Source organism: Crocodylus siamensis, chromosome 4, assembly GCF_052110815.1.
Source record: "Crocodylus siamensis isolate JL-2025a chromosome 4, ASM5211081v1, whole genome shotgun sequence".
In the NCBI taxonomy this organism is placed as follows: domain Eukaryota; kingdom Metazoa; phylum Chordata; order Crocodylia; family Crocodylidae; genus Crocodylus; species Crocodylus siamensis.
In genome coordinates, this window is record NC_143398.1 from 120,801,611 (window position 1) to 121,089,968 (window position 288,358).

Genomic DNA, 288,358 nt, shown 5'->3' on the forward strand with positions numbered 1-288,358 from the left:
GTCGGGAGGGGGGTGAAGGGAGACAAGCACAGATTGTTCAGGCAAAACAAAAGTTCTCCCACCTCCTAGGTTTCTTTGTGTCTCCACTTCCGTATAAGATCTACTTTCCCTAGGCTGGATAACTTCTGACAGGAGGTTTCCCTCAAACTTGTTTCACTTCCAGGCTGAGGGACAGTGTGCATGTGTGTGTGTATATGCTTGTGTGTGCGCTCACCTGCTACCAGTTGGTAGGCACCATGCCTTGGGATTGCTTCTGCCAGGTAAGATTTGGTTTTTCTTATGTTTTTTCTTGATGTTCCTTGTATATAGGCTGGTCTTTATGTGGATTCATCCATCATACTCTCACTGCTGAATATTCACACCACACATTCTAATACCTGGAAGACACAGCTTCAAATCACATATTTTAATACTTTCAAAAAATGAAGCTTTTGTATTGAAAGCTACTAAATAATAAAGCAGATTTTAAGGAGACTAATGGCAAGAGATCACCTTCCAAGATCAGTGGGAGAGTGGGGATTTGTCAAGGACTTAGAGTATTAAAATTAGTACCTCTTTTAGGGATACTTGGAAAATTGCCTGTTTCCTCTCAGCCTCACTTTCACACACTGCCTGTCTCTCTTCATTTTCAGGTCATATTGTAAGGTGCAATCTCATATCCCTGCCAGCTGAGAAGCTCAGTGAACAGTTGCTGTCTGAGAAGGTAATAAAAATGCTGTGTTACAAAGAAGTTAGCAGGAATGCTATTGATCTGCACTGCAAGAAAAGTGTGTGTGTGTGTGTGTGTGTGTGTGTGTGTGCGTGCGTGCCGCATCCCTGCCAGCACCCTGAACAGCTGGAGTGGGAAATGTAAAAATAGGGTAAGTGCCTTCACCTCCTTCCTTCTGGAAAGGGAAGGACAAGTGCTAGTTACTGTGACCGCTAAATCTGTTCAATAGAATATCAGAGGTGCACATCTGTGGAGCCAAGTACATCTAGTTGCTCAACCACAGATATTTGCTTAGAATCGCAAGGGTCTTTCTACTTCAGTGTCATAATTTAAAATCTGTTGCTTTACAATTAAAGTCAGAGCAGGCCAAATTCTATTCCCTTGTTTTACACAGTTTGACTAGATTTTTTTTTAGTCTTTTTCTCCATACCATTATAAACCAAACGGATTGCTCCATCCTGCTCTGTCTCATCCTTTCATACAGTTCCGGGGACACTGGCAAAGTCATATCTATTTGTGACTCCAGTTCTACTCCTACTTGAGAGAAGTTCTGCCCCTACAGAGACAGTTGCTTAGAAATGTCCCTGTTACATCACCAGAACCTTCTTTCTTATAAACCCTTGCTGAAGTGACATGGCTGATCAACTATACACAGGAACAGATTTTTTAAAGAATTAGTTTACCAGTTTTTATAATGCCTTTTGTTTTACAGCTTACAGTCTTTTTGCTTGCTTGTTTTATTTTGGAACAAAAGCATAGTTTAATATTTCAACAGCAAATTCTTTTTACTGCTACACACTGGAGAAGGTTATATTTTCATGACATGAAAATATGAGGGGTTGTTTCTGCAGCATATACAGTTTGGAAAAAAAATCTTGTATATATGTGCAGATGTACATTTGCATTTCCATCCACACAGCTGCAAATATACATAATATATAAGAGAAAGTGAATGAGTATGTATAGATTTTGCCTGTGTGTGTGTGGGGGGGGGGGGGCGGGTTTCCTGTTCTTGGGTCCTTTATCCAAACCTTACTCAGACCATTTTTTATAGTTCAACATAATATTTTCCTGAATAACAGAAGGGGGAGAAAAGATTTCACAGTTACCATGGAAAGAGAGATGATATTCTGTGTGTGTGTGTGTGGAGGGGGGTGCAAAATGGGGAAAATTGTGTGGGGTATACTGCTCTCTCACTCTTCACAATACCAAATAGTGTAATTGATGCTAGGAATTTTTTGAAATGAGGAACTGTTTCACGTTTCACAGAAGTGAGGAGCAAATAGCATAGTGAAGTCAAGCATAGTGCAGGAAAATATTGTGCAAGCTTTCTCACAATACAGTCATTAATAGACCTATTTTCTATTTTGAATGATATGTATGATGAGACGCATACACTTTAATAATGAGCTATTTGATTGTGAAAAACCTCTTCCTTTGGTGTTTGAGCTCTTACCTATGTTCATTCAGTGAGTTCCCTGTAGGACAAGACCCTCCTGCCAGTAATTATTTATAACACAAAATTTAATCTCTACCATCTGTTCTAAAAAACAAAATATAGTTTTAATAAATGGGCCTGGAATATAATGATCCATCATTTCAGCTGATTTCTTAGAATGCCCTCCTATTAGACAATCTTTGCAGAGATTGCAGTATTAATGAGATTTCTGAATAACTGTGTCTAGCAAATTAGAATCTCCTCCAAAGTTCCTCTGGAATATAATGGATATCTGCAATGCCTCAAGACCTGCCACATATATGAGTAGCCTGGGGAGGATTTCATCCTCTCTAATTTCTCTCTGATGCCTCTGGCTTCCAGGAAAATGATACTGTCACCTCCATTATTCTTCCAGGTGCCCTTCCAGACTGGAATGGACTCAGGAGGCATCACATGTTCCAAAAGTATACTTCCTTTTTTTCTGCTTTAGTTGTAAAGATTAGATGCATGGCAAGGAGTTGATTGAAAAGTGGTATCAATACAAACATCTCAGCTAAACAAAAGTGTCCAGTCACATTCTCTGGAAGAAATAGAAAAGATGATGAAATGATTAAACCAGGGAAAACCTTGACAGAATGACAGAGACATCTTGGGAAACAAAACTAATGCTAGCTGTTCATTTGTATATCCTGCTTTACTCAGGAGAATAAGGTATCCAAGCTATGGCTAAGATAATATCCAAGAAAATTTAAGGCCAGAGGTTGGCAATATTTCACTACTAGGGGGTCCAAATAACAGAGCTGGGTTTTAAGGCAGGCCAGAGGTGGCACTTAGACATTCTATCGTTAGATAGAGCATTCTTGCCATTCATGTAAAGTGTATTCAGCTAACGGTAGGATATAGAAACTTCCATGTGTCACAGACTGGAAAAAATCCTTTTGCAGACTGGCTCCAGCCTGTAAGCTGTAGGTTGCTGTGGGACTCTTTGCTATGACAACTGTACCAATGCCAGACAAATATCTTCTAGGAGCCAGCAATAAAACAGTATTATTCCTGAGCTGTAGCTACAGACTTTTGGAGTATCATGCCAGGTCATGGGCCAGCAGATCTGGGGCTACCTGGAGATTGAGCAGTCAGAGAGCAAACCAGAGGGAACAGCAAAGTGGTTTGGGTTGAGGTTGAGCCCTGTTGCCCATACATACCCTGTTCCTGCTCAGGAGCTTATATGGCGGAAGTGGAGATTTAGCTGATCCCAATTGGCCACTCCAGTGATAAGGACAGAGCAGAGGACTAGCCCCTGATGGAAGCCTTTGACCAGCCTTCCCCAGTTTGGGTGGTCATTTGTACAGTAGCAGGCCAGGATGAGCAGCTATAACAGACTATAAATGATCGATGAAAACCTGCTGGAATTTTAAGCCACGTAGACTGAGGCCAAGTATATCAAAAACCAATATGTTTCCACTTGCACCATGCTCGGACCCAACTTTAGCTTAACATCTTGAATGCTCAGCAACTAGTACACAATACAGTCAGTATACCTAGATCCTATACAGAATCCAACTCACTAAAGAAGTTCTCTGAAGATCAAGTGCAGAAACTGTTCCCTGAACAAACTTTAGGTCTATATGAAGAGCCAACACAAGCATGCTGTTCAGTGCTCACAGTTTGCTACTCGGCAAATATCATGTCCAGTTTGGATAAGCCTTGCCCATACCAGTTTAGGAGACATAAAGATTAATTCATACTTTGAGAGTTATCACATGAATATCGAAGCCAACAAATCTTGTAAGGTTAACAGTCCTAGCCAACACTTAGTATCAGAAGGCCCCCAACAAATAGCATGCCTGCCACCAGCCACTGTAACAATGCTAAACAATAATGGCTTTAGCCAACTAAAATCATCACCAGCTCAGTGCAATAGAAAGAATGATAGAGGGCATCTGCTACTACTATTGTACTGTCATCTGGCCAAGTGAACATCTTCATGGCTTTTGCTCAGATGCTGCTTCTAATTCTAATGTAATACGGTTCATGGTGTCAAGATTGAGATGCCCCATTGCATACATGTAATGCTTTAAGGAAGTACGAGCTGGATGAATGGACTGTAAGGTGGATAAAAAACTGGCTGGAGCATCGGGCTCAGAGGATAGTAATAATGGTTTGATGTCTAGTTGGCAGCCAGTATCAAGTGGAGTTCCCCAGGGGTCCATCCTGTGGCCAGTTTTGTTCAATATCTTCATCAACAACCTAGAAGATAGCACAGAGTGCACCCTCAGCAATTTTGCAGATGATAACAAACTGGAGGAGAGTAGTAGATACACTGGAGGGTAGAGCTAGGATTCAGACTGACCTAGACAAATTGGAGGATTGGGCCAAAAGGAATCTCATGAAGTTCAACGAGGACAATTGCAAAGGCCTGCACTTAGGATGGAGCACTCCCATGCATCAGTACAGGCTGGGGGCTGACTGGCTGGATAGCAGCTCTGCAGAAAAGGACCTGAAGGTTACAAAGGACAATATACTGAATATGAGCTAAGTGTGCCCGTGTTGTCAATGGCATACTGGGCTGCATTGGTGGGAGTGTTGCCAGCAGGGCAGTTGAAATGATTATTCCCCTCTATTCAGCAGTGGTGAGGCCATGTCTGGTATACTGTGTACAGTTTCGGGCCCCCACTACAGGAAGGATGTGAACAAATTAGAAAGAGTCCGGTGAAAGGCAAAAAAAATGGTGAGGGGAATGGGGCACATGACTTCTGAGGAGAGGCTGGGAATGGGAATGGGCTTGTTTAGTCTAGAGAAGAGAAGACTGAGAAGGGATTTAATAGAAGCCTTCAACTACCTCAAGGGGGGTTCAAAAGAGGATGGAGCTAGACTGTTCTCAGTGGTGGCAGATAACAGAACAAGGAGCAATCGTCTCAAGTTGCAGCAAATGAAGTTTAGGTTAGATATTAGAAAGAATTTTCTCCTTACGTGGGTAGTAAAACACTAGAATAAGTTGCCCAGAGAGGTTGTGGAATCTTCATCCTTGGAAGTTTTTAAGACCCAGCTAAACAAAGCTTTGGTTTGGATGATCTAGTTGAGGATGGTCCTGCTTTGAGCAGGGGTTTGGACTAGATGACCTCCTTAAGTCCCTTCTAACCCTAATTTTCTGTAGTTCTGTGATTCTATGCAGGTTGCATATGCATGCTGAATGACCATTCCTTTCATGTTGGTTTCTCTGAGGAGCTTCTCAACCTGACCGCTGCTGTCTCAGAGGTCATTGACTGGCCCAAGGCCATTTAGATGGTGTTTGTTTTAAACTTTCCCTGTGGGAAACTGCTATAATAATAATAATAATAATAATAATAATAATAATTAATAATAATATATTCCAAAGCTAGTTTATTTCTAAGGATGCTTAAAGATGAACACAAAAACTCACTGAAAAAATATTTTGTGTATCGGTTTAGGAACTGAAATAATTAACAGAGCATTGTGGTATATTTAAGTATGTTTTTAAGAATGGTGATATACTAATATTTGGACACAAAATTTATCCTTTAATTTGTATTCTTATATTTAGCTGCCAAGATGTAAATTCAGATTTTTTCCTGCCATGGTTGACAAGATTATTAAGATCGAAAGCCCTAAGATTATTTTAGGGTGTTAAAGCAATATTTTTTCTCATCTTGATCAGCAACAAATATCAGATGGGTAGAACTAATGTTAATTTCCAAAACAATGAAGTTGGAATCCTGCATTAATAAGATTGGACTTGCTTTTGTCATTGATTTCATTCCCTAATATTCCAAACCCATGGGAAATTAGTATTAGAGTTGATGAATCTCTGTAAACATCTGGAATTCACCTAAAAGACTAAACATTCAATGGAAGTACATGGGCAATGTTTAGTTAAGTATGAATAACTGATAACATCAAATCTATGTAGCACCCATAGAGAATGAAGACAATGGTTACATATTGTTTATAAAAGTATGGTTTCTCTTCAGTAGATAGTTGGATTGCAAATTTCCGTAATGAATTTGTCAGCCCACCATTCTGTTTTTATTGTGAATTTTAATAACTGTTATCTGCATATGGCAAGCTGTCAGTAATAAGCCTATATGTGATACTTTTAAAATTTATAGTATTCTTAATATCTTCTAGATAACAGATAGGAAGTATTAACATGGAGAACGTATCCAAAGAAAATGCTCAGTTTTTCTTGAAAAACATAATCCTGCCAAATGACAGGTCTTCATGCAAATCTGAATCCTCTGCTTCCAAGGAGAAACAAAGTTGTGGAGGCATAAAGGTACAGTAATAGGTCTGAATGTTACCATATGGACATTTCAGTATGTGAGGTTTTACTGATGAATTAACTCCCCCCACCCTTATAGTTCCTGTTGGAATGTTACATTTTTGGCCCCTAGCACATGTTCTTTTAATGGAGCAATGTGATCCGATACCCAATCCCAACAATTACATCTCCTGCCATTCACGTGTGATTTTGTGATCAGGATCAGATCCTAATGGCACCATTACTACATGCCGTTTAAGGGTGGGGGTGTGGAATTTTGGGCTCTTTCTGCACTGGCAAATTGAAAGCTGGGTGCCCACAGCCTGGCTGAACCCACATGATCACAAGTTAGGGAGTAACAATCACCTGATGGTCAGTCCCAGCCCTGGGACTGCGGCACAGCTGCTTCCAGACTTCTGTGCTGTCCTGGGGCTGAGACCAACAGCCAGCTGATTGCCAGCCCCAGCACCAGAGTCTTCAGCCAGCTCTGGTTACCCTGCCACATGTTCAGTTTAAGACATGATAAAAACCAATCACAAAAATGTGACACCTCTCTTGTGGGATATTTTTATGCCTGGTTTCCCATTTTGTCGCACCATTAGTTCCTTGAACAAGTAGAAGGGTTATTATCTACAGTGTGATTAACTGGTTAATTGCATCTTAATTGTAATGTCTGCCAGGAGCATGTCTTTCATTCAGTATTAAAATATTAAAGAACTAAGTAACAAAGTTTTGAAACTGTTCTGAATTTCACTAGAGTTTGATGACATTCAGATATGGAGATTTGGTTCAGGTTCATGTAGTGTACTTTCAGTGTTTAGTATTAAAGGACAAGGTGAACACTTACAAGAAAAGGCTGAGGGGGGACCTGGTGACTATCTATAATAAACTCACGAGGGAGGACCAGAAGGGTTTGGGAGAGACCTTGTTTCCCCTAGTGCCCCCTGGCATAACAAGGAATAACGGCCACAAGTTGTTGGAGAGTAGGTTTAGATTAGACATCCGTAAGAACTACTTCACAGTCAGGGCGGCTAGGATCTGGAACCAACTTCCAAGGGAAGTGGTGCTGGCTCCTGCCCTGGGGGTCTTTAAGAGGAGGCTTGATGCCTACCTAGCTGGGATCATTTGAGCCCAGTTTTTCTCCTGCCCAGGCAGGGGGTCAGACTTGAAGATCTACAAGGTCCCTTCCTACCCAACTTCTGTGATTCTGTGATACTCAGTTTCAGCACTACTATTTGTCCGTGAGTGAATGCAGAATATGAAATGCCTGTGGTACCGTATTATACTGTCAATAATGCTGACTTTTTTTTAAAAAAAAAAGGTTGGGTGCCACAGTGCTATTTATTTCTGGATTTTGAAAATACAATGATATGTGAAATTTAAATGGTCTACTAATGGAACATGTAAAACGATAGGGGTAGCATCAGTGACAGACCCAGGAACAATATCTTTTGTCCCCATTTGTGTATGTCAACTGCTCAACCAACCCAGAATTGCTTAGAGGTTTTTTTGTTGTTTGTTGCTTTATTAAAAAAAAAAACAAGCTGCCATGAGTTGAACTCCAGCAACTTTAGCCTTACAATAGAGTATTGTGATGATAACATCCCTGCATTTTCATGTTACAAATTCATCTTGGAAGAGCATTCTGCACAGAAAGATGTCCTGGCCCACTGAGTGCTGGATTCCATCCTCCCCTGACCCTCCTCCCCCATGAAGTCAGTCTTTTCTTGTTATCCTCATTCCTGGAACAGGGTCTGGAAGAATGACACTCTTCTAGATTTATGTTTTGATGTAATGAAGCCATGGTGCATCACCATAATTTTCTCTGATTCAAGTTCATTAAGATGTAGCTGAATCAGAATATCCTTGGCTTTTTCAAATTCTTTTTAACCTTCACATTTTTTATTTCTTTTGGTTTTCTACAGCCTTTAAAAATGAAATCCATCTAGAGCATGATCCAAATCCTAGTAAAGTCCATGGAAGGAGTCCCATTAACTTGAATGAGGATGGCACTGGCGTCTCAGAATAACATCACATAGCAGGAGGGTTGAAAAGATGTTGTTGCCACAATGGTCCAGGAAATATACAAAAGAAAATGATTTTTCTTTTGGTCATATCTTTTATTGGACAAAACATTCTCCCTTGGTCTAATAAAATATCCCCCCCAAAATCCCTGCCTTCCCATATTTTTTCTGGACCATCACAACAACAAGAAAACTCCAGCTCTGCTATAATACGGAGATGTTGACATTCTCCATTAACATTGTAAATCCACAACCTGAAGCCAAAAATAACCAAACATGTAAAACAACTATTCAGGAGGCCCCAGAAAATCTGAGAAACCATCTTTTCCCTCAGCTACTTCAAAAGGGATCAGCTGAAACCAGCTACACTTACGCTACTAAACTAAAGGATATAAACCAGGATACATATTTTGTTACTATGCAGCAGACCCAAACCTTCTATGTTGGTCTAATAAAAGATAAAACTAAAAAAAAAAACCCCTTGCATACCATATAGGTCATTTGTTCTGTGATAAAATTATTCCATTAAAATGAAATGATAATTATGACAACATTAGCTCCGGAAAATTTACATTTGCTTAAAATAGCTTCTACAGGTACAAAAACTGGGCCTCAGTTGCACAGAAATTTTTAAATGTTGCGTTAATTAAATTTGCAGCAGAATAGCAATGATACGATTGCATTTCGCCTCAACAGTAATCGGATTTCCCCACTGAATTAACCATTCAGAAATCAGCTTATTGCCTCTGAAAATGGAAACACTATTGTAACTCAAATAATTTGTCCATTTTGGGAAATTTATAGTTACTAGACTTCAGGAACTGGAATACGGGTGCAATTCATCCAGAAAACTAGAATAATATGGAGACTCAGCAAATTAGTTTTGACAGCTTTCAGCTTTCCATGGGTTTTGTGCTAATATACATTTACAGTAAAAAAAAAAATTAGTTGATTTATATTGAGATCAACATCAAGGTTTCCTTATGTTTCAACATGAGCTGAATCAGGATGGAGAATCAGGCATCTCTAAACTACAGACATAAATCAAAAACATTTATTTTGACAGATCAAAATAATCTTCTGTCTTGGATAGTTCCCAGACTTTTAAGAAAACTATTTCTGAACATGAAAATGCTTGATATTTTATTTTTATTGCTTCTGATACTCTGGAAACCATTCTTGTGCTTTTATAGTACCATTAAAAATACAAGGACATTAGCACTCAGAAATGCTTATTTTATTGGAGATCCTTCAGAAAGCCCTCCTCATAAGAAATTTTGCTCCAACTTGAGAATTATGGATTTTTTTAAATTATAGCCAGCACTAATGAGATTACTGCTAGTAGCAGCTGCTATTGGAAAATATTGCCATTGCTGACACCTGGAAACAAGAAGCTTGAGATCAAGAGCCTGCCTGCTTTCATATCCATTTCACAATCTAGTCTAGCTCTTAGTAAACACAAGGGTCCACACACAAGGAAAGTCACCATTAACTTTGCCACTTATTATTAAAATTGCTGCCAGAATCACAATGGCTTAAATGGCCTAGGAGGATAAAATATTCCCCTATTCCCATACGTGGTATTTGTTTTCTCATTCCCATAGTTATTCTGTAGGAATAAGGACTGTGTTATCCAATAAGAAAATAAAATGTGCTCTTCTTCTGGTTGTGCCAGCGAGATGAACAAACTAATAGGACTTTGTAAATCTAGTACATTTCACAAACACTGGAAGAAATCTCAAATATTGAATGTGTGAAAATTAAAATACAACAACGAAATATTGTGCAGTTTTAATCGCCTTTAATTTCTCTCACAGATATTTCTTGGTGCATTATCTTTTGTTTACTTCGCTAAAGCATTATCGGGAAGTTATCTGAAAAGTACCATTACCCAAATAGAAAGACGATTTGATATTCCTTCTTCTCTGGTTGGTGTTATTGATGGCAGCTTTGAACTTGGTATGTGTTGTGGAATCCCTCTTTGCTGTTAGACAAAACCACTGACAGTTCATTGTGGAAAATGTTTGCGTAAATCCTACAGACCTCTGAAAGTGAAATGAGGTTGATTTGGCAAGAACCAGTGTAGCTTTTCATAGGTATTTACATTTGGTATGGTAGAGATGATACTGTTCTTAATGTGAATGTGCTCAGTGGGGCTCTACATTTTGTGGTTAAAACCAAAATGTGGTTATTACTACCACAGTTTCTCTGAACCAGAATAGTCTGGATTCTCAGTGTGATCATTGGCCATTTTGTAGTCTACTCCCTAACTATATTGCTACACATGCTTCACTCACAGTGTGGACTGAGCCATAGATGTGTTTAACCCACATGTTTGTTTAAATTATGAGATAAGGTTGCTGCTGGTATTAAATCATGTCTTTTTCTTTGCTGGCTAAGCCCAGCTAGACATGTGGCAAGGAAGTTATGGACCTCCTTGAAGCAATGGTTTGAAGGAGTTTTTTTGTACATATTTAGTTATAGGTGAAAGATGATGAATTGTTTTGCAAGAAGTTCAGCCTTTTCTCTTCTGCACTTGCCACTGGTGCCCCATGAGTAATGTATCTCAGTGATTTGGTAAGCAGTGAGAGTGCAAGGATATATTAGCTCCAGTGGTTAGTTCCTTAAGGTCACTCTCACACTCCAGCTTCATGTAATGTAAATGTTACTTTTGACTTACCTCCAAGTCTTTTTGTGTGTTTTACAAAATGTAGTACTCAGTAAATGAACGATTGGCTAAACTGTGCAAAGCCCTATGTTTGACAATTGCTTTAATTTTTTTGGTGTGCTAGTGGCTGGCAGCTGGGTAGTTCACCCTCCATATTTCTAGCAGCCTTGCAGATTCCCATGTTCTTAGCAATGAAGATCTTGGACACCTGTTCAGACACAATAGGGAACAATGGGGAGAACCAGCAACATCCCCACTGGCATGTACTAACATAGGCCATAGTTTGATAATCACTGGTTTACAGAACAGTTCACTTATGGTCAGATTGTAAATCCTAGTTATTTTGTACTTTTTCAAAGGGAACCTCCTAATCATAATTCTTGTAAGCTACTTCGGAGCCAAACTTCACAGACCAAAGATAATTGGAGCAGGTTGCCTAATAATGTCAGTTGGAACATTTTTTATTGCAATGCCCCAGTTCTTTATGGGACGGTAAGTGCACGACTAACTTAATTTTTCAGTTCAGAAAGCAAGGCAAAAGTACAGAACTTTCATCTAGTCATGAACATTAAACATGCAACTATTTCAGCAATATAGGCACTGATTGGAAAACTGCTGTTAGCAACAAGCAACAATACAGTTATTATACATCTTTATTTATGCTTTATTGTTCCTAAGCAAATAAAAGAAGATATATTCTGCCCGTATTAATTCAAATCTGAAATAGAGTTATGATTTAGCTAGTGCTTAGCGCATTCCAAAATTCTGTGTGATCGAGAGAAAGAGACAGGCGTGACTCAGAGGACACTTCCGTCCTCTAACATTCTATATTAGCTTAGATTTGGGGCCCACAGTATGAGATGGTGTCTGTTAAATTGGGAGGGTGTTAAATTGGGGATAGAGAAAGAAATATAGCTTTCTTCCACAGTATGCTATTGCTACAATGGGGGGGATGGGGAGGGTGTAATAGAGTGCTCCTTTGGAGATAGGTGAGATCCCCCTTGTGGTGGGTCAGTACTTGGTTACTACTCTGATTCCCTAGTCTGGCCACCTTTCTTTCTCTCTCGCTTGCCTGCAAAGGCTTAGTGTTAATTGGGATTGTTTTTTGAGAGATCATCTTTAAAGAACCTAAGTCTGGGGCTGTGGGCACCTTGTTTCCCTATCCTGTCCCCAGCCCTGAATCTGACTGGGCTGCATGAGGCTTTGCCCTTCTCTCTTTCTCCTTCCCCACTTTTTGCTGGTGGGTAGATGCCCAGCCCTGCCAGCCTCCTGTCTGTCTTAGTCCTCCATTTGCCCAGGCTCTGGCCAGTCCACGTTTTCTGCCCCCCAGCCTCTTGCCCCCACAAAACCATTAAGGTAAGTCCAAAAAGAAAAACCCAGAAGAAAAAAATCTCGGTGCACTGGGCACTCTGCCAGGGCATTCTCCTTGCCACCCTCGCATCCACTCTGGTTTACAAAGTATTACTATTGCTATGAGCAGAAAGAAGAGGGGTGGCAGGAAGAACAGTAAGCAGGTCTCTACTGGGCTCTCAAGACAGTCCATGATCCTCAAGGTATCCCACCCCCCAGGCCTCTCTGGTGTGCCCCATGAACAATTCTTAGTCTGGTTGGGCACACTCAGCCCCCGTGTCCCGGGGCAGCTCCTCCAGGGTGAACATAAAACCACTTTCCAATTTTTGTATCCCCTTCCCATGACCTTCCAAGGCACAAAAAGGCAATAAATAAATAAAGGAGATCCTTAGTACTTCCAGGACACTTGCTTCTTCATTCAGGGTCATCAGAAGTCCCTGCTTTCAAGCATCAGCATTCCTGGCCAGAGGGGTTTCTACCCTTGCCTCCCTATGGGGCTCTGTCCCCCTCTGCTGCCATGGCCCATTCCCTTCCTTTGGCCTGGGGAGAGTTAATATCTCAGTCAGCCCTGCCTGCCTGGCCAGCTGAGGGACCTCCTCCTCCCTGGGTTACAGATGTGTTCAATCTCTTGTTCTCCTCCCACTGCTGGGTTCAGCGGCAGGCTGACTGCAGACTGAGCTTTGCAAATGAGTGCCTGAGCCCAGGGCCTGGCCTTGACACTTCTCTGGGTCCCTGGTCCCTCTCTGTACAGCAAGCTGCTTTCCCCATCCTGTCCTGGGGCTTCCCTTGATAGCCAAGGTCCTCTCCACCCTGTTCATGCTGGTGGGTTTCCTCCTTACAGCAGATAATCATCCCCTTCTCTTGGCTACAAAGGTTAGGCCCTTAAAGGGGCTTGCTTCCTTTTTTTCTCTGACTCCTCCTCTCTGTAACAGGCATAGACAACTGAGGGCCAGGGCTGACAGAGCTTAGCCCACCCCGCTCCAAATGAATTTTGTGGTGGCTGGCACCATGGCACTGCTGTCCCACAGTGCCCCACAATGCTTGGCATGGAAGTCCACTATTCCAGCACTGCCACCACAGCATCATGCCCACCACCCCCACCAGGCACTCCTCCACCTCCACCTCAGCCCCCCCCCAAATAATATTTTCTCCTTCCACTAATGGTAACAAGGCTAGGGTTCCCTGCTACAGGGGGTTGACCTCATCTGGACCCATGGGCCAGATGAGCTGGTCTTGAGCTCATGTCAACTTGAGACCCAAACTCAGAACTGGATGATGGGATTCCATGGACTGGATCCAGCCCACAAGCCATATCTTTGATGCCCTTGTGCTCAGTAATACACATTCATGTGCTCAGTAATACACATTCATAAAATATGTTATCTACTCAGTAGATCAGGTTCATTACAGTCAGGTGCATCATAAAAACAAGTCAAGTGCTATGTGACTGTGTCCTATGAAGATAAAATGTGTATTTTTCTTGTAAAATCATATAAGATTGAGAATTAAGAAAATTTAATTTCTACACAGCTATAGGTATGAAATATTGCCTTCCTCCACAAACTCTTCTATCAGCATCTCTCCGTGTCTACATGATAAACGCCAGATACCACTCTCAGTCTTGGATGCAGGTAACATATTTCCATATTAAAAGATATTCTGTTATAATGTTATCGTCTTTAAAGAACCCCTGCCCACCACCCTGAGTAACGTGCCCCCCTGTCCCAGCTGAGCAGCTTGTCCCAGTCCCAGGCCCAATCCCACCCTTCCCCACACCACTTCCCTCCCCCCAACCCCAACAGACTTACCAGCTGCCAGGTGCCAGTTTAGTGTATGGCCAAATCTCTGAACCAGCCGAATCTTTTCTGAATCAATTCAAATGCTTCAAATCAATTTGGCGCTTTTACTTGGTCTCTTTATTCAATTTGGATTCAGAGATTTGGTCCCTCAATTGGGCCAAATCTCCTCTGAATCGAATCAGCTGCTGAAGCTTTGCACAGCCCTACTCTTTTGTTATCCTGGTGAAAATCTGCCCAGTTAGCTAAGTTATAAGGTTTTTTGTTCTCACACATGTTATGGATATATGATGCATAACAGGGCTATGCAACTGGAGGCCCACAAAGGGTTAATTTGTGGCCCTGGGCTCCTGCCAGACTGCTGTTCCTCCTATCACTCTGGCTGCTCTGAGCTTCCACTCTGGCTTCTACTTCCTGCACCTCCTCTAGGGAGCAGCATGGCATAGTACAGCCTGCAGTGCTTGGGAAGTCTGCAAATGCAGAGCAGCAGGGAGCCTGTTACCAGGGAGCTAGGGGGAGCTGCCCACAAGGGCTGTGTGAAGCTTTGGTTGCTGATTCAATTTGGAGGAGATTTGGCCCAATTGGGTGGCTGAATCTCTGAATCCAAATTGAACTGGGAGAGCAATTAAAAGGTCTGAATCAATTTGGAAAAGATTTGGAGAAGATTCGGAGATTCAGGTAGTCCCCACTTGCTGCTACAGGGAGCTGGACCTGGATTCCATGCCGGTAAGTGGGGGAGGGGGGCCATAGAGGGAAACCTGCCAGGCCCCATCCCCTGCCTGCTCCCCCAGGCCCCCAACCCCCGCCTGCTCTCCCAGCCTTATCAATGGCTGCCAACATCCCAGCACTTAAAAAAAAAAGATACATAAAAAGAAAAGGTCTGCACTCACCGGCTGCTGCAGCAGCAGTCAGGCCCTCTGGCGGCGCATAGCAGAGTCCCCCCCACACAGCATGGGGCAGTGGGGATTGCCCCCCCCCCCAAGCTGGCAGGGGCCAGTGAGTGCGAGGCTTTTTTTTGATGGGGGCAGTGGGTGGGGGATGTGGCCTGTTCAATTGGAGATTCGACCTATTTGGTGGCAGCCAAATCTCTGAATCAGATTTGGACAAACTGATTTGGGACACTGATTTGAATCACTGAATCAAATGACTGTCCCCCAAATTGGCCGAATCCAAATCTAAAGTGTATATGTGCCTCTTCGCACAGGCCTACTGCCCACATATGTGGTGCAGTGAGGAAAGGGGACATCCGTGGCTCACAGTATTCTAGCCCTGATATGTAACATGGCAGAGAAGTACTTTACAAATCCCTTCCACTAACTACCCCAGAGAGGATTATTTTGCCATTTCAGTTCATTAGTGAGTTCACTTCTGCTCCCAAATACAGAGGTCCCTATTCTGCAGAAGTTAGCAAGAGATACACCCATATAATAGACAGATTTTAATCTTGTGTATTTAATGTTGAAATGTCACAAACAAGATCTGTCTCTTTCTCTCTCTCTACATGTTTGTATTAGGTTGTGAAAAAGAAGCTGGAACTTCCATGTGGATATATGTTTTTTTGGGGAATCTTCTGCGTGGAATTGGAGAGACTCCTATTCAACCTTTGGGAATTACCTATATCGATGACTATGCCAATGTGGAGAGTGCTGCCTTTTACATTGGTAAAAATAATTACATCACATCCCTTTTCCCTAATTTTTGCAAGAAGCAAATTGAGTTGGCTTGAGTATTATTAAATTGACCTTCCCTGATTATTTTACTTATGTGATTTCCATTTTTTAAGGTATTGCCTAAAACTTTTAAAGGCTAATTTCTACTAGGAAGTACAGCAGGGCAGTCCTATTATCTTCAACTGAAAAAATAATTTGGCTTCTGGTTCCTTTGTCCTCTAAGTGGTGTTCACATATTGAGTTATTATGCCCATTCATTTCTCTAGACGGAGAAGGACATATTCATATACTGTTTAGGTTAACTTTAAAACAGCATGGAGTACAAAGGTGGAAATTTTCTTCCAAATTCAAGCTGAATCAGAACCAGCCATTCAGAGTTAGAAATACTTGAAATGTTGTTCCCTGCTTTGTTTCAGAGAACACAACTGAAATATGTGTTCCAACCTGAAATATCACAAACAAGACCTTTTATTTCCAGAGCTTTTTCTTGCAGTATTTCTACTCTGACAAAATCTAGAAGTAGCTTTGACAGGGCCTAATAAAATATCTTCACTTTTCCATAATAATCCAAAATAGTCATCTCAACCTTTTAAAAAGTTTGTCCACCATTAACTTAAATATCCTCCTTCTCTTTAACAATTTGCCCTTTGTCCTGACCAATTTATACCTAACTGCCTGACCATATTCACTTTGACCATAAATATGTCATTTGCAGCTCTGTTGATGTCTGCTGGATTTTCACCCGGAGGTGAGCGGGCTCGTGGTGGGAAGGGGTTAACTCCTCGCTTGCTGGGAGGAGGCCGCTGCCTAGTGCCAGGCCGGGTCAAGCCCCCGCCCAGGCCCCTACTTGGCCCAGCCCCCCAGGGAGAGAGGAGTGAAGGAGGGGGTACTCACCAGTCCCCCTCCTGTCAGGCAGGGCCCCCCAAATCCCGGGCAGGGCCCCCCTGGCCTGAGAAGCCAGCGTTCCCCGACGGCAGGCCCACTGCGCATGCGCGTAGTTTAAAAGGGCCCGCCAAACAGGGGAAAAAAAAAAACAAAACACACACACTCAGGTAGGCTCTGGAGCAGTGAGAGACACGCGGGTGAAGCCCGCTGCGCCCCCACTCCCCCGAAGCCCCCCAGACACCCCCTCAGCAGCCGCTGAGCCCCCTGCCAACCCCCAGCACAGCCGGAGGTAAGCGGGCTCGTGGTGGGAAGGGGTTAACTCCTCGCTTGCTGGGAGGAGGCCACTGCCTGGTGCCGGGCCGGGTCAAGCCCCCGCCCAGGACCCTACTTGGCCCAGCCCCACAGGGAGCCACGCGACCGGAGCCCCGTGAACAGGCTGCGTAAACAGGCGCTCGAGTTAGCGCAGAGTTCACGCAGGGGAGGGCGTGGGAGGGCACGAGACCCTGCCTGCGACCCCCCCCAACCATAGCCAGCCCCAGCCGTAGCCAGCCTACCAGAGGCATGACACGGATGGGCATGTGCTGCACCCTGAGGGTCCCCTCGGGTTCTACGGCCCCTCCACTGGGCACCTCAGAGACGGCCACCCAGACGGAGCCCATGGTTCCGGGCTCCACGCAGACGGAGCCCCTGGCTCTTGGCTGCGGGGGCTGCCTGTCCCTTTTTCAGGCTCTGGGGCCCGGGAGCATGGCCACCTCCCCTTGCGGGGTCTGCTCCCTACTGGGGTCTCTGGCGCGCCAGCTGGAGGAGCTCCAGGCCACAGTCCAGAGACTGCGTGCCATCAGGGACTGTGAGCAGGAGATAGACTCCTACTGCCAGGCCCTTCTCTCCCGAGAGCCGTAGGGGAGAGCTCCGTCAGGGGCATGGACCAAGGTGGTCAAGGGCCCCAAGGCCCGCCGCACCAAGGCCCCTGCCCCGCCGGAGCTTAGCAACAGGTTCGCACCTCTTGCAGCCCCAGCAGAGCCCACGCAGTTGCCAGCTCCCGCAAGCAACCCAGGCTTGACCGCAGCTATTGGCCCCGCTCTCCCCAAGACAAAGCGTAAGGTGTTTGTTGTGGGAGACTCCATCCTGCGGGGCACTGAGGGGGCAATCTGCCGCCCCGACCCCTTAGCCCAGGAAGCCTGCTGCTTCCCGGGGGCCCGCATCCGAGACATTGCAGAGAGGATCCTGCAGCTCCTCCGGCCCACAGACCACTACCCCATGCTCCTTATTCATGTGGGCACCAATGACATGGCTCGGAGCACACCCACCCAGGTCATGAGGTGCTACAGGGAGTTGGGAGTGGGGCTTAGGAGTCTGGGAGCTCAGGTGGTGTTTTCGTCGATCCTCCCAGTCTCAGGCTATGGGCTGAGGAGGGAGAGGAGGATCCACGCGGTGAACCGAAGACTGCGGCGCTGGTGTTATCGGGAAGGCTTTGGCTTCCATGACCACAGCCCGCTCTTTGGAGACAGAGGCAGCGAGCTGCTGGGAAGAGATGGCCTCCACCTCTCTCCCCTGGGGAGGAGGCTCTTCTCAGCCAGGCTGGCTGACCTGCTCCACCAGGCTTTAAACTAAGCCCGCTGGGGGATGGGGGGACTACTGCCCCTGCTGGCCTGCTGAACAGCCCTTGCAAAGCCAGTGGACCAAGGCACTTAAGGGGGCACTTAAGGGAGCCCACCCCTGCCCCATCCCTGGCACAATCTGTGGGCAAGGCAAGAGCCCCCAAGGGCACACTTGCCTGCCTGTACACTAATGCCAGGAGCCTGGGCAACAAGCAGGACGAGCTCATCCTCCTGCTCAGTGCAAAGAAATATGATGTCATTGGGATAACGGAGACCTGGTGGGACTCCACCCATGACTGGACCATGGGTATAGAGGGCTATACCCTATACAGGAGGGATCGTGTTGACAAAAGGGGCGGGGGTGTAGCTCTCTATGTGAAGGAAAGCTACATGTCCCTGCAAGCTGATGTTGGCGACCGGCCTGGACACCTAGAGACCCTCTGGGTAAAAATTCGTGGGGAATTTGGCACAGGGGACACAACGGTGGGAGTCTACTACAGACCTCCCACTCAAAGTCCCGAGCTTGACCAGGAGTTCACCCGGGAACTGACTGAGGCCGCTTGCTCCAGGACCTTGGTTGTCATGGGTGACTTCAATTACCCGGACATCTCGTGGGAAGATCACTCAGCTAAATCTGAGCGGGCGCAAAGCTTTCTCTCGTGCGTGGATGACCTCTACCTGACTCAAGAAGTCTATGGGCCAACGAGAGGCAAAGCGCTGCTTGACTTGGTACTGGCTACGGGGGACGACCTAATCGGCGACCTAGTGATTGATGGGAAGTTGAGTGACAGCGACCACAAGCTGATCACTTTCACCATCTGCCGTAAAGCTGGCAAGTCAGTCAGCAACACAGAAGTCCTTGACTTGAGAAAAGCCGACTTTGACAAGCTCAAGAGGCTAGTCAGTCAGGCCCTCAGGGACCATGACCCCAGGGAGATGGGAGTTCAAGACGAGTGGTTGCTTCTCAAGGAAGCGATCCTCAGTGCACAAGCTAAATCTATTCCAACACGGAGGAAAGGCAGCAAGAAGGCACAGCAGCCCCCCTGGCTCTCCAGAGACCTAGCAGACCTACTGTGGCTAAAAAGGAAAGCCTACAAAGGATGGAGGACGGGATTCACCTCCAAGGAGGATTACTCCGCGCTGGTCCGGTCCTGCAGGGACCAAACCAGGAAAGCCAAGGCTGCAACTGAACTCCAACTAGCTTCAGGCATCAAGGACAACAAAAAGTCCTTTTTCAGATATGTGGGGAGCTGGAGGAAAAGCAAGGGCAGTGTTGGACCCCTGCTAAACCAGATGGGGAAACTGACAACTGACGCCCAGGAAAAAGCCAACCTGTTAAATAGGTACTTTGCGTCAGTCTTTCATCAGTCACACGGGATGCCCATGCCTGCCAGGGGACAGGGAAATCTGGGTGAGGGGGATCCCCTACCCTCCATCAATGCTGACTTCGTGAAGGAACACCTTGAGAAGCTGGGATACATTCATGTCAGCTGGCCGTGACAATCTGCACCCCAGGTTACTCAAGGAGCTGGCGAGCGTCATAGCCCAGCCCCTGGCATGGATCTTTGAAAACTCCTGGCGCTCTGGTGTAGTGCCCGAAGACTGGAAGAAGGCCAATGTGGTGCCGATCTTCAAGAAAGGGAGGAGAGTGGATCTGGCCAACTACAGGCCCATTAGCCTGACTTCTATCCTGGGGAAGATCTTAGAAAATTTTATTAAGGAGGCCATCCTTGAGGGACTGGCCCAGGCTAACATTCTAAGGGACAGCCACCACGGGTTTGTTGCGGGTAGGTCTTGTTTGACCAATCTCATTTCCTTCTATGACCAGGTGACCTATCACCTGGACAAGGGAGAAGAGATTGATGTCATATATCTTGACTTCAGAAAAGCTTTTGATCTGGTATCCCATGATCACCTCTTGGCCAAACTGCCCAGTTGTGGCCTTGGCTCCACCATGATCCGCTGGCTGGGAAATTGGCTTCGTGGTCGGACCCAGAGGGTTGTGATTGATGGCAGTCACTCATCGTGGTGCCCTGTGACCAAGGCTCTGTCCTTGGACCCATACTGTTCAACATCTTCATTAACTATGTGGACATTGGAGTCAGGAGTGGGCTGGCCAAGTTTGCCGATGACACCAAACTTTGGAGCAAAGCATCCACACCAGAAGATAGGCGGGTGATCCAGGCTGACCTGGACAAGCTCAGCAAATGGGCAGATGAGAACCTCATGGTGTTTAACACCGAAAAATGCAAGGTTCTCCACCTCGGGAGGAAAAACCTGCAGCACCCTTATAGGCTCGGCAGTGCTACGTTGGTTAGCACTACAGAAGAAAAAGACTTAGGGGTCATCATTGACCACAAGATGAACATGAGCCTGCAATGTGATGCTGCGGCTAGTAAAGCGACCAAAATGCTGGCGTGCATCCATAGATGCTTCTCGAGCAAATCCCGGGACGTCATTCTCCCTTTGTACTCGGCCTTGGTGAGGCCACAGCTGGAGTACTGCGTCCAGTTTTGGGCTCCACAATTCAAAAAGGATGTGGAGAAGCTGGAGAGAGTCCAGAGGAGAGCCACGCGCATGATCAGAGGTCAGGAAAACAGATCTTATGATGACAGGCTGAGAGCCACGGGACTCTTTAGCCTGGAAAAGCGTAGGCTCAGGGGTGATCTGATGGCCACCTATAAGTTTATCAGGGGTGACCACCAGGATCTGGGGGAACGTCTGTTCAGCAGATCGCCCCAAGGGATGATGAGGTCGAACGGTCACAAACTCCTGCAAGACCGTTTTAGGCTGGACATAAGGAAGAATTTCTTTACTGTCTGAGCCCCCAAGGTCTGGAACAGTCTGCCAGCGGAGGTGGTCCAAGCACCTACATTGAACACCTTCAAGAGTAAATTGGATGCTTATCTTGCTGGGCTCCTATGACCCCAGCTGACTTCCTGCCCTTTGGGCAGGGGGCTGGACTCGATGATCTCCCGACGTCCCTTCCAGCCCTAATGTCTATGAAATCTATGAAAATACACATTTCTCAGGTTACATTTACTCCACACTGGATTTGTCCCATTTAATTGGATGACAACAGAAAAGAAAGTGACACTGTTGCAAAAGACCCTTTTTTTTTTTCTTCTTGGAGCAGCAGTGCTTATCTGAAGTAACTTTTCTTAGAATGGAATTACTGGTACATAGGAATTCCACCAAAGTGTGTGAGAACAGTATTTGTTTCAGCAAACTAAAATGCCCACCACCACTTTTCACCAGTATCACATCACATCACACACTATTTATCTGGATGACGTGAACATTTTCAGTGGCTCCAGATTAGTTCCTATATAACAAACAAGAGAATTTGGCCTACTCCATCAAACTGTCACTTTTTTTTTTCTGTCACGAAATTAATAAACCAAAATCAGCCTTGAGTAAATCAATTCAGGTACAATTTTGAACTAACTTCAGCATTGCTTTGGACTGGGCTAAAGAGGATATATGAGATATAAAAATAGTCCTGTGATAAAGTATTCTGCTTTCTTTTCCAGGGTGTGTACAGACAGTTGCGATTATAGGACCAATATTTGGCTTTCTTTTAGGTTCCCTGTGTGCCAAGCTATATGTTGACATAGGCTTTGTGGACTTGGGTAAGTTAAAAAATTGTATTTAAAAACTGTTACCTCTACTTATTTCACTAAAGGATCTTGAACTTTTCAAAGCTAATAATATGGATGATGTAGAAACAGGTTTTTCTAAAGTGCTCGATGGTGGTTTTGAACTGAAAAACATATTTCTAGAATAAAGAGGAGTTCTCTTTCTCATTATCATAGAATTCTTTAGTAGTCTATCATGAGTTCAGCACAACTGTACCATCACAAGCATGCATCTGCTCTCCACATATATTTTCTCAGGCAGTCAGATTTTAAAGTATTTTCAAAGTAAGACCTGAGGCCTCATTTATGTAGAAGGGGTTGAATGTGATGCAGGGTATTTCTCATGAAGAGCCACAAGTATTAGTCTCTGACCCATTTAAAGATACTAGGTAAGTAGTGGTAGTTGAAAAGGTTAATATTTTTTTCTGCCCCAGGAAAATAGCGCCCCCTCCTCCCCCCAAAACCAGAAGCTGGAAAACTTTTGCACTATGTTTGAGATTTTGGTTTTCTGATTTAAAAAGACAAGTTTAGCTGAAATATAAATTTTACATCATTTGAAAGAAAATGACTATTTTTAAGTGAAATCTTAAAATAATTGAAAATTCTGAATGCATATGAGGGGCAGCACTACATGAATAACTACTTAGCAATAGTATTATTATTGTTACTGTTATAGTTTGAAGCATTTATTTAATATGATGTTGCCATATCATTGGCCTAATCCTGTTTGTTACTAATGACCTGAGGCTTCAACTTCTATGGACTTAATAGGCAATAGAAAGTTCTTAGCATTTCCCAGGATGAAGCTCAGATTGTGCTTCTGAAACACTGATAGAAATGTCTGGCAGGATGGCATAGTTTTAAATGCTGCTGGTTTTTCTTTTCTTTTGTTGTGCTAGAGAAAATGGAGCACCATGGAACTTTTGGACATATTGATTATAATTATACTAAACAAAACAGAACTAAAAAGAAATGCCATAAATAAAATGAAAGAAAAACTCCCAGTGGCAACTTTACATGATCTTTGAGTGGTGGTGGTAGTTGCTAAAGAAAGGCACATAATCCACAGCTGGCAGAAAGTTACTAGGTGGGAGTAGAAACAGATGGGAGAAAAAGGGTGGTTGGCTTCTGTTGATGAAATAAGTCTCCACTGGAGATGTACCTGCCAAAAGTATGTCTTTGTTCCTATCAAAAAACTAATCATGCAAATATAGCCCTCTTTTTTCTTTTCTCCTCCTAGATAGTATAACAATAACCCCCAAAGATGCCCAGTGGGTAGGAGCTTGGTGGCTTGGTTATTTAGTAGCTGGTATAATAAGTATTCTGGCTGCCATCCCATTCTGGTTCTTACCGAAGCACCTATCCAGACCAGAAAGCAGAAAGGATTCCAATACCTCTTCTGAACAGTCAAAGTTCATCACTGAAGATAACAGGGAGCATCACAAACCTTATACACAGCAACTGAAGATAGTGGAAATGGCAAAGGGCAAGTAAACATAGTTTGTTTTACAAATATCTAGCTGTGCACTTTTACCTTATAGGCCTTCATGCTGTTTAATGACTTCAGCATTGATTTTGGTATAGTGCCATCCTACATGTAGCCAATGTGAATAAAAGGACTCTTCTAGCTATTTCCAAAACCTGTCCTAAAAAAGAACTTCTCAAGATGAGATTCATAAGTGGGGACAAAAGCTTTAGGGGAGAAAGTGCAAAAAGGTTAGATCTTTCCCTGTAGAATTATGACATGTATCCTACCCAAAGAAAAAAGAACCAGTGGCAATGGAAGATTTAAAAAGTCTGCACATCCCAGCCATATATCCTGAGTTGAATAGCAACAGCCACTTCTAGTGTTCCAAAATTTTTTTAAAAAGAATTGGCCTCTATTCCTGTGAACATTTCCAAGCTGAGTAAAACACCAACAGGAAAATTCATGAGTTTGGCATTGGCTTAAACAGAAAGATGAGGCACACCTATTTCAGTTTAATTAACGCATTTCTCTCTAATTTCTAAGCACTTGCCAGCTAGTTGGCAAGAGAATTTCCAGTCATTCAGTGGAGTCAGCTGGTATTGTGGATTGAAATAGTCCTGGAAATATTACAGGATTCTGGCTATTCAGAGATGGAAACACTCTGGCCTCTCTCTATTTAAAAAATGCATGCACATGCAACATTCATGGACTATAATCTGTTCATCTCCTGTGCATTAAAGTTATATACAAGAAAAGATATAATAAGCCAGGGTCTAAATTAAATGTTTCTATTTCTGGCTGGACAGAATGAAGCAGAGGTGAAAAACCTGATTGGGTACAGAAAGATTTGTTTATGTATTTTATTAATGGGCATGCTTAACCCTCATCTGTTCTCATGAAACCATAACCATTGTTGTTCTCATGGGGTAACTTGTTACCCTGCAATTCAACATCATTGGTCTCATGGGGTAATTTGTTACCCCACCCGCATGAACAAAATGGAACCAGCAACAATAGTATAAATGTACCAAAAACTATTTATTAAGCATACAGATTGTTTGAAAAAGTATTTATGATTATTTGAACCCAAAGTATTATTTAACTAGAACTATGAACAAAAACATTCTTTAGAGTTTCAAAATGTGTATAAGCAATTTGCTAAGTCTTCAGTTCACACCATTTTCAAACTAACAATTACTTCCAAAAAAATTTCCTGTTTTAACTAAATATTGCATTCCTCACAAAGCAGCAGTGATGTACTGTGGTGCACACAAGCAAATCACTTACAATCTTCACATCGTTTACAGGTTTTGTGGTCATCTGTCCTGGTCTACTGGGATGTGTTGTGGGAATTTGTAATTTAGGGCAGTTATACCAGGCTTGACAGACAGACAGATGATGTGTATCCATCGTTCTTTGTTTTATTTGTCCAGTGTTCTCCAAGCTCCTGAAAAAAGAAAGTGCCATCTTCTTAAATATGATCTTTGCTTCTAGCTTGCATTGTGGCCTAGCCAGATGATGAGGCTGGCAATGGCAGCCACATCCAGCATATTGAAAAATAATCTCATTGGCCACCTGTTGATTTGCTGTCTGCAGGTGGTCATACAGACTAAGTGGTCAAGGTTATCCACCCCACCCTTGTTTTTACTGTAGTCATGGATGATGTCTGGCTTTCTTTGCTCTCCACCCACTGACAGGTAATGGTACATGCTTGACAGCAACAGCACAACTTTGGACTTCTTTGGAGCATAGGAAACTAGGGTGAGTTCCCCATCAAAAGCAAAAATGGATGAAAACATTTCCCTTCTTCGATTTGCTTGCATTTTGTTTGGGATATCAACCTTGTTTTTTTGAATCGTACCCACATAGGTCAAGTCCTGGTGTACCAGTATAGGCGGAGGAAGAAAAAAAAATTTGGGGGGGCTGAGCACGTGCGCATCCCCCCAAAGTCTGTGGGGAAGGGGCGGGGGAAGTGGGAGAGGGTGTGAGGCTGGGGCTGGAATCGGGGTTGGGGCCTGCTGCACCTGTGTAGCCACCCCTTCCCTCACGCCAGCACGCCAGGGGTCATTGCCCAGTGCTAATATCCATGCCCCCGAGCCCCACACCCTCCCTGGCTGCCTCTCCACACTGGCCCTAGCCCAGCCCCTGTCCCACACGACACCACCTGGGGGGGGCACAACTCAAGAGGGGCCAGCCTCAGCTACACTGCTGGGCCAGAGGGGATGAAGCCCCCGGGACACCCACTCCCACCCTGCCCCAAGAAGAGCCTGGTGGCTCCTCCAGAGCTGTGGCGCCATGAAACTGATCTTTGTATGGGCAAGAGCAGGCTACAGCTTCACTCTGCCTGCTCCCTGCCTCTGTGTGTCACTGCAACCTTTAAAAGCAGCACAGCACCATGTGCATCCTGATGCTCAGTGGGCCAGGCAGTGAGGCACGTGGCACCGCTTTCAGAGTTTGCAGTGAGACATGGAGGCAGGGAGCAGGCAGAGTGTAACTACAGCCCACCCTTGCCCTGTGTAGAGATCAGGGTCCACAGCCAATTCCACCCCCATACCTTCACTACCCTGCGCCATGGTTCTGGATGAGCTGCCAGACTCTGATTGTCCGACAACCTGGCCGGGGTCCCATTCACCATGAACAGGGCCCCAGCTGGGCTGGTTGTGGTGCAATGGGATCCCAGAGGCTCATCCAGGGATGTGGTACAGAGAAGGGAAATGTGCCCTCTTCCCCAGCTCCCCCACACTGTGTGCAGTGGTATGACCTGCCCGTACGCCTGGATGAGCCACCAGGCTCCCATTACCCAACAACCAGCCCAGCCCCTATTCTGCTCCCTCTTGCACTGTTGGAGTCTTGAAGCTATCGACTTTTTTCCCCATACTCTGCCATTCCTTCCTCTAAAGGTGTCATCATCTGCTATGTTTTCTAGGGGTGGTGGCACTGGTTCTGCTCCATGTCCTGCTGTAGTTCACCTCAGTCTTTCACAGCAGCCCCGGGCTGGTCCTCTTCCCTTTCCCACTGGAAGTGTTGGCATCACTTATCTTTGTGGCACCAACTACTCCTCATCTGAGCTGGATGAGGCTTCCATAGACACGTGGTCTTCTTGCTCTGAACAATCTCTCATGTCTGGAACAAAGTCAGCATCCTCACTGCCTTGGAATAAGATTTCATCAGTGGATGTGTTGCTGTCATCCCCCATTACCAAGCAAGACAGGCTTCAGCACTGAATATGTGTTGCCTTCTCATCCTGGACTGCAGGGAAAAAAAAAAATTGATTACTGCTGAATACATGCAGATAAGTCAAAGACAAGCCCATCCACCTGTGCTGTCACAGAAGCAATTCTGCCCTGCCCTATGGCAGTGCAGGTAGCACCCTCTCCTCCTGGGCACAGAAGTCAGAGACCAGCATCCACCTTTTTCAGGAAAGCCAAATGTTGGTGGGTACTGTTTGGAAACTACACATGAAAGGGCTTATTGAGATCAGGTAAAAGGGGCATGGAAGTTGTTGAGCCGTTACTGTTGAAGGGGACTCCATAGTGTACACTCTATTGCAGTGTGATGTAGTTCCATTTCTTCTCTGCTGTCTCTTTACTTCTTGTCCTCACTTCCACAAAGTCAGGGCAAACTAGTTTGTATGATATGAAAGGGCCAGGTGAGGCGGAGTTTTGCCATAAGAAAAGAGAACAGAGTTGCATTTGGGTGTGACAAAGGGTTTCTGGGGGGTGGTTTTGGCAAAGGGCAGGGTGTTTTGATGGCTTTGCAGCCTGCAAAAAAAGTGGATAGCAAAAGGGATTACCACATCTTCTGCAAAAGCAGAGTGCAGGATGGCCATCCATTAGTTACCATGGATACCTGAAGTGGACATGAATGAGGTGTGAATGAAAGCTGACCTTTCAGATGCATCCACCCAAAGTGGCCAAACAGGTCTATGCCTGTCATTTATACAGAAATTGCATTGGGGTAACATGTTACCCTGGGCAGTTTTTCATCCACAGAGACCAAACCATTCATGTAAGCTGGCTGTTCTTTGGGGATATTGTGCACTGTGGTGCCAGTGACAATGTCCTAAAAGGAATTTTTTTTAGAATCAATTAACTTTAAGATATTGCACACAATAGGCATCTGGATAGGGAATTACCCCATGGGAATGTATGAAGGCTAAGGTTGTGGATAGAAATATGAAAATATCTCAATAAGCACAGGGTGTTTGTTTTCAACATACCCCAGAACAAAAAGAGATGGAAATTAAGAAATATTAGTTTGAATAATTTCCAGGCTGTAGTCTCCTGTGCCGTCCTACTGTGTGCTAAGTATGTGAGGTCCTCTCTGACTTTGCCATCGCTTTAGGGAAGAAATGGGTCTGTTAGTAGAGGGACTTTGGTCAGTCTCCCAAGGGGTCTCTCCTGCCACATCTTTGATGGAAAAATAATTTTAATTGAGAGCAAGATGGTCTGTCCCATCCCTCTTGGTGCCTTCTTTTGGTCATTCCAGTTGTTATTTCTGCTTGGGGATCCGCCTCCCCTACACCCCACCTTATGCAATCCAAAGATGTCATTACTTGAACTGTCAGAATTTGTATATCATGCACCTTGGTGCTTCGGCCCTTTAAATTTATGGCAGAAGGATCAGGACATTGTTTGGCCCAAGCACTCCCTACTCCCCCTTTGCCTCATCTATGTGTCTTCCTGATCCAGTACCATCCTGTTCACTGGCATCTCGTTCCCTACTTGGGCTCTGTACTTGTCATGGGTCAGTCGTTGTGGTCCTACTTGATCCTGCCAGGATCCAGTCCACACTGTGGATGCTCGGTATCCATGAGGACTCAGTAGATATGTCCTTGGGCCCTCTCTGGCCCTGAATCCTTGCAAAAGCCCCTGCCTGGAGCAGCCACCGGGTCCCTGCACTGGGACCAGGTTCCAGGTCTGTCCCCTCCAGGCCCGACATGAACCTAACTTCTGGTCCTCCCGTCTGGTCTCCTGCCGGGCCTTTTATCCCAGCTTCAGGGGCCCGGCCAACCAATCAGCCTTGGCACACTGCCACAAAGTGCACCCATGACAACATGGGAGCTGGTCCCAGCTCCTTCCGGCTCTGCTGGGTTTTTTTTTTTTCTCTTTTCTTTTTACTGCGGCATCTACACCTGCCGCACTTTCACTTTTGCCGCACTCTGTTTCCAGCGCAGTGTCCCGCTAGCTCCACTCCTCACCCACCAGAGGTAAGTCTTTTCCACACAGGCCTCTTTCAAACTTAGAATTTCAGATTAGTTGAAACCCAGGCCCACAGCCACAAAGGCATGTAGGCTAATGACTCCTGTTTAAATCTGTGGGAGTTTAGGCACCAAAAGGTTTTGTATAAATGTGTGTGGGGTCTTTTGTTTTATCTGCCACTTATTCTTCAGTCCTCTGAAAATACTGCTTTCACAGAACCCTGGTGTTGAAGGCATGTGATTCAGTCACATCAGTTATCACAGACACGAGCTGGAACCTCTTCTTCCCTCTAAATTTTATCCATTACTAAAATATACACCAAAACTGAACAAAGCAAGAATGAAGAAAGATCTAGTTAAACCAAAGGGTGGGGACCCAGGATATCTGGTTTCTGGTCCCACTTGTTTCAAGAGTTGTGTTTCCTTGGCCCTAGGTTTTCAAGCATGGTCACTACCTCAGTATTTGAATGCTCAGTTTTACTCACATATGGCCTGATTTTTAGAAGTGATGGCACTCACACCTCAAAACTAAAACCAATGGGAACTGTTAATGTTCTCTATATATGTAAACTAAGCTCTTTGTTATTGAAAGCTGGATGCCAAAAAAGCAAGGTACATAAAGTAACATGACATTTCTGCAAATACTGCTCTTAATGAATTTGTTCTTTTGAATCTTTATAAAGCATTTTGTCATCAGTGGAAAACTGTACTCAAATTGCAAAATACGATTCAAGTTATCAATTCTGTTTCCAGTTTGTTTTCACTAATACTTGCATTATTCTGTTTTGCAGATTTTCTTCCATCACTGAAGAACCTCTTTGGAAATCCAGTATACTTTCTGTATTTGTGTGCAAGCATCATTCAGTTCAATTCTTTAATTGGTATGGTGACATATAAACCAAAATATATTGAGCAACAGTATGGGCAATCATCTTCAAAAACTAATTTTGTCATAGGTATGTTCTGTTTGTTTCTCAGTTCTTTAAAAAAGGGAAACCTTTAGAATTGACTTTCAAATGTCTTTGCTGACTGGAAGCAATGCTTCCTAAGATTATTCTTTCCCTCCATCCTTATAGGATTTTAAATAGGATAGTGAACTTGTCTTGTTAGCTCTGGTAGCATTTAATTAACACTGAGTTTAATAGTATAAGTGTATGCTGCAAAGAATTCTGGGACTTGATACCTATGTTCCAGAAACTATAAAAGAATATACTTGTAAATCAGAAGAAAACAACTTAAAACATTAATTTAAGAATAATTTACATATGTAACTATAAAGAATTGTTCATTTGTTAATTTCCCATTTATTTCAACAAAATGAATATTATTTCACCAAGTGCTTTAGGGTCCCAGATATAGATTATTTGTGTTATTGTCAACAGCCTTTCCAAAATTTCTGAAGAGATTAATTAAATAACATTGTCCTCAATAAAGGGAGGGAGATAAAGCAAACCGATTGAGCATAATATTTACCACAAGTACTACCTACAATAGTTATTAATTGACATGTTTATGTTGAAGAAATGTTAAAAGGAAAGAACCAGTGACATGGAACTCAGTCATCATAATGCAGCTTATGACAAGGGCTGATCATTTGCTCTTGTACAAGACTCCTGATATCTTTCCAAAGATCAGTTCTGCCCCAGGTGATGATCTAGATGATGGGTCTAGATTACACCTTCCCAATGCTGACTTTGTCCATCCCCACTTTCTAGTTAAACAGGTTTTGGCAAATTCCTCATGAGATATAGGGGAAATAATGCTCTTCTTTCATTCATTGACCATCACTGTGGCACACATGCAACCAGGTACTCACTGAGGTCTAGGGTACCCATTTCTCCTTACAAACAGATGGGGATAGATTTTCCAGAAGAGATAGGGTTGCAACATTCCTATTTTGTTTAATGCAATGAGTACAGATACAATATCCTGGAGACTCAGCTCCAGCCTTGTGTGGACCTTAAAGATGCTTCCTCATGCACTTTGTAAAGTCTGTAATTGTATTTAAAATTTAGTTGGTCCTGAATGTGAAATTAGGCTATTACTGTAGTAACTCACGTAGCACATTTACCTTTCCCCCAGAAATCATCTCTCCAAAAGTTGAGAGCATGCCTCGACTGGGGAAGCTGATTTTCTGTCCAGAATAGAAACACCCCACTTTGATTTCTGCTTCAGCTTTGAATCCTCCTCACAGCAGCAGTGGCATTTCTATTCAGGCAGCTGTGGGAGCTAGTTGACTTAATGGATCATTGTTCTTCGCTTCACAGGTGTTAATTATTCTCTCTCCTTTTTACGGGTCTTAATAGTCCACTCTATTTCATGTACCCCCAAGACTGGGAGATCCCAGCAGCTGTGATCTCCCAGCCTCAGGGGTTTCACACACCCTCAAGTTTGGAAAATCAAGGCCTTTGTGATTTCTCAGCCCCAGGGCTTTCAAGAGCCCCTGGGTCTGGGAGATCATGGTAGCTCTGTCCCCAGTTTGGGAGGAGTATGAAGCACCACTGTGGCTGGGTGTCCCTGCATTGAAAATAAGTTGCAATGAGATCTCATGCATGATCCCACAGTCACTCCTCCTGTCATGCATGTGTGGCAAAGTTAGTCATGGTCCTTGCCCTGAGAAACCAAAATCATGGTTCTTGCTCTAAAGAGTTTAACATCTAGGGTTTAGATCCAGCACAAGTAAGATGGAGAACCTCAGAATGACTCCGTTAATTCATAAAAGCTGCCTTTTGAACACTGGTTTTTAAATATTTAATTGTGGAAATTTCACAAACTCAGTGTTGCTAAATTTTACAGGCATTGAAAGAAAAATGAATTTTTCTTGACTTTTGGGGAGCAATATTAGTTCCACACTCCACCTGAGGATTAATGTCTTGCATTTCAAAACTTGTCTAACTCTATCCCAACTATATAGTTGTCCAAAAAAGATATCACCCTAAGAAATCCTTGCCTCTAACATAATTTCTGGACCATCATGGCTACAATATCACCCTTACACTTCCACAGTCGTCATACTTTTGAAAAATCCCTTAGTTCCCATCTAGATTTCTTCTTAGAAGCTTTTAGATAAACATGAGGGTTTTTTAATTTGATAATTTTTCTTTCTTATGCAATAAGGCTCTACATACTTACTTGGCAGTGCTCATTAGCAAATAAGTTGTCATACAAAATTCACATCATTGTGGAACTGTAAAGAAAAATGGATTCCAATGTATTGCAATATTTTGTTATTCCATGGTACTTGTATCATTCATACAGCAAAAAACAAGTTCTATACAAGCCGTATCATGAAGATTGCTTATATAATTGTAGTAAATCTCTGAACAGTAAGAATATATGTAAAACATTGACTGGAATATAATATATAGCATGCTATCTACTGGTTGAATGAGACCTATTCTAAATTTTAATAATTGTTTTTGTCTTTTAAGCCCTGCTTTTATATATTTACAAAGCAAACCAAAGTATGTGAAACAGCAGAATAGAGTTTGGGTGCAAGTAATAGCAAACACCTTGTGTCTAAAAGTTGTGAATCATTTTTAAGTAATTTGAAATGATGTTTTAACCCCCTCAGTTGTCTCCCACAAAATTGAACTATTTTATGAGGAATTATAATATATAAAATATGCTTATGTTTATACAAACTGTTTCGGCTCAGTGCCACTAGATGTCAGTATTCGTTAAACATCATAACTGATAAAATTTAAAAATGTTGTGTAATAAACATGGAAATAATCATTTACATTTTTAAAATAAGTTACACCAAATATTATCCAGTAAATATCATGTCTTGACAAATTATCTTTCATAATAATCTCCCTTTAGTTGTTATAAAGACCACAGATTTTTTTTTTTTTTTTTAATAAAAAACATTAGTTTCTTCTTTGGTTTTAATTGGCTTAGATGACAGTGGTACTTTCATTGGGGGGAAAAAAGATTGCAAAATGACATGGTATACATGAAATAATTTTGTACCTGCTGTGGGATTATTTCATGTTTAAACACGCTTCCTTCACTCTCTTGGTTGCTTCTTGTCACTGAAGTCTCTCTTATCCTCCATTCAGAGGCTGGTATTGGATTTTTCTATGTGTTTTTTATGTGTTCAAAATAAGCATAGCCTTCACAGTGCAGTATTTTTGTATTATATTTGCGTTACTGGTGAGTGATTTGTCTGGGAAAAAATCTTCTATTTATGTGCTAAGAAGAAATTATCATGTTTTACTTGAGGACATGTAGGAGCCCTGATGAGCTGATTTGCATCCCATTTGGCATAATGATTTTTAAAAATGAATGAATATGAAAAAAATAATTACCCATGACTAGCTAATACATATACTTTCAATGTTAATGTTATAAACTGGAGGTTTATTGTTCCATCAGTTCCTAAGCCTGTGCTTGGAATGTTCCCTTGTGGGGTTTGGCTGGAGCTAATAATCCATTAAATTGAAGCTTAGGTGGACATTGAGTTCTTTTTTTGATTGTAGGTCTGATCAACATTCCCGCAGTGGCCTTTGGAATATTTTCTGGAGGACTGATCATGAAAAAGTTCAGAATTAATGTTGTAGGGGCAGCAAAGCTCTCCTTGGGATCATCCTTCTTTGGTTATCTATTGCTCTTTACCTTGTTTGCAATGGGCTGTGAGAACTCAGATGTGGCCGGATTGACTGTGTCTTACAAAGGGTACGTTGAAAGTTGTAAATTTTTGTTTTAAAGCAAGCTACCTTCTCATTGCATTTCCCATAGTGAAAATCTTCCTGAAATTGGATCACTTGAATTAAGCTGTCAGGCATTAGTGAGTCTTATTATAGACCCCGATTTGAAAACTGCTTAGGAGAAACATTCATTTTTGTTTCATTTTGTTACCGTTTCCCTTCCTCAGAATCAAACAGGTCTCTCATTATGAACAAGCCCTCTTTTCAGAATGCAACTCTGGTTGCATATGTTCAGAAAATGAATGGGATCCTATATGTGGGGAAAATGGAATCACATATGTGTCAGCTTGTCTAGCTGGTTGTAAGACATCAAATGGCAGTGGGAAAAATGCTGTAAGTAACTTTTCTGCTTCCATGTATGATATAGTTTTCTTAGGTCTCTGGCAGATGTTCAGCAATGGTGTGATCGGGATGAGAGGAATTTTATACCACATCCCAAACACCATGCAGCCTGACATGCATGGCAGGAGGCACTATGTTTGGGATGGGGCATAAAATTCCTGTGATCCCAATCATGCCACTGTTGAGCTCCACCCAGCCCATTGCCACAGATTGGCTCTGTCCTAAACAGCAAGTTCCAGACCAGGTCTGGGGCCAGGTTTGACTATCAGGTGATTGTTGGCCCAGTCCTGGGACAGCCCAGCTGCTCATGTGACATTTAGATGTCCAGGAGCACTGGGATGCTGGGATCTAGAAGCTTCAAAAAGTGTGAAGTGGGGGCTGTAGGACAAGGCAGGAAAGGGTGCTGAGCTCAGGGGTTGCCAGGTGCCCAATGGCTGGAGCCCCTCTGCTCTCCTACCAGGGAACCTTGCAACACACTCTCCCAATACCTGGTTTCTGGTTTGGGAAGCAGGGCTGTCCTGGTCCTGATGCCAACCCCCATCCCCATGCTGATCAGCTGACTTTGACCACCAGAATGGGGTTTCTATACATTCAATTTATGGCACCATGCAAGTGAGCCCCCGTGATGCTCCTCATTTTTTGTGTAATTATGTGCTCAATTTGCCACTTTAGGGTGCCATAAATCAGCTTGAATATGTAGCACTGTTACACTTTAACTTGAGCCAGGGGCCCTAGTGTCTTAGTTGTGGTTGTAAATGAGTCATGATTCATTGGAGCACTGTCAGCATATGGAGCCATGAATTTCCTCGATTTTTGTGGCAGTCTGCTTTAGACAGAACCTCTTCAAGAACCTTTTCTGTCTGAAGTGAAACACTCCAAATTTTCATGTTACAAAGTCCTCAACCAAATCTGTTTTTTGGTCAGTCTTTTTGGCACTAAAACTACTTTGGGTTTGAGGGGTTTTTTGAAAAACCTGAATAGTTCATCAAAAATAGTCAGTTCATTTCGGGGATGTATTTGGTAGCCATGTTGGTCTGAAATGAAAAGAAATGTAAAACTCTAGAACTCTTGGTTCAGAGATGATACCTTTTATTAGACCAACCAAGAAATTGCAAAAAAAAAATCTTTTTTTTGGCAATTTCTTTGAAGTTTTTTATTTCAGTGAAAAATATTTTTTCTATTGAACTAGCATTTTACTAGCAATGTTTTGACGAACCCTAATCTTAAAATACACAGAGACTTTGCCTATTGAAGGGTGTGGAAAAAATGGAGTATACCAATGCATTTTAGGCAGTTGTTTTTCTCTTCTTCCTCTGTTATGGCCCACTTGTTTCAATTAACATATACTGCTGCCTATTATATTCCAGATGTTACGTAACTGCAGCTGTGTGGAAATTATAGAATCTCCATCCAGAAGCTCATCAGCAGTGACAGGGACATGTCAAAAAGGAAGTGAATGTGCAAACATGTTTCTGTATTTTCTGGTAATATCAGTCATCACTTCATATACTTTGTCAATAGGTAGCACACCTGGATACATATTACTCTTAAGGTGAATAGTGCTAATTCCTTTTAATATTGGTAAAGATTTTTAAGGTGTTTTGATATCAATATCCCTTTTTTCTTCTTTTTGTAGTATTTTCTGTGCTTTCTACTTAATCCTGAAATGATTTAAAAGGTCCTTTTCACCAAAAAAAAGCATCGTAGCACTGCATACAGCTATGAAAAGCTCTCATTCTAAGCATTAGTATATGCCTGATTAAAAGAAGCAAATTGCACCACATCTATATTTATCATTCTATATATATGTTCCCTGTTACAAAAAATACTGTAGAGCTGATTGTCTTTTATACCAATGCCACTTCATGATGGTCCACCTGTGGTAAATTATATTCACTTTATGTGTCATTTGTATGGCTAGAATTATATAAAGTTGTCTTGCTGTGAATGAAAATCAAACACTTTGTGCGTGGATTTAGCTAGATTTTCATATACGAAAACCACAATTGCTGCTGATATCAATATATATATATGTCTCCAGAGACAGTCTAGTGCAACAGCTGTATAGTCACTCTCATTCTTCCATTTGATCCTTGACAAATAGATCATTTCATATTACCCAGGAAAAAATGATGTAACAAATAGTATCAATAGCTGCTTTCTACAAAGTCTTTCCTTCCCAGTGATCCTAGATCATATGCTAGAGCAGCCTAGCCCTGCCCCCTCCCTTTGGCCAGCTATTGGCCACAGCCTGGGGCAGGGGAAGGGGAAGGGGGAATCTCTCTCCTCCCACAGCCACCCTATCCCTGTGGTGTGCCACTGCCTGGCTTGCAGGGGAAAGGGGTCTGGGCTCCGTGTTGCTGTGCTACTGCATGGCCAGAAGGCTGTGGGGGAAAGTGTCCGGTGTCTCTGTCCTCTCCACCGCCACCAGCTGGTGCTGACAGTTGCCAGCTGCTGGGGAGTGGAGGGGCTGGGTCAAGGGAGAGGGGCCACTCCATCAGCTTCCTGGGTGGTCTGCAGCAGCAGCCAGTGTGGGTAGGCTCTGAGCCTCCCTCACTCCCCCACACTGAACAGCGGACATCTGTTTGGTTTGCTCACATTCCAGCTTATAACACTTTAAGTAAAGTGTGACAGAGCCAGGGGCTTTTTGAATGTCTGTACTTAGCCTCAGTGATTGGTTTCCCCAGAGAACCTTGCTGAACAAAAATGTGCTACTATTCGCAGAATGCACACGTTGGAAACAAATGCTACCCCTATGAATTCACAGCTTTTGTTTAAGTAACAGTTTGCCAAGTTCTCCTCTCCCTGCGTTCTGCCCCCTCCCCGCCTCACCCCACTCTTCAGCTAACTCTAATACTAAGGCTGGTACTTGGTGAAAACTGATATTTTCAGAGGAGTATACATGTGAAATGTGAGTTCCAAATATGGCACATGAGTACAGAAGCCAAATCCCTGCAGACCTGTAAGATTTAGTGACATTTGCTCATTTGCTTCAAGGGTTTACAAGATTAAAATCAATAAAATATGCTTATGCCTAGTAACTGACTCATTTCTTTAAATGTTCCTCTAATGGTATTAGGCTAATTGAAATTGCCAAGGTACTTCAGAAACTATTGAAGCTAGAAGAAATTATTGAAATGCAGATGATTGTTAGCTGAAAGAGCACAGTATTAATAGAGGGCTATTATGGAGAAGGGTTACCTACATCCATCCTAAATACACAGACTTCCAGTGCATAGAAAATATGGCTGCTGTTGAGGATTTAATATACCAGCTAAACACTTTGACATTTTCAGTACAATATGAGAAGCTGCTTAAAATAAAGGAGAAATAAAATTTCAGAGGAGGAGATTTTAGATATTAATTTTTGTTCTTGCCTTCTTCCCTCCCTACTTCTTCCTTTATATTTCATCTTGATTTTGTTCTTTTTTATTTTTGGAACTCCTTTCTCAAACACAAATGTATCACCTTTTTGCAAAGGCCCTGAATCTATTGCCTGCATGTCTTCTAGTCATTTCCATCAGTGCAAACAACAGTTTTTTGGCTTTGGAGACTTCTCTGTCATATGTTTAGTGCACATCTCTTTCATCCTTTTGCATTCTGTCATCTTGTCCAACTTAGGGCACAAATGCAGACTTTGCTGTTCCTAGCATCTATTTGGCATGGTTTTGGAATAGTGAATCCTCCATCCGTGCCCTGTGGCATATCTCTGATTCGATGTTCATTAAATAAATGGAGGACAATGTGCTTACCTTTCATGTGGATTAAGCTATTTGATGGAACAGGGCCAGACTGCTCTGTGAATTTATCTTCACCACAACAGTTAATCTGAGTTCTGATACTTCCACTATGGCCCTTGAGCTAGTCTAGCTCAAGTGAGATTGTCCACACCAGGAAATGATGCTTGAGCTCCACAGAGCAACTGGATCATGAGAATGACTAGATCTGCAACTGATGAATATTGCTAACTTATCTAGAGTTAGAGATTCTCATGTATGAATACGAACTGGATTAGTGAGGGGTTATACTTTGAGTTAATAGTGCAGTATAAGTAGTCCAAACAGTGCTGATCTGCTATGTAAGGTCATAATTCTACAGTCTGCTGCCTTGGATTTTGTAAATCCAAGTGCTTACCAAGTTTGGATAGCAAACTTGCCCAGAACCTTAAAGTCAGACCAGTTGGAGTTAGGCACTCAAGTACCTTAAGGCTCTGAAGAGTCTTTGGCACCTAATTAGAAGGCAAAAGTCCTTAGGCCTGATTTCCATTTTGTTGCATAATTTTCATGTGGGTATAGTTCTACTAATTCCCATGGAACTGCACCATAGTAAATTAGTAAAACAAGGCAGAGAACTGAGCCTCCTGCATTGTAATTAGCTATTTGTAATTTATTTCTTAGACAGTTTAACAATTATTTCTATGTTTTTAGATGCATTAATCCACAACTCAAATCTTTTGCACTTGGAATTTATACCTTGGCAATAAGAGTTCTTGGTAAGTTTGGTTCAAAATTTCATTTTACTAAGGTATGTATTTGTACTGTCTTCATTACCTGTTTATCTCAGCAGTGACCTACAAGTTTGTATAGAATTAATTTTGAGTGCCAAGCAAATATGTGGTAAAAATATAATAAATATTAGGAATGGGGAAACAGGTAAAGCATTTATATTTTATAAAGGCTACGTGAAGTTTCCAGTTATATGAATTTTTAGGAACAAATACAGAGAGGATACACTCAAGCAAGGAAACAGCAGTATTATGAAATTTTATAATGATATCTACTAGAGTCATTGGTGGGTGTTCCATTGATTTAGCATATTTGAGTTTCCTCTCTCATACCTGGGTTGTTTCTAAACCCTATGGAGAATGAGCAGAGTAGGGTGGAGTAGTTAGGCCCTTTGCTTTCTACTCATTCCACACTCAGGCATATTGTCATCGACTTCTGTAAGAATTTGTCTGAATACAGATCCAAGGATCCACAATCACATTCAGAGTTTTTTCACTGATCTCAGTGGGCTTTATGACCTGGTTCTGAATCCTGTAGAAGTGTAAAGTGTTCAAAGAATGCAGGATGTGACTCCTAATCTAATGTAAATAATTAAAATATTATGTTATTGTAACATATTGTAGTATGTTGGAAAGCATCTAAAATTAATACTAAGTGTCATATGAAATAACATCATTGCTCTTCCTTCTTTTTAAATACCTACAGCAGGCATCCCTGCTCCGGTGTATTTTGGAATGTCAATAGACACCACTTGCCTAAAATGGGGAAGCAAAAGGTGTGGGGGAAGAGGAGCTTGTAGACTCTACGATTCTAACGCATTTAGGTAATAGATTTTGCAAACTCCTCCTTTTAACTCTCTTATTTTAATTATATTTAGATTGTTAGGACTAAAGCTGGAAGAACATTTTCTGCTAAAACTTTATTGCTGTGGAAAAGTGTTTAAAATTACAAAACATTATCATGGATGGTGTCTCAAAAGCAAAACCAGGAAAACTGAGAAAAGAAAAATTTTGGCAAAAAATATGAAAGTTTATAGGATTTTGGCACTTGGAGGGTTTTCTGGTTTGGGGTTTTTTTTAATGTGTATGTTTTAGTTTTGGACACGTGTTTTGCAGAGGAGACCACTAGGAATGTTGTCTCGGGACATGTGGGGGCAGGGCCCCCCATAGAACAGAGGAGCAAGTTTTATCTCACTGCACTCAGGTTGCTGCTGCTGTTGCAGCTTGGGCTCCTCGGACAGAGGCTGACACTGCTGAGAGGTAGCTGCTGTGCCAAGGCTTGGGCTCCCCAGGGTGCCACCATTCTTGTACCCCACTTGTAAGTCACCCCAAGTCTGGCACTGCACTCACCCACTGCTAGTTACACTATTGGAGGCAACAAAGACTTAAGAGATAAGTGCCTATTTTGAGCATTTCTACAGAGAGAGAAAAAAGAGAAAGATAAGTCAGCTAGCAGGATTCCTGTTTCATTTTAAGCATACTGATGCACCAGTAACATTGTATCAAAATATTAATTAACAATAATAAATAATAAACCCTTACATAGCAAAAACACCCTCAAATACCAAACTTGTTGGTATCTCAGGTGAGGCAGCCAAGGAAGGAAAGGAACATTGCAGAGATGTTAATGTTCCTGTTGCTATTAATTAAGATCTCTACTCCCACTGAAGCATATTGGTGACAAGTTTACATTGGTGTAAATGGAAAAATTGGGAATAACAATTTACAGGTCTTAGCACCTTCTGGAGCACCATGTTCACTCTGCTTTACCTCACAGTGTTATAAATTACTCTCTTTTTAGGAGTGCTGTACATTACCTCTAAAGTAGGCTGATCCCATTATTTTTCTATTACAGATATGTGTATCTGGGATTGACTGTGGTTTTGGGCACCATGTCAATTTTCCTGAGCATTGCTGTCCTTTTCATTTTAAAGAAAAGGTTTATTCCACAAGATGAAAACATTGCAGCCACTGGAGAAAGAGGAACAGTGTTGGCCAGGAACAGCAAAGACAATTTTGTCACTTGTGACCATTTAATTCAGACAGCCTACTGGCCAGACAAGGAAACTCGCCTTTAGAAGGAGGGATATTTTGGAGGGATGTGTTCTACGTGTGGAAGTCTAGTGTAGGAGTTCCATGCCAAATGCTCAAGAAGCAAAGTGTCAGATTGGATACCTACTTAGTATTCATTTTAAAAACATTCAAATGTATGTAATATTCTCTGTAAATACCAAAAATCTTACAATCTGTATATGTTTGAAACAGATTAACATTCTAAGATAATAAAAAGCTTAGTACTTCTGTCTGTCTGTCCACAACACTGGGGGCCAACTGTGCATGTGCTCCAGAGAGGCCTGGCAGCAACTGGCTGCACAGGTCCTGCCCCCTCAGGGAGAGAGCCAGAGGTGGAGGGAGCCCTTAGGCTTATATTATATTGACTTGCCCCTAGTTTCTGTCAAAGCTGACAGGAGGCATGGGCACTAGGAAACAGCGGGAGCCTCAGCAGGATTGAGCAGCCCAGCCCACCCAACCCCCTGGCCATTGCAATCCCTGCCCGCCGGCACTGTTGGCACCATGTGGCCTGACTGCATCACCAGAGCAGGGAGCATGGAGCCGCCCTGGTAGGGTGTGTGTGGGTGTGTGTGTGTGTAGCCAGGGGCAGAATGTGGGGGTGTGGGTGTGAAACCAAGGGAAAAGTGAGTGGGTGGGTATGGTTGTAGAGCCAGGGGCAGAATGGGTGGGTGGGTGTAAGTGTGGATCCAGGGATGGAGTGGGTGGTGAGTGTGCAGCTGGGGACAGAGTGGTTGGGTGGATGTGGTTTTGGAACCAGGGGCAGAGTATGTGGATGGGGGTGGGAGTGCATCCAGGGGAAGAGTGGGTGTGTGGCTGTGGGTGTGCAGCCAGGGGCAGGGTGGGTGGGTGGTGTTTTGGAGTCAGGACAGAGGATTTGGGTGGGTGTGGGTGAGCAACCAGGGACAGAGTGGGTGGGTGGGAGTGGATGTGCAGCCAGGAGTAGAGTAGCTGTGTGCGTGTGTGTGCAGCCAGAGGCAGAATGCGTGGGAGGGTGTGTAGCCAGGGGCTGGGCGGGTGTCGGTATGGGTGTGGGTGTGGGTGTGCAGCCAGGGGCAGAGTTTCATAGTTTCTAGGGTCAGAAGGGACCCGAGCAGATCATCGAGTCCGACCCCCTGCCATGGCAGGAAAGAGCACAGGGGTCAAACGACCCCAGCAAGGTGTTCATCTAGCCTCCTCTTAAAACCCCCCAGGGTAGGAGCCTGCACCACTTCTCTTGGAAGTTGGTTCCAGATCCTAGCCGCCCTGACAGTGAAGTAGCGCCTCCTGATATCCAGCCTAAATCTACCCTCTGCCAGCTTGTGACCGTTATTCCTGGTCACTCCTGGTGGTGCTCGGGGGAACAGGGACTCCCCCCAATGCCTGCTGGTCCCCTCTGACTACTTTATAACAGGCCACTAGATCCCCCCTCAGCCTTCTCTTTTGAAGACTGAACAGGTTCAGGTCCCTCAGCCTCTCCCCGTAGGGCCTGCCCTGCTGTCCCCTGATCATGCGAGTGGCCCTCCTCTGGACCCTCTCCATGTTGCCCACATCCCTCTTGAAGTGCGGGGCCCAGAACTGGACGCAGTACTCCAGCTGTGGCCTGACCAGTGCTGCATAGAGGGGAAGAATCACCTCCTTGGACCTACTCGAGATGCATCTGTGGATGCATGACAAGGTGCGGTTGGCCTTCCTGACTGCCTCCCCACACTGCCGGCCCATGTTCATCTTGGAGTCAATGATGACTCCAAGATCCTTTTCCGCCTCTGTGCTGACAAGAGGGGAGTTCCCCAACCTGTAGGTATGGTGCCGGTTGTTCCTCCCCAGGTGCATCACTTTGCACTTGTCTGTGTTGAATCCCATCCTATTCTCGTCCACTCACCCTTGTAACCTGTCTAGGTCTGATTGTAGTCTGTTGCTTCCTTCTAGCGTGCCCACATCCCCCACATCTTAGTGTCATCAGCAAATTTGAACAGGGTGCTTTTCACCCCCTCATCCAAGTCACTGATGAAGGTGTTGAACAGTGCAGGCCCAAGGACCGAGCCCTGTGGAACCCCAGTGCCCACGTCCTTCCAGGTTGAGAAGGACCCATCCACTACCACCCTCTGGGTGTGGCTCTCCAGCCAGTTGGCGACCCATTTGACTGTGTGGGTGTTGACATCGCAGTCCCCCAGTTTCTTGATGAGAACGGGGTGATAGACAGTGTCGAAAGCCTTCTGGAAGTCCAGGAAAGCTATGTCCACTGCTACCCCTGCATCTAATGATTTGGTGACCTGATCGTAAAAGGCCACCAGGTTGGTATGACAGGACCTGCCACTGATGAACCCGTGCTGGTTGCCCCTAAGCATGTAGTCCCCAGCTTACCCCTTGTGGATGTGTGCCAGAATAATTTTCTCAAACTGGTGGCAAAGGTCAGGGGTTAGGGAGCGGAACTTCTGGTCACAAGATGGCAACCAGGGGGCATCGACAGCTTGCCAAAATGTGGTATGTGACCCTCCACCCAAGTCACTTCTGTGAGTGAGTGTTATCTCACTCATCCCAAGTCACTTCTGCCAAGACTTGAACCTAGATCTCCCATGTGGTAGGCAGGAATGCCACCACTAGTGACACTGCTCTAGCCTGCTGGGGGTCTTGACTTTTCTGGAGCCTGGCCTCACTTCAAGCTGCCTGGCCTCTGATTGGAGGAGCTGGAAGCAGAGCTGGGAACCACTCAGGTCGCTGCTCAGATCCTTCCTGAAGCGGGGGGAGCCTCTCCTGTTGGCTGCAGCCTCTCCTTGGGGATCCTGGAGCCCAGTGGGGAGCTTCTCCTGCCGGCCACACGCTGCGTTGCTGGGGGTCCCACTGCTGCCTGCAGGTCCTGTGCTTTCAGGCTCTTCCGGGGCAACTGCTCCTGCCCCTCTGGCTCAGCTCTTGCCAGCTCTGTGATGCTCCTTCGTTGTTGTCCCTCGCTGGTCTCTCCCCTGAGTCAGCCCATGCTGCCCCTTTTATCCCCCTCCAGGTGACCCAAGGAGCCAATCGGGACACAGGGGGTGAGTCTCTCCGGCCTGATTGGTGCGGAAAGGGAATCCCAAGTCCTCCAATCATCTTTTACCCCTTCAAAACCCTGGGCCAAATCATTACCAGATTGGTGAGGAAAGGGAATCCCAAGTCCTCCAATCATCTTTTGCTCTTTCAAAACCCCTAGGCTAGGTCACTGCCAGCCAGCCTGTCACAATAGTGCTCCATAAATACCTACAAGGAGAGAATGTTTCTGACAGAACAGATCTATTTAATTCAGCAGAAAAGGTAAAACATCTTATGATTAGATGCTGAAGCTAGACAAATGCAAACTATAAAGAAGATGCATTAAATTTGCAGTCTATGCACATAACTTGATTAAAGATGTGGTAGATTCTCTGCTACTTTAAATCAAAACCTCTTTCTAAAATACAGTCTTTCTTTGATTTATGCTGTACCTGTGTTCCTGGAGAACGGCGCATAAACTGAATTTGCATAAAGTGAACCCACTCTACAATGTAACAAATAGGGATAGGTTCCCATGCCAGTGAGGGAGGGAGGGAGGGAGAGAGGCTGGAACTAGGGAAGGGGCGGGGGGAGGGGTGCCGCTCCCAGGGTTGCACAAGGCAGCAAAGCAGAGAGAACAGAGCAGCACTCACCCCAGTCCCAGCTGCAGCAGCCCCGGCAGTGGACAGCACTAGTTGCCTGCAGGCACTGGACTGCACCATTCTCTGTATGTCCCCACTCACCTCTGCTCTCTGTCCCACGCTGCCTAGGGCTCTGGTTGTCTGCACTCACCCCAGCCCATGCTGGAGCAGCTCTGGGAGCAACTGACACCAACTGCCTGCACCATGGCACAGCACAGCCCAGGAGCTGGGCTGAGCCCAAGTGCGGGGGGACAGGCAAAGCATGGTGCAGCCCAGCAGCTCTAGGCCACTGGCACCAGCAGGTCCCAGGGATGCTGCAGTCAGGGCTAGGGTGAGTGGTACCACAGCCCTTTCCCCTCCCTCCACAGACTTACCTGCTTGGGTGGGAGGGCATGTATGCTGATTGCATAACAGTGAATTTACCTCGCATATAATGAATTATGGGTCTAAATATGTTCATCATATAAGAGCGAATTTGCATATAAAGCACCCACATTAATTGAGGGAAACCTGTAGCTGTTGTCCAGTACAGCAAGAAATCACAGGACACAGAAACCATTTATGACCTATGTTACACCAGGGCTAAGGACAAACGTTTAAATGATTTACTGGTTTAAGTGATCAGAAACTGTTTTAAACCTGTAAAAGAATAGAAGTTCAGTACACATAAACCAGTTTCAAAATTAATGAAACTGGTTCAAGATAAACCTGGGTGAATGTAGTATCAGACTTAACTGATTTAGGCCAAAATGGTTTATGAAACTTCTGTCCCGGAGCTCTTCCTGGTTCAAGTTAAATCAGCATTTCCCAGCATGCTTTGCAGCCCTGGGCTGGGCTCAGCTGTCTGCTCCAGAGAGCAGGGCTACCCCAGCCCCTCTACTCCCTAGCTGGAGCAGTGAGAGCTGGTTCACAGGCCTCACTGGTAGGCTTAATGCCCCTCCACCCCAGACAAACCCCTGCTGGGTTCTGGAGCCAGGGAAGGGGTTTAAACTTCCTTTCTCCTGAGTACAGTGCTGCCCTGCCTGCTTACTTAGAGCTGGCTATGACTATGGACTACAAATCCCAGAGGCACCTGGAAGCAGGAAGAGGAAGTGATGAGCAACCCTGCAGAGTCCTGCTGCTCTGATTGTGGATTGAAAATCCCAGAGACCTTGGAGGCAGCTGGAAGAGGAAGTGAACACACAGCCCATGCTCTAGCACCCCCTGGCTTCTGGCCTGAGTCACTGTAGGCATGTGGCTGCATTTTCTGAATCCAAAATGAATGCCTGTTCATTTGCTTATTGGTTCAGTCTTTGCAGTTTAAACTAACCTGCAAAGACTGAATCAATTCAGCCTTGGGCTTTTTGACTGTACTTGGCCTAGATGCTAGACTAGATGATAATAATGACTGTTTTTGTGCTTTAAAGCTCTGGGTGATATCCTTCATCATATGAAGTTAATGGGAGTTTTGCCATTAACTTCAGTGGGTTTAGGATTTCAAATCATAAACACTGTGCTTATGTTCTTATGACTTGGCATACATTTAGGTCCTCGTCCTATAAAATACAAACTAATCTTGGTTGTGAAAAAAATGAGAATCTGGGATTGTTTTGTATATAGAAAATGGGAAGCTCTGATTAAAGGCCATTGTTGGCCTGGATTTCACATGGGCAGGTGCAACTAACTATTGACCAATCACAGCATGTCCATTTGATAGCAAGAGGCATAGGCAACTGATCCCACCTTAGTCAGGGGGGCACCTGCCCCACCAGCAACCAGTCAGTGACGGGGGGGGGCAGGTCCCCCCATGGCAAGTTGCACCAACTGGGGCAAAACTCACTGACTGGGAAGTGATCACAGCACTTCCAGAAGCAGTCAGGGTGCTCCCACTCTTTGGCCGGTGCTCACGGGGGGGGGGGCACTGGCACTCCTGCCAGCCCCCTCAACCATCGCCTAAGTGGGGAGCACAACTGGTCAGAGGGTGCACCAGCACCCTTGGGGGGGTGCAGGTGCACCCCTGTGCACCCCCAACATGTCACCACTGGCAAAAGGCTTTTATTGATACATAATACTGGTAAATGATAAGTAAAGTAAACAAGCTATTAATCAAGTCTCACCATCCAACTGGCTCTAGGGGTCTTGCAGAACTGACCATGGCCAGCAATGTTGTGGTTTTAGAAACTTTTCAGAGGAGGAACAGTCCCTGCTCCCCCTTCCTCCCAAATTTGTAGTGCAGGGCCAACATTAGACCCCCCCACCCTGATATCCAAGGGTCAAAAAACACCATGGCAGAAAAAAAGCAGGGCAGCCAGAGGCTGAATCCTCCACAGAGACACTCTGATAGCAGCCAGAGCATCTTTATTGCCCTCACCCTTGTGCTGAAGCATGCTGCCTGCCTGTGCAAGGCAGGCAGCATGCCAGCTGCAGGGAGCTGGACTCAGGCTCCTGCTGGTAAGTGGAAGGTGTAGGAGGGCTGGAGATGGGGGGAAGGGACCATGGGGGACCCTTGCTAGCCCCACCTGCTCCCCCAGACCCCATTGCTGCCCCACCTGGTCCTACACCCTGCCTGTCCCCTGAAACCTCTGATCCCTGGCCCCACTTGCCCCCCCAACCCAGCATCCTGGCTATTTAAAAAACAAAACCACCAGGCACTCACTGGCAGGAGCAGCTGCCATCAGGGTCACTTGGGCCCCCTCCTGCACAGTGTGGGGCTGGGTGACAGCCCCAGTGGCCCCAGCCCAAGCCCTGCTTCCCTCTGCTGCCCTGTGCTGCCTGGGGGCAGGGGGCTGTGCCAGGAGGCCCTGGAGCCCCCACAGCCCCTGCTCCTGCAGTGAGTAGAGGCTTTTTTTTTTTTTTTGAGTACCAGAGGCTGGTCAGAGGGAGGGGAACAAGCAGGGAATGGGGCTGGGTGGGGCAGCCATAGGGGGGCTGCAGGAGCAGGCAGGGTATGGGGCCAGGTGGGGCATAAATCTGGGGGGGCTGGGGAAGCAAGTGGGGGTGGGGTATGTGGGCCTCACGGGGGGGGTAGGCCATTTGGCCCCTGGGGGGCAGCAAAGCATATAGGTATTTTGAATTAGTTTTATTATGATGATAGAGACACTGGTAGGCTTCCAAATTGCTTTAACACTGTAAATATACCAGTAAAACATTGCCCAACTGATCAGTGTTGTTCTCCCTCTCTCTCTCTCTCTCTCTCTCTCTCTCTATATATATATATATATATATATATACACACACACACACACAGTGGTTTTTAGTGTTCACATAGGGAACACCAGAATTCCTGCTAGGGAGGCCAGTGGCAGGACCCTGCCTGCTCAGAGCTGGCACCTTGGACCCAGCTGGAGGTAGCTGAACTCCTGGTCAGTTGGGGCCAGGAGGGTATGCTTTGACAGTTCAAAGCTAGCCACCACACCTGAAACATCTTCCAGGCAATAGCTGCCCAGATAGCCAGGCAGGGGGGGCATACATGGCAGTAGTGCTGCACAAAGGCCAGCTTTGCAACCACAGCCCACTGGGGCAGATGGCTCATCCAGGTCTAGCAGGTGGCTTCAGGTCACAGCCAGGCAGCAGCCCCCACTGCCAGACTGCTGCAGTGGGTAGAGGCACAAGGGGTAGTGTGTGTAGAGGCACAAGGGGTAGTCCCCACTGTCAGACTGCTGCAGTCCAGCTGGCACAAGGGGTAGTGTGCCCAGGTACCAACTGGCTGGGTCCCCATAGCTCCTGAGAGCTATAAGCCCTGAGCTACTTGACAGGGCAGCTTTTTCTACTGATGGGGCCTGGACATGGCAGCTTTTTATACTACTGGGGACAGCACAGGCGCTAGCCCCAGGCTGTAGCTCACCCTGCCTGCAGATCCAGGAGGAGCCAGGCAGGGTTATTTTGTCCCAAGTGGTACAATTTGCCCCGCACCAAAGTGCATGTCCAGGCACATGTGCGGAGGCAAAAAGCTCTGACTCAAATTTGCATTGCTTCTATTTGAGCTGTTGCAAGTGCACATGCTTGCATCTATGGACATGCTCTTTATGTCCTGTCTTCCCAGGGTAAAATGCTGTTTTAGACATGACTAACAAGGCTGCCTTGTTCTTACTGATTGTATCCAGTTCAACAGATGGACAGCTTTTTCTGTTCTGCTGACCAAGTCAGCCATAGCATCTGCAAATGCTCACATTATGGCGTATCACTCAAGGACAGGCTTCAGGCCCACTATTGTCACTTAGCCTTAGACCCTTTGAAAATGGCCTAGTCTGGCAGCAGCACACTCAGGGCTCATGTTGCACAGGCCTATATATAGCCTACAGCCACTACCTGCATTTAAAACAGCAGGAAGCATCCTATTTCAATAAAACAATCACTACTATAATGCTTGATGCCCCACTCTACCCCTCAACGGGTAGATGCATGATAAAATAAACGGACCAAATTCATAGCATTGTGTTAATCTTAAGGAAGAATTTGGTCCAGTGTATCTCAAGCTGTAGAAAATATTGTGGCCTTCCCTCTTTGTATCAGTGACTTTTACGTTAAATGTGTGTATTACTATGAGAATGTCTCTCCTGACTAGCTGCTCCCTGAATTCTGTAAAATCTGAAACACAAGCTAGAACCATTCATTCCCTTTTATCATCACCAGCGCTAGCTGTTCTCAGAACCTATGTGTTTGGTGAGATCTATAACTGATTTGAAATTAAGTAAATAATTCTTCTGGTAACAAAGGGAAAAAAACAAATGTGGTGTCTTTACAGTCATAAGCATGAATTGTCCATGTGGTGAGAGTGGGGAATTGAGAAACAGCAAAATTATCCGTAAACATCAATCGATAGGATGACATCCTCGAGGTAGGCCTTAACAATGGTTGATGGACAGCAGAGACCTGAAGGTACTTAATGTAGGACAGGACGGGGAGTACATAGCTCATGATGACAGGCAAGAATGGAGGCGCATGATCCTGAAGGCCAAAGTGCTAAGTGTGATAGTCAGCCATTGGAGGGAAATTAGTTAAGTACACATCTCAAGCTATGGTTACAGTGTGGATGAAATGCTTTGAAGCAACTTGTTGCCACGAATATTCATAACTTCCCTTTAATTTTTTAAAATGTCCTACAAGGAACTCACTAGAAAACACTTTGTAAATCTAAACTAGATTTAAATCTAAAAATATAACAAATACACTTTTCAAGTTCTCTAAGATCTCTTGACTGTGGATTTTATTTTGTGATTCTTTTCCTTTGTTTCTGACAGTTATTAAGAATTGCAAGTAATTCATCTAGATGCATTATTTCCCCTTTCCAAGCATGAGTTAAATTTCGGAGCCCAGTGATCTCCTGCTCTGTTTAGGGATTAGCAGTCTGAGGATAAAAACTGGCTTTAAAACAGAGTTTCTTAATACAGTGTTTTCTTGCTGCTTGACTGGAATGCTATTGCTGAGCTACCAGTTACAAATTGCTCTTGGTAGCTATTTCAACTGTTAAGAATCTGCTGCCACCTTCTGGTTGGAGGATTCAACAAATATCTACTGTTATACAGGTGATTTTTAGAATTTTTAAAATATTGGTTTGTAGTGGTTTATGTTTGCAATAATGGCATGTTTTTATTTTGTGGGACTATTCAGCAGCTGCTAACATTTCAGGATTAAAATTATGATGACATTTATTATCCTGAACTACTTATTCCTAGTATCAAATGTAAATTGTGATTTTATAGGACAGGTAGGTAAAAGAAAAACCTAGGTCATATTATATTTTGTTCTACCACAATAATTTCCCCTTTTCCATCCACTATTCATGGATCAGCCTCAAAACTTCTAGTTTATTCAAGTATGGGTGTTTAGAAAAATGTCATGGGCCTAAGTATGTGAATAAAATATAAATTATTTAGCTTTATAATAGGGAACTTCATGAGATTCTCCTCCAGACATGAATAAAATTAAAGAAATGTATATCATTTCCCCCCTTTGATTTCAGAATAAATTGCAAATTTTTTTATGTGCAGCGTCCCAGATAGGCCTTTGAGGTCAGTTGCTTTGCAACCATTTATTAATATGAGGTAATCAATAAAAATCTTTCTCCCTTTCATAACACCTAATGTGTTACCTTACTAAAGGCTCAACAATATACTAGCAACAGACTGTATTTAGCTAAGTCAGTAACTTCATAAATGTTGTGGTTTCCTAGCTTTCAGATATTTAAAGAAAAAAATTCTAGTTCCTGTTAATATAGCTGAAGATAAAATCCAGCCATAAAATATTAACAATAGAGTCATGAACCACTTACTTGTGGAGCATCATGAAAACCAAAGGAAACACTGAATTTTGAATATATAATAGTATCTTCAGGAAAAGTACTAAAAGTACTTTTGTAACTGGTTGTACCTCTCTGAAGAACAGAGTAGGCTCAAGTGTGTACACTACAGGAAGTACCTAGTATGCTGCTCCAAAGTTTTGATTGAAATGACTGGAAATCTACTCTCCCAGGGCAGAGGGGCAGGGACTCGGGGACGGGGGCTCCTGCCACTGCACACGACCTGTCCAGGAGGGCATGGGAGCAGGTATGTGCTCCTGGATCTGTGCGGGGCAGGCTGGACTGGGCTGCGCTCTGGGATGCTAGCCCCAGCTACCCGCCACTGGGCTGTGCTCCGTGGGGTGGGTAGAGCCAGAGCCGTGCTCTAGCAGCTAGGCTGGGCTGCCAAGCTACACTCTGCAGGATAGGTGGAGGCAGGGCAGTGCTCCAGGCTGCATCTGGGGCTAGCCACACAGAATGCAGTCCTGGCTCCACCCGCCCCGCAGAGTGCAGCCCAACAGCAGGTAACTGAGGCTAACCTCCCTGCACAACCCTGACTCCGCCTGCCCCACAGAGTGCAGCCCAGCAATGGGGGTTTGTGGCCTGGAGTTCAGCCCTGGCCAGGGAAGGGGTGGGATAGTTCACGCTGCTGCATGCTGCTGATGCAAGAGCTGGTTATGTGGTGGCTTGCCCAGCAGCTCCCACTGCTGCTCCCACCTCCAGTCCAGGAGGGCATGGGACAGGGACATGTGTCCCAGGATCTGCCTGGGGTGGGCAGGACCAGGGCTGTGCCAGACAAAAGGCAGAAGGTACTGAGGGGGGGGCTAGGCCCCCCACCACTAGCCCAGCCAGCATGGGGCCAGTGCAATTATGAGCCCCTGCAGTGCCCTGGACAAATGAGCAGTGGTGGGAGCTGGCCCAGCCTCCCCATGCCTCACAGACAAGCAACAGCTTTGCCCCAGCTAGGCAAGTGGCAGCAGGGCATGGGGAGGGGAATATGGCACCCAAAAACTCACTGGATCCCCCCATAACACCCGCTTCACCACCTACCCCACCCTAATTTGGAAAAAAAAACCCCACTACATGCCTTGCTTCTGCTCACTCAGTTGGGGTGAAGCCACTGCTTGTCCAGGAGGTGCAGAAAGGGCAGGCTGGCTCCCGCTGCTGTGTACCACTTTTCCATGGGCAGCACAGTGGCTCAGTCTTGCACTGAACCAGCTGGGTTAGTGGGGGGGGGGGGCAGAGCCCCCACTCCCAGTACTTCCTCCTTCTGTCCACTATAGCCCTGGCTCTGCCCACCCTGTGCAGATCTTAGGCCACATGCCCCTGCCCCATGCCCTCCCAGATTGGTGGCAGAAGCAGCAGCGAGAGCTGCTGAACAAACTGCCATGTGAGCAGCTCCCTGCCCCGCAGTGTGCAGCGGCGCGAGCTGCCCCAGCCCTTCCCTGTGCAGCGCAGGTCCCAGCCCCAACCCCTCCCTCCCTGTGTGGGCATTGATCTGCCCCCCTCCCCTGCCCCTTCCCTCTTCACTTCACTCACCAGAACAGATTTGCCAGCTGAGTCCGGTGTCCTTGAGGTCTGCTGCCTGTTTAGTCTATGGCTGAACCTCCAAATCAGCACCAAATCTTTTCTGAATCATTTCAGAGACTTCCAATTCAATTCAGACCTTTTAATGGGTCTCCGAATTCAATTCAGATTTGGAGATTCAGCTGCCGGTTTTGGCTGAATCTCCTCCAGATTGAATTGGCCACCAAAGCTTTGCACAGCCCTAGTGTTTAGTGAGGCTGTTTTCCATAATGACAACTTCGGGCATCATTGAAGAATTCTACATGGCCAGGGTTGTGTTTTGGGCCTGGTATGAAAATTAGCTCATCTTCTATCTGGAAATCAATTGGATTATTGAGGCTAACCAGAAATATATAGTGTTTGTTGGCAGGCTTTTGGGTTGCAGGATTTTGAATTTGTTCACTCACTCAGATCTGTAGCCAAACCTAGTGACAAGTCATAAAATTAAATATTCTCCCTTTGCACTGACTTCTGAAACATTAGATGGCTCCATTTCAACCAGTATGATCTTCTGCCAAACTAAAGGATTTCAACATATGTAGCTGAGGTTCATCAGTGACATTATGCACCATAATCCAGGTTGTATGGAAACTCCTTGAGATACATGGTCTTCCGCATTCTGGTATGTCTGACAATGGTACACAATTTACTTCTGAAGAATTCAGAAGTCCAAGAACAGGAATCTTATCTATCACACCACATCTACATTGTTCCATCCTTCATCCCATGGCCATGCCAAGCAGATGGTTCAAACTACTAAAGATGCATTGAGGCATATTATTGATGCTGATTGGAACCTAGGATTAACTATTTTTTACTATAACAGCAACTCCATGGACAGCAACAAGTCAAAGCTCTGCAGAACTATTGGTTGAACCATTGACTGAAGACTTGCTTGGCTTGATTCCACTGAGACTCAATGGTCAAGCACCAAACAAGAATTCCAGTTCTCTCCAAGATGAGTATAGCAGGGACCTGGCTGAGCCCTGTACTTACTGGGGTGATGACTGCCAGAGTGCTCTGCAGGCAGTGTACTCCCTCTCGGCTCAGAAAAAGAGCAGTGAGCCCATGGGCTAACAGCATACTCTTCCACGCCCCTGTTCTCTGGGTGAGACAGGCAGCTGGCAGGCAGTGTGCTCTCCACAGGCCCATTCCCCAGGCCAGAGTGAGAACCAAAAGTCAAGCTCTACAGGGGCCTGGGACTCAGCCTGATAAAAAGGCAAGTGGCTGGCACATTTGGTGTGGCCTAGGGCCCTGGAGCTGCAATTACTGATGTGCCCCTCTGGCAGCACTTGCCTTAGAATGGGGAGAACATGGCATGGGCACTGGCCCACGTCACATCCCTCCACTAGCAGAGCCAAGGACCTGTGTTCAAAGACCAGCTCAACAGTGGCTCTCCCCCACAGAACCCTGACTGTCACACAGCCACTGGAGGTCAGGTACCTTTAGGGTCCCCAAAGGTCCAGGTCCCAGGCTACCTGAAGGGCTTGGCTTGAGACGGGCCAGCCCACTTGGACTGGGCTCATAACAGGGGGCAAACTCTGAAGAGCCCTGACTGCCTGGAGAAAGGCAGCTGTGTTATGCTACTGGGCTGAGGCGAGGCCTGAAGCAACATGGACACTATTGTTTGAGTTATATTGATTTATTCCTTTTCCTACATGGCCTGGATGCTGTTGACAACAGGAGACTCTCAGACATCTTGACCTGCACCAGTCTCAACAAATCCCATATGATCAGGTACTATGTCCTGATATCCTTTATAGTTGCACCAAGTTGTAGCAGGTGAGATACAAAATTAGGGAAATTGAGCCTGCAGCACCTAGGCCCTACCCCAGTGTGGCCACTCATCCCAGGTCCATCTATAATGGGCCACTTCCCCTGTAAGGACCATCAACAAAAAAAAGTCCTGTGCACGTCCAGAACTCTGCAACTGAGTCACAGTGGATGTCTGAAATAAATCCTTGAAGCTACAGGACTGGTTTCATACAAGGCCAAGTCTCTAGATGACAAGGCACTCTACTGACATATTGATCAGATGTGAGGTTGAATTTCAGATGATGAGCCATCTACAGAAGACATCATATAGCCGTCAAGACCATTTCTTATGTATGCACCAGTTGTTGTTCCAGATCTATGGAATACTGCAGTTGCTAAAGCAACTCAGGAAAAGCCAAAAGAGCCTGCTGGCATCTCTAGTGAGACAACTCCAACCCCTGAATTGGATAATTTGGGGAGTCCACCATCTGGCCTCAGTATTTTAAGGATGGCATTATCTGTGGGAGGGGTGTTATGTACTGAGTCAGGTGTGTATGTGTGAGCATGCACCTGCACTCTTTCCAGCCAGTGGAGCTATTCTACATTATGTTTCTCTTGTGGTAGGATGCTCCCTGCTGTTATGTTTGAACAGCATTGCGTTAAGCCTTTTGTTCATACAATAAAGATGATTGCTGTATTGCTCCTTGTGTGATCCCACTGGGATAAATAAATGCCTGCATTACATTAAAGACACCCTTGGAAAAAGGAAAAAGCACATCTATTGTAAGACAACTATACCAGTTACATAGACCAGGAGTTTTTGCCCAAGTTTTAATTTTTAGTGCATGCTTTAACTCTCTGTATTAACTGTGAATGCAGGTTTTAATCCACTGATTTCAATTGACTTGATTAAGTATGTTTTCTGAATCAGGCTCTAAATTCAATGGGGAAAGCATGAAACTTATCAATCCGATATAATCATAATGCATTATGAGATCTTCCTCTGTCACAACAAATTTTGCTTTTCTGAAAGAAAAGGCTGAAATGGAACTATTGATTACTTAATTCTGAGTAAGGTAATAATAGTTTTGCATAGAAAAAGCTGAAAATATAAGGGGCAGGAGACTTGAGGGGGACTAAGGGCAGGAGCAAGGGTAGGGCATGGGGTTTGGGGGGACTAGATATGGGGGGAAAGGCTGGGCATGAGGCTTGGGGGCAACTACATGTGGGGGCAATAAGGGCACAAGGGATCTTGTTGGGGACTAGAGGTAACAGGAGTGGAGGCTTAGTAGGGACTGGAGGTGGGGGCAACGGGCACAGGACTTGGTGGGCACTGGAGGTAGGAGGCAACAGGCAGGGCACAGCGGGGGCACAGCACTTTTGATTTGAATTTTGGGTTGAATTTCTAGTAAGAAGGGCTATCTAGGACACAATGGTTCTAAATGATGATTGATGATAAAATACTTTACGGGCATCTGTTTGTCTACATCTGACATGTTATAACTACTAATGAAACCTGTTTTTTCCATTTTTGTACCTCTCTGCTCTCATGAATGGAAAAGACCTGTGCATATATATATATGAAAGCCAACATTTATCAAACTGATTGGTGGTTTTGGGCACAGATGGAACACGTACTCTCTGAAAATAAAGCCCCTGCACAGGATCTCAGTTCAAACCTGGGTTGAATTTCTAGTAAGAAGAGCTATCTAAGACACAATGCTTCTAAATGATGATTGATGATAAAATACTTTATGGGCATGTGTTATCCTGATGTTTTTGCAGAAGAAAAAGTTTGCAGACCAAGAAAAGTTTTCCTTTGGGACAGTGGTCTTCAACCTTTTTAAGTAGGAGATCACCTTTGGCATTTAAAAGCAACCCAAGAGCTACCATGTGCCGCTACCACCCTCCCCTCCTCCCCACCCAGCAAGTAAGTCTGTGGGGAGGGAAGGAGGGCAGATTGAGGCAGAGGAAGAAAAAAATATTTGGGGGTGTGCCTCCCCAGCAGGTAAATCCCACCCAGATGGGGCTCAACTCAGCTACCCCTGCTCCTGCCTCTGTAGCACTATCCCTCACCGTGGGGGCCTCAGTCTAGCCCCCACCCCTTCCCTTCCACATGGACTGACCTGCTGGGCTGGGGACATGCATGCGCATGCAGATGGGCACTCAGCTACCCAGCCCTGGATCGACTCCAAGAGGCTCCAAGACCTACCGAACGAGGCTGTTTGGTGACAGCTGCTCTGGGACGACCTTTCAGGACTTCACCCTAGTCATGGCCCAGGTCAGAGGAACTGGCAAACAGCTCAGAGTTGAAGGAAAGTAGCCAGGGTTTAATTTTTGAGAGAAAATCAACTGTTCACTACCTCCTTCATCCTTCAAGCTATATTGTAAAAGCGTCCCACCCTCAATTTTTAAATTTGCTGACAATACCAAATTAAACAGCATTTTCAAGACACTATGCAGAATGAAGTGAATTACCTAGAGATCCTAAGAGAAATGGAATGAAATTTACTACTACAAAGTGTAAGATCATGCAGAAAGGGTCTAATACCAAGAATTTCTGCAGTAAGATGAGGGCCAATCAGTTGGAAATGCTTGAAGGAAGGAAGGATCTAGGTGTATTAGTCAACTGCAGGATGACTAGAAATGTCCAATGTAATGTAACTCTGAAAACAGCAAAGACCATTCTAGGAGGTATCGCATGAAATATTTCCAGCTGAAATAGGAAAATGTTAATGTAACTGTGCAAGTCCTTGGTGAGACATCCTCTGAAATACTGTGTAAAATTAGGGTTATCCACAAACATTAAATATGAATTCAGAGGGAAACAAGTAAAGAAAAAGCTTACTAGGATGCTTGCAAAAATGGAGAACCTTATGAATAGAGATGAAAAGAGCTGGACTTGTTTGGCCCCCCCAAAAAATTAAGATTGAGAGGGGATAAGATTACTTGTTATAATTATGTTCAAGGTATAAATGCCAAAGAGAACAACTAGATAACTGGTTTAAGTTCTAATGGATTTAAATTGGTCATGAATTAATTTAGGCTGGGAATTGGAGAAGTTTTCTAACCATCAGAACATAAGGCATCAGTGACATTTTAGGTCAGTTTCAGAAAGAGTAGTGGGAAGACACTTGTTGGTTTTATGGCAAGGCATGTTTATTAAAGGGACTATATGATGTGGTTGCCTACAACAGTGGGGAACACAGTTGATGAGAATAGGTTATTCAAGTCTGATTATTTGTTTCCTCCTATCATTAACATCATATTTCTAACTGCTGTACAGCATTGCTGAGGGGGCAAGATGTTGTCTTTTGCTAGAAGGTGAATCTCATCTGAAAGAACCTGGAGTTCTGTTTTAAAATGATGCAAGTAGAACTGATCGGGAAGGGTGTCTAACTTGATGAGGTTTAGACCCTGAAACAATAGCCCTAAGAATTGTGAATTGTCTCTGCTCACTAAATGCGATATCAAATACAAAGCCTAATTGTAATAACCTAAATGTCAGCGTTATTAATTATGGAATAGTTGACTGAAGCAGGTTAAAAAAAATCCCCAAAACCAGGCACAACATTACTAAGGGCTAAACAATCTAAAAGGAGCGATGACATTTGATTCTGGTGTCATGAGTAGTCGTATTGTAGACATATCTTGCATGCATTAAAACCAAGAGACTCGCATTTGTTTTGCCCAAAACTCATTCTACCAATTTAATTCTGAACATTTTTCTACCAAACTAATCCGGTACACACACACATAATTTGGGGCACTTAAGAGAGGGCAGCCCTGAGAGAAGATAAGAGGATTAAAGCAGTGTACCTAACCTCTAATTTCTATTTGCCTAGGAAACTGGCCATATTGGAAAGTTAATGATTCTTCTGATAAATATCAGAACACAGGAGAGATTGCTCAGTTTTTCAACAGTTTGTGTGATGGGATAGCTGCTTTTCTGCTGCATACATAATCTAGGTAGGCACATTTTAAATGTGATTTTTGCTTTCTTTTTAAGATTTATGATAAATCTGTATATAAAATCCCCACTTCAGTATAATGATAACTGTTATCATTTTTTTATTTTTTTAAGTTAAGAAACTTAGGATGGCATTAGGAATATCCTTTATGATAAATACTACCTGTGAAAGCTTAACAATAACCATTTTGGGTATACAGATGTGCACATGGATATTCTCGAATAATATAGGCATGTGAAAACAGTGGTGACAATTAAAAAGCCATATATATGCAAAGTATAGTGCAGGGCAGTTCAGTATGCTGCAGTATATACCGCATAAGCAATACAAGCACTAGTACAGTAATAATATAAGTACAATGGTAATGCAAGTATGAAATATACAACACTATAGCCCTACATCATACTTCGAAGTCATTAAAATGTATAAATTATTTTTCATATTATGTGAGCTGAAAAATTAAAAGATATTCTTTATTTTTAATATATTCAAAAATCAAATAAAAATGCTGGTATAGGCCTCCACTGGTATAAATCAACATAGGTCCAATGAATTCTGAATGGGATATGACTATGATGCATTATATTTCATATGATGATGTCCTGCCCTTCAAAGATGACTAATGCAGAAAACATGATTCAAAACTTTAAAAGTGGTTAACATTAAAAGTGTGAAAGCTTAAGTATTGATATACAGGTAGCAGTATTTCTTCTTCCTGCTAATTTGTAACAAGTTGTACTATCTCAATCTTTGTAAAACAATTAAACGTTATCCAATCTAAATTTGTAGCCATGCATTTCTTATCTGTTGTAATTAGTTAGTAACAAGTGAGTGGGAAACCAAACTGAATTCCTGGATGTTCTTGCACTACTCATTAGGAGATGGATTCCAGCCCAAGTACCTGGAAGTACAGAGCTTATGCAAATCTTATGATACCTTATCAGTCCTCAAAAGTGATTTTAAGTGATGCGGACACCTGTGACTGGCACTTTGTTCAGGGGTTTCTGTCATCCTTTGGTTTTGGCTAGCCTTGCACTGAGTGTTTAATGTGGTGTAGAAGCTCTTAACTCTCACAAATGGATGGTCTGCATTACGCATTGGCAACCTATAGCCCATGGATCCATTAGTTCCAGCTCAGAGCCAGTGTGAGGGCTTTACTCACTCTGTACTGCAGCTGGATGGGGGTGGGGGGTGAGCAGGGCTCAGGCAGCTAGAGATTGCTTGTACAATACCATGACCAAGAAGCAGGGAGTTTCACCCATGCTGTACTGTTGGTAGGCAGTGAGGATAAGCAGTAGTGCTGGTCCAGTCCTAAAGGCAGTGACCTGGCTCAAACCTGAGCTGGGTCATTTCAGCTTGCTGCCAGAATAACATTGCTGTCTTCTGCTCTATGTTATTCACTAATCATTGTCACCCTGAATCTTGCATTGCACTCTGAAAACTTATCCTCCCTAGACTCAATTACTGAACACAATAATGAGCTTACACTTTTTCATTTCTTAAACCAGGGGTGGCCAACCTCTGTGGCACAGGCACCCTGTGTGTGTGGGAGGGGACAGGCAGCACAGCAGCAGATGGGACAGAAATCTGAAAGTAGAAAGCAGGGCAGCACTTCAGGAAGGGAACACAGGACAGGGAGCAGAAAGCAGAGCAGCAGATCAAGCAGGGGAAGAGAATCAGTGGCAGGACTAATTTGTGGCACACCTGCCAAAAAGGTATGCTTTGCTGTCTTAAATGATACATGCAGTTATTCAATAGGGGTCTGAGAAGCTTCTGTCCTTGATCCAATTCAGCAGAGATTCAGCCTGATTTGGTGGCCGAATCTCTGAACCCAAATCAAATTGGAGAACCCAAATCAAATCTTGCTTTAATCTCTCCGAATCAAATCGGAACCCTCTGAATCAATACAGAGATTTGGAAAGATTCGGCAATTCAGACATAGACACTGCTTTAAATGTTTTTTCTACATACCTCTAGATAACAGGTGGTTCATGAATGCTGCAATGCTGGGGTGCATGGAGTGTCCCACAGAAGCGTGGGGGGCTCCCCACCATACTCAGCGGCAGACCCAGAAGTGGACCAGAAGTAGTTCCGGTCCACTTCCGGGTTTGCTGCTGAGCACACAGGAGACCTCCCTGTGTCCCCCAGCTTGCAATGGGCCATGGGGGGACCCCAGGTGCCCCCCCCTCTCAGACCCAGGAGTCACCAGTCACTGAGCTTGAGGAAATGGGAGGGCTCCCCTGCATGCTCTCCAGCAGAACCAGAAGTGGACTGGAAGTGCTTCTGGTCTACTTCTGTGTCTGCTGCCTAGCATGCTCAGGAGCTCCCCACACTTCTGTGGGATGCTCCATCCACACCAGCATTGCAGTGTTCATGAGCCACACCTGGTACCTCGAGGTATGTAGAAAAACATTTAAAGCTGTGTCTAGGGCAGAATCGCTGATTCTCTGAATCAGCGCCAAATCTTCAGATTCAGATTCAACTGAATTGAATCAACAAACCAAATCACTGTCCCTGATTTGGGCCGAATCCAAATTGAATAGGGCCCATTTTGCAGACCCCTATTAATCAAGTCACAACATAGATACGATGGGAAAGAAGACTATAGACAGAGATCCATAAAAGCCAGTTAGAATACCACCGGCATCACACTGGCCTCCTTTTCCCAGTCCTATCTGCTGCCAGTTTAGAAATGTTGTATCAGTAAACTTGTCATTCATTCACCTGGCTGTATGTTTATGCCAAACTTAACTATGTTTGTTCTCCTCCTCTTCTGTTACTGTTACTGGAAACGCAACAACTATAGGCCACTAAAGAACAGTATTTATGAAAACCCAACAAATTAAAACATTCTTGTGCAAATCCATTGAAGATACTTCTATGCTTTGCCTTTAAGTACACCTAACACTGTGAATGTTATTGAAGGTGGGAGGGAGAGAACCATAAATGTACTGAAGCATGGGTATGGATAACAGCAATATATTGCACTGAGCTGGACTCTGAGCTGCTATAATTCAATTTATTGGCAACAATGGAACAACATTCATTCTCTGATGATCTGGCCCATTATATTGACATAGATGGCATGCATTCACTTTTGATTTGAATTTTGGGTTGAATTTCTAGCAAGAAGGCTTATCTAGGACAAAACAGTTCTAAATTATGACTGATGATAAAATACTTTATGGGCATGTGTCTTTCTACATCTGACATGTTATAACTACTAATGAAACCCGTTTATTCCATTTTTGTACATCTCTACTCTCATGAATGGAAAAGGCCTGTGCATATCTATATGAAGGCCAAAATTTATCAAATTGGTGGCTTTGGGCACAGGTGGAACACATGTACTCTCTGAAAATAAAGCCCCTACGAAAGATCTCAGTTTAAACCTTGAGAATTATGCATTACCTTGGAAAATTTTATCCTGATGTTTTTGCAGAAGAAAAAACCCTGACAATATTGGAAAAAGAGTAGGCTTATTTAACTCTACATAAGAATCAAGTTTAAAGGGAAGGGGCTAAGGTAATAAATGTGCTGTAAATAGCAAACTGGATGCCAGAGCCAGCCTTAGGGAAAACAATGTCCTGGGTGAACTTGTATTTTGGTGCACCCCCCCCCCCCCAGCTACCCAAATCAGTGGAACTGCTGCAGACAGGGGTATAGGGCACAGTCCAGTGCGGAGGCAGAGCCACCCATACTGCTCAGCCCACACCAGTGCCTCCAGCTCCTGCTCAGGAGGAGCCTGGCCATACACTGCCCTGTGCCCCTGCCCGCCTGCCCGCCTCTGCGTGCAGCAGTGTCACTGACTTGTGGGGCTGCGGGGTGTGTGTGTGTGTGTGTGTGCATGTGGCACCCCCTCACCAGCGCCCTGGGCAGTTGGCCATACTGCCCACCCCTGAGGCTGACTTTGCTCGATGCTATATTTTAGGAAGAGAAAAGTTTTAATTTATATTAATCCCTGCAAAAATTTGCATTTCATTTTTTTCATAGCTTGTTGTGGCATGCACCCAAGCCACTTCAGTCCAAAATTTAGCTTCATAATTTTCATCCTAATACCTTTGCTCATGTCTAAACACATTTTCCTTCAACTTTTTCTCCTTCTTGCCCTACATCCAGACACTTAGAAAGCCTTGTTACATCACTGTGCCTCAACTAAGCAACAGCTTATTTCAAGATAAAAAGTTTTGCCCTCAAAACAGACTAGAGAGAATGGAGGAAAGAAAAGGAGAGGAATCCCAATCCATAACCTACTGGCCCCTGCAGAAACACCTGCAATTTCTGTGGATACATCTATGACTCAAGGATGGGACTCTTAAGTCACTTCAAGATTCATCAATGAGCTATGATAGAGACCATCCATAAATTGAGGGATTGCCAACAATGACTCCATCAGCTTGTAAAAAACCCACTTAGCATTAATTGCTATCATTCATGCATCTCACAGTTTTTAGCATATTTACAATTCACAGATGAACAACTGGAGCCTGGGTTTCCATAAGCATTTAACTGCTAAGTTCCTGAGCCAGAGAAACAAAGGGCACGTGCATACATGCACTTTAATGCACATGAGCCTATTTTAATGTGCACTAAAGTGTCACTAATAAAAACCATGCTATTTCGTTAATGTGCATTAAAATAGGCTAATGCACATTAAGCATCACTTTAAAACCATGCTCTTTATTTAATGAGCATTAAGACAGGTTAGCGCACATTTTGTTAGTATCTTGCAATGGAGGGCACCTATACACAAGTGTTGAGGTTGCTCCAACACTCTGCAATTCCAGTGTATCAGAGTAGACTTGATTAATTGAGTCTGCTGGAGCATAGCCAATGCTGCACTCCAGCAGCCTCCTGTGTCTTGTGTATCAGCATCCCCATGCTTAAAAATAGCAGTGGGAGCACTTGAACTAAAGCTCATCAAATGTCATTTTTAAGTGTGGGGATGCTGATGCAGGAGATGCTGCAGTGCTTTAATCAGAGTGGCTCTCGTAGCTGTTACCCCCCACATTAATGCACATGTAGACGTGCCTTAAAGGGTGTGAATGTGCAATTTACCAGAAGGCAAAAGGAATAGGGCTTTACTTCATATCATATGCTCCTCAGTGGGTGCATCTACATGTTCATTAATACACAGTAGTTACTGTGAATTTAGTTTAGTACTTGCTTAATAAAGTACTAACTTTATACATACTAACTAGATCTACTGTGCAGTAACACTGGCACGTGGTTTTTTTGTGACACTTAATGTACAATAGTCTAATAACACTGTGCAGTAGCATATTAGCATGGTTTTTGACCAGCACACTACTGCGCAGTGCTATTAGGCTACTGTGCAGTAAACATCTCGTATAGATGCACCCAGTAACTGTGTTGTACTTGCTCTTGGTCTGTGCTGGCAAGGGGAGGCTAACCCTGACATCATCCCACTTTTTCATTAAAGTCTAAGCTAATGCCAGTTGACTTCTACTTACCACAGGGTCTTGAGTCATAAACCACATGCATCTTGAACTGGTTCAGTATCAAACCCTTTTGAAAATATTGGCCTCACTGCTCTGTGGTATGACCTGTGATAATGATATTTGCCAATGTTACTAGATTTTTTCCAGCTGGGAGAAAGTTCATCCATCTTTCTAAATGTTCCAGCTTTTATATGTGGAAACCTTTTTATCTAGACTTATTTTTGTCCTCGTACTCAAATTACACATGTAGTGAGAAAGGAGAAATGAGTTGACTGTGGTGTTGAAGGATTTTTGTGCTCTTATTCTGGACTATGAGGTTTAATGCTTGGGTCATTTCTGAGCTTGTGTATCTTTTAATAGATTCACTATCTGACTGGGGCTCTGAAATGGCTTTTCTTCAGGTTTCTGACTGCAATTAGGGTCCTTCTTTACTTTCTAACTGAAATGACACGTGCCAGCAAGTGTTTTCTTTCTGTAAAAATTTTCTATTTTTATGGTTTATAAATATACGTACATTTTAAAATACTTGGAGGGAGAAAAATGGTTGCATACTAGCCAATTGCCTGTCATGAATGCTGGAGTGTTTAATGGAGTGTTTACATGCCCCTCCCCCACCCGCAGACCCTTCTGGGCTGGTCATGCAAACAATCCCTCCACCACTGTTGCCGCCTCCTCCAGCATGGCGGCCCCCACTCCTCTGCCCATCTCCGCCTCCTTCTGCAGAGCAGCAGGGCTTCCCTCCACCTGAGGAAGCACCAGCAGCAGCCTCAGTGATGGCTCCTTCCCCCCAGCCTGCTCACACCCACCTCCACCTCCTCCCATGAAGCAGCGGGACTTCCCTCTGCCTGAGATGGTGATGGTGGCAGCTCCCTTCCCTCTGCCCACCTGCCCACCTCTGACTCCTGCCACAGAGCAGTGGGTCATCCCTCTGCCTGAGCTGGTAGAGGGAAGTGGCAGTGGCTCCCTCCCCACCTGCCCAGCTGCCTCTGCTTCCTCCCATGGAGCAGCAGGGCTTCTCTCTGCCTGAGGCAATGGCAGCTCCCTCCCCCCACCTGCCCACCCACCTCAGCCTCCTCCTGTGGAGCAACGGGGCAACCCTCTACTTGAGGCATTGGTGGCCTCAGCTCCTTCCCCCTCTGCCCACTTCCACCTCCTTCTGTGGAGCATTGGGGCTTCCCTCTGCCTGAGGCGGTGATGGCAGCTCCTTCCTCCCCCGCACCTCCCCATCTCCACCTCTGCCGCCTCCTGCAGAGCAGCAGGGCTTCCCTCCACCTGAGGTGGCAGCAGTGGTGGCTCCCCCCTGCTCGCCGCCCACCTCTACCTCCTCCCATGGAGGAGCAGGGCTTCCCTCTCCCTGAAGTGGTGGTGGTAGCAGCTCCTCCCTCCCCCCCACCACCTGTCCTCCACCTCTGCCTCTTCCCACTGAGCAGTAGGGCTCCTGCCTCCCTGCCTGAGGTGGTGGGAGCCCCCACAGCCAGTTGTCACCAGCCCTCTCAGTGGCACATGTGCAATTGCCCAAAAGCATTACAGACAGCCAGACACATAGACAGACAGACTTTATTATATTAGAATAGTTTATTTGTTACTTGCCAGCTCTAACACATACCATGTAGAAAAGAAAACAAGGAAAGTACAATATGAAATGTTTGGCCCCTACTATGGATTAAATCTCATGCACATGACAAGTTTTTAATTAATAATAAACTATTCTGTTTGAGAAGGGGGAAGTGTGGCCCTCTCCTTCATGTCTGCAAAGTGCTCCATCCATGCTGGAACTAGTGTGTGAATCTGCTGGCATGAAAAGTCAAAAGATAAACACTATTTTACAAATGAGTAATTAAAAAATGATCATGTCAAGTGAAGTGTCATATTTCAATTTCAAATGTATTTTTTAGTCTTTTTTTTCAAATTTACTAAAATTTGAAATGAAAAGTTATTATAAGCCCAAAAATCAACTTTTTTTTCTGAAGTGACAAGACAGGACAGAGTATTTCAAATTTAGAGAAAAAAGAAAGAAAATGTATTTGAAGAGTTATTGAAAATGAACCTTTCCAATATGAAGATTTAGCTTTGACAATAATGATGGAAATAACCAAAAAAAGTTCTAATTGAGGAAAAATTCAACCAGCTCCTTTTGATTCTTCTTGTTTTTACATGCATTATAATTTTTCACAGTTCTTATTTGAAACAGGTAATCAAGTATAAAAACAGAAATCATGAAAATGGAAATTGGATCAGATAATGTTGATGACTCAATCCAGGAAGCAGAACCTACCCAACCTCTGGATGATGGAGCAATCAGCCAACCAGCAGTCAAAAAGAAAACTTCCTGTTGCACTGGTTTAAAGGTTATTATTTATTGATTGATTGATTGGGTTTATATGCCTCAGTATCCAAAGGCGGCTCTGGGCAGCTTATAGTGAATCCACAAGGTATGAAAAAAAAAGACTCCTCGAATAATATTTCACAACCTTAAAATTCCACGCCACTCTATCCACTTCCACTTCCCTGTGTCTCACCCAGGAGAGCAAAATGACTATTGCTGTTATTTGTTAAACATTTATAGTATGTGTTGTGTTCTTCAAAATACAAAAGGAATATAGAGAGAGAGATTTTGGGGGTCTATAAAAATGCAGTTTATAATTGTAAAATAAATAAGTTAATTCAATTCTCTCAAATATCTAAAATAGTTTATCTTACGCATATTGGGTAGAGATTAACATTTATCTGAATCAATTTTTCTCTCTATACACCTACTGTAATAGATTCTTAGATTCCAGTAAAACTCATGGGACCAAGTTCACAGTTTCAGAGATGATGATTTCTATTAACTTATTTCAAAGTGTGAATGCTATAGCAGTTAAAATTAAAATAAACAATAGACAGAACTCAAGTAATCTCAGTATGCACTTAAACTATGGTATGACAACACCTAATTTCTGATTGCCTATCCAAAGGGGGAAATTGAAAATGATGCAGTAAAGTATGAATGAGAGACAGATATGCCAAGCCACAGTTCAGATTCATACATCAGGCCAGATGTACAACTAACAAAATACTGCAGAAAATGAAGAAAAATGTTCTCCTAGAATTGTTGGCATTAATATACCCAGTCAATATGAACCATCTATCTGTTCTCATTAACTTTTCCCATTCAATTTCTAAACCAAACCAAACTTGAATAAAAATAGCAGACAACTCCTTTTACGCATTTTCTCCTAGGATTTTCTTATTTCTCAAATGTTGCAGTCAGTTATATCAAAAAGGTCAAAACCCAGTTCCTTTTATTTGCTCACCTAATGATCAGTTATAAAAAATATTTTAACTTTTACCCTGTGGACAACAAGTTTGTTTGTTTTGGGATTACATAGAAAACTGTTGTGTTGAAATATCTGGGTAATATTTAAGCACCCCTGGATTGCTGCGTCTTCTGAAAAAGCTTTGCTTGCAAGAATTGCAATGTGCAAGCATATGCTGCTGAAGCAGAGTATAAGTATATACAGGCATTTGGAGAGGTTAAGGGGAGGTTAGAGTATGCTAAAAATGGCTACCCAATCTTGTGGCTAACTTAGCTTGTCCAGGTGCAGACCTTACACTTGAACTGCACAGAAGTTCAGGATAGTTAGATTGGTCTAAAAATGGCTGACCTGATCTAAGTTAACCCTACCTCTGAGACAGTCTAACTTAGATTGGGTCCAGCGATGCTGCTGTAACTGAACTTCTGTACAGATTTCCAGTGCACCTGGGAAAGCCCAGCCACAAACCCCAGGCCTGGGACTCAGCCTTCCCTACCTCCTCCTCAGCACCTGGCTATTTTGGCCCCCTGGCCTCTCACCCCACTTGCAAACAGACATGTCCCACCATAGACCAGCCAGCTGCCCCCCAGCTCACCAAACCCACCCATCCTACAAGTCACTCCTGGTGCTGGTTTTACTGGTGTTGGCTGGTGCTGGGAGCCAAGGAAGTAAGTCAGGCTGGGGGGAAGAAGGGGCCAGGATGGGGAGTGTTGGTTCACTGGGTGGGGGGGTTAGAGGACAGAAAATAGCCCCTGGTCCCAGGGGGTCAGGACCTCCCTATTCCCTAAAGCCCTCTGAATATGCCACTAGCCCCCTGATCTTGCCAAACCCTCCCAGAGCCCAGCAACCCCCCATGGACCCTGCTTTCCCCCTTGATCCCTCCTTCAGACCCTACTTGGCCCCCAATTCTTCCCACTACAGACTGGTCCAGCTCCTCTGCAGACCCCATTAATATTACTGATCCCATGGTCCCCACTCCAGACCTTGCTTGTCCCCCTAAACCCCACCCTGTGGAACCCAATTGCCCCCTGATCTCCACTGCAGACCCTGTTTGCCTCCCTCAATCCCCCCAAGCCCATCCCCTGCTAGCCTCCCCATCTCAACTTACCTTAGATCAAGTGAACATTTTGAACTTGATCTAATCTCCCCAAATATGGGTACATACTCTATATGTGTGGAGGGAAGGGGGGCAGGTGTGTATAGATAGATGTGTGTGTGTGTGTGTGTGTGTGTGTATCTATATCTATGTGTGTGTGTGTGTGTGTATATACACACACACACACACACATATACATACACACACTTATATATGTATGTGTATGTGTATGCACCTACAATAAAGACCTCAATCCTGAAAAGAGCTCCTCTCAAACTTTCAGAAATGGTTTTTACCTACTCCTGGACCATTGGTGCAGAGAGACATAAGGCCAGCCCTGGATTACAGTATTGAAATGCTATTTTTTAAGACTATATAAAGTCAAATTCTAAAGTGCCTTTACAAAGACGGGCATGTATAGTAAATATAATCCAGATACTTTAAAGTATATCCAGACTGATAAGCAGCAGAAGGTTTGCCAACACAGGAGTGCTATAAAACCTACATTTCATTCTCATGTTTTGGTACCAAACACCTTATAAATTGAAGAGGGACAAAAAGACTTGATGGGTAAGAAGTAACCCTAATAAAACACAATTGTGATTCTGTAGACTGTGGGCTAGTTTCAATAAGTCTCCTCTGACCAGGACTTTTATATGTATTCCAGCAGCACTTAGAGGACTTATGGTGTCTTCTCCCCACAGCTAGGCCTCAGCACTCGTTGTAGCCTAACAATTGATTATGGTATGGAATTCAGTATGGTAGGTAGCCCCCAATAGTTTTGGTAGCTTTTTAAAAATTCTCTAGTGTTGGGGGCTACTATCATGGGAAGTCTTTGTTCAACAAAACAAAGCAAGGCAAGCTTTCTGAATAGTAAGCAAATAATGGCAGCCTTAAGCACAAACAGGAAAGTGGCTCTGTAATTCAGAGGCTGACCTTATATACCTTTCTGGCATTGAGACTCGAATATGGGAAAAGCACTTCTGAAAGCTAAGAAGAGCTCTTTGCTGGATTAATGTCTTTACTATATGTGCAATAATTGGTGTTTAATTAATAAAAGTAAATAAATTAAGATTTAATTTATACAAATAGCTGTACATGGATTCAGACTTACTTGATTTGTGTATTACTAATTTCTCCTCCTCTACCTCCCACTTTCTATCTTATTTTTTCCTCAGGTGTTTTTGGCTGCTTTGTCATTCACCTACTTAAGTAAAACCTTATCTGGAACCATTATGAAAAGTTCCATCACACAGATAGAAAGAAGATTTGACATTCCCTCCTCTATCGCTGGCTTAATTGATGGAAGTTTTGAGATGGGTAATTGGCTTTCCGTAACATACAGTAAATTATTCAGAGCAAACACAGTGCAAAGCATATAGTAATGATTTTTTTTTCTTTTTTAGGTAATTTGTTGGTGATTGCATTCGTAAGTTACTATGGAGCCAAAATTCACAGACCAAAAGCAATTGCTCTTGGATGTTTCATTATGTCTGCTGGAAGTATTTTAACAGCAATGCCTCATTTCTTCATGGGATAGTAAGTCTTAACTATGACTAATTAAGCTACCATAATGTTGTAACTCTATACTACTTCTTCTTCCATTTTGTTGAACTAAAGCATTTGTCTTTTTGCTGGGCTCTCTGAGACACCATATGCATTATTTCGAATGACTGCTGGTAGTTATTGCAAACGCTGGTAAAATGGAAAATTAGGGGCCAGTCATTTAACATACCAAACAGGGTCTGCACATGGCCATAAGAAATGGAATCTAAGAAATTTCAGTGCCTTGAAGAAGGAGGTAATTATCAAATACGGCCACTTGTCAGCCCACCTCTATCCAGGCAGAGTCACCACTCACATAAAGAATCCTTTATCTCTTTGATAAGGGTGTAAAAAAAAAAAGGTATAAAAAACAGAAAGAAAAACCAAGAAAACAGATGTCCATGCCTCTTGTCACATGACAAATTTGTGGACACAACGTAAGTGGTATGATCTGTGCTGCTATTTTCAGCCAATATCCATTTGCTTTAAAGTGGGAGACCATAGGCAGCCCAGAGCTGCCCACATTCTGCCTGCCTGGTGTGGGGCTGAATTCTCAGGGCTTCAGGGGCCTGATCTTGCAGTCTCAGGAATTCCCAGGCGCTCCCAAGGCATGCAGGATCAGGCTTCAGTAGCCTCAGGACCACCTGCTGGGGTTCCTCTGTTTGGGACTGCCCAGGTGTGCATTGACATTCCATGGCTGATTGACTGACCGGCACTAGGGCCAATTTTCCCCATGTTCAGAGATATGCCCTGGAAATTCTCTGGGGTCTGTTTTTGCAAGCAGGGAACATATTGCCCACTGTCCTGCAGGATCAATGGGTGAGACAACAAATACTTTGTGTTTCATCCAATGAAACCAATCAGCTGTGCTGAGACAGTTCCTGGCACAGTTGATCTGCTTCATTTGGTGCCATCTATTTATACTCTAAGGGACCATCCACACATGCAGGCATGTGCTTTTGCAGCAACTCAAATAGACATGGTGCAAATTTGAGCCGGGCCTTTTTGCCTCAGTACACGTGCCCAGACATGCACATTGGTGTGGGGCAAATTGTGCCACTTGGTGCAAAATAACCTTGCCTAGCTCTTCCGGGATCTGCAGCCAGGGGGAACTAGAGCCCAGAGCCAGCACCTGTGCTGTCCCCAGTAGTATAAAAAGCTGCCCTGTCTCGGCCCCATCAGTACAAAAAGCTGCCCTGGCAAGTAGCTCAGGGCTACTCACTCTCAGGAGCTTCTAGGGCCCAGTCAGTTGGTACCTGGGGACACTACCCCTTGTGCCAGCTGGACTGCTGAAGCATCCCTGAGGGTTCCCTGCACCCTCTACCCACTTCAGCAGCCTGGTAGAGGGTGGCATGGTCCCCTCCTCCAGCCCCTCTGACTCTCTACTTACCTGTACTGGAGCCTGGGTCCAGCTCCTTGCAGCTGGCACACTGCCTGCCCTGCACAGGCAAGCATCATGCTTCAGCAGCAGGGTGAGGGCCAACCACAGAGATGCTCTGGCTGCTACCGGAGTGTCTCTGTGGAGGACCCAGCCTCTGGTTGCCTCAGCACACAGTCTGGGACCATTGCCTGACTTTTTTTTTTTACCCCTGCATATCCAGGGGTCTAATTTTGCCCCCATGCTGCAAACTTGCAGTGGGGGGAATGTGTTCCTGTTCCCGCATGTGCCTCTGACAGCATCTCAAAGGTGCTGCAAGAGGCATGTGTGGGCTCATCTGGACATGCCCTAAGATGTTTTAAATGAAGAGAATTAGTCCCAAACTTCTAACCATGATGCTCTTTCTAATAAAAGCTGTCATAACTATTGAAACAGATCATCTGACAAGCACATCTTACCTGGGTTCAGAAAAGCACTACATTTCACCTACACGTGCCATTGTTTTCAGCAATATCTTTGATACAATGACAAAATATTAAATGCAATAGAAAAGTGGTGCTCAACCTTCTGGCCCTACGGGCCAGATAAGTGGCACGGTACTGGCCTGCGAGCCAGAATGAGCCCCACATGCCAGGATCAGGCGACACATACACATGTCCTCCAGGCTCTGGGCCCAGGGAGCCTGGCACCAACCCTACAATCAAAGTTTGGATCCCAGGAGCCCAGTGCCACCTCTTTCCTATCTCACATGCACTAGGATTGGGTCCTGGGATTGATCACCCCTGGAACTGGATGTTTCATGGGTTTATCATCTAAAACAGTGGTTTCCAAAGTGGGGTGCATGCACCCCAAGGGGTGTGCAAGATGATCCATTGGGGTACGGGAAGAAAATATTAGAACTTCTATTTATCTAGATAGGGGTGAGTGATCAAAAAAGTTTGGAGACTACTGCTCTAAAAGGCAAAAGAAAAGGTTCTGTAGACTATCTTTCTAAAACTTCTGTAATTCAGTAGTAGCATCAGGTTCATAGTTTCCATTACCTAAAAGCAGATGGTATATGTGACTATAATTAAAAAATAACCAAGGGCTTTTCTACACAAGAAACTAGAGTACAACCCACATCATCCATATCTGGCTCATTTTGAATCAGTTTAGTTCACAGTAGGTAGACAAATTAAGAACAAGCTAGGCACCTGCTTGCTAAACCTTTTTCCTTCAAAGAGCACTACTTCTCTGCACCTGGTCAGACACGTGGCATCCTTTGAAATAAAAGCCATAGCAAACAGCTGGAGCACTTCAACAGTCCCATGCAGTTATTTGCTGTGGCTCTGAATACCTCCAGGTACCTTGCAAACCTTGCAGCTTTGGTGGGGGAGGGGGAGAGAGGTTAGAAACATAACTCTGATTCTACTAGTATATTGCACAAGGAGGGTGTGAATTTGAAGTGCAATAAATAATCTGTTCTACATTACCTATGCATGTGGATGTCCTCATTCACAACTAAGAGTACCTTTGATTCCACTTGATCCACTTTATATGCTGGAATAGTTACTACTGAATAGTGATATCCCTGTGTAGACAGAAAGCACAATCTTGGAGGCATACTCTTCCCACTCAGTCTCACTTAGCATGTGCCAAAGTCCATAATTTAGGCAGCCTTTCTGATTTAGTATTGGCTCAGGGCATGAGCTCAGGGCATTTCTCATGCTCCTTTGTCTTGGGCACACTTCTTATTACTTCCAAACCAGCTGCACCACCAAATTCCTGGCCTTTGTCCTGCACTAAACTAGAATGATAGGGCATGGCTCTTGGGTTTGCCATGGTGGGATTATAGAAATGCCCATTGTGTCTGAATTGTGTGTGTCATACTTAGTTTTACTTTCATTCACTCTCTGGTTTTCTCGCTTTCTTGATTGCTTTCAAACTTCTAAGCTAGCCCTCTTTTTACTATTTAAAATTTCCCTCAAAGTATTAATTTATGTGATGCAAGGATGCTTATATATCACAAATGGACATGTCTACACCTGCACTTTAATATGTATTAGCCTATTTTAAGGCGCTTTAAAGTGTCACAAAAAAACATGCGCTTTTGCTAATGTGCATTAAAATAGGCTAATGTGCTTTTTTCTACTAGCTTAGGCCATGTGTAGATGAAACAAGGGGTAAATGCTTTTGCACTGCTTTAATGGTGTCAGTGTTTGCACACCTCAGCAGAATATTGCATATTAATTCCAGCTGCTGTAGGAAATTCAGCTGAGTAAAGCACCTTAAATGACTCGGGGCACTGCAAACTAAAACTCCTCCTCTGAGCAGCTCCGCAGCTATGCAGAAAACCCTGTAGGCAGTCTGGCAGCAACCCGGGAAGTCAGGGTTCACCCCAAAAAATGGCAAGACTGATTCCTGCCCCCCCACACTCCCAGAGCCTGCCTGTCTGAGCTCCATGGGGTCCCAGTGCTTCCCTCTGCAGCTGCTGTGCCCCCCAGGACCATTTGAGCTGCCATGGGGGGAAGCACCAGTCCCTCCTGCAGCCCAGGGGCCGTTTCATCCACCGGCAGCTCACCCTCCCCTCTTGGCTGTCAGAGAGGCAGGTAAGTGTGGGGTGAGTGCATGACACGGGAGTTCACTTTGCCCTGAATTGAAGCGGTGGGTTTAAAAACCCACCGCTTCAATTTAGGACCCCTATTTCATCTACATACACCCTCAGAATGGAGGTACTAAATTTAATGTGCATTATCAAAAGTGTGTTAATGAGCCCAATGCCTGTTTACTATATCAAATAGACCAATATGATCACTAGTCACATAATTTTTCATGTGCTCTGCTAAAGTATAGTCCATCATCCCTCTGACTGGTGCAGAAGCATCACTACTAAACGTAACATTGAATGTTTTCAGTTACAAGTATGAAACAACACTGACTGCAATGTCATCAGTCAACTCAACTTCAAGCATCAATCCCTGCTTAGTGGATCAGAAAGATATTGGAGTCAGTGAAACCTTAATAGAATCTGATCCAGGTAAGAAATTGTAACTGCAAGGAGTTGTACATGTAATAATTACTTCTTTCTTATAGATTGGTTTTTAGGAACAGTGAAATTTACTTCATTTTAGAACTCAGCAAAATTCCAAGCACTGCTAAAAAAAAGCCCCTACTTAGGCCTTTTTTTATTTTGAGGACTCCAGGGATGCATAGATCCTATGAATTGTTCCTAGAATAGGAACACCTACTGATCCAAAAGTATTTGAACTACTAGAGCTCAGTTTCCTGTGCTTTCTTCCCCCACTTCCACAATATCTGTAGCTCACACTGCATTCAATGAATTACCCAGATCACCTGCAGTGAGAATTTTTTCCCAAGGAAATTTTGGAGCCCAGGAGTTAAAAAGGAAATTCTGAAAGACAAAAACACTGAAGCTGTGATTAAAGTGAAATGAAAATCAACTGGGATATATTTAATCTTCCATCTCACTATCAGTCTAGACCTGGAAGCAGCCCCTGGCTGGCAGCAGCTCCCCAGAGCTGGGGCCGGCTGCAGCCGGGAGGCTCCAAACAGCTGTCCTGGGCTCTGGCATCAGCTCCACACTGGCTTGTGCAGGAGCACCTCAGAGCAGGCAGCGAGGGCAGGGCCTGAGGCAGCACAAGCCTGGTCTCTCCCCCCACTCCCAGCACCGTGGTGATGAGCCCAGTGCAGCTGTTTGTAGCCAGCCTGGGCTCTGGGCAGCTGCAGCAAGTAGTGGGCTGACTACAAACAGCTGCACTGGGCTGATCACCTCTGTGCCAAGAGCAGGGGAGAAACCAGGCTTGCACTGCCTCAGGCCCCTCCCTCACCACCCACGCAGAGGCGTGCCTGCATGCGCGGGTATGAAGCCAATGCTGGAGCCCAGCACAGCTGTTTGGACCCTCCCAGCTGCAGCCGGCCCCGGCTCTGGGGAGCTGCTGCCAGTCGGGATCGCAGGCTGCTCCCAGCAGGCAGCTGGGATGCTGCAAACCCTGCTGGGAGCAGCTTGGGCTTTGTCGCTGGCAGCAGTTACCTGGAGCCAGTGCTGGCCGTGGCGTGCCAAGCAAAATGGCCTCGCATGCCATGCTTGGCACGTTTGCCAAAGGTTGCCGACCCCTGGTCTAGAATGCATCTATCATACAATGTGCTGTATATTGTTACATGGAAACAGAGATGCTCATATAAGCTCCACCAGCTGTCTGTTACCTTTGGTTGGGAGACATGTAGTTGAAGGTGTAAAATAAATATTAGAGCAGTGGTCCTCAATCTTTTGAAACTCCAGGCGCCCTGCTCATTAGACTCAAGGCACCCCTCAGACAATATCACCACTTAGATTTCACTCTTTTATTGACTAGAAAAATAACAGTAATTTTTCTGTGTAAAGAATTTAGAAAGGCCACAACAGTCAGAATGGTTTTAGTATTATTCCTGTCTAAAATCTTTGGGTTTCTCTTGTGAATCACATGTAGGTGTTTGCATACCTAAGAGTTTCATAGTTTCATAGTTTCTAGGATCAGAAGGGACCTGAGCAGATCATCTACTCCGACCCCCTGCCATGGCAGGAAAGAGTACTGGGGTCAAATGACCCCAGCTAGATGTTCATCTAACCTCCTCTTAAACACCCCCAGAGTAGGAGCCTGCACCACTTCTCTTGGAAGCTGGTTCCAGACCCTAGCCGCCCTGACCGTGAAGTAGCGCCTCCTGATATCTAACCTAAACCTACCCTCTGCCAGCTTGTGACCGTTATTCCTGGTCACTCCTGGCGGTGCTCAGGAAAACAGTGACTTCCCCAATGCCTGCTGATCCCCCCTGACTAGTTTATAACAGGCCACAAGATCCCCCCTCAGCCTTCTCTTTTGGAGGCTGAACAGGTTCAGGTCCTATAGCCTCTCCTCATAGGGCCTGCCCTGCTGTCCCCTGATCATGCAAGTGGCCCTCCTCTGGACCCTCTCCATGTTGTCCACCTCCCTCTTGAAGTGTGGCGCCCAGAACTGGACGCAGTACTCCAGCTGCAGCCTGACCAGTGCCTCATAGAGGGGGAGGATCACCTCCTTGGACCTGCTCGAGATGCATCTGTGGATGCATGACAAGGTGCGGTTGGCCTTCCTGACTGCCTCCCCACACTGCCGGCCCATGTTCATCTTGGAGTCAATGATGACCCCCAGATCCCTTTCCGCCTCCGTGCTGACAAGAGGGGAGTTCCCCAACCTGTAGGTATGGTGCCGGTTGTTCCTCCCCCGGTGCATCACCCTGCACTTGTCTGTGTTGAAGCCCATCCTATTCTCGTCCGCCCACCCTTGTAACCTGTCTAGGTCTGATTGTAGCCTGTTGCATCCTTCCAATGTGCCCACGTCCCCCCACATCTTGGTGTCATCGGCAAATTTGAACAGGGTGCTTTTTACTCCCTCATCCAAGTCACTGATGAAGATGTTGAACAGTGCGGGCCCGAGGACTGAGCCCTGGGGGACCCCACTGCCCACGTCCTTCCAGGTTGAGAAGGACCCATCCGCTACCACCCTCTGGGTGCGGCCCTCCAGCCAGTTGGCGACCCATTTGACTGTGTGGGTGTCTACACCACAGCCCCCCGGTTTCTTAATGAGAACAGGGTGAGAGACAGTGTCAAAAGCCTTTCAGAAGTCCAGGAAGATTATATCCACTGCTACCCCTGCATCTAATGATCTGGTGATCTGATCGTAAAAGGCCACAAGGTTGGTCTGACAGGACCTCCCACTGATGAACCCATGTTGGTTGCCCCTAAGCATGCAGTCTCCTGCTGGCCCCTCCTGGATGTGTGCCAGCATAATTTTCTCGAACAGCTTGCCTAGGATCGAGGTGAGACTAACTGGCCTATAGTTTCCCGGGTCCTCCTTCCTGCCTTTTTTGAAGATGGGGACCACGTTGGCCCTCTTCCAGTCCTCCGGTACCTCACCAGAGCACCACAAGTGCTCGTAAAGTTGTGCCAGGGGACTTGCAATGACCTCGGCCAGTTCCTTTAGAACTCTAGGGTGAAGATCATCCGGGCCAGCTGACTTGAATACGTCCAACCTCTCCAGAAGCTTCCTAACTAAATCCTCGCTAACGCGTAGCCCAGGTGTGCCTCCCCCGGGGCCCGAGGGGGGCCCACCAGGGAGGTGGCTGTTCTGGTCCCTACTTAGGAAGACGGAGGCAAAGAAATCATTAAACATGTTAGCTTTGCCATCTGGTGTGATGACCAAGTTCCCCATGGCATCCTGCAAGGGCCCCACATTACCCAGGACCTTCTTTTTACCCCCTACGTATTTAAAAAAGGACTTCTTATTGTCCTTTATCTGGGAAGCTAGCCCCAGTTCCATCTCTGCCTTGGCCTTCCTAACTGCCCCCCTACATCCCCGAGCAACTACAGAATAGCCCTCCCTGGTGATGACCCCTCCCTTCCATTGGGTGTAAGCCTCCTTTTTAGCAAGGAGACATTCCTGGATGCTTTTGGTGAGCCACGGAGGCTTGTGTGCTCTCCTGCTCCCTTTGATCCTCATTGGGATTACCTTCCTTTGGGCTTGGAGGATCATCTCCTTAAGGAGCGACCACTCTCCTTGGACACCTGGCTCCCCTCCCCTCCGGGACCTCAGCGCTTCTCCAACTATCCTCCTTAGCTCGTTGAAGTCTGCCCTCCTAAAATCTAGGGCCACTGCCTTACTGCATGCCTTTGCCACCTTGCGCTGGATGGTGAATTCCAGCAGGCGATGATCGCTGTTGCCCAGGTGGTCGGGCACCCGCAGCCCCCTCACCAGGTCGTCACCCGTGGCCAGCACTAGGTCCAACAAGGCGTCCCCCCTGGTGGGGCTGTGCACCTACTGGGTTAGATGGAGGTCCTGCACTCTGGCCAAGAACCTACGTGAGCCTTCAGACCTGGCTGACTGCTCTTCCCAGCAGATGTCCGGGAAGTTCAGGTCCCCCATGACTACCACATCCTTAGCCTTCACTACCTCTGTGAGCTGACCCAAGAATTCCTGGTCAAGCTCTTCTCCCTGGTTGGGAGGTCTGTAGTAGACTCCCACCGTTAAGTCCCTTTCCCCTCGACTGCCTTGTACTCTAACCCAAAGCACTTCAGAGTGCCCCTCCCCTGACTCCTTGCTAATTAACGAGGATGTGTATTCCTCCTTAATATAGAGTTGCATGACATGGCCATGGCATCCTGGTCAAGAATCACTGTTAGAGAGTATGCCCATGACAATATCAATCTGTTATTTTTTCTCTAGATATGCTTCCTTAATGATCTGCATAAGGATGCCAAAGATTTGGTTCCATATAGGAGTATTCTTAAAGGAAGAAGATTACCGTAGGGTTTATGAGTTCAGTAATGAATATATAGTCTTATGTAGCTGAGCCATGAAAGAGCATGTTTGTTAAAATAAGTTATAACAAGGAATGTGGTTTGCTGTCTATTATAGAGATATCATTATTCACAGGTTGTAAAAAAGAAGCATCATCATACATGTGGATTTATGTCTTCCTGGGAAACATGTTACGTGGAATTGGGGAAACACCAATAGCACCACTGGGAATTTCTTACCTTGATGATTTTGCTAAAGAAGAGGATGCTCCTTTATACATTGGTAATCTTAAAATAGATTTAAAAGGTTGAGAGAGATTTAAAAGGTTGGATTAGAAAGAAACAGTGATATAATCAAATTTGTTCTACCTTAGAGCTGTTCTACCTTATCCTTTTCTGCTGCAGCCTTTGAAGAGTATAATATTATAATAAAACTGCAACCATTTTAGGCTGTGATTATCAGGGAATCAAATGGATTTATGAACCCAAATCCAGTGACTGACTATACACATCTTATGGATTCTTTTAAAAAACTGTAGCCTAAATTCCTAGCCAGTTGTTGTTCACCAGAAAAAATCTCCTGGCTGTATTAATTTCCACATACCCTTTTTTTTTTTTTAACCACCAGAGTTTTGGTTCATTCTACCTGCTTAAAGAGTACAGCTTTAGGTTTATGTGAGTAGTTTAATTTTATCACTTAAATTCTGGAATGGGAACTAAGGAAATATAAATGAATCAACAAAATAGTAAATAAATCAACCATAGTACTGGCTAAGGGTATAAGCAAATAAGCACGTTACTGAGAGGTAAGCGTGAACTTACATTGCTAAAAATGCAAAGTAGTTTCCCCCATTTTTGTGGCAAACAAGCTACTTAGCATTCACCTTGTGGTAAGAGTGCATGCAAGGGCAGGTAACCTGGAATAGCTGGCACACTGTACAATTGCACCTTAGTTTACCTTGCAGTAACTCATTTGTCTGCCTAAACCTTCAAGACTCCTTTTAAACCAAAGTAGAAGGGGAAAAAATCAAACAGTTGCATGACAGCAAGAAGTTTGTCTTTGCATTTCCTTGAATACCACAGTTCTAGAATGAGCATAGGAAGAACAAATGGAAGACATGTAAGGCTGTAAACCTGTGACATGTACCAGTCAACTGCTTCATTATCTTTTCAGCAATTTTGCACACAATAGCAATGATTGGTCCAATGCTTGGTTTCCTGTTGGGATCACTGTGTGCCAGACTGTATGTGGATATTGGATTTGTGGATCTAGGTAAGGAAAAGTGATGAGCAACTTAAAAAAAACACAAACCTGTTGTACAGTGATTTATTTGGCCAGCAGTTTTATTTATGCCTGTTATTAAATATATCTGGTAAGTTTGTTTCAAAGTAAGGTGAGACTAAAGAACTGAAAAATATCGTTACAAAAGTTGTAGACTTGGGAAATATTTTAGACCTTGATTTAGAAAAGCATTTAACAAAAAGTTTTACTTCATCCCTAGCTTAGTCTGTCCCCAGAGTATCCCTTACCCCACAGCTTCTGGAGTCTAAAATGAAAAAAACTTCAATGCAAACCTTTCTGTGTCTCTCTCTTTCTAATTGGAGATTTTTTTTTAACAATTCCAAAGTTCGTAGTTTAGATTTCCTAACTTCCTTTGAATCACTAATCAGGTGTGCTCTGAAGTAAATTTAAAAGTTCAAAGGACTGGATATCCTTATTATGTGTTGAGGGCCTACAATAGCATGTATTTGAAACCATTTTCACTTTCTAGACTACTATATTCAGGCCTGAATTCTGTGGTCATTATATAATAAATAATACAATGCACTGCTGATCCAAAAATGAGATGAATATAGGATGTTCATAATTGAATAACCTTAGTCACTGAACAATATTCACTGAAGATAATGGATGGGAATCCTCATTTACTTGAAGTTTACCCACATGATCAGGGCTAGGGACAGATATTACACATAAATCGGTTTAAGTGATCAGAAACTGGTTTAAACCTGTAACTGAGCAGACATTCTGTGTACAAAAACCAGTTTCAAAATGGCCAAAACCAGTTTGAGATAAACCTGGTTGAATGTTGCATCACACTTAACTGATTTGGCTCAAACCGCAAAGGCTGTCCCAGACCCCTTCCTGATTTAACTTAAACCTGTCCCCCAGCATCCCGGCATGCTCTCTGGGCTGGGCTCTCTGCTCCAGCCCAGCAGGGCTGGCCCCACCCCTCTGCCTCCCAGCCAGAGCATGGACAGGCAAGGGCAGGGGTCTGGCCAGAGTGGGATTTAATTTCCCACCGTTCTGTCTCACTGGCAGGGACCTGAGTCTGGTCTCCCCCCTCACTGCTGCAGAGGTGGGCGGCCATGGCCCCTGAAGCAGGTGGCGCAGGAGGGGGGGTTATTCCCCCAGTACTCCAGAGGGGACTGCAGCTGGGTCTGCCTGCCCTGACTGCCACTACCGCTGCTTGGGGCAAGCAATGGAATAAGCCCCCTCTGCCAGATGTCAGAGGGAGGGGGAATAACCCCTGTCCCTGCCCCCACATAAGGGGCCCTGCTGGTTTGCATCTGGCCATGCCCTTGTCCTGCCACTGTAGCCCATGTCATGCCCCTGTCATGGTGTTGGGGAGCATGAGAGTCTCCCCAGTGGGGGGGGGGGGGGTGGCACTGCACTGCAGGGCTGGCAGAGCTGTGGTGGACTGCATGCAGCAGGGCTGGAGCCCAGAGCAGGCCAGAGCCCTCCAAACTGCTACCACTGCCACTGCAGTCTGGGCTGGACATGCCTGTCCCCCTACCCTCCCAACATAGCTTCCCTGCAGCCGAAGGCATGCTCTAGCACCCCCTGGCACCTAGCCTGAGCAACTGCATTTTCTCAGTCCAGAGGGGATGTCTGTGCTGTTACAAACCAGTTCAACCTAGGCAGGTTAGAGTAACCGGCAAAAATTTAATCAATTCAGGCTCCAACTTTTTCAATATCTGTCCCTAGCCCAGATGTCTTGTTGCAATGTCCTATAGCAAAAAGATTCATAGAAATCAGGAAGGTCTAAAAGACCCAAATATTTATGGATCCTGTCTGTTCACCACCTTTTTTAAGTTCTAAGACACATGAACCTTGAATGATGCAAAATGTGCTTAGCATTTGCAATATCAAGGCAAATCTCAATATTAACCAACACATGATGTAGATATCATTGGAATTAACGGGTAAAATGTTTTCATTACTACAATTTGCTTTTGTCTCACTTTATTGTAGGCAGCATCACCATAACCCCAAGAGATTCCCGTTGGGTGGGTGCATGGTGGCTTGGTTTTATCATAGCTGGAATAATTGCCCTCATATCTGCCATACCATTCTGTTTCCTGCCAAAGAGTCTGAAAAAGCCAGATGAGGAAAGTAATGATAAAACTTCATCTGATCTCTCCAACATTAAGGAAGACAACAGTGGGAAGCACAGCTCTATAAAACAAAAGCCAATGAAGTCCTTAGCAACTTTGAAAGGCAAGTGCTTTCACATCTTTTGTCAGGTTGGATAACTCCCAATACAATGTATGGCGGCAATGTAAGTTTATTGTGGGGAGTCTGCTCCCTTTAATTTTTCTGCAGCCTGTTGTACACATACCAACAAGGGAGTGCAGGGCTTCCTTATGCTCTCTGACTGATTATTTACATGGTCAGAACTAGCACTTAAAAGTTTGCACTAGGAACAAATTGCAGCTGGGGAAAAAAATAATGACCCAAATTAACTAAATTTGTTATATTTATTTAAATGTGCTTATAGGGAAAACCTTAAAAAATATCAGAAGATTATTTTCCTCACAAGCAAGCTTATAGTATCTTCTGCTCATCACACAGCAGTACTCAGGGCAGAAATATGGGAAGGTGAAGGGAAGGAAATATATATCATTACGTAGTCATTGTACTTTTACTCTGCTTTAGTTTGCATGATGGCCATCATTGTCTGATGGCCATGCATTGCTGATGCATAGTGGGTGCACGCAGGTGCACGTACACCCCCTGAAATTGGCCATGCACCCCCCTGGAAGCACCAGCTGTGAAACTGGAAGTGCACTTCCGGCTTCACTAGTTTCACTGCTGGTGGTTCCAGGCTCAGCGATCAGCCACTGGGGGACTCCCCCATCAGCAATCTGGTACTCCTGTAGACTCAGGATGCACCAGTCACCCATGCCTGCCATCAACTACAGGGTAATCTAGGAAGTTCACATAGTTCCTGAAATGATGTTTATATTGACTGCATGATGTCCCATTGATTTTAATGTCCAAGTGGTCTTCCTGAACAGCCTATTTTACTAGAAAACCAGGGCTTACTTTGGCATATTTGTGTACACTGAGTTTTATCACTTTCGGTCAGCCTCTTCTTACCGAGGGCCAAATTCTGCTTTCTGATACACACATGGAAACCCCATTAAGACCAATGGGATTTTCCCGTAGATTGCAGGATTTGGCCTTAAATCCCATTATTCACTAATAATTATGCCAAGCATGTTTTAAAATACAATCTTTATATGCTTTCTTTCAGATTTCTTTATTTCTGTGAAAGCAGTATTGGGTAACCGAATATACGTCGTATTTTTGTGTTCTGTACTGTTACAGTTTAATAGCTTTGTTGGTTTCTTGACTTACAAACCAAAATACATGGAACAACAGTATGGTCAGTCAGCATCAAAGTCTAACATCGTAACAGGTGAGTAGCATTGTGCAATGATTACTTTTCAAGTGTTCTGATGTACATTTAATTGTATCTTAAGGTCTTATAGAAGAGATCCTTTTGCAACAGGGTTATTACGTGCCTAAATTCCTTAGTGGATCTTGTCCTTAGTGCAACCTTAATGTGTTGCTGCCTGTTTTGTTATCTCCAACCCCAAACTGCAAATGGTTGCTGCCAAAGTAAATCTGCCTGACATTTTGAATACATACAGTTGCAAAGCATTCTGTTGTAGCTTTGTCAGGAGCAGCACTGAAGCAGACCAAACCATGGGCTTGTCCACATTGCCTCTATGCCAAGTCCATAATCATTTCTGAGAAACACACACTGTTGCTGACTTAATCACTTTAAGTGACCTGGAGCCTACACCAAAACTGCTGTCAGGTTATCATCTCATATGGACTTACTGGAGCCTGCCCAGCACTGCACAAAAATGGCTACTGTGCTGTTAAGATGTGGTACATCTGGAGTAGAAATGAGTGGAAAGGACATGCTTCTCAGAGGCACTCCTGGTCTCTATACAGAGCCAGTTTAAACAAGCCCTGAAACCCACAACTCAGAGCCACTGCACAGGCTTAGACACAGCATGGTCCTAATTACACATTTTTCAGCAGTATACAATTTTTTAAAACACAAATGTTACATTTAGGGGGGAAGGGCAATTTGGGGGACCAGCTTTCCTGGTCTTGTGAGATTCATGAACATGTGCACACATTTTGCATTACAACTTTCAACCAACTCAATTTGCCTTTGCTGATTAAATTAGTTGAGTCTGTCAGGATGCAATCACATTAATTAAATAGTCCTCCTTGTTTTCTTTTTCAGGATTAACTTCCTTACCTGCTGTGGCCATTGGGATTTTCTTAGGAGGACTTTTAATGAAAAAGTACAAATGGGGCTTGGTTGGTGCTACAAAATTTGGATTTGGTATTTCGTTTTTTGCTTTCCTTATAGGCCTGCTACAATTTTTTGTGGGCTGTGAAAACCATGTAGTGGCTGGACTGACAGTGTCCTATGATGGGTATGCATACATATTCAAAAGCATATGTTACCCTAACTTCTTTGACAACAGTGCACAATAATAAATAGCACAAGGCATTATTAATGATTAAAGCAAATGCACTGCATCACTTAGCCAGGTCTACACTATTCACTTTTTCTGGCATTGTTACATTGATCAAGGTTGAGAAGCCATGTGATTATAATGTAGGTGCAGTCATACCAGTAAATCTGTTTTTATTTAAAAAACAAAACAAGCTGCAGAGCACTGATGCTCAACCAGGGTGCCATGCCCCACCTGGGGTGCATTGACTTCCTTTTGAGGGCACCATGGGATGTCACACAATGTTAGCACTATTAGATGTGTAAACAAGATTCACACGATAAACCCACAGATTTCAAATGGGAATCCACAGTGTCAGAAGTATTCAGACCTGTTGTAGGTCTTTGTTTACTCTTTGCGGAAAAAAACTGCTATATTATGTTTCTTTAGTCAAGAAATGAATGACAACTAACAGCTGGCATTTTCTGAGGAGTGTCTTGAGCCTAATAAAGGATGCATCAAAACTAGTAAGGGGTGCCTTGAGTGTAAAAAGGTGGGACCCACTGCTTCAGAGAGTAGTTTTACTCAGGATGCAAATTATACTTTGACTCTTGGGGGCAGGTAAGTCTGTAAAAAAAAAAAAAAAGAAAAAAGAAAAAAAGTAAGAAAATGGGCTGCCCATCACAATCCCCTAATAAAATCAAAGACCCCCCCTCTCCCACCCCAGTTATGATTTTCAAATTTTACAGGGGGGGCTCTCTTCTCTTATGGGGGGGTCAGCCCCCATTCTCCCACCCAAGCTTCCCCGTAATTCAAACCCTGGTTTTATTGTTCCAGTTAAAAGTACAGCTTTGCCTGTATAACTATGTCTGCATTTTGATTACTTTGACAGCATAACAAACCAATGTTCATACAATGCTAAAACACTGGTAGGGTAGACATAGCCTTATGCTACTTTACACAAAGGCTGAATAATTATATCCCAAGAAAAGCCAGATCATGTATTTACTCAAACACAAGATGACCCTGTATGTAAGATGACTCCCCACCCAGTAATTAAGTTCTAGAGACAGAAGATGTATACATTTATTATCATTTTCTATGTATGGAATCTAATTATTGGAGGACCATCATAAATTTCTCCCCATCCACTACTGCAAGTGGTGTGGGGAGAGGTGATGAGGGCAGGTGGTAAGGTACAGACAGTCGGGGAGGCAGTAAGGTAGCATGTGGTAGAGCAAGTGGGGGGGCAGTAATGCGGCAGGCAGTGGGGGGTGGTGACATATGGTAGGGAGCAGACAGTGACAGAAGGAAGCAACTTTCCCCCACTGCCTGCCTCCCATTGTGCCTGCCCCCAAACCTTCCACACCATTTCTGCCACCCACAGCCTTAGGTCCCCACCTACCCTTCCTCCCATCTCCCACTTTAAGTCTTCCCCGGCACTTGTCCCTCAATCCCCACCCCCTACCTTTGCTCCACAATGGCAGGCTTCATCCCTACTGCAACCCAGGGCACAGAGCATGGTTTTAGCCCAGCCCCATAGGAGTAGTGCAGAGCTGGCACTTCTCTTCCAGCTTGGCCCCATAGCAGGTGTGGAGCATGCCGGTGTGGAGCAAAGGTAAGGAGGAGTGCAGCAGAGGGGAGAGGAGGGAGAAGTGGCATGGGGGTGGGAGACTGGGGGCTATGGGGGAGGAATGACAGAGCATGTGAAGAAGTTGAGGGGTGGACAGGCAGCAGCTGCTGCAGCTCCAGCTCCAGCTCCACCCCAGCTCTGAGATGTAGTTGGAGCTGAAGCTGCAACAGCTGCTTGCCTTCTGCCCCATGCACTGCTTTATGTTCAATTGTAAATTGAGGGGCTTTTCCCCTATGTTAAATGGGGGAGGGGGAGGAGGGGGAAGCAACCTAATCTTCTAATCAAATAGACATGGTACTTAGACTCTGGTTTCAATCATAATGGAACTCTGCTCATTTACACCATTTGAAAATACTATCCATTGCTTTTTTTCAGTGTTTTGTAAAGCTTTGAAATTAACATGCTGCTACTTTCTTGGAATAAGATAATGATTTGAATAAGGTAACATTTGAATCACATTTGTTCAGAGGATGTGTCTTAGCTAAATAAACATGTCAATGTGATTCATTTATTAAATGAATAATAAAAGGTTTATTTGAAGCTAGAATGGAGTACTGCCAAAGATTTCAATGTCTATTACAGCCAAGGTCTGATGTTTCTAGTCCATGACTGGCAGAAGTCCTTTTTTTTATCAAATAATTTTTCATAGACTCATTTCAATGAAGATGGGATGGAATCTGCGACAACAGATAAATGTTATAGGGTCAAGAACCTAGTAACCTGGAATAAAGGATTAGTTATATAGGGTTGATGATATCAAGTAGGCTTGTCTAGATTTTGTCCAAACATTTTAGAGGATGCCTCCATGAAAACAGAATCTGCCCACTCTCTCCTGTTCTGTGTATACCAGATACTGAAAAAAATTTAACATAACCATTTTTAGCAAAGGCCTGGGGAGTGCCTGGGCGTGGACATGCTCATTAGGGCAACAGCAACATCACATTTTGGAGGGGTGTTTGATGCGTGCAGAATAGAAGTGAACATGAGGAGCATATTTTTAAGGCAAAGCTACCTATCACAGATACAATACACACAAAGGCTAATTTACTAAATTGTCTTTGTTGACAGTATTTGCTGTATTGTATCAGCTATTTAAATTGAAGCTAGATTTGTACTCATATAGTGCTGTGCCTTTCCATATTTACTTTAAAGGACACCAGTTGCATATGGTGAAAACACTGTATTTTCTTCCTGCAACTCTGATTGCAAATGTGCCTCAAACCAGTGGGATCCAGTCTGTGGAGACAATGGAATCACATACATAACAGCTTGTCTTGCTGGCTGCAAGGCTTCAACAGGCCATGGAAAGAATACAGTAAGAACTTTCCCACATTTTTCCTATTTTTCAGTACAAGAATGGGCGGTTATTAATAGCGTATACGTATCGGACCCCTGCTATACATTGAATATATTATGCAATTAGCTGATTAATTATGTAATAGATTTAAATTGGCCTCATGTGCAAAGTAAGATGGACCACATATGCAAAGAAATGATCACACAATTAACTGATTAATCATGCAATAAATTTAGACCAGCCACATGTGCAAAGTTATTCTCACACAAAAAAATTACTATCCAGCTATAAAAAGAGCCAACCAGCTATAAAGTTATTGTTTGAAAATGTATAACCATGGGCAACTGGTGCTGCCTTATTCAGAGGGGGCACGTGCCCTGTGACCAGCCCTGCTGACAGGGAGGGGTCCCCCTGAGGCTGATCTTGCTGCCCAGGGAGACCCCCACAGCCAATCCCATGATGGCCAATCACTGGGGTGGATTGCTGCAGCCACTTCTGGGAGTGGCTGCGACCACTTCTGGAAGCAGCTGCAGTGATTGGCCAGCACTTGCAAGGGGGGAGGGCATCGGTGCTCCCACCTCCCCCCCACCCGTTGCCTAAGTGGCAAATGCGGCCAATCAGGGGGTGCACCGGTACTCTCAGGGGATGCACGTGCACCCCCAAGCACCCCTACACATTGCCACTGTGTATAACAACTCTATAGCTAGTTTCTATCTAGCTTTAATTTGAAATTCTAGCAGGGCCCTGAATGACCAAACAGATTGGAGAGGAAGAACAATGATAGTGCGTTTCTGATGGCCATTGTCTTGCCTGGTAATACTGATAACCCAGGAAGTGATTCACTACTAAATCGAAATTTTATCTTTCAGGTGTTTCATAATTGTAGCTGCACTGAAGTTGCAGGTTTGCTATCAGGAAATACTTCGGTAACTTTGGGACACTGTCCAAAGAGTGATGATTGTTCCAGGAAGTTTATTTATTATACAGTCATACAAGTCATAAGTGCTTTTTTCTATGCTTTAGGAGGCACCCCAACATATATGATTACATTTAGGTAAGTAAAATTAAAAATCACTATTTCATATATTTAAGGTTTTTTTCCCCCACAGTGGGAACAAAATTGGGTATAGATTTCCTGTTTTCCAAAAATTGCAGTAACTATAGCCTTTTACTGCTGTATCTTCTTAACCCTGAATGTTTGTTTTATATTGTGTTGCCAAACTTAACTATGACTTAATGTTTAATGTCTTAAAACACTAAACTAAATCAGTCTGTAAGGTGCATCTCTACCCTGCCTTCTCTCTGACTTCAGGCTAACATGGCTAAGTACCTCTGTCTGTCTAATATATAAAAAAAAAATCTCCCAGTTGCCACCAAAGTGGCCCATGATGGCTTCTTCTTTGGTTGAATTCTCTATTTCCTTAATGATTATGCTTCCTTGTAATTACCACTGAATCTATAATAATTCATTTGCACCTGCATCTCTCATGAAATTAAGTGGGTATGTAATTCTCCCCTAAAATTTTACAATATTATATATCTGCTCCATATATTAGTATCATTAACATGGCAGTAACACAAAACAAATACAAGTTATTATGACAGAAATTATTATTACTAGGTATGTTTCGGTAGTTAGGAGGTAAACATACAAAATTAGTGTACATTCTTCATCTGAGTGAAGAATAAGAGAAAGCTTCATCTCTGTAAATTCCCCAAAATTACTTGGATGCAAAGTCGGTGGGAATCCTGATGAAACTTCTAATTAGTACTTTGTTGAGTATGGATATGAAAAAAGAGAATTTAATTCCCTTTTCTTTTTGCAGATGTAATTATTATTTAATAAGGTGGTCTGTCTGGTCAGTAATTGTAAAGGAAAACAGCAAATACAGAAACAGTTAAAATCAAATACAGAAACCCTTAGGCAATACCAATTTGGTGTGATGTCTTGGGACATAATTATAAGCCAACTTGGCAGGCATATTGTTTTAAGTATTCCAGCATTTCTTAGATGGTAATTTTGAGAATATCATTAGAAGGTTTCAAGATGCTACTCTGGTGTTGCCATTTCCAGATATTTTTGCACCAGAGCAATATGACCATTCCTGTTAACTAATAAGCCCTGACAAAGGGGACTATCTAGCAGGTGCTTGCTGGTATCCATTTCTGCAAATCCTGGATGGAAGTACTGGTATTTCCTTAAAAATTCTCCTCGGTAATTATCTGCAACACATTGTCTTCCCAGGGGATATACAATGGAGAGCTATCGATTGAATTCACTCTTTCTACGTAACATAGTATGTTTTGGCAGGTGTAGGAAACAACTCAGTCCTGCAGCTTTGCATTGTATTTATTATCAAGAATCATAGGGCTCCTACAGATGTGTGGAGAGCCTGCTCTGACGTGCTGGAAAACCGTTAATTGAATCTGCTGAAGCATGGAAATTGACATGGTCCAGCAGTCTTCAATGTCATGTGTATCAGCGTCCCTGTGCATCCCTGCATTGGAAAAATGGTGACGGGGTGCTTTGAAATAAAAGACATTCAATGACCTTTAGTTAAAAGCATCCCGTCACCATTTTTTCAGTGCAGGGATGCACAGGCACTTTTAATTAGTGTAGCTTGCTAATTAAACCACCTGGCGCCATGTCCCAGAGCACATGTAAAAATGCCCATAATTCTAGTTGAAAATGGCACATTTTAATGGACACTTAATTACATAGACACTGTATTCATTTATATATATCTATTCTAGGTGTGTTCAGCCAGAGCTAAAATCTCTTGCAGTTGGTCTGCATGTACTCATCATGAGGGCCCTTGGTAAGAGAAATTACTCTAACTATATGGCTTTAAATGGTGCCTCTCGGAAAACTGTGAAAGTCTAAAACAGTAAATTAATAAAATGTGGTAAATAACTGTTATCATGATGTTCTTACTTCCATATCAAAAGCTACATCAAATTAGGAAAGTCTGTTTTCATAGTTTGCTAAGGGTCAGATCAGTTAGGTTTGGACGTTTATAAGGAGGTCATCAAGCCTGTGCTCTTACAGGACAATAGTCTCTAGTTAGAATATAAAACTGTTTATAGGAGATGTTTATTTGCAAAAGAGTGCAAGATAACAGAGTTCCCACAATTGTGGTTTGACACAAGTTTGAAATCTTGATCCTGTTGAAGATCATGTCAAAACTTGCATTAGGTAAAACAAGCCCAAGATTCCACTCTAGGTGTGCCATCTTTTTAGAAGGTACAGAACAGTGTAGGGCACAGCCAGCCAAAACATGGGATTCAAATGCCAAGTGCACCCTTTGAAAAGGTAAAACCTGCACTAGTGATTAATCCTGACTCTTCCTAAGCGTCTTCATTATGTGAACCACTTCACACAAAGATGGTTCTATGCATAACTGGCCCTCATCCTCATTCCATTTAAGGGACATACAAGATTCTCAGTGAAAATATACCATATGTGGGCAGTTATATTAAAGAAATGGTTGTGTATTTTTAACTGTCCTTAATGCTTTGTTTTATTTTGTATAAAATTATTGCATTGATTTTCAGTGAAATTCAGGCTCTTAAGTAGCTGAATCACAGCACCAGAGGGCATGGTCTCAAGTATAGTTCTCAAAATCCAGTGAGAATCCAGTTCACTGCTGACAACAGTTCTTCTGCAAACTGTCAATGGTTTTGAAAAAGCAGTTTGGGTGTCATTACGCTACTAAGTGCTGGAGGGGAGGCTGGGGGGAGGGGGGTTGCAGGCTGGGAGCCTGGCCAAACTTTAATTATTGGACTAGGAGAACTGTGGTATTTCAAACAGAACCAATAAGGGCCCCCAGCTCACTCACCCTGAAACTCCCAATCCAGTATTTATAAAGGGAGTAAACAGTTCCCTGTATCCTATCAGCCACCTGCAGCAGCAGTGCATCATAGGACAAGTATTTGATAAGAAAGTGTGCTTCTCCATATGACATCCTGAAGTTATTTTGCTTTTTTAATATTACAGCTGGAATTCCAGCCCCAGTTTATTTTGGTGCATTGATAGATAGGACTTGCTTGAAATGGGGAAGAGGAAGCTGTGGGCAACAAGGAGCTTGTAGGATATATGATTCTAATGCATACAGGTAAGTCAAATCAAAACATGAGGGGGCCTTACTAACTTTCTTTCTACAGTGGATAACTTATTGTTTGAATGTTGTGGCCATGGTAACCTAATGTTGGCCTCCACTTGATTTTAGATCAGGACAGAATTTCATACAAATAAATCTTGGGACAAAGTTCCAATGCCCCTGGTCAATTTTATAGTGTTTATTAAGGCAAAACTGTCATTAATGTCAGTGAGAGTTCTTCTCGGATAATATGCAAATTTCATAAATTTTGTGACCATTAAAAAAGTCATAGTAATCATATGGATCACAAGCAAACATCCAAACTCATGTGACTTATCAAAAATTGGTGTCTATTAGCAGGACTGCTAATTTTGTTGCATTAGCCGCCTTTAAGATATGATCTCACAGGAAATAGTCCTATTGGGCAGCTGAGAGCATTTTACTTCTTTGCATGTATTGACAAGTGCAGGAAACCACTTCCTCCTGAAGTTTTGCACTGAGAGGGGATTGTAGAGTAATGTGTGTTAAGAATAACCAAAACCATTGGCCTAAAAAATACTCCATGTTATTTGTATTTTTCCTTACTCCCATTAGCCACACAATTGCTAGGCATCTGTACAGAGCAGCCAGGGTAGAGACTTCAGGAAACTTATTTGCTCTGCAAGAGACCTGGCTTCAGAAGCCATTCTTGCCAGTCCTTTGAAAAAAATGAAGTTGACTTTTGTGGTCTCTTTTCATAGGAAGGCATACCTGGGCCTAACAGCAGGCCTGAGAGCACCATCCTACTTGATAGCTTTATTGTTTTTTTTGATGGTGAAGAAACATTATCAAGCCAAGGACTCCAAGCCAACTGAAAATGAAGGAAAAGAAGATATTCCTATGAATGGAGAAACCAATTCAAAAAGCTGTGAATATTTGTCAGGTTCTTCTGATGCAGAAAAAGAATCCTATATTTAAAAATATATATTTGAATCTATATGGCATGAATCAGGACAGCTTCTTGTAAAAACAGGTTATAGAATGTCACGAACAAAACAATAATGATGTTCAGAATGTTATACCAGTAATTAAGCCATTACCAATGACAAGAGAAGCTAGGTACAAATGTGATTTATATTTAGCTGTGTTTATGAGCATTTTGCCTAACAACACACACTACAAATTTTATGAACAGACTTGAGCTATTAATAAATAATGAAGGAAACCCCAGTTTGGCATGATTAATTGCAAGAGTTGTTGATATTTAAATGTTTTGCAGAAAACTGCACTATGAAGACCATTCAAATCATAAACATTCCCCCACCACACACACACACCTGCCTGCTCTCCCCCACCCATGTTCTAGAATCAGTTGGTCTTCTATAAGAAGAATTGTAACTTTTTTATGATTCTATGTTAAGAGAGAAACCTTAAAATACAATAAGAGCTAGGTACAGACAGTCAAAAAGCCCAAAGCTGAACCAATTCAGTCTTTGCAGATTAGTCTAAACTGCACAGATTAAATTGCAACAGAAGTGAACGGACATTTACCTTTCATTTAGGATATGCAGCCATGTGCCTGCAGTGGCTCAGGCTACAAGCCTGGGGGCACTAGAGCATGGCTTTCTGACTGTGTGTTCACTTTCTCTTCCTGCTGCCCCTGAAGTCTCTGGGATTTGCAGTCCAGAATTATAGCAATAGGACTCCACAGGGTTGCTCATCACTTCCTCTTTCTGCTTCCAAGTGTCTCTGTAATTTGTAGTCCATACTTACAGCCAGCAGTAAATTTGAGTGGGGAAACCCCCAGCTGGGGTTTGCCTGGGGGGGGGCAGCCCCCCGCCCCCACTGTAGACTGGGCTGCATCCCCAGTTAGGCTCGTCTCCCCCTCACCCCACGACTTACCTGTCAACCAGCTCTCACTGCTTCAGCTAGGGAGCAGAGGGGTGGGGCCAGCCCTGCTTTTTGGAGCAGACAGCACAGCCCAGCCCAGGCCTGATACTACATGCAACCAGGTTTATCTTAAACCAGTTTTGGCCATTTTGAAACTGGTTTATATGCACCGTATAACTGGTTTATGTTCTGTTACAGGTTTAAACCAGTTTCTGATCACTTAAACTGTTTTATGTGTAACTTCTATCCCTAGCCATTGTGTTCCCAACAAAAATTCCATATCTATGCTAGATATAAGTGAGCTGCTTGGGAAGGGAATTTCCATTCTGCAAGGAATTTCAACATTTCTTTTTATCCCACATCATAAGAAAAAGAATGGCAAGATTTACTATAAACAAAAACTTCTGAACAGTGGTGGTGGCAACCAGGTGCAAAACTGGCAGGCAGGAGGGTGAAAAAAAATGGCTGCTGGTGGCATGATGGTAACTGGAAGTCACTGCTGGTCTGGGTGCCAAGCTATGTCACTGTATTGCGGCTCTGAAATATTTTTGACACCTTGCAACAACATTACTGGAATGTTTCATTGCAATATCACATTGATTTTGTTAGGATGTGATCAGACATGCTTTAAGTGTCAAAATTATAAAGTCAAACTGGAATGGTTTGACTTTATCAACATGTGCATTCCTAACTGATTGAAGGTTGCCTATTTTATCCAAAGGAAATGATTCCACCTTAACATCAGAATGAATTGTTTCAATTTTATCCCACTGATAATTTCAGTAACAGTTCCTATATGTTCCCATTGTGCTTGTTTAGTTGAATGAGCAGTTTCCAATGGTAAACAGTTCTACTGGAGGAAACATTTTCATCAGGTTTAGCTATAAGTAGTATCTGAATTTGCTATAGCTAAAATTATGTTTTGTTTTTGCTTTTTACACTTTGTGGTTGCTGTATTTGGCAGGACTTTGTACATACGGTTTTACTGCTTCTGTCATAACTCACTTTTTTCCTTTATTAAAAAGACCTCTCTAATCCATGAGGTATAATAATGCAGTGGTCCTGAGTTTAGAGGAGCTAAGTGGTGCTGGTTCCCTCATACCAGCCTGTTTTCTGAATGCCTAGAGAATTCTTCTGGTCTGTGCTGACAGAGACAAGCCATAGGGGGGAATTTCTCAGCTAGGCTATGAATACAAGTTAGGCCCACTATACAAGGCTGTTTGCATTGTGTGTATACAACATCCTTCCCAGGCCATTGAGAGAGATGCTGAGAACATTGAGTCGATCCTACAAACCTGTAGTTCCAAGAAAGGCCACAGTGAGTTTGAAGTGATAAAGCCTGCCAGGTTTGGCCTGGCTAGTAGGGGAACAGAGAGGTCTGTGTTAACTTGTCTGGGAAGAGGTAAGTACTGTGAGGTGAAAAGTGAATGTAAGTGCCCAGCTCAACCCTCAATGACAAATTACAGAGTGGCAGACCAGCTATACCGAGGAATTGCACAACTGACTTGAGACCCCTCCAGAAAAATAAGAAAAATGAAATTATAACAGGAGAGAGAGATGGACAGAAGCCATACTTCCTCCTCTTACAAATATTTTAAAGTTTCATTTTCAAAAGCTGTTATTAAAATAAGACACTGAAGTAATAGTTAATGAGACCTGTGCTTCTAACTCATTTAGAGGTTTTCTAACTCCCATCCCACTTCAAAAAAAATCCTGTTGAAAACTTAGCACAATTTTGCTAATGTTACAGGCAAAAAAAAAAAAAAAAAGAGATCATATTCCAAATATTCAAGCTAGAAAAGGTGAAGAGGAATGGCACCTAGGATGATCAGGGGAATAGATACGCTGTCTTATGAGACACAGCTAAGAGAGTTTGGCTACTTTTGGAAGGGTGAGAGGGGATATGTTTGATTTCAAAGAAAAAGCAGAGTTAGTAAAGCAAAAGGACAATGTTAGCACAAGAAAAAAACCTGGCCCCAAATACCTTTTTGATAAAGTTAGAACACTTCTAAACATCATAGTACAGACATTCTGGAATAGCCTTCAAATATGAGTAGTAGAAGCATGTCACCTAACTGGCTTAAAGATGGAGCTTGCTGAATTTATTAAAAGGACTATGTGGCTTGGCAGGGGATTGGATTTAATGACCTAGTTAGATGTATTCCAATGCTATTCTCCTATGATATTCTTAATTCGGTTCTATAGCAGCTCACTGCAAATTTATTCCTGTTTGAGTTCAGTGGGACTGCATATGAAGAAAATTATAATTTAGTATGAATAAAAGTAACTGCAAGCTTCTGAGAGCTCAGAACTTTTGCACATAAGGCCTCATAGTCAGGAGTCTGATTATGGACTTGAGGACCTATTTGTTTGATGTTTTGGAAATCCTGCTTGGTTTCATCTTCACATCTCTGAAGTCCAGGGCACTGTTTTTTTAACCGTTTTTTTTCTTTTGAAGATGGCTAATGTGAACATTGTCAAATGAGTGTCAATGGTAGCCCTTTATAAAAATCGTATGTAAATAATCCATTAGAGTGAATAAAAACAATATTTTCAATTTTACATTGGCTTTGTTTTCCATAAAATGTTAACTACTTTATTGTGATGGCAGAGTAAATTTGCCCCCCTTATAAACTAATAAAAGTGTGTGTGAGAAAGAGTGTGTGTGCACGCGCGCGTGTGAGAGAGAGAGTAGATTTGTCCCTTATAGACTAACCAAAGTGTGTGTGTATATAGCTTTGTAAGTGGAGGCTCACTTCATCAGTTCCTATGAAAGGATGTGTAGGAAGTCCTTGTGTAGAGTGATTGCAGTCCACTTCATTCATCTGAGCATAGTGCAATCCATGAGCAAAGAACTATAGTTAACTGTGTAAGTCTGACAGCATTTTGAAATGACCATTGTTGTTATACTGTTTGAAAACCAGTAGAGGGCACCCAAAGAGAAAATGTTGACTACCTGATGATAGTAGGCCAAGCCTAATCTATTTGTCATGTAACAAATCTAATCTGTCAAATTTTAAGAGAAGCTGACTGCCAGATTACTTGGACTGAATGCACAATGCTTTTTTGGAAACCTGGGCAAAAATGAGGAGCTACCGTAAACTCGTATCTTTGTTTGGATCTGTGTATTATTTAGCAAACTGTCAAATTAGCTTTTATCTATTACCATGGGATTGAATCCTCTTAAAACCAGGAAGGTTCAGTGACCATTCACTTCTAACCCAACCTCAAAGCCCTGAAATTTCCCCACGTTTAGAACTCACAGAACTAGATCCCAAGACCAGGCATTGACAGAACCTTTTCCCCTCTGCTCTAATTTTCATCAGCATTTTTAGTTGGATGATTTCATACAATAGAATGAAACAAAGATGTAAATAAATTACTAATGCAGTGTACCACATATATAATGTACCACACACAATTCAATATTAGGATGTTTTATTACCAATGAGGCTATTTGCTAAACAATTTTCCCAAGATTTAAAGTGTTGGAAATGTTGTAATTTATGATGTCATCCTTAGGTCTGAGTGTTAGTTAGTTGTGTCACCCTCAGAGCTTCAGTTTCACATTCTGTTTCAATGGCTTAGGAAGGTAATGCTGCCTGCATTTAGGGTTGGTTTTTAAAATGTGTTTATATGCCTAGAAGATGCAGATAGATGCTTCCTGGGATTTTCAAAGGTGCCTCAGTTTATAATATCAGTGATTACAAAGGCACCATGAAGTACTTCTGAAAATTCTACTAGAAGCTTGCCTTTCCTTTTAGGTGTTTAAATAACCATATAAATTTGATCCTAAATACATATTTTCAAGGTTTGGTTTGGCTAGACTGTGTTTTGGTTTTTGTTGCCTTTTTTTGTATCCATAAAAGCTACAAAAGTCTTGTTTTAAATTAGAAGCTGGACCCCGCAGTCCACACTTGTAGCAGTGTGTGAAATCTCTGGCAAATTCCTCACATGTAGAACCAGATGGGCAGAACTGGATAGGAGCTGAATCAAGAATTACAAGTGTTATATTAAAGTGCGTTGTGCAAGGTCTGTTGATCTGTAATAACTCATTAAAGTATTAATAAGAAGAGCTGAGGGAGGCAAAGGGAGTATTTTCCAAGAGAAACATGACTAGCTTGTAAATGTAGTGCAGTGGGTGTGGGCCATTCCATTCAACTCAATTACTACATCTATGTACACGTTCCTTCTCCAGATCACTTTTGCAGATCTTTTGACAATAGGGCTGTGCGAAACAGCACTATTTCATTTCAACTTCTGTTTTGGTGGGACAGCGTTTCATTTAGAGTTTTGTTTAGTTTTGAAAGTACTGTTGTGTTTCATTTCATCAAAACTGTTTTGCTGTTTCAACGTTTCGTCCATAGGCTATAATGGGGAAGCACAAAACTGCCTATAACTTTGTCACAGTTTGGCAGGTTTGGAAGAAAAGAGCAAGAATAGTAGATCCTTCTGAGGGCATCAAGCCTGCCTGCTTCAAGGAGATAGGTGTAGGGGCTTCTGGGAAACTGCACCTCAAAGTCTTGAAAGCAAAACTCATGTCACTTGTAAGTATGAAGGCACGGCGGGGGGTGAAAACGGCAGGCATGGTAGCCCCTGCTGAAGCCATGAAGGCTGCCAGGTTTCAAGGAGATAGGTGCAGGGGTTTCTGGGAAACTGCACCTCAAGCTGCTGACAAGCAAAACTCGTGACTTTTGTCTTTGTTTGTGTGTTAAGGCACTCCTTCACTGGTCCTAGGGCCTCTACATGACATGGTAGTGTACCCCAATGAGGTCTGCTCCTCCCCTACAGCCTCATCCCAGTTCACTACTTTAAATAACAACTGGTAACAACTTAGTAAGCAGCACAGTAGTGCCAGCAGCATCTCAGGCAGCCGAACTGTGATAGAGCCCTTCTTTCCTCTCCTGCAGCAGTTTCTTCTCCAGCAGCTGCCAGAGAACTCCCCCTGCCAACCCCAGCCCTGAGGCTTAGATGTGCCCACAGCCCTTCATTCTTCCAGTCAGCTGACCAGGGACAGATGCTAGGGGTGTTGGTCTAAGGACATGCCACTGTCAGAGAAGGTTCTTTGGGTCAATTTGGTATCTTTTAGTAGACCAAATGAATAGTTAGAGAAATACATCTTAGCAAGGTTTCAGGTTGAAAAACCCTTGGTCAGGCTGAGGAAGCACCTGCAGTTGGTGTGTGTGCTGTTCCTGGATGGAAGGAATAGTAAAGAAACCAGAGGCTGGCATGCAATGCAGGCAAGAAAGCTGGTCAGTGACATTGGAAATGGAGGCATCAAGGAGTGAGAGACAGGCTAGGGTGTGGGGGGAAGAGAGATGTAGCAGTGCAGGTAAAAGTGCAGAGGTCCCTGGGGAGTCAGATGTCAGGCAGGTTGTAATGTGTCAGAATTCCAATGTCTATATTGAGTCCATGCGTTTCTGTACCTACTAGCTAGGAGGCTGATGAAGTGCAGTTCATAGGCTCATCTGTGAAAAGTGGTTAATAAATTCAAACAAGCACTGAATCTTGCTAACCTCATCACCAGAAGCCAACTTCGTACAGCCCAAAACACACTGAATGGATCCAGGTCATGCCATGACAACACATGCAAAACCTGCCAACAATATCTCCAGTATAGAGATGTCTTCACAATACAATGCATATCTCAATCAGGGCACAGAAAATACATGGAGACACCAGGCAACAACTGCACACCAGAATAAGCGCACACTGAAAATCTATCAAAGACAACAACAGAACACCACCTATCTCTGACATCTCAGGCCTAATCCTCAAAGGGAATTTGCATGTGTGGATGTTACAATTTCCCCCTTCTCAGCAGGCAGAGGCACAGCAACAGGAGGAGCGGACTCAGCTGAGCCGCTTGCCTCTGCAACCTCTACCTCAGCCTCCTCTGAAGTGCCTTCTGGGGAAGGAGACCTAGCTTTAGGGGAAACTTGAGGAGTGTGGAGCACAAACTTGGATGATTCCCCCTCCTTCCCCAGAATTTCCCTTGCTACGGCACTGAGATCCAGCTCTAGCTCCAGCTCCAGCTCTTCCTCTGACACCGGAAGGCTCAGAATGGGAAGTGAAATGAGGGTGGAAGAGACTGTCATGTTGGTTCTGCTGCTTATTGTCATGGTCGTGGTGGTGGGGGTTATGGCTGGTGCTCTTGGAGGGGATGTAGACTCAGGCACAGGTAGTGGTACTGGCACTGCTTCACTCTCCTTGCTGTACTAGTAGAAGCCTCATATCTGCTTGTTGTAGCAAGGAGGCTGAGTCTCAGTTTGGTGGTGGGGAGGAACTTATACCTCTCCCTCTACCCGCTCTTCTGCCCCTCCCTGAAGGCTTGCCAGCTGCCTTTCCAGCATGCTTCATGGTGTGTCTTTGCCTTGGTATGCTGGAAAATCTGTATCTTCTTCTGTAATGTTATCTATCTGATTTATGCAATATATATAGATATTAAGACAATTGTATGTATGTATGTATGTATGTATTTATGTAATAAATAAAATAAAAATGTATAAATGTATGTATGTGTCGTCTTATATAAATTCTATATTACAATATACAATATAATTATGCTGTGCTTCCCTATGCAGTGAATGGAATGCACACTGTGAGAGAAGTGAAGTAGTCACTCCAACCTCAGACTTGATAAAACTGAAAGCAGCAACCAACCCACAAATATTATCACTCTCTCCATGCACACGCTTACCAAAACTGAAAAATCTGCCCTTTCTAAAGGCCTAAATTTCTGTCCAGAAAAATCCCTTAATAAAATACTTCAATTCTTCTGGAAAACTAAAAGAATTCTTCCAATGCCTCTGCCTCAAGGAATATTTCCATGACCAAACTGAATCCACTCCCAACAACAACTCATCCTCTGACAACATTCAGGAAAAGATCAACACTAAAAACCCCCCAAAAACATCAGATTGGACACCTCACAGTGGACAAAACCCTAACCTTGACTGCTACTTTGACTGCTTCGGGGAAAGAATGAACAATGAAATAATCAGCAACACACGCCATCATAACAACCTCTCTTTAGCAGAGAAAAAGGCCATAGAAGCTCTAAAATCTAACTACCAAAGAGTAATAAAACCAGCAGATAAAGGAGGAGCCATAGTCATCCTAAACCATGAAGACTATGTAAAGGAAGCCAACAGACAACTCTCTGACACCACCTACTACAAGGAACTACAAGAAGATCCTACTCCCCTTTTCACCAAGAAACTCAACAATACCAGCAAAACATTTCCATCAAGACTACAAGAAAAACTACAGACCTTGATCCCCCCCACTACCTAACCGGGGACTTTTTACATGCTCCCTAAAATCCACGAACAAGGGAACCCTGGCAGACCTATCGTATCCAACCATGGGAACCTAACTGAGGGAATATCAGGTTTTGTTGAATCAATCCTAAAACCACTCGTCACCCACAGAGCAAGTTTTGTATGAGACACTACAGACTTTCTACAGAAACTTAAAAACATAGAGCACCTTCCAAGCAACACCCTCCTAGCCACCATGGATGTTACCAGCCTATGTACCAACATCCCACACCAGGATGGCATCCAGGCCTGCCTTACATATCTACAGGAACAAGATTACAACTCAGAATACAGACCCAAAAATATTACTGACCTTGTACACTTCATCCTCACACAAAACAATTTCACTTTTAATAACCAACACTTCCTGCAGACAATGGGAAAAGACTTGGGCACCAAAATGGCCACACAGTATGCCAACCTTTTTATGAGCCACCTGGAAGAAGACTTCCTCAAGAACTACACCATCAAACCCTTGTTATACTTAAGATATATCAATGACATCTTCATTATTTGGACTGAAAACCTACAATCTCTGATTGAGTTCCATCAGAAATTCAACAATCACCATCCCTCCATCCAACTTTCTCTACAATACTCCAGCACCAACACCTCCTTTTTAGACACGATGTTCAGTATCCAGAATGATAAAATACAGACCACATTAGACAAGAAACCCACAGATGAACATACATATCTGCACAGAACCAGTAATCACCCTAAATGCATCCAAAAAGCTGTTATATACAGCCAAGCCCTCAGATACCACCAAATATGCACTGAAGAGAACACCTGGGATTGCCACCTCACCAATCTTAAAAAAGCTTTCACTCAACCAGGACACTCCTCCAGAGAGATAGATCGCACGTTTGAAAGAGCCACCCAGATACCACGTGAAGAACTGCTGCAGTACAGAAGAAAACCCCCCACAAATCGCACACCGTTGGTTATAACATATCACCCCTCCCTCGAACCCATACGGAAAATCCTCAAACAACTACAACCCATACTAGAAAGAGACCCTATTCTTAAAAAGATCTTCCCAGAGACACCCATCCTAGCCTTCAAACAAGCACTGAACCTCGCTAACCTCATCACCAGAAGCAAATGTCCTCAAGCCCAGAACACACCGAACGGATCCAGACCATGCCATAACAAGAAATGCAAAACCTGCCAACATATCTCCACCACCCCCACAATCACTTCACCCCACAATAGAGCCATCAGCATTCCTGCATCTTACAGGTATACCTCCAGAAATGTAATATATCTCATCCAATGTACCAAATACCCTGATGGAAATTATGTAGGAGAGACCAAACAACAACCGCGCACCAGAACAAACGCACACCAGAAATCTATCAAAGACAGGAATACCCAATTACCTGTGGGGGCACATTTCTCACAAGAAAACCACTCTCTCTCCAATCTCTCAGTCCTGATCCTCAATGGAAACTTACAAAACACTTCCCAGAGCTGAGCCTATGAACTCCATTTCATCAACCTCCTGGATACTAAAAATCATGGACTAAATATAGACATTGGATTTATGACACATTATAACCTGCCTGACATCCGACTCCCCAGGTATCTCTCTACTATTCATCCCCCTTCTCTCCCCGCCCCCCCCCCACCTGTCTCTCACCCATTGACTCCTCAATCTACAGTTTCACTGACTACCATACACCTTTTCTATACATACCAGCCCAGCCTCTGGCTTCTTTACTTTTCATTCCATCCAGGAAGAGTACACACCACTTCAGAAACTTCCTTAGCCTGAAGAAGGGTTTTTGAAGCCGAAAGCTTGCTTAATAATTGTTTTCTAACTATTTAAGTTGGTCTAATAAAAGATAGAAGATTAATCACCCAAAGAACCTTGTCTGCCACTGTGAGAGAAAGCACAGATTTGAAAAGAATCAAAATAGACTAAACAAAAATAGGATTGGGGGGAGGAATAAATTGAAAGGACTCAATCAATGAATATAATAATAAAATAAATGCGTATAGAAAGAAAGTAAAAGGTATTGTGGAATCCCACTTGCTAGGCTAGCAAATAGGAAATCAATAGTAGTAGCCTTTGTTGTCTAATGCTGCTGAGCTTCTGAAAGATAACTCAGTAACTGACCCCAAGGCAGAAAGCAAGCCAGTTAAAACAATGCTGCCTTTTATGCTGTTTTTCCATCCCTCCCCCAGAGCACTGGGATTGGAAGGGACCTCAGGGAAAGATCACAGTCACTGGCCAGCTACATAGTCAGTATGAGAGCAGTTCATCCCTGCTTTTTCCCCTCCCTCTCCTTACTTTCTGTTTCCCTGCAGGCAAGCCCAGCTTTGAAACTCAAAACATTTCAAAACTTTCAAAACATTTCGACTGCCCTGGTTTTGCTTCGAAGCTGTTTCAAAACCTTTCGTTTCATTTCAATTTCACTGATTTGAGCTCAAAACAAGTTGAAACAGTGTTGAAATGAAACAGCTAGAGAAATTTCACACAGCCCTAGTAAGAATGACTTCTAGTACCTGAAATGATGAGCCATCTTGCTTAGCTATTAAACTTCAAAATAAGTTTTCTTGTAAGTGTAATCCTTGGACTTTTGTTGCGGATATCAGTATTGTCCAGTTCATTTTGTATTATTATATCTTGACTTAAGGAACATGCTGTTCTCAGTAGTGACTAAGCCAAGTTTTTATTGAGACACTATAAATTCAAATCTTTCAATCCATGAAAACATTTATTTTATGCTAAACTTAAAATTCATTGGTCTCAAGTAAAAACAAAACTCTTCATTAGAAACAGATGTGAAGAGGGAAGAGAGAAGGAAAGCTAAATGAAAGGGATCTGGAACGTTGCAGAATTTGAAGCGCTGTATTTTTTTAACTGTAACTTGCGCTAAAAGGAGTCATAAAGTATTCGCCTTAATTAACTGTGCACACTTTTAAACCTGGCAACTTTATCATGGTTTCAAAAATGTATGTATTTGCCTTTCTACAATACTGTGGACTTTTTAAACCAGATTGATAAGATTTGTTTTACCAAAGCAAATATTAATTTTGTTGGCTTAACCATGCCCTGAATTGTTAAGGTTTTCAAGATTTTGATTTTTTTATTAAAATTTTATTTCAATAACTCTTGACACTCACGTCATGAGCTCTCAAGAATCAACAGAGAAAGCAGTTTCCTTTGCAGAGAGAGAATTAACAATACATTTCCCCATTCTTCTTTCCCTAGCTGTTTCCTCGTAGCAAAACTAGGGGTGGGTGAGCAGAGCCATAGTTATCCCTTTGCTGTTTCCCCTTTCTTCTGCCAATCTGCTTGTGGGTAGAGTTAAGCTGCCATTGAATAAGTGTATCTGTGGCTATTCAACAACCCAAAGTGACTCATGGATATTACCAGTTCTCAGCATATTTCCTCAGAATAGCAGAGGAATCTGTGATAGGGGAGAGCATGCATATTTTTCTGACTGTGCACTATCTTAGCTCATGCTAATCATAAAGACTGGCTCATTCAGAAAAACAAAAAGCCTGGGTACAAGATACAGGTAACAAAAGCAGATCTCATTCTGCCTTGCTACAATACCAACACTGTGACAAGGGCAACAGAAACCCTCTTGTCACCCTCAGGAGCCACCTTGAGCACCCTGGCAACATCATTAATGACTTCCAACCCCTCCTAGAAATGATGACCATCTTAATTGCTGTAACCCGAGTGGTACTCCAAGACATATGCCCTCTCCAATTGAAGGGATCAGAGCAGGTGCATGAATGCTGTGGGAGGTGTAGGGACCCTCCTTCCCCTATAGAGCAGAGCCAGATCACCAATGGGGACTTAACCATATATTTTTAATGAGACAAACAGTGATGGGAACATAACATATATAAACCAGGGAGTATAGGGGACACTACAATATCCCAAGGGGACGAGATTCAATAAAGTTTAGGCATTCACATTTGTAGACAGTTAACAAAAGACAGGTTTACCAAAGTATAAAAAGCAAAACAATGCACCAAACAATACTGGTTGATAAAATATAAAATGCCAAACAACAAGAGATATAGGGGACAGGTACCTGATGGGGGGAAGAGGGAAAACACCGATAAGAATTTCTTCTCCCAACCACTTCACTTACCCTGATTTGACCTAGCCAGGAATTGAACTCAGATCTCCCACATGGGATGCAGGAACACTATACACAGCCCCTGCTGTGAGATTGCTCTAGGCTGCTAGGGCTTTTGAACTTCCAGGAGCCCCTGCCTCATGTTGAGCTGCCCTGCCTCTTGCTGGAGAACCAGAAATAGAGCTGGGAGCCTCTTGGGTCCCTGCACAGCCTATTGCTGGAGCCAGATGGGGAACCTCTCCTGCCTCACAGAGAGTTGCAGCCTCTCGCCGGGGATCCTGGAGCCCAGCAGGGAGCCTGTCCTGCTGGCTACATGCCACACTGCTGAGAGTTCAACCACTGCATGTGGGTCCTGCTCCTGGCTCTTCTGGGGCAACTGCTCCTGCCCGGCTGGCCCAGCTCTTTGAAACTCCTTCCTCATTGTCCCTCGCCAGTCTCTCTGAGTCAGCTGCGCTGCCCACTTTATGCCCCTCCAGGTAACCCAAGGGTTCAATAAGGGGACATGGAGGGTTGGCCTGATTGGTGAGGAAAGGGAACCCCAAGCCCTCCAAACATTTTTTACCCCTTCAGAACCCCTGGGCCAAATCACTACCAGCTAGCCCATCACATTGCCCTGGATTATAGGCAATGCTGCAACTTCAAGACACATCTCTCCTGCAACAGACTACCTAACTCCAGCTCCCACTAAGCCACCAGGTGCCAGCTGTGCCCCCTCATCAACATCGACCACATCATCACTGAACCAAACAACACAGATTATAACAGCTAAGGTTCATTCACCTGCTTCTCTACCAATGTCATATATGCCATTACTTGCTTTGTACTATATAGTTAAATACATCTTTGTTCAGTTTCTTAAATAAGTAGTAAAAACAAAAGGAGCCTTGTCATACAAGGCTGTAAAATAAGATGAAAACAGAACATTCGGCAATAAGCAGTACTCGAAGATGGTAAAGAGACAAGATATCCTTGCTTCCAGAAACTGTAATTTTTATAAGAACATAAATCCCAACTCATTGTCACCCTTCAGCACCATGGAAACCACATAAACTTGCCCAGGGAAAGGTGACTTTATTAAGAACCACAAAGAGTGGTAGCTCAACTCAACCTGCACAACTGGATTAGCTTGGTTGTGGCAAGCCCAAGCATCCTATAAACTGCTCTGCTGAGTGGAACTGGAAACCATCTGTGAAAAGGAAACAGCAGCATGTGGCAGGTGAGATAGAGAAGGAAGTAGGTGCACAGGGTTCCCTTGTTGCATAGTGTGTCCCAAATTAAACGGCAGCTGTATTCAGGTAAAATCTCTAGGACAGGATTCCTATAAACCACAAGCAGCTCTTGGCTCCTAGTATACTTGTATGGTAATAGCAGCTCTCTTTCCTGTTTTATCTGTTGCCAAGCTATTGAAACCCATTTTCTTCCTGGCAGTTTTGAGTAGATAACCATCATTAAACAACTGATTGTTACAAATATGGTTGTTCTGATTTGGGGCAAAAACAAATGCTGAAATCCCTGTCTTTCCAGCTTGGCCAGATACAGAATTAGCTGTTGTCATGCTTTATTAGATTCACAGCCTTTATGAGTTTTTCTTCTGAGTAGTTTATGATTAAATAATGACCTCCTATATATGCAGGAAGGTTTTGATATTACTTCAGTTTTATAGTTATAATGCCTTTGCAGTGACTAGTTCTTAGAATATTTTTTATTGCTAGAATTCTAACGTAGTCAGACCATTTTTCTGAAAAAATACCATTAGTTTAATAAAAGCATAATAGGTGTTGCTTTGACTGCTTTAGATTTTTAATCTTAGAATTATGCACTTCAGAATTTCTGCACTTAGGAATCATACAATTGAGAAGTGTTATACAATTTAGAATTTCAATCTTATTATAATAGAAGCTTTTCATCCCACAAAATCGGTTTGTTTGGGTTTTTTAAATATAGATAATATTTAGCATATTGCAATTTTAAATAGTTAAGAGAGTACTGTTCTTCTTAACAGTCTTCTGAGAGGTGGTTATTATTTTTCTATTTTTGCCAGACATTGCAATGTTTAAGCATTGCCAAGCAACGCATCATTTTCCAATTACTGTAAATATTCTGCACTAAAACAGCTCCTTACATTAGTGACCAGTCCTACATCAAATGACCATGCTGTATTGCTCATACATCATCTCACTGGTCACAACAAGAGTTTCAGAAAATGTTATGGTTTGTATAAAAATACACAATATTAACCAAACAGATCTCTCAGAAGTGTCCTGTCATTTCAAGCCTTGAAGGAATGGCCCCGGGTTAGCAATGCTGAGAGGCAACATACAGGGTGTGTCTACACATGCATGAGTGTGCTTTTGCTACTGAGTATTAACCATGAGGTACTACATGGGCAGGGGGCTGGACTCAATGATCTCCCGAGTTCCCTTCCAGCCCTGATGTCTATGAAATCTATGAAATAAGCATTAGGCTGCCCTAACGTGCAGTAGCAAAAGTGCATGCCTTCTTTGTGACGATGCACAGTAGCCTATTTCTACTGTGCATTAGCTTATTACCACTGTTTTTGATACAATGCTTTAATAAGTGACGACATGCCCACATTAGACAAAAGCCACCAACATCGTCTGAAGAAAATTTTCCAGTCAAGATACTTTGAATGGTTGGATGCTTCAGGGTATATATACAAAAAAAAAGGAAGAGGAAACAGGGGAAGGAAGAAGTGTGTGGGGTGGCTTCACTAAGGAAATCCTTAGCACTTTTTGAATAAACTGCTGAACCCAGGGGCTTCTGTCTTTGAGAAGACCCTTGATTTGCTTTTAAACAAAACTGGTTCTTAGCTCTCTACTTTGCCATTCTGAAGTTTGTTTACAGTTTGTAAACAAAGATTTACTTAAACTGGGTATTTTTTACAAAGCCTGAATCCAAGCAACCAATACTTCCCTTGAAAATGGACATTTTCAAAATGTACCATAAAGAAAAAAAGTTTGGTAACTAAAAGCAACTTACATAGTTTTACAAAGCTACACTGTGTGGCCAAAAGCATAGATTTATGGCCCAGGGTGTTTAGCTCCTCAATACTTCTGACTTTCTGTTGTCCAAGGACAAACATAAACTTCCTAGAATGTATTTAACTTAAACATATCATTTTAAGTAACTTAATCCATAAACTTAAGCCATAAGCATATGTTGACCTATTCTGCAAACATCATGGCTACAAAAACAATTGTGGATATTTCTTAAAATTTAGTAAAAGTGTATGCCAGTTTGTAATGATTTCATATTTTACAAATAAATAATAGCTTTATTGATACCCATTTTGCATCAGTATTATGGTTTTCCTACCTAAACAGCTTTGCCATGGGCTTTGAATTTTTCCCACTATCCTGTAACTTAGAATCACAAAATCATAAGAAACTATAATAGCAAATTAGCTGATATTAATAGAAAATTAGCTTACAATAATAACAAATCTGCTGTAATTACTCTGGAGGAAACCCCAGAGCATTTGTATCTGTAGATGTACCCCCTGAGAGCCACTCCAATCCCTTTCCTGTCCCCCATTTCCTCCTCTGCTTTCTGCTTCCTACCCTGTGCTGCCGGCTGATGTCCTGATCTGCATTCTGCTTCTTGCTCTATCTGCTGCTGTGCTACCTATTCCTTCCCTCATCTGTCACATGCCATATACACAGGCTGCTCATGCCACACATTGTCCATCCCTGGTATAAATAATGCTTTCTGGTTTCTGTATGTAGTGTGGACTGAAACTGCATCTTTCCTAGACTGGAAGAAAGTCACTGGAAACCCCCAAAGTAAACTCCTACTAAAAGATGGTTTAATAAGACATGCAACTTCAACTTCCATATCTTGCATTTTGTCTCAAGGCCTGTAGTGGATGTTGAATACAAAGATGGGGCTGTCATTCAAGTTATCCTATCCTGTTTATTGAGGGAAAGACTTGTCAATGAATGAGAACTTGCATTATGCTCTGAATGCAGCAATACTAGATCTGCTTTTTCAGTTGGAACATTAACAGAGTGCTCCTCTCTGGCAACAAGAATAGAGATGTCCTCTTATTATACACCTTTTAACCAAGGAAATCAAAATGCTATCAAGTATGATGACAAAGACTAGATTCTGTTAGAAAATGAGCTTCTATATAACAGACATGCTAGTAAGGAACTGGATGGGACACCCTGATTCTCTGCTTTTCTCCACCTCAGCTTCAGTCTTAGCATAGATTAGAGCACTGGAGAGGGAGGCAACCTTTTCCACAGGTATGCCACAAACTAGCCCCACACCCTCCTTGAGTCCCCTTCCCCTGCTTGATTTATTTTTTGCTTCCTGTCTTATCTGCCATGTGCTACCTGTCCCTTCCCCCCACCCCACCCCACACAAAATATGCAGGTTGGCCACAACTGGATTAGAGCAATTTAGGGCCTTTGTACACACCACAAAATTGGGCTTAAAAGTGGCTTAAATGCCCTTTTGCACTGCTTTAATGGTGTCGCTGTTTGCACATTTGACTGCATATTCCGCTTTAATGGTGTTGCTCTTTGTACACTCAGTGGCATATTCCACTTTAAATAACTTTGGTACATAGCAAGGTAAAAGACCTCTGAAGTGTTTTAGTTTGCTACCTAAAAAAGTGCAACAGTGCTCGGGGCACTGGAAGACAACATGCTCAGGGCTTGGCAGGACCCGTGCAGTTTAGGGGCGGTGAGACCTGGCAGCAGCCCATGAAGTCAGGCTCCACTGAAGGAAAAAAAAAAAGCAGCAAGTCTGATCTTTTTTTTTTTTTCTCCCCAGAGCCTGCCTGCCTGAGCTGTGCAAGGGCCTGGTATTGCCCTCCACTGCTATGATGCCCCGCAGGACCAACTGGGCCAGGTGCCAGTGGGCAGGTGCCACCTGGGGAGGACACACATAGCTCAGGAACTGCTTGGCCTGCCGGCAGCTTGCCCCCTTTCCTCCTGCCACCAAAGAGGCAAGTGAAGATCGGGCCCCCCCACAATTGTGCACACACCACAAGGATTTAGTTCAGTTTAATTCTCCCTAAATTGAAGCAGTGTTTTTAAAAACCTACCGTTTCAATTTGGGGAGAACTAAACTGAATTTAACCCCCCCATGCCATGTACAAGTAGCCGAAGCTTCTTTACTATCATACCAGTTGGTAACTGTTCTCTGCTAGAGCTTACTGTGCTTTAACCATTCCCCTTACCCTTACAAGCCACAAGAGAGCTTTACACCCATTCTAGGGCCTCACCCACTTCAAGACACAGCTGCAGAGATTTCTGGGTGATATTAGTTCTCTTTCTGCTGTGTAAGTTGTGCCAAGGGACAATAGCTACACCATTAACTTTGATTATTACTTGCCAAGTAATTTTTTCATGTTGATGCTAAAATTCAAATCTGCTGGTCCACTTCAACTGCTGTCTTAGACCCTTGAAGAAACACACTAAATCCATTCACTCAAACAAGCTGAATGACCACAACTACTTTTGCTGAGCATAGTAGGAGAATTCGGACACTCTTCACCACCACATTAATCAAACCTGTTTGTGACAGTAGCAATGCCTAACTTAAAACCCACTGTTGAAGCGGAAGTGTTCTGTACAGCATTCAGCCCCCTTCATCTCATTGGTTGGCTGAAAATGAAGCTCCACGTTTTCTCTCAAGAGGGAAGGGTTGCGTGTTTGGTTGTTTAGATTTTTTTTGCTTAACTTGTCACAAATGCATAGAAAAAGGACTTTGGTACAGAGATACAATGCATGTTTGTACTTTCATGTCTATGGACTGGTTAATACAGAACAAGTACAAGCAAAATATTCAAGCAATTATTAGGCAGTGTAACATTTATGGAGATGAACATAAAAAAACTGTTCTTTGTGTAGCAGTAATTTCTCATTCCTATTCAGTGCTAAGTGTACCTAAAGACTCCAAGCCCCTTTGCTAGGTGTTTCATAGAGGCTCTCCACTTTATATTACTGGACAGATCTACACAAGACTAACTGCACAACAGCCGAATAATACTGAGCAGTAGCATATCACAGCACCAACGTGCTAATTCACTACTGTGCAGTGACCCAGGCTGACCTGGATAGACTTAGAAAGAGGGCAGATATAAACCTGATGATCTTCAATATGGAAAAATGCAAGGTACTTGGGGGAAAAAAAAATCCTTCAGCAAGCTTATAGGCTCAGCAGTGCTACATTCACTAGCAACATGACCGAAGGAAACTTGGGGATCATAATTGACCACAAGATGAACATGAGCCACCAGTGCGACATCACGGCTGGTAAAGCAAACAAAACTCTGGCTTGCATCTATAGATGCTTCTCAAGCAAATCACAGGATGTGATCCTCCCACTGTACTTGGCCTTGGTGAGGCTGCACCTAGAGTACTGCATCCAATTCTGGGCTCCACAATTCAAGAAGGACGTGGCGAAGCTTGAGAGAGTCTAGAGGAGAGCCATACACATGACCAGAGAACAAGAGAATAGGCCTTATGATGAGAGGCTGAGAGCCATGGGACTCTTCAGCCTGGAAAAGCGCAGGCTCGGGGTGACCTGCTGGCAGCCTAAGTCCATAAGGGGTGTGCATCAGGATCTGGGGGAATGCCTGTTCACCAAAGTGCCCCCAAGGGATGACAAGGTCCAACAGTCACAAACTCCTCCAAGACCATTTTAGGCTGGACATAAGGAAAAACTTCTTTACTGTCCAGGCCCCCAAGGCCTGGAATAGATTTCCTCCAGAGGTGGTGCAAGCACCTCCTCTGGACTCTTTTTAGTAATGTTTAGATGCTTATCTTGCTGGGATCCTTTGAGCCTAGCTGACTTACTGCCCCTAGGGCAGGGGGCTGGACCCGATGATCTTCTGAGGTCCCTTCTAGCCCTAATGTCTCTGAAATCTATGAAATTATTAGGTTACTGTGCAGTAAGCATCACTAAAAAGACGTTTGCTGGTACTACTGCGCAGTAACTCCAGTTACAGTTCATTTATTTAATACTTCATTATACATAATAATTGTACTAAATAAATGTGCAGTAACCACTGCTCAGTAGTGTCTTGTGTAGACATGCCCAGTGGTACTCAAAGAGATACTCTAAGTAAAACACGGCAGCATCTCATGGATCAGTGCCCCTGCACTTTAAAGTAGTGGTGGGGGTACTGGAACTAAAACTCATTCAACAAGCTTTAGTTCAGGTACCCTCATCACCATTTTTAAGCATGGGGATGATGATGCATGAGATGTGGGAGGCTGGCGGAGTGTAGTAACTGCCATTCTCCAGAGGACTCGACTAATCAAGTCTTCTCTGAAGTGCTGTAATTACAGCACATTGGAACAGCCTCTGTACTTGTGTACAGGCACCCGGTATTACCCCCAGTGTGAAACTGCTTATAACAGGCGCATCCAGATGAGACTGCATATGCCTCTTGCAGCATCTCAGACCCCTTTGAGATGCTGCAAGAGGCACATGCAGGAACAAAAAAACATTCCCTGAGGCAACTGGGTGCTTGGTCCTCCACAGAGGCACTCTGGTAGCCTGCCAGAGCTCTCCGTGTTTGGCCCTTTCCCTGGTGCTAAAGCACACTGCCTGCCCATGTGGGGCAGGCAGTGGTACAAGCTACAGAGACCTGGACCAGGCTTCATGCCTGGTAAATAGGGGGTTATGGGGCTGTAGGAGTGGGGAGGGGACCATGGGGGAGGCCCTGCCTGGCCCCAGCCCCTTTTGGTTTCCCCAACTCCTCGTTAAATCCCCCCACCCCAACACTCACCAGCAGTAGCAGAGAATGGGTAAGAAGTTGGAGAGAGCAGGGGAAGACTCTAATTCATCTTCAGAGGCTTGTCTCCAGCCCTCTGCTTGGTCTCCTGCTTGTCTCCAGCCTTGGGAGCCCATGTGTGTGGGGACCGGGATTTGCTGCCCTGGGTGCCTGGCGGGGGTGCACTGGTGGAGGGAACAGCAGGAGCTTTGCAGGTGCTGGTGGACCCCCTGATGACAATCTGGTGCCCCCCCACCCAGATTCAGAAAGCACCAGTCGCCCATGCACCCACATACCCACCCACATCCCCCCACCCCACTTCCCATTGCCTCCTGCAAACTCCACATCCCCCATCACACACCCACCATGTGATAAGGAAACCAAAAGCAAATATTAAAACATATAACTATTTAAGATTTTTTTTATTATGATGCTGGTAGGCTTCCAAATTGCTTTAACATTGTAACTATAACAATGAAACATTGCCTATGTGATCAATCCCTCTCTCTCTTTCTCTCTTTCTCTCTTGTTCTAATTGTGGAAGAATGTGGATTTTGGAGTATTTTAAAAAGTGAATTTGGGATGCTACTTCAGCAGTCTAGCTGACACAAAGGGCTAGTTTCCCCAGATACCAAGTAGCTGGGCCTCAGAAGCTCCTGAGGGCAAGTAGCCCTGAGCTGCTGGCCAGGGAAGGTTTTTATATTGCTGGGACCAGCACAGGGCAGATTTTTATACTACTGGAGCTGGCACAGTTGCTGGCCTCAGACTCTAGCTCCCCTTGGCTGCAGATCCAGGAGGTGCCAGGCATGGTTATTTTGCCCCGAGTGGCACAATTTGCTCCACAATGAAGTGCATGTCCAGGCATGTGCGCTGAGGCAAAAAGCCCCGGCTAAAATTTGCACCGCTTCTATTTGAGCTGCTGCAAGTGCAAATGCTTGCATGTGTGGACACACCCAACATCTTCTAACTTTAATACCACTTAACATTCCACGGATTTGGTGTGGTCTAAGTGTGATGTGTAATTTCACCCCGAGTTGAGACCACATGTAAAGAAGTTTCTACTTTGCCTCAAAATTCAGATCTGAGTGCACAATACAATCCAATTTTAGTGATTTTGACCTATGATTATTGCATAAGTGAGGACAAAAATATGAACTTAAATTAAAATTATAATTAAAGCACAGGATAATATTGTAAAATGAAATTAAAATGAGTGAAAACTGTTAGGAACCATTTAGATTTGAGAGAACTTTGTGCTTGCTCCAAACTATAAGAAGGTAAACACAATGCTTTATAGAATTTTCTATATCAAAGACAGAAGTAAACTGAGCCTGTACTAATGTTCTCCTTCTGCTATTTTTGTTCAAATACTTGACTGCTTTTCCAATTTAATTTGGCATCCTGACATATTCTCTGAATATTCTACGACAGCTGCAATTTCAGCCCCTGTTTATTTTGGTGCTATGATAGACAAAAGAGGCTTGAAATGTGGAAACAAAAGCTGTGGGAAGCAAGGAGCTTGTAGGATATATAATTTCAATACATATAGGCACATAGGATTTCTTCTTATTTTAATAAACACTTAAGAAATCAAATGAAACCCTATGTTAATAGTCTTTGTCATTATCCCTGCCTGATTTCACACTTAAAAATTAGGGAATGCCAAAGTAAAGGCTTCATGATCTTCCAAATAAGTCTTGTACATCCATGGTTGTTTTCCAAGAAAGTCCTCAGTAACAGAATTTGAAGATCATACTATGAAATAATGCTGTGACTACTTTGTTCCAACCTAACAACAGAAAACTATCCTAATATCTTAACTGGAATTTCTTGATATGAGAGAGGCCTACATGACCTAGATCCACCCATTTAGCTATTGGCCCCAAGTATAAAAAACATGGTCTGGTGGGCAGGGACATTTCTGGAACATCTCTCTACTTCATCTATTCTCAACTGCCACAAGGGCACATTAGACTCATGAACTGCTGGTCTCAAAAGCCAGAGCAACTGTGTGGCTTCTCTAACATAGATGGGAATCTAAACTGGTACTATGAGGGGTCATAGAGCGGTGTCACAGAGAGAGTGTCATATTTTCTAATATTTTCCAGAGACTATAGTTTAAGATGGCAGGAAAGAAGTTTCCAATCCACTCCTAGCTTGTAAGAAGCTCGTTTTTAATAGCTCTTTGGGCTAGATGTGCCTGAGAGAAGGAGGATTAGCCCTTAGGAAAGGGTAAGCATATGAAGAAAGAGCCTATGACAAATAACCTAAAGTATTCTTATTAGTAATGTTCACACTCTTGAAAAAGTCACAGAGTGATCTGTTTGTCGGTGGAACATCACACTTCATGAATCAGCACATTTTTAAAAGAGAGATTATTCTAATGAAATCATAGAAGCACCTGTCGTTAAGGATAATCTCTTGACTAGACTATTACTGTAAAAACATATTTAAAAGCTTTTAGCACTTTTTTATGCATTTTTAGAAAGTCATTGGAAAATGAAGGATATTATAATTTCCCTTGCAGTCTTTCAGTGGTTATAATGATAACATTTAAAAAAAAATGATACATAACCACAGTGTTTTCCTCTTCATTGCACAGAATCAGAAAAAAACATATTAATCCCTAGAAAAAGGGATAGTGCAATATATTTTAACACAACAGATTGTCTCTTCTGTATCTCTTTTGATTGGTTAATGTTTTTTAACTGTCCCCATTTTAACACCATCCCCAGTTCATATTCAGCCAAAACTACCATGGATGTCAATGGCAATTTTGCCTGAAAGTTGCTCGAGGGACCAATGCTGCTGCTATTATTCAGATTAACTTTCTGTATTCATGAGTGTTCCCATGGAAGTCTATCAGAATAACTGAGTAAATAAGAAGGGTGTAGTTAAGGATTCCAAAATCAGTGCCAGGACAAGGACTCAGAGTTGGCCGAAATCAGGGAAGAAAGGTTATTATAAAATTTCCTCTCTCTCCCCTTTATTTTACTTTCCTATTTGCTTTTATTCAAAATTATGAAAAATGAAAAAAATTAGCTGCCTCTAAAATTGTTCAGAAACTAGGAAACAAATGTCCTGAATATATTTAAATTTTTTCTTTATTTTTGTTGTGTGTGCTTGGTGGCATATTATGTAGTGGTGTCTTTTGTGAGTTGGGTTGTGCTGTCTTTTGTAGTATGTTGTGGGAATGGTGGAGGAAAAGATATACAAACTTAAAATGCTGGTGTCATTTATTGTCAAAATTCTAAAACTTTTAACCATCTTTGATTTTAGTATTTACCCCCACATTGTGCTTATAAAACCTGAACATGAGCAGACAGTTAGAAACTGCCTGTCCTTTTCACATACATGTTACTTCATGATCTGCTACAGTTTTTGCAGAAGGAAAAGTTTCCTTTGTACAAACACTAGCTGACTCCTTCTCACTTGGTACATCTGTATTTTTCAGATCTTTGCTATCTGGTCCAAATCGTTTCTTTATTAAAATGAAGAGCACTATATATAGAAAACAGCATACTGTTCTTAGTCCGGAAATGAATCCAAGATAGATATTTCTAAAAAAAGAAATAACAAAATGAATTTCTATAATGAACTTCTATTTCTACTGTTACTTGACTGGCGTACATGGAATTGGAGACTTGGGCCATGGACAGATATTACATGTACAGGGCTACAAACACCTTTGTAGCACTACAAAAGTCAAATATTCAGGTGTGCATACCCTCTATAGTGCTATAGAAATGGTTCTGGATGAAACAGGAACAGCTTTGTAGTGCTATGTTTGTAACATCACATGTAATGTGTTTCCAGTGCACCAAAGGTATTTCAGTCCCCTAAAATCCAACACTACTCTGCTATTCCCACCACCTCCAAGGAGGAAAGGATAGAGATCAGGATGGACAGTTATTGAGTGTAGCCCTGGGGACAGCCACCTGGCTGGAGAGCACTTCACTAATGCCTTTTTATCAACTATGTGCACTCCAGCCAGGGGGCTCTGCACACCTTCTTAGGCCAGGTATTGCCAGGTATTGTAGTGCTTCTAACTGTTAGCGCTAGTAGCGCCACAATTTCACCACTGTCCCTGGCCAAAGATGTAAAATGCACAATTATAAAGAAATGCATGTGCTACACTTGACACCCTATGGCCTGTGTACAGTACAAAAGGATGTGACAGAACAGTAATCTCTTTGCTTTATGAGTCCTTCAAAGACAGCATCTACCAGTGACAAACTGGAGTTACTTGGGAGCAACAGTTAACAGAATCAGGCCTTCACGAAGCCCCATGCTATCTCTACCTCTGCTTTTTGGACTGAACAGATTTTTGACACAAAGAGGGTCAGCTTTAAAAGATGTGCCTTGTCCTTCAGTCCTGTCTTTCATATCTGATCCCAAACACTTCACAGCCACACAAGAAAGTCAAGGTAAAAAGGTCAGTTGACCCTTGGAACAATATCTCTCTCTGTATAAAAGCATCTATCTTAGAAAAATGTGAATAGTTTAACTGGATTGAGATAAACAAAATATTGGCTGGTAATGGATTTCAGTGAAAAGCTATGTGTGGTAGGGAGCCACAGAGGAGGATTTATTCTAGTTTTCTGTTCCACTCATAACCATAATAGCTGAGCCTTGTCCAGTATTCTAAGGGGTCATTAGACAGTTACAAATCTTGGTAATCCATCTACTCGGAGCAAAAAAAAGATCTCCTGAGATTTCAATCAGAAGAACCAAAAGGATATGGTTCTTCTGATCTGTGAAGGACTAATAAAGAAAATATGAGGTTTGGAGGTTTTAAGATTGTCCAACTGATGTATTTATACATGTACATGTATATGTATGTTGATGGGGAAGGCATTACATTAATTAGAAGTGGTTGGAAATGGGTGGGAAACTCCCCTATAATTTTTTTTTCAGTGAAGAAATTATTTTCTTTAAATGATTGTTTTGGATTCCAGGAACTGGACTCTGAAAATTTTCATTTAAAAACAAAATGGAGTTAAACCTTAAACAAAATAAAATAAACCCCCCATTTTCAATTTTTCAATGAAACTATTCAGGTTTGGAGTTTTTATTTTCTGACAAAATAGAACATTTTTGAAGAAAACAAATGTTTTCTATGAAAAAGTGTTTCAACAAACACAGATTTTTCATGGACGTTTTTGAACCAGCCTGATTAACTCAATGGATGCAGCTGGCTGATGAAAAGGAGATAAGAGCCACACGGAATACGTACTTGATGGTTAATGGTGCTTGAAAAGCCAAGCTGAATTGCTGTCCCCTTTCCATCATTTAATCTTACCTGAATGCTTTTGTATCATATACTCTGCAAGACCCCAGTCCCCCACAGCTCTTGGTTCCCCATTTCAAGCAGGTTTGATCTATCAGTGCACCAAAATAAATAGGAGCTGGAAGTCCACCTAGAAAGAAAACAGATTACATGGCATTTATAGGACTCTTATTTTCTAGGGGAGGAGACAGGTAAGTGGACTCAGGATTCCTATTTTCTACTCCTATTAATGATCAGTTAGAGAATCTTGGAGGAATCAATTTGCCTGTGTTTTTCCACCTGTTAAACAGGGCTGATTTCCTACTCCACCACCTTGTTACTTGCTGGTAAAAGTATGTAAAGTGAATTTAATTCTTTAAATTAAAGAATCTATGGGATTGCTGAGCATTATTGTTACTTCCAAATAAGGAAAAGGAGGGTAATAGTTCCATTTTAACAAGTGCACCATATCAATTTGGCCTCTCTTTCAGGAAAATGATGCTTCATTAAAGGTCAGTTCAGTCGTAAGGCCACTGCAATTGTTGGGGCACCTTAAATGCTGCAGATCACTTCATTAAAACATTGTCTTTTTTTCACTTTCCTTCTTCTTTGATCTATTTCTGGGTTTGACTTGTCTGCTGCTATTTATCATTCCAGAATTACATCCACTAAAATATTTTAAAGCTAAGTAACTACTTAGCTCAGTGCTAAGACTACTATTTAGCCAAAATTATTTTATTTAACTGGGGTCAAAAACATTTCTTCACCCACTGGCAAATATTTTTTCCTAAACATTGTTTTCAAAATCAAAATCAATGAAAAAATAATCGACTGAAGTTCAGAAGCGTTAGGAAAAATTTCTTTACATAAAATAAGATGAGCCACATTTGATCACATTTAGGAACTGCCCTCTTTAGCAAGTGGATGGGGAAAGGGTGGGGGATATAGGGACAGGTCCTAGTGACAGTATAGTAAAGCAATTGTGAATGTACAGGCCAAAGGCTAATCATAGGTTACAGTAAGAGTGCCCTTATGGGGGCTATTAGGCAATGTGTCCTAGGTTTTTCACCTAAATAAGCCATTCCTAAGAGATGAAAGTAGACAGAGTCCATGATATGCTCAGAGAGGATGCTTAGGGAGAGGACCCATTGGCTGCTGTGGGAAAGGGAGTGCTTAGAGATGTGAACCCAAAAGGAATAAGTCAGACAAGATTCCAACAGCCAAAGTGTTAAATCATAATCCTCAAATGCCTCTCTATGGGACTTTAAAACAGTCTCTACATTTCAGTCACCTTTCTTTTCCTCAGTCCTACATCATGCAGAGGCTTGATAGTTCTACTGCATTCTCAAGTGCTTAGCATTGGGAAGCAATGAGAGCTGAGAAACACTCCCTGCCCAGATAGGTGCATTTCACTAAACCGTGTATTTGGAAGCTTTGGTTTCTTCTAATGAAGAATAAGGGCACTACGCTGTCTAGTTTGATCCATCTCCATCATATTCTATTTAAATGTCAACAGAATAAAGGGATAAGAAAAAGAAAAAAAGATTTTACCAAGTAGCCTTCCGATTAAAGTTTCAGTCCCGACAGCAAAGGATTTTAAGTCTGGAGAAATGATTCTAAAAACAGTAATAAAATAGCTGTAAATTGAACATTCACAAGAATAACTCTTACAGTACTATAATGAGCTTAAAGCTATGTTGTATTTATCTGTATCTGTTCGGTTGTAACCAGAACACCACAATTGTCTTTTTAATCTAAAATACTCTACTAAATTTAAAATGGCTTCCTTTTTGGAATAAATGACAAAATTCCTATTGAATAAAGAGGTTCAAGAGCAGATTCTATTGCACATGAGAACTGGGCTCAAGTAAAAGTACAGGAATAGTCTTTTGGCATTCAAAAAGTATTAAATTGGGGCCAGGTCTCTTAATCTCAAGAGTGTTGGGGAGAACAGTGTAGATATGAAGAGTGAGGAACTCAAGTGTGATCTTCAACATGCAAATGAAGCACTTGACTATAAACTCTCTTCCTCAGGCATGTTCTTACTACTAGACTGAAGTAGATTAAGGAATGGATCCTACCACAGAATTATTTCAGTGTATTCCCTCTCCTGTTAATCACTTCTTTTCTTATATATGCTACAGTCTGCATGGCTAGGGACAGAAGCTGGGGGGTGCTAGAGCAGCCCTCCCTTCCCTTGAACAGTACTGAGCTGAGGGAGGAATGGCCAGGCTCCAGCAAGACACTATTATTAGCCCAGGAGAGAATTGATAACAGTGTTGATCACCCCAACTCTGTTTATCACCCCATTAAGAAAACAACAGAAGGACATTACCACCTAGCTGTTGGTTCTACCTGTTGATTCAGGAGGGACTGTAGCCAGCATGTGGTCTGCTAACTAATACACAGACACCTCTCCGCAAGGGGGACGGGAGGGGAATTCCTGCTTAGTAAGCAGTGGTGAGGGGAGTGGCATGAGCAGCCCTCAGTCTCTGCTGGAGCTGCAGCCAGAGAGAAGAGGGGAGGGGCCAGCCCTGCTGTGGAGCAGAAAGCACTGCCCAGCCCAGACAGCATGCCAGGATGCTGGGGGTGTCTGATTTATCTTAAACCAGCAAGGGGTCTGGGACAGACATTGCATAACTCGTAAATCAATTAAGTCTGATATTACATTCAACCAGGTTTATCTCAAACCAGTTTCAGCCATTTTCAAACTGGTTTATGTGCACTGAACACGTGTTCTATTACAGGTTTAAAACAGTTTCTGATCACTTACTTAAACTGATTCATGTGTAATGTCTGTTCTTAGCCCAGAGGATTGAATTTAATGCTGTTGTCAATTCTTCAGAAGGCATATTTAACTAGTTGTAGCTAACTAACTCAGTGTCTGGTGAACACAAGATAGATCTTAACTGATTACATTAATGCAAAATCTATGTCTGACTCTCACTAGCATTTTATAGCAAGGTATCTCAACTGACACACTGTGAAGAGTTAGCCTACATCCATCAGGTGCATTAGAAGCAAATCACCAGAGAAGAACACCTGAAAGTCCAAGGGAACCAGAGGAACCCATTATCATTACTGTATTTAATGCATACCCTTAACAGATCCTAATCCTCTCAGGCAGTGAAAAGAAACCATTTAGAAGGGAAGGATAATGCAAACTGAACACTTAAAATATAGTCAATTTTTAGACACAAACAGAAACAGGCTTTGGTAAATAAGGCACAATGTTTTGTTTTTACCTTCATATTTAAAAGGCAGTGTTGTTCATAGATTCATAGATTGTAAGGCTGGAAGTAACCTTGGAAATCATCGGGTCCAGCCCCCCACACCAAGCAGGAAAGATAATGGGGGTCAGGTGACCCCAGCAAGATGACTATTTAGTCTCCTCTTAAAGATTTCCAGGGTAGGTGATTGCACCACCTCTGGATGGAGCTTATTCCACAGTCTGGACACCATGACTGTGAAGAAGTTTTTCCTAATGTTGATCTTCCAGGAATTTTGGCCATTACTCCTGGTTTTTCCCTCAGGTGCCCTGGTGAACAGTTGCTCACCAAGCCCTTGATGTACTCCTCTAGTGTAGTGCTAAGCTGCTACCAGGGTCCCTCTCAGCCTTTTTTTCCTCAGGCTGAAGAGTCCCAGATCCCTCAGCCTTTTCTTGTATGGCTTGCCGTGCAAGTCTCTGATCATATGGGTGGCCCTTCTCTGGACTCGCTCAAACTTGTCCATGTCCCTGTTAAAGTGAGGTGCCCAGAACTGGATGCAGTACTCAGCTGCAGTCTCACCAGTGCTGAACAGAGAGGAAGAATCACCTCCTTGGTTTTGCTGGTGATGCATCAGTTGATACACGCCAGAGTATTATTCGTCCTACCGGCTACAGCATCACACTGTTGGCTCGTATTCATACTGTGGTCTATTATTACTCCCAGGACCCTTTCATTCGTGGTGCTAGTCAGTTTGGTGCTGCCAAGCCAGTAGGTGTGTTGGGGGTTGCTTGTTCTGAGATGGAGCACTTTACATTTAAAGACACTGTCATCAGATTCCGATCCACCCAACTTGCTAGCCTGTCTAGGTCCATCTATAAATGTAGCCTATCTTCAAGCATGACCATGTTCCCCCATAATTGTTTACTGTTTTATATTGTAATAGTCCATTGTTTTGGCTGCTGACTTTATTCATCATGTTCCAATTTAAGATAAAATTGATTTTTTTTTTATATTCCACCACATGTGGGGAGGTAATTGAAACATAGTCTTAGAAAGTAATACCAAAAAATCTGATTTCAGATATGCAACACTCCACCTTGTGTAACCCACTTCATAAAGGAGAGGCCTTTCTCATGGCCCCCTGTGTAACATAAATTATACATGTCTTTTACAAACAGCTTAACACCAGACCTAATGTCCTTTTGTCTAATTACTAAATACCATATCTTCCTGAGAGTCACAATAATGGCTATCCAACCTGTCATACAAATCCTAACCAGGGACTAAGTGGGAATTAAATTATAGATATGTGGTTTGCTGGCCTTTTGAACAGAGTGGGATGTAACAAAGTCAGGAAAATCACTGCCATTTAAGATTTAAATGTCATTCTTCAGGGCAGAAATTAAATAACATGGATTCATACTATGTTACATTTTGTCAAGGTAAGGTAAAATACTTCACCTAAATATAATCATGTATGTAGGAGTGCTTATTGCAGACAACGTAAATGCATTTACAGTCAGTAATACTAAAAAGTAGGGAAATTTGTTGGTACAGCTTTCCCTTTGGCATTGTCCCAAAACTGCAGAGAAATTGCTAAGCCCAGAGCTTTGAATATCCATACAGCTGCAGTTGTGAAATACCTGAAAGAAGGAGACAGAATAAATCACTTCACAGGAACTCAGAATTTTCTAAGGAACTAGAAAACTGTAGTTAAAAATTAGCATAAGTAATAGAAGAATCCTAAATACTTCACAGACCGTTATCAAGATTAACACATATGCTCCAGTTGCTGGACCTACATTCTTGACACCACATGAATTATTTTTAGAAATATTTTTCTCAGAACAAACTAGATCCTCTTTGACAGTTGTGCAAATCGATCACCTTTAATATGTTTGTAGAGTTATGACTGAGTGGAATGTATGACCAACTGGGACGAATCTACCCAAATTCAGGACAATTTCAACTGTAAGACAACCCCACCCCACCCCTGAGTAATTAAGTTCTACACACAGAAATTATATAAATGGATTATAGTTTTCCACATATAGAATCCAATTGTTGGATTGGCAGAGAGGCAGACAGTGGGGGGGGGGCAAGCTGCCTGACCCCCCACCTCTTTCTCCCCTGCCATGTGTCCCTCTCCCCACAGTGTTTACACCTCCCGGTGCCTGCCTTTCCTCCTGCCACTAGCCCCCCTTTGCTACCTGGACATTCCCTCTCTTGCCCCCCTCAGTGCCTGCTCCCCCCAGGGGCACTTCTCCCCCCACCAACATACACACACACTTAGCCACGCATCTCCACCCTTCTTCCGCCACAGCTTACCCTCAGTCATGGCTCTGGCTCCAGTCCTGCTATGGACAGACAACAGCAGTAACTCTGGTCCCAGCTCCAGAGCCAGAGCTGCCACCCCTGTTGCTCCTGCTACTGCCTGTCCAAGTCGGGTCCAGAGTTACCACATGCTCCATGCCTCAGGCTGTAGTGGGGTCAGAGTCATGACTGAAGGTAAGCAGCATTGGGGGCAGTGGGGAGGAGCAAAAGTATCAGGGGAGTGGTGGGGAGGGTAAAACCAGAACAGGGCAGAGGCAGTGGGGGACAGGCAAGGAGGCAGAGGTGACAGGGAGGCAGCAGCTGTTACTGTGGCTCTGACTCCAACTCCGAGTCCGGGCTGGGGCCGGAGCTGGAGCTGGAGCCGGAGCAGCTGCCTTCCCCATGTTGAATGAAGAGAAAAACCTCATCTTGGATTCCGGTAAATACAGTATTTCATATTATCTTGTTGAATTGTAGACCCAATTTACACTTAAAAGTCTGGTTAGCTATGCCAGTAAAACCCTTACATGTAGTTACACTGTTGTAACTCATGTTACTACCATAGGATCAAAGGAAAATAGAGCTGAAAGAGACCTCATGAAGTCATCTAGTTAAGGCCCCTGGTCAAGATATTATAATCTCTGACTAAAATCTCAGCCAGTGGCTATCTAACCTGACCTTAAAAATTTCCAGGGATGGAGCTTCAACAGGTAGCCTGTTCTAGTACTTGATCACCCAAATATTCAGAAAGTTCTTCCTAATCGCTAATCTAAATTTCCTCTACTGCCACTGGAATCCCATTGCTCCTAGTCCTATCCTCTACAGCCACAAAGTAACATCTATCTCCATTTTCTTTATAATCTTCCTTCACGTATTTGAAGACTGTAATCAACCTCCCTCCACACCACAGTCTTCTCTTCTGTAGACTAAACAGCCAGCCCTGCAGCCCCAGAAACTGTCCCAAAAAGCAAGGGAGAGTTCCCACTTCCATATAGAAAATCAAAGGGGTTAGGGTCACAAGCCAAACCGGACAAAGAGAAGAAACAGGTAAAAGGTAAAGAAACATCAACACTGTGCTTATACACAAAACCTTAATGTACACACAGAACTTCAATTTTCCCCACACACACCTCTAGAGGTATCCCCCAACAAGCGTTTAGTCCTTAGAGGGATCAAACAGAAGCCTGTAGCTTCCCCCAATCTGAGTCCAGGTCCGTCAGTCCACAGTCCCGGATGACCAAGCCAGTGAGATCTCCAGCTCCCCTGTGCACTCCTTTGTATAGGGGTGACAAGGGCCCACATACATGCCATTCCCTCTTCCAGTTACTCCAGCCTCAAGGTTCCTCTTTCTTTTTCCCTTATCCCTCAGCCCCTGCGGGTTTCTGGGAGTTGTAGTGCAAAGTAATAGCACAGATCTGCAGAATTCCTCAAGGTTCCACCTACTTTTACACACAGTACATTCACATTATAACAATCCTAGTTCATTCATCTTTTCCTCATAGTTCACCAAGGTTTATGCTAGATCATGAAATTAGTATAAACAATACTGATATAAACACTTTTATATGGCTATAAGTAGATGCACGCTAGAGGATTTTGCTGGTATAGCTATACAAGTCTCTATAGAAAGTCTAATTATATTGGCTATACTTTCCTAGGGTAGACAAGTTCTCAGCTGTGTTGCCCATGGCCACTTTTATATGGTCTATTTATGCTGCAATTAAAATGTTAACTGCAGCACAGATAGGCAGGTTTCTAGATATGCACCCAATTTAAGGTGCCATAAAGTAGGGAATAAGCCAAAAAATATTCCAGATATAATGTATAACATTTATTTGTATGGTGCGTTGAATGCAACATGTAACTGGTGGCCAATGATCAGCTGGTTGGTTGTCACCCAGGCTGGAGGCTGAGCTTGGGGAAACCAAAAGGCTTCCCCTGTTGGGCCTTTAAACCCTGAACTGGGTAGCCCTGGCTATGGTGGAGTTGGCTGCAGGGTTGGCTGCAGGGGGTCTTTGGCTTCCCCTGCCAGGACTGCCCAGGCATCCTGGTGCAGAAGAACAGGTGTTTCAGAGCAAAGGTTTCCCTATGCCAAGCTACCTGACCAGCACTGTTCAGTGTGGGATTTAAAGTTCCCAGTGCAGTCCCCCAACTAGCTTTCAACTTGCCCGGTAGAGAGGGAGTCCAGGATCATGATCCTGGGGGGAGCATGGTGTGATTGGGATCTGATCCCTGACCTCAAAATCATGTGTCTGGTCATGCACATGTGGCAGGGCAGGAGGTGTGATTGTTAGGATTGGGGATTAGATCCCATCACACCTTTAAATGAACAGCTGTCAAGGTGCATCTATGTGTGCTTTAATGCATATTAGCCTATTTTATAATGTGCATTAAAGTGTCACAAAAATGTGCTCTTTAGCTAATGCATATTAAAATAGGCCAATGTGCATTTTGCTAGTACCTCACAATAGAGGTACAAGATTTAATGCGCATTACCTAAAGCACATTAATGAATAGGTAGATGGCCTAAATGAACTAGTAGGAGTAAAACCCATAAAAAAATTATTTTTATCATGAGAATACTAAGAGGTTACACATACATAAATCTTCTGAGAAATGGAGGGTGACATTTACAGTAAGACAAACATTTTAATATAAATCAAAAACCAAATATAAGAATCTGGTATTTTCATCTCCCAGGGGAACTGGGCATGTAATTTCCTCAGCCTCAGATAAAAATCCCACCTGGAACTGGTTGTGTTTTGTCCATTTGCTATTTCAGAGGCAAACTGATAGAGAATGGATACCTGTTTATATGTGGTTTCTTAAGCATATAATAAAGTGATCAAGCCAAAAATCCATCTAAATAAGCAATGATCTACCTATATATTTACCATATTCTTTCCAGACCCAGTTGATGACTTACACCCAGCAAAACAGGCAGTCATATATGTGATTCCATTATCCCCACACACAGGGTCCCATTGATTCAACATACAGTTGCAGTCAGAATTGCAACTGGCAATTAAGCTTGGTTTTGGAGAGGCAGTTTGTTTTATTCTGGAAAGCAAGCAGAAAGAGTACAAAATGAGACTACAAAACAATTCCTTATCAGAAAGAAAACAGAAAAAAATGAGTTGAAGCAAAGCAGTACTTACACAGGCAGTTATACACTAGCATTCAATGGAGTGTGAAAACCAGTCAGCTATAGTACCAAAAATAGTGGATCTCCCAAGAACATGGAAGAGCCACCACAAAAAAAATTTCATGTTTCAAATAGGAACTTCTCTAGCCCTGTTTTGTAGCTTGTAACATGAACAGTATCCCGCATGCTCTGCTCTACCTTCCCCTTCCAAAGGTTGGCTCCCGGACAGATCACGGGAAGCATAGCTGTATCCCTGCCAAAATCTGTAACTATAGCTCTGCTCACCACAGCAAGCTGTCACAGAGCCAGGTCTGGCCCTGGGGAACCCTGCTGCTAACACATCTGATACCACATTGCTCATCTCATAATTAAGGCTATCAATGTTGCTACAGAGATCTGTGAAGAATAAGTATAGCAGAAAGTGAATTGCCACTCTCCATGCACCACTAACTACTGGTGACTAGAGACTTCACTTGACTTCACTAGACACCTTTAGAGTATCTGCTGTCTTGCGAAAACTAGTATTTTTAATCTTTCTTTGACTAATCTCCAGCTCACTGAGTACCATGTTTTTTTGCTGAACTACAGTAATCTCCATCAGACAAAAGGCTGAAATCATCTGCTACCTAAACTCAAAAAAATCCAGGCTGGCCTACCTATTTCCTGAATAATACTGGTGTCTGATTTGACAAAAAAGTTTGGGGAACATTTAAGTGAATGTGAGTTAAATTTCAAGAAACATAGACTAAGTTTTTTTGGCTGAGCTTTGGGTGAAAAACTATGCAAAGCCACAATGGTTTAAGTTGAATTTTCCCATACTTCTTAAATCTAAGTTAAACCGGATATTCAAAACAAAACCAGGGAATTTGCCTCTCCACTACTTTTACTTGGGATAAATATTTACACTAATGCAAAGTGGATATAAAATGCTACCAATTTTCCCAATCATAAGTACCCATCAAAAGTCTTGATTTTACATGTTTTCACTAGCATGAATATTTATACAAGGTCTGAGATTTCATATGTATGAATTCACAGGAACTTAAATTAAAATAAGATCTGCACAGTGACATAGGCAATATTTTTCACAAAACCTTTCTGGTGAAAAATACAGACTCAAAACACTAAAACTTTTCACAAATGTGTTGATTTTTTTCTGATTTCTTTTATTTAAAAAAAAACCTTAAAAACTGAAATGACCGGTATCATTTTTTAATGGAAGAGTTTGAGTTTTTAATTCACCAAAAATCTAAAAAAATTCCATGTCAAAACCTAAATATTTTTGCCAAACTTTGAAAACTAATAATGAAAAACAAATAAATTTCTACCTTATTGTAGAATCATCTGAAAACCAGCACCACTGAGTTCCCAATGACTGTCATTGGGTATCATCTTATCCTGAATGTCTCGTCTAACCATTAGTGTCTTCTGATGCAGGGGTGCTCAACCTCTGGCCCATCTGCCAAATGTGTCCCATGGAGCCATGGTATCCAGCCCACGGGGCTCCCCATAGATCAAGAAATTTGGCAGCAGGGGAACAGTGGCAATTAATACACTGTCCCCCACTGCCAAATTCCCCAACTGCAAATCCCAAGGCCTGTGTCATAGGTTGGGGCTGAGACTCTCCCCCTTCCCTCCACATGGCTGGGTTGAGGCCAGACCATGCTCTGTCCCCCCCGCCATACCACAGGACTGGATCCAGGCCAGGCTATGTCCCCTTCCTTCCCCATGACTGAATTGGAGCCAAAGCATGCTCCCTTCCCTCCCTGTGGCTGAGTCAGGACTAGGCCATGCCTCCTTCCCAGGTTGGGACAGGGCTGTGGCTGAGTCAGGGCCAAGCCATAACCCCTCACCCCACAGCTAGAGTGGTGCTGGGCCATACCCTCTCCGCCAGGGGGCTGTGTTGCAGCCACATGAACTCCCCGCCTCTACTCCTCCCTGTGGAGCTGAATCAAGTCTCCTTCCCCTTTGGGGTCAGTTGGGGCTGGGCTGCCCTCTGCCCCACTCCATGCTGCCAGATGGGGCCCTGCCATGCTACCCCCAGTGCCAGATTGGGACTACTAGCCAGATGCAGCCAGATTTGGTCCACCAGCCAGATACAGCCCATTTTTTTAAATTTATAAAACATCTACAGTGTATTTGCAGATAAAACATTTTACCAGTAAATTTTGCAGCGTATAAAGAAGGACTCATGTCACAGAATTTAGATCCAAATTCCAATTTGAAATGCTTCCTATTGTTAACAAGCTTGAACCCCAGTGTGCTAGGTTGGGGCTATCTTGAAACTTAACTATCATGAGAGCATTTTTGAGCTATGAAGACAAATGACCAATATCTGACAGAACTGATGCAAAAAGCATACAAACCCAGAGTAGGAAACTGTTAAACCAGCCACGTGGAGCACCTCACAATCACTCATAAAGTACAGGAGGCTTAAAAGATATGATATTATAGAAGTGATGCATGAAAACTTTGCCATTCCTGTTACGAGCCACTTGAACTTCTTAGTGATAAAGCTTCCCAGAAACATCCCCAGAACTGCAGTGGGTAAAAGTATCACACCTGCAAACAGAAGGGAACAGTCATTTACTTCTTATTGCTGCCACTTACTTGAACAGCAACATTTCCACAATAAACATCCAATGCTAGTCTGTCATTTCTTCTTAACTAAAGTAGACACTGATCTGCTCTGCAGGTTGAGCTTTTCAAGTTCAGTAAATTTTTGTTCCATGTATTTCAGTTTTGCTTAGTTTTTCATTTTATCACTGTGCCTCACATTCCTTTAAAATACTGTTCTTATAAAATTACATGTCATTGTCTATCTATATTCCATCTAACATGGGTCAGTGTTGGAAACTTGGGCAATTCAGATAAACATCTGACTTTAGAGGTGACATTCAACTGACATGGGACATATCTACATGAGACGTTTACTATGGGGTTGACTAATGAGATCCACAGTAAATGGATCAGCATCTACATGTACAGGGCTATTATGCTGCAGTAAACTAATAAACTCCACAGCAGGGTAGTCATAGAATCATAGAAAATTAGGGTTGGAAGGAACCTCAGGTGGCCATCTAGTCAAAGCAGGATCATCCCCCACTAGAACACTCCATCCAGGGCTTTATCGAGCTGGGCCTTAAAACTTCCAAAGATGGGGAGTCCACCACCTCTCTGGGTAACCCATTCCAGTGCTTCACCACCCTCCTAGTGAGAGTGTTTTTCCTAATATCCATCCTAAACTTCCCTTGCTGCAACTTAAGATCATTTTTCCTTGTTTTGTCATCTGCCATGATTGAGAACAGTCCAGTTCCATCCTCATAGATTCATAGACTCATAGATTGTAAGTGGGTGGAAGGGAACTTGCAGATCATCAGGTCCAGCCCCCCTGCTTTGGAGAAAGACATCTGGGGTCAAGGGACCCCAGTGAGGTGACTGTCCAGTCTCCTCTTGAAAACCTCCAGGGTAGGTGACTGCACCACATCTGGATGGTGTTTATTCCACAGTCTGGTCACCCTGACTGTGAAGGAGTTTTTCCTGGTATTAAGCCTAAAATAGCCTTCCAGGAGTTTGTATCCATTGGTCCTGGTCTTCCCCAAGGGTGACCTAGTCACCAGTTGTTCACTGATCTCCTAATGCACTCCTCTGATATGTTGGTAAACCACTATCAAGTCCCCTCTCAACGTTCTCCTCTTTAGGCTAAAGAAGCCCAGGTCCCTCAGCTTTTCCTCATATGGCTTGCCTTCCAAGTCCCTGATCATACGGGTGGCCCTTCTCTGAACCCTCTCAAGTTTTTCCACATCCTTATTGAAGTGTGGCACCCAGAACTGGATGCAGTACTCCAACTGCGGTCTCACCTGTGCTGGGTACAGCGGGAGTATCACTTCATTAGTTTTACATGAGATGCATTGGTTGATGCATCCCAGCATGTTATATGCCCTGCTGACCACCACTTTGCACTGATGGCTCATATTCATGCAGTGGTCAATCATTAGCCCTAGGTCCCTTTTAGCCATGGTGCAGGCCAGGCTGTATGTATGTTGAGGGTCATAGGAGACTACTAGAGGGTGCACAGGGGTGCACATGCCCCCCTGACAGGGCCAGTGCTCCCCCGATGGCTGATACTGATGTTGTCAGCAGGGCTGGTGCCTGCACTAACAGGGCTACTGCCAGTGGCGGCTTCTGCGGGTGCCCCTCCAGATTCAGGAGACACCAGTCACTCATGCTGAGGGTTATTTGCCCCCAAATGGAGCACCTTACATTTGGAAGTGTTAAACTTCATCTGGTTCCTTTCTGCCCAACTCTCTAACCTGTCCAGGTCTGCCTGTATCAGCAGCCTATCTTCTGGCATGGCCACTCTGCCCCATAACTTGGTGTCACCCATGAACTTGGCCAGCAAGCTTTTCACTCCCCCATCCAAAATCATTGATAAAGATGGTGAAGCACTCGTCCAAGCACAGAACACTGAGGGACACCACTGGCCACTTTGCTCTAGGACGACATGGATCCATTCATGAGAACTCTCTGGGTCCTACCCAGTAGCCAGTTTCCCACCCACTGAACCACCAAGCAGCTGAGCCCACAATCTTCCAGTTTTCCAGTTGTCTTCCAGTTTTCTGATAGTGTTTGAGGTGAGGAGGGGAAGAGGGAGGGAGCTATTCCTGCTGATAGGTCTGCACCTACTTCCAACATTTGTGGAACCCAGGGAAAATCCATATTCAGAAACAATGAGCCTGACCTCTTTGAAACTAGCCTTCAAGTACTTAAAAGCTGCTTTTAAATCCCCCTCAGTCTTCTCCTCCTCTTACCAGATAAACGCAGTTTCCTCAGCCTCTGCTCAGGAGTCATGTACCCCAGCCCCCTCACCATTTTTGTTGCCCACCACTAGATTCTCCCCAAATTATCCACATCCTTTCTGTAGTGAACATGGTACTCCTGATGTGACCTCACTAGTGCAAAATAGCGGGGAATAATTACTTCCCTTGATCTCCTGGCAATGCTCCTACTATTGCAGCCCAATATGCTGTTAGCCTTCTTAGCAACAAGTGCACACTGCAGACTCATATCCAGCTAATTGTCCATTGTAACCCCCAGGTCCTTTTCTGCAGTACTGCGGCTTAGGCAACTAGTCCCCAGGCTGTAGCAGTGCATGGGATTCTTCCATCCTAAGTGCAGGACTTTGCACTTATCCTTTCTGATTCTCATGACTTTTCTTTTGGCCCAATCCTCCAATTTGTCTAAGTCACTCTGAATCCTAGCCCTACCCTCCTGCATATCTACCACTCCCCCTACTACAAGGCTAGCCCTTATAAATACAAGCACTACCCTGCTGCAGTGTTTTTTACTCTGCAACACTACATGTGTAGACACTGACATGGCTGCCTAAGGTACAAGGGTGCTTGTAGCAGGGCACTAAGGTGCCTGCTACTGATAATGGTAACATGGGCTTAGCTGCCACTCAATAGGGCAGCACAGGTGTGAGTTGCTAAAGTAACCGATTGTGTCAGCTGGCCGGAAGGGGGCAGGGCCTGGCCTTTATAAACAGAGGATGCTGAGGCCAGAGTTCAGTTCCCCTCTGGCAGCCTAAGGAGCAAAAGTGAGCAGGGCAGTGTTGTGTGTCAGTGTGCAGATACCGGGTGGAGAGGACCCTGACAGGGATGAGAGAAGGTTAGCCAGGTTGGCTTAAGATTTACGTTGTAGCCGAGGGGCTTTGAGTTTCTGTTTTTTGGTTGATAGTTGTAATTACAAACTTGAGGACCGGGTGAGGCTGTAGGGGTGGAAGAGGCCTCAAGGGAGCTCCCCAGTAGAAGGGGGGTCCCTAGCGCCACAGGGGCGCTGTGTTGTGGGGTGTCCCGACCCCGACCCCAGTGTCGGCAACTAGCGGGACAGGCCCAGTGGGGAATAGGCCCAGGAAGGTGGGTCTGGGGGCCACGTAAGGCTGAGGCCGCCTGAGCCCCAATCTTGGGAAGCCCAAGTCAGGCGTAGAAGGCCCCAGCGCGGGCGGGAGCGCGAGGAGCACAGGCATAGAAGGCCCCAGCGCAGGCGGGAGCGCGAGAAGCGCAGGTGTAGAAGGCCCCAGCGCGGGCGGGAGCGCGACAAGCGCAGGCGTAGAAGGCCCCAGCGTGGGCAAGAAGCGTGAGCAAGGGCCTCAGTGTGGGCGCGGGAAGCACGGGACACAGGCCCCGGTTGGGGGCGAGGGTGCGGGAAGCGCGAGGCACAGGCCCCAGTGGGGCACTATCTATGGGTGAGAGGCCCCGGGAGGGGGCGAGGATAGTGAGCAAGACCCCAGGAGGGGGCACGGATAGGGCGTAGAGTCCCGGCATCGTAAGGCGGGCACCATGCCACAGCGGGCAGGAAGGCAGCCTCCCATTAATAATATAAGATCAAAGACGTGGCGGGCGAGATAGAGGGTGCATTCAAGACCCAAGCTGGCACGGGTAGGTAGGGCACTGGGGTAGGTCACGGCACCCCTGGAGGCCATCCTGCCACAGTGCTTCAGTGTGGGGGCTGCCTGCTGGCTAGACCCTCACTGGAGCACACTCATGCCCCAGCCAGCCCCTCTGCAGCATGCTGAGCTGAGTTGAAGCAACTCTGGTCTGGCAAGCTAACCCCATGGACCTCCTGCCATCTGGGATTGCTCCAACCCAGCTCAGTGTTTTGGGGTCCTGGGCACATGTTCAAATGGCATGCACAGAAGCAGTAAACTCTAGTGCAATAAGCATTAATTGCACATGCAGACACACCCAAGAAACAAAGTTTTTAGAACATAACAGTTAAGAAAAAAATTCTTTAAAATTCTGGATTAAATGAAATCACCTGAGGAAAAAAAATATGCTTATGCTTTCATGTTTTATAAAATTCAAGTACATTTTAAAATAAAAATGGCATGTCAAATTGAAAAATTGAAACATTCAATTAAGAAAATGTCTCCATGAAAAACTTTCTTTTTGTTTTTAATTCCTTAGAGTAACAGTAAGATTTATAGCATTTACCAAAATTATTTGATCAAACCCAAACTGCATTTTTCATTGAAAAAATTAGCTGAAAATTTCCCACCACACCAATTATCAGCTAATTTACTAAATGAAGGACTATAGAGAAGTTTGGTAGTATTGTAGGCAAATAATTATTCTCTACTTAAGGTTAAAATAAATTAAGAAATCCTTTATAAAAAACCTTCTTTAAATTCAAAACCAGAAGGGAAAGTAACAAAAAGTTTCCTTTTTTACTTTTAGACTGAAAAGTAGTGAAACATACCAATTAGAAAGATGGCATTTGACAGGGATACATTGAATTGCTGTTCCATAAACTTTGGCTCATAAGTTCCCAAAGCAACCATAAAATTGTACTGAAAAATAATGAGGAGCAAGAACACCAGGAAGGTTGGATTGCCCAGCAGTTTCTTCAAGGTTGGTAGGAAATCTGTAGGGGAAAAAACGGTTTATGTCAGATCTCTCGCTAAACATGATGTACACATAAGGAAAACTGGGTATGTCTACATGTTCATTAATGTGCCCTAGTTACTGCAGTATATACAGTAACTAGGGCACATTAATGAACATGTAACTTGCACTACTGTGTAGCATCACCAGTGGGGGTGAGAGGGGATATTGATGCTTACTGCGCAGTAGCCAAATAACACTGAGCAGTAACATATTAGCATGGTTTTTGAATGGCACACTAATTCACAGTGTTATTAGGCTACTGCATAGTTAGTGTCTTGTATACATGTGCCCACTGTGTCTGTATTGAATATATAAACCCGATTAAACTAATGATCATATTGCGAGGTCACTTTTTTCTCACTTTTACACTGAAGACTGTCAAAAGGCATTTTTAATAAAGAACTTCCCACTTTTACTTTTCCATGCTTGATTTAGGGTAAGTGTTTAAAAATTATATATCAATGTGACAATACTATATCACATTGATAAAAGGATTAAGAATATTATAACTGAAAGAAATTGGAACGGAAATGTTTTATTCTACTTTTTCCATTTCCATTCTAGCCTCAGTTTTTCATTTTCCATTCTAACCTCAGTTGGCCTCATTACTATTTAGGGAGCATGCACCTTGTTGTAGGTTATTGCTGAGAGATTTAAAAACACAATTGAAAGTACTGGGACCTGAACAGTTTCAACCTGTGTACTTAATGACACTTTTGTGCTCTTGAAAATTTCCTTCTTAAAGTTTGTGATGCCTGTTAAATTAGTGGAGCATAATTTTATTGACTTCAGTTAAATGCAGCCAACAGAAAAGTTGACCTTTGTTTTATTTTTTCACCTTGGGATAAAAATACCAAGTATTCTCCTCCCTCCCTGCCCCCAAGTTCCCCTCACCCACAAAACATAAGAAAGACAGATCTCAAATATATTTACTAGGGCTGTGCAAACCAGCACCATTTCATTTCAACTTCTGTTTCACCACCAAGTTTCAAGGAGATAGGTGCAGAGGTTTCTGGGAAACTGCACCTCAAACTGTTCAAAGCAAAACTCCTGACACATGCTAGCAGCGTCAGCCTCCTCTCATCCAGTGCACAGATCCGGGTGCCTGCACCCCTGGGAGGGCTGTGGGGCCATGCCAGACTCCTCCTGCGGGGTCTGGGCCCCCTGATCTGCATGCCAGATTTCAGGAGGCTGCCACTGCTGCCTGGGACCAGCACTGGCAGGAAGATTGATGCTACTGCCAATCCCAGGTGACAGTGGCAGACTCCTGTCATCTGGTACACAGATCCAGGGGCTTGCATCCCCAGGAGAAGTCCAGCACAGCCCGGCAGCCTTCCTAGGGATGCAGGCCCCCAGATCTGCACATCAGATGCAAAGACACTGCCTCTGCCACCTGGGACTGGCACTGAAGCCAAGTAAGCCTGGCTTCAAAACACAAAGCATTTCAAAACTTTCAAAATGTTTTGAGTGCCCTTGTTTCATTTTGAAGCTGTCTCAAAGCCTTTTGTTTCATTTAGATTTTGCTGTTTCATGCTCAAAACATGTCGAAACAGCTTCGAAACAAAACACCTGGTGAAATTTCACACAGCCCTAATATTTACAATATCATTCTCAAGAGCAGAGAACCATTTTAAAGAAGTAAGAAACTGAATACAGATAGTATGGAGAATGGGCACATGCTGTAATATTTTGCCTTTCTTTATTAGATTTTTACAAGGGTTGCCATGTTCCTCTCACATTCCTATTTATTCCAGTCTGTGAATCTATTGTAAGTCACCAAATCACCACCCGTAAATGGCTACTAACCACCTAATCAGCTAAGGAATTAAGTATCACCAGTCTGAAACATGCTTACCCCAGACATGTATTGAAGGTACTCTCTGGTGAATCAGAGCTATGAAACCTTTATAACTCCGAACTTTCTGCCCTCCTTTTAAAAGTTTGATTATGTGAATTCTATAAAAGGCCTAAATCAGATTTACAGTCTAACTGCTAGCTGAAAAGCAGGCAAGGCTAGAATGCAAATCCAAGCATTTTAACTGTGGCATACTCTGTGTGTGTGTGTGTGTGTGCGCGCGTGTGGAAATGTTTGCCTTCAGACAGGGGTAAATTGTTAAATCGGCTCAAATCTGTGTGAAACTGTAATTAGAGGTGCTCAGAAATAAAATTTCTACTTCTGGGGAAATTAAAACATTCCAAATTTATTTTCTTCAGAATGAAAATTAAATTGTGAAGTTTATCATAAGTTGAAAATTCTGAAGGGTTTGATTATTAAAACAAGAAAATCCTGCTATTGAAAATCCTGTTTTTTAATCATAATCATCTATTATATATGACATATATATATATATTTAATCATCTATTATATATGACAACAAAACATAATGTAAAACCTAAGATTAAAGGGTTGGAAATAAACATTTCAACTTTACTGAAAACAATTTTTTTTAATTATTATTCCCCTCCCCCCCCAAATTAAAATAAAATAGAAAATTTCCCACTAACAAATGAACAAATTTCCATTGGAAAAAGCTAATTTGTAACTTTTTTTTATTACTTTTATATATAGGAGTTGAATAGAGAGAGTACAAACAATAATATTCCCTCAGCTAATGGACAGTTTCTTTGTCCTCATGTGGTAAAGAACTAAAATTATCATAAATTTTACTTTCATGAGCCAAAGATTTTGGCCTATACATTCTTCAGGCTGAATGCAGATAGTGCACCTGGCAAAATGATGTCTCTGTCTAGTCAGCTGTGAATTGCTACAGTTGGTATCAACATAACAACTATTCAAACACAAATCGGTTACAGATGATATCTAATTCCTTATTTCAAATGCCTGTGAATCCCAGGTGTTAAAAAAAATTGTATTCTTAACTATAACTGTCAGAATACCCTGCCTAGATTGTGTGAGTTCTACTATTTCCAGCTGGTTGGAATGCCAGGCTTGTGCAAGGAAGAGTTAACTTATTGTGGCTCTAACAATACAGACTCTATTACTATTGTAGCAGAAGAATTTTTCTTTTTAGCTAATTTTATAAGGGGTCTGTCAATAAAACGTATCTATTTGTTCTATTCCTGATGACTGCCCTGAAGACAAGGTGGCCATGATGAACTCAACAGCTTTTTAACTATATTGTTTAATCTGCAGGTGCTTGCATGGTGAACAAGTCCATCACCCCCCATTGCAAATGGAAACAAGGTATGGGCACAAGTAAGGTAAAGCATTAGGGACTGTAAAACCTTTGTATCTAAGACCTCTAATGTCTCCACCCTCTTACAGGTGACCAGATTAAAAAAGGGTAGAGTCTGAGCAGAGGAAAAACATTTTTGAGGAAGCATATCATGGGGCTAATTCTGACTTTGTTTAAATCATCAGTAACTCCACCAAAGTCAATGCAACTTGGCAGCATAATAAGGTGCTATCAACTGAGAACTAGAATGGACACTTTCAGAGCTAAAAGTAACACCCTGATCTAATAATCCTCAGGGGCCACATCTACATGAGATGCTGACTGCACAGTAATCCAAGACTAATATGCAGTAGCACTGCATGGCAGAAACAATGCTACTAGGCAGTAATCTTGGGCTACTGTGCAATCAGTAGCACAAAAAAGCCATTCGTTGGCACTACTGTGCAATAACACAGGTTACAGAGCTGTCATTTAATACTTGTTTATACACATCCTAAATGACTGCACAATAGTGACTGGACAGTCAGCATTTCATACAGATTTAACCAAGTAGTAGAAGTCATAACTTCTCTGTGGATCACCAGGAAAAGGAACATGAAGTACAATCTCTCTAGTGGATATCACTGTCCTACATAGGAAGACTACTATTTACCATTTCCACTGCAGCCCAGTGGAAATTGCAGGGGCTGTACAAACAGAATCAATACATGAATGTATACGACAAGAAATATACTGTCACCTTTTACTGCCTTTGAGAACTTTAACTTTGGCTGAATTTGGGGCTCTACTGCAGAGTAATCAACTTGAGCAGTTACAGATGATATATTCAGCTCTTTTGTATTTCTTTTTTCTTCTTCTTTTGGTAAGGAATAAGGTAAGAACCAGAAAGGCAATGAAGATAGGAAGTTGGCTATTCCACATATTAAGAATCCAATCCACCAGGCACCAACCCAACGAGTATCCTTAGGATTTATGGTTAGGCTATCTTTAAAAAAAAAAAGAGAGAGAGGCGGAAAGAGAGAAAGATCACACAATGGATTTTATTCTCTTAGTTCATTGAAATATATTATATATTTTAGTAAACAAAGTAATTACAATTCATTTTAATGAATATTTATAGCCGACATTTAAACATTTACAATTAATAGAACCATATTCCATAGGAGACTTAAGTCAATGGAGGAACACACTGTGCATCCAAGAATTAGAAATTCCTGTCTTTCTGTTCAAGGACCAATATACCCCTCTGCATTTTTTTACAACTTTTCCTTTCTGTTGTCTGCCATTGCAGCATTTTCCTATGGGGGCAGGAGACAGCAAAAAGGAAAAAGGGGGAAAAAAACAAAACAGTCTCTCTTAAGGCTAGGTACAAAAGTTACACATAAACTGGTTTAAGTGACTGGAAACTGGTTTAAACCTGTAACAGAACAGAAGTTCAGTGCACATGAATCACCTTCAAAATGGCTGAAACCAGTTTAACATAAACCTGATTGGATGTAGTATCAGATCTAAGTGATTTAGATTAAACCAGTTTAAGGAACTTCTGTTCCAGATCCCTTCCTGTCTTAAGTTAACTTATCATCCCCTTGCATGCCAGAATGCTTTGCAGCCCTAGGCTGTGTTGTCTGCTCCCATGAAACAGGGACGCACCCCCACCCCAAGCTGTCACAGAGCTGAGGCACTAAAGCCTCTTCTCCCTAGCCTGCTTTGTGCCTGAGCCTGTCAGCCCAGCAGGAGGTAGGGGTGGGGTAGGGGAAGGGACCCCCAGCCACCCTAGCCCCACTCTGTACAGGAAGAGGAGGAAAACCCTTCTGGTGGGGGCTTTCTGCTCCCCCCATTGCAGACTAGTGAGCTGGGCTGGGATTAACTCAGGACCACCCTCCCCCTCAGCCTCCTAGAGAAGGGGGGAACGCACCCCTCCCTGCTCCCACCTGGCACTCACTACCCCAGATCTTCCAGGTGGGGGGGTTAGCCTCCCACTAAGGAGCTCCCCACTCTCCAGATTGGAGCTTCACTGGGATTGGTTCAGCCCTGCCCTCTTCTCAGCTGTCCACCTCCAAAAAGCAGGAGGATAGAAACCAGGGTGGAAATGCACTCCCCTGTCTTCCCAGAACAGGAGGAAAGCACCCACCAGGGGAGCTTTTCACCCCCCTGCAGCTCAAGCTGGGCTGGAATCACCCCAGCCCTGTCAGTTCCCCAGCCACCCACCTCCAAGCAGATGGCTGAGGAGGGAGTGGGGCTGGGGCAATCCCAAGCTGCAGGGAGGTGAAAAGCCCTCTGGTGGGTGCTTTCCCAACTGCATGGAGCAGACCTCAGCTTGAGGGGCTGGTGGGGGGGTATGTTCCCCACCCTCACACACATCTCAAGAGGCAGAAGGCTAGCTGGGGAGGAGGTAGGTCTGGGGTGATCCTAGCCCAGCTCAAGCTGTGGAGAAGTTAAAAGTCCCCCAGCGCTTTTCCTCTGTGCCAAGCAAAGCCCAGCTGGGGTGCTGGTACTGGTGCCGGGGGAGTGCATTCCCAGCCCTACACCTTCCCTCCCAGCCTCTCAGATGTGGAAGACTGGGGAAGGGGCAGGGCTGAGATGATCCCAGCCTGGATTCGAGCTGCTGGGAGTGGAGCAGAAGAAAAGACCCCCAATGGGGGCTTCACCCCACAGGCCCTACCTGCCAATCATACCTGGGCTGCCACTGAACTGGGTTCAGCAGCCTTGGGCACCTTGGTCATGTGGGTTGGTGCACTTGAGCTTGTGTTCTGGGCCAGTGCTGTGTTTTCCCTGTCTTGGCGACCCGAATACTGAACATCAGTTCAGTTTGTTATTGATTCAATCTACACAGCTTTGAAAACACTGTGAAGAATGAATCAATTTTGTGCCAGGTTTTTTAAACCTTCATACTTAGCTCTAATGGAGCTCAAAGCTCGCCTCAAAATTTGAAATGAGTCATGAGATTTGGGCAATAAAATATCCATCTTTGTCCATTTCTCCATGACCTGGAGAACCACCAAAGTTTTGGAAGGTACTACATGTTTGTTTAATACAGTTCCACCACTTCTCGCTCTCTTCATTTCTAGAGGTTTCTAGCTTATAAATAACTCTAACAGCAATAATATTTGTTACTGAAACAGTAACAGCTTTTGAAAAGCACCCTTTTTAGAATAGCTATGTGAAAACAGTTTATGAATACATATTGAATAGCTGAGTCACTTATCAACTAATGTGTTATCAACTAATGCCTCATTCCTGTTTCTTACCCAGATCCACAATTCCAATGTCAACCCACAGGCTGGCACAGAAAGCTCCAAGCAGATAGCCAAGGGTAGGTCCAACCATTCCAGTTGTTCTTACCATGCCTGTAACAGGAGAAAAATATGACAATGTAGTAACTTTTACACTGCATGTGGAAAAGCATAACAATTATTCTGCAAATAACACCCATGCCTATAACATGCCCATATCCATGTCAGAAGTATACATTTTAGAAATTCTGCTTAAAAAATTAAAGCCAGATCCTGCTTTCTGCAATGTAATAGCAGACTTTTCCACTCCTGTGGAGCCCCACTGAAGTTGATATGGCTTCGTATGAACGTACACATAATATACCTGGCAGGATCAGGGGCTATGATATAATACAGGAAAAGAGGAGTGTGTGTGACAGTGATTTTAAAATAAAACATGTTTGCTTTTTTCAGCTGTACACAGTTGTATTGTTCAGCTAACAATATAACTAATAAGTGTATAGTTTTCTACACATTGCACGGGCCACGATTACATTTACAAGAGGTAGCATGAAGTTAATGTAACCATTGGATACACAACTTTCCCTATACTGTATATTCATGCCATAAATTTAAATAAGAGTACCTTGTTTGTGCTTATGTCCTTTCATAATTCAGAGCACACTATGGATATAGGTGTTATATAAGTAAAGAGATACAGATTTAGAAAAGGAGAATAGATCTCAGTGACTACCTATAATAGGCAGAATTAAGATACCTGTATTTGAGTGTAGGTCATCATAAATGCAAGGGAATATGAGAAAAAGAAAAACCAGCAGCTAATGCAGCTGCTGCAAAAGTCAGCTAGTAGAGAAACAAGAAGGCAAGGGATTAAGTTATGACTCTGAAGTCAGTAGGAATTGTGCTATTGACTTCACTAAGTCAAATTTCTCCCCAGGTCTCTGCTCACAAACTAAACAGCCAACAGAGGCCATGGACAAATGTTACATTTGTAGTGCTCCAAATGCCTTCAAAGTGCCACACAGTTCAAGCAGACATTTGCCCCTGTATTGATACAAAAACAGCAGAAGCACCACAAAAAAGTACCTGAATGAAAGAGGAACTTCTCTGGGCTACATTTTATAACACTATATGCAATATTTATGCAATGCACTGCTCACCACAATCCCCCAGTGCTCTCCTCTGTGTGTGTGTGTGTGTGTGTGTGCGTGTGTGTGTGTGTGTGCGCGCGCGCACGCGTATCTGCCAGTGCTGGGGCTGCAGCAGGGTGAAGAGGTTCTTTGGGGGCAGCAGGGAGCTGCATGGGCTGCAAGGCTGGAGGGGGTAGAGAGCATCAGCAGGGCTAGTGGAGGGGAGGGCATGGGGTTGTGGGTCAGGGTATCAGCAAGGAGCTGCGGTTTGGGAGTGAGGGGCACCAGCATGGTCTTGGGGGTGGGATACTGTGGGTTGGGAGTGAGGGGCAGGGGCAGGGCATGGGCATATCACTGCCACCCACCCCCCACAATCATATACCCCTCTCCTCCCACAGGTGTCCTCTTTTCGGAAATACAGTAACCCTAAGGTTAGTCCATGAGTAGATGAGGGACAGAGGAGGATGAAATGCAAGAAGCAGCAGATGGCCACGGTTTAGTACAAGCCTGAAAGGCCCACACAGCATCTTGCTGAAATATTTTTAACTGAAATATAATGCAATATGGTTTTACTGATTAGTTAAAAATATTTCAGAGGCAATTCCTACAGCCTTTGTAAGGTTTCCCCTTCTCTTTATGCTGATCTTTAGTTGCAAGGAATCGAATGGGGATAAAACTCTATAAAGTTTGTGAGTGATTTGGGTTTCAAAAACCCATTGTGAGACTACCTGCCCAGATCATTCAGCTGCAGGGGCAACACGTAGGGGGTGCGCACAGGTGCACGTGCACCCCCGAGTGTGGCGGTGCACCCCCTGTAAAAAGGTGCTGCTGACATCGCTGGTGGCATCTGCTGGTGGTCCACGGTTCCCACAGGCCACTGCCAATGCTGCCACTGGCGTCTGCACGTGGTCAGTGACGCTTGGTCAGTGCTCGCCACTACACCCCTCCCCACCACCGACAGCACCAGCGGTGGCTATGGGAGCTCCCCCGCTTACTGCCACCATGCTCCTGCCACTCCCACCACTGCTGCCATGCTCCCGCCGCCACTGTGCCCCTCCAACCACAGGGGGCATGCACCGCTTATGTTCAGCTACATTGAAACTTATACCCTGAAGTAATTTCTTTATTTTATTATCAATGCGACAAAGAATCTCTGACCAAATGAATATAAGAGGCTGTCTGACCAGGCACACTTGGCATTATCATCCCTTTGCTTTACATCAGAAAATGTGGAGATATTGTTTCAAGGTGTCTGGCTAAACTGACAAGTGTACAGTTTTATGCATTTAATACAGTGATTGTTCAGCTAATGATCAAAAGTGTCCATCGTGAAACAGTATGCTCTCACAGGGGTGGATCCAATATTTGGCAAAGGGAAAGTGCAGGAGCAGCCACCTGTGCTTCAGAGGTGGCTGCACCCTTGCTTTCCACTCCCTCCTCCCAGCAACCCACCGATGCAAACAGACTACACCACAGGAGCCTCTGGGGACTTTTTTACAGTCCTGCAAACACATGTGAATTCCTTACTTCTTGTCAGTGCTCAAATGCACATCCCTTTCCTCTCCTTTCTCCCCCTCACCCGCCAGCCTGCTGCTACTGCTTCCCTCACTGTCCCAAGGATGGCACAAATTTCAAAGCCACTCCTACCCTCTCCAGCTCAGCTACATTGTGGCTGAGTAGCTTTGAAGCTTCCTCCACCCCCAGGACAGTAAGAAAAGCAACAGTTGCAGATATGGAAATGGGAGAAGGGAGAGAGAGGGGAGAGGGCATGCCTTTGAGCACAAAGGGGAAGGGGGGAAGATTCTTACCTGATTGGGAATTTTAAAAATTCCCAAGAGGCTCCTTCAGTGTGGTCCAGTTCAAAAGGGGGTGGGGTGCAGGCACACCACTGCACTCCCTTGGATCTACCCAATTCCATGCTGCTGTCACCAAGTAGAATTTGGTGTAGTTCATTGAAAAACCAGGCCCTTTGCATTTAATCCTGTCCCCAGGGAAGTTGATCACAAAAATCCCATCAACTTCAAATAGGCCACGATCTCATTCTCTATGTAATTATTTATGTCAGCTTTTACTCAACTTCAATATGAAAGGTTTCACCCAAAGATATAAGATCTCTTAATAATCTTCTAAAAATGCAATAGGTAATAAACAGAATATCTATATATTAACTATCTAATGTGTAATATAAACATTAGGGCTGTGTGAAGCTTTGGTCACTGATCTGATTTGGTGGAGATTCAGCCCAATTCAGTGGCCAAATCCACATCGAATCAGGAGACCCTTTAATGTTTCTGAATTGAATCGGAACCCTCTGAATTGATTCAGAGAGATTCAGAAAGATTTGATAATTTGGACATAGACACAGCTTTAAATGTTTTTTCTACATACCTCGAGGTATGAGGCGCAGCTTGTGAATGCTGCGATGGTGGGGCAGATGGAGCATCCCACAGGAATATGCTCCCCACCCCACCCCAGCTGTGTGCTCAGCAGCGAAACTGGAAGTACTTCTGGTCCATATCCTGGTCCACTGCTGAGCGTGTGGGTGTCCCATCCTCCCCACCCCAGCACCCTCCCAGTGCAGCTGGCCAGCTGAGCAGGGGTTAAGGATCAAGCCCTGCCAGCTGGTCAGGTGGCAGGAAAGAGAAGGCCAGAACCATCTAAACCTCAAGTGGAGAAAGCCAGAGAGGCAGCAGAAAGAGAGACTCCTGATGATTATGGAGCAGCTGCAGCAGCCTCCTTGGGAAGAATATGCCATGCTGTGAGACAGAAGCATAATCATATGTAAGTGGGCACTTTGTCTCTCTTTTTTTTTTTCATTATATGGGCATAGGGGGCCCATGGTTTACATTTAATGTTGAAATGCTGGTGGTTTGTGGCTAAGGCTGTAGGGGAGAAGGAGGCCTCATTAGTGCCAAGGGGTGCCATGATAGAGGGCTCAAGAAGCCCTGCTGCACTAGGGGTACAGCACTAGGGTCATGAGCCCAAAGTCACTTGAAGGGAAGATAGGAGCCTAGTGGGTGGACTTACATGAAAGGCTCTAACTACAGAAAAGGGCAAAGCCAGAGAGGGCTGGCACAGCCTGGCACCACAGGGGCACAGTGTAGACGGACCAGTAGACCTGGTGTTGTGGACAGCATGGAATGGAGGGCCTTGAGCCTGAATGAGTTAGAGAGCTAGAGCCTCAGAGTCAAGCCCTGCTTAGTGGGTTTTGACTGACAGGCCTAGCTAGAGAGGGAGGAGGTAAGCCCACAGCAGCTGAGACCCCAACATAAAGAGAAATTTGTAAAACATCTGTGAGGCACGGGGCATGTCAAAGGGAGGTAGGAGCATGCATTTTGCCATTAAGGCAACAGCTCATTATCCTACAGGTGGTGAGCCTGGAGCCTGTCTGGGAACCTGTAGGTCAGCCTCCCTCTTTTATTTTTTAGAACCAAGTAAGATCAAGTCATGGCAGGAAAGTAAAAGGAGGCGGGTGGGGGAGAGCTGATCCCCAGAGAAGGAAAATTCAGCAAGACTTGATGAGGACACACACACCGGCCTATACATAAAAAAAAAAAAAAAAAATGCAGCCAAAACGGCACCCTGTCACACCGATCCATATACCCTGAGTTGCACTGAACAGTATCTTGTTCCTCAAGAGTACCCATTGATGGCAATGTGACTTTTATGGAATAAGGTACTGCTCATAAAACATGAGGGTGTCAGCACCAGTCAATCTGTTACTGCATAAAAGAAAGACTGTAATAAAACATAACATGACAGGCAAATGTATCTATTCTATGATGCGTACAAAAACCAATGTTTTTGTGCCTCTGACTGCTTTTGGTTACATTTTATAATAATTATCACACTATCTTAAAGGAAAAGAGTGGGATAGGGGAAAAGGGGTGGGGGTGGGGGATTTGCTTCCTGTTTCTGTTGTATGCACCTATGATCTCTCACCATTCATTTTGTAGAGCAGGATACTCATCTTGTAGTTCTAAAGCCACCTGTAGCTTTTCGTGGCCCACTTAGACCACTCACAGTTTCTGTACTTACAAGCAGCAAACTCATCCATGCTGAAAGAGCCATTGGGAATAAGGAACGCATGGAACATCTTTAGCATTCCTTGCTTATCTTCATAGTGTCAGGAATGCAGACTATAGCTGGTGGAATATATTTTATGCTTAAATTTTGGTACAGAAGTGCTAATGAAAAGAATTTGAGTGATTACCTATGTAAAATGCTGAGTTTTCTTCTTTGGCAAAATCATCAATATATGAAATCCCCAGTGGTATAACTGGTGCTTCCCCAATTCCACGTAATAGATTTCCCATGAGTACAAACATCCACAGATAGGAATTTGCTGTTTTCTTACATTCTGCGAGAAATCAACATATACATTTTTTTAAAACAGAGCTTTCAGAAACACCACTTTGCAATGCAAATTGAAATAGTGCCCTTTAAACATCCATTATGGATTTCATTCCCATTTTTTTTTCCTTCCACCTCTTTTACTCCTTCTGGAAGTATAACCTTAGACTGAATGTAGAAAACCATCTCCTGAAGACTTTTTTTCTGGACAAAAATCATTAGTGTTCTGCTACAATATCACCCATTGTGATACCATAACAAGTGTCTTTATGCCTCAGTGAAATTCCCACAATAATTTTTGGGAAAGGGGAGCAACCTTGCAAGCAGGATGACCTAGTAAGGGACCTGATTGTGATTATTCGTGAAAGTAGTCAGACAGAAATCAAGGGCATTTGAACATGTAATGAACATAAAGCATGATTCTTTACTTAATTGTGGCCATTGATACATGTTCTTTCCAAGTCAGTAGTAGAAACACAAAAAGTTGCATATGCAGGTAAACAATGGGAAACACTAATCTGGCTAACTTTTACACATACAACCAGATCTAATAAAGAACTTAGACACCTACAAATTCAGTGCTGCAATAGCTAGCTGTGGGCATCTGGACCTAAGAATAGAATCCCAAATGCAGAGTCAAACACTTATGCTCCTAGAGAAGTATGTGTGTATAGTTAGCCACCTAAAAGAGAGAATTGCCTAGAATTAATCAATAGGAGATGCAGAGCACAGAGGTCTGTGTCAGGTTTGCAAGGGAGGTGCATCCTAGGGCTGTGTGAAGCTTCAGTAGCCAATTTGATTTGGAGGAGATTCAGCCCAATTTGGCAGCTGAATCTCCAAATCCAAATCAAATCAGGAGACCCATTAAAAGGTCCAAATTGAATTGGAAGGCTCCGAATTGATTCAGAAAAGATTCGGCACCGATTCAGAGATTCAGCCATAGACTAGGCAGCAGTCCCCAAGGACGCTGGACAAAGCTGCCTCCAGCTGGTAAGTCTTTGTGGTGGGCAGAGGGTGTGAAGGAAGGGGTGTACTGGGGGCAGATCAATGCCCCCACAGAGTGGGAGAGATTGGGGCTCTGACAAGCTGCCCAGCCAGGGCAGTGCAGAACTCAGGGAGGGGGGCTCCCGCCACTGTGTGCTTCCATGTGCTGCCAGTCCAGGAGGGCATGGGAGCAGGCATGTGCCCCCAGATTTGTGTGGGCTGGGCTGGGCTATGCTCTGGGAGGCTAGCCCAGCTGCCCACCACCAGGCTGCACTCCACGGAGCAGGTCAAGCCAAGGCTGTGCTCTAGGTGGCTAGCCCCAGCCACAGCCTGGAGCGCAGCACTGGCTCCGCCTGCCCCACAGAGCACAGTGGAGAGGGGAGGTCTATGGGGGGGGACTGCAGCCACCCTAAAATTACCCATAGCCCCTGCTGCCAGCCCTGCCCTGCTGCTTGTCACCCAGCTGGTGCAAAGCTGTGGCTTGTCCAGGAGGCACGAGGAAGCTGGAGCAGCTTCCACCACTGCACACCACTTGTCTGAGGCAGCACAGTGGCATTGTACCGCACCTCCCCACCCTGGATGGGTGAGCTGTGGGAGGGCATAGCCCCCACTCCCAGTGTCTTCCACCCAGAGTGAATTGTGCCTGCATCACACACCCCCACCTGCTGGCTCAGCTGGACAAGTGGTGGCAGGGCAGAGCCCCCGCTCCCACCAGCTTTCACTGACTGTCCAGGGTGCAGCCCAGCCCAGCCCAGCCTGCACAGATCTGGGGGCACATACCTGCTCCCATGTCCTCCTGGACCAGCAGCACATGGCAGCGCACAGTGGCGGGAGCCCTCCTCCCCAAGTCCTGCACCCCCAAGCCCTGGCTGGGCAGCTTGTCCCAGCCCCAATCCTCCTTTGCTGTTGGGGCATTGATCTGCCCCCACCCACACCCCTTTGCTCCACCACAACAGATGTACCAGCTGGAGGTAGCTGTGCCGTGTCCTCAAGGACTGCTGCCTGTTTAGTCTATGGCCAAATCTCCTGAATCAGCACCAAATCTTCAAATCTGATTAGGCCAAATCAAATCAGGACAGTGACTCAAATCACCGAATCGAATCACCGTTCCTCCAAATTGGCTGAATCTAAATTGTATTTGTAATTGCTTCGCAGAGGCCTAGTGCATTCACCCCTTCCCAGCCAGGGCCCAGTCTGATTGTCTGTATGACTGACTGTCTAAGGGCACAAAACAGATGTCACGCTTGTGCAGTAGTGTAACAAGCTAAGCTGTTGCCTAAGGTAAAACATGTGGAAGAGTGAGGTGGGGGGGAAATGCACAGATTCTGAGGATTGTGGAGGCATGAGGCATGAGTTCTGAGAGGGAGTAGGGATCAGGTTGCAGGTTCTGAAAGCAGGGGTGAAGGAGGCACAGGTCTGCGAGCAGGGGAAGGGGCACCACCCTTACACAGCTAGAAACTTCTAAACAGTCCCAACTGAATTGCTGTCATGTGCTCTGCCCACCTTCTTAAAGCAATAGTAGCTGGGAACTGTTTCAAAGTCCCTGGCATGGCAATACTGCAGGGGTGCAGACTCAATGGGTGCCCTCTTGCCCACCCCTAGTTATGTTACTGCCCTAGTGCTACCACAAAAATGTTTACAATGGCACAAGTGCATACAAACAGATGTCCTAGTGCCCAAAAATGTTGCTGTAACCAAAAGTAGTCACAATTAGCAACTCCTTAAGGCTAAGGACAGAAATTATACACAAACTGGTTTAAGTCATCAGAAGCCAGTTTAAACCTGTAACAGAACATAAGTTCAGTGCAAATAAACCAGTTTCAAAATGGCCAAAATGGGTTTAAGATAAACCTGGTTGAATGTAGTATCAGACTTAAGTAATTTGGGTCAAACCAGTTTATGGACCTTCTGTCCCAGACCCCTGGTTTATGTTAAATCAGATTTCCCCAGCATCACAGCATGCTTTTCAGCCTTGGGCTGGGCTGGGCTGTCTGCTCCAGATAACAGGGCTGGCCCCACCGCTCTCCTCCCTAACTAGAGGTCCGGCTGACTGAGAAGGAGGTGGAGACAGCAGGCACAGCAGCATCTGCTTGGCTTTCCCCTGCCCCACCCTGTCCCTGCTGCTCATTGCTCAAGAAGGAGGTGGGCATCCCCCCCTCCCTCCTTCCCCTCTCCCACAGCATGGACCCCAGCAGTACTGATCCCAGCTGGCATCTGGTCATGGTCATGCTATCCCCATGCTAGCTTAAGCTAAGAGGTATCTATGTGTGCGTGTCTCCAATTTCACTGGAACAAAGGCAGACAGAACAGTGTCCACTTAGGCCTTTTTGGAATTAATCAGCAGGCCAGCTGGTAATGTCCCTCCATTCTTCCTTACAAATGCCTTAGAAAAAGATGTTTAAGAAGAGCTTGAACAAATCAGAGAGAAGTTGGTTTTCTTGATGATCTGATAAGCTCCCTGCTGGATGCTGGCTTGCTTCAAAGGCCGCAGTTTGACAATGTTCAAGAAGGGACAGAGAGAGATGTGAGAAATGACTTGGTTTGCAATGCATGGGACCTGTGAGTGCCCTCAGTTTGCTGCAGAAAATATGAAGAAGCAGGGAGATGGATATTGAAAAGCTCAGTATCATCAATAAATGGATGCACTCCACACAAGCAGTCCTCCCTCCGCTCCCCTCCCACTGCCGCCTTTGCCTGAGAGTGCTAGCCAGGGGCTGGCAACACTCCTGCTTCTTGAATAACACACGGGAGGTGGGGGGAGAAATTCCTGGTGAAGGCTGCTTCCCTCTCCCCCTCCAGGCACACCCCAGCTGGGGACTTTGCAGGCAGGGTGGGGCATCCAGCTCAGCATGGTAGAAGGTAAGGGAGGGATCACTCTAGTGCCCCCCAGCTTCTATCCTGAGCCACTGCAGACATGTACCTTCATTTCCTGAATCAAAAGTGAACATCTATCCATTTGCAAATCAGTTCAATCTCTGTAGGTTAAACTAATCTGCAAAGACTGAATCAATTCAGACTTGGGCTTTTTGAATGTCTGTCCCTAGCCTAAATGCTTATTGTGTATGATAAGAATTCTCCTGCATGGGCATTCCTAGGGTGTGTTTACAGAGGCGCACTTGAGGAATCCCCTTGCAGAGGATTCCTGCAGCACATATCAGGCTGCCATACCCCAATTCAGGGCACAAGTCTGCAAGTGCAGGAACTATGCCCCCTACCCCCCATGGGGTATATCTCACTCCTGCACCCCAACTCAGGATATGTGGCTGCAGGTTGCCACACACCAACTTGGGGTGCACATGTGCAAGTGAGAGAACTCCTATAGTCATGGTACTTGGCGCTATTGACCAACAGGACCCGGTCCCTGAAACTCTGGAAACAGCAGAGGCCTAAGCTTGTGGAACAATGGCATCAGTGACAATGTCTGTTTATAACCTAATGTAAAATACTCAGCCTTAGGAGCAGGAATAAGAACCTAAGGGCTCCTATACACATGCAGGGAGCCTGCTCTGACGCATTGTAATTCTAGCACATCAAAGCACTTGATTAATTGAGTTTGCTGGAGCATGGAAATTTAATGTGCTCCAGCATCCTCCAGCGTCACATGTATCAGCATCCCCATACTGAAAAATGGCAGTGGGGCACTTTAAACTAAAGCTTATTTGACGAACTTTAGTTCAAAGCACCCGGCCGCCATTTTTCAGTGCAGGGATGCTGATACACATGATGCTCTTGGAACTTTTAATTAGCACAGTTCTCAGAGCTTTGCTAATTAAGATGCCCACACACACACACACACACACACACCATATAAACGCTATAAAACACCACTCTCCCAGTTGAATTCCATAACTGTGAGGCATGAACCATGATTCGGCCTTTCAAGGATCTTAGGCATTTTCTCACATTGTTTCTAAATGGAAATGGAGTTAGACAGTAGCTAAGCACCTGCTAGATACTCAGATTGGGGCACTTCTAGACATTTGCAGAAGGCATTACAGGTACATATGGAACTTTGGATCCAAAAGGGAAGTGCCTAGTGCATTTAGTTGTCCCCGGAGTTAGGTGGCCACTAAGCAGAGGCTTTGGGGATTTGAATTTTTAATGTATGCACACACCTAAAGTCCACCTATAGCCCAATTTAGACACCTAAATCTTTTTTTGGATTTGGCCTCTAACTCCATATTGTCTCTTCAAGCACCATATACATACATATTAGTGTTTCCATTATCTCCACGTGTGCATGCATTGAGGCTCCTTTAGTGATAAATAAAAATAGAAAATGAAGATAACTAAGAAAAATTTGAATTATAGAGCCTTTTCTTACCAGACTCTTTCAGCTCTTCAGCTGCTTCCATATCATCTGAAGCTGAAGGATGCAAAGATAATGTTGGGGAGCACGCTGAAAAACTTGTTGAGGAGTTGTTGACAGAAATGGATATTCTTTCATAATTATAACTGGAAAACAACTATGTAGATTATAGTTGAAATATAAAGACTTGTCCTCTACAAATACTGTATATGACCTTAGCATTCAGGAAATGTCTCTGTACATCAAGTCTCCCTTCCTATAGGTACTTGAACCACAATTTAGAGTTCACCCTAAAAAGACTAATTGATAGCTTCTGAAAGACCTCCAAAGGGGACTACAGTGCTGCCTTCACAGCTAGGGGCTGCCTACTCCTTAAGCCAGCCCTGGCCACATTAATTTTTAAAGGTAATTCTGACTATAAAATTCCAGTATTTTACTTGGATACACATTCAAATAGCTGGATGATTTGAACTAGTCTTCATTCAGAAGAGTAAAGGAGAGATGGTCTGCTGTTGATGGTGGTATGCAAGAGGGTCAATGGTTCACACATGGAAAGCACAGTTGTCCTTTACAGCATCTGTCGGTATACCTACATTGTAGTGACAGCCATAACTAACTTTGGTATGAATCATAGGCTAACCACAGCTGCCCAAGAACTCAGCATAGATTGCAAAATCTGTCTGAAAAGCAGTTGGCCTGAACTGAATTTGATGCTACAACAGCTAGAGTGCTGAGAAGCTCAGGACAGGCTTTCAGTAAATAAATCAGAGTCAATGAATAGCAAAATATCTGCCCTATAATGCTACTGATCCAATATTCAGAGGAAACTACAATTTGCAGTTCAGCTTAGTACAAATATGCTAAAAGGAATCCACTTTAATAATTCACATCCAAATGGTGCATAGTGTACCAATCAGCCATATTTACCGTCCCATTAGGAAATGAGGCATCACTGATAAAAATGTTCCAAGTGACATGATGAGACATCCAACAGCAATTACTTTTGGACGGTGAACTTTTGGTCCAAGATAACTCACCAGTATCATCACCATTAAGTTACCTGTGCCATTAGAAGATATGTAAGCAAAACTACAAAGGAATAACAGATTCAAAACATAATTATTGCTAGTAGTCCATATATTTCTACTGCCTCCATTACCAAGGCACATACTTGTATTTTGAGAAAGAGAAATGCACATACCTAGCTCAAAGCTACCTTCAATAATACCAAGAAGTGATGATGGGATTTCAAATCTCCTTTCAATTTGAGTTGATATACTTTTTACATAGCTTCCAGAAAGTCCTTTTGCAAAAAAGGAAAATGCTAGTGCCCCAAGAAATAGCTGAAGAAAAAGGGGGGAAAAGAGTTTATGAAGAACAATTTTTTTTTCTCAACACCTGAATGGTTTATTCATGTAATCTTGAGAGGCAATTCACAGATTGGATACTTTGTTCTCCCATAGTTGTTATGTAAAAAGCCTTTTTCAATAGTTTCCATTAAAGCAGAGATTGTATTTTATTATTGAGTTGACTTACAAAGACTCCTGCTTTGCTATAAAAATATTTGAATTTAATTTTGAGTATGTTCTATATTTTCATGTCCAATCTGAGAAGGGCTGTTGGACAGGTCACTATCTACCAGCTTTATTTGTGTTTTAGCCATTTTCTTGCCTGAGAACTTTCATGCATAAAACTCATGATGATGACAATAACAACAACGATGTAGCTGTTTTTTTTTCATTATTGTTACTGCTACACCATTACCACAGTACATCCTGATCTGAAACATATGAATATTCTCATTGATTTCATTAGGCTTGGGATCAAAATCCAAAGCTGTAATGTTTTCTTATCTCTCATGTATAGTGTAAAGTAGTACCATATAAATTCACTGGATCTTTATAAAACATCAAATCATCATTTTCAATATTTTAAAGTTAGTATGTGATGAGTGATATCTTTTATACCTTTAACTTTGAAAAAGTAGGATGTATTCTTTTGGGAGGAAGTGGCCCAACACTTTTGTCTTGGGAAAGTGATTTGTCTTTGATTTGGTCAGGAATGATTCTTTTTTCCATGGTTGCTCCTCTAGAGTGGAAACATATATGCCTTCCTGTCTGGAAAAAACATCAATGTGAGTTGTTATTCTGTATGTAGCACTAAAGGTATGCATGGTATTTTACAAACTGGTGAAATGGAAAGACCCTGCCTTGAGATTTACAAATGAGAGACCCTATTCTTATTCACAATTCAAGGATGTTACTGATGAACTGAGAAAGTTCAGAGGAGAGTCACCAAATTAATGTAAAGATAGAAAAACATGCCTAATAGATGCAGAATCTCACATTTTAATCTATACAGCTTATCAAACACAAGATAACTTGAAACCAGTCAATAAATATCTGTATGGGGAACAAAAAAAGTAAGTGACTTGTGGGCTAAATGTTTGCAAGATCAGAACCTAAAAAAGACAGATAATTATTACTGACAAAAGAGGAGAGAGACAACACAATAGAAGGGATATGATAGGACAAAGAAAGGTGCCTTAGGAAAAAATATAAGCTAGAAGGAGAATGCTTCTCTTCAATAAGTACTTCTCATGAAACTACATCATGCGAGGGTAATACTTGTAGCACTGTTTTAATGATGTTGCAAAAGACTTTCTTAACTAGAATGCTCTAGGCTGCATACAGACATTCATTTCTATTAGTAGGAATTTCTTACAGAAAAAATAGCCTGGAAGCTGGGGTGTACATTCGTTCCAGTCCCCTGTCTGGAGAGCTACACAGGTGAGCTCTCTAGTTAAGGTGTACTACAAGGCTATTCCCTGGGCCAACCCTGCCTTTAGGGAAGCCCATTAATTAACAGCCTGCCCTCTCTCCTGCTGGGGCACAATTTGAAGCCAGAAATGGAGTTTCCCTGACCTTGGGTCCTGGTTCCCCAGCTTTTAATAAACTACCTTTTGTGTCACCCAGCTGAATAGCACATGTGATATTTAAAGCCTGCAGGGCCTCAAACTGCGGCACAGACAGCTTCCCCAGTCCTGGCTCCTGGAGCTCTGTTATCCCTGCCCCCACCACCCAGGTGGGTAGCAGGGGCAGTATTTAAGTCTGTGGCCAGGGAACTGGGCTTGGGGACAGTCTCCCTGAGTCCAATTCCTGGCCCCTGGGGGGTTTCCAATCCCCTATCCCACCCCCACTGCTCATCCGGGTCCAGGGGTGGCAATGTGAGGCCTGGCAACCTCCCCCTGCCTCCATCTCTTCTCCAAACCAGAGAATGTCCTGGGAAAGAGGCAAGGAGTAGTCACTGGGCTGGGAGGGCAGGGGGACAGAGCAGTGGGGTAAAGCCCCCAGTCCTTCCCTAAACCAGGCAATCCCCAAATTAGGGAAGAGTCATGGAGCAGCTGTTGCTGATCCCCTTCCTTTTCAGACCAGACCAGGAGACAGGCTTACAAGCATTCCCTTTTGTGAAAAAAACTCTTTTGCAAGAGAGATCTTCTTCGTTGAGACCTGGGGGTGTTTTTTCCTTAGGAGAAATTCAGTGAATGCTTGTAGACATCTCCTTTGTACCAGGAAAACAATAATTCTCCCAATAGAAATGTAACACTTACACGGGGCCTCAGAAAGAAGAGGTGGCCTTATCTAAACAGGCTTATGTTGACAAACCAACTCTAGAGAAACCAATGGATCCAAAAGAAGACATTGAAACCTTAGCAAATAAGAAGTATGAGGGCTAAATTCTGTATGAGGGCACGACTTTCCTTGCATGAAGAGCAGGGAACTGAGACATTTAGTTTTAGCCAGGTGGGCATCATGGACTTTTCAGACATTGCTTTAGGATGAGTTGTATAAGAGATGAAAAGATAGGCATGTGCTTTTGTGGCTAGTGTTTTAGGAAAACACTGAAAATTGAGGATGATCACCCAACTCTTTAACCTATTCCTGTTTCACCTTCTTGTTCTACTTTTCCAACCAGAGTCTGATAGCTGTCTAAGGTGACTTCCATTCCTTTTCTGAATGTTCCATAAATACTCAGAAAAGCCCAGAGTCACATTTTAGCTACACAGACTCCCAAGCTTAGATGTCCAGCCTTCTGAAAATGTTGTCTTAAGTGCTACTGAGTATATCAAACAAGTTAGAATTGCAGCTCAAATCTAATAGGCATTCGCTTGATCATTGACATATTGTGTGGTCAGACATGGCCCAGAATTGATAAGACATTGGCTGAAATAGTCTTCCAAAGTAAATACATTCCATATTTACTTATCTTCTGCTGCTGATTAACTTAGGCTTGCAAAATACCTGACCCAGTTAGGCACATAGTGTTTAACTTATTATGTGATTTTCTTCTCCCTATGCGTAAGAATTCACCTTTAAATGCTAACATTAAACACTATGCAGGCATTTCCTGCTGTTCCTGGAAATCAGTAAAATATTTAGTGACTGGTGTGTAATATTACTACTGACAAACTAAGCCCTTATTTTAAGAGTAAAACAATGAAAATGCCACTAGCTCATGCTCGAATCAGTCACTAGCAAATAACTTAGTATGGTACGGTGAGGTAAAATACCCCACTGCAAGCAATATTTGTCCTTTTTTTTTAAATCTGATTTATCGCAGTTCTATTGTACTTTTTGTGAATTTAAATGCTCTCTCATAAGGTCAAGTAACAACTATACACAGGACCATGACCTACAGTGTTAAATCATTTTTTCTCCTGGAGCAGGTAAAAAACACATAAAAAGAGGGGTGGGAAATATAATAAATGCAAATGGAGTGAAACAGAGGAAGAAGAAAAAGAACTTACCTCTGCCACTTCTGCATCAGGCTGTTCTTCTCAGTGACCAATGGCTTTAGGCAAGGAGCCAAAGTAAGTTATACCCAGCAGGTTGACTTTTAAAAAAATTAGCAAATACGTTACAAAATTTTTAAACCTTGGATTTCCTTTTTACAGTACTTTCCTCAAGCCAGTGAGGCAAAAGCTTTTTGGAAGAAAGGAGATATCTGCGTGTCATAAATCTGGCATTGTGCCAACAAGAACACAAGTAGTACCAGCCTCTCCAGGAAAAAAACAAACAAACAAAAGCCTTGTTTTCTTCATTCTCTTTTTAGAGTAAATGCTAAAGCTGGATTAAGGGCCCTTACAAAGTGAAAGTTCTGCTATGCAATAGCTGTTTGGTGGCCTGCGTGAAAATAGTTTGATGAGAGTCTCAGTTTCCTAGTGTCTGTATCACAAACACTGCAGCTTGTGTTAATGGAAATTCTGAAGGGACATCTCAGCAGAGAAGCTGAGGGCTGAATTCACTATAAAGAGTTGTATCTAGAGACCATGGCATACAGATCCTTTTAGTCACAACCATGATGCAAAGACCCAGCAAAGCTGCCTTGGTTAGAATGGAATACGCAGGACTCCTAATGCATTCAGGAAAAATGCACTACGTGTTTGGAGGCTGTTACAAGTCTGTGTAAATTAGAGCAGTTAAGAGGAGCCTGGTTCTTCCAGGAGCCAAACTAGAGATGTAGGAAGCATAAAAATGGTATACAGCTCCATTTATCCCCATGGAGATAGTGCTCTGGTAGCAGTGTCACCAAGCAAAAGGAATGCAGGTTGCATGGCTCTCGTATTCATGAATACCCTGCAAATCTAACCAGTTTAAAATGTCAGCTGCCCAATCTAGGAGAGCTCATACATTGTTTTATCCACCTGTCACCGCTGTCTTCGAAGAAGCAGCTTGTGCAATAAAGCATTGTGATCTGAAAGTCAGTCCAGCCCTTATGGAAAGGCAATCAAGAAAATGCAACTGAAAGAAGAAAAGTAGTCTGCTAACTGTTGCCAGAGTCTGGAGAAAAAAAATATTTCATTTCTATTAAGAAATCATTATTCTTAAATGAGTTCCAAAGATAGTAAAAACTGTTTCCCTTTTCCATAACTTCTATATCTATTAAAGAAAAAATATCGTTCTACCTGTTGAATGTCTTCATATCAGCTATCAGTTCTTTGCAACAAGATCTGGATTTCTGAAACTAGGAAAACTCCAAAATGCTCTTGCTTATAAGTATAATCAAAACTACAGATTTTATATCAACAGATGAGAGGCTTGCTAGTGGTTCATCTGAGTCAGAGAAATACTGGACAGTTTACTATTTAATCCTGAAAACTAAATTAAGTTGTAAAAGAGTTTATAAGATTTGAGTGGGCATTTTTATCAGAAGCTTAATAGTTAACTGCAGATAATCTATTCATTTATTATGTTCACAGCTTTGATGGAGTTTTATTTTTACAATCCATTACAGATTATAGTATGATGATTATAGTTCTATTTATTTATAATATTTGATTATTTGCTTTGCTTGATATTTTTTCTTGAATTTATCTTCACTGAGGTGATTTAGTTTATTGTGTGTTCTGTGATCCAATATTTGTTTTGTGTAACCAAATCAGACTGCAACTTATTTCTTCTATGCATAACCATATATACAGCAGCTATAACTTGTATTTGTAAAGGCTCATTGAGTTTTTCTTTAATTGGTATTCTTTTAATATTATCTTTCATATCCTTCTGCAAAATTTATTTTTAACTGAGTCAAGAATGTGTACATTGAAATTTTTCACTCCCGAAAGTTCAGATTAAGGGTTATAAAACTGAGTTTGGCTTCCAAATAAAGTTATCTATTGTCTGTTCAGCTCATAAACTTGTTTAGCTAAAGTAAAGCTAGCTTTTCCTGGTTCTTAATGTTCTTACTAAAACATACAAAGCAAAACCCCACTAAAATATTATTTAAAATATTAGGGATCTCTCCAGAGAAAAAGGTTAAATAAATTAAATCAGATAATGCTTTACTTCACTACATTTTTATTTATTAGATTTATCTGCTGTCCTTCCAAACAAAGTTACACATGTTGTGACCTACACTTGTGTTTAAGACTTATTTTAAGTATAAGGATATTACAAAGTACTTGGAAAAAATGAAATGAGCCTATGCAGTAGGCCTGTCTTAGTCATAATCCTTGTCTTACAGCTAGGTTCACAGCAGTGTTCCAAGGAAAAGGCCGGGTAGCACGGATCAGATTGTAGGGTCACTGCATATAAGGATATCCATGGAAAGTAGTAAGCGATCCAAAATAATTGGGCTTTTTTGTTTTTGCATGAATAGACTGTTAGAAGGTTTCACAATAATGATAAAGTAAATGCAGTCACTGCATTGTAGAATATGTGCAGCCATAACATTTAGATCGACCTAACTAGAAGGGCTGAGCGAAACAGCCATGTTTTGTTTCCATTTCGGATTTGGCCATTTTGGAGGACAGTGATTCATTTAGATGTTTTGGATCACTGTCTTGTTTCGTTTCAGCTGAATCTATTTCAGAGTTTCAGCACTGATTCAGAGATTCAGAGAAGCTTCCATGCTGCCCTGCCCAGCCCTAGTCCCACCCAGCCCCAGACCCAGCCTCCTGGCACTTTAAAAGAAGGGCTGAGGGGCTGCACCAGACTATTCCCAAGGGGCACCTCTGAAACTTCTGAAGCATTTCTAAAATGTTTTGGATGGTTTTGTTTCATTTTGAAGATGTTTCGAAGCCTTCCATTTCATTTTGGATTCAGTGTTTCAGGCACCAAAACAGGCTGAAACACCTCCAAAGTGAAACAGCTGCCAACATTTCTCGCAGCCCTACTAACTAGGTTATGTCAAGCTAAATGCCCATCCATGCAGGCATCGGGGGGTTTAAAGTGCCCCAAAATGTTGGGCCTGCCAGTGAGGTAAACTAACTTAAATTAGGAATGGGTTAGCCCAATCTGTTGAATGCCTGTAGGCGTTTGGTTTAGGAAAGCCCAGCTGCTCACTCCAGCCCAGCCCCAGGGCTGTGCTCTTCCTATTCCCATCTGCTACCCTGACTGGCCTATTTTTAGTCCCCTGACCACCCCCCGAGACAAATACCTCCCCCTCAGATCCTGCCCAGACCCTCCAACCACCTCTGAAGACCCACTGGCACCCACTCCCGATCCTACTTGCCCATCCCCCAACTCTGAGTTACTTTCATAGATTTCCCCATGCAGGTCCTAGGCATGGTGAACACCTGTACACACCATTCACATAGGGTTGCCACCCTCCAGGATTGCTCTGGAGTCTCCAGGAATTAAGTATAACCTCCAGGAGACTGCTGAGAGTCACCTGGAAGATAAATGATAGGGCATTCATTAAAATAAATATTAAATATTGAATCCAATATATACAGTAGTCCTGTGGGTTTTTAAATGTAATAGTAATTTACATTTGCCTTCCTGAGTATAGTACAGTAGATCAGTCATAAATGTCATTACATCATGGAATGAAACCTCCCAGAATAAACAGAGTTGGCAACCCTACATTCCCACTCTACATTCATGTGGCTTGCTTAAAACTTAACATAGACCAGGGACAGCTGACAGCTACATGCACCCTTAATAGTTAACTCCAGTTCTAGAAGCTTGTTTATCAGTTGTAGTAAGGGCAAGCCTGTTATCAAATAAATAGCCTTTTAATTGCTTTAGAACTGCCAATTTTAAATTTGCATTCCATTCTGAAATGCATTTCTCCATTACTACAAGAACCTACTGATGATCTGGGGATGAGACCTACTCTTTGTGACACTGATGAACTGAAACAGAAGAAGTAACAGTATCACCAGGTGAAAAGGCTATACTTGGATATAATCAGTTTTACACTTCCTCAGCACTTCTAGAGGCTTGTGCTTGCTTCAGAGAGAACATACAAGAAGGAGAGAGGGTCATATTCATAATCTCATCTCAATGCAGGTGATTATGCATATTCATAATCTCATCTCAATCTCATCTCAAATCACAGGGCTAAATTCTCTGCTATTGTCCATGGGTGCAACTCCAAAGTACTCAAGCCAAATAACCTGTCTATAACAGGGTTACTTAAGAGGCCTTCAATAAAGCTGCGTCAGAGAATTTTAACTTTAGCTACCAAGTTTCATTTTCAAACAAGATTTTCCTGTTGCACTTCTGAGCAATTGTCAAATGTTCCACCATGCGTGAGAAACTTAGGACTCAATACAAATATAAGCCTTAATACATAGAAATAGTTATTAACCAAAGCATTTTAATTTATTACAGGGGTGTTGAATTCAACTGCCACCCTGGCACACAGTGTGCACCAGCCCCAGGGCTCACTGTGCAGACAGCACCTGGGACCAGTCCAGGATACACACTGCCCATGGCATAAGGGCTGGACCCATGTGCAGCCCATGTCCTGGATCCCCTGTGCCACGTGCAGTGCCGGGTCCAGCTCTCCCACCATAAACAGTATATGTCCCGTGCTGACCATGCATAAGTATGTCAGTCTAGACTGGCCATGCACATTGTACATGGCAGAGGCAGCCAACATGAACTACACACTGCATCCAGCACCCCACTGGACTGGTTCTTCATGCTAGCTCTGGCACAGCCCAATCTGACTGGACTGACCCCAGAGCCAGTATACACAGCCAGTTCATGCAGGACATGCCTCAGACCAGTACCCCGTGCTGTGTGTGCAGGGCACCTCATGCAATGTGCAGTGCTGAAGCCAGGGTCCAGAAACTCATGGACCAGATAATCTGGCTCCACAAACAGATCTGGCCTGCAGGCCATATGTTTGCCGCCCCTGGTTTATTAAATTGTTATATACTCACCTGAGTTAAATTTGAATAAATGTTCATAAGGTATTCATATATATAAGGTGCTCAGAGAATGTCAGTATCATAATCATCAAGTTGGGTCTTACAATATATTGATTCTACCTGTCTATTCTTACCTTTCCAGTACCTTTTGCTGTGTTTCCTCTCAGAAACCAGCTTTTGTAATCACATCATTTTGCAACCTCATGGTTTCTTTGTGATTTTCCCCTTGGCTTCTTGCCCTGAATACATCATTCTTCCTTCCACATGGTGCTTTTACATGCCCCAGTGAGGTAAGCCTGTGCCTATTGATTTGTGTTACTCAACCTTCCTGTTTACTGTGTTTCTTTGGTAAGCTTTTCTCACCTTGGTCTCTTTTCAAGTTCCCAGTATCTTTTATAAAATTCATTTCTTCAGCCTGCAATTAGCTAAAATTCCTCATTGTCAGAGCCCAAATCTCTGAGCCTCACAGGGCAAACAATATGTATTAAGCCCTTTATATCATATTTGTCCACCATTGAGACACTGCTGTCCCACACCAATACTTCAACATCTCTTTAGAAGTTGCAAGCAACCTGCAACCTTCTCATCAGTTCTTCTCCAAACCTTATGCCACTTGTGATCACTGAGCCAAGATATTTAAATGCATTGACTACTTTTAACACTTCTCTTAATGTAACTCTTCCAGCCTATGGGATACTTTTTACTTGGTAACCATTGTTTAGTCTTTATTTTTTCTAATTCATCTATCCCAAAATCATGTGTACGTAGGCCCCAAAAACCAAGATGTGTCATATTTCTGTACTTCCCTCACTATTTTCCTTCCATTTACAGGATTCCTGCCTTCAAGTAAAGAATCAAGAATTACTTGAATTGAATTAGAAAGTATGGGTCCCTGCTTCATGTTACCCTGCCTCAAATCATGTGTCACATGAAACTATTCCCTGTTCCGCATCACTGACTGTACATTCTTTTAACCCAGTTCACATAAGCTTTGCTAGTTAGTAAGTTCCACCCCTAACAGTGTCATGAGGACCATTACTGGATGCTTTATGCTAATCTCAGTTCTCTTGGAGGTTCACCAGAGCCCCATCAGCTGGTTTATTCAGGGTCTCTGGGTTTCTCTGCTACTGTGATGCTGCTGCTCCAAGAATATTAATATGCAACACCTCAACGTTTGATCTACTACTCAACTGTTACCCAGAAAGTTGGGCTAGATTTTGGAAGGCTTAGAAAATAATAAATTATACATTCATTTTCAACTGTATGTTTTAAATAAACAAGTCCACTTACAGAAATTCGTAAGAAAATTTTGCTTTCCCCTAATAGCTGATAGGCACGAAGGCCTTCTAAGAGACTATTGCGTCCTTTCCCAATGAAATCTGTACTTCTCTCTTTCAGGTCTGATTGCAGCTCTATAACTTCTTTTTATGTCATAAAACTTTATTTGAGCTATGTCATCTATTGGTAGAAAGAGATCATTCAACTATTATTCATTGTATTTTTTTCCATATGTAGAGTGCTTAGAAGACATTTTAAATTGTGAATTGCATGTAAAGCCATATTTTAGTCTTGTAAATTATACTCTTGGGAACTTCCTGGGTAAAGGCAAACAATACAAGCATCTTTTCAAAACAGACACCTCCCCTTGTGAAGGAATGCAGTATATTCTTTCTGTAGGATCCAAAAGAGAATTTTTAAAACCACAGAAATCTGAGCTGAGAGCCTCTTCTCGCTCACTTCACTTTCATCATGGAGAAACATGAAGAAATTCAGTTTTAAGCTCACATAAATATTCTTCTTTAAAATGACTGCTTTAACAAACATCTTGAAGTCTTCATGTACCTTTCTGGAAAATGTGCAGAATTCAGAAACAGTTTCTGGGAAGCCCTTGTTTAAGTTGTTTGAATGGCACTCTGAAATATTTATTTGCAAGTGTTTTATATGGAAAGGCAAGCACCAAATAATGTCTTGGTACCCACTGACAGTGAGACTTCTTATGCACAAGTATGGAGATATTTTACCTACAACCATTGAAATGTTATTTGGTATTATCACCACTTGTTAGTATAAGAAGTTATTTAAGTATAAAATTATTCTTAATTATTTTCTAGCAATAGTTTAGCAACTTAGGTACCAGAATCAGAAAGATACGAATTTCCCTCTTCAAAGATTGTTAATTGGATAGATTATTAAGGTTTTAAAAGCCCACTTACACAATTTTTCACTTTTCAAATGGCTATTTTAGGAATATAAAAGACTGTTATATTATACTTAACACCAGTTGGACTTATTTGAAACAGAATTTCAACTCTTATTATATCCTAATGAAGCTGAAGGAGTCTCTCAGAAAACAGACTGTGTTGTTACATGTTACCCTGAGACCATACTTTGGGTGAGGAGTATCTCTAGCTCAACACTGAATTTTAAAGATGTTGATAGTTCCCTCAAGGAAGACCAGGACAATTCAATTATTTCTGGATATGCATTTGCAAGTGACAACATGAAAACACTAAGCCGAGGAAAGCGTAGTAGCAGCTAGAGAAGCACTGAAAATAGTATGTTACGCAGATCTTGTATAAACATGGAAAAAGTACATAAATTTATGGGAATTAATCAAGCAGCAGATATGCTGAGCCCTGGTCCCCAAACTCTCTTCTCATCTCTGTCAGTTCACCTCTTCTCTTTCAAGCAAACAAACATTAGCAAGCAGACAGTGGAGGAGGAAACCACTATATAACATAAAGAAGAAGCAACCATCCAGCACACCACTCCTTCAGCAGCATAATACCACCATCAAGATATCAGTGTTTCCTAGCCTTCTAGGTAAGAGGAAGTTTGCTCAAAGCATTGTCATGTAGTTCTATTAAAATCTGTCTTGTAATGATTTTAATGGGCTACTGACTTACTATTCTAATTTAAGATAATAAGACCTTCTTCTAAAAGACCAGCATGGTAAACATTCTTCAAGAGGAGACAAACTACCCTTGGTAAGGTAAGAGAAAGAGCAGAATATTCTTGTATGTAATATCTTAAGATTCTTTACTTGGAACCGATATCACGAAATAGCTGTTCATAAATAAGTGAATTCAAATCTCTTTTTTTGGCAGGAGGAAGGGAGGCATTCATAAGCCATAATTAAGATCACTCATTTATAAACTGTTGAAATCACTCATGCTATATCAAACAGGACTCACCTAATCTTAAAAGGAAATACATTTGCACACTTACAAACTGCCTTAGTTTCCTAAAATGCACAAGATACACAGTTTTTAAACTCTAGATGAAGTGATTTCAAATTGTTTGAAACAGTACTCCCATCAGAAACTGGCTTGCTCTTGGAAACATAAATTCTGTTAAAAGCTGTCCTTAGAGAGACATTATGCCAAGAGAAAGACTTATCCTTACGTGTCTACACAGTTAGCTTACCAGCCCGTGAAGCACTGGCTTCAAACATGCCATTATTTGCAGGGTGCCTCCTAAACTGGAAGCAGCATAGCAATGTACCTGTGGCATTTCAGATGGAGTTATTTACTTGGACAAAAGTGCATTAGTTCTGTCACTCAAAAGTGCTAATTAGTCCTCCCAAAGTTTGTAGAGCTCAATATCTTGAAACCCCTTTCTCTATGTAATAGCAGAATAGAATCAAAGCACACATGTTACCCTGCTCTGTGAAAACATATAAAGAGGTAATTTTTGAAATAGAGATCATACCAGAAAAGAAACATTAAGCTATACGGAAACAATCATCAGCTCAGGTAGGTGCCTTTTCACTCCATGTAAATTAACTGCAGCTTTCCCTCTGGTTTATTTCTTCTGTGTAGTGGGAAGGAAAACAGAAATCCAAATGGAATAGACAAAAGAGATCTTCTGTTAAAAGCAATGCAAATAAAGCAAATAAAGTTCCTTTCTGTATTTTACAGCTCTGGTACTTATTTATTAGAATATCTTTGAGTGTTGGGTTAAAAATAAAAATGGACATGTAAATCAAAAAATAGAGAAAAGTCAGAGCACAAAGTGAAAGAAAGAAATATAAAAAGATATAATAGTTAAAGATTGAAAGATGTGAGACATGCCTGAAATATGGAGGAGGGTCTTTCTATGTGATTCTGAATGACTTCAGGTATGACAGCCTGCATTACTGGAATAAACCTGAAACTCACGGGCCGACAGAATACCAAATGTACTGTGCAACATTTTCATGTTTCTATTGATAGTTATCAGTAACTTCAATTTTCCATATCTAAATCTAAGAATTCTCTCTCATTTACTAAATTATCCATCTCTAATCTTTTAGCACAGTAATAATTCTTTTTAAAAGATTTCAAAGATTGCTGTAGATATGTCTGATATGTCATAAATTCAGCAATATGATGTAATTTCATGACAGAATTGGGGTTGGACTTGATGATCTGTTCAGATTTCTTCTGACCCTAGAAACTATGAAATAAAAAGATCTGGAATGTGTAAACCTTTCTCTAAATATGTGCTAATTAGCAATGCAGAACCTGAGATGGACCCAAATATCTCTTAATGTGAAAAAATTTCACTTCATCTAAACATCACTGTTCAGACCACCTCTGAGCATCACACACAACAAGATAAAAAAAGTTGGATGGCTTTGGGTCTAGCTCTGAGACATTTCTCTCATGTCTTATTTGCCTACTTTAAATAAATAATACTTTTGGTGTTATAAAATCTCTCTCCAACATGCATGTGCGCACAAACACACATGAAAGAGAGAGAGAGTCATTTCAGGCTAAAGTTCTCATTGAAATCAATGTAATTTTGTCCTTAACTTTAACTAACTCTTTGTAGACCCTGTAATCAATCAATAGCAACAACAAATGAATGCATATACAATAAAAATCTGTGTATCATTTTACAGCTAGGACTATTCATGAAAGTAACTGCTCCTGAATGGGAGTAGGCCTCAATATAGAAACAAGACTGTTCTTCATTGCTGATTTTCCTTCTAGTCAGATTATTTAGGAAGCATTTTGAAAGTTATGATACAGTGTGACATAGGATAACAATGGCAAAGGAAAATAATAAAACACAGGTCATGAGTTATTAAGAGCTCTTTGCAGTTTACAAGTTTTCTTGTAAAGACTGAGATTTTTATTGAACTTATTACATAAGACTCCCTGGGCTGATCTGCCATCCAAAAAAAAAAAATAGGAATCATCATTTAGTAAACAGCACTCACATGCCTGCTTGTTCAGCAATGGAGCAGGCTGCCCTGAACTGCCCTGAAGCAACAGTAACAGCAGAAGTCACAGTGTGAGCAGAGCTACTTTGTTTCCTCATTTACCTCAATTTGTCCAGTTTTCAAAGTCTGCGTGGAACCAGTTAAACAGTACAGCCACTAAACAAACATGAAGTTGGGGTCAAGGCATCTGAAAGAAAACACAGCCTTTGTACTCAACCTGTTCCTACTTCCCTTGTTTACCCATTAATTCCCACCCCTGCTGGGCTTTTGCCCACAGTTCTCCATATGAGGACTTTTCTGTCACACTGGCCAGGCAAAAAAGAATTATATAACCTGGCATTCACAACAAACGCATGAACTTCCGCTGAATATGGCTGACACGGATCCTTTGCATTTCCCAAAGCTTCTCTTTGGGAGCACTGACTAGGATATTTCTAGTTGACTTCTGGTTTGGAGACTAGGGCTAGGTAAACTCACATAAGGTGGATGAACAACTGACTCAATACCTGCAAGCAAAGTGTAATTATAAATAGATCCATGTTGGTATGGCAGGAGGTTTTGAGTGGAGTCCCATAGGGGTCTGTCCTCAGCCCAGTGCTGTTCAATGTGTTTATTAATTATTTGGAAGCCAAAATAGGGAGCTTCTTGAGAAAATCTGCAGATGACCAAACTGGGAAAGACTGCAAACATATTGGTGAACAGGAGCACATTCTCCTTGACAGTTTGGAAAGCTGGTCTGGAGCTAACAGGACGACATTCACTGCTGACAGGTGGAGCATGCTGCACCTCAGGAAGAATAATCAAAACACATACAAAATGGGTGACAACTGTGTGGATGGCAGTACTACAGAGAATGATCTGGGATCTTGGTGGGTCACAGAGTCAACATGAATCAGCAGTGTGACTAGCTGCACAAAAGGTGAATGCCCTAACTCCTAGGCTACAGGTATTAAACTATGAGCAGGGGGAGGTCTCTCCATTTCTCCTGTTGAAGGTGCTCTATCTTGTATAAATAACTAAACACTCTTCAGGCCAGAGAGAGAGAGTGTGTGTCTACAGCCTGATGTCTAGGAGAGTCAAGTGGAAGACTCACAGGTTTCAAAAAATATGTCATTATGAATACAAGTGGAACAGCTTCAGTGGGTGAGACAGAGAAACATCCACCTGTAATTACTCATTAGTCTACTGGTCAGGGAATTCTCATCAGAGATTTAAATTCAAATCCAAGTAAGTTCTGCTCCATACAGGCAGAGGAGGGCTTTGTACCTGAGCCTTCCACAACCCAGCTGAGTGTCCTAGTCTCCAGGCTGTTAAGGCTACCACCACCACATTTTGTTTGCTAAGATTTGGAAATGTCTACAAATGAAATGAGAAGTAGTGAGAAAGTCTCTCTCTCTCTCTCTCTCTCTCTCTCTCTCTCTCTCTCTCTAAAACAGAAGAGGATGCCAATAAGTTTTCCCCTACAATTCAACACTTAGACATTCAAAAATTTTACAGACTGGTGCAGTATATATCCACCACAAAATCAGGAAGTGATAACTGTGCAGTCATGCCATATCTGCTGCCTTCTAATAAAGTATCAACTTGCCAGACAATTTTTTAAAAATGAATACTTCCAAATGAAGAATTCAGCTTCACAGGACTGCTGCCCAAAGTCCATGGTGGTAAATATTCAGTACTGTACCAGATTCAGGTTTCAAATCCCACCATCTCATAGACTTGAAGGGTTAGAAATGGGCTTTTCTTTCCACTGGCAGAGTGCAAGCACTAGCTTTTAACCATGTAAGTCCCAGAAATATCACTACTTAAAATCATGACCTTTAAAGTACAGAGAAGTTATTTCAGGTCATTTTATAGCTCTCAGTGCCCTGCACAGCTGGACTTGAGACACCTGAGGTTAACTTACACTTAAACCCCTTCTCGTCATTCTGATGGTTTAATGTGGCTTTAAAACCAGCATAATTTTTATTTGCTTCTTTATTTTGACAAAATTAAGTCAAATGGTTAAATCAGGTGCATGGCAGCTGTTGGCACAATCCTATGATGTGCAAAATTAGCAGTGCTCAACTTCTGGACTACAGGCCAAAACGGCTTAGCTACACAACATCCAGCCTATGGGGCTCCCTACAGCAGGGAAGCCACCCCTTAACACTGTCACCATTCTTCCACTGACTAATTTCCAAGCCCTGTGCGCTGGATCAGATCAGCATATGGGACCAGGGCCAGGGTCTAGTCTGACACATGAGGGGCTAGGGACAGTGCAGTGGCCCAATTCAGGGTGTGTGGGACCAGGCCTAGGGAGGATCTAGCTCAATCCATCATGTGCAGCACATATGGGGTTGGGGTTGGGGCTGGGGTAACAGACCCAAACTGCCCTGTGAAGGATCAGCACTGGAGTGGTGGTCCCAATCTGGTGCACATGGAGCCAGGGCTGGGGCAGCAGGCTTGATTCAACATACACAGGCCTGGGGCCACGTGCCAAATTCTGCCTGTGCACCAATCTCATGATGGACTGGGCATGCAGAGTAAGTGACACCATACCACTTATCCAGCCTGCAACTTGGAAAGGTGCTAAATCAGAAGCACTACACACGTGTTTAAAGATAAGCAGTCAGTGGGACTATTAATGTGTTTAAAGTTAAACAGAAGCTTAAGTGCCTTGCTAAATTGAAATCAAAGTACCTTCAACACTTGGCAAGATCAAGCCAAAAGTCACCTGGAGACATACAGGATATAGTTCCATGAATTTTTATAACCTCCAAAACCAATCCTAAAAACTTGATATTCTCTGTAATGCTGTCTGAACCATATGGAGAGAGAAGCATGTTTTGCAAATTAGAAAGAAAGTGAACTTAAGTACTAGAGTGCCACTTTTAAAACCTGGAGACTGTTCCTATATGAACTGTAACTCATTCTATTGTGAGTTATATATAGTTCCGAAATCCTTGGCAGTATTTGCCATTAACTCCACAGAATTGCTTAACTAACAAAGCTTCTTTGTTTGTCACCGCTGTGAGAATTCAGTGCAGTGTATCTTTTCCATGTTTCCCAGGTTACCTTGGCAAACTGTGACTAGTGAGAAATGTTTGTGAGATATTAACTCTAGCTTTGGAGGAATGTAATTTCCATGGGGCAGGATTGTCATTTTTTTTAAAATATCTTGCAATATACTGTTGCAAGACCAGTAAAGAAACTAGCACAAATTGGGCCTCAGGTAAGCACACAATGCCTTTAGGTGACCTGAGAAAGACTACAGAGCAGTACTTGTTGCAACAGCCTTTTATGAAATGCATTATGTGATATATTTTCCCCTCCCTACAGTGCAGCAGTGCAGCAGTCCAACACTGTTGGCTGCTACAGGAGGAAGCAATGACCATGGCATAGTTCTTCAAAATAATGAGCTGTGAAACCCTTTGCAGTGCTTTTCGTCCTGCACTCCACTCCCAAAGCAAAACAAAATTTAAATGGACTTATTACCCTTTGGGGGTAAATATACAACTTTTCTCTAGCTGTAGGAGGAGAGCAGCTTTTTGTTGTACACAACTAAATATGTTAGAAATCATTGTACAGGATGAGGATGTAGTGTTGCTGTATGCTAGAGAGCATAGTCCCAGAGATCTTTTCCAGACCCTCATACAGCAGAGGACAACAATCCCTTTTTCCAACAGATTTGCTAAAGGGAGATGCAGAATAAGACACTGTCTCCATCTTGCTTTTTCCCACGATGTTTAAGGTTACTTAGGAGACCTTATTCACCATCAACCTGTGATGGATCGTTAGCTGCAGTTCTTAGTTCAGGCCTTCATTATAGCATCCCAAATGCTTTTTCCATAAAGAAGAGATTAAAGGACTAAGGGAGATGGGTAAAGCTGATGATATACAAATTAGTGCTAAATTAGTGACTATCATATACCCTTCAAGGAACAAGCTGGGGAAACACAATCTTCAGTATCCATCAATACAATGTGCAAAATAGCCCTCATTTATTATTCTGTCACTTACAACTCACATGCACCATGATTTATTTCCTTCTTTAGTGAAATATTTTCTGTCATATCACAAATACTGAGAGATTTCCATCTTAAATGCTGTGTAGAAACATTAAATAACCTTCATACCAAGGTATTATTCTTTTTATTACTTGTATTACCACAGCACCAAAAGCTCTACTCGTATTGTACAAACACAGAACCAGAATATGGTCCCTGCCATAAAGAGCTTACAATCTAAGTAGATAGAAAAGTTTCCTCCTCCACTGCAGGAAACTGAGGCACAAAGTGGTTATGTGACTAGTTTACAAAGAGTGAACCTGTGGCAGAACCTGATATAGACTTCAGGGATAAAACTTGGACCTCCTTGAAGGGAGTCCAGAATTTCACTGCAGGTATTTTGGGGTTCATAGTTTTTTACTCAGATTACTAGCCTCTGATATTCCTTAAATTATTATATTGGAAACTGGATTGCTTTGTACTATTCATGCGCCATTTTTACTGTCTGCTCTGGAGTTGTATCTTATGTTGTTAATAAAAGAATGGGGAACTAGCTATCTAGAATTATATTAGTCTCAGGATAAGCATTGGCTAGTTTCAGCAACTTATCATTAATAAAGATATGTCCAGGTTTACACTACAAAGTTGTCCCATGATGTGTAGTGCAAATATTTAGGCTTAAGAATGCCTCTGTTCACTCATTTCCTCTTCTTTGACCTGCATTTCCATTGGTGTGTCCGATAAAAGGATGTTTTCAGAAGATTTAAGTTGCTTCTTTAAAATAAGGAGAATTAACACACATGGGATATAGGACACTCCACGCAATATTGCTGGCAGACCCAGGTAGAACCATCTGGAATAAAAGTATGCTTTATTAAATGTGCATACACATGAAGCACAACAGGGCTTTTTATTTTGTTGCAATGCAATTCCCTTCAGGGCAACGGCCAGCTAGTCTAGAATATGTTTTTGTTCATAGGTTGTGCCATAATCCTTTTGTTATCAGTCTAGATTGGATAAATGCATGGATGAGGGAACACTGATTATTCAGGAACTGATATTGTTCCTTGTGATCCCACATGGAACCAACATGCCTACATAAGGCTGATAGGGGCCTAAATACCTACCATTTTTCAAGATCTGCAGTATTCCTTGTAGGAACAAAGGCTTTCACAATGGTATGTTGGATTCGTTCCAACTTGGGTAACTACACTCTGTCTAGCTAAATTCCTTCAGTAATTTCATTTGGATACAGTGTCATTCACTTCTTGTTTAACATTGTTGTTTAGTGCTGTCAGCTATTAAACAGTAGCCACCTCCCACCAAATTGCTGCATTTCTGAGGTGAATGAAACAGTGCCTTTACTATAATAAAGTATTTTAAGATCCTTTGTGATGAAGGGACTAGATGCATGCAGATTCCAAAAAGGAAACTTCTAGTCACAATCTATTATGAAAGACAATACTGGGCAAAGTTTGCCTTAAGAGGAAATAATTTGATACTGAAAGAAATTTGCAATCTCCAATCTCAATGTGTTGTTTCTCAATTACAGAAAGGCCAAGAACATAAATGATACAGTGATAAATACAGTTAACAAAGGATAGATAAATATGCAAAAAAAAATTGTACCTGTATGTGACAATGTCATACATCCTACAAGCTCCTTCTCCACCACATGTTTTGGTTCCCCATTTCAAACATGTAGTATCTATCAAAGCTCCAAAATAAACTGGAGATGGTATCCCAGCTAAAAAGAAAAAGGTATGATGGTAAAGAGGTATAAGACATCTATGATGCTACATAAATACCTCACCTGTTATAGTAATTAATAGAATTATAGAGCCACAGCTGTTTGTAATTATCCTTCTCTTTTCTTATACCATCCACATTACCTCTGTTTCATATAATCCTCAGTCCTTCATTAGTGTCCTCCACCTGAGTAGGTACTTTGCTTCTTGATCCCTCTTTAACATTTAATACACACAGCAGTTTAAAATATGCATGTTGTGGTTGCTACTCAAAACTCAGCATTTGCACATTGTCACCAGAGAGATCTAAGGAAAAAAACTGTCTTTCAGCTGAATTTTTTCCTGGTGTACATTCTGCAAGAAGGAAGGGGCATAAAGTGGTTTTAGACCTGGACCTTGTCTAGTCCCTGGCATAAATAAGTCTAGTCCCTGGCATAAATAAGAACGATCTAAAAGTTGCTCTATTTTCTACTCAGCTCCCCAGGCCTCCAAAAAAGAAATCTATTTGTTTTAATCTATCTCTGCCTTTTCCATCAGCAACTAAGAAGGTTTCTGTCATATAAGAGAGGGTGCATATTGTGAATATCATCTCTGATCCTGGCCATAGAAGTACTCAAGATGTGCTTAAAGCATGTCTTACCTAATACTCTTGCAGCTAATGCATGGATGCCCACACCAAATGACTTTTCTTCAGGCTTTAGAGACCTAAGCAATAATTGCATTGGATATTGAAAAAAATGGCAATATACATAAATGTTATAGATAAACTTACTGCTAGTTTTTCAACCAAAATCCTCTTAATGAGACCATTATTCTGATTAAATGGCTGTCATTAAAGTGGAGGTCTTTTTCAGGTACTTGTCTAGAACTTGACTAGAACAAGGCACAAAAGAGAAGGGTCCTCTGACAATATCATCCAGATTTGCATGGAGGCCAACAGATCTAACAGACTAACAATTATGCACTGTATTGAGATGTCTTAGTACATTCACTTTGTATTAATCTGGGACACAGCAGATAGGCAGAAGCCACATCAGGTTATAAAGCTGACAACATTTATCTTAAATCCTAATGCTCGGTATAGAAGACATCTAGAACTTCCCTAATGACTAAGGGATTCATGTCTTGATATGAATTTTTCAGCTGAGCTCTTAAGTTCTTACAATAATACTATTTTATTCTACCTTATTAAGACCATGTATCCTGGTGTGGCTCCTAAGGAATAAATGAAACAGCAGACTAATGATAATATTAAAAAATACTGAAGCATCTTGTCACAGTTTTCTTCTCTATCACATTGGCCCAGAACTGCAGAGATATTTCTAGATGAAAATGCTGATGCTGCAACACAGGCACAGTTTTCAAATACCTGTCAAGAGACAAATTTCATCACTGAGGCTCAAAATGTGATTACCATCACGCCCACAAAACAGTATATTATTCCACATGACATATTCAGGTCAAAGTATTACCATGTTTTCTAAATTAGTAGATGCAGTGTAAGGTGGGGAAAGGAGGGGTTAGGTAATTGCTACAGCTCCAGTCCCAACCCAGAGTTGGGGCTGGAGCTACAGCTGGAGTTGCAGCTGCCTGCCCCCTACCGCCTGTTCCTCACCACTCCCCACTGCCTGCCCTACCATGTGCCCTCCCTACTGCCTCCTCAACTGTCTATCCCCCACAACCTGTCCCATTACTGCCCCCCTCAATACCTCTCCCCCACCACCTGCAGCAGTGCGGGGTATAAATTTAGGATGATCTTCCAATAATTAGATTCCATACCTGGACAATTATAATAAATGTACAAATTTTGCCATGTGTAGAATATAAGTATGGGGTGGGGGGGTTCATTGTACATTCAGGGTTGTCGTGTATTTGGGTAAATATGTTATTCACAGCAAAAAGGACTTCTAGTGATGAGGTGGAGCCTAGATCATTCATAGCCAAGTGGTTCAAGGAGCAGGCCCCTCCACTCTTTTGAGTAGCTTTTACTTCAAAGGGTGCAGCTTCTCTGCTCAGCTGGAGCTCATCAGCAGCCTCACATAGCTGATCAGAAAAGCAGAAGCCATTGAAATAAAAGCCACAGTTGGAGCACATCACATCATCAGTCCTGCACAGCTGTTTTCTGTGGCTTTCTATGCCTTTGAATACTTTAGAAACTTTCATCTTCTCCTGGGAACTTGTGAAGTATCTGGGTTCTAGTGTACATGTGAGCAAGAGCATCACCATCTGACCCTCTCTCTGATCTTATAGCTCCTTAAAATATTTTACTGGTTTCTAAATTCTTTACGATGTTTTTGATTGCATTGCATTATTATTCTTAGCCATGTCCCACCTAATGTATGTGTATAAACCTAACAGAAAATTCAGAAAGTATTAGGCTTATAACGCTTTACTGTGTTATTTTCTAACCATCCTATAGAATTTAAGAGATTTTTCTATCCTTGGTAGAGAGTTTAATTCTTGCTGTGTGATCACTAATTCTTCCAGGTTTCAAAGACTGAAAATATCATAAAAGCCTTCTCATATGGTATTCTTGATGTATCTACATTTGTCTGTGATCAGAACAGGCTTAGGGTTTTGTTGCACCTTACACTTAGGCACACAAACATTGATTGGTTTTAGTGCTAGCTTAAGTGTGGAGCAGTCATACTTCAAGCCAGCAGGGGCCTGAAGGACTGAAAAGTAAGAATTCTTCCACTCTCTCATTCCAGGCTCCCCCCTGCCCCCCCAGGGTTCCCCTGGTTTCATAGTTTCATAGTTTCTAGGGTCAGAAGGGACCTGAGTAGATCATCTAGTCCGACCCCCTGCCATGGCAGGAAAGAGCACTGGGGTCAAATGACCCCAGCAAGGTGTACATCCAGCCTCCTCTAAAAGACCCCCAGGGTAGGAGCCAGCACCACTTCTCTTGGAAGCTGGTTCCAGATCCTAGCTGCCCTGACCATGAAGTAGCGCCTCCTGAATAGCTAGCCTAAATCTACTCTCTGCTGGCTTGTGACTGTTATTCCTGGTCACTCCTGGTAGCACTCGGGGGAACAGGGACTTCCCCAGTGCCTGCTGGTCCCCCTGACTAGTTTGTAGATGGCCACTAGATCCCCCCTCAGCCTTCTCTTGTGGAGGCTGAACAGGTTCCGGTCCCGTAGCCTCTCCTCGTAGGGCCTGCCCTGCTGCCCCCTGATCATGTGAGTGGCCCTCCTCTGGACCCTCTCCATGTTGTCCACATCCCTCTTGAAGTGTGGCACCCAAAACTGGATGCAGTACTCCAGCTGCAGCCTGACCAGTGCCACATAGAGGGGGAGGATCACCTCCTTAGACCTGCTCGAGATGCATCTGTGGATGCATGACAAGGTATGGTTGGCCTTCCTGACTGCATCCCCACACTGCCGGCCCACGTTCATCTTGGAGTCAATGATGACTCCAAGATCCTTTTCCGCCTCTGTACTGACAAGGAAGGAGTTCCCAACCTGTAGGTATGGTGCCAGTTGTTCCTCCCCACGTGCATCACTTTGCACTTGTCAGTGTTGAATCCCATCCTATTCTCATCCGCCCACCCCTGTAACCTGTCTAGGTCAGATTGCAGCCTGGTTCTCCTCAGCCCCCCCAGATTCCTCCTCCCTGGCTTGTCTGTCCCTGCATTGTCTGTCTAAGGGGTGCAGGCAAGGAAGGGTTAACCTGTCTGCCTGGCCCCTGTTGGGCTGCTGCTCTTCTCTAGGCCAAACCTACCCAAAGAGCAGCAGTGGCCAGACAAGCAGATTAACCCTTCTATGCCTGCTCCCCTGGGATAGACAGTGTGGGCAGCCACATATAAACTGGAGAGGGAAAAACAAGGGAGGAACAGTAAGCAGGGATCTGGATGGGCCCAATCCAAGGCAATAGGGGAGTGTTTACACTGAGTGGCTACACCTTAGTGTAACACAAGCTGGGTAACATGGTTCAGAGCTAATCCTGTGCTTGTGTGGCATAACTTGGAGATGCCTAATGATTATTTAAAAGTAATTTTAGGTGCTAATATATGGACTACAGGTGTTAAGAGTTCCAGGACCCACACAAAATTGCCATGTAACAAGGCCATTATCTGGACTTCTATTTAGTTTGAAAAAGATTAATTAAATCTATGTTGATATTCATTTCTGAGCAAAGCATCAGGCTAGTTTTTATTTTATCCAGACCACTTTGCCCACATCTTACAGACACTTTATGAATTCTAGTTAAGTCCATAGGTGTGTATTTCTGCCATTGCATCACGTTGACTATAGTTCAAGGCATAGCATGACAAAATGTGTGCCCTACCATGTGTTTTCCAGTCCCATTTGATCCTTTACATCCAGCAAGACAAGGTGAAACATAAGTTATTCCATTGTCCCCACAAACAGGATCCCACACTTTTAGTGTACAATCACAATCACTATTGCAGTCAGCAAGTAGAGTTGTTTCCATATATGAAACTTGTTCTATTCTGAAAGACATTCAAAAGATAAACAACTGAAGTTAAAATACTTCAAAACTGTTAAAATACTTCATTGTTTTTAATGCTGAAAATTAAAACACTCTATCAAGAACTTAAAAAAATGAGCAGCAGCTTTGCAGAAAGGGACCTGGGAGTTACAGTGGACAATAATCTGAATATGAGCAAACAGTGAGCCCTTGTTACAAAGAAGGCTAAAAGCATACTGGCTTGCATTGGTAGGAGAGTTGCCAGCAGATTGAGGGAAGTGATTATTTCCCTTTATGAAGCACAGGTGAAGCCACATCTGGAGTACTGTGTCCAGTTCTGGGCCCCTCACTACAGAAAAGATGTGGATAAATTGGAGAGAATCCAGTGGAGGGCACTGAAAATGGTTAGAAAGCTGAGGCACATGACTTCTGAGAAGAGGCTAAGGGAACTGGGCTTATTTAGTCGGGAGAAGAGAAGACTAAAGGGGGATTTAATTGCAGCCTTCAACTACCTGAAGGTGGTTTTAAAGCCACCTGAAGGAGCTAGCCTGTTTTCAGTGGTGGCAGATGACAGAACAAGCAGAAATGGTCTCAAATTGTAGCAAGGGAAGTTTAGGTTAGATACTAGGAAAAATTTGCTCCCAAGGAGGGTCGTAAAGCATTGGAACAGGTTGCCCAGAGAGGTTTTGGAATCTCCATCTTTGGAGGTTTTTAATACCTGGCTAGACAAAGCCTTGGCTGGGATGATCTAGTTGGGGATGGTCCTGCTTTAAGCAAGGGGTTGGACTAGATGACTTCCTGAGGTCCCGTCCAACCCTAATTTTCTATGATTGTAATATAAGAAACTACTATATGTGAAAGTGATATTTTCTCCATCGTTTTTACTTTCCTGTATGAATGATCAATTAGATGAATAACAGTTTACTAACAATGGCAGTTACATAACTTAAATGTGTAACTGCATTAGTCTGATACGGAAATGGTGACTCTACTTTTTGTGTTCATTTTTGCATCCACCTTTTAGAAAAATGGAGTCAATGGTCTCTTTTAAGTCCTTAGAACATTAAAGGACATAGTTTAAAACACTTCCTTTGCTGAGACCGAGGGTACTTCATCTCCCAAAGAAGGCATCCAGGGCTGTGCTAACCACCTCCTCAGTACTACTTCTTTTAATGGGTTGAGGTAGGAGGGCAGGAAACCAAGTCTAGACTTCCTACTTTGGTGCATTAGACAGGGGTTAGCAACCTTTTCAGGCTGCAGGCTGGAGTGATCTAGTTCCAATCAGAGAAATGCAGGTGGTAGAACCAAGCTACCACCATCACTTCCCCTACAGCACATCTCCATAAGGCAGGATGGAAAAGCAACTACTGCCAAAACCCCACACTGCCAAATGCTGCCAAAGACCCACATCCTCAGGCCCGATATGGCTCATATACCATAGTTTGATAACCCCTGTAACCTATGAATTTAGAACCTGTTTTTTTGTTCTTTTTCTGGAAGACCATTTTGTTTTTCCAAAACCAACCTCCTTGGCAAGGTACTTATTAGAACATATTTTATTACAAGGGAACAACAGGTCATTTCAGCACTGTGACATAAAAGAATATACCCTTCATAGGAGACTGTTAAACCAGCAACTGGAGAAGTTTCACAGACCATGAAGTAAGCAGCAAAGTAGATAAGGTATTCAAGTAAAGAGATCCAAAAGGCTATTTTGGCAGCTTGAATAGTATTTGTCTTAAATTTCTTCATCAGCAAGCCTCCAAGAAAATATCCAATGCATATAATTGGTAAATTGTAAATACCTGTACAAATAAGTAGAATTTCAACATTAAAATAACAAAGGAAAGCAAAAAACTGCTCATAAAACAATATGGCCTATATTAATCATTCCATAATTCCTGTGACTATGCATAATATTCATGTTATGTTAAAAAATGCTTTAATTTAGCAATAATATGATACCACATTTCATGGTGTATAAGTTGAGGTTTGAAGCCCAATTTTTAACTCTTAAAATTCAACCTTGGTTTATACACCATATCACTGTCCCTTGTGAGCAGTGCCAGGCTTGGTGCTCAGCTGATGACGCCCAGGCAGCACCGCTCACAGGGGATGGGGGCATGCCAGCCAAGCGCCGAGCCTGGCCCTGTCTGCTGCAAATGGCACTGCTGAGCGCTGAGCCCAGCCCTGTCCCCTGCAACTGGTGCCAGACTCAGTGGCACAGCCGGGCTTGGTGCTCTGCTGGCATGGCCCAAGCAGCACTACTCACAGGGGATGGGGGTGTGCCAGCCAAGGCTGAGCCCAGCCCTGTCCCCTGCAAGCAGCACTGCAGCACATGTCTACCCTGAAGTACATGGCCCATAGTGAGGGTGCACAGGGACCAGTAAAAGTCTACCCTATATTTCTGATCCAGAAAGTTAAATCGACTTGTACCTGGATCTACAAAATTCCTAACTTTTTGGATCAGAAAAATGGGGGTGACTTATACACCATGTTGATTAAACACCATGGAATATGGTACCTTTAAATTTCTACCTCGACTTATACACTGTATCAATACTTTTGACCCTCACCCCAGCGTCACCCCAGTCCGGCCCCGGCCTGGCCCAATCTTCTTCACCTACTGACAGCATCCCTGTCACTGGAGTCTACAAGGTCTGGGCCCAGCTTTAGCCTGTGGGCCTTGCAATCACTATGGAGATGCCCCTCAGCCAGGCACTGAGCCTGGCCTGTCACCTGCAAGCAGCACTGCCTGGGCCATGCTAGCTGGGTGCTGAGCCTGACCCCGTCCCCTGGCTGGTAGGACCCAGAGGGTGGTGGTTGATGGAAGTCAATCATCATGGTGCCCTGTGACCAGTGGAGTCCCCCAATGCTCTGTCCTTGGATCTATATTTTTCAATATCTTCATTAATGATGTGGACATTGGTGTCAGAAGTGGACTGGCCAAGTTTGCCAATGACACCAAACTCTGGGGTAAAGCATCCACACCTGAGGACAGAAGGGTGATCCAGGCAGACCTTGACAGGCTCAGAAAATGGGCAGACAAGAACCTAATGGTGTTTAACACTGAAAAATGCAAGGTTATCCACCTTGGGAGGAAAAACCTGAAGCATCCTTATAGGCACAGCAGTCCTACGCTAGCTAGCACTACGGACAAAAGGGACTTGGGGGTCATGATTGAGCACAAGATGAACATGAGCCTGCAATGTGATGCTGCTTCTGGCAAAGTGAGCAAAATGCTGGCCTGCATCCATAGATGCTTCTCAAGTGAATCCCAAGACGTCATTCTCCCCTTGTACTCGGCCTTGGTGAGGCCGCAGCTGGAGTACTGCATTCAGTTTTGGGCTCCACAATTCAAAAAGGATGTGGAGAAGCTTAAGAGAGTGCAGAGGAGAGCCACGAGTATGATCATGATCAGAGGTCAGGAAAACACCTTATGATGAGAGGCTGAGAGCCATGGGACTTTTCAGCCTGGAAAAGTGCAAGCTCAGGGGTGATCTGGTGGCCACCAATAAGTTTATCAGGGTGCTCACCAGGATCTGGGGGAACATCTGTTCACCAAAGCACCCTAAGGGATGACAAGGTCGAATGGTCACAAACTCCATGACTGTTTCAGGCTAGACATAAGGAAGAATTTCTTTACTGTCCAAGCCCCCAAGGTTTGGAATAGACTGCCGCTGGAGGTGGTTCAAGTGCCTACTCTGAATGCCTTCAAGAGACATTTGGATGTTTATCTGCTGGGATCCTATGATCCCTGCTGACTTCCTGCCCCTGTGGGCAGGGGACTGAACTCGATGATCTTCCGAGGTCCCTTCCAGCCCTAGTGTCTATGAATCTATGAAAATGCAGGAAATAACTCTTCATCTACAGAGCTAGTAAGATTGATCTTTTGAGAGTACTTCCACCAATAGCAGAACACCAGAGTGGCATGAGCCATGAGAGCTATGAGGTGTAATGTAGGCAACTTCAAAAACTGTGATTATCAGATGTGTTTATTATACCTTCAAGATCCTTTATTATACCTTAAAAACTATGGCAGTTTAAAGAGACTGATGCAGGTGGAGTTAGTTAGACACTAAATTTAGGTATGAGCTATGACTGGATTTAACTTATAGCCATATTGCATGTTATACTTAGGATATGTTAACTGCACTTAAAGCATGAACATCTGTGCACTCAAACAGAAAAACACATGTTAAGTGCAATCGTTTTATAGCAAAGTTATAACTTTTTGCAGGAGTATCTCCAGATTGTATTAAGTAACACGTTTAGTTATTCTGGGGCTGATCTATGGGGATAATACAAACACAGCTAACTGGCTGTCGGTCCCATCCCTGACAATACACCCGAGTTTGAAACTGCCTCCAGTGTGATGCTGGAACTAGAACTGACAATCAGCCAATTGTTGGTCCCAACCTCCATGCCAAATCAGAGCTTTGAACTGGCCACAGCATCTCTCTGCCAGTGGCACAGACATGGCTCAACCTCAAGATCCAATGGCAGCGTTAGCGACGCATAGGGGGAGCACGCAGGTGCATGTGCACCCCTGAGATTGGTGGTGCACACCATGCAAAAAGCACCACCAATGCAGCCGGCAGCTCCTGTGAGTGGTTGCCGCTTGCCACCCACCCCCCTCACTGCTGACACTGCTGGCGGTGTTGGTGGGCAGTCCCTAGCTGCCATTGCCACTGTGGTGGTGTCTGCAGGTGGTCACCGAGCATTGGTCAGCGCTCACCAACCCCCCCCTTCCCCCACCCCCACCACTGACACTGCTGTGGCTGCCTGCAAGAGCTCCCTGCTCACTGCTGCCATGCTATCGACACCACCTGCGGAAGGTCACCATGCCCCCTCAGCTTCTGGGGGCATGCAGCGTTCGTGAGATTTGGCTCCCTTTGCTCCCTGGTACCTCCCTCCACCCACCTCCAACGGGAGAGACTTGGCTCACCCTTGTATACCAGCAGCAGGCACTCCCTGGCTGGACAGTGCTAAGCACGCAGCAGGGAGGCCACAGGATTTGAGGGTGGGAGTTGCATGTCCTCACAGGCAGACATGCAAGCTGTGCCAGGGTCAATTCAATGTCTGGAGTGAGGGGGAAGAGGGAGGGAAGAGCCAATTCCAGCCCTAATAGTAGTAAGCATTCCCATGCAACTACTTAGAACACATTCTAACTTTTAATATGGGACGGTAACACTTACTATGTCTCAGATAAAACATTTGCTAAGTATCCTATGCAACAAGCCCATGAAAGGGTTATTTTCCTGTTTTTGGTTATGTATGTTGTTACTTTGATCAAACAAAGTCACTCCAGGTGAATTAAAGTGCATGAATGGACACTGGAAGTAGAAGTCGTTGAAGAGAAAAAGATCCATAGAAGCCTTCCCTTTTGTTCCTGAGTTGCTCTGGTTCCCGCTTAGTGGGCCATCACTATGTTGTCCTCTAACACTAATCTTCAGAGAAGACAAAGCAACACAAGACAGACTCAGAAAGGGTAGGCAAACATTGGAAGCATTGTTCCTTTGCCATGTGGTGTTATAGATAAATGAGAGAATATGGCTTTAGGAAAAGCCCGAATCTGCAACGGTTCAGAGAAGGGTGTGATGGAAAACACTAATGCGCACAAACAATGTTGGCTGAGCATATATTCAACCAACTGCTGTCTCTGGAGGGAGTGCTATCAACGTGTCATTTTCATAAACATGAAAACATAAATATGACACTACATTAAGATTAATTTTTAAAATGTGTGTGAGGTTATGGTTAGAAAAAGATAACTAAAATGAGTTAAGAGATTCATTTGGTATAAATTCATAAATTCATAACATCAGATGACAGTTTTGTGTTGAATCTAGCTCTTGTATAAGCACCTTTCTCAGTATATAAACATATTTTCTGTATAAAGCCCTCAGTATAATCATTAGCTGATCAAGGGAAAAAACAAACATAATGCAAGTGTACCTATTAAAAAGATGGCGTCTGATGCAGATTTCCCAAACTGCTGTTCCAAATATTTTGGCATAAAGGATATCATGCCATCAAAGGCATTGAACTGTAAAACAGTAATGCATACAAACAGCATATACACAGGGTTGTGAAACAAAGCCCGAAGAAATGGCAGGAAATCTGGAATGATAGAAAAAACGGAGTTAATGTGAAGGTCCACAACACGAATTAGTCTCTGCTGAGTGTGGCTAAAGAAGCAGGAAAGTTAGAAGAAGAGGCCCTAAATTAGATCTTGGACTGAACTGGAGCTGCTTTAAGTAAAATCAGCTATCATGGTCCTCTAAAGACTTTGTATTTGAACCCAAAATATTCCTTGTGTGCTCCAAAATGTCTCTTCCACAATGTCATAACCCCATCTGCAACATATGGCATTGTACACAATGACTGCCTAGCTTTTCTTTTCATGCTCTAATATTTCCTATGCTTTATCAATTTCTCTTCTCTTCAATTCTATGTTGCTTTTGATTAAATTTTTACTAAATCTTATGAGGTAGAAGGTTTTCTTTAAAGAAGGATTGTTCATCAGTTGGAATTTCTGATTTGAAAAAGGAGTTTAGTGGCCCAGACACTGTATACAGTCATTAATCTTATCTCTCATTTATTAAAGACCCTAATTTCTCTCTAGGATTCCTCTTTCCCCAGATGTATTTCTACAAGTTTTCTGGTTCCTAATAAGCCCCTTGGGTTGTATTAACTCATTCTGGATTTGTTTTCCAGCTCTCATATCTTTTTAATGAAAAATTTAACTGACTTTTTTCTTGTTTGTATCTTTTCCCCTTTCTTCCATATCCAACATAGATGCTTTCTGTTGTCCCCAGGCCTTCCATGCTGCCATGCTTATTTTTCAATTAATTTGTAATGTGCTGCATTTTAATTATGGCTTTTTCACTTATGCTGCCCAGGTATTAAATACAGACAAGGATTTCAATGCTTCTTTCCTCTTCTCCTGGACTATTAGACTTCCTAATTCTTTCTGATTTTGTGTTTCTGTTGGATTTTGTGTTTCTGTTGGATGCCTCGGATCCAACTATGGACTACCCTACCAAACAATCACAGGCAAATTTCCAAATGAGGTGCATTTTTTTTCAGTATTGTCTGACAAGAGCTATAGAATCAGGACACAGACCACAAAAAAGAAATTTCTTTCTGTTCTACTTTCTGTGCCAGCAAATGTACTGATCAGTTTTTAAGAAATTTTACAAAGCAAACAAAAAGGTTTATATAACAAAGTCCTTGATTTATTAAAAACAGGCACTAGTTTGCATTGACGTATACCCTTCAGAGGCTGGTTAGTATCTCAGTAGAGGAAGGTTAGTATATCAGTCTCACAATGTAGTCTAATTTATAATAAAAACATATGCTATGTAGTCTAGCATCCAGATTTTCTAGAAAATGCAAAGGAGTATTGAGATGAAATAGGACAACTGAAGTTTTCACTTGAAACCAAGACACTTTTTATTAGGGATATTCAGGAACAATGGATTTCCCCCTGAACACAATACAATGTGTTGTTCCTGTGAGTGATAAACAAAGGGCGCTTTTACATGTGCTCCAGGAATGAGCAGTGCACTTTAATTAGAGTGGCTCCGAGAGCCACTCTAACGAAAGCACCACAGAGTCTCATGTATTAGCATCCCTGTGCTTGAAAATGGTGGCAGGGATGCTTGAACTGAAGCTTGTCTGACAAGCTTCAGTTCAAGCACCCCCATCACCATTTCCAAGTGCAGAGATGCTGATACAAGACACAGGAGATCTGCTGGAGCACAGTAATTACCACGCTCCAACAGACTCAATTAATCGACTCTGCTCTGATGTGCTGTAATCACAATGCATCGGAGTAGCCTCCCAGCTTGTCTACCGGCACCCAAAGAGAGATGCATTCTGAAGTCACTCTGGAGAATTAGGAATGCCACAAGCTGAGCTCTTGGAGAGTCATTTGTTTCTTACCAAAGGTTATAGTATAAGCAAAGACTTTCAGCAATGATTAGTGACTTGGGGTGCACTGAATGTGGAATACCCAGTTTGAGCCACCTAAAAGAGGCTGCACTAAGTAAGGGCAGAGAATGCGCATTGGCAAATGCACCCTCATTCTGAATATTAGGACCTCAGAACTTCCATATTTACCCAAATCCAAGACAACTCTAAATTTAAAATAAGCCCCAACAATTAGATTGTATACATGGAAAAATAGTTATCATTTTCCATGTACAGAATCTAATTATTGCAGGCTCATCTTAAAGTTGTCCCCCCCATTGCTACAGCAGAGCAAGCAGTGGCAGTCAGTAATGCACCAAGCAGATGAGGAATCTCCCCCCTCACACACACCTCAACCTCTACCACCTGTCCTACCCAGTGCCTGCCCCCGCTAGCACCTGCCTCCCCTGCCATTTGCCCACCTTGGTGCCTGCCTTTCCCTCCCATTCCCATGCTACATGGCCCCCGCTGCCTCTGCTCAAATGTCTTTCCCCCTGCCACTGCCTCTGCGTCTCTTGCCTGACCTCCCCTCCCCCTCCCTCCACACACACACACACTGCTTACTCTCCAGTTATAGCCCAAACACATCTGCCCCATCATCACCTGCTCCCCACAGCTGCTGCCCCTACCACCACTTGCCCTCCAGCTCTTGCTCTGGCCCCACTCCAGCCTAGGGAACAGAGCACATTGTTGCTCTAGCTATCCCAGCCTGGCCACACAACAGCAGCAGCAGTGGTAGCAGCTCTGGTTCCAGCTCTGACTGGGCTGGGGCTGCTGCTACCACTACATGGCCAGGTTGGGGCCATAGCAACTATGTGTCCTCTGCCCGGGGGTAGAGCAGGGCCAGAGCCAAATCTGGAGGGGAAGCAGCAGCAGGAGGCACAGGCTGTGGGGAGCAGACAGCAATGGGACAGAGGTGGTAGGGGAGCAGATGGGGAGGGCATAAGAGAGACAGCTGGGGACAAGGCAGTGTGGATGGGAAAACCAACTTGACTCAACCCTGGGTCAGGTCCAGAGTTGGAGTCAGAACAACTGCCTGCCTCCCTGCTTGTACTCAAATCCAAGATAAGGGGATTTTTACCTGTGTTAAATGTGGGGGAAACCTCATCTTGGATTCAAGTAAATATGGGCATTTGTAGACAACACTTTAAAACAGGTTTAAAGTGGATTAAATGCTTTTTGCACCACTTTAATGGCACTGTTTGCACATTCGGTGGCGTATTGCACATTCATTCCAGCCACTGTAGCACATTACCGCATTAAATGACTTTGGGATGCAGCAAATGACTTTGGGGCACTACAAAGTAAAACACCTCTGAGAAGTTTTTAGTTTCCTACCCATGGAGGGAAGCACCGGGCTCCATGCGGCTCAGCCTACTGTAAACTTATTCAACTTTAGTTATAACTAGTGACTCACTAGAAGCAAATTTCCACATCCAAATACACCAAAGTGCGGGAAGAAAGAGGTGTCAGATACATTTCACAGTAGGTTTGTGACTCTATAAAGGACCAAACCAACACTTGTTCTGTGAGGTATGAACTTTGCAGCTCAGGCCCATCTCTAGTGACAAGCACACACAGCCCATGTCATAAGGGAAAAAAGAAAGCCTTTCCTATAGTCCTAGTGTATTTTAACCGGTTCTACCATATAGTGACAAAGATCAATTTAGGAGAAATAAAATAAAATAATTTAACTTGCCTTTAGCGATTTCATACATGTTCTGTTTGACTTGGTTTTTACCATTTCCCTGTACCAGTGTTTCGCTTATTCTATGTGGTACCTCAGTATCACTTTCTTCTCCTTCCTTGAAAAGGGTCTTAGGCAGAAACCAAAAAGGCATGCCAGCCAGGAGATTCACTGATCCACAAATCAAAACGCCCAGCCACCATGCCCCAACCCAACGTGCATCAGTTAGGGTTAAAGTCACCTCCTCTAAAAGTAAAGAAACACACATCATATTAGCTCTTAGAGATCTTCCCCCACACTCACTTGTAGTAGGCATTTCTAAAATCTGAGACAGAAGAAAACTCTTGGGAAGATTCAAGGTACCTCTTTAAAAGTGGAGGTGGCCTTTTCTTAAGCAACTAGATTTATCTGCCAAATATGGACATTAATTAATTAATTGATTATATTTTTCATCATTGAATGAACTCATATGATATTATTTAACAAATAATTTATTTGCAGATTATTTTAATCTTGTTTGAATGCAGGGGATCTTATCAAACTGAATATCATATGCTGATTTTGCTTCATAAAAGTATTACCAGCAAGCTGGCATAAAACAAGTGCAGCCAATGCTGTGAGATACACTACTCATCCTTACTGATTGACTGCCACAGATTATAAACATATTAGTTCATTACCTAGATCTATTAATCCCAGATCAACATACAGCTGTGCACAGAATGATCCCAACATGAAACCAAGCAGGGGGCCTATCACCGTGGCTGTATGCAGGCAGCCTGAAGCAAAGAAAAGTGAAAAACATATAGAATCAGACCCTCCACAGTTATTTTCATTAAAAATTGACTGCCCTACTTTTGTATGATTCTATGAACATTTCCCAACTATCTATAGTGACTGGATAGCTTGACCCCATAAAGTTCTGAGAATACGGTTTCGATGATTACAAATCACTTTCTGTCCTTGTTCTCCAGTATGCTCATAGTCCTTCATGTGTACAATTCTTCCTACTGATTTCGCAGGCTTTGCATCAAAGAACTCTATTTTTTTATTTGTCAAACATTTCATCCAGAAAACTCAGTCACTAGCATATTTAAAGAAAGTGAATGCTAGAGGTCATAATCCTGCACTGGAAAGCATGTATATTGATCTCTGACCCCAGGCAGAGCTCTGCTTATTTAAGCAGTGCTTGATAGATATGTGGTCAGTGATCCCCCCCACCTGATCTTCAGGGAAGTATCATAGCTATGAGGATACAATCAAGGCACATTTAAACCAATTTGACATTTACTGCCCTATTCACCCACTGTGTTCAGATAGGTTGGCAAAGTCCTTAATTACCTTGAAAAGTTTAAATGAGTTAAGAACACTTCTTATGTTTAACATAAAACCAAGTGCTTGCAGATTTACCAATGTATAAAGGTGAATTTTCAGCTTTGGCAAAATCTTCCACATATGAAATGCCCAGTGGCATAATGGGAGTTTCACCCATTCCTCGTATAATGTTTCCTACCAGCACAAACACCCACATCAAGGACCCAGGCTCCTTTTCACACTCTGCAAATAAAATAAGAGATTTTGACATTGACTGGAAATAAAATGTTTTCCTGGAAAATACAAATAATTGGTTGAGACTTGATGCGTCTTGTAGCACCAGCAAACAAAATAAGGGAATTACAGTAATCCATGGGAAGCCTGGGAAGAAGACTGCCTCAAAAGGCAGCAAGCCTACTGTTACGTCACTTTATGGATTAGAGTCCCCACACTCCAACCACACAACCAGCCAGCAGTGTTGGGTAGTACATAGACTAGGCCTTAGCCTTTCCCCCATTTTTTCTCCACCACAGTACTCTTCAAAGCAACGGGTCTACAGCAGTTCCTGAACTCCTGTGGGCACAAAGGAAGAAATTCTGCTTGGCTCCGAGGGAGAATCTAACCCCTAGATAATTAATAGAACACATATGCATCCTTAAAAACCTCACATCTGTACAACTAACATAACACATTGATCAAAAATGTGCCACCCCATTCCAATATGCTATACCATGTGATTTCATCTCCAGTCAGAAGAACTATTCAAAGTTTTCATGGAACAAATGTACCCCTACAGATACAAGCACATGAGCAAATTAACAGAAACTAAGGTAAGCTGTGAACTTGCAGTGTATGTGTGCAGACACACTTACCCTTGTGATATCTGTGAAGCAGCTTCCTACCAATGAAAGTAAAGGCAGATACCTTGCTCTTACCCTGTTGTAAACTATCCTGTGGGTATTGTGCTCTGGCTGAGCCTTTCTTAGTAGAAAATGTTGATTTTAATAAAGTTTCATTTTCCAGTAAGAAAATGCTTCATTTGAAACTTTTCTATCCAAGTTTCAACCACTACCAGATCAGAATATTTAGTTAAAATTTACACAAATCCCATTATTTATACTGTATTTTAGACTGAAAATGAAGTTCATCAGAGCAACGCGATGCTGAGAACTTTTACCTGGTTTCATAACAAAGCCAAAGTAACTTGTCCAAAGCAAATGACTGAGAGTCAGAACTCCTGGTTTCTATTTTTTTCTTGGACACTTAAATAGCTTAAAGGCAATGTTCATAATGAAATGGAACCATAAAGAAAACTGCCTTCAGGTTGCAAAGTTTGCATAATGATATTGCATCAGTGACTCAATCTTATCATATGTCGTTGGAATATCATGGCAAAAATATAACAAATCAGTGCCAGGATGTTCTACAGTACTTATTTAGTTGTTTATGCTACTCCATTTAATACCATTATCATTAATTTATATATCACTGGACACATCTACGTAAGCCACCCACTGTGCAGTCATTACTGCAATCTTTTAGTACTTGCTTATGTTAATACCAAATGACTGCACAGTACAGTTGCTGCACAGTTTTTGCCCAATGCTACCGTGCAGAAGTTCATTATTACTCTGCAGTACTATTGCCACTTGTTGCTACTGTGCCATAGTATCTCACATTGATGCACCCACCGACAATGTGCATACATGTTTTGAGATATTGAATAAGCCACGGTTTCTAATTATTACCACCGTTTCCCTCGGTTTCTTGAATGGAGAAACTACCTTTTTTAACAAACTGGTAGAGCAAAGTCAGATTTTGCCATCTCGTCTTCATTTTCTCAACTCCTCAATCTACCTTGTGTATGTAAGGTAGTGTGGAGAATATTTCCAAAATCCGAGGTCTATTAGATATGTCCATAAGCTGGCAGAGTGAAGAGATTTTTAACCATGCTAGCAAATACTGTAAGAACTGCATACAGGCCAACTTTTGTCTCTAGAATCTCCAATTGGAGAATATTCCAAGGCCTGGAAAACTACCTAACCTCTATAATTTTTATCCCTAACCTATGACCCTGAAGAAAGCATTAATATCAACATCCAGTTCATTTAAAACTTGCAAAAATATTTGACAAAAGAAATAAAAGCCACAAACAAAACAAAACAGAAAGAACTGCACCTGCTGATGGTTTCTCCATAGGGATAGAAGACTGGCCATTACTTGCAAGGCAGAGGGGCATGCTTGAAGAAGAATTCTCAGTTGATGAAATGCTGGTTTCAACCTGATATCTGTTAGAGCCAAAGTAAAAAGCTTACAAATACAAAAAGAATATATTAAGCCACTTCATAAAAGCTGTTTTCCTGAATTGAAGCTTCTCAGAAAAGGAGTGAGCAGACAGGAGAACCAGACCTGGTACAAAAATGAGTGGAGTCTTTCATTAATCAAAATTTAATTTAGAAATTAAGAAATTATCAGGCTGAATCAGACACATAGTTTGTGTGGTCTAGTATCCTGTCTCTGAAAGACTCTAGTAGGAGATGCTGCACAAGATAAAAGAAACAACCTAAAAAAACCCCGTCATATTTTCCTTCCCATTCTTCAGACATCATAACATAACATATTGCAGTTGCACATTAAGCAATCTCACTGAACTGTCCACAATCCTAAATTTTTTTGGGGGGGGTTGTTAATTTAATTTAAAACTCTGCCCATCCAGGTACCTATATAATACTCATCAGCCTAGTATATCCTCATCTAATACACCTCTTAAAATTGTTCTCGCTCTCTTTCTTCCATGGCACTAAGAAACAGGTTTACATTTGTGGCAAATGGCAGCCAATGGAGTTTGAATCCACAAGAAAAGAAGTACAGTACTCCTTTGTGGAAAAGCAGAGTTATACCAATGTAAAACTGGCACAATGGTATGAAGAAGCAGGGCAGGAAATATTTAACTGGAGCCTGAAACAACATAGGAAGGTGTCTGGGGATTAAATTAATGTGCCAGTGCTTCTTGGTTAATATGAGACTGGGGGGCAATAGTATTCTATACAGGCTGTAGTCTGGGGAGCTGAAACTTGAGTAGTCTATGTAAGAAAGAATTGAAATAATCAGTGCATGTAGAAATAAAGACATGGAAGAGGACTTTGTAGCTCTGAATATAAGGAAGCCATATAGATATGTGCATGTGCAATATTGCACATGGTTCTGAGTAGACTTAGGGAAGGGATACAGGAGAAGAAGACTTTAAAGTGAAAGATGGGGGGAATGCGTCAAGGTTTTATGAAGATAATAGACTGTGGAAGCACTTAAGTGAGAAGCTAGGTAAAGAAAGACTTAGTCCTGTGGATGCTTCTCTTGCAAAAGACTGATGGTTTTCTCTGATAAAAATCATTATTTTCAAATTTTAAAAAGTAACCCAAAATCCACATTTTTCTGTGATTAAAATTAAACACTAATGGTGTAAAATGAAAACTAGTGGTGTTTCATTTTAATCACAGAAAAATGTGGATTTTGGGTTACTTTTTTATATCCAGAAATTGGGTTCGTTTGGGTTTTTTTGTCAGAGAAAACCAGGATCCCTGCTTATGAGGAAAGACTAAGGGATCTAGGACTGTTCAGCCTGGGGAAGAGAAGACTGCGAGGGGATTTGGTGATCATCTATAAGTATATAAGGAGTGAATATTGGGAGCTGAGAGAAAAACTGTTCACTAGAGCATCCCAGGGGAGGACAATGGCTATAAACTGTTAGAGGATGGTTTCAAGTTGGAGGTAAGGAAGAACTTCTTTGCAGTAAGGGTGACCAGAATCTGGAATAGACTTCCCAAGGAAGCAGTGCGGTCTCCAACCTTGGAAATCTTCAAAAGGAGACTGGACAAACACCTTGCTGGGATCATTTAATCTCCATGGTATTGCTGCCCAGAGCAGAAGGGTTGGACTTGATGATCTTTCAAGGTCCCTTCCAGCCCTTAGTTTTTATGATTTCTGTTCAAAACCAGTCAACAGGGTAGGGGAATCATTATGGGGTCCAAATGTATTATTATCCAAAGAATGATTTTCCTGCACAACCTACAAGCAAAATACCTGTGAATAATCAGGAAGATAACACTGTACTACAAAGCATATCTGAACTTGTAATAAAATGTGGTACATATGCTTAAACATCATGGAGATGAAAGGTAACATACCACAGAACAAGACGAAACAAAACAGAAGGACATACGTTGTCCCGTAGAGAGGGAAATCCTGTACACATTTTTCTTTGTTTAGAAAGCCGTAATTAACTTTTGAAGCCCCCTTAGAAGACCCGCACTGCCCCAGAACCAGGTTCTTAGAACTCAGATTTTGCTCATAAGTGATTCAATTTCAGTGGGCCCAGTGGCAGGATTAGGGTTAGAAGAATCTGGCCCATCATTAGCTAAATACTCACCGTCCCATTAGGAAATGAGGCAGTGATATCAAAAGGCAGCCAAAGGCCATGACTGTGCACCCCAAAGCAATTATTCTCGGTCTGTGAAGTTTTGCTCCAAAATAACTCACAAAAGCTATCAGCAACAAGTTTCCTGCAGGAAAAAAAGCATGGCTCATTTTCATTTTTAAATGCTAAGTCACTGTATGTATTTTTAAAGATATTACAAACCTGACCAAGCCTGAGCATGACATCTTATCCATTTAATAATCACTTACCTTCTCTACCTCTATGAGCATTATGCAAAAAGGCGACTGGCTATGAAATACTCTGATAATAGAATGTTTAACAGAACAGAAATCATGACTAAAGAACAGAGGTTGAACTGAGGCTATCCTGAGAAAGAAGCCAACACCAGTGTACCAATCTAGTGCAATTTAATAGAAATGTGAATTACAAGTTGAAAGAGAACACTGTGATAAAGAGAATCCAGAGTGGTATGGGACAATGCTGAAAGCAGGCAGCTTAAGACCCACCCCCACCTTTTTTTTTTCTTTCATGCTTTCTGAGAAACACATAGATAAAGTCATTCATTAAACCATTTCCCTCTTCAGGAAAGAAAAAGCTTTACAGTATATCATAAGAAGTGTACATGTACTTCAAAACAAAGCCATGTGGTGGCAGAACAATAGATGTATTAGGAAGCCATTATTCTCTTCAGAATTTTTTTTTATTGATACAAACATTATTTTGCATGGTTTATGTCAGTGATGTGGAAAATGAAGACATCTAAGTATTTATATTACAAATATAAATATTAGATTCATGTTTCTCCACTGAAAATAAGTAAACACCAGATAACATGCAAAGAGAAGAAATGGCACTGATAATCTTTAAGTAGTTTAATGAGAAGGGAAAGGCAGATCCCTGTACTGCTTATTAATATGTTTACTTGTACACCACACATCCCAGATAAACACACAACCTGTTTTCAGAGGGATGAGTAAACTAAAAAATATTTTTCTTGCCAGCAGCATAAACACCGGCAAGCTGCATGCCTTAGGAGGGAGCAACAACCTGTAACTGCTCTATTAACACCCTACCTGCTGGCTGGCTGTAGACAATTCTTCCCTTAGCAGCCATGCCTGCAGCATGCATGTGTGAAAGGTGTGAAGGGTGTCTTTTCAACATGTGTACAGTTACTTTCCATTTCCTCACCCCCACTCCCCTCCACCAATTTCACTTGGTTAAAGGGACACCATCAAAAATCAAGGTAGGTCCCACTTGATCCACATAGGGATATTTTTTTGATAGTCTTGATACCCTTCCTTATAGTCTGACTTCACCCATGCCTTGCCATTGGCTGCCCACTCCCTTCTGTCTTGTGCAGTAGGTACAGCAGTGGCTTCCACAGGAGCTGCTCTCCTACTGGCACTATGATCACTGACAGAGGTGATCAGAAATGGGAGGAAAGTGGGTGCTATAATCGCAAGTGACAATCTTGCCTTTAAGGATTCAGGTATGGGCATTGCTTCTTCTGCTCAGAAATGTGACTTCAAAGTTGCATCTACTTTCTTAATAAATAAATACACCTTACCTATCCAGCGCCTCATCTTCTAACTCTAATTACAGAGGTGTGTGTTTTATTTCTATTTACTCCTTTAAGATGTGTCCATATTTTGGATAGGGATATTGCTCCCTCACATAAAAAACTTTGCTGATTAAAGACCATGTATAAATATTAAGTATTTGCAGTTTTTGCACAGAAACCCTACAGCTTACACTTCTAGTTTAATTGTCGCATGCTTTTTTGTTCATCCTAAGCAGAACCAGGAACTAGCCAAACCAGAATCTGATCCTACATTCTGCTACTCATACAGGAGGTCCCAATGGGCATGTCTACATGAGATGCTACTGTACAGTGGTTATTGCACACTTATTTAGTACTTGATTATTCAAGTACTTAAATAAATGCCCAGTAACCAGAGTTACTGTGCAGTAGTGTCAATGAAGACCTTTTAAGTGATGCTGCTGAGCAGTAGCCTAATAATACTATGTGGTGTATCTGTACTGTTGGTGCTATGACACGCTACTGCACAGCATTATTTAGCTACTGCACAGTTAACATCTCATGTGACAGACCCAATGATACCTAAATACATGAGTATAATTTTCAGCATTGGACGAAGGCTCATTCCAAGCCACTACTCTCTCACACACAATAATTGCTGCAAACAAAATATTTTGAACAGGAAAGAGGCAAAACAGCCACTCGCACATGCTCTGGAAACATACTGTTTTGTCAAAAAAAAACACCAAAAAAAACATTAAAAGGAAAGATTACCAACTTCAAAGCTGCCACTAATGATCCCCACCAGAGAGGCTGGAATATTAAATTGTTTCTCTATCTGCGTATTCATGCTGTTCATATAGGCACCAGACATGGTTTTAGCAACGTAGGCAAATGATAATGCCAACAGAAATACCTGGGAAAGGAAGACAGGAATTCATACAAAAATTAACAGGCACATCAATATTTAGCAATATCTCTTATCTATTTTTTCTGCCAAAGCTGTTCTGCCAGTAAAACTACATATACAGTCCTAGCATAATGAACTAAAGAAAATTTTGAGTCCAAATCCTATCAGTTTCATTTGTACACAGTATTCTGATTTCTCTTTACAAGGGTACGAGAAACAAGATTTTGTCTTTTTCCTTTCATTTTTCATTTATGCTACCCTTGGCATTTTCAGGCCCCCATTTTCTAGAACACTTTAGAAAATCAAAATAAGGATGTGTTTCAGATTTAAAATCTAGGTGCTCAGGAATTTTTCTACTGACTGGATGTCTACTGCAAAACTGCCATCTGCAGGACTGAATAACAGGTGCATCCAAAGGAGAAAACTCAAGTAAATTAAATGCATAAAGACCAGATGTTGTGCCCTTTACTCATATGGATTCGCAGGTATTTATAAAAGTAGCCTCATTGATTCTGGACTACTTGTGTAAGTAACTGTTCATCCATATCAGGAGAGGTTACAGTGAGTATATCTATACATGCACTTTAATGCACAGTAAAATAGGCTACTGTGCATTAAGCAGCACCTAAAATGTATGCCCTTGTGCCACTGTGCATTAGCACAGCCTAATGTGGAGGACTTGGGAGTCCAAGAAGAGTGGTTGTTCCTTAAGAAGAAGATCCTCCAAGCCCAAAGGGTGACAATCCCAATGTGGATCAAAGGGAGCAAGAGTGCTCAAAAGACCCCATGGCTCACCAAAAGCATCCAGGAATGTCTAGAAGCTAAAAAGTCGGTGTACACCCAATGGAAGGGAAGGGCCATCACCAAGGAGGATTATACCTCGATTACTCGAGGTTGTAGGGAGGCTGTTAGGAAGGCTAAAATGGAACTAGTGACCCAGATCAAAGATAGCAAGAAGTCCTTTTTTAAATACATAGGGGGTAAAAAGAAGGTACCGGATAACATAGGGCCTCTACAGGACACACTTGGAAATCTGGTGGTCGCACCAGAAGACAAAGGTAATCTCTTTAACAAACTCTTTGACTCCATTTTTCTGAGCAGGGACTGGGACATCACCACCCCTGGAATCCCAGATGGACCCAGGGGAGGAGCAGCCAGGCCCAGGGTCAGTGAGGACCTAGTCAGGGAACTTCTGGTGGGGCTAGATGTGTTCAAATCAGCAGGTCCTGACAATCTCCACCCCAGAGTGCTGAGGGAATTGGCAGAGATCATTGCAGGACCCCTGAAACAGCTTCATGAGCACTCATAGTGCTGTGGCGAGGTGCCAGAGGACTGGAAAAGGGTCAATGTGGTCCCCATTTTCAAAAAAGGGAGGAAGGAGGACCCAGGAAACTATAGGCCTGTTAGTCTTACCTCGGTCCTGGGAAAGCTCTTTGAGAAAATTATCCAGGAGCACATCTGCAAGGGACCAGCAGTGGAGATTATGCTTAGGAGCAACCAACATGGATTCACTAGAGGCAGGTCTTGTCAGACCAAGCTGGTTGCCTTCTACAACAAGGTCACAAAATCCTTGGGTACAGGTGTCATGGTGGACATAGTCTTTCTGGGTTTTAGGAAGGCCTTCAGCTGTCTCTCACCCCTTTCTCATTAAAAAATTAGGCGACTGTGGTGTCGACACCTACACAGTCAGATGGGTTGCAAATTGGTTGGAGGACCGCATCCAGAGAGTGGTGGTGGATGGGTCATTTTTGACCTGGTGGAATGTGGGTAGTGGGGTTCCACAGGGCTCGGTCCTCGGGCCCACACTGTTCAACATCTTCATCAGTGACTTAGACGAGGGGGTGAAAAGCACCTTGTTCAAATTCGTGGATGACACTAAGATGTGGGGAGAAGTGGGCACACTGGAGGAGAGGGACAGGCTACACATAGATCTGGACAGGTTACAGGGGTGGGCAGATGAGAACAGGATGGGTTTCAATACTGACATGCGCAAGGTGTTGCATCTGGGGAGGAAGAACCAGCAGCATACCTACAGGCTGGGGAACTCCCTTCTCATCAGCACAGAGGCAGAAAAGGATCTTGGAGTCACTATTGACTCCAAGATGAACATGGGCCACCAATGCAAGGACACTGTCAGGAAGGCAAACTGCACCTTGTCATGCATCCACACATGCATCACAAGTAGATCCAAGGGGGTGATCCTCCCCCTCTATTCGACATTGGTCAGGCCACAGTTGGAGTACTGTGTCCAGTTCTGGGCGCTGCACTTCAGGAGAGATGTGGACAGCATTGAGAGGGTCCAGAGGAGGGCCACTCACATGATCAGGGGGCAGCAGGGCAGGCCCTATGAGGAGAGGCTACGGGACCTGAACCTGTTCAGCCTCCACAAGAGAAGGCTGAGAGGGGATCTGGTGGCCATCTATAAACTTGCCAAGGGGGACCAGCAGGCAATGGGAGAGTCCCTGTTCCCCCAAGCATTACCAGGAGTAACAAGGAATAACAGCCATAAGTTGACTAAGTGTAAATTCAGGCGAGACATCTGGAGGCACTACTTCATAGGCAGGGCAGCTAGAATCTGGAACCAACTTCCAAGGGAAGTGGTGCTGGCTCCTACCCTGGGGGTCTTCAAAAGGAAGCTAGATAATCACCTAGCCGGGGTCGTTTGACCCCAGCATTCTTTCCTTCCCATGGCAGGGGGTCAGACTTGATGATCTGCTCACTTCCCTTCTGACCCTACCAACTATGAAACTATGAAACTATGAATGTGCATTAATTTAGTACCTCACATTGGAGGTACTAAATTGAATGTGCATTAGGAAAAGCATATTAATGTATGTATAGATACCCCCCAGTACGGCCCAAAAATCATCTTTTAAAATACGCGGAGACAGTAAATAATGTGTAGTAATTGATAGTAATAAATTCAATACTGATGCATTTATTTGCTGAGTGATGCATGGGTGGCTGATATTTAGTCCAGGTACAGACATTCAAAAAGCCTGAGGAGGAATAGATCTAACATATGCAGGTTTCTGTAAGTGGCCTAGGTTAGATCGGTAGTGAACAAAACACACATTCGCCCTTTGGTTGGGGACAGCATGCAGGCTGCCTGCACTAGCCAAGGCCACGTTGGGGGCACTCCTGCACACCTCCCAGCAGGCCCCATGGGCTCCTCAGGCTGCCGGAAGCACCTGGGCCATCCCTCATGGATGACTGGTGCCTCCTGAGTCAGTGACAGGGGGGCAGTGGTCCCCTGCAGCCAATCGAGCCAACCTGGAGAGTGACAGCAGTGTGCCATTCCCCTGGTCAGCACAATCAGCCATGGGAGAACAGCGGGGATTGCTTCTTCTGGTGCCCCCACTCCCAGGCCAGTGCTCTCAGGGGGACACCAGTGCTCTTGTCTGCCCTCCCTGTCCATCACCTAAGTGGGGAACACTGGCTGTCAGGGGGTGCACCAGTGCTTTCAGGGAGTGCACATGTACCCCTGTGCACTCCCTATACTTCACCACTGCCACCCCTGATTGGCTGCTGGGCACAGGCAAGCACACCCCCAGCTCGCTGACCTACCCACACCCCACTTCCCAATACTCTGGAACCCTGTAGCTGTAAAGCAAAAAAGTCTTGCAGCGCCCCAGGTGTCTATGGCCTGGGTATCTGTGGGCAGTGGCCAAACCACAGAGGTCCCAGGGTTGCCTTTGTGTAGGTACAGTCCCAATGTTCTGTCCCCTGCCATCCCAACCTACCAGAGGTGAGCTGTCCCGGGGGGAAGGGATGGGTCTATGCTGGGGCCCAGGTGGCAGGGTGCCTGGCTCTGCCCACTGAGATGTGTGGTGTGTGGAAGCCAAGGTCAGGGTCTATGGGACTGTGACCAAGCACAATAGCATGGGGTTCCCTGGCTGGGTGTGTGGGGGCTGTGTCCAAGTGAAGGGGTTCTGCTGGGTGCAGTGTCAGGTGCATGTGGACATCACAGGGTGCTTCATGACAGGGTGTGGGGGCATGGCCCAGGAACATGGGTGCCCAGGTCCTGGGGCTCATGCAGGGGACACAGAGTCTCCTCCTCTCCCACTACTTGCCTGTAGCAGAAAGCTGGGCTAGGGAGCAGGTCTGCACTGGCTCAGCTCTGGAGCTCAAGGACAAGGTACGTCGGACTCTTGGCCAAAGCAACTGAGCACTGGCCAAGTGCTAGCCTGCCTCCCTGTGAGGAGGAGTTGCAAAGGAGCCTGAGATGCCAGAGGACTTAATCAAACTGGGGATCCAGTAGAGAAGTTTGATTCACTGGTCTAACCTAAATTGATTAGATCTGAGTGCACACTGAATCAGGTCTATCTTACACCAGGTTCTGCCATTTTTCGATTGGTCTATGTGCACCAAACTTCTGTACAGTTATGGGTGTAGAGTGATTTCCAGTCAGTTATGTGGGCTCATGTGTAATGTCTGTACCTGTCCTTAGTTGATATTAATTATCAAACAAAAGTAATTTTAAATGCTGTACACCTAGCACAATCAGACATATTCCAAAAGCACTTCTCATTGTATTTTTATGAGCTTGTCACCTTTGCAAAGAGCACTAAACATTTTCTAAAAAAGATGTTCCCTTAAAAAAGATGTGCTTTAGTAAGTACTAAATAACTGTGCAATACCCCCCAGTACTGCACAGTCCTGGTGGTACACCAATCATTTTCAACCCTATTGCACAGTAACAGCGGCACAGGCACAGTTAGTGCCTGCCGAAACTATGTCACCATGGTGACAAGCTACATTACCATAGCTCATCACTATGGTGACATAGTATCTCATGTAGACTCACCCAGTAGTTACATTGCATTTAGTTAGTACTTCATTAAGCAAGTACTAAACTACATGCACAGTAACTACTGCACATTAATGAACATGTAGACGTACCCACAGACATTAAAAAAAATATTTTCTTATAAACTTTCTTTGGATCCCATAGTTAAGGTAGACATTAGTTTAAAAACAAAAGAAATCAATGCTTGGGGGAGAAACTGCAACTTCTTCTAAATAATTTTAAGTGAAGCTGTAATAAAAGTCATTAAAATTCATCAGTACCTTAAGCTTGGATATACAGAAGCATTTCTCACTTGCAGATGGCTTCTTAGAGTCTTTCATGTTGCTTTTTTAAGTAGCCCAGTGTTTCCTTTTGAATATTTCTAATGATCCCACTACCCTATGAAAAGAAAGATAAAAAAAAACTGTTGATACTAGAAAGGAATAGAAAGGATGAGGGATAAATAACTGCCATTTAGCTTTCAGCTATCATGGGATAAGTTTGTGCACACAGGCAGCTATCACACAGCAGCTGACATATAGTAAAGCCCTGCTTCCTTTTACCCCATGGTAAGTTGTTTGTGTATTCATGTATTGTCTGGATTATTCAGTACAGCATAAAAGCTGATGACTTTTTTTGTCCTGTCCAGTGTAACTCTCTGTGTTCCTTGGAGTCAAATAACTGTTATTTAATGTTTTGAATTTTATGAAGAGCATTTCAGTTTCCACTGAAGTAAATGAAAGGTTTTCCATTAATTTTAGTCAAACTGAAACAGGGCCTAATCTTTTGATTTCAAGGTTTCAAGTTGCTGAAAACAAAAAAACAAAAGGCCTACCTAAAATACTAAAAAACTGAAACCAGAATTTTTCCCTCCAAGGTTCAAACAAATTTGCTCGACTCTTCTTGCCAAAACTCTCACTTTCACTGGCATCCAGGCACTGAATGCCCCCAGCAAGGCATGTCTTGTTACTAGGATTTCCCCCAGCCAGGGTACCCAGGGACACTGGGGAACTAAGAGGGGAGATGCTGCAAGATTTGCCCAATCTCTACAGAAGCATATCTGTGTCCTTCCTGACCTTGCTGAGTTTGGAAAGTTAAAAAATCTGGTTTTGTTAAGACAAATGCTCCCAACGTGTGATCCGAAAAGAGGTCATTCATTCTGGGACACCAATAACCTGGGGAAAACCCCCAAGCCCTTCAGATTTTTGAATCAAGTAGAGTAACCTGCCAAACAGGATTCTGGACCTAAAGGGATTTCTATGTTCAGGATTGCTATAAAAATGTTGAAAAGGCTTCAGTAAATCAAGATATACAATACAGCTACCTGTTCTTTTAAGGCGAAGGAATATGAAGAAAACAAGGGCAAACCAAAGCCCTACCTTACAGCAGTAATGATTGATTGTCCTCTTTTTGGGCTCCGATATGGTGTTTCATGCTGAATTGTGGATAACCTGCCCTGCAAATACCTGCTTCTCTCAGCTTATCACCCTTTACAGGTTCACAAATAAAAACTGAATTATCCTCAATAGCCCCTCAAGTGGCTCAGAATTGCTCTTTCATATTCTTCCTTCCTAACCCCACAGGGGCTGATTTCTTAGGACTGTAATTTCCAAAGCAATGTTAATCCTTTTAAGTGCATTTCTTCATTAACTTGAATCCTAGCAAATTCAAAAGTATTAACCCCTTCTACAGTTCAACTTTCATCCCTTCACTTTCAATCTTCAAAAATTCAGTTTACCATTATAAAATTAAAATACTTAGGTCCTTGTTACACGTTAATTTTAGGTGGCTCCTGGAGCTCTTAACCCCTGGGTTAAGTATACTTTAGACAGTTTAAAGTCACATCACTCCAGGGAATGTTTAACTGTGATCTCTGTATTACTCAGCTCATGTTCCATTAAGTCATGGCCACTGCCCATAAATGAGTTGCCCAACTTTCAGTCCTCCAACATCCTAGGATGCAATGTCCCCTTCCCCACCTTCCTGTTCTGTGTGGACACACTTTATATCCTCTGACCTCTACTGCCCAGGGGGCCATTCTTGCACCAAGCCAAATCCCCTTCCTGCCTCCAGGGTTGTGACCTTCCCACCCCCAAGACTGTAACTGTATGCAAACAGGCTGCAGAACACATGCTAACTAGCCAGGCTGAAGGGCAGGGACAGATCCAGGAGTGGAGTCTAGGAGGAGTGGTGGGGAGGGTGGGGGACAAGGAAGAAGGCTGGATCACGTCCCCATGACCTGAGGCTTCCTTCCCAAGGGAAGGGGCAATATCTCCCTCAAAAGTGCCTTCCTTCACCACTCCCACCTCCAAGTCACCCCAAGAAGCATGACCAGCAGCCCCCACACCTCAATCCCAAATCCCAGTTTATTAAAACATGAGACCTTCTTTAATTTACTTCCTCTTTATTTCTTTTAAATTCTTTAACTTCTTTTTATTTTATCCTTCAGTGGTTGACTTTCTTCATTTCACTGCCCTTTCCCCACCACTATTTCCTTGTTATCTCCCATCTCATTACCCATCCCCATCCCATTAACTCTTTGAGTCCCAGCTTCATGTTCCTATCGCTCTCCTCCCCGCAACCCATCTTCCAGCTAGAGCAGGGATAGAAGCCTGTCTTAACTCACCAGCCCTGTAGTGGCAATTCACAGATGTCAGGTCCTTGCTCACCAGCCCTCTAGTGACAAGTCACAGCTGTGCAGGTGGGAGACAAAGAAGATTTTTAGCAGTAACACAGATCAGCATTTGGCCAGCTCAAACAAGGCCTTTACACCAATGAAATGTTGGTGATCTACCATTTTTGGCTTAAAATATACCTACCATTTTTGTAGTATCAGTACTGTTTTTTGTTTGGTAAGGAAGACCTATCTACTTAAAGAACTATTTCACTACCAGAGCAAAACTGTGTTTATTCTGCCAAATATTGTTTCCAGTTTCACTAAAAATGTAAATCTCAGATCTTCATGCATCTTAATTCTCCAATTTATGCAGACTCTGGCACTCCTAACATACAAAAACACTAATAGCAGTGGGGAAAGGAAAACAGCTTCCATTCAGCTGCTATGTCCCTCTTCCCCAAATGCATGGTGGAGAGTAAATGCAAAGGGATGGTTGCACTGGCATAACTATTAAGTTGTTGCCTCTGGAACTGGAGGAAATCAGAAGACAAATTATGATTCTGCACTCCTGATTGACTTGTTAGTCTTGGAGCATCACAACTACACCCTGTCCCCAGCAAGTAATAAAATGGGAATTTTACCTTTCTGGAAAATTTTCTGGAAAGTTGCTTTTAAATCTGTTTTTGTGTAGGAGGTATGATCAACTTGATGGCACAATTGACTTTCAACTATACATTTTCCAGCAAACTTCTTGAGACAGATTGGATAGGTGTAATGGATAACCAGCCTGTCTTTAGAATGCCTTTGGGGCCTCTAGATTCAGTACTTGTTTATATGGAACTTGAGCCAACACAAGCTTGTAGACCTAGATCCTCACGGTGTTTAGTTGCACAACTCCCATTGAAACTGAAGAGTCCAGCAGAGCAAGAAAAATTATTAGAGGTCTTGGAAGTAAGATTTATGGGGAAAAGCCTGAAAGAATTAGGGTTATTAAATATACAAAGAAGAAACTGACGGGTGATTTGATAACAACCTAAAGAGTGGCTATAGAGAAGATGGATATGAGTTTTTCTCTGTGGCCGCAGGAGACAAGACTAGGAGCAATGGACTCAAGATGGAGCAGAGGAAATTTAGGTGGGAGATTAAAAAAAAATTGCTGACTATGAAGCTGGTCAATTATTGGATCAATTATAGAGAAGCTGTTGAATCACCATCCTTGGAAATCTTGAAGAGCAGGTTGAACTGACACTTGGCTAAGATAATTTAGTCAGAGACAATCTTGCCTTGAACAGAAGGCTGGACTAGATGATCTGAGTAGGGTTGTGCGAAGCTTCGGTAGCCAATTCAATTCAGAGCAGATTCAGCATGAATCGGCAGCTGAATCGCCAAATCTGAATTGAATTGGGAGACCCACTAAAAGGTCTGAATCAAATTGGAAGCCTCTGAATCAGTTCAGAGAGATTTGGAGATTCTGAAGGTCTTGCAGCAAACAGAAACTAAGACGGAGGGGGATGGGGTGATCTTCCATATATGGAAAAGGTTGAGACGGGGGAAAGACTGCTCTGATTTTGACATCTGTAGCTGGCCAGTGACTGTGATCTTTCTCTGCATTCTCTGCTGTTTTCATCCCACTCTGCCTTAACACACACAAGTGATACAAGTTTTGCTTTCAACAGTTTGAGGTGCACTTTCACAGAAACCCCTGCACCTATCTCCTTGAAACCTGGCAGGCTTCATGCCCTCAGAAGGGGCTACTATCCCTGCTGTTTTCATCTGAATCTGCAAAAAAATGACAAAGTTAGAAGTATTTCAGTGATTCCCCATTATAGTATATGGCCAAATCTCTGAATCCAAATTGGCCAAATCAAACTGAGACAGTGATTCGAATCACTGAACTGAATCACTGTCCCTCTGAATCAGCTGAATCCAAATCTGAAGTGAATACTTGCTGCTTCACACAGGTCTACTTTTGAGGTCCCTTTCAGTCCTACTTTCCCATGATTCTTTGATCCTTTATATGCCTAAATGCCTTTGAGGCTATAGGCGACAGAGCACTTTTTATAACTTTTTATGTAAAAGACAACTTTCAAAACCCACTTTCTCTCCCCTTGTTGGATGATGTACATATATCAATTTGAATTTGCACATATAAGCAAAAAAGTGAAATGTAAATTCTAAGCAGCTTGAAATTCATTTTTGTCCATATGGGTTATTGGAATTTTTTCCAAAAAAAATCTATGCTCTTTTTGGATTTTATGCATGTTTTAATCTTCAAGAAGGGTGGCAATGATTGGGAAGGTAGTTCATTTGGTTACTTTAGAAATATCACCTGTGTCAGTTATGATTCTTTCTGACTTTGCTCCTTGATACCTCAAAACATGTTTGTTAAATGATCAAAGACTGAACTTGAGGGCCTGAGGTTGTTGTATTTATAATGAAGATGTCTTTATAAGAAGTAAGTATTGGTCATTTAAATTAAATAGCTCAGTCAGTCAGTCAGCTGTAATCGCCAAGCCATGTGATAGCATCCTCAGTGGCCCTGTGCAGTTCCTGTAGTCCACCACTGAACTTAACCAGTGGCCAGTCATCGACCATATGTGACATGGTGTGTGTTTTGCCACAGCTACAGTCTGGTTATCACAAGGACCCCAATTAAATAGGTGATGACAAATAAACATATATGTTTTAGGTAGCATGTCTAGAAATCCTTTTTTGTTTTGAGTACTAGATTATTGTTCCCCTGACTTTTAGGATCACAACATTTCACTGGTTGTCAAATCATCCTAAAGTGTTTCTGAATTTTAATTTATAAAAATAATAATAGCAGAATAGAAGAACTGTTAAGGTCTGCTTGTTAAAACTAGCCTGGTGTTTGTTTGTTTTTTGTTTCTTTGTTTGTTTTTGCTGGGGCAGGTTGCTCTGTTTCCGGGATGCTGCCAAGGCAGTGCTGGCTGGAGGATGGAATTTTCCTTTTGAAAGCATTTTGAGTAGGGCTGTGCAAAATTTCACCGGCTGTTTCAGTTCAACACTGCTTCGACTCATTTCGAGCTTGAAACAGTGAAATCAAATCAAAACGAAGGGCTTCAAAACAGCCTTGAAACAAAATGAGGCTAGTCAAAATGTTTCAAAACATTTAGAGTGCTAAAGCAGCCAGCAGCGAGGTGGTGGGAGACAGGGGATAACCAGGGCTATGCACCCAGCAGTAGCCAGGAACACAGCCCTGGCTCTCCCCATCTCCCACCACTGGGCTATGGGAAGCTGATCATAGTGCAAGCTAATCCCAAGCACTGTGATTGGGCTTTCAGTTCCCCTCCCCAGCCCTACAATCAGGCTGGGGATGGGAAGCCAGCCCAGCTGGCCTGAGTTCCCATCCCCTGCACTACATTGAGCTGGGGTGGGAAGTCAGCCCATCCCCAGTGAGAGGATCAGCCTGATCTAGTCTGGGGGATGGGAACTCAAGCCAGCTAAGCTGACTTCCTATCCGCAGCAGGCACAGGGGATGGGAAGTCAGCCCAGCTGGCCTGAGTTCCTTTCCCCAGCAAGATGGTCAGGTGAAATGTCAAAACAGCGTTGAAACAGTCTCCCTGTTTCAATGAAGCTAAACAAAACAGCTGTTTCAATTAAGCGAAATGGAACAGCTGTTTCGACTCAAAATGAAATTCAAAACAAAACGCTGTTCCATCCAAACCTCAAAACTCAAGTCGAAACAGAACAGTGCTGTTTCACACAGCCCTAATTCTGAGCTGATGAAAAGGGATATAATTCCCCAAATCAGAAATAAAATACAATTCAAAGTATTTTAGAAAGTACATTTTTTTTAAATTCATGTTTCAACATTGCCAGACTTTTCAGTTTTCCTTCAAAATCAAACCTGGTATAATCAACCTATTTTTGTGAGATGCTTTAATTTCAACAGACCTGCACATTCCAACAGACTATTGTTTCACTGAAATGTCCCCAACCAGACAGGACCTAGCGTTAAAAAGACCTAGAGTTACAACTCTCAGGAAGAAAACAGACATTTTTTTTGTCACCCTTGTGCCTCCATAAACATTTTTATGGTAGCACAAAAGCCAAGCACACGGACATCCATACCCCTTTTTGCACTACAAATGGTGCATCTACACATGTAATTTACTATGGAGTAGACTAATTAGCTCTACATAAAAGCATCATCATCTCCACATGTGCCAGTATTAGGGTGTAGTAAATTAATTACTATCTTATGGCAGAGTAATTAACTGCACTGAAACACACATGTACATGGAAATCCCAGGGACACATCTCAGTAGCAGGGAAGCTGGGCAGGCATTCCCAGGGCTTGATGGACCCAACACTGAGAAGAAATTCCCAGGGTGTTCAGAACTGGGCTCCTCAAGGGCTGGACAAACATGGCACCCATTGTCCTGCAGTATCACAGAGCAGGACAACAGGAGATGGGTGTTTTGCCCAAGGAAGTGGATCAACTGTGCTAGGACACATCCTAGCAGAGCTAACCAATCCAGTTCATTTGGCAACATATATTTCTACCTCAGAAACAACATTAAAGTGAGGACTAAAAGATATTTTTGTTGCTTCTCCATAGGTCAGCAAGAATACTGTTCTCTACCTATCTGCTCACCCAGTTTGTATGAACAATTTGAAGACTTAATTCATATTTTTGTTTCTAAAGGTTATTTCCTGGTTTAAAAAAAACTGCCAATCATATATGTAGGTAGTTGCACCATTGGTGAGAACTTAGAGTTAATTTTTCATTTAAGTGAAAAAATAACTTTCTGTTTTACTAAAGGCAATTTAAGCATTGCTAATCATGCACAATTATATGGGGAGGGAATTAATATTAGGAGCATTGTAATGGAAAAAGTTATATACTTACTGGGTTTGCCAAGTGGTCTGAAAATGTGTTCCATAATTTTGCTTTAAAAACAGACTTTGAGCTTTATCTTAACATGGAATCTCTTATGTTGAAAATTAACCCATGTATATTTGTTATAGAGCTTTTTTTTGCCAGACATTTGCAGTTTCAGATTCTACTTAGTTTTGATTTAAAAAAAGACAGTGTGCCTCTCGTTTGTTCTCTGAGCCTCAATAAAAAATTGGATAGTGAACTAACTGATGCACTGGGAAGATGTACATGGTCGTAAATTTTAAATAAAAGTTACAGTTCCTCTTATTCTGTTATTATTCTATTACTTGCATTACAGTAATGTCAGGAGGCCACAATAAAAATCAGAATCCTTTTGCATTAAGTACTATATAAACACATAATGAAACACAGGATTTCCCCCCAAAACTGACAGTCTAAGGCTACAGCTACATTGCAGACTGCTGTGTCATATAGATACCTAAGTTAGCTTTAAACAAACTGCCTCAGTCTAACTGTGGCATGGATGTGCATGCAGAGCAATTTTTACCCAGCTTCTCACCTAAAGTGTGTCTTAAATGGATTTGGATGTCTAAGTCCAAAATTGCAATCCTCAAAACTCATATTCAGCTGCCATCTAGTCCTATGGGCATCTAAAGTGTGTGGAACTATACCTTTAAGATGTTCTAGCCAGTTGAAAGCAATTGTTATGCAGGAAATAATATTATACAGTCTAGATTAATTAGAGCTCAGACTCCTGGACTATGCCTATGAGTGACTACTTGGCAGACATGGTACCAGAACTAAGGAACTTGAAAAAGGACTAAGGAAATATCTGCAGAGGATGAATATAGAAGCTAGAATTTCCACCAACCTCAAAACTCTCTGGAAATATGGAGGGGTCAAACAGAGAAGGTTTTAAAAGTGCTTCAGTCTGTGTCAAGGGAATTGAGATGTGTGGGAAGAATTGAGATATAACTAGCATTGCTAACCTAGCAAGGGACATCAAAGGCAGCAAAAAAAGCATCCTATAACTACATTAGAAGTAAGAGGAAGATGAAGGATAATATGGGTCCCTTAGGCTAGTGAGAGACATTAAAAAGCCTGAGCCTGAATTGATTCAGTCTTTGCAGGTTAGTCTAATCTGGCAAGGCTAAATCATTTTGTAACCAAAAAGACATCCCAGATATGCAGGCACATGCCTGCAGTGGCTCAGGCTAGAAGCTGCGGGGCACTAGAGCAGCCTTCCCTACCCTTGCATAGTGCTGAGCTGAGGGGGGAATTGCCAGGCCCTGGCAGGACGTTCCGACTAGGGAGCAGTTCCCCCACTTCTGACCAGCCCAGCAGGGAATTGATAAGTGTTTATCACCCCATTAAGAAAACAACAGAGAGACATTACTGTTCATTCAGCCTTTGCCCTGTCTGCCACAGAGCAGACCATAGCCAGCATGTTGTCTGCTAGCTAATGCTGAGAGGTGCTTGTAAGGCAGAGGGGACAGGGCGGGGAGGCAGGGAGCAGGCAGATGCCTGCAGTCTCTGCCAAACTGCAGCCAGGGAGCAGAGGCGAGGGGCTAGCTCTGCTGTGGAGCAGAGAGCCCTGCCAAGCCCAAAGATCATGCTGGTATGCTGGGGGATTCTGATTTAACTTAAACCAGAAAGAGGTCTGGGACAGACAATGCATAAACAGGTTTGACACAAATCAGTTAAGTCTGATACCACATTCAACCAGGTTTATCTCAAATCGGTTTCAGCCATTTTCAAACTGATTTATGTTCACTGAACATCTGTGACAGGTTTAAACCAGTTTCTGATCACCTAAAGTGGTTTATGTGTAATATCTGCCCCTAGCCTTACTGATTGGGCAAAGAAAACTAATAATGAATGATGGCCAGAACGGTGAAGTGTTTACTGCATTTTTTTTCACTTCAGGTTTAAAAAAAAATTCAGGTCTCAAATGATAGAGTTAGCAGCAAGGAAAAGGGAGAAAATAATCAGCCTAGAGTAGGGTAAGAACAGATTAGGGCAGGGGCAAGCAATTGTTTTGTGCAGAGGGCTGCTTACCAAGTTTTGGCAATCTGCAGAGGGTGGCATGGGTAGCTCTGCCCCTTGACAGGTGTCCTGCCCCCTGGTTGCCATCTAGGTACCAGAAGTCCCACACCCTAACCCCAACCTTTGCCACCAGACGTCCCTCCCCTTGCTCCTGGAAATATTCCTTTCAGCAAGGGGTGTTGCCATCTCAGAACTAGAAAAATACCAAATTATATTTTAAAAATCAAACATCTACAACATGCATTATTTTTATTTCAAAAAATATTTTGTCCTGATTTACATGTGTTTGTGTAGTGTACACAGAGGTGATCACACAATAGCTTAAAATTAAATCTTACTCTTGTACACTATGGGGGATGGGGGGCATGGAGGGGTGGGTATAGGTTTGTGGAGGGCTGTGGATGGGTGAGTATGTGGGGTGTGGGGGGGGTATGGGTGTGTGGGGGTTTGTGAGGGGAATGGATAGGTGTGGGGGTGTGGGGTGAGGGAGCATGTGGGTGTGTGTGTGTGGTTATGTGGGGTGTGGGTGGGTATTGGTTTTGTAGGGATATATGTTGGGGAGAGTGTGACCAGGGGGTGTGAGGGGGTGTGGGGTGGGGATCTATGTGTATGGCAGGGGTGTGGGTGCATGTGTATGGTGGGGTGTGCTTGTGGGACTCACCCTATGAACACACACACACACACACACACACAGAGTTTGTGCCTGCCTCACTATACACACACACACTCTCTCTCTCTCTCCTTCCCTCATTACTTTCCCTCCCTCATTGTACACACACACACACACAGACACCCTCCTGCTCCTGGCCCCGGGGTACTGGCACAGCCCCGTGCTCCCACAGTCCAGTGATGCAGCCTGGGGCCATGTTGTGCTGGAGCAGGCATGCAGGGAAGCAGTGAAAGGGGGGCCAGGGCCATACTGGATTTCCCTGGGTCCTACTGCCCCTGGCTTCTGTAATCTTTGACAGGCAGCCAGGAGCAGATAAACATTAATTTTCTAAACTTTTTAGGTGCCCCGGTGGCTGGATAGAATGGCCTGGCAGGCTAGATTTAGCCCACGGGCTGTATTTTGTCCACCCCTGAATTAGACAGTACTTAAACAACAGGATGTTTTCAAATCAGAGGGGCAGATGAGCTTCATCTGAAGTACTCAAGGAATTGGCTGAGATAATTGTAGAACTATTGTTTATTTACTTAGAGAATTCATACAGGTCAGGCAAGGTCCCAGATGCGTGGAAAAGAGCAAATATGGTTCCCATTTTTTCTTTTTCTTTTTTTTTAAAAAGAGGACATGAAGAAAAATGAAGAAACAGGGAATTACAGACCAGTTAACCTAGCCTGTACACATGGAAAAATACAGGAGCATATCATCAAAGGATCTACTTCTAAGTACCTAGAGAATAATAAGGTGATAAGGAACACCCAGTATGGATTTGTTAAGAGCAAGTCATAGTTAACTAACTTGATTTCCTTCAATGACAAGGCTTTGTAGAGTGGTGGCTGAGAGTAATGGATGTGCTATACCTGGACTTCAGCATGTATTTCAATATTATCTTTCAAGACATTCACATAAGTAAGCTAAGGAAATGCAGTCTATATGAAATACTGTAAGATGAATACCTAACTGGTTGGATAATTGTACTTAAAGAGTAAGCAATAGCTCAACATTTAACTGGGAGGATGTATCAAGACACCAAGCTGGATAAATTAGCAGGCACTTTGGAGGATGGGATTAGGATTTAAAATGTCTGTGATAAATTAGAGAAATAGTCTGAAATTAGTCAAATTAATTCAGTGAGGACTAACACAAAATCTGCACTTAAAGTACTTAAAAAAAACAAACCAGGGAATTACTGCAGTATTCTAGAAAAAAATGTGGTAGTTATTGTGAACTACAAGCTGGCTATGACAAAACAGGTATGTGCCATTGTTGCAAAACAAGCCAGTAAACTACAGGAGTGTTAAAAGCAAATTATCAGAAGATTCCTCTACTCTATTCAGTCCTTGTGAATCTTTACCTGGATTTGCTGAGTCTAGTTTGAGCCACTGCACTTGAAGAAAGACTCAAACAAATTGTTAAGAATACAGAAAACAAAAAAGTATTAGAGGCCTAGAAAATATGACATACAAAGAAATATTATTTAAATGATCACTTTCTGGTCAGGGTAAGGAAGGACTACAAACTCAGATTCTAAAAGGGAATTATAAGCAGCAAAAAGAGGGAAAAACACTATATAACAACTGATAAATATACTTGACAATTCCTTTTAAATACTTATCTCCATATAAAAGAAAAACAATCTCGGCAGCAGTTTAAGGAGTTGACGGCATGTACCCACAATAGTTATGATTTCAGTGTAAAGAGCTCTGCTTTTAAACTCTTACATGGAGTACATCATAAATAAGAAGCATTTCAGAAGCTTTAGACAGTTTTCCACTTTTCTAAAAAAAGAACATATTTTCTATTTTAAGGATTAACTGAATTTACTCAGTGTTCCAGATTTTGAGAAATAGTATGTAGGGCTTGTGGGTCATAATTTCCCCACTAACTTTGAAGACCTCTGCTGATATGTCCTCATGGCCACATGCTTTGTTGTTCTTCATCTGTCTTACCACCTGGTGTTGGTAGGCTGGCACGTGCTTCCCTTAACGAATGCTACAGGGTGAATTTGATAGTTTCATCACTCCCTATCAATTCTTGGTTCAGGAGCTTTTGGTAGTGTTCCTTCCAGTAGTTCTTGATGGATTGATTGTCTTTGAGGAGAGTTCTAAACAGGGTGAGTCCACAAGAGCTTGATTCATATCCAGCCTTGATTGCACTGAAGAAGCTCTGCATGTCATGATTGTCAGTGTACTGTTGGATTTCTTTCACCTTCTCTTCCCACCATTTGTTTTTGATTTCTCTTCCTCTGGGCTTCAGCTTTAAACTGCTGAAAAGTTCCCTGCTTCTGACGGGATGTAGGATGAAATTGCCAGTCACAGAAAGCTTTTCTCTTCTGAGAGAGAAGGGCTTTGATCTCAGTGGTGTTTTTGTCAAACCAGTCCTGATGGCGTCGGCAGATAAAGCCAATTGATTCCATTCAAGCCTTGTGAATGGTCTCCTTTAGAGATTGCCAGTCTTCCCCAACATGTGTTATTACTTTTAATTCTAAGCTTGGTGGGTTCCTTGCTGAGATATGCATGGGCCTCCTGAGTTGGGGGGGACAGTCAGCAACCGGGGGGGGGCCCCCAACAGCCAATCCCACAGACTGGGGGGGGTCATCCTGCAGCTGATCCTGCTGACTGAGGGGGAGTCCCCATGGGTGATCCTGGGGCACTGCTAGCACTTCCAGGTCAGCGGGATCGGCCGCGGGGGACCGCTTCTCCTGGCTCACTCCCCAGCTGGTGCTCTCAGAGGGGGCACCAGTGCTTTTGCCTGCCCCCCCTGCCTGGGAACAGCTGTGAGGGGGTGCACTGGTGCTCTCAGGGAGTGCACATGGACCCCCATGCACCGCCTACGTTTTGCCACTGGAGATATGTTTGGAGGGTTTCACGGTGTCTAGAGGTCTGAAGGTATTTGATGTTATACTATCTTTGAACTGATTTGGGTTGCTTTCAATATTTTAATGCAACCCTAATGGACATGATTGAGCTCACTAAGTGATGATCAGTCCAACTGTTATCAGTTCCTCTTATAACACATGTGATATGAACGTCTTTTAGATCACTTGCTCTTATAATGATATAGTCGAGATGCCATTGTTTTAAGCCAGGGTGTTGGAATCTTGGTTTGTGTGGGAGCTCGATGCCGAATTATATAGGACTGAATTAAGCACAGGCTCAGACCTGTTCAATTTAAAACTTTTATTGTTTCACAAAGTCATAAACAAAAGGAGGTCTGTTGGTTCACGAGGTTCCCAAATCAAGCCCTTGCTCTCCAACCCGAAGGCTAGGTGCAGCTGCCTGATTCAGTAGTCTCAGAACTGGTCAACAGCTCATTTAAAAGGAGTCCCTTATCTTTTTTTAGGCAAAAGATACAAAACTGTCCCCATGGTGGAAGTGAGGCATCTAACATAACTTTACTATTAGTTATATATGATAACACTTATACATATGCATTTTCTAATTCTTACTTCTATTGGTTATTTAGTTAACTTATCTATATTACAATATCAGGTGATACGCTTTGTATTATAATCATTATGCTTCTTATGTTAATTCTTAATGACCTTTATATTTCTTATGCTAATTTTCTATAACCCAAATACATTATTCATCTATATGTTTTGCTGGTTTTTGCAGGGTTAAAATGTTAAAACTGACATAATATGCGGTTGTTTTTTCGTCATTGCGGTTTAGCCATGCAGTTTCCTATTCTTAACAATGTAAGCGGCATGTCTGCTATTTTTATCATTGTTCAAAGGTCAGAAGTTCAGTATTTTCATCTAAGGGTCAGAAAGTGATTACCAGAATGTCAATCGCTGACTCCTCAACCTCCTTGAAGCATTCTGGGAGTTTTAGTGCATTTTTTTTAATGCTAGGCCTTGCTTAGCATAAGCACTCTCTCACAGTTTGTACTTGTCATATTGTCTGAAAATAGTGTTAATAATGATAAGGTAATGCTCTGCACATTTACTGAGTAATCAGATGCTGTTGGAATTGGCTTTGCCCACTCCTTTCTTCCCAATGGTGCCCCTCCACATGTTCAAGTCCTGGCCAACTTATTCTCTTTTGGGATGGTAGTTAGGAGTTCATTAAAGCTAGCATAAAACTGTTCTCTCTGTTCTTCCTTAGCATCAAGTGTTGGGGCATATGCACTGATGACAGTAGCAAACAAATTGTTGGTCAGTTGGAGGTGGAGAGTCATGAGGTGCTCATTAATGCCAACAGGAAATGTGGTCATTTGGCTGACATCTTTTCTAGCCCCCTCCCCATGTGAGGTGAGCACGTGATCCTAAAAAGGACTGCTCAATCATGATCACAGCTACCAAATCATCCATCTGTCCTCTTCCAAGGGTGAAATGACCAACATGTAACTGGAGCTTGATAATAGATCTGTGACTCCCAGCAATTACTTTGTCTGTCCCTGTTGACACCCATCCATCACCACAGAGTTTCATAGAGCTTATGGGTATTGGTGATTGGTTACTGTGGTAGATGTTGGATCTAGTGGGAGAAGCCTGCGTGTGACTTGTTTTAGAAGGACATTGCACATCAGCAACTGCACAGATCTGTGTCCAGTGGCAAGGAAATCCAAAACAACATGGCCTTCATCTGCCTTTGCAGCTGTTGAAAAGTATGCCTTCTTCATCTGCCTGCTCTACTGTTGAGAACTTTGTTATATTGTGCTGGACTGCTCTTCATCTGATACCTCACCTTTGACTTTACCATGGTGACCACTGTGAGTGACTCTACCAGGAATACAAGATGCACGATGGTGTTGCTCTTAGGGTTATCAGTACACACAAGCCTCTCCGCCCTGTCAAGGTGGCAGTTTATGAAAACGAATCACTGCTGGATAATCATGGGTTTGAAATCATCCATTGCTAAGCCAGATTCTAGTCTCAGTTTTCTTCACAAAAGTGAAAGCTCCCAGCTTTCAAATTCTCTCCTTTGCATGCTTTGGCCTTAGAAACTGGTTTATCTCTACCAGAAATTAAAAACATATAGCCTCCAGGCTGGATCTGACCTGCAGAGCCACTGGATCTGTCCCACGGAGCTGGAAGATGTTGCCTCTATCCTGTGCCCATGCTGAAGCTGGATGATAAAGAACTGCACTGGAGCTGGGCAGCTGGAACCTATGTCTGCATCTTCCCAACTGCTGTTCCCCACAGCACAGATGTGCTCTCCAGCTGGTGAGAAACTGAGCTGGGGCTGGGCAGTTTGGTGGGGCGGAGGGGAGGCAGGCAGTAGGAAGAAGCAGCAATGGTGGCAGCAGCAACAGAGCAACAGCCTGGGTGAAGTTCTCAGCTGCCCAACCCCAGTGTAGCTCTCCTCTCCCTGGAAGCTGCACTCATACCGCAGCTAGGGAGCAGGGATCTGCAAAAAGCAGCAGCAATGCCAATGCAGCTCCCAACTGCTTGGCCCCAGCATGGGAGCAGGCAAACCCTCCATACTGCTGATGTGCCACTCTAGCTTGTGCTAGACTGAAGCCAGGTAGTTCTGAACAACAGCTTGACAAGGTTGCTGGCCACTGGTCTAAACTCTTCTGGATCATTAGGCAAGAGCTGACCTTCAAATAAATGAACATGCAGAGGAAAGAAGAAACCTCAGGAAGAATCCCACCATGTTCAGGGTTATTATTACTTCAAATGCAATAAATGTGGAAGAAACTGTCCAACCACAATCACAAATGTTCAGCAAACTGATGCCTGACAAATGCAAGACAAGGTTTTATTCCCCAGTCAGCATGTGGGGAAAAAACCCCAAATCTTACACCTGCATACAAGGAAACCTCATTAAATGCACTATCATTAAACTGCTGCCAACAGCAGCATATGCACAGTAATGGAAACCAGCTCTGAAATTAATTAAATGTAGCCAACATTGAGCATAACTATAAAGCACAGGACCCATAAAGTGCAAACATACTGATGGTAACCTACCTGAATAAGATATATCGTATGACCCATTGTGTGCAGTACCTCTCAGTGCCAACCCTTTTTCAAGTCATGGTGGGTCACTATGTCGAATACATAGAATCATAGAAAATTAGGGTTGGAAGAGACTTCAGGAAGTGATCTAGACCAACCTCTGTTCAAAACAGGACCATCCCCAACTATATCATCATAGCCAAGACTTTGTCTACCCAGGTCTTAAAAACCTCTATGGATGGAGTTTCCACAGCCTCCCTGGATAACCTGCTCCAGTATTTTACTACCCTCTGTGTAAGAAAGTTTTTCCTAATATCTAACCTAAATTTCTCTTCCTGTAACTTGAGACCATTGCTCCTTGTTCTGTCACCTGCCACCACCGAGAACAGTCTAGCTCCATCCTCTTTGGAACCCCCTTCAGGTAATTGAAAGTGCTATAAAATCCCCTCTCAATCTTCTCTTCTTCAGATTAAATAAGCCCAGTTCCCTCAGCCTTTTCTCAGAAGTCATGTGCCCCAGTCCTCTAATTATTTTTGTTGCTCTCCACTGGTCTTTATCCACAGCCTTTCTGTAGTGGCGGCCCAGAACTGGACACAATACTCCAGATGTGGCCTCACCAGTGCTGAATAGAGGAAAATAATCACTTCCCTCAATCTGCTGACAATGTTCCTACTTTCTTTAAGACAGGCACTATATTTGCCCTTTTCGAATCATATGGGACCTCTCCTGATCACCATGAGTTTTCAAAGATAATGGCAATCACATCAGCCAACTCCCTCAGCACTCTTGGGTGCATCATGTCCAGCCCCATGGATCTATACACATCCAACTTTTCTATACAGTCCCTAGCCCAGGGGTCAGCAATTATTTTGGTGGGCAACTTAATGAGTTTTGTTGAACTGTCAAGGGCTGCAAGGGTAGCCCTACCTCTTGACAGGTGCCCCACCCCTTCAGTGCCATCTTTGGACTGGGAATCCTGCCCCTAACCCCTGATATTTGCCACCAGACATCTCTCCCTTTGCCCCCAGAAGTGCTCCTTTTGGGAGGGGTGGGGATTGCCATCTTGGAACCAGAAGAAAAGCAAATCATATACTAAAAGTCAAACATCTACAATAACATATTTTAATTTTGTTTCAAAATTCTTCCCTGTTTGTGAGCAGCAAGTTAAGAAGGGCACAGCCTCTATTTCCACTCTCCAACACTTGCACCAGGAAGTTGTTCCCAACACTTCCCAAAAACTTCCTTGATTGCCTGTGCAGTGGTGTATTGTCCTCCCAGCGGATGTCAGGGTGAGTGAAGTCCCCCATGAGAACCAGAGCCTGTGATCAGGAAACTTCTGCTAGCTGTTTGAAGAAAGCCTTATCCATCTTATTGTCCTAGTTAGGTAGTCGATAGCATACAACCACTACAACATCACACTCATTGCTCTCCCCCTAACTCAGAGACTTTCAACAGGCCTGTCTCCAGTTTCATACTGGAGCTCAGAGCAATCGTACAGCTCTTCTGCATAAACCACTCCTCCTCCTCCTCCTCTTCTCCCCTGCCTGTCCTTTCCTGAACAGTTTATACCCATCCATGACAGAGCTCCAGTCATGCAAACTATCCCACCCCATCTCTGTTATTCCAATCACATCATAGTTCTGTGACTGTGAAAGGGCTTCCAATTCTTCCTGCTTGTTTCCCAGGCCATGCATTTGTGTACAGACACCTGAGGTAACTAGTTGATTGCCCTACTTTCTCAGAAAGAATGGAAGGCCTCCCCTGTTGCTCCCTGTTGTGCCCTCCTGCTTGTGCTTCCTCCAGGTCACCCACTTCTCCACTTACCTCAGGGCTTTTGTCATCATCCCTCAGTGAACCTAGTTTAAAGCCCTCCTTACTAGCTTAGTGAGCCTATTTGCAAGCTAGTTGCCCTTCCCTCTCTTCATTAGATGAATCCCATCTCTATGTAGCAATCTTTCTTCTTGGAACAACATCCCATGGCCAAAGAAGCCGAAGTCCTACTGACACCACCATCTGCACAGCCATACATTGATCTACAGGATGCGTCCTGGGCTCTTCCCCTTCTGCCTGGGCCCTTCCCCTTAACCAGAAAGACTGAGAACACCACCTGAACCATTTTGACTTCCTCTTCACTCCCTCAGCTGAACTTGCCTTTCTTTCCTATTTCCAATGATTTCTGTTCTTTACCAGCCTTAAATGTTTGGCAAACATCACCAAATGGGGCCTCAGACAATTTACCCACAATCCCTCTGTCACCCCTTCTCTCAGCCTATTACATATGATTGAGTGGCCCTGCTTTCCATGAGGTGGAGCTGGACCAGGTTGTCCTACATCTTATCTGCATATAAATCTTTGGAGGATCTCAGGTCTCATGACACGAACACCTGGTTCCAGTCATGAGTGAAAGGCTTATTAGCACATGGATCGTTTGTGGGGGCATATCTGGAGTACACACATACACTAAGCCGTGCTGAGCTATGGGGTCACCATGGCTTGAAATGCTGTTGACTCTGCTGGGGCCTAGCTTAGTGAACTGTATGGTAAATCATGAGCTTTTAGTTTGTGCTAGGTTCAAAAGTGTTGTTTAAAAGTGTGTTTATGTACTACAGGTTTCCCTACCTTTATGCTGTACATGCGTTCCTGAAAAAGAGTGCATAACTCAAATTTACACTTTACAACGTAACAGTTAGGGATATATTCCAAGACCTCAATTGCACTGATCCCCAGCCCCATTTCTACCACTTTTACCAGACAATTTTGGTGCTCGCCAACAGTACACACAAGCACAGGGCACTATCACAATGGGAATGGCAACTAAAGAAACACGTGTCACAAACAAGTGAGGAGCACAGATCCACACAAGAGATTATATTTTGGTGTGTCACTCTCACTATGCACTGCACAAAGCAGCTGACTGTGGGGAATGATTGGGAACTGGGGGAATGATCAGGGAGCTAAGGGAATTGAACCGGGCACTGAGGAGAAGCCCCTGTTCATTCCCCCAGCCCTTAATCATTCCCCCCAGTCATTCCCCCAGTTCCCCAAGCATTCTCCCCAGCCCCCGTGGCTTCTCCCAGGGTTGCTGGTTCAAGCCGCAGCTCAGCTGGCTGCTCCCCCAGCTGCCCCCCCAACCAAGGCAAGGCAGGAAGTGCTGGCAGCCCTGAGAGAAGCCATGGGGGCTGGGGGGGAAGATTGGGGAGCTGGGAGATTGAACTGAAAACTAAAACCAGGAGCTGGGGGGAAGTCCCTGTTCATTGCCCCAGCCCCCAATCACTCCCACAGCTTTTGGCTTGATCCCCCAGCTCTCTGATCATTACCCCCATCCCCCATGGCTTCTCCCAGGGCTGCCAGCACTGCCTGCCTGCCTTGCCCCAGTGTGGGGAGCAGCCAGGGGAGCAGCCAGCTGAGCCATGGCTTCTCTCGAGGCTGCCAGCTCAAGCTGGGGCTTGTCCACCTGCTCCTCCAGTTGCTGCCACCGGCACTGCCTAGTGCCTGCCTGTATAGTCTATGGCTGAATCTCTGAATCTCTCTGAATCAACTTGGAGGCTTCCAATTTGACTTGGAGAGATTAATGGGTCTCCTGATTTGATTCAGTTTCAGAGATTTGGCCGTTGAAATGGGCTGAACCTTCTCCAAATTGAATCAGCTGCCAAAGCTTTGCACAGCCTACCCTATATCAGAGAGGATCAAAAGCCTTTCTTCAAAGCTGGAAGGGATGTAGAGGCATCACACACCAACAAAATTTACAAGGGTGGGGCCAGCGGGATGATGAAATTTCTCCATGTGCATTACAGAGACTATAGGCTGTCCCAGTCTGTGGCACAGCACACAGGCAGCCTGACTAAGGCTACTATTAAGTTACAATAGCCTCCATAACATATGTATATTAGTCCTCTGCTAATACAAAATCCAAATAGTGTGCAAGTAGGTTAAAAGCTGTCTTTTCTACTAGCTGCTTTCCTCTCCTGGCCCTGGGCTTCCATTGAGGGACAATACAGAATATGACCGATCACCAACAACTTCTGCTTCAGTACCCAGCACCTGGATGCACATCTGGATCTCTGGGGAACTCTGCAAAACTAGGCTGGGAATTTCATAGGAATAGTTTCTCCCATAAGATTGTCTTTACCTCCCATCACTAAGTTGGCTATTACACAATACACCCAGAGCAAAGAGGGGGGTCTTTAAGGTTTTTTGAGACTTACCCTTCAAATCTGTTAAAGCCTGAAAATACAAAGGATGAAACATAATTGGAGGGTAGAAAGTTATGAAAATATTTTACTGGTTCAGGAAGTGAAGCAAGTGTAGGGGGAATTTCACTACACTACTGGCAGAATAGAAACAATACAAGCATTCTGTTTACCCCAGCCATGTAGAAGTAAGGGATCTGATCTGTATTTAGGGGATAATAAGTGGTCCCAGCACACACAGAAGCCCCCTCAGACTTTAACCCCTCAAAAACAGATTTATCTTGATGGAGGGGAAGCTCTTATTTTATCAGAACGAATGCATTGCCTGGCAGGTAGATCAGCAGTCAAGAAACCTGAGGCATTTATACACATGCTCCAGAAGTTGGGGACACTTTAAATAGAGCAGCTAAGAGCTACTCTGATTAAAGGGCCAGGAGTGTCTCGTGTATCAAGTAAGCTAAACTCATCAAGTGAGTTTTAGATAAAGTACCCCTGCCACCATTTTCAAGTGCAAGGATGCTGATACATGAAACGCAGGAGGCTGCTGGAGCACGGTAATGCCATGCTCTGACAGACTCAATTAACTAGCTAAAAGGGAGGCGTACACCCAATGGAAGGGAGGAGCCATCACCACGGAGGATTATACTGCAGTTGCTCGGGGGTGCAGGGGGGCAGTCAGGAAGGCCCAGGCAGAGATGGAACTGGGACTAGCTTCCCGGATCAAGGACAACAAGAAGTCCTTTTTTAAATACATAGGGGGCAAAAAGAAGGTTCCGGCTAATGTGGGGCCCATGCAGGGCATGCTTGGAAATTTGGTTATCGTACCAGACGACAAAGCTAACATATTTAACGATTTCTCTACCTCCATTTTCCTGAGCAGGGACCAAAACAGCCACCCTCCCACCGTGCGCTCCCCTTAAACCCTAAGGGAGGCGCACCTAGGCCAAGGGTTAGTGAGGAACTAGTTAGGGAACTTCTGGAGGGACTGGATGTATTCAAATCAGCTGGTCCAGATGATCTCCACCCCAGAGTGCTGAGGGAATTAGCTGAGGTCATTGCGGGACCCCTGGCACAGCTTTATGAGCACTCGTGGTGCTCTGGTGTGGTGCCAGAGGACTGGAAGAGGGCCAATGTGGTTCCTATCTTCAAAAAGGGGAGAAAGGAGGACCCAGGAAACTATAGGCCAGTTAGTCTTACCTCAGTCCTGGGCAAGCTTTTTGGGAGAATTATTCTGGCACATGTCCATGAGGGGCCAGCAGGGGAGATTATGCTTAGGGGCAACCAACACGGGTTCATTAGAGGCAAGTAGTGTCAGACCAACCTGGTGGCCTTCTACAACCAGGTCACCAAATCCTTAGATGCAGGGGTAACAGTGGACATAGTCTTCCTGGAATTTCGGAAGGCCTTTGACACTGTCTCTCACCCTGTTCTCATTAAGAAAATGGGGGACTGTGGTGTTGACACCTACACAGTCAAATGGGTTGCCAACTGGTTGGAGGGCCGCACCCAGAGAGTGGTGGTGGATGGGTCATTTTTGACCTGGAGAGATGTGGGCAGTGGGGTTCTGCAGGGCTCGGTCCTCGGACCCGCACTCTTCAACATCTTCATCAGTGACTTGGACAAGGGGGTAAAAAGCACCCTGTTCAAATTTGCTGAGGACACTGAGATGTGGGGAGATGTTGGCACATTAGAAGGAAGGAATAGGCTGCAATTGGACCTAGACAGGTTACAGGGGTGGGTGGATGAGAACAGGATGGGATTCAACACCGCCAAATGCAAGGTGCTGCACCTGGGGAGGAACAACCAGCACCATACCTACAGGCTGGGGAACTCCCTTCTCATCAGTACAGAGGCAGAAAAGGACCTTGGAGTCATGATTAATGCCAAGATGAACATAGGCCGGCAGTGTGGGGATGCAGTTAGGAAGGTCAACCACACCTTGTCATGCATCCACAGATGCATCTCGAACAGGTCGAAGGAGGTGATACTCCCACTCTGTGCAGCACTGGTCAAACCACAGTTGCAGTACTGCGTCCAGTTCTGGGCCTGCACTTCAGGAGGGATGTGGACAACATGGAGAGGGTTCAGAGGAGGGCCACTTGCATAATCAGGGGGCAGCAGGGCAGGCCCTACGAGGAGAGGCTAAAGGACCTGAACCTGTTCAACCTCCACAAGAGAAGGCTGAGGGGGGATCTAGTGGCCTGTTATACACTAGTCAGAGGGGACCAGCAGACATTGGGGGAGTCCCTGGTCCCCCAAATACTACCTTGAGTAACTAGAAATAATGGTCACAAGCTGGCAGAGGGTAGATTTAAGCTAGATATCAGGAGGCGCTACTTCACTGTCAGGGCAGCTAGGATCTGGAACCAACTTCCAAGCGAAGTGGTGCTGGCTCCTACCCTGGGGGTCTTTAAAACAAGGCTAGACAATCACCTTGCTGGGGTCGTTTGACCCCAGTGCTCTTTCCTGCCATGGCAGGGGTCGGACTTGATGATCTGCTTAGGTCCCTTCCGACCCTACAAACTATGAAACTGAGTCTGCTCGAATGTGTTGGAATTACAGCACATTGGAGCAGCCTCCTTGCTCATGTAATGTCACCCCTGGGTTTGCACTCTACCCTTGACTTGAGCCTCAGTTTCTCCTTCTCAAAAGTAGGAATGGCAATTCACCCACCACGTTCAAACATTCACCAAAAATACTATTAGGTAAGGACAAAATATTATTAGTCATTTTTTATTGTTGTTATCCCAGTTTACCTAGATTGAAGCGAAGGACTGTCATAACACCCTATTTTTCTCTTTAAAGAAAGGTTTGGCATATTAATTTCCAACATGTACAGAATTTTTGTTTTAATAAAATAGGTTGATGTCTTCCAGGCTTGTGGTAAACTTACTAAGACATTCTATTACACAAACTTCTATTTTTAAATGTTAGGAAATATAAAATGTTCTGGCTGTCAAAGCAGCTTTTCAAATTAATTGACCTATAGAAAAAAATGTTGAATCCCAAGGATGCAGTTTTGGGCAGTAAGACAGTCTGTTTAAGGTTCAAAGAAATCTGTTGCATGTTCAGGTTGTCAGTTTTCTGCTAACGAGGCATATTGTACAGTGAACATACTTTAAGAAAAGTTAAAGGAACAAATGTGCTGTCGGTTGACTGGCAGTTCAAAGGCTTCCAAGTCTCTCCAGAGTCTCTTTCTCTAAAAAATGCCATTAACTATGATTCATCAATCAATGGTTTATATAACCTGATGACATTTCACTTTCGTTATCTGTCAGTCCTTATATTTGGGGGTTTGCTAGAACATACCTTGCATGTGCAGATGTCACTACATAGCTGGTTAGTTTCCTGGCTAACAGAAATTGTTTAAGGGCACTATTTCCAAAATTTCTATGAGCATTTCCATTGCTTCCCCTAGGGCTGTCTCCTGAAAGGTGGGAAACAGCTTTTTTTGCCTTTGAAAATGGCTTCAAATGGCACTTTTGAAAATTCAATAACTTATTTAATATCAAAATTTGGAGTTTGGGCCCCTGGTTTTGAAAATCTGAGGCAACATTCATACAATCTCCCAAAACAGGCAATTTTTGCCCATAAAAAATTCAGCTTCCTGTCTCTCATTTTCTCTTTTAAACAATAGAGATGTAAAAATGCAATTCAGAAAGCATTTGCATTTAAAAGAAATCATAATAACAATATCTTGCCTTTACTGGTCATATTTCACATCAAAATTCCATTGGGAAATATGTTTAGATGTTTTAGTAACTATTTAAGTGACTTTTATAGATTGTTATAAAATCAATAGGACAACAAATTGCTTGTACCAGTGACCTACTGAAATGTTTATGGCCATCTATAAAAAGGCTTATAAACATCTATTAATCATTTATTAACACTTCCTAAACCTTTTTACAAATGGAAAATTAATATAAATGTGACCTATTTGTGCACTTTTTCCAGTAAGTCCCACTGAAATGTTCTAACCAAGAACTCTAAGTATGGTGGTCATGCAATATTTCTCAGCAGTTCTAGACAACACTTTAAAGCCTTGATTCAGGAAAGCACTTTTTAATTTATCCATACTGAAGATGACATGCAAGCACGTGTTTAATTTTAGCAAGTACTTAAAACCCATTGATTTTAGTGGGACATAAACATGTTCTTAAAGTTAAGAACATGTTTCAGTGCTGCCCTGAACAGGGAAGCACTTACTAAATCAGAGGCTGGGATAGGAAGAACACTGAACTGTGTCTAAATAAAATTGCTGGGGAATGCTTATTAGCAGAATATAACCTCCCAGATTGAAATCTGACCATGACAATGTTCTTGTGAAATGTTATGAGATTTGAGTGCTAGCACATCAGTTTTACATCTCACTCAATAGTGCAGTGTCAAAAAAACACCATGCTGAGGCCTTTGATTCAACCCCAGTTCCCTGGGAAAAACACCATCTAGTGAATCAACACCATCATTTCCTCCAGCACCTGGTTTCAATGAAGAGCTCAGCTTCAATGAACATCTTTGACAACTGACAACTCCACACCATTCAGGGTGGGTGTGCTTTGACAAGAGCACAGCCTGAGGTAGCAGGGCAGGTTATCAGATGGGAAATTGAGCTATTTGGTATAAATTGTATTGCCAGCTGAGAGAAGAGACCTGTTGAAAATTTCCAGTCATATATGTAGATCTTCTAATGATTTTTATAACGGATTGTTAGACCAGAGCTAACCATTTCATGTATCAATTCATGTAACTAGTACTTATTAAACTGCTTTCTCTTCCTTAGGTAAAATGAAAAGGTCAGGTTCTCCATTTTCACACGCAATACTTTAAGTAGATCCACTTTTCACGTAATCCTGTTTCTCTTCCCCTTGAAACACAGCAAGTTAGCATGCCATGCACATGCCGACACACCATAAATAAGTTCATTTATGTTTCATGGCAATTTGCCAACGTAAATCCACCTACGTAAGCTACTGCATTTGCTCCTAGTGGAAAACTATTACTAACATGACTGATTCTCAGTTCAGCACAACTCTCCTTTTTAAAATGCAGGGAAAATGCCATTATTAATAGCAGAACTGTCAAGACAGTATCATTTGAAAGACTAAGAGTGTTTTAAGACAAAGCCAGATTGTCATTCTCTCTGCAACTTGCAGAGGGGGAAAAAAGTCTAATTATTTAAAGTGAGACAAGTTAAAAGAAAACTTAGTTAAAACTAAGGTGTTGTATGAAGTGAGAAGGGTTGATATGCATCTATGGAGATTTATTTTTTAAATAAATTATTCCCTTTTTGTTGTTGGGGATGCTGGGGAACTCCATTTGCTGTGTATTTTTATATTTTCATAGGTGAACTCCTGTAGGCAGTGCCGGTGGCAAGCATACTAGTAAAAACAGCATAATTTATGTAAGCACAGCTAGTAACTGGTAGGGGTATGCAAAATGGGCTGTATTCGATTTGGATTTGGATTTGGATTCAGCCCGAATTGGAGACAGTGATTTGGTTCATTGATTCGGATCACTGTCCCCAATTCAGTTCGGCCGAATCTGAATCTGATTTGGAGAATCAGCGATTTGGCCATGGACACAGTTTTAAAGATTTATCAGATAGTGTCAGTGGCGCTTTTTTGTAGGGAGTGCACTGCCACCCTCAGGGGGTGCACGTGCACCGGCATGCACCCCCTACGCATTGCTCCTGATTTGGAGAGATTAAAGGGTCTCCTGGTTTGATTTGGATTTGGAGTTTTGGTCACTGAATCAGGCCGTATCTCCACCAAATCAAATCAGGGACCGAAGCTTCGCACAGCCCTAGTAACAGGCATCATAATATTTCAGATGTAGCAATCTTCATCTTCATCATCATGAGAACTTTTTTCACTGCTAATATGACATTGTAAACGAACACTTAAATGGCATTAAAGGTATTATGGTCACTAGTCATTTCTACCTCTATCCTCCTCTGAGATCTGTAGCAGAACAGATAAGAAAAGTCAACTGATGAAAAATATTAGGCAGGTAGGAACATCATATGCTATTGAGACCCCCATTAGGAACAGGTCTATACAATAAAAGTATTAGATACAAAAAGATCGTTCAGGCACAGCTTATTTCACTTGCAACCCCTAAATCCAAATGTTCTATAATATTGAAAGGAGACTGTTTTGTTGGGCGCTAATATTTTGAAGAGGAAGCCAGGAAATTACAACTCCATTAACTGTAATGAGGAGAAGTAGGAGGAGCTATAATTCATCAATCACAAGTGAACACAATTACAGGTGCAACTCAAAGTTTTATTTCTCTTTTTGGGCTTTCCCAGATTCACAACCTGAGTCAGCTCCAATGCTGCTGATATCATCCTCAGAAGACTCATCCACATTATCACCTCTTATTCTATGATCATCAAATTCCTCATTCCTAGACTATCCATTGGTGACATCAACATTTCTCCTTCCAACACAAAGAGAATAGCTTAACATGGAATAGCAAATGGGACAAAAGTTTTCCTAACTACACCAATTGCTTGTTTCTTTACATTTCTCAGTCACTTCCATAGATTTTTCCTTTTTCATAAAGGAGAAATTACTGCCTTCCTTCCCTCTTCTCTCTCCTAGTTCTACAGTGAGTTTCTTTAATTAATTTGGTTTCAGTTTGGGATTCAATAGATGAAATAGGTGAGTTTTTATCACTGTTGAACCACTACGCTCTGAGTGAAAACAGCAGACAAGATTCTGCTAGAAAAAGCATATCGAAGGAAGTTACTCATAAAATCATTGACGTTATATATGCAGTAGGTGTCTTTTATAAATTAACCTCTCTATAACTTGGCAGTAACTGTATGTCCCTCTACAGTGAAAATGAAGAGACTAGAACAGGTGGCCCAGTACATGCATCATTTGTCTGACAGGAGCAAAGAAAATACAGACACAGGCAGTGCCACAAGTAATGAGTGCACAAATGAAGATGCCCTTTTAAGACAGTGAATGCATGAATTGCGAGAATCAGTTGATGATGCAGAAAACAGGTTGCAGTAACAAATACAGGGTTTGTGTTAAGAGGTCTGATAAATCTTTTTGCAAGTGACAATGGCACAAAAGGCTGTCCTTAGTAAAGCTAGGTGAAGTGTTTTGGCCCAAACCTTATGTCAGCAAAAAGTTGATAGGGCTTGTGTGAAATACTTTAAGGATTTGTGTCAAATTTGCCAAATTGTGTTGGTAAGGAAAAGCAAATGACATATTTACTCAATTTTCAAAATTTAATGTTTTGAGTTTTTTATTCCAAAACTGGTTCATTTGAAATGTTATTTAAAATCAAATTTTCTATATTTCAATTCAAAAGACATTTTGTTACAAAATTTACCAGTTTTAATTTTAAAAAATTAAAAACCTAATAAAATTTCCAAAAACAAAGGGAAACATTGCATTTTAGGTTGAATGAAATGTTTCATCTGAACAAGAATTTTTGTTCTTACACTTTGGTTCCTTTAGTTCAAAAGTTAATACCTTTAATTTCACATTGAACTGAAACAACATTTTGTTTTTAAAATATGCTGGCTTTACAACCAAGCCAAAGAATCACTTATTCATACAACTCAGGTACTTAGTAAAGGAGCTAATGTGTAATTTGCTGGAAGCAGATGCATTATACTTCAGAACAGCAAAAGGTAGTACAGCTAGTTTGTGTTTTCCCTGCCAATGGAAGACAGATGTCCATTTCCAAAACCTCTTGGAATCACAAACATGTCAATTTCTCACTCATTATTAAGATTTGTGGAAAAGCAGCCAGTCAAATGTTGAAAATGGGATAAGAAAACTCCTGCTGTGACAAAGGGAGGGAGCCAATCTTAAACTATAAGCTTCTGGGAGAGGAAAAGGCAAGTTAGAGCAGTCTCTGTGCATGTACACAAGTGCAGGCAGCCTGTTAGGGAGGCAATCTAACTCATGGAGCTTTATGCAAAGTATGTGTGTGCCATCCCCACCCCCCAGCTACCCCTGCTGGGGTCTTGTGGGGAACCAGACTGGGCCCACATGGTGGGGCCAGCTCCCTTTCCCCACCTCTCCACACAAGTATCTTGACAGTGGCATTGGGTGCTGTGTCTGGAGCTGGGGTGGGGCAGAGCAGAATGGAGGCTCGCTGCTTTATGGGTCTGGACTAGCTTCCCCCAGGACCCCATCAGGGGTCACACAGTGGGGGGGAGGTTCTATTGCTCCCCAGCTCCAGGCACAGCAGCTTCTGCCACTGTCAAGGCACTCGTGCAAGGGGTGAGGGGAGAGAGCACCCACTGCTTGGGCCCAGCCCAGCACCCCCCAAGATGCCAGCAGGGGTAGCTGGGAAGCCACATGTGGAGGAGGACTCGCCCCACATCCTGCACAAGTGTCTTGACAGTGGCAGAAGCTTCCCCCACCATACAGGCTAGATCTGGCAATCCCTGCTGGGATCCTAGGGGAACCAGGCCAGGCCTGGGAGGTAAGGGAGCTCTGTATCCTCCCCCTCCCCCCACAGCTCTGGTTGTGGCAACTTCTACTGCTGTCAAGACACTTGCATAGAGGTGGGGAGGGAAGGGAGCCCCCATCACCCCCCACCTTGCAGACCCAGCCTGGGTCCCCCAACAACCCCGCCTTGCAGACCCAGGGGTAGCTGGGGGGTGGGGGGAAGTGCAGCAGGCAAGACTCCCTCCCCCCCTTCCTCCCCTGCTGTGCAGGAAAGAGACTCTGTTTCTTCTCTATGACAGACCCAGAGGCAGGGCTAGGCTTGTGCTTGCCTGCATGAACACCAGTCCAGTTCTGTAAAACCATATGGGATGTGGGCAGAATCACCCAAAATTAATGCTTGCAGGAAACCTGTGTGCACTTTGCCCTAGAGTGCCCCTGACTGATACTTCATCAGATAAGGGCTAAATTTTTGTGCAATTGGCAATATTAAAAGTGCTCTGCAGCTATGAACATTTGATGTTTGTTGTATTATGGCTGTAGAGCACTCATTGCATAAAAAAAAGTAACTTCTGTAAGCACCTGCAGTCTAAGGGTAGCAATGTATCTGAGGCCAAACTGACTCTGTTTAACTTTGTTGCCAGCAGATGATGCTTGTTTATTATCTCTGTAAATCAGGACATATATTTAAGGCTGGGGTTTTTCAAAAAATTTCAGTTGGACAAAGGCACCTAGCAATTTTATGACTCTGAAGACTCCAGCTCAGCCATCTCCCAGTGTGAATTTATGTATAGTATTGTAGACAATCAAGTTAAAAAAATATTGGTTCAGTACCAACATGTTCCACACTTTGATTGACTGCAAATTTATCACATTATAACAATTCAGGATGAAATTTTCCATACTTGATCTCTGATGGAGTTTCCTTTATAGAACATTTCAATGGATAGTTCATCAATTTATGAGACTGGCATTAGTCTAAAATGGTTGTTTTGTCAACAATAAAAGATATTTGCCTGCAATTTATTTGAACAATGTTAGCACTGCTTGGGTTTCTTGCAAAATCTTGAAACTTGCAATAACAATAGTTTTGGTGTTTCTTTGCAGAGAAATAGTAAATTTACCTTTATTTACTCAGGAAAAATCACCAGTGGCAGAAGTTTGCTCACTAGAATTTGTTTATAAGCACTGATTCTTTCATGAATGACGTGTGCCCCCGGCAGGCCACGGCAGCAGCAGGAATGCGGCAGTGGTAAGCAGGAGCTCCTGCAGACGCCACTGGTGCTGTTGGCAGCAGGGGAAGGGACAGGGGTTGGTGACCACCTGCAGGTACCACTGGCAGTATCGGCAGTGAAGGTGGGGGGTGAGAGGCGACCACCCACAGGCACTGCTGACAGCGTCAGCAGCACCTTTTTCTATGGAGTGCACGTGCACCCATGTGCACCCCCTATGTGTTGCCCCTGCATTCTTTATTTTTCTGAAAATTTTATCTGTGTTACAAATGTTCTGTAATCCTCAGGAAGCTACCCTAACCAGACAGGTTTTCCCCCTATCTCCATCAAAGTGTTTTTGGCCTAGGGGAAAATATAGTACTTCTAGGACATCATGAGTTTCAGTTTTGCTTCTTCCATGTACTCAAGACAGACATAATGACATAAGAACTGTTATTTACTGGGTCAGACCACCGGTCCATCTTGCCTGGTATCTTGCATCGCACAGTGGTGGACAGTGGAAGAGTTTGTTTTTGACCACCCCGCTTGGTTCCATGGTGCACAGTGGAGCAGTTCTGTGTACCCTGTCAGAGAGGCTGCTGCCCCAGTTTAGCCTGACACTACCTCCCCTGAGAAGAACTTTTTCTATACCCAAACCATATGCATTTCTCGCAGTGTCCCACTCTCCAGCTATGGTGTGCATGCAGCTTCCAGCTGGTGAGTTGCTGCACTAGAATCAGACATCTGCTAACTGAATTTTTGCAGCCACCACTGCTTTCCCCAACCCCCTTTTCAGGTGTAAGACTGAAGTGTGCCACCAATTTTAATCCAGAAAAAAAAAATGTGCCCTGAGTATCAAAAGTCTGGGAAACACTGGGTTAGCCAGTGGGGGCAGAGGAGCAGCCAAACAAGGAGAACCTAAGCCTGCCAGAACCCCCATCTGCTTATTTCTTCACATTTCTTATGGCACCCTTTAAAAGATCTCCCCAACACTCTTATCGAGAATGAGTGCTGTAGAAGCCAAGAAGTATGTAGTAAGTGGGAGTATCTACATGCGCAATTAACATGCTTGAATTTATGGCACAGTAAATTCAGGAGCATTAAACTGTGCCCAGGTGCTACAAGTGAACCCAGGTTGGGAGCAAGTTAATCCTGACAGAAGCAGTTGAGTCCAGGGCTGCTCTTGCCCTGCTCTGAGCCCCCTGAAGCAGCCAGGGGGAGCTCCAGGATCCAGCTGTAACTGCCTGAGTGCCAGCCATCTACACATGCCTTACTGCACAGTAATTACTCAGCAGTTAATTTTCTACTTGCATTTACAGGTAGTAAATTAACTACCAAGTAGAGCAATTTAATGCATAGCAAGGGTCTGCACGTGTAGATGGTGATGTTTACTAGTTCCACTGTGCAATAAAGCATCTCATGTAGACATGCTTCAGGAAAGATAAAAAGTATAGTGTGCTAGCATAATTAAGACAGTGATTAAAATGTTCAGAAGCAATTCACATTTTCAAAACAGATATGGGCACTTAGGAGTTAAACTCCTATTGACTTTGAACAAGACATAAGTTTGTAAATGCCTAAGGGGCCAGTTTTAAGAAGTGACTTAGGTGCTTTATGAGACAGAGAAGCACCTAGTTGACCCTATAAAAGTGGCTATGCAAATGAATGGTCTTGTTCCCATTGCAATCAACAAAGCAAAAGAGCAATTTTGATAATATAGGAAGTACCTATCTGCATCTTTGTGAATCAGAGTGTCTTTGAAAATCTGGCTTGGTGTCATTTTGGAAAAATGGGATTTTGTCTCTGATGTCACATGAGTGGGTTTTAAACAGTTAGCCTGTATGTTACTGCATATGCTTGTGGGCAGGGGCAAATACATTGGCACAAGCAACTTTAATTCTGTCACATCCTAACTTTTAACTGATTAGCTTTGCAACCTTAATAACCTTCATTTGATGCTGTTTTTCAGTACTAAAGTAAGAACCTAGTAGTGAAAACCATATACTTACTTTTACTCTATTGAAATCATCATACAATTTCTATTTTATTTATTTTAATGTTTTCCTGCTGGTCATCTTAAATGATATCCTTCCTCCCCCACTACCCTGCTTTCCCCCCGTTCCTATAGGTTACATCCCTTCATGTCATTTTTTTCTGCCATTCAGTTTTCTATATGAATGCCTATTACCAACCTCTAATTTTATTTTCTCTTTTCCATAACAATAATGTTTGTTACCCTATTTAGCCCTTGAAAACACCCACAGGAAATATTACCTCAGCATCTTATTAGAACTGTAAAATTGTGGCTTCTGTCCTGATGTGCAATAGGCTATTACACTTCCTTCATAAGGGCATCCTGCATATGCTAGGTTAATATTTACTGATGTGTTAATGTAATAATGACCCATCTGCCTCTGCTCCTCTCTGGGGCACTTTCTATCTATAGGGATGGAAATTAATGACAGTCTCTCTGTGCTGCCTGATGTCAGAGCTGAGAAAGGTGTGAAGGGTATATAAGAGCTGTGTTACTTGCCAGGCAAGAGGGGGGAAAAGGGATACTCTAGAGCCAGATGCAAGTGTGGAATTGTTGCTGCTAATACAGACGTGTACTGAACTTCATCAGTTCATTCTTTGACCACTAAAGGTAAGTGATTTCCCTTTTTCTGCTATTTAAAGTACAATGCTACACAAATGCTTTAGAAAGAGCAGTCTGCTTCATTATCAATTAACAGTATTATTCAAAGAAAAGGTTCAAATTCTGATTCCAGCTACAGTTTATATTCAAGTTTAGAAAATATAGGAGGATGAAAAGCAGGGATATTTGGAGAATTTAATCTCAGATGGGAAAAGACATTTATTATAGAAAGCCATCTGAATTTCCCTGCTTTGAAGTCACTAAAGTTTGAAGAAGCTTTTACTTTAGTTTGTGAAAGAGATTTGTTGTTACTTGTTTAGAACAGCCCAAGGATGAGAGCTAGTATATGCCCAATTGTACTTGGGATTTATTTTAGTTTTGAACAATTATTTTTTTCAGAAACCTTAGGAAGGAAAGATGTGCAACCTAAAGCTGCCAGTTGTCTTCATTGTACTGTCTGTTACTTTAAGTTACCTGGAAGCTACACCTATAGAAAGGTTAGTAGTGAACATGTTTTTTTATTTTTAATGAAAAATGAGATATTTCAAACTAATATACTAAACTTCTTGCAATTGTGTTTCAGATACTTTGAGAAAAATAGGGCTATTCAGCTTAACTTTGTATTTTGTTGTTTGTAAAGACTATTGTCTGTGGCTGATGACCTATCTGACGGGACTTCCAACAGACAAGGATGGATATTGCCGGTCATGTCAAGGAACACACTCTTGGGACTTAGTGAGGGAATGCCAAAACAGGCAGGAAAGCCAAAAAGGTATCCATCTCTTCTACATTCTTTTAGACAATTCAGATGTAATTACATTTAGTAGTGCAGTTTGTGCTAGTGATTTTTCTTTTCTCATATTTTATTCAATTTTAGGGATTCAACTCTTAGGGAGACCTTAAAATATCCTTCTTGCCATTCTGCAGGTGTTTTTCAAATTACTGCAAACTATCTCAAGTTAAGAAAAAATGAACTATGACCGAAAAAATAGAGTTAGAAAAGCAACTAGGTAAACCGGACATTTTATAAGCTTTTTTTAAAAAAGCTATAATTTATGTTCCTGAACTTTCAATTCATAAAAGCACAACATTTTTAGGTTACATTGTAAAAACAATGATTATTTTAAGGTTTTTTTCATGTCAATACTAATTTTTGAAGCCTGAATTAAGAGAGGAGTAGGGGAGAGGGAACTAACTTGTAGGGAGAATTCAACACTAGTTTCTGAACTGAACTCTAATTTCATGATAGAGTGAATCACAAACAATTTACCCTGCTAGAATTTAGTCTGAACTACTATAGGCTTATAAATGTATTATTCGTGAATTTTTTTATGTGCTTTTAAAAGAATTTGGAGTTTATGATAAATGATAAATGACCTTGATTAATCCTAAGAAAAATTAGTTATGTCATTTAGTCTGTCTTATTGGGTCTTTAGGTAAATAGTTTCATTAAGCACATCTTTTGTATGGTAGCTTCTGATCAGATTTGTGTATCCCACACTGAAGAATCATTGTTACATGCCAAACTGATTACCTTCCAAAATAAATGTGGGTAGTAAACACGGAGCCCTAGATTCATGCATTAAAAGAGTTCTCATAATTTAAAATATTTTTTTTTGCAAGATAATGTCTTTATAACTCTGGCATTTGATATCCTGCTCATCAGTGACCCAGCCTGGTTGTCTTCTCCCAAGTGATAGCCCCAGTGATGCTACACAGTTGAATAATAACTGATGGATCAGGTGCCTAGTGAGCCGACAACCTTGAGGTCATTTGGTTCATCTGTGTCCTGTTACAACCAAGACATGGTTTGTTACATCAGTTTTACAGGGCCTACTAGTGTAAAAAATTCCAGTTTATAGTTTGAAGCCTGATTCTGCTCCATTTAAAAACAATGAGAGTTTTGTTATAATGAACAGCTTTTGTATTTCATAAAAATCAGATATTAGTTAATGTTTTTTTGAAGCAAAACAGGGTAGCAAGTTCCCCCATTCATTAAACACAACATATTATTGCCTGGATGTCTAGAACTAGTACTTTATCTCCCCTTCAGCTTTAAGGACCAGCTTCAGCTCCACTTGAAGTCAACAGAAAGACGTACTAGGAGAACGCCCACTTCCCACCCCCGAAAAAATCACTATAACTGGAATATAATGGCACATTTTTTTAATCTAATAAACTAGCACCCGTTTTCCAGCCAGCTGTTATAACTCAGACGTTTACCACAGTGTCTAATTTCATCATGTTGCAAAATTATAATGTGATATTTTAGATGGTATGGATAATTAATAGAATTGTACATTTATGAGGAATTAGTTAATAAGCAACATTGCTGAGTTTCTTACTGTATACAAAGAATCATTGGCCTGTTCTGTCTCAAATTATTATTTACTTTCTCCATGTCATGTCAACATATGGACGATTTTGAAATAGTAGAAGCAAAAGCTTCCAAACAAATTGTCCTTAGCTCAGGAAACACTGTCAATAATAGAGAGTGTCCATTAGAGGTTGGCTTACAAGTCTGAACAGACAGATTGAAATTTCTGACTTCCCTAGAGCCAAAATTTTATTATGATAACTCATTTAAATGCTAGATTCCATAATTCTATAAACTCAGCAGAATAAGTTGTGTTGCATAAAACTTCAAAGCTAAGCTTCTTTTGGGATATGGATATTTAAGTGGAACTCTGTAAGAAAATAAAGTTCTTTTAAAAAATGTTTCCCTCCTACAAGGCCTGTAATGCCACACTGCTGTGCTCTGGTCAAGAAGTGGCTACTTCTAATAATGAAGATTTTGTTTGCACAGAGCAAAATCTTCAGAGGTGCGGAACATAACAGCAAAGAAAGATGCTCAGTTGCTCTTTGGTTTTAGCCAGTATTTTGAAGAAAGTGTCTTGAGCCCCAGTTCCTTTGTACTTAATTAGAGGTTTATCATTGACTCCAATGGGAGCATGATGTAACCCTGAAGATTAAGAGACCTAAATAAATGTAAGTGATTACGATAATGTCAATCATTCTCATGGTATCAGTAAGTTCTCTAAATAGCCTCAAAAGTTCAGCTTAAAGAGAAACATTTAGTCATTGTTTTCATTGCCTGTCTTAACTATACTAGAATTACAGGTTCTGTAGATGCCATAAACTACTGTGCTGAACATCAGTGCAAATGACATATGAGTCTTGAGGTCTTGCATTTAACCTACTCCTGTTATTAAAACTGATAATAGCATACGGTGCAATATTTTTTTCAAGCACAAAGTAGGTGGCAGGAAGATTGTAATGTTAACGTATTTGTGCTCACATTAAAAACTCCTACATTATCACTGTTCAAATGCCTTTCAGAAGTGGCACATTTGATTGCTCATCCTTAGACTTCACCCTGACTCGTTTTGTTTTATGTTACAGTCACCGCTTAGAGAAACGGAAATGCAACACTGCTACATGTGTGACGCAACGCTTGGCTGACTTTTTAGTTCGTTCTAGCAACCACATCGGAGCAATTTATTCACCTACCAACGTGGGATCCAATACATATGGCAAGAGGGATAGAGTTGGGCTTTTAAACAGAGAACCCCTAAGCTATCTACAGCTTTAGTGCATTTAATATAAACTACTGCTGTAAATTTCATTAGGAGTTCCTCCCCAGTTTTTATGTAACCTTTTAGTCATTTACTACCTGTACATTCTTAACAGTGCCTTGTTTTCTTTGTGTGTGTGTGTGTGTGTGTGTATGTACATGACTCACGTTTATCATTTTACTATGCATGTATGCTGACATGCATAATCTATGGTTCTGATTTCACAAAGAATTTGTAAAATCTGCTTGTGAATTTCCTTTGTAAAAAGAAAATAAATCAAAAAAATAAACTGAACTGTAATTGCTACAGGTTTATTTAATTAAAAAAGGATTTAAAAGACAACTGTTATGTGTATATATCTATAGTCCCAGGTGCACAAGGGGGAAAATGAAATCTATGTAAAGCAGCCACGTTAGTCCACTCGAGAAACTAAGAAATATCAGCTATCAAATGGAAGGCCATTGTAAGTGAAACAGAATTGTACTCTGGATGAGTTTATAATCACTTTGGCTCAATGCAGGAATTGCTGACTAAAATCCTATAGCCTACATTAGGGAAGAAATTAAAATACTTGATTTTAATACTGGCTTCTTAACTTAAGAATTCATCTAAGAATGGTACCTCTTTCAGGTTTCGCTAAATATTGCAGTATGTTATTTTTAAGACTTCAGCATTCTTATTTTAAAAGTTTAACGCATGTGACTATAAGCACCAAGATAAATTCTATAAACAATAAATCTCAACAGAAGCAAATACAGGTAATCAAATGACAGTAACTTCTTCCTTTTCTTGAAAACAGGTCCTGCAAGGGTCCTTGCCTGTTCCCTTCTCTGAGGTGGAAGAATAAGATGATTAAAAGTCTGATACCTTTGAAACCTGTTTATGACGCAGTTAATTTTTTTTCTTAATATACTTGAGCATAAAACAAATCTTTAAAGTCTAGTAATATGTCAAAACTGTATTCACAGCTAGCTCAATTGGCTAGCTCAAGAACCAGCTGCAATCTAGTCACAGCTTCAGGGTTCAGTTCAGTCTGGGCTGGAAAACCTGTAGGGTCAGTTCTCCCATGCTGAGCTCCATGCCATCATAACTTAACTAATGCAGAAGATCACCTCAACCAGAATGCAAGCCAGTTTGAACTTTCCATCATATTCTCAGTTAACCTCAATAACAACAGATGAAAGCTCAACTAAAATCATTACTATCTTTTTAATTCTTTCTGATTATGAAAACTGTTTAGCAGAACTTGTGTTGAACATTCATCTCTTTCACTGAAAAGAGCCATTACTGAAAAATGGAATTAAACCTTTACATTTTGCATTTGGCTGATTTGAGTCCTTAAATTTCCTTTAAAAAGTGTGCCTTAGATCACAAACTCTTTTTAAGTTTTAACTTTAACTTTTAAATTGTGTATTGGCTTCTTTTTATGAACTATATTGAAGGACATTAAATAAAAACTAAAGCAGTGCGAAAATGTTTGTGCTGTTAACCTATTTCCAATCATTCTCACTTGTTCAGAAAAGGTACGCCAACAGATATTTATTCACAAAATATCTGAGAAAGTCATTCAGAAGATCTTAAACCTGAGTACATCAAGCAGTTGAAAAACATTTTATTTCTCTTCATTCTTGCTTTAGTTATTTCACAGATCTTATGTATCCATGTTGGATTCAATTTTTTTCCACCACTCAAGTGAAATAACCACCCTCCAAAAAGAAAATACTAAAGTAATGTTAGCATTTCTGTGAGCTGTCAGGAGCACAGTGTACTGGTGTGGAACAATAATTTACAAAGCACTTTGGTGACAGTTGCAAGTCAGTGGTCACTTCAAGGTTTATCATCATGCCAAATGGTTAAGGGAGGTTCTATATTTATATAATATAAGTAAAGTAGAACTGTTTTCTGTATTAGAGGTATCTGTTATTCAGTTCAATGGGAAGAATTTGCCTGGGAAAAGAGCTTCAGTGGTACTCAGTACAAGTTTTTTTTTTCTGTTGTCCTTTCAACACTCACAGTAACAACAGACTCGCTGTCATTTATTTTATTGGGAAGAGTCTGAGAAAAATCACCCATCAGCCAGATCAAGCCAAAAGAATTTTAGCATTACACATTTGGCTTTCCATTCAGAAAACAGTTAAGTGGGTACTAAGCATATAACTTAAAGGAACTTTGATGCCTTTTACTGAAGTTTTGTCACTTTTAGGCTTGTTCCTTTAAGGTGCTGAGCATTCTCCATTCCCATTACTGCTTGCAGACAAGTAAACATCTCAATATACTGACGTTTCCTATAATATACATAGAATATCATAAACCAAGAAAATATTTCTAGGCTGATTAGCCAGTATTCCTTTACTCAGGCTAAATTCCTAGAGCAAGGAGTTCAGATTGGAATCTTCAATAAAAGTGTTTTGGATGTGGCTTCATGTTAGCAATGGAAGTGCTGCCTGTCCACATCAGCTCCCAGGAAAAGACTGCCTTCCCATCACAAGAGGCACTTGAAACTAGATTGGACAAAGTATCAGAATTCCATCTGTAGCTTCTAGGCTCCATTACAGGTGTGAATTGTTCAGCCTGAAAACAGTGCCTGGCCAGGCTACTGACACATCAAAATGATTAGTCCACAGTCTTGCAGTTAAAGTAAAGATCTGTAAACGGCTTCAAAATGAGTAGGTAAATCTGTCAGCTCAAACACATTTATCTTGGAAAAACGGTCTAAGCCAAGAGTTGTGCTAATATACACACACCCTATTTAGAGACTAATTCTAGTCCCTATATTCATACTGAGTTCCTTACTATGTGAGTTGTTTCACTGACTCAAAGGAGTTTACTTGCAGCAGGATGAGGTACTACTTACCCTTGTGAAGGGTATCAGCAGGGCCCTTAAAGTTAGAAAGGGCAGGAAGTAGGATCACATGCCAGCAATCTCTCATTTTTTCTTGAGAGAGAAAACAGTTAAAAACTGACTGTTCAGAATGAGCAACTGGTATAAACAGCAGGTGTGGAGCTAGTGTCTGCATGCCCTTAGATGTTTAAATACCCTAAATGCTCACAACTCACTTGGGATTTGGGTGCAGTTGAAATGTTTCATACTTCCCAGGAGAAATATTTAAGGAAAAAGAAAGAGAAGAGATAGGAAATACTTCAAATAATAAAAGTGTGATAAAAAGAGAAAATTTTTTTTTTTATAAAACAAAAATGAGATTTCTCTGTTCCACAGCCGATGCATACCTCCTGAGGCTGTGGGGGCACAGCAACCGCCTGCAAGTTGTACTGCAGGCATCAGCGGTGAAGGCAGGCTGAGTGGGGACTGTCCACAGGTGGCTGCAGTGGTGTCAGCAGCCGAGGGGGGTGGAGTTCCCCCCCACACCCCGGGCCAGCCACTGAACCTGCAAGTGCCAGTGGTGTGCCTAGGAATGCCAGCGGGACTTCTTGGTGGAGCACCACCGCTCTACCTGGCCCCCTGCCCATCACCTAAGCTGAGAGTGCTCACACTCAGGGCGGGGTACCAGTGCTCTCAGGGGTGCACCCCCATGCACCCCCTACGCATCACCTGTGCTCTGTTCTGTTATGAGCTGATAGTGTATGGACACTACCAGATTTTGCAAACTGCACGAAGAAAAATACAGACTAAATGTACAGGTACTAAATAACTAAGAGGTTACATAAAAACTGGAGAGGAACTCCTAATGAAACAAATACAAATCTGACAAAGTCAAAGAAGCAAAAAGGAAGGAAAGAATATGAACATTTTAACACAGTTGTAGGCCCAAGGGTCTAATATTTCCCAGAGACTGCAACATTTTCATAAAAGGTAGAACTTACATTTTCTCATAATAGAAAGAGTTAAAAAATTGATTTTATTTTAAAAGGATTTAATCTAAACTTAAAAAGTACATTTCATATTCATGAAACTGATAATATATTTTAAAAGTTTGAGTGAATTTTCAGTTTCCATCAAGAAAATTCAAATATTTCTCCTGCCAAATAAGATTCTGTGTTAGTACCTTAACCATTTACATTGTTTGCCAAGACTTCCCCTGACTTCTGGCAGGACAGAGTAAGAAGCCTGAATTTTGTTGAATGGCTTTGTAAAAGCATTTGACATTTAACATAATGAACCTGCAAGTAAAAACAATTTTAAAAAAAATTGTTTCTTGTGCAGCTGCAGTCTTCATTTTTTGGAGTGATGCTGGTTTTGAGCCTATTCATATATAAATGCAACTTGACATTTATGGTAGACTCCTTTTGTTCACAGTAACAGGGTTAAGTAATTTTGTTGTCTAACTTCATTATCATGTCAAAAAAGGACTGCTTTATGTTGCTTTTGTTGAATGCCACTAGCAGAAAGCAATGGTTAGATATGACATCTCATTGCTGTGTACAGAAGCTAAAAATAATGGTTGAAGTACCATAAAATAGAATCTTTCTAGGGGGTAATGACAACTTCTGTTTCTCTCATCTTATTATATGCTTTTAACTTTCTTGCACACTTAAAAAAGGAAGCTTGCCAATAAATAAATTAAAACATATATGTATTAATTTTGATCAAGATACATTATGATGCCTGAACCCCCAAGATTAGGTCAACCTCTGGTTTAAAGGAAACTGTTAAAGGAATCCAAAGATTTAGGAGCCTTTCTGACTCTGTGCAGCCAGTCTGAAGATCCCTAGTTCCCTAGTTCCATAGCTGCTATTAAAGGTATATCCTGAGCTAGAATCCCCCAAGCAGAATATACTTCTTAAGGTATTTTTTTTAAATCAAAATGATAAACGTTCTAGTCTCATAAGATTGGGAATGCACATGATACTGAACATGATATCAAAACACATTTCATAGTTAAGTGGTGGAACTCATTGTCACAGGAGGTTGTAGAGGCAGGTAGTATAACTGGATTTAAAAAAGAGTTTAGACAAATTCCTGGAGGGCAGGTTGATTGTGGGCTATTAAACCATCAGGGATGTATCTTTTGACACTCCCAAACCAATGATGGTTTTTATCAGAGAGGGTATGACATAAGATAAATCACTAGAGACATTCATATACTTTCCCTCTAAGTACATCTCCTATTTGCCACTGTTGGACACAGGCTACTGAGAGAGATGTACCATTGGGCACATCTACATGTGCATTAACTCACTTTAGTTATTGTGCATTTAATCTAGTACCTCCCTTGTGGGGTACTAGGAAAATAAGCATTAGCCTGTCTTAATGTGCATTAACTAAAAAGCATCTTTTAAAGTGAGCCATATTAGCTTATTTTAATGCATATTAGATTATTTTAATGCCCATTAAAAAGCACAGTTTTTAAGTAATGTTTTAAATAGGCTAATGCACATTAATGCACATTAAAATAGGCTAATGCACATTAAGGTGCACGTGTAGACGTGCCTCATTGTTCTGCTCCAGTATGGTACTTCTTATGTTCTTAAAACCTGACAATAGTTATCTTCTTCCTGAAAGTCATTACATCATGTTAGCTTAGAAAACCAATAAAGGCTGAGACAATGGTGAGGCTGAGATAATGGTTATAAAATCTATTCATTGTGCAACAATACTTCTCTTCACTAAAGATTTTTTATAAAAGGAATATATTTAAATGCATTTTGATCCTAACAATGGGACTGATTTGTGTAATAATCATGTTATAAAGTCAAATTTACTTCCTAGAAAATGCAGATTCAGATTAATTATTCAAATTCAGGATCTCAATTCTGTATCTGCTCTTTTTACATTTTTGCTCCTATGGCCGTTTTACACTACAGAAGTGGTAGGATTATTTTTATAGACAATATTTTAACTTTCTTTCTTAACAATTAGGCCATTATCCTGCACTCAGTCCCATTGACTCTAGCGAAACCTACAGCAGCCTGATAGACTTTTCGGTGTAAGCATATCACAATCTAGGCGCACAGCTCCATTTTTTGCTTAGTGAATCATTACTTTTCTCTTGCCTGCAAATGCCTGAAATCATACTGAATAGTACCTCATGACATGGATACAGTAAAATCAACTGGAACATTCTGGAATATGGTAATTTTTAGCTTAAGTAATAAATACTCAAATAAATACAGGTATCATAATCCACTCGTATGATTCACTGAGGTCCAGACTGACATAAAGAAATTATTCAGTCAGAACAAAAGGATGGCAAATTTGGCCTTGAACAACTAAACCAAATAATTTACAGATTATGAGTTAGTCACAAACTATTTTCTTTAAATATCACTATTATTAATTTGTATTGTATACAGAGTTAGGCAACAACTATTTTATTATTTCATTACCATACTGAAAAACCTGGGGAAAGATGGTTTATGATCACTGAAAAATCCAATTTCTAAAATGTTTTGACAAACTGCAAAAACTGGCAACAAATATTCATTCTGAAATAACCCACTGTTGTGACCTTATCAAAGCATAATATGTCACAACCTTTTCCAGCCTAGAATAGGAAATCAACTGGTGGCCATTTTGACTCCAATTTCCCTGCATCATTTCAAGGAAGGGAACTTGGAACTATGAAAGAGAGTACACTCTTTTCCATAAATGTAAAATGCAAAGTCAAAATACCATGAGAATGAAAGAGGTTCAAGTGGGAAAGAACAGGAAGAAAATGAGCCTCCTCACCACTGCAGGACTAACCTCACAATCTGGGAATACTTTATACTGGTGGCAGTTGAGCTATATGGAGCTACCTGTCACTACTGTGAATTGTAACAAGATGGCTGGGGTGCCAGAGAGACCATTGATATGGTACTGGAAGGGAAGGGGGTCTGCAAGTACTTCTCCCTCCTGGACCAACCAGCCCCATCACCCATCCCAACATCAGAATGCCTCCCCAGCATCTGCTCCTTTATGTGCCCAGTGGCAACCCTTCCCAATGCCTCCCCAGATCCCATTCTTCAGGCTTGGTGGTACCTACAAACTGCAACAGAGCAGGCAACCAGGTTGCTCTCATGTGCAGGAGAGGAAACAGGGGAGCTGTGAGCTCCTTCTGGGAGCCCATGATCTTGTATATCCATGGGTGTATCCATGCCTTATGCATTCATGCCTCAGCGTTCTCCACAAAGGAGTTTTCTGCCTTGATTGTCTTTTGTGGTCCTGAAAAGGGCTGAAAAGGTTCAAAAACACCTCTAGGCCCACTAAGGAGTACAAGGGGGTAGACTTCCAATGGCAGTCCAAGACTACTGCTCTGTTCTGTGACAGCCTATACTCCCAGGGACAAAGCTGTTCCTGGTTTCTCACATGGAGGAGGAAGGAAAGGGGAATCAAAGGCTCATATAATGATATGATTTGGAAACATGTTCTGTTTTGTTTTTATTCTGCTTGTCCATTCATTACTGTCTCGCTGGTTACTTAAGCCTGTCCTGTTTCTGTGTTTATTTCCTGGGAAATGGTCCTTGCTGCTTGCCACTTACCTTTTCCAGTGAGCCTGAAAGCTATGCCAGAAAGGAATGTAATTCCCATGTCCTCAGACTTATGACACAATTAGTTCCTGAACACCACATCTTAAGTCGAAACATTGTAACTTGGAACCAATTTTCTCATAAGAAACAATATTATAAATGGGGGATTGTTCCTGAACCAAGGCCTGATACCCTATTTTCACCAAAAATAACCCACAATTTTGTACTCGATCAATTATAGATGACTAATATAGCTACATTAATCAAAATGTATTTATATTGTAAATAGCAATCATATTGATTTGGAAGGACTGCTTTGAGGTGACTTTGCTGGACTTTTTGAAAGGCTCTTGGTTCAACTTTTTAAATGGTTCTTGGCTGGAGTCTTATCAGGAGTCTTGGCTGCAGGTTTTTCTGGAGGCTTGTCTGCTTTCTTAAAGAAAGTGTCCAAGGAAGTTGGGACAGATGTTCTCCAGGGAGATGAGTGATGCAGCAAACATGTTCGCTGGCATAGCGTCACATGGGATCAAACGTTGTAAAATTGAAACAAAGTTGAAACAGTGTCAATTTATAAATGCTGTAAGTACAAAATATTGTAACTCGAGACGTCGTAAGTTGAGGACTGCCTGTATAGCCAACTAAGTAAGGTAGGTCAAAGGATAGGTACCGGACAAAATGTACTAGCCTTCCAGGTGGGAACTGAGCAATAAAAATCAACCACTTCTCCTGAGAGAAAGAAATACAGAAAAGCAAAGTAGCCATTCTAACAAACCACTTAATAAAAAGAATTCCATTTCAAGTATTTCCCACTACTTGGCAGACCACCACTACTTGGAAGCTCACTACTGCCCCCACTAAAGCATACTTCTGGCTCCCAAATATACATGGTATACACTTGCATGGATCAGAACCCTAGTACCCAACATGTTTTACTTAGTAATATGGGTTGATCCGTATAAAAGAGGCAGTGGGAAGCTTGGGACTTTCTATTGGCATGGAGGAGATAATATCTTGTTGCAGGCAAGCATGGGCTAGTGGGAGGGAAAGCATCATACCCTGCAGACAATAAACCTCTCTGAGACTTCAGTGCTGAGCAAGCCTGCAGTCTCTTTCTTTGTGGTATATGGTGTGATCTTTCATACACTGGAGTCAGATACAAGTGAACACCAACCAAACACACATACAAGATACAACACTACCATATCCCAGCAAATAAGACTCAGAACAGACAGCAGGAGTTCTGTGAATTTGTACACTACACTGATTTACTGAGAGTTAAGCCACTTCATATTCCGTAGTATTGAACTTAAATAGAAGAAGAGGTGGGCCTCCTCCAAAGTATTTCTTTCTCTCCTGTACACCAGCAGTATGTGGTCTCATAAGATGACAAAAGATAATGCAAACCAATACATAGTCTTCCATCCTGTGCCAAAGGAAGAACAACTGATCTCTCCCTTGATAGCACCCATGGGGGTCCTAACTTCCTGCTGCACTGCTGCTTTCCAGTGGTGATGTCATCTGGCATGGACAATGCTTTCAGTCCCTATGTGCCTATCTGTTGACCCTTTCAGTTGGATTATCCTTGCCTTGCTGTTCTCTGCCAAAAGGAACGAACCCCTGGTACATTTGAATCATGGTTCTATGTACATTGCCACCCCGTAGCTCCCTGTGGAGATGGTGGCTTCTCAGGAAAAAAATGAAAAAATAAAACCAGGTAGCACGACTTGCACCAAGGACTTCCACAAAGATGTCACCCAGCTCCTGCAAGAGGATCTAGCTCCACCTCAGTCTTCTCTCCATCAGGCACAGCCAGGGAATTATTTAGCAGATATTTGTATCAACACTGCAGATCAGATATTTGCCTTTACAGTACTGAAGGATGTTGACTAGCTCTTTCATGAGCAACCATTAGACTGATACAATATGGAGGATGGTCTTGGATGTAAAGGGGATGAAACTACATCTCTTCTACAGCTCTCAGTGCATAAAAGTTACCATCTGGTCACAATCTCCTGCTTCATCTGGTTGCATGGCAGGATACTGAAGCCCCACAGCTCTTCATATGTGCAATATGCTGAAATGGTTGCAGATCTTTCTAGTCATCATCAGAGGAGCCCACACCTAAGTGTCACAATACACAGATTCCCTAGCAACCAGACTGAGGCACTGGAATAAGGCAAACCATGTGCTTGAAGTGACCTTTATGCACAGCATTTGTAATATTTGCTCCATGGTTTGTTGCCACAAGCACAGTAAAGAGCTTAGCTCCCACCCAGGATATCACACAGTTTGTCCAACAAGTTACAGAGGGTATACTCATTTCAAATCCCCTCATAAAAGCTTGCTGGTCTGCTGGGAGCCTTTCTGCTGCTGACCCAGTAGGCCATAGCATACATGCAGTCAGTTATCTCCTCACTCATCTGTATGCCAATGATCACATTTGAAGCAATGCAAACTGCACTTTTATAGCAACACAAATGTCTGGCACTGCCTTTTGTAACGGCTAGGAATCTGTCCCCTGGAAGCTGAAATGACAGAGCATCTGAAGCACTTGCCCATCACACAGAGAAAAGGAAACATGTTCAGGGATAGCTTCTTCCCATATTCTCTGCCTAGTTTCAAGCTCTTACAGTGTTTGCAATCACATTTTTCATCTATTCTGAAAAGACTATGCTAAGGTCAGTTAAGTTATGTTGCTAGACTGAGCAGTGCTAGACTGAGATGTTGCTAGACTGAAACTGTGGAAAGCACTGGTAGTATCAAGTTCAGTGACCTTGTAGACATAGTGCCTATTTATTTTTTCTCCTTTTTTAGTTTGTTTGCCCTGAAGTGATGTTCCACGTATTTCATCTGCCTGGGATCATGGTCCATCCTACTCCCATACTGATTATATACCTAATAAAAGGACAATGGTATTGGGGTCAACAGGTGTGAAATGCCCCCATGCTCAGAAAGCATGAGTTTGGTCTGAATATTTCAAATTGGTGATAATTGCTCTAGAGATAAAATAGAAGATAGAAACCCAACCTAGTCCATTCCCAGTTTTCCCACTCAATCAATGCCCAGTAGAGATGAAGAGAGTGACCTGTTTTCCCCAACAACCTGTAATAAATAACCAAATGTCTTGCAGAGCTGAAGAGTAAAACAGCTTTAAACTGAGGTGATGATCTGTCAACAGGAGCTTGAAGTTGTCATGGCTCAAAGGGGACAGTCCCCCTGTGATGCTGAACTAACTTGACTTCCATCAACTTCTTCTCAGTGAGTTTTTATTTTTTCCCCTATTTTCCTTGATGGCTGAATCACTGCTTCAATTTTTTTAATGCAGCTAGAAAAATTAAGCTGCTCTTGTTGAGAGGAACTTGTCTCTCCAAATCTTGAGTGATATGTATTAACAGCCTTTGAATTACCAGCTTCCACTGTATTTCAATCCAAGTAATTTATTATTTGATTTATTTGATAAGTGATAAAGAAGCATGACTATCAGAGAGAGTGGAATCAGAGACATACATGCAAAATAAAGGTATTGGGGGACCAGAAGGAAGGAGTTAATATTATCTCTTTTCATGGACCTTGTGCATAAAGTGAGAGGGATTAAAATGAAAAAGAGGATAATGTGGTGAGACTGTATTAATGTATTATGGGCAGCATAGAAGAAGACACAAAGATAAGAGTGGAAGAATCACAGGACCACAAGGATTATAAAGGACCACAAGGATCAATTAGTCTAGGGCTGTCTAACTTCTGAACAACTGAGGGGATGCTCCACCCTCTGCCCCCTCCCCAGTCCACAGTGCCTTGGAGGCCTCCTCACATTGTGCTGCATAAGCACTTCCAAGCCTCCACCCCCCAAATCAAGGGGATGCCTGGGCCCTGTGAACTGTGCTACCCCACCCTGCCTTCAGGGGCAGGGGAGGCAGCAGAAGCTGGAGGAAGAAGGGGAATCGTGGAGATCCCAGCGGCAGCAGCAGAAGCAATACAGGAGGGTGGTGCCCAGACCAGAAACCTAGAGCCTTTGAGTTAAACCCTCGTAGGGTAGATGTGGCCCACAGGTCACCAGTTAGCCCTGATCTAGACCAACAGAAGGAAACAGAGAGAGTAGCATTAATGACAGAGAGACTTGTTCACATCTCAGGTTGAAATTCACCACTGTGAATTCATATGCCACCCTTGGGCTATTAAGCCCTACTCATCACCAGTCATAAACAGAGCTTACACGGATCTTCTATACAGGGCTTAATGTCATCCTATTGAACCAAATTATACGGGGCTGCAAAAACCAAGACAGCAGGATTTGGTCCACTTATACAATATATTCAGAGGGAAGAATGAGAATTTCATATTTTGAAAGGAAACATTTTCTGTGCCGCACATTCATAAACGTAAGCAGGAGACCCTGGTGAGTTCAAAGAATGAACATAAATTTTATTGCTTACATATTATATTACATTCATTTATATAGCACCAGAAGAACAGGAAATTGGGTATATCTAATGCTAAGATTGTAATATTGCTCTCAGTAGAAATTAAAACTTGACTGTGAACTTCCCCTTTCTCAACCCAACATATCCATCATTCTCTGAAGTGCACTTCTAATCAAACAAATGACCTGCATCCTCCTTACTGTACAGGTCCACATCCTGTAGACATTCATCAATAAAAATAAATTTAAAAAAAATCCATATGCACCCATACTGTTGTTGGGCCTTCAAAGTTAACACAGATCTAAGAAAGCAATCTGGCATTTATTCTGGTTTACAAACCATTGGGGGTGGGGGGGGATCTTTATCTTGAGGTTTGCACAGTTGCCACACCTGAAATCAAACAACTCAGACCAGGTTATTTTTAAAGGGTATGTGTTATCTTACGAGTCAGAATCTTTTTTTTAATAAGTCTCTAAACAATAAGATTGTGAAAAACCCTAAGGTAAAGTGAAGGAGGAACATCTACAGCTTTTCTGAAGGCATGGGTGTAAAAAAAGTATGATCTATTGATTCTGAAACATAATGAGTGCAGTCCAAAAGTGAACAATATTAACTATTTAACTGTTGATAAAAGCAAGTAATAAAGAATAAGGCATAACATAGTAAGAGATGCACAATCTCCTGTAAATGGCATTTTATTCCACATCACAGTTGGCTATCATGAGTGAAAGAAGTTTTGATTGCCAGTAGAACATGGAAGGTTGCCCAATTTCCATAATCCTGGTCTGAGCAGGGGATCTGATTAGAGAATCTCCTGAGGTTCCTTCCGACCCTACTCTTCTATGACTCTATGACTATTACCACATCTTTTTATTCCTGATGTGATCACTACCCACAATGTACTTCATTTGCTCAAGTTAACTACTGATGCTATGAGCCACAAAAAAGTATGCTTTGTCATGTCCCCATAGTGTTAATAGCGTAAAGGAGAAAGCTTCTAACTTTGGAAACAAGGTAAAAAGTCACTCAGAGCTGATAAAAAAGACATCTTGTTGTCCCATTTGTCCAGAGCCTCTTTTCAAAGTATATTTAAGGGTCATGGTTTAGGGCCTCATACATACAAGCTGAATTTTAAGGACAGGTTAAAAACAATTACTAGATTTAAGCATCTGCTTAAAGTGAAGCATGGACCAGATTTTTAAAGATATATTCAGGTCCTTTCCTATTCATACCTCCATGGCTAAAATCCTGAAGTGGCTTGCCATCTAGGAGGATTTTCAGAACTAGAATAGATGCCTGCTTGCCAGTTACTTCCCCATGCACTGTACGGAGGTATATTGAGATTTCCAGAAAGCCGCATTTATGTGCTGCTCCACCTAACGAAGCAAGGCAACGGTGAATAACTGGAGACATGTTGAGATTCATATATAGGGGTGTCTGTGCAGAACAATTTCTGACTGTTGCATCTACTTTTCATAAGGAGATTTTCAGCATGGGTTAAGAAGGGGGAACTATTGGATTCAACATATTTTACTCTCCTGCTCGTGAACACAACCAATAATGTAGTCACTATGCAAGTAAGTCAAAATTCCAAACCATCTCATGGTGCCTGCCTGTCATCAGTCCAGGAGGAGCAAATGGAGGGAAGAGGGGGCTCTCCATTCGGGACAAGCACATACTAATTCCAGTCCCTCCATTGTTAGGCTCGGAGACTTCCCCAAGGCTAATAATTCACAGAAATGTATTGTGGAAAGGGACCACAAGATGTTATCTAGTACACTGCGTGATTAAGTATCTTTAAACTAGATATTTGTCTAACATGTTCTCAATAAATTCCAACCTCAACCATTCTACATCCTGTTTCTAGGTAGCGCCACCTGTAGAGTTAGCATTTCCTAATAACAGACTTAAAGCTCCCTTGCTGAAAATTAAGACAATTCATTCTTGTCTTACCCACACTTCCCCAAAAACACTGTTTTCCCAAATGATCACTGTTCTCATTTACAACAACTTTGTACAGTTTGGGGGACTTAAATCTCCCTTCAGTCCTCTTCTGTGCTACACTTAGCACCTAATTCTTTCAACCTTTTTTCATGAGTCATATTTTCTAAACTCCTTTTTCTGGTTGCTTTCTTCTGGACTCTCTCTAGCGTGTCTTCCTCTGTCTTAAAATGTGGTATCCAAAACGGAACACAATACATTAGTTGAAGTCTCACCAGAGCTAAGTTAAGTAGAATACTTCCCATGTATACCACTCATTGTTTTTTGTTAATATAACCAAGAAGGAGATCTTACATTTGTAACAGCTCCATATTCAGTTTATGGTCCACTATAATGCTCTGACCCTTTTTTGCTGCCTAGAAAACCTTCCCAGCTATATTACATGCCCATAATTTCCTTCATCTTCCTAATATTTCTAAGGCAAAGTTCTTTGAGTAGATGTAATATCTTTTACTAGACCAACAGAATCTAATGAACTGAACATCATATTTCAAATGTATTTATAGATCCTTTTTTAGGGTCCTGTATATTGCTCACTAATTTTAACTCCATATGTAGCTTAAGTCTGAATAATGGGCTCTACCTGCTTGTGCCCCTTCTTTATCCGCATCCTTAACCTACGTCCTTATTTCCTCCTTTTTTCATTCTCCCATTAAATTTCAAGTCATTCAAGAGCTCCTCATGCAGCCATATACTTATGGCTTCCTGTACTTTCTGTCTCATCTCCACTCTAAGATAGGTTGCCATTGACCCTTGAGATGCTGCATCTTTTAGAAACTGACAGATCTCCCACATGTTCTTTTGCACAAGCATGAAATCCACTTCAAAAGATCTCCCTGAATACGTAAGAGAGAGCTTGCACCATCTAGCGGGAGAAAGAGGACTTATGTCCTGAGTCTACTCAGATACCTGTTGGAACCAGAAGTACTAAAGAGTACAGAAAGTATCAGTCTCCTTATGATGGAGGAAACAGAAGCACTCTCTAACTGGTTTACATTTAGAATTACAAGACCTTCTGATGCAAAAATACAGGAGAAACCCTTCAGCCACTGGAAGAAAATGTACAGGAGAAACTCACCCAAAAATACAGGAAAACCCCTCCACCACAACCAGTAAGCCAGAGAGATCCCATCCTCCCCAGTACCATTTTTTAAAACAGTTGTCCTCCCTCTCCCCTTCTTCACACATCCAGGGCAGACAGTTCTGCAATGGCAAGCAACATAGAACTCATTGTCCTCCAAACTCACCCTGGCTCCAGACCGCTGCTCCCGTTTTACAAGCTAGAGCTGCCTGTCCGAGAGTTGAACACCTGCATTGTTCCTCCAGCTCACTGATTACCAAGGGGCACCCCCAAACAGGGTAGTGAGAACTTCCCCTTCCCCCGCCCATGTCTGCACCCTCCAATAGAGTAGCGTTGAAGTTCAGTGTTCAAGCTGCTTTTCCCCCCTGCAAGTTTTCTTTGAGAGAAGCAGCTGCAAGTCTGGGCACACAGTCAAGTTTATTTATCCTTGAAGAGAAGGGATAGCACGTGGCTGTTGAGGAGGGGTTGAGCAATGTTGTCGAATCTATATGACCTGAACTGCCAAATATTTTAACACAAACTTCCATGACCTGTGCCCAGGCAGATAACAGTTAGATATGTGCAACCTGGTGTCACAAACTCACTAGCATAAAGTGTAAAAGTCCCAAAGAGTGTGGAGTTTGTTAGGCGTAGGCACACAGTCTGATAGCAGCAGGCCAGCCACTGGGTGTCAGAAGGAGATGGAAGCATGCAAGTTTTACAGAAACAATCTGGCTGACTGAGAAAAGCCACAGAAAGTGGCAAGGGACAGACTAAATCTTGTGGGAATCCATGGCAGAGAATACTACAGCAATCAAGGATGGCTGCTTGCAGGAGCAGGCAATGACACTATTACTGCAGGGAAGAGGGACTATAGGGAGATGTGGGGTGGGGGGTGAATGGCTGGTAGCTTACTTCCTGTCACAGCATTCTTTGAAATGGAAGCAGTATGCTTGGTTGCCTCTATCCTGTGTGCCAGAGCTTGGCGCATGGAGACATTTTTCTTGGTATGTCAGCCCTTGGGGCAGATGGTGGGGGACCCATGAGGAGCCCGATTCTCCTTATGGCAGTGCAGGCCCAGCCCCTTCCTTGCCATCCACGCCGAGGCACATGTGCACCCACCACTGGCAACAAGCCAGGCCTGGACTCTGCAAACCCTGGTGCAGCTGTTTGCAGCCTCCCTGCTGCCTGCTGTGAGCAGCCCGGGCTCATGGCAGGTGGCAGAGGCCTGCCCAGAGTAACACTGCTGTTGTTACCCAGAGTACTGTAAATATGCCAGCTTTTGCTCCAGTTACACTGTCATTTTGCCATAGAGACACACTCATTAACTTACTCCTTCTCCACAGAAGTAACTTGTCCAAGCTTGACACTCCACCCCCAACAAATCTGGCAAGCGAGAAAACCTCTAAGGGAATCAGATCACCCAGAACAGAAGCTGCTAATATCATTATAAAACCCACCCCTCAGAAGGCCAGACACCACTACTGGGGGGCTCCTAATGAAGCCAATAAAATCACCTACCATAGACCTTATGGGGTCCCCTTTGGGAGCATAAAACACTCACATCAGGACCAAGGGGCATTCCACAACCACATAAGTCTCTACTATGGTGTTGGTGCCTTCTATGCTTTGAATGTTTGTATTTAACCTAAGTGTATAAATGTAAACATAATCTCATAATACGTTTACTTACATTAAAATTAACTTTAGATTGCCATATGTCCTAGGCTTCAGTGTAATACTCAAGACGTAACTTTGCCCATGGGCAACAGGGATTTTTTTATCCAGGAGTAATTAGAAAAAGTAAACTATTTGTTCACTGAGTTTGGTTTGCCAGAATCCAAGCCAATTTAGAAGTGAAGCTTTCACTAGTCTGTTGTGAACAGGTGTGATATGTACCCTTGCATTGCCATTTGTGGGCAGATTTTTTACATGAAGTAACAGCTGTGACATTGCTCTTCTAAGGGGTAAGTATGCCTTCTCTGTATAAGCACTGTCTGTCCTTTACTAATAAACTAATTTATTGAGCCTGACTGTCTGGAGTTCAGAGTACTTCAAATACTAACCACCAAATGGCTAGTACAACTGCATAAACAATATATAACGATACCCAACTGTTAGAATGTAGTATGCATTCAATATGAGTTACATGATCCTGCACCATGCCCACAGCCAGAACCACTTAAACCACAGGTACAACAAACACCATTTGAACTGCACCAGCACCTGATGGCTTGCAGGGTTTCTCCCTGTGAGCAGCTGCCTCACTCCTGTGGTCATAATGGGGACAAACTTTCAAAAGTCCCCATCTTATCGACCCTAATTTACTTTGTCACGTGCAACAGATGTGTAAGGGTCAACCATGAACTGGTGCAGACAATTTTGGTATTAAGATGACAAAAGTACTCGGCTCATTCTGGGTTATCCAGACAAATTCTATGATGCAAGCTGTAAAAGTTTTGATAAACTGCATGGGGAAAAAGAGGTCACTTCTGAACTGTCTCTTGGCAAGACCAGCCACACTGCAGCTCTGAATAAGATGGCAGAAACAATCATGCTCATGGCTACCCTGGACCACTCATCTAGCATTCTTTGCCAGGACTCACCACCCACCTCTTCATAAATTCAGACCCGAGAGTGTGATCCTGCCTCCACTGCCATCTGTGAAACAATATGCGTATCAGTAGCCAATGTGATTTGTGTCTCTCCACTCAATGCTCCCCCTTCTCCTGGGGAAGCGCGACTCATCTCTCAATGACTCCAATAAACCCACCCTGCTGCTGCTACTCATGTTTTTCCTAAATGCCATTTTACCGAGATGTATCAAGTCCTTCCCCACCACCCATTCACCTCTATCATGTCCACTCATCCCACTACCTCTGTGAGTCTATCCTTTTCTGTATATACTCCTTCCTGTCTGACCTGGATACCCTCTCTGACAAGCATCCAACTCTGGAAGCATCCATCAGAACTGCCAATACTGGAATACAGCAACTAGGACCAACTTAAGTCACCTCTGAAGAGGCAATAGCCAGGTCAGTTTATAAACAGATGACTACAGTTTGACTGGGCTGCATACAATGTCCCACCATTCAAGTCCCTCCTCCCCAAGGATATTCCACATGTAAAGCAAAGGCCAAGGTAGTGAGGGATACCGCCAATTCCACTACACAGCAGCCTAGGGACATGGCCAGGTGTCTGGTACACAAGGACAGTGATTCCTGTGACTTCTGGTTCCTGCTACAATTGCAATTGTAGTTGTGGAGCTGTTCACAGCAGTTGCTTTTTATAGGTACTCTTGAAGCGCTCCACTGGCACTGCCCTTGCTACAGGACTGCTACCAGATTTGATCAGCAGGTCCAGAATACAATGGAGAGCGCAGGATGTAGTGGGATGGGTACTGCAGGCCACAGAGCAGCCAGCCAGTGAAAAAGAAAAGAGTAATGAGCGATATATAACGTACCCCTACTGACACTTCACACTAACCTGTACAACTCCTGCATGTTCCTCTGCCATGTGTGCTTCCCATTTGGTAGTCAATGTAGAATATACAAAGTGTGACCCTTTCAGTGGCCTGAATTATTTTTGTGGTCTGGTCCATGATGCTTGGAAATGATTTTATAGTCAACATATTCAGGTCAGTGGTTTTCCTGACAAGACCCAGAAAATACATGGCTCCACTGTTTGATAGACTTTATCAAGCAGATTGTAGAGGCTTTGGATAGTCCTGATGACACTGTATGCAGATCTGCTAGGATACTCCCTAGATGTCTCCTGTGAAGCTATTTTGTGCAATGGTAATATAGTGGGACAAATCCTGAGACTTTAACCTGCTAAGGATAAATTTGTCTCTGGTTAAATCAGGTAGACCAGAAGTGTTGGCATCCCTCATACACTGCTAGTTGGGATGCCCGGCCTGACTTTTGTTGATATATTGATATACCAGGACAAGGTTAATGGTGCAAATATATAAAGGGATTTATTAAGAGCAACAAGGAATAAAGAAAAATAAAATCATAATAAAAATAGCAAGGTATGGGAGGTAATTTGGAATACACACACAAACAAGATGCAGAACAGAACAACATTTATTAATATGTTACCAGTTAACTACTGCAGAAATCTCAAGAATAACAATGGTGAACAACAGCAGTGGTAAACAGCAATCAGAAACTCATTGAAAAGAGTGGCAAAGGGTCAGACTCGGTCAATCAAGCAGAATTGGTCAATCTCAGAAGGACATTCCAATGAATCCAAGGGAACTGGGCTTCAGTGGCAGTACTGCTCTCACCCTCCCTCCGCAGGGAGTAACAGCACTGGCACTCATGCCACAGAGCACAGCTCCAAGCACGGTCAGGTGATGCTCTAACAGACTAAATAGGACCAAATAGCACAGATACCAAACACTCATGCACAACTCACTCCACACCCTGGACTAAAAAACCACAGATGTGCCAGGCAACAGCTTTTATATTCTCAAATCATACCACTCTGCTCAGCCAATCAATCTGGGGTAAAGGGCTGTCATTCACTGTCAGTCACCTGCTCACCAATCACCTACAATCTCACTTGATACATTTACCTGGCTCACCTTTATCTCAGAATTGCAGTCACACATTCCTGCCAAATACTCTGACACAACTGTGCATGCCCTTAACTCTTACCTATGGCAGCAGGTCAGAAGTTCAAACTTCAGTTTTCTCTGGGTGACTTCTTTTGCACATGTGTAACATTAACTCTTCAACTACTGTAACCATAAATATGCGCTTGGCACCAAACTGCCAAGACTACAGGATGCGTATGGGCTCGGGCATCAGAATCAATCCAAAGCTGGGGGTCATTTCACACTTTATGCTCTGCCTCCTCCTCCAGAGGTGACATGATCTTCTGTTCTCTCCACCCAGAAGCCCAGTCTGTCTCCTTGTACCTACCAATGGCTGTCCCCACTCTGTAGCCATGACACAAGCTTCTTTCTCCTTTCCAGCTCCATTTACTTGCATCCCATTTCCCCACCCTATCTACATAAACTTTCCTTATATTCCTTATAAATACCTAACTGCTTCTGTAACCCAGCCCCTAGCACTAAGCAGGTATTGTATAATCTTATGCAATAAAACTGTATAATCTCATTGTATTATATAGTATTGTATTGTATACTCTTATACAATAAAACTGTCTCCCAGTGTCTGGCTTATAAAGAGCTGTCTTACGATTGCTTTCACTTTTCTTCCAAACTACCACATTCTGCTCCTGGCCAGTGCTGCCATTCAACCTATTAGATGCAATCCATGACAGAAGCCAGGTATTAAGCTTGACTCAAGCACACCTACAAGCTGCTTGTAGATTGGCAGACTAGTGGGATTGGCCTATCCTAGTTCCAAACTACAACCAAGACACTCCAGAAAGTCCATGTCAGGTAGAGGCCAGATAGAGCTATGCAGATATACTGCTGGATGAGTCTGCTTTTTCATTCAAGACCAATAATTATTTGCCTTTGGGGTGCACTTATTAAGGATGCAGCTGCCTAGGCACTGAGGGACAAGAAAGCAGGTCTCTGGAGAGTATGCTGCAGTAGAGATTCTGTTTTAAATCAAAGTGGCTTTGACGGTCTGTTTAGGCCTCTAAATATTGTTTTAAAATCTGGGCTTACATGCCTAAGTGGGCTAAGCAGGGGAAAATGAGGTTCAGTTTTGCTTTTCTGTGAAGAAAAATTGGTTTATCATATAGTAAAATGACACATTCAGTTTCTCTAGGGTCTTAAAAAACCCCACATGAACTGGCTCATAAAAATTAGTGACACCCTATGGATGACTCAGTCAGTTGTTGAAGTGCCTCCTTGTGGCCAGGCCTGGCGTAAGCAGTATTCCTTGGCGTACGTAAATGAAATGGGGGCCCTAAATTGAAGTTATGGGTTTTAAAAAACACCACTTCAATTTAGGGCTGATTAAACCCCGTGTTATGCACACCCCCCACTGACTTACCTGCCTCTCTGGTGGGGAGGGGAGGGCAAGCTGCTGGTGGGCAGAGCAGTCCCTGGGCTGCAGGGTGGGGTGGTGCTTCCCTCTGTGACAGCAGCGGCCGGCCCCAGGCGGCACCTGCCCACAAGCACCCTGCCAGGGTGGTCCCAGGGGGCACCACAGCTGCGGAGAGAAGCATCAGGCCCCTGCGCAGCTCAAGCAGGCAGGCTCCAGGGGGCAGAAAAAAAAAATCAGGCTCGCCACTTTTCTTGGGCAGAGCCTGCTTTCCCAGGCTGCTGCCAGACTGGCTACAGAGCCGTAGAGCTGCATGGAGCCCAGTGCTTTGCTCCGCAGCTATAGGGGCAACAAACTAAAACTTCTTGAAGGACGTTTAGTTTGCTGCACCCCAAGTCATTTAAGGTGCATTATGCCACCAAATTTCCTACAGCAGCTGGAATGAATGCACAATACCATGCCAAAGCGTGCAAACACTGACATCATTAAAGTGGTACAAAAGCATTTAGCCCACTTTAAAATGTCATGCACACACACCTCCTGGTACTAGGCTGCTCAGGTCTCAGCCTTAGAATAATGCAAAATCCAGCAAAATCCCAGGCCTTATAACCTCACCTTCCACCCTTCCCTTATGACAAGGGCTCACAAGTCCTTGTTTCTTTCAGTTGCAGGCTGCAAACCTTTCCCTTAGGAATAAAAGGCAAAGGGAAACCTAGGCATATTCTTCCCTCTGCATGCAGCCCAGGGACCCCATATCAGACACCTAAGGTTTGTTGCTCATGATCCCTTACTGCTTTTCTGGGGCGCTCAAAATACTTTATCTGTATTTTTCACAGAAATGTTCCTCCACTTTTCCTCTTTGAGCTTTGTCTCCTCAGGCAGCTTCCTCCAGCTTGTAGGTATGGAACTTCTTCAGGGCAACTCCCAAGCTCTGCAGCTGCCCAGATCTGTTTTGCTGACATCATGTTAAGCTAGCTGTCACTAACTGACCTGTAAGTCATAGTAGGGGAAGTAAATGATCCAGCAGCCCTTTCAGGCCTGTTACAGAACATAGTATACATAAGCCTGCAAAGCCCCGGTTTGCACTTAAATTACATGTCTAATAGCATTCTTACTGAAGCAATCACATAGCACATGCTTAAACCTTCCCCTAAATCCCAAGGGCTAGGGACAGAAGTTACACATAAACCAGTTAAAGTGATCAGACACTGATTTGCACCAGTAATAGAACAGAAGCTCAGTGCATATAAACCAGTTTCAAAATGGCTGAAACTGGTTTAAGATAAACCTGTGCAGTATCAGATTTAACAGATTTGGGTCAAATCATTATGAAACTTCTGTCCCAGACCCCTTCCTGGTTCAAGTTAAATCACAGTCCCCCGGCATGCTTTTCAGCCCTGGACTGGGCTGTCTGCTCCAGGGAGCATGGCTGGCCCCATCCTTCTGCTCCCTGGCTGGAGCAGTGAGGGCTGGCTGAAAAGGGAAGGAGCAGGGGGGCAAGCCTAGCTTGGGATGTAGCCCAGTCTACAGGGGAGAACTGCCACCCCTGCCAGGCAAACCATGGCTGAGGTGTGGGGCCCTTTTCCCCTGCTCATATGTACTGTTGGCTGCAACTGTGGACTACAAATCCCAGAGGCACCTGGAGGCAGGAAGAGGATGTGATGAGCAACCTTGCAGAGTTCTGCTGCTGTAATTGTGAACTGAAAATCCCAGAGACTTCGGGGGCAGCAGGAAGAGGAAGTGAACACACAGCCTGAGAGCTGTGCTTTAGCACTCCACTTGGCTTCTGGCCTGACCTACTGCAGGCATGTGGCTGCATTTCCTGAATCAAAGGTCTGTTCACTTCTGTTTCAATTTAATCTGTGCATTTTAGACTAACGTCCAAAGACTGAATCGATTCAGCCTTAGGCTTCTTGACTGTCTGTACCTAGCTAAGGAGTTTAATGAGACTAAAAGTAATATTTACTTCTGGGGTGTAAATATATTCTTTGAATTAAACAATGTTTAATTCAAACTAATAGATGTTTTCCTGAATACAGAAGCTTTCTTGAATTGAGGTCTCAATGAATAAATAAACTAGAAATAAGAAAAAAATCACAGTAGGGTGGTTGCCAAAAAAAAAGAAGAAAACATCCTTCTTGAAGGATTATTCAAAAACTATTGTTCTTTTGCCAGTGTCCCTATTTTTCCATGTACAAAGGAGTCAGTCTACTTTCCTACTATTGAATGCAAAAGGCCTCCAGCTTGTGTGATTCCACTTTTTTTCCTCGTGGAATGATATTTGTAAAAGGTCACGCTTTCTTAATATGTATAGTTCAGTTTGATAGAAGATGCTCCCATTACTATTTGCAGGGGTGGGGGTTTTTTTTCCAGATTGAAGCAGTTCAGTTAAATGACTTGTCAAGCCATGTCTTCCTTTAGAAGGAAGTGCAAAGTCAGTACCATGTCACTCTGTTCCAATTGTTTAGTTGTTGTTATTGTTTACCAGTAAGAATGCTGGCATTTAAAAAACAAAAACAAAAACAAAAACAAACCCTTTTTCCTAATGACGTGAAGTTTGGAAGCTTTTCCTGACTGTCCACTCATATAATTTGGTTTGAATAAAATTAATTCTCCTGGGCATTCTAAGGCCTTAAATAGGCTAAGAAAGATCTTGCAGGACAAGTTCTATTGATTTTAGTAGAGAAAGCATACATCAGTGATGAATTTGACCCACAACTTTTAACTATTTCTGTGACATCTGATTAAAAAGTCAAATTTCTTTCAAAATAAAAGCTCATCTTAATTTAAATATGGATCTAGAATATAGGGGAAGGGGCTTGTATCTCTTTAATTTTCCATCATTACAAAGGCAGCTATCATATTTTATTCATCCTATACTCTAATGGTCAATATAAGGCATCCATAATTAGTAACTGGCCACTATCAAAGATAAGTCGAAATAAATTGTGAAAACAAATACAGAAGTGTCTTAAAGAAACAGGCTACATAAACCTCCAAGGTACATTGTTTTCCTTTTCCTTTGAACAATTAGCATTTCCTGGAATTTTGACATCTAGCCCTTTAAAAAACCAAAGGACTCTTGCAACATGGACCTAATTGTACCACTGACATATTTTGTACGTCAATTTTTGAAATAATTTAAACCACTACTTAGTAACAAATCTTTAAAAAGCTATTTCAGGGCTTAATGCATCTTAGACTCCTCAGTTGTGTATATACTTCACACATCCCTGGTACATGTTGGTCTTTCATTCCATTCAGCCATAGGGGCTGATTCCTTTTAAATGGACAGTATACTGAGTCTTGTCCCAAAACAAAATAATGGACCACGGTCACTGTGACCAATAATCAAACATAAAATTTCTCCCTCACTCCCTTTCCCCTTGAAAAATAGACTGTACTTTTAATTACCCACCACCAGTATTAATTACATGACCTTAAAAATTCAGTCTTCACAGGATTTTACTAGAGCATACAATGAGAGGTAAAGAACAGAGACAAATCCTAATTGATATTATTTCCAACGAGAAAGACAAACTGATCTGGAAAAGTTTGGGTACCTCTGAAGATGTGGGTTCCTACAGGGACTGAAATCATCACTATTTGTGTATGCTTAGTATCTCTCACAGTGAACCACGTAGTGGGTCCTGATGGCCCAGAGATCATTTGAGTACATAAACAAATCCAACACCTTCAGCAAAGTATTTAAGCACTAGTTTATCTTTGTTGCATAGTCTTAAATCTCACTGAAGTCAGAGGCATGCTCACATTATTTGCTGAGTTAGAATAGGATCATTTACCCACTTAAAATGAAGCATATGTGTAAATACTTTGTTGGATAGGAGTTTCTTCTGCCTACTGTCCTCATCAGTTTGACTTCTCTCTCCTTTTCCCTATGGGACCCCTTTCTCAGTGCCAAACCTACACTTCTGCTTTTCTCAGACTAAAATCCCATAATTATCCCAGCTTTTAAATTAGATCAGTTGCTTACAGCACAACCTCTCCTGTTCACTAACCATATTTACTTCTGCAGGTCCACCTGAGCTTGGGCCCTGCTATGGACTCCCTGTCAGAAGCTTGTGACCAATATCAAATGGAAGTGATTCAGGACTTTTTTAAAAAACAATATTGTTTTAAAGAACACAAGAACAGAAAAGAAGAAAGGGGTTGAAATAATAAACGCGTAACTATGTGCTACTGTACCTAAATTACCCAAAGAAACTTGTCTACTTAAGTCCTTAGACCAACAAGGCTACAACCAACACCCCTAAGTTTACCCTTGACAGCGTTATATATGTCTTCACTTGATCCACATATGGACTGTTAGTGGGATCTGTACAAAATAAAGCTGCATTCTGACACCTCTGCCTCTCTCCCACTATGGGTGTGTTAGGTTACCAACTATTTTCTATCCATTTCAAAATTTCTGTGCTTCAGGGCTCCTACCTGAAGATTCCTGAAGTTTTAGTCAAGGCTTCTAAATTAGGTTAAATCTTTCCAGGCAGGTCAGAGGTAAATTTTTTGCAGTGGATTCATTATATTATCCATTTGAGCATCACTGTTCACTTAGAGTTATTGCTAAATTCCTAGATACCTGGAAACAGCTCACTCTGGATTTACTTACTAGGGTTCCAAATAGCCAGCAACCCCACCACAATAATCACAAAGGTCCAAGTCCTCTAAAATGTCTAAGTGGCACTTACATGGCTTATAGGAATCCAAATTTCTTCATACCATCCTGCTCCCTACCACTCTGCAGCCAAAAAACAGGTAAGACAAGAAGAATTCTTATATACCTCTGTTTTAGGACAGAAAAATCCCTACGGGGTTCCAGTTGACCTCCACATGCTCAGAAGTGATTCAGAACTGCCACCTAGGTGTCTACCTACATCTAAGTTGTGTTGCGATCCAGTTCAGTTCTGCCTAAGTCCATAAACTCTGCTTAAGTCCCTCGATGGAGAAAAACTAAAGTGGAACAGGGAACCCTCACCCTGTTACTGGGAGAAAGCTGAGGGACAAGGTAGGCCTGTGAAGGCTTTTTAGAAGTAGTCTGTGGCTCAAAGTGGGGAAAATGCAAACAAAAACAATATAGAAAGAAGAGACAAGGTTTTTGTAGTCACCCACAGCCCTGTGATAGGTTCACCAAAAACAAGCAGGGCAGAACAGCCCAAAGGGGAGAACCCTGGGCTTGCACCATGTGATAGGATAGACTGGCCAGAAGGGGTGTATCAGTATAAGACAGTCACCCTCAGGTCATCAGGGTCAGTCTAGGCCAGGGGGCTGAGGAAGGAAGAGGATTTCCCAGTCATACTGTGATGGAGCTGGAAATGATGATAAGAAAAGCCTCCTTTTTTGTTTATGTTTACCTAGGATGGAGATGATTTTTAGTTCAGCTTGTTTTGTGAATACCAGCATGGGCTGCATCTTTTGCTCCACAGTGGTAGAGCTAGCACATACCACACAGTGGTACAGCTAGCCACAGGATTGTGGCTGAAGGGGTGGCTAGGAGGCCATACAAAGGTGCCTGAGAGGTGGTCATGGTTTTGAGCTCTGCAAGGTGGCATTAATAAGAGATGGGGCCAAAACTAAGAGGGCGAGAGGTCTGACTGGTGGGATTGGTATCCACAAAGGACTAAATTCAGAAAGGGACCAGAGGCCCCTCATAGATTCATAGATTGTAAGGCCGGAAGGGACCTTGGAAGATCATCGGGTCCAGCCCCCTGCACCAAGCAGGAAAGATAACTGGGGGTCAGGTGACCCCAGCAAGGTGACTCTTAAAGTTTTCCAGGGTAGGTGATTGCACCACATCTGGAGGGAGCTTATTCCACAGTCAGGACACCATGACCATGAAGAAGTTTTTCTTAATGTAAAACACTCACTCACTTGCTCGCTCACTCTGTATACTGCTACATATAAATTGGAAGATGGTACTGTTTATTGTATCAAGGTAGCATTAATATCACTGAAATGTAATAAAGTCTTTCCTCTTCACCCCCCCAGCTAAGTCAGATTGATTTGATATATTTTGAAATGTTCTCCACAAAAAAACCCCAAAACCAACAAAGCAGAACTGTTGCTATTTGCAAGATATTTGTAGACCATGGAATTTGAAAGATGATGACCTTGCTGCTCTTCATAAAGTTGCATTTTCAGACTGTAAAAAGAAGGTATTGTTAAGGTTCTTGTCATCCTGCTAAAGCAAGTCTGGATTTTAAACTTTGATCAACATACTAGTAGAATTTCATAAATTCTGCCCAGAAGGTAAGAGATTACTGACCTTTTCATAGAAATTACACAACTGGGGAAAAAGCACTTCTGATAGTTTGCTGCTATTGAAAAAGCCTCCATAAATGCCTCAAAAGCTTGAGATCAAATAGAGACCATGGTTCAATAGTAGATTTAAATGACAATGTTTATGTTTCTTTGGTAATAACTTTTATTGGACTAACTATAAAGTTGGGAGAGATGTTAAATAAGCTTTCTTGGGTCAGGGAAAGCAGCAGATTAATCCCTTGCTGAATACCAGGTAAAACAATTACTTCCATTTAACTTGATTAAGTACACTGAAAATAATCATTTAAAGGGGTAAGGTAGGGCATTTTGTGCCCAGAAACTTGTCTAAAACCTCACCCACCTATGCAGTTTCTCCAATAAAAGACATTATCAAACAAACTTTGATTTTTCTCATATTCCCTAGACCATCACAGCTACAACAACAGTTTATCTTAAAAAGAATCACCCAAAGGTGTTGGCACGGATTTCTGATGCAGATACCTTGTTCCAGGCGGACCCAAACCCTCAGACCTACCATGGCTTTTTTACTCGATAATAGGCAAATTTTATTGATACACAGTGATAGTAGATAAGAATAATGCAGGCAAGGCAAAAAAAATAACCGTCTGATTCTATATCTACCAGTCCTAGGGCTGTCACAGAAGGAAGGTACATCTGGCCAGTATGTGAGCTTCACCCTGTGGTTCTTTCTTGAATGTCAGATGTCAGCAGCCTGGAGGTCAAGGGCCGAGGCCCACCTCCACCCTGTGGGGTGCGTGAGAGGGTGAGACGGGCCTTCTGTCCATGGTGACCTCAGGTTTCCCTTTCAGAGATGCTTTACTGCTCTGAAATCCTTCCTTTTGTATTCTTTCTTTCCTCTGATGACTCTTTATTCTTTGGTGTCATTGATCAGGTTCCCTGTGGTCATCATACTGTCTACATTCTGTCCTGTCAGCATATTTCTTTGTTTTTACAAACCCATCATATGCACACATCTTAAACTGGTCATGCCCTGGCCTACTAATTTGGTCCATCCACCAAAACTGGAAATTTCAGGGGCTCTGCTGCTGGTCACTGAGACTTGACTTCAATGCAGCAAGCTTATCTCATGTTATGGAATAGTGTGGTACATAGTAGGCTCCAGAGCAGCGAGAGATGCACGGGTGAAATCCCGCCGCGCCCCCACTTCCCCGAAGCCCCGCAGACACCCCCCCAGCAGCCGCAGAGCCCCCCACCGATCCCCAGCACAGCCGAAGGAAGCAGGGCCCATGGTGGGAGGGGGTTAACCCCTCACTGAGCGGGAGGCAGCGGCTGAGTGGAGCCAAGCCGGGTCAAGCCCCGCCCAGGCCCCTACTTGGCCCAGCCTCCCAAGGAGAGAGAGAGGTAGGAGGGGGTACTCACCAGTCTCCCTCCAATAGGGCAGGACCCCCCAAATCTCGGGCAGGGCCTCCCCTTGCCCAAGAGCAGCTTTTCCTGATGACAGGCCCACTGCGCATGTGTGCAGCATAAAAGGGCCCGCCAACAACAAAAAAAGCCTCAGTTAGGCTCCAGAGCGGCGAGAGACGCGTGGGTGAAAGCCTGCTGTGCCCCCCACTCCCCTGAAGCACCCCGCCGACCCCCCAGCAGCTGTGGAGCCCCCTGCTGGCCCCCAGCATAACCAGAGGCAAGCAGGGCCTGTGTCGGGAGAGGGTTAACCCCTCACTGAGTGGGAGGAGGTGGCTGAGTGGAGTCAAGCCCCGTTCAAGCCCCTATTTTGCCCAGCCCCCGGGAACCACATGACTGGAGCCGCGCGAACAGGCTGCACAAACAGCCACGCTTGCCTGCTGGTGCGAGTTAGCATGGAGTTTGCACAGGAGGGCACGCGGGAGGGCCCAAGACCCTGCCTGCAAACCCCCCAGGGTAGACAGTCCCAGCCGTAGCCAGCCTACCAGAGGCATGACACGGATGGGCATGCTTTGCACCCCGAGGGTCCCCTCAGGCTCTGCGGCCCCCCCCGGCACCTCAGAGCTGGCCACCCAGACAGAGCCCATGGTTCTGGGCTCCATGCAGATGGAGCCCCTGGCTCGGCTGCGCGTGCTGCCTGTCCCTTTTTCAGGCTCTGGTGGCCGGGAGCATAGCCACCTTTCCGTGTTGGGTCTGCTCCCTTTTGGGGTCTCTGGTGCGCCAACTGGAGGAGCACCAGGCCACAGTCCAGAGACTGCCTGCCATCAGGGACTGTGAGCAGGAGATTGACTCCTACTGCCAGGCCCTTCTTCCCTGGGAGCCAGAGGGCAGACCACGGTCTTCCTCCAGGACAAAGAAGAACTCCAGGACCTCCCACTCTGTCCAGTCAGGGGCATGCACCAAGGTGGTTAACAGCCCTAAGGCCCGCTGCACTAAGGCCCATGCCCCGCCGGAGCTTAGCAACAGGTACATACTTCTTGCTGCTCCAGCAGAGCCTGCTGAATTGCTAGCTCCCACAGGCAACACAGGCTCAATTGCAGCTACCGCCCCGCTCTCCCCAAGACAAAACATAAGGTGTTTGTTGTGGGAGACTCCATCCTGAGGGGGACTGAGGGGGCAATCTACCACTCTGACCCCTTAGCCCAGGAAGTCTGCTGCTTCCTGGGGGCCCACATCTGGGACATTGTGGAGAAGATCCCTAATCTCCTCCAGCCCACAGACCACTATCCTACACTCCTTATTCATGTGGGCACCAATGACACGGCTTGGAGTGCTCCCAGCTGGGTCATGAAGCACTACAGGGATTTGAGAGTGCGGCTAAAGAGTCTGGGGGGCACAGGTGGTGTTCTCATAGATCCTTCCAGTCTCGGGCTATGGGCTGAGGAGGGAGAGGAGGATCCACATGGTCAACCAAAGACTGCAGCGCTGGTGTCATTGGGAAGGCTTTGGCTTCCATGACCACAGCCCGCTCTTTGGTGAGAGAGGCAGCGAGCTGCTGGGAAGAGATGGCCTCCACCTCTCTCCCCTGGGGAGGAGGCTCTTCTCAGCCAGACTGGCTGACCTGCTCCACTGGGCTTTAAACTAAGCCCGCTGGGGGATAGGGGGACTACCACCACTACTGGCCCGCTGAGCAACACTTGAAAAGCCAGCAGGCCACTTAAGGGAGCCCACCCTTGCCCCAGCCCTGGTACAATCTGTGGGCAAGGCAAGAGCCCCCAAGGGAACACTTGTCTGCCTGTACACAAATGCCAGGAGCTTGGGGAATAAGCAGGAGGAGCTCGTCCACCTGCTCAATGCAAATAATTATGACATCACAGAGATAATGGAGACCTGGTGGGATTCCACCCATGACTGGACCTCGGGTATAGATGGCTATACCCTGTACAGGAGGGATTGTGTAGATAAAAGGGGTGGGGGTGTAGCTCTCTATGTTCAGGAAAGCTACATGTCCCTGCAAGCTGATACTGGCAACCAGGATGGACGACTGGAGACCCTCTGGGTTAAATTCCATGGGGAACACGGCACAGGGGACACAACGATGGGTGTCTACTACAGACCTCCCACCCAAAGTCCTGAGCTTGACCAGGAGTTTGCCCAGGAACTGGCTGAGGCTGCAAGCTCCAGGACCATGGTTGTCATGGGTGACTTCAATTACGCGGACATCTTGTGGGAAGATCACTCAGCAAAATCTGAGTGGTCGCAAAGCTTCCTCTCATGCATGGATGACCTCTACCTGACTCAAGAAGTCTATGGGCCAACAAAAGGCAAAGCGCTGCTCGACCTGGTACTGGTTACTGGGGATGACCTAATCAGCGACCTAGTGATCGATGGGAACCTGGGTGTCAGCGACCACGAGATGATCAACTTCACCATCCGCCGTAAAGCTGGCAAGTCAGTCAGCAACATGGAACTTAACTTCAGGAAAGCTGACTTTGACAAGCTCAGGAGGCTTGTCAATCAGGCCCTAAGGGGCCATGACCCCAGGGAGATGGGAGTTCAAGAAGAGTGGTTGCTTCTCAAGGAAGCGATCCTCAATGCACAAGCTAAATCTATTCCATCTCAGAGGAAAGGCAGCAAGAGGGCACAGCAGCTCCCCTGGCTCTCCAGGGACCTATCAGACCTCCTGAGGCTAAAAAGAAAGGCCCACAAAGGATGGAGGAAGGGATTTACCTCCAAGGAGGATTATTCTGCACTGGTCTGGTCCTGCAGGGAGCAAACCAAGAAAGCCAAGGCTGCAACTGAACTCCAACTAGCTTCAAGCATCAAGGACAATAAAAAGTCCTTTTTTAAGATATGTGGGGAGCTGGAGGAAAAGGGCAGCATTGGACCCCTGCGGAACCAGATGGGGCAACTGACAACTGACACCCAGGAAAAAGCCAACCTATTAAATGGGTACTTTGCATTGGACTTTCATCAGTCCCATGAGATGCTATGGGACAGGGAGGTCCGGGTGAGGGAGATCCCCTGCCCTCCGTTAATGCTGACCTCGTGAAGGAACATCTTGAGAAGATGGATACTTTCAAGTCAGGTGGCCCTGACAGTCTACACTCCAGGGTATTCAAGGAGCTGGCAAGCATCATAGCCCAGCCCCTGGCACAGATCTTTGAAAGCTCCTGGTGCTCTGGTGTAGTGCCCGAAGACTGGAAGAAGGCCAATGTGGTGCCCATCTTCAAGAAAGGAAGGAAAGTGGATCCAGCTAACTATAGGCCCATCAGCCTGACTTCTATCCTCGGGAAGATCTTAGAAAAGTTTATTAAAGAGGCCATCCTTAATGGACTGGCCCAGGCTAACATCCTAAGGGATAGCCAGCATGGGTTTGTTGCAGGTAGATCTTGCTTGACCAATCTCATTTCCTTCTATGACCAGGTGACCTATCACCTGGACAAGGGAGAAGAGATTGATGCCATAGATCTTGATTTCAAAAAAGCCTTTGATCTGGTATCCCATGATCACCTCTTGGCAAACTGGCCAATAGTGGCCTTGGGTCCACCACTATCCGCTGGCTGGGAAATAGGCTCTGTGTTCAAACCCAGAGGGTAGTAATTGATGGAAGTCACTCATCATGGTGTCCTGTGATCAGTGGGGTCCCCCAAGACTTGGTCCTTGGACATGTACTGTTCAACATCTTCATTAATGATGTGGACACTGGAGTCAGAAGCAGACTGGCCAAGTTCGCTGATGACACCAAACTTTGGGGCAAAGCATTCACACCAGAAGACAGGCAGGTGATCCAGGTTGACCTGGACAGGCTCAGCAAATGGGCAGATGAGAACCTGATGGTGTTTAACACTGAAAAATGCAAGGTTCTCCACCTTGGGAAGAAAAACCTGCAGCATTCTTATAGGCTTGGCAGTGCTACGCTGGCTAGCACTACAGAAGAAAGAGACTTGGGGCTCATAATTGACCACAAGATGAACATGAGCCTGCACTACACTGCCAGCCCATGTTCCTCTTGGCATCAATGATGACTCCAAGATCCTTTTCTGCCTCTGCACTCATGAGAAGGGAGTTCCCCAGCCTGTAGGTATGCTGCTGGTTCTTCCTCCCCAGGTGCATCGCCTTGCACTTGTCAGAGTTGAATCCCATCCTATTCTCATCAGCCCACCCCTGTAACCTGTCTAGGTCCGATTGTAGCCTATTCCTTCCTTCTAGCATGCCCACATCCCCCCACATCTTAGTGCCATCAGCAAATTTGAACAGGGTGCTTTTTACCCCCTTGTCCAAGTCACTGATGAAGATGTTGAAGAGTGTGGGCCCGAAGACCAAGCCCTGCAGAACCCCACTGCCCACATCCCTCCGGGCTGAAAATGACCCATCCACCACCACTCTCTGGGTGCGGCCCTCCAGCCAGTCGGTGACCCATTTGACTGTGTAGGTGTCGACACCACAGTCCCCCAGTTTTTTAATGAGAACAGGGTGAGAGACAGTGTCAAAGGCCTTCCGAAAGTCCAGGAAGACTATGTCCACTGCTACCCCTGCATCTAAGGATTTGGTGACCTGGTTGTAGAAGGCCACCACATTGGTCTGGCAGGACCTGCCTCTAATGAACCTGTGTTGGTTGCCCCTAAGCATAATCTCCCCTGCTGGCCCCTTGTGGATATGTGCCAGAATAATTCTCTCAAAAAGCTTGCCCAGGATTGAGGTAAGACTAACTGGTAGGTAGGTACTTTGCGTCAGTCTTTCATCAGTCCCATGGGACCCCTGCTAAACCAGATGGGGCAACTGACGCCCAGGAAAAAGCCAACCTATTAAATAGGTACTTTGTGTCAGTCTTTCATCAGTCCCATGGGACGCCCATGCCTGTTATGGGACAGGGAGATCCGGGTGATGGGGATCCCCTATCCTCCATAAATGCTGACCTCGTGAAGGAACATCTTGAGAAGCTGGATACCTTCAAGTCAGCCGGCCCTTACAATCTGCACCCCAGGGTACTCAAGGAGCTGGCGAGCGTCATAGCCCAGCCCCTGGCATGGATCTTTGAAAACTCCTGGTGCTCTGGTGTAGTGCCCGAAGACTGGAAGAAGGCCAATGTGGTGCCGATCTTCAAGAAAGGGAGGAGAGTGGATCCGGCTAACTACAGGCCCATTAGCCTGACTTCTATCCTGAGGAAGATCTTAGAAAAGTTTATTAAGGAGGCCAACCTTGATGGACTGGCCCAGGCTAACATTCTAAGGGATAGCCAGCAAGGTTTGTTGTGGGTAGGTCTTGTTTGACCAATCTCATTTCCTTCTATGACCGGGTGACCTATCATCTGGACGAGGGAGAAGAGATTGATGTCATATATCTTGACTTCAAAAAAGCCTTTGATCTGGTATCCCATGATCACCTCTTGGCCAAACTTGCCAGTTGTGGCCTTGGCTCCACCACGATCCGCTGGCTGGGAAATTGGCTCCATGGTCGGACCCAGAGGGTTGTAATTGATGGCAGTCACTCATCGTGGTGCCCTGTGACCAGTGGGGTCCCTCAAGGCTCTGTCCTTGGACCCATACTGTTCAACATCTTCATTAATGATGTCGACATTGGAGTCAGGAGTGGACTGGCCAAGTTCGCCGATGACACCAAACTTTGGGGCAAAGCATCCACACCAGAAGATAGGCAGGTGATCCAGGCTGAGCTGGACAAGCTCAGCAAATGAGCAGATGAGAACCTCATGGTGTTTAACACCGAAAAATGCAAGGTTCTCCACCTTGGGAGGAAAAACCTGCAGCATCCTTATAGGCTCAGCAGTGCTATGTTGGATAGCACTACAGAAGAAAGAGACTTGGGCGTCATCATGGACCACAAGATGAACATGAGCCTGCAGTGCGATGCTGCAGCTAATAAAGTGACCAAAACGCTGGCTTGCATCCATAGATACTTCTCGAGCAAATCCCGGGACATCATTCTCCCCTTGTACTCCGCCTTGGTGAGGCCGCAGCTGGAGTACTGCGTCCAGTTTTGGACAATTCAAAAAGGATGTGGAGAAGCTTGAGAGAGTCCAGAGGAGAGCCACGCGCATGATCAGAGGTCAGGAAAACAGATCTTACGATGATAGGCTGAGAGACGTGGGACTCTTTAGCCTGGAAAAGCATAGGCTCAGGGGTGATCTGATGGCCACCTATAAGTTTATCAGGGGTGACCACCAGGATCTGGGGGAATGTTTGTTCACCAGAGCGCCTCAAGGGATGACTAGGTCAAATGGTCACAAACTCCTGCAAGACCATTTCAGGCTGGACGTAAGGAAGAATTTCTTTACTGTCCGAGCCCCCAACGTCTGGGACAGTCTGCCAGCGGAGGTGGTTCAAGCACCTACATTGAACACCTTCAAGAGTAAATTGGATGCTTATCTTGCTGGGATCCTATGACCCCAGCTGACTTCCTGCCCTTTGGGCAGGGGGCTGGACTCGATGATCTCCCGAGGTCCCTTCCAGCCCTGATGTCTATGAAAATCTATGAAACTGGCCTATAGTTTCCTGGATCCTCCTTCCTCCCCTTTTTGAAGATGGGAACCACACTGGCCCTCTTCCAGTCCTCTGGCACCATACCAGAGCACCACGAGTGCTCGTAAAGCCATGCCAGGGGTCCCACAATGACCTCTGCCAATTCTCTCAGTACTCTAGGGCAGAGATCATCCGGACCAGCTGATTTGAATACATCCAGTTCTTCCAGAAGTTCCCTAACTAGTTCCTCGTTAACCCTTGGCCTAGGTGCGCCTCCCCTGGGGTTTGAGGGGGGCCCAGAGTGGGGGTGGCTGTTCTGGTCCCTGCTCAGGAAAATGGAGGCAAGGAAATTGTTACATATGTTAGCTTTGTCATCTGGTGTAAGAGGCAAATTCCTAGCATGTCCTGCAGGGGCCCCACGTTACCTACGGGAAAGGAAAGAAAGTCTCTAGTCTGTGCCAGTTTGATTGCCTGAAATGCTACTGGTGCTACTGTGCTGCTTACTAAGTTATTACCTGTTGTCATTTAAAGTGTTGGACTGGACTGAGGCTGTAGGGGAGGAGGAGACCTCATTGGGGCACACTACCATGTTGCGTAGAGGCCCCAGTGCCAGTGAGGGTGAACCTTAACACATATACACAATCACACCGTGAGGAATTGCCTTAACACAACCACACAGTCACACACTGAGAGCGTGCCTTAAGACACACATTGGAAAAGAAGCTCCTGAAGAAGAGGAAAGAAAGGCTCTGATACAGTTTGGCTGCTGAGGTGCTGCTGGAGCTACTGTGTTAGTGCTCACTAAATTATTTTATTACCTGTTGTCATTTAAAATGGTGGACCGCACTGAGGCTCAGGGGAGGAGGAGGCCTCATTGGGACACACTACTGTGTCATGTAGAGGCCCCAGGACCAGTGAGGATGTACCTTAACACACACACAGTATCACCCATGTCTAGTTTTGCTTGTCAGCAGCATGAGGTGCAGTTTCCCAAAAACCCCAATACCTATCTCCTTGAAAGCTGGCAGGTTCCATGGCCTCAGCAGGGGTTAGCATGTCTGCAGTTCCACCCCCACCCCGTGCCTTAACACACACACTAGGCTCATCAGGGGAAGGGGAAGATGAGAGCAGAGGAAGCCTTGGACCGCTAAACCAAGCAGCACCCACAAGTACAGCCCAGCCAGAGCCATGTTCTTAGACTAACAAGCAGAACATATACACAAATAAGCAACAGGGGCCAGGGTAATGCTGAGATTAGGGGGCCAGTGCATACATCCTCAGGAAGCCTCAAATGTGTCTACACAAACGCTCGTAGTATGGGAAACAAGCAGGAGGAACTTACCCAACTCAGACATACTGGGGCTCACTGAAATGTGGTGGGAGCCAGTGCATGACTGGGTGGTGAATATCAAGGGCTATAGGCTGCACAGGAGGGGCAGGACAGGGAGGAAAGGCAGGGGTGTGGCGCTCTACATTAAGGAGGAATATACATCCTCATCAAGTAGCACAGAGTCAGAGGAGGGGCACACTGAAGTCTGGGTTAGAATACAAGGCAGTCGAGGGGAAAGAGACTTAACGGTGGGGGTCTACTACAGACCACCCAACCAAGGGGAAGAGCTACATCAGGAATTCTTAAGTGAGCTCACGGAAGTAGTTAGGTCAAAGGACATGGTCTTCATGGATGACCTGAACTTTCCAGACATCTGCTGGGAAGAGCAGTCAGCCAGGTCTGACCGCTCATGTAGGTTCTTAGCCAAAATGCAGGACCTCCATCTAACCCAGGAGGTGTACAGCCCTACCAGGGGAGATGCCTTTGTGGAAGAAATCAAACTTTGTGTTGTGGTTGACTCAGAACTGACAGAGACAGCTTTTCTTTATTTAGGGCTATACTGTGATCACAGGGAGGATTTCATACAGCAAGGGGAATCACCCACTTGTCTGTTTCAAAGGAATCCTTCTCTTCTCTAAGTTTTCAAGCATTTTTATACTTAAGACAGATAAAGAGAAAAAGAATACGACCTTGGAGAAACTAAAACAAGTTTACTTAATTGGACATCTGTGCACAGGGTAATAAGACATGCAAGATTTCTTATCTCAAAACTTGTAACTGAAATAAGCAGTATCAGCACTTCTGGTCTCTGTTTTTCTAGTCAAGTAGGCCAGAAGCCTGACTAAATTTACTCCTAGACCTTGTTGGGCCTGGTGCTGGCCACGGGCAACAACCTAGTGAGGGGGCTGCGGGTGCTCGACCACCTGGGCGACAGTGATCATAGCCTGCTGGAATTCACCATCCAGCGCAAGGTGGCAAAGGCCTGCAGCAAGGCAGGAGCCCTAGATTTCAGGAGGGCGGACTTCAAAGAGCTCAAGAGAATAATCGGGAAAGCACTGAGGTCCTGGAGGGGAGGGAAGCCAGGTGTCCAAGAAGAGTGGTCGCTCCTTAAGGAGACAATCCTCCAACCCCAAAGGGAGGTAATCCCAACACGGATCAAAGGGAGCAGGAGGGCGCAAAAGACTCCATGGCTCACCAAAAGCATCCAAGAATGTCTCCTAGCTAAAAGGGAGGCGTACACCCAATGGAAGGGTGGGGGCATCACCAGGGAGGACTATACTGCGGTTGCTTGGGGATGCAGGGGGGCAGTCAGGAAGACCAAGGCAGAGATGGAACTGGGACTAGCTTCCTGGACCAAAGATAACAACAAGTTCTTTTTTAAATACATAGGGGGCAAAAAGAAGGTACTGGGTAATGTGGGGCCCCTGGAAGACACACTAAGAAATTTGGTCATCACAGCAGACAACAAAGCTAACCAATTTAATGACTTCTTTGCCTCCATTTTCCTGAGTAGGGATCGTATCAGGCCCCCGCCCCACTGGGCCCAAGGGAGGTGCACCTAGGCCAAGGGTCAGGGAGGATCTAGTCAGGGAACTTCTGGAGGGACTGGATGCATTTAAATCAGCTGGTCCAGACGATCTCCACCCCAGAGTGCTGAGGGAATTAGCTGAGGTCATTGCAGGACCCCTGGCATGGCTTTATGAGCACTCGTGGTGCTCTGGTGTGGTGCCAGAGGACTGGAAGAGGGGTCAACGTGGTTCCTATCTTCAAAAAGGGGAGGAAGGAGGACCCGGGAAACTATAGGCCAGTTAGCCTTACTTCGATCCTGGGTAAACGTTTTGAGAGAATTATTCTGGCACTTGTCCATGAGAGGCCAGCAGGGGAGATTATGCTTAGGGACAACCAACACGGGTTCATTAGGCCTTCGACACTGTCTCTCACCCCATTCTCATTAAAAAACTGGGGGATTGTGGTGTTGACACCTACACAGTCAAATGGGTCGCCAACTGGCTGGAGGGCCGCACCCAAAGAGTGGTAGTGGATGAGTCATTTTCGACCTGGAGGGATGTGGGCAGTGGGGTCCCCCAGGGCTCCGTCCTCAGGCCCACACTGTTCAACATCTTCATCAGTGACTTGGATGAGGGGGTAAAAAGCACCCTGTTCAAACTTGCTGATGGCACTAAGATGTGGGGGGATGTGGGCATGCTAGAAGGAAGGAATAGGCTACAATCGGACCTAGACAGGTTACAGGGGTGGGCTGATGAGAATAGGATGGGATTCAACACTGACAAGTGCAAGGTGATGCACCTAGGGAGGAAGAACCAGCAGCATACCTACAGGCTGGGGAACTCCCTTCTCATGAGTGCAGAGTTAGAGAAGGATCTTGGAGTCATCATTGATGCCAAGATGAACATGGGCCGGCAGTGTGGGGATGCAGTCAGGAAGGCCAACCGCACCTTGTCATGCATCCACAGATGCATCTCAAGCAGATCCAAGGAGGTGATCCTCCCCCTCTATGCGGCACTGGTCAGGCCACAGCTGGAGTACTGCATCCAGTTCTGGGCACCACACTTCAAGAGGGATGTGGACAACATGGAGAGGGTCCAGAGGAGGGCCACTTGCATGATCAGGGGCAGCAGGGCAGGCCCCATGAGGAGAAGCTACAGGACCTGAACTTATTCAGCCTCCAGAGGAGAAGGCTGAGGGGGGATCTAGTGGCCTGTTACAAACTAGTCAGAGGGGGACCAGCAGGCATTGGGGGAGCCCCTGTTCCCCTGAGCACTACCAGGAGTGACTAGAAATAGTGGTCACAAGCTGGCAGAGGGTAAATTCAGACTAGATATCAGGAGGTGCTACTTTACGGTCAGGGTGGCTGGGATCTGGAACCAACTTCCAAGAGAAGTGGTGCTGGCTCCTACCCTGGGAGTCTTTAAGACAAGGCTAGACAATCACCTTGCTGGGGTCGTTTGACCCCAGTACTCTTTACTGCCATGGCAAGGGGTCAGACTTGATGATCTGCTCAGGTCCCTTCCAACCCTACTAACTATGAAACTATGTGACATGAGTTTAGCTTGTCAGCAGCTTGAGGTAATGTTTCCCAGAAACCCATGCACTTATCTCCTTGGAACTTGGCAGGCTTCATGGCCTCATAAGGAGCTACCATCCCTGCAAGTTTCATGTTAATCAGGAAAGAAATGACAACGTTATAGGCAGTTTTGTGCTTCCCCGTTATAAACTGTGGCAGGGTTGGTGCCTGCAACTTTAAGGGCTGAGACAAGCAGACAGCAGGTGCTTGATCACAGCGGCCATTTTAGATCTCTGGCACCTAGATAAACAGAGCAGTTTGCTGCCAGCAGGTCAGACAGAAACATCACCTGACTGCAGGCTGAATGCTATATCCTGGAGGTAAGGGCAGGAGCTTAAGGGGATGGTTTGGAGGCTCCTGGTTCTGGACATGACCTAAAATTGCATCCTGCCAGGAATGGGTGGCCTGGTGGGGCTCTTAGTGGCCTGAGAGCCCCCGGGATATGCCAGGCCAGTTACCACCCTGGTGAAAGGTGGGTAAGGGCGCCTTAACCCCTAGCCCCCACAACACTGTGGGTACAATGCATGGCTATGGCCACCTGAGCCTCCACCAGGGAGGGAAGCCTCATGGCCCCATTGAAACGGCAGAGATGAGGAATCCCAATGTGGAAATGGGTGTGGAGCCCCAGTGAGGGGGAAACCAGGGGGCTGGGAGCCCAGTATATGTGTGTGTGAGCATATGGAGTTGCCCGGTGAGGTGCATGGGGTGGAATTAGCCCAGGGTTTGGCACAAGCCTGGACCACACAGAATAGGGGAACTCGCAGGAACTGAAGGGACTGCATGGTGAGGGCAGTATATGAGTAGTGAAGCCTGATGGCCCAGAGGGGTCACTCAAGGAGGAGCAGGGCAGTGGAGTGTGACCCAGTAATGGGCAGTATGCCAGAGACCCCAGTGAGAGAGGGGTGGAGTAGAAGAGGCCTCCTGTGAGAGAGGAGGTGGTATGAATGAATGTGTGTGTGCATGGAGCCCAACTTTGGATTCAGTTTATTCTGGTCTCAGGCCGGGAGTAATATTAACCTGGATGCCATCTGCAAGGCTTGGGCTGCAGTGTAGAGGAGGAATAGAGCCAGAGATAGCACCCCTGACATCGGGGCAGGAATGGGCAGCCTCCCGCCTCATTAACACCATAATTATGTATCATCAAGGCATGGCAGGTGAGGAGACCTCACCTGCCATGGGCCGGTTGGCCCAGAAACAGATAGGCAGGCCAATGACAGACCGACCCTGAGAAAGCCCCCTGTTACATAGATGTAAGGGGGTGAGGAAGGTGCTGGGCCATGGCGGCTCCGGTGGTGGCGGGGTCAGGCCCAACTTCCGGGTCACGGCAGAAGGCAAAGCACCAAGGCTTCCCCTTTCTAGGAACCCGGAAGTACCTGGATCGGGACCTGCCCGGGCGGATAAAAAGAAAGCTCCGGAGGCATCCAAGGGGGCGGTGGATCCAGAAGTGGAGGCGGCGGGAGCCTGTGCAGACGGAGGCAGGCTGCGGAGGGTCCAAGCGGCTTGGAGGAGAGTCCGGACCTTCTGGAGCCGGACGAGACCTGGAACAGGTAGCCAGCTGAGGGGCGGCGGCGGGGAGAAGCCCAAACGCCCCAAAGAACCGGGGACCGGGTCAGAAGCGGGAGAGGAATACTCCCTCCCCGACCCGTGGAGAGTTGAGGCCTTGATAGAGGGGTTACCACCCTGGAGGCTCAACAGCCGGAATGGACATTCATGAGGTAGCGGTACGTGGAGGAGCAGCGCGATCCAGAGTGCTACAAGACTTGGGGACCGCTTTAGCACGGCGGCCATCCCAGAGGACCGGGCGAGGGTGTAGGGGTGGAGGAGCCCTCAGGACCCCTGGACCCAGCGGAGACTGAGTGCTGCTTCTGAACTGTACGCGCCACAATATTTTGAACCCCTAATTTTACCATCAAAGTCGTGGCAGGAAAGACCGGCGTGGGTACAGTGAGGACGGCATATCCCCCTCCGGCCAGGGGTCCCCTGTGAGGCGGTCGGTTGACGATCGGCCCCCTCACAATAGACTATTGGCGAAATGTCAAAACAGTGTTGAGACAGTGAAACAGTTTCGATGAAACAAAATGAACAGTGGTTTCAAAATGAAATGAAACTCAGAACAAAACACTGTTCTTTTGAAACATCAAAATGGAAGTTGAAATGGAACAGTGCTGTTTCACACAGCCCTATTGGACAGGTCTGGTGGCGGGGGCCTCCAAGACTGTTTATGGGAGCCCACGTAGGGTTTTCAGTTGTGCTCTGTACTCCAGGCATGTAATTGTAATGGCAAGTCTGTAGCTGGCAAGTAGTTTAGGTTGTAAATTCCAAAGAATGGCATTTCTCAAACTTCCCACAGTCTGGGCATCTCAGAGCTCTTGCCAAACACACATCACCCCCCCCTCACTCTCTGGCTCTGCACCTCCATCCACTCTGTGATCACAGCTTTCCTCTGCAGGAAACAGCACAGATACAGTGGGAACATCCACACTGAGCATGGCAGGGGTGTCTGCTCCCCCCAGCTGGGCAGAGGATTGCAGTACATGCAGGATGCAAAGCACATGTGGTGGTGAAGGGTTGCAGGAGATCTGTGCCCTGGTTAGGAGCAGTCAGACATCCTGATCCTAAGGCAAGATTGTAATGGGGGCCCACACCCCAATACTGAAGATGAGAGAGCCAGAGAGCAACCAGCTGGCTTCAGGTCCCTGAAGGGACTGTTAGGAGTGGAGAGACCTTTAAGAAAAATGGCTGCTTGCCCCAGGTGCAGAAAGCATAATGAGAGCGGTGACTGACAGGTCTGGTGAGGAAGTGGAGGGTCAGGCCATCTCTGACCTGCCATAGATTCACAGATACTAGGGTCAGAAGGGCAACAGATCATCAAGTCCGACCCCCTGCCTGGGCAGGAAAGAGTGCTGGGGTCCATGGTAAAGGCAATCCAGATCACAGGGGGCCAAAAGAAGTTCAACAGTACCAGACATTGAAATGATGTTCCTTTTGCTATGTTTATTCCTATAAGCCATTAGCTTATACTTATTTTTAAAGATTAAACTGGAGGACTGAAAGGGCTGTGAGGGAAGCCTTGGAAGCCACAGAGAAGGCTTGGAAGCCACAGGGAGCGCCTGGAGTGGCGCTGCCACTGTTTCTAGCAAAAAAAGACTTTAAACTGGGGATCACAGCCTACACCAAAAATGACTGAGTAAGCAGGCCTGGAGCCCAAGAGGGGGATATCAGAGGGCTGAAGAGCCTGGAGCCTGAGAGGTCAAGACCAGGGCAGAGGCCCAGGAGCTGAGATGAAGGGCAGTGGACCTGGGCTGAGGGGTCCCACCAGAGTTAGAGGACCTTGACTGAAGGGCCAAACCTCAGACAAAGGTTTAAGGTCTGAGGGGCCAAGTCCTGCAAGGGGGGCCAGGGGGCCCCGTCCAATCTAAATTGACACCTGCTAGGCATGGGGGTGGCTATAGGGGAGGATGGAGGCCACAATTCTAGCCCTTGAAGCAACTAGGGCAGTGGGGCCGGAGCCCCGGTGACAGAGAGACTGTGTGGCCAGGGTAGGAAGAGAGCCCCAAGCTTGCTAGCCTATGAAGGCCACCTCCCCACTGTGTTGGTACATCAAGGTGTGGCAGGTGAGACAGCAGGGTGCAGTCCTGAGAGGCCAGAATAGGCCAGGATCAAGATGGCCACTGGGAGGGCAACACAGCCACCCTCAAGAACTGCTCTGTGCACTGCTATACAGAGGCACATTGATGATGACTTTGAATAGCTGTGGGTTCTGGGGGGCAAGGTAGTCCAACCCTATACTGAAGTAGCTTCCAAGTTTGCACATAACATATGAAAATCTGCCAGGTCTCTCCTCAGATCCTTCATAGGTAGCAATTGTGTCTGCTCAGTCAGAACCTGACATGAAGTAATCTGACTAGAAATTTCTCTGCGGAGAGGGTTCTGATTGGCTACCAAATTCATATAAAAGTTCAGTGAGCCCCTCCCTTGGGGGGAGATCACATTAGCTGAGGACAGAGGCTGCTGCTGCAGGGACTGTCTCTCAATCAGGCTTTAGGGCCTATAGATCTCCTCCTTCGCCTCCTTCACTTGGAGCAATTTTGTATTGTTTGTGTTGTGTTACGGCTTTGACTCCGCTCACCTGGCTTCTGACTTACTTAGGCACTGACTTTTGGCTACGATTTTGGATCACCCTTTCGGACTTTGTTTGCAATCTCGGCTCAACTCACCTGGTTTTGACTTCAGCTTCCAACATCACCGCTTCTCACCGTTGTCCTGCAGGACTGGCGTCACGCGACTTACAGTCACGTGTTACAGTTTTCGTCTCGTTGTTTGTATACCCCATTTAATGAGCTGTTGACCAGCCCTGGGACTAGGTCTTCGGACTGAACCTCGTGGGCCAACAGACCCCTTCGTTGTTCATTGTTGTAACTGTAACTGAAGACATCGCTGCCTACGCCTAAAGCGTAAGTTAAATAAATTCATCTTCATTTCAATCCGCTCCAGGTCCATATCTCCTGACTCTACGCCAATAATCCCACCTATCCGTATCTGATTGCCATACCGGCCCACCGTGACCTTGGGGCCCAATTCATTCTGTTCAGTTTACCTCGACAGACCTAAAGACAGAAATGGAGCTTGGGGCATTAGGGGCATCAGCCCCACCCTGAGCACCAGAATAGTTACCTACCCAAACACTTAGCCTCTCCCAGAGAGGACTAGGGCTACTCTAATCAATACCACTGGAGGCAACAGCAGGGGTAATGATTCCCACAGTGCCATGGCCACGTGGCCCCCCTCCATGTCTTCCCTGGGTATCCCTTGTCCCTTTCTTCCATGGGGTCACCCCAAATCAAGGCGTACACCTTGTGATAAACCAAAACAAGAAATGGAGTGGGGGTGTAAACTCACACAGAGAGGACCAGGGTTGCCCTATCAGTGCTACTGAAGGCAGAAGCAGAAAGAATAATACCTGCAGTGCCATGACTGGGGGCATGAGGAGGGAAAAGACATATTCTGGGCAGATGGGGTGGTATCAGGAGTGGGGCCAGAGGATCCTGGAGCAGATTGAATGAAGGCAGAAGTGTGATATGTACTGGGGACATGTGGCCATGCCCTCTTCTCATGACAGGAGACAGAAGAGTACATGGGACCACGTTACTCAAGGCTCAGGGGGCCACCCACAAGCCCAAGCCAGCCATTCCCCTTCCCCAACAGTTCCTCACCCTTTCCCAGGACTGGAGGGAAAGTCCAAGTGGAGTTGATCTGATCCCAGGCCTCAGCTGGACCATCAGGCTGAGCCATCCCTGTCCTCACTGACTATATAAGCAGAGACCAGGCAGCAGAGAGCTGTCTGGGCAATAGATCACCCTGCCATACCTCTGGCTGGCTTGGAACTCCTAAACCTGCTTCTGTGCTCTGAACCACTGGTTTGGGCCTTCCTGCTTATTTGTGATTTATTCTGTCCCTGTCTTGGTTCTCCCAGCCTGGATCAACTGCTTGTCTTGACCACTGTCTTGTCTCAGCTTTCTGGATTCAGACTGATACCTGGTTTACATTTGGGTAACCCCCTGATCAAGCATGCACTGCTCAGACTGATCACCCTTGACCCAGTCATGCCCTTATAGGAGGCCACTTCAGTGGTCCCACTGTAGCCCTAGCCAGGGGCAGCCCTTTCAAGATGCAGGGTTTGACCAAGGTTTGCTTTGGGGTCCTGGATGCTACTTTCCTCCCCCTATCAAACCCAAGCTCAGCAGGAGTGCAGAACTGTCCTCCAGAATTAAGTACTGCCTAGCAGTCCCACTTCAGCGGCAGTGCCCCTCCATACTCAAAGGTCTGACCACACCCCAGAGCCTGAGTGGTCCAGGAGCACTGGCATAGGCAATAAATACTGGATGCTCCCCTGGAATTTCCAAGGCAATCATAAGGGTAGCTTTGAGGGAAGCATGTCATCTTACAGGGTTGCTGAGAACAAATCTCCACCCCCTCCCATCTGAAATGGTCCTGCCCCATCACTACACTGCCAAGAGCCAGGCTGGTAGCATCCAAGGCCAGTTAAAATGGAGCAGTATCCCGCCCCCCCCAATCTGGGATACTGGATTGATGCCCACAATGAATTCAGAGGAAAAAAGTTGGAAGGGGCCAGTTTCCCTGTCTGCCAGGGATGCTTATCAGGCAGACCAGCCTGGGCCCAGTACTGCAGCAGCCACACTTGCAGCAAGCCCCAGCTAAAGAACTCTGCCACAGTTTAGGAGTAGCAAGCATTCTGATTCACTGCGGGGAGTATCCCCTATCCATTTAGCACCAGCTGGGGCCCTGGATCTACAGTCCAGTCAACAGTTCTGCTGTAGCAAGCCTGGTTCCTGACTCTAGTTTTCAGTTTATTTCTGGACTTTGACTATGGATTTCCCTGAAGTTCTGTTTCCTGGCTCCTGTTTGGCTCTGGTTTTAGACTTCACCTTGTGGCTTACCCTCTGGATTGGTACTTGGTATCCAAGCCCCTGACCCTGGACTAGATATCCTTCTGGCTTATTCTGGATCTTCCTCTACCCTGGCATATGGTTTGTGCCTTTTACCTCAGCCCCAGGCCCTGCTTCCCCTCGGCAGCCTAACCATTAGGCCAGACCACCTACATCCTGGTCCCTTACACTGTCCCCCCAGTAGCATGCTAATCAATAGCAAGACACTTCTACCTCCAATCAGTGACTGATCACTTCTGCATACCCTCCAGTGTCCGTCTCTGTCCCAGCACCAAAGTACTTTTCTTCCCCACAGGATAGTGTACAGCTATACCCTCAAACATTTGCAAAGCATTTTGAGATCTTCAGAAGTGGTTGCAATGCACAAGTGGTGGTGGTTGTAATATACAAGTGGAAGTGGATGTAGTATACAAATGTAAGATAGATTATTTTTATTTAATCTATTACATTGAATATCTATCTTTCTATTACATTGAATAAAAAACCCTAGTTAAGCTGTATAAAAATTCAATTGACTATTTATATATCTATATCTAATTATATATAGATACATTACACAGCACTGTAATGTAAAGATTCTATAACACATTTTAAAATATTCATTTTTACAAATTTGATAGCTATTGATTTAAGTATGTATGAATTGAAAATGGCAATAGCAAGGAATCTGTTAAAGCAAAGCAAAACAAAACAAAAAGGAAAAAAAAATCACACTGACAGACATTACTACCTGTAATGTTCACTACGATTGTTCATCATGAACCATTGAGGAAAATGAGAGTAAAATGAAAAACTTCATAGAAGCAAATGTTGTTTCTGTTCTGATGGTTTCATTTGTCAGCAGGCAAGTTTGGCTTCATGACAAGGTAACGTTAAGAAAACTATTAAGCCAGAGATGTGACCAAATGTTATTTGTTTAAGCTATCAAAACTTATTGTTAAGAGTCACTAGTGCAGCCATACCCTTGGAAAGAGAATCAAAAGTTTAGTTACTATTTTAACTATAGCTAGTTTTTAAAAATACAGTTAGGTACGCAAGTAAAAGGAAGCATTTTCCCTCTTAACTAGCTACTTGTAGAAAAACAGACAGGAAAAAAAGGAGCAATCATATAGATCTGTTTCTGTGAAAGAAGGTACGTGGATGCATCTATCTGGTGTTCTGGAAACAATTATCAGTATAGGTTCAAATCTCTTTTGAATATCTTAGCTCTCACCCAGTTATGGGTATGGCCTAAACAAGTTGGCCACATCCACTTGGGACCATGTAGTGTCATTAACCAAATTAGATCATGCTGATGTCTGCAGTTCTGGTATTTCAAATTTGCCAAACTTAGTATAAACTATAAAATTAATTAACACATTATTTATCCATCCCTCCACATCACAGGGAAAACAGTAAATATAAAATTAATTAAGGATCTTCTACAGTGATAAGCAAAAAATTGGCATCTTTGTTGGGGATCTCAGCAAGCAGTTTCAATTGAACTGACTTTTTTATAATTAAAAAAAAATGTTTTTCTGAAATATTTTAATGCTCTATCTGGAAAAATGAACCAAAATATTTCATCTGGGATATGGTTAACTTAAAGTCCAACATATTTAATTGAACAAAACTTCTGATTTTGAATCAGTTTGACATTGAAATGCATCTTCCTAAGTTTTCACAATGCCAGGCATGTATTGTAGCTAGTTTGTGGGGCTATAAGCGCCTTAGTAGATTGCATCTTTTATGATGCATCATTGGCCACATGCAGACAAGACATGTCTGTGGCACCACATACTGCACATTCAGTTGTTCTCTGCACTGCAAAGGAGCAGTGCGGAGGGGTTAGGGGTCAAAAAAACCCAGGGAGAAAAGAAGTGGAGCAGCACATGCATGGGCAGTGCATGCAGCTCAAAAGTGGAGCCAGGCCACCCAGAGCTGTTCTACGGCTGCCAGCCAGGCTTCCTATGGCAGAATCACTATTGCTACAGCCCTGGGAGGCCCCCAGAACCCCAGGTAAGGCTCCTGGGGCCAACCTAGTGCTGGCCCCAGCCTCCCCTACCAACCCCAGGGTAACTTGCCACATGCCAGAGCACACATGGTACAGGCATTCCCCAGGAACAACTAGCAGTGGTGCAAGGTGCACTGCTGCTAGTTGTCCCCAGGAAACCAAACATCCAGACATGTGTGGACATGCCCACTATGTTCTCCTTCTCTTGGACCATGTGGCAAATAGGGTGCAGGAGGTGAAGGGGCATGAGAGAGTTCTAATGTGTGTGATACTTTATTAGAAATATTGCTTAATCAGGGACCCTGGCCCATAGAGAAGAATAAGAATACCAGTGCCATGTAAAAAGATGAGACTTAACATCAAACAGCCTAGAAATTAAAGCTTTCAGTTTGGTTTAACACATTGAAATTAAATAATTTTGATTAAAAAATATTGAAATGTTTCATTTTCCTAAAAACGTTGAAATAAAATGTCTAAACATTTCAAATCAGGACTTCTTGGAGTTTTTCATTCCATGAGAAAAAGAAATATTTCAACTTTTCAATCCAATTTGGGATGAAATCATATGCTGAAATAAACTTTTGATCCCATGGGAAGAAATTATAATTTTTGTTTAGTTCATTAAGCGGCCATCTAGACTGAAGAAGGACATACTGTCGGTTTAAGCATACTGCCGGTTTAGTGTCATGAAGACTGTGCTACTGCTTCCCCTGCCATATCTGCTTTTTGAATAACTATATTTAGTGTCTGTAACAGTCAATCTAGCAATAAATTAATACTAACTTTCTTCCATAATTTAGTAGTGTTGCCTTTGCAAACCAATTCTTCTGAAAGGGCCTAAGGCTCTCAAGTTTTTCTTGCTCTCTGCTTCCACCAAGCAAGAATGGATCCACTCTAAGGTTTTGTCAGTAGTTCACATTTAACCTATCTTCAAAATAAAGTATTTGTATATGCTTTAAGGAAAACAGCATTGTAGGAAACTTGTTCAGAAAAAATTTTGTTCTGAGAGTGAGACTTCTAAGGGCTAAGTTTGATAGGAAGTCATCAGAAGGGATACCACTTACCATTTAAATGACAACAGAGGGAGAGTACACTAAGGCTATAAAATGAAAAGAAATAAAAATGCTGTTTCCTCAAAGCAAATCACTTCCCAAGGCTGAATTATGAGCCAAGACAATTTCCTCAGATGGCCCCTTACTTGACATAGTTGAGGCCCAGCTGCAACTCCGCAATCACATTCTATCTATGGATAGCAAGGGTGACAAATAGAAGTCAATGGATGGCAAACAGAACAATGCCAGAACCCCCACACTGTAAATTTCCTCAGCAGAACTAATTTAGACTGCTGTGGACAGGTACAATTAATGTGAAGTGACACAACTGTGGTCTGATAATGAGATAACAAAATAGAACTGTCAGAGTGCTTCCCCATGCAGTGATAAATGATGTCATCTCTACTTCACAATGGTACAGATGAAAAGAAAGCTTAACTACACAAATCATGGAGTGAGAATGACAGGAAAGTATTATGTCCAAAAGTGGAAAATAGCCCAGGTGGCCCATACTGCAAAATATCCTTGCATTTGAAGTCAAGTTCTTACCAATGCCACCTTATCATCCACAATGCTTTTGTTGTGGGGGTGAATGCTGCCTCAGTCTATGTGCTCTGGCCCTGTTTCTAGGTATCACTACCACTTCCACTTCTATTTGCTTGTCTACATATCCAGTTTGTAGTATGATTGCAGCGTAGTTCAAGAGCTATGCTACTATATTTGAGCAAGGGCTCAAACATATTTGATAGTTGGTTGACATTCCCACAGTTCCTTGTTGCTCTTGCTTCTAGTTATAGGGAACACATAGAAAGGGCACAGGAGGGGCATGTGCCCCCCCCGAGATTGGCCACCGTCAAAGCCACCGCCAGCTTCTGCGGGCAGTCGCTGCTTGCCATCCACCCCTCCTCGCTGCTGACATCACCAATGGCATCTGCAGGCAGTCCCTGCTCGCCTTTTGACACCCCCATCCCCAAAACCCCTCTGCTGCCAGCTCCGCCTCTGGCATCTGTGGGCAATCCCCACTCACTGCTCACTGCTCACTACAAATGGTGCGCCCCCTCCCCAGTCTCGGGAGGCACCAGTCATTCATGTTTCTAGCCTTTCTGCACATCCAGAATCTGGATGGTGTGTTATATTACCTTGGCTGGTATTTAACTCCTCATTTTCCTCACAGACTTACCCAGCCTGTGAGTACAATCCATATCAGCTCCACACCAGGCACGTCTACACATGCAATTAATACAAAGCAATAAGCTCCGGAGTGTATTGCTCTAGAGTTTATTGCTCCCAGGTGTGCTGTTTGAACATGCACCCCGGACTGCAGCACATTGATCTGGGGCAGAGCAGCTGTGGCTGGCAGGGAGCCCCAGGAGTCAGCCTGCCAGCCCAGGGCTGCTCCTGCCAGGCTCAACATGGTGTGGAGGAGCTGGCAGGGGTACAAGTATGCTTCAGTGCAGAGCTAGCCAGTAGGCAGCCCCTGCACTGAAACACCCACATACCCCAACCAGCTACATCAGCATCGACACGTGGTGCTGCAGAATAAAAAACTCTGCAGCAGAATAGTACTTGTATTTACAAGCACTACCCTACTGTTTATTAGTTTACTCCAGCCTAATAGCTCCGCATATATAGCTACTGAGATGTTTACTGCACAGCTAATTAGTCTACTCCACAGTAAATGTCTTATATAGACATGCCCACTGTGAACTAACTCTCACACCACTGTGCCTTGCTGCACTCCCAATGTTCAGCAAGTGGGCCAGAGTAGAACATGCTACAGTCAATCTCCAAAAAAATCTGGCTGCAGATACAGGATTAGTCACCATCATGCTGCCTGGAGCATCTTTGTCAGCTGGGCATTCACAGGATTAGGTCATAGCACCAAGACCTCACCTCAGGTAGCTTGACTGAAAGGCAAAGGATGCAAACCAGGCTCTGGGAGTGCCCATTCTTTGTACCCCTGCTATGTGAGGCTCAAATGACTTACTTACTGGTGCTTTCAGCATTGAACACATAGGCTTGCATAATGCCATTATTCTAGCATAACTGCATAAATCCCCATTATTCTATGGGGACCTTTCTACAGAGAGGACGAGGGAAAGGAAACTCTCACAGAGGAATCCCAGCATGAAATTATGATCACAAAAGGCTAACTGAGTGCTCATAGTTTTGCAGAGGTAAATTGCTAGATCCCTCAGCAGCAAAGTACACCCTGTTCACTTTTATGTTTTTATTCCCGCTCCTGTGATTCCTAGAGGATATGATACAGTGCACAGGGGTGGGCTAAAGCAATCAGTGCTTATATCAAACAGTGCTTAATTCAGCAGCTTGTGAGTGTCCTTCCAGAACTTTCTTCATTCCTCAGAAGCGATGCCTGCTTATTTTTCATGCAACAGGAATTCTAATTCTAGTCAATCAGTTTGGTCAGTGGATGGCTCAAACTTCGTTTGTCTGCCTCTGTAACTGGTTAGATACCCTTATTTGTGGATACAATGTGCTGTCGCAAAAATCTCTTTAAAAACTCCTTTACATACAGTGAGTGTTCCCTTTCCCAGGCCTGTGGAATGCTCCCTCTCTGAAAAAATACCTAGGAACCTGGGCCTGGTAAAAGAAGCCCTTTTATAAATTATAGATTTCATAGACATCAGGGCTGGAAGGGACCTCGGGAGATCATCAAGTCCATCCCCCTGCCCAAAGGGCAGGAAGTCAGCTGGGGTCATAGGGTCCCAGCAAGATAAGCATCCAATTTACTCCTGAAGGTGTTCAATGTAGGTGCTTGAACCACCTCCACTGGCAGACTGTCCCAGACCTTGGGGGCTTGGACAGTAAAGAAATTCTTCCTTATGTCCAGCCTGAAACGGTCTTGCAGGAGTTTGTGACCGTTCGACCTAGTCATCCCTTGAGGCGCTCTGGTGAACAAACGTTCCCCAGATCCAGGTGGTCACCCTTGATAAACTTATAGGTGGCCATCAGATCACCCCTGAGCCTATGCTTTTCCAGGCTAAAGAGTCCCATGGCTCTCAGCCTGTCATCGTAAGATCTGTTTTCCTGACCTCTGATCATGCGCATGGCTCTCCTCTGGACTCTCTCAAGCTTCTCCACATCCCTTTTGAATTGTGGAGCCCAAAACTGGACGCAGTACTCCAGCTGTGACCTCACCAAGGCCGAGTACAATGGGAGAATGATGTCCCGGGATTTGCTCGAGAAGCATCTATGGATGCAAGCCAGTGTTATGGTCGCTTTATTAACCGCAGCTTCGCATTGCAGGCTCATGTTCATCTTGTGGTCAATGATGATGCCGAAGTCTCTTTCTTCTGTAGTGCTATCCAACATAGCACTGCCGAGCCTATAAGGATGCTGCAGGTTTTTCCTCCCAAGGTGGAGAACCTTGAATTTTTCGGCGTTAAACACCATGAGGTTCTCGTCTGCACATTTGCTGAGCTTGTCCAGGTCAGCCTGGATCACCCGCCTATCTTCTGGTGTGGATGCTTTGCCCCAAAGTTTGGTGTCATCGGCGAACTTGGCCAGTCCACTCCTGACTCCAATGTCGACATCATTAATGAAGATGTTGAACAGGATGGGTCCCAGGACAGAGCCTTGAGGGACCCCACTGGTCACAGGGCAACACGATGAGTGACTGCCATCAATTACAACCCTCTGGGTCCGACCACGGAGCCAATTTCCCAGCCAGCGGATCGTGGTGGAGCCAAGGCCACAACCGGCCAGTTTGGCCAAGAAGTGATCATGGGATACCAGATCAAAAGCTTTTTTGAAGTCAAGATATATGACATCAATCTCTTCTCCCTTGTCCAGGTGATAGGTCACCTGGTCGTAGAAGGAAATGAGATTGGTCAAACAAGACCTACCCACAACAAACCTGTGCTGGCTATCCCTTAGAATGTTAGCCTGGGACAGTCCATCAAGGATGGCCTCCTTAATAAACTTTTCTAAGATCTTCCTCAGGATAGAAGTCAGGCTAATGGGCCTGTAGTTAGCCGGATCCACTCTCCTTCCTTTCTTGAAGATCGGCACCACATTGGCCTTCTTCCAGTCTTCGGGCACTACACCAGAGCACCAGGAGTTTTCAAAGATCCATGCCAGGGGCTGAGCTATGACGCTCGCCAGCTCCTTGAGTACCCTGGGGTGCAGATTGTAAGGGCCGGCTGACTTGAAGGTATCCAGCTTCTCAAGATGTTCCTTCACGAGGTCAGCATTGATGGAGGGTAGGGGATCCCCATCACCCGGATCTCCCTGTCCCATAGCAGGCATGGGCGTCCCATGGGACTGATGAAAGACTAACACAAAGTACCTATTTAATAGGTTGGCTTTTTCGTGGGTGTCAGTTGCCCCATCTGGTTTAGCAGGGGTCCAACGTTGTCTTTGCTTTTCCTCCGGCTCCCCACATATCTGAAAAAGGACTTTTTGTTGTCCTTGATGCTTGAAGCTAGTTGGAGTTCAGTTGCAGCCTTGGCTTTCCTGGTTTGCTCCCTGCAGGACCGGACCAGTGCAGAATAATTCTCCTTGGAGGTGAATCCCGTCCTCCATCCTTTGTAGGCTTTCCTTTTTAGCCGCAGGAGGTCCACTAGGTCCCTGGAGAGCCAGGAGGGCTGCTGTGCCTTTTTGCTGCCTTTCTCCATGTTGGAATAGATTTAGCTTGTGCTTTGAGGATCGCTTCCTTGAGAAGCAACCACTCTTCTCGAACTCCCATCTCCCTGGGGTCACGGTCCCTGAAGGCCTGACCGACAAGCCTCTTGAGCTTGTCAAAGTCAGCTTTTCTGAAGTCAAGGACTTCTGTGTTGCTGACTGACTTGCCAGCTTTACAGCGGATGGTGACGGTGATCAGCTCGTGGTTGCTGTCACCCAGCTTCCCATTGATCACTAGGTTGCCGATTAGGTCGTCCCTCATAGCCAGTACCAGGTCGAGCAGCACTTTGCCTCTCGTTGGCCCATAGACTTCTTGACTTACACACTCAGCACTTGAGCCATGGACTGGCAATTTGTAGTCCACGTTATGTGACTGAATATTTAAAATGTACATCTAAGAAAGAAGGCAGAAAAGAACTTGACATAATAGGATCAGTTACCACATGATATCTGCTATATTTTTTTCATCTGCATCAGCCTGAGATCCAAATTTATGAACAAGGAAATATGACATGCCAAAATGTTAAAATGAGGCCTTTTTATGAAGCAATTTTGTGGGGTGAATTGATTTCTTAGTGTTCTAAAGAAAGTAAGGAAAAGACTCTGTTTCTTCCCTTGGAGATACTTCAAGAGCAATGCTGCTCCAGAAGGTGAAAAGAAAGCTATCTGTGGCTGACATCTTAAGAGATGCAAGATGCTAAACTTAGGGACTAAAGCAAGCAGAAGGGAAATGAGAGCAAAAATCTTGGAGACTGCTTTTTTAGAAACAAGCATCCAAAATTGCCCATGCAGGCCCATGTGCACTGTAGTGTATGGTGTAGGGGTAGCACTGTTGGGGATCCCTGTACTAGGTAGGGATGTGCAACTTGCAACACAGGCAAAAGTGCACGTGCCTTTTGCAACACGTCCTGCAAG

The 288,358-nt window shown here is 43.5% G+C and overlaps 5 protein-coding genes and 1 pseudogene across 15 annotated transcripts; 4 read left to right on the plus strand and 2 right to left on the minus strand.

Moving 5' to 3' along the window:
- Positions 1-6,303: 6,303 nt before the first annotated feature.
- Positions 6,304-40,506, plus strand: SLCO1C1 (solute carrier organic anion transporter family member 1C1). Its single transcript, XM_090043579.1, has 14 exons — positions 6,304-6,441; positions 10,268-10,409; positions 11,478-11,610; positions 13,999-14,099; positions 15,779-15,925; positions 21,951-22,049; positions 23,296-23,541; positions 29,515-29,679; positions 33,208-33,403; positions 33,603-33,768; positions 35,145-35,329; positions 38,205-38,269; positions 38,988-39,105; positions 40,137-40,506. Exons 1-14 carry the CDS (start codon positions 6,316-6,318, stop codon positions 40,357-40,359), a joined length of 2,112 nt encoding a protein of 703 aa, XP_089899705.1. The 5' UTR covers positions 6,304-6,315; the 3' UTR covers positions 40,360-40,506.
- A 16,948-nt stretch (positions 40,507-57,454) lies between these two features.
- Positions 57,455-94,835, plus strand: LOC149866414 (solute carrier organic anion transporter family member 1B3-like). Of its 4 annotated transcripts, XM_090043577.1 has the most exons (16): positions 57,475-57,520; positions 59,031-59,237; positions 65,176-65,332; positions 68,555-68,696; positions 68,783-68,915; positions 73,194-73,315; positions 77,742-77,888; positions 78,780-78,878; positions 80,862-81,107; positions 82,147-82,311; positions 83,158-83,353; positions 86,160-86,322; positions 87,174-87,358; positions 89,059-89,123; positions 90,302-90,419; positions 91,145-94,835. In XM_090043577.1, the coding sequence occupies exons 3-16, from the start codon at positions 65,201-65,203 to the stop codon at positions 91,359-91,361; spliced, it is 2,130 nt and encodes a 709-aa protein (XP_089899703.1). In that variant the 5' UTR covers positions 57,475-57,520; positions 59,031-59,237; positions 65,176-65,200; the 3' UTR covers positions 91,362-94,835. The 4 variants fall into 4 exon arrangements, with proteins under 4 accessions (XP_089899700.1, XP_089899704.1, XP_089899701.1 ...); XM_090043574.1 differs by lacking the exon at positions 59,031-59,237 and having other exon boundaries at positions 57,455-57,520; XM_090043575.1 differs by lacking the exon at positions 59,031-59,237 and having other exon boundaries at positions 57,458-57,520; positions 65,160-65,332.
- Positions 83,420-156,150, minus strand: LOC149866415 (solute carrier organic anion transporter family member 1C1-like). 6 transcript variants are annotated; one of them, XM_090043572.1, is made up of 16 exons: positions 156,013-156,150; positions 154,855-154,940; positions 152,015-152,164; positions 150,975-151,390; positions 150,063-150,193; positions 144,615-144,761; positions 139,287-139,385; positions 136,778-137,023; positions 132,654-132,818; positions 127,760-127,955; positions 125,143-125,308; positions 121,397-121,578; positions 118,278-118,342; positions 116,760-116,877; positions 111,473-111,642; positions 83,420-84,001 (listed from the first exon to the last, which is right to left on the minus strand). In XM_090043572.1, the coding sequence occupies exons 3-15, from the start codon at positions 152,123-152,125 to the stop codon at positions 111,522-111,524; spliced, it is 2,163 nt and encodes a 720-aa protein (XP_089899698.1). In that variant the 5' UTR covers positions 152,126-152,164; positions 154,855-154,940; positions 156,013-156,150; the 3' UTR covers positions 83,420-84,001; positions 111,473-111,521. The 6 variants fall into 6 exon arrangements, 5 of the variants coding, with proteins under 5 accessions (XP_089899698.1, XP_089899699.1, XP_089899697.1 ...); XM_090043573.1 differs by lacking the exons at positions 83,420-84,001; positions 111,473-111,642 and adding an exon at positions 114,544-115,017 and having other exon boundaries at positions 150,975-151,107; positions 151,249-151,390; XR_016441871.1 differs by lacking the exon at positions 116,760-116,877.
- LOC149866416 (uncharacterized) lies at positions 99,258-102,832 on the plus strand (annotated as a pseudogene).
- A 12,751-nt stretch (positions 156,151-168,901) lies between the features above and the next one.
- LOC149866417 (solute carrier organic anion transporter family member 1A2-like) lies at positions 168,902-249,078 on the minus strand. Its single transcript, XM_090043580.1, has 16 exons — positions 248,950-249,078; positions 200,364-200,430; positions 198,019-198,136; positions 192,813-192,954; positions 190,490-190,622; positions 188,242-188,351; positions 186,160-186,306; positions 185,430-185,528; positions 184,762-184,995; positions 181,044-181,208; positions 176,695-176,890; positions 174,942-175,107; positions 171,839-172,023; positions 171,295-171,359; positions 170,536-170,653; positions 168,902-169,759 (listed from the first exon to the last, which is right to left on the minus strand). Exons 3-16 carry the CDS (start codon positions 198,076-198,078, stop codon positions 169,585-169,587), a joined length of 1,995 nt encoding a protein of 664 aa, XP_089899706.1. The 5' UTR covers positions 198,079-198,136; positions 200,364-200,430; positions 248,950-249,078; the 3' UTR covers positions 168,902-169,584.
- On the plus strand, positions 230,716-233,890 carry IAPP (islet amyloid polypeptide). Of its 3 annotated transcripts, XM_090041109.1 has the most exons (4): positions 230,716-230,795; positions 230,984-231,070; positions 233,555-233,557; positions 233,701-233,890. In XM_090041109.1, the coding sequence occupies exons 1-4, from the start codon at positions 230,716-230,718 to the stop codon at positions 233,888-233,890; spliced, it is 360 nt and encodes a 119-aa protein (XP_089897235.1). The 3 variants fall into 3 exon arrangements, with proteins under 3 accessions (XP_089897235.1, XP_089897234.1, XP_089897236.1); XM_090041108.1 differs by lacking the exon at positions 233,555-233,557 and having other exon boundaries at positions 230,939-231,070; XM_090041110.1 differs by lacking the exons at positions 230,984-231,070; positions 233,555-233,557.
- Positions 249,079-288,358: the final 39,280 nt, after the last annotated feature.

Bases quoted from the DNA above. Each gene is read 5' to 3' on its own strand.
- SLCO1C1 (XM_090043579.1), top strand. From the start codon at position 6,316: ATGGAGAACGTATCCAAAGAAAATGCTCAGTTTTTCTTGAAAAACATA. The intron at 6,442-10,267 runs GTACAGTAATAG...TTTCTCTCACAG, and splicing joins AAAGTTGTGGAGGCATAAAG to ATATTTCTTGGTGCATTATC. The intron at 23,542-29,514 runs GCAAGTAAACAT...TCTGTTTTGCAG, and splicing joins GATAGTGGAAATGGCAAAGG to ATTTTCTTCCATCACTGAAG.
- LOC149866414 (XM_090043574.1), top strand. From the start codon at position 65,201: ATGAAAATGGAAATTGGATCAGATAATGTTGATGACTCAATCCAGGAA. The intron at 73,316-77,741 runs GTAAGAAATTGT...CATTATTCACAG, and splicing joins CTTAATAGAATCTGATCCAG to GTTGTAAAAAAGAAGCATCA. The intron at 87,359-89,058 runs GTAAGTAAAATT...TATCTATTCTAG, and splicing joins ACATATATGATTACATTTAG to GTGTGTTCAGCCAGAGCTAA.
- LOC149866415 (XM_090043571.1), bottom strand. From the start codon at position 152,125: ATGGAAAAAAGAATCATTCCTGACCAAATCAAAGACAAATCACTTTCC. The intron at 150,194-150,974 runs GTAAATATGGCT...GTTGTTTTCCAG, and splicing joins CCTCATTTCCTAATGGGACG to TTATAATTATGAAAGAATAT. The intron at 144,762-150,062 runs GTAAGAAAAGGC...GATTTCTCGCAG, and splicing joins TGAAGAGCTGAAAGAGTCTG to AATGTAAGAAAACAGCAAAT.
- LOC149866417 (XM_090043580.1), bottom strand. From the start codon at position 198,078: ATGAAAGACTCTAAGAAGCCATCTGCAAGTGAGAAATGCTTCTGTATA. The intron at 188,352-190,489 runs GTGAGTATTTAG...TGGCTCTAACAG, and splicing joins CCTCATTTCCTAATGGGACG to ATATCAGGTTGAAACCAGCA. The intron at 172,024-174,941 runs GTAGGGCACACA...GTCTCTTGACAG, and splicing joins ATGGGACTGGAAAACACATG to GTATTTGAAAACTGTGCCTG.
- IAPP (XM_090041108.1), top strand. From the start codon at position 230,716: ATGTGCAACCTAAAGCTGCCAGTTGTCTTCATTGTACTGTCTGTTACT. The intron at 230,796-230,938 runs GTTAGTAGTGAA...TTGTTTGTAAAG, and splicing joins GAAGCTACACCTATAGAAAG to ACTATTGTCTGTGGCTGATG. The intron at 231,071-233,700 runs GTATCCATCTCT...TTTATGTTACAG, and splicing joins CAGGCAGGAAAGCCAAAAAG to TCACCGCTTAGAGAAACGGA.